Source organism: Mesocricetus auratus, unplaced genomic scaffold (genome assembly GCF_017639785.1).
Source record: "Mesocricetus auratus isolate SY011 unplaced genomic scaffold, BCM_Maur_2.0 Super-Scaffold_100003, whole genome shotgun sequence".
Classification (NCBI taxonomy): domain Eukaryota; kingdom Metazoa; phylum Chordata; class Mammalia; order Rodentia; family Cricetidae; genus Mesocricetus; species Mesocricetus auratus.
The window spans coordinates 106,350,453-106,638,810 of record NW_024429188.1 but is presented as its reverse complement, the minus strand read 5'-3'; the positions used below and the strand labels follow the sequence as shown (position 1 = coordinate 106,638,810).

At 38.7% G+C, this 288,358-nt stretch overlaps 2 protein-coding genes and 1 non-coding gene across 10 annotated transcripts; 1 reads left to right on the top strand and 2 right to left on the bottom strand.

Moving 5' to 3' along the window:
* Positions 1-46,664: 46,664 nt before the first annotated feature.
* On the bottom strand, positions 46,665-58,416 carry CUNHXorf66 (chromosome unknown CXorf66 homolog). The gene is made up of 3 exons (XM_005086486.2): positions 58,250-58,416; positions 57,118-57,274; positions 46,665-47,698 (listed from the first exon to the last, which is right to left on the bottom strand). The coding sequence occupies exons 1-3, from the start codon at positions 58,365-58,367 to the stop codon at positions 46,753-46,755; spliced, it is 1,221 nt and encodes a 406-aa protein (XP_005086543.2). The 5' UTR covers positions 58,368-58,416; the 3' UTR covers positions 46,665-46,752.
* Positions 58,417-105,410: 46,994 nt separating this feature from the next.
* Positions 105,411-281,031, top strand: Atp11c (ATPase phospholipid transporting 11C). 8 transcript variants are annotated; one of them, XM_040744671.1, is made up of 31 exons: positions 175,121-175,465; positions 178,302-178,421; positions 185,023-185,112; positions 188,203-188,283; positions 190,233-190,340; positions 197,450-197,578; positions 200,270-200,373; positions 202,697-202,747; positions 204,119-204,183; positions 204,509-204,590; positions 205,618-205,768; positions 206,368-206,565; positions 220,585-220,746; positions 221,389-221,540; positions 222,093-222,164; positions 223,517-223,590; positions 224,950-225,053; positions 225,682-225,863; positions 230,068-230,331; positions 239,010-239,184; positions 243,244-243,346; positions 244,855-245,000; positions 253,017-253,076; positions 255,908-256,035; positions 257,537-257,672; positions 259,742-259,807; positions 263,348-263,451; positions 266,748-266,901; positions 273,915-274,005; positions 274,316-274,356; positions 277,785-281,031. In XM_040744671.1, the coding sequence occupies exons 1-29, from the start codon at positions 175,430-175,432 to the stop codon at positions 274,002-274,004; spliced, it is 3,387 nt and encodes a 1,128-aa protein (XP_040600605.1). In that variant the 5' UTR covers positions 175,121-175,429; the 3' UTR covers position 274,005; positions 274,316-274,356; positions 277,785-281,031. The 8 variants fall into 8 exon arrangements, with proteins under 8 accessions (XP_040600603.1, XP_040600605.1, XP_040600604.1 ...); XM_040744669.1 differs by lacking the exons at positions 175,121-175,465; positions 273,915-274,005; positions 274,316-274,356 and adding exons at positions 105,411-105,616; positions 274,673-274,777; XM_040744670.1 differs by lacking the exon at positions 274,316-274,356.
* On the bottom strand, positions 246,842-246,945 carry LOC121140072. The gene has a single exon (XR_005876912.1). It is a non-coding gene; the product is annotated as a U6 spliceosomal RNA (small nuclear RNA).
* Positions 281,032-288,358: the final 7,327 nt, after the last annotated feature.

The following is a 288,358-nucleotide window of genomic DNA, read 5'->3' as shown; positions in this document are numbered from 1 at the left end:
AGGCAATAAAGTATATATTGAGCTAAAGTCACTAAATTACCCCACCCTCCAGGGAAGTAGCCACCTGGATTCAAATACTACTAGCAGTCAACTTAACCTCTGTCCATCACATCTTAAAAGAGAAATGAAATATAGTAGATACTTTAAAATGCTGCTTTTTCTAAACAACTCACCTGGGTTTAAATAGCAAGTGAGCTTGAGAGGGCATTCCATCCTCTGAGTCTCGGTTTCTTCACCTAACCTCTAACATAGAGTATGAATAGCACTTGCAATACATTTGGTGAGGGATTAAATATGAATATCTATCTTGTTTTTGAAACTAGTGAGTGTTTAATAAATACTAGTTTGTTACTTGAAAACGAAAATAACAAGTGTTTAATTTGTCCAGTTAATGTGTCACATATGTTACTGCTAAATAGGTACCCAGATGGGTTGGAGAAAAATGAATATAAACAACGTACCATCACAAAACTGATACTGTCCCATGTGAATTATGACCTTTGCAATATGCCCCATCTGGATATACTCTCAGCTAGGTGTTGATGTCTTTTAGCTGCTTGTATGGTAAGAATCAAATTAATAATGGCAATTGCAACTCACCTGTACACACCAACTGCATTTCAGTTCTAATCCAGTCCAGACATCTGCTACATACATATAAATTAAGACATTTAATCAATGAATTGATAAATTTTCATGCCTTACCTATGATTATTAAGATTCTTCTGTGCTCCAGTCACTTTTCTTAACAACAGGAGGACAAAGTCCCTGACCACAAGTGGCTGACCGACTCCACAGGGAAATTTAAACATGGGATGAGAGTTATACAATGTCACACACTGTGGCATAAACTGGCAGTGGAGTACACAATGCAGAAGAAGGGACTCAACTCAAATTAGGGAGGTTAGGAAAGGCTTTCTGGACTTAAGGTTTAAAGAAGGGTTGGCGGGGCAAAGATACTGCTCAGCAGTTAGGAGTACTGGCCCAGTTCCATTGCCCTCTTCTGGCTTCTGTGGGTATTAAGTACACATGGGGTACAGAGACATAAATGCAGGCAAAACACCCATCCATATACATGAAATACTTTAAGAAGTAATTAAAGAAAAGAGGGTTGGTGATTCACTCAGTGATAGAGTGTTTGCCTAGCGTGCACAAAGTCCTGCCTTTGGTCCCCCAGAACTATGTAAGGAAAAATTAATAACAGTTTAAGCAGGAGCTATTCTAAACATGGGATATGGCCGGTAAAATAGAGAATTCTCCTTGCCTCACAGTGCAGTGGGAAGAATAAATCAGAAAAAATATGAGAAACCATATATGACTAAATTCTACAGGAGCACAGGGAAGCGGGTGGGATGGGAGGGGTAGATCAAAGGATTCGCAGCACAGGCAGCATAGGCAGTCTTCCAGGATGGGAAACTTTCTCCATTGTTACATTTAGCATTAAGTGCTTTTTTTTCCAGACTAGGAGAATTTTAATCAATCCCCTCCATTAATCATGTGTAAATTTTAAAAATCTAACTGGAATTTAGAATGCTAGAACTATCTGCTGGGATTTCATCTTGGCTATTTCCCAACTTAAGTGTTATCTTCTCACTACATGGCCACATGCTGCTTTTATAATGGCAGTATTAATATAAATAATGATAATAGCCTAACATTTGTACAATGTTATCTAGTTCAGAAACCACATTCTATATGTGCTAAATATACAAGTTAATTACATTTCAGACATACAGAAAATAACTAAAAGTAACTACCTATAATCACACCACAAAGTTAACTGCTTGTTAATATTTTTTGTCATTTGCTTCACCTTTCTTTTTTTCTTTAATAATATGTTAAAAGGATATCTGAGGATATAATTATCTCAGTGAAGAACTCTTGTCTAACATGCATAAAAATTCTGGTTTCACCTGTACAACAGAAAGAGTCCTAAAAACAGACACAGAGAGAATCAACAAAATATACAAACATGCAATAATGAAACACTTTATTTTGCAAGCTAATCAAAAGAAATAAATTTTAAAATATAAGAAGGGGCTGTGGAGATGGCTCAGTCAGTAAAATGTTTGATACACAATCATGAAGACTTGAGTTCTGATCCCTAGCACACACATGAACAGATACACTACAAAAATGTTTTCAAAAAGAGAAGATATAAACACTACTGTGTAGTTTAAAAGATAAGAATTAATGAGGACTAGAGAGATGACTCACTTGTGTATATTATCTACATTATGTAATATAAATTATATAATTACTTATGTCAAGTTGTATATGTATGTATGTATGTATGTATGTATAATCATTTGTATACATAGATCTCAAGCACGATCTTCTCACTTTCTTCCCTATAAGTTGCTTTTATAATGATAGTATTAATATAAATGATAATAGCTTAACATTTATATAATACACACACACACACAGAGGCCTGTAGCCCTTCACAGTCTGGGACTTCAATGAGTTCACAGCCTATGTGTAAGAAGTAGTTCATTCCTAAAATTTCTGTGCACACTTTTGCTGTTGTCCCAAGACCTTAAGACTCAGGATCACTTGGTGGTGGGAGCCTGTGACCATCAGGCAGCAGAGTCCTCTACCTCCCCGCGTCCTGGCCAGGCCCCCAGGTCCAGGATCAATGGCATCCATACTAACATTAGGGGCTAGGGAATGTCATGGAGAACAGAGTTTGTTGGGCTTGTTTTATGTGCCCATGGTGACACTGCTGACGCATTTGTAATCATTCACTCTGATGCCTTCCCCAAACCTCTAACACCTCTTTTTCAAGGGACTTTTGCAGATATGCAGTCATGAATGTACATACATGTACCTGCATTAAAGATGTATAACCTAAAAATAAGCAGCCAGTCAAGCTCACAGACAAAACCAAACGTGGATACAAAGCCACTCCCTTTTGTAATTATTCACTAGGCAGGACTGATGCTAAGAGACACTGTTGAACTCACTGGGCCTTTATGAGCTCTGACGGATCAGGGCAGAACCAGGGTCTGCAAGTAGGTGACCAGAAAGAGAAACAAGTGAGAAAAGGAACCAGGGGTCCTGAATGAGTGTTGGGGTGGAACTGGAGGGAGGAAGGGGAGCTCAAAGGAACAGGGAGGCTTATGAGGAAACAAGGAAGTAGAATGGAGTGGGGCACAGAAAATGCGGACATAGCTTTGAATCTTAATGTTGTGAGTGGCTGCTATTGGAGTATGTAGGCTTGCTGGGAGCGGGTCTGGAAAAGGTCCTGAGCAGAGTTACAAAGTCTTGAGATTAAGCATTGATGGGGCTGGGCTGAGGAAGAACCTAGTTGGGCTGTGAGTACCTAGTAGGAGTTAGGGACGAGAGCAGGCACAATACAGAGACTATTGGGCCGTAGGGCAGGACTGTAAGGACTCACCTCAGTGGTTGGGCCACTGAAATACCAGGGTGGGTGTGAGCACTGAAGAAGAGTTGGGGCGCAGACCACGGATCCTGGACAGGTCGATGAAGGTGCCGACACAGGAGTTCTGGAGTGTAACAGAGTTATGACGTTTGTAATGTGGGCGGAGCCTGACCCTGTGCGGAGCCATATAGTTGGAGGAAGAAAGCGGGGCTGTAGTGGTGACTGGGAATGGCGAGCAGGGCTGAATGCTGGAACTCTGGAAAGGTACAGTTATGGGAAGAGTCAGATGGGGATGCATTTATTGACCTAAGTGGGCAGGGTACTAAAATATCAGGGTGGAGTATGAGAGGTGAGGTATAAAGTGGACAAAGAGCTCTGAATTCTGCTGGTTTTGTGCATATTTTGTTAGATGTAAATATAAACACTGTTAGAGTTAAATTGAGTGGCTTAGTACTTGCCTAACAAGAGTGAGACCCTAGGTTAGAACTGGAGCACTGAAAATAAGTTGACAATACAGGGAGGACCCTAAGAGAGATATACATGGTACCTCAGAGAAAGGGAATGGAACAGGATTTCCTGAGTGGACTGGGAGCATGGCGGGAGGGGAGAGGGATCTGGGAAAAAGAAGGGGAGGAGAGGAGGGGAGAGGGGGACATGGGAGAGCAGGAAGGTTGAGTCAGGGGAAGAATAGAGGAGAGCAGAATGAGAGATGCCATAATAGAGGGAGTCATTCTAGGTTTGAGGAGAGTTCTGGCACTCGTGAGATTTCCATTGATCTACAAGGATGACACCAACTGGCAATCTAAACAATAGTAGAGAGTCTACCTTAAATGCCCTTCCCCCATAATGAAATTTACTACTACCTTGTATACCATCCTAGAGCCTTTATCCAGTGACTGATGGAAGCAGAGGCAGACACCCACAGCTAAACACTGAACTGAACTCCTGGAACCCATAGACAGAGAGGGAGGAGTGATGAGCAAAGGGGTCAAGACTGGACCGGTAAAACCCACAGAAACAACTGACCGGAACAAGGGGTTGCTCATGGACCCCAGACTGATAACTGGGAAACCAGCCTAGGACTGTTCTAGACCTCCTGAATGAGGATGTTAGTTTGGAGGTCTGGTTAATCTATGGGGCCTCTGGTAGTGGATCAGCATTTATCCCTAGTACACGAATGGGCTTTGGGAATTCACTCCACATAGAGAGATACTCTCTCAGTGTAGACATAGGGGAGGGCCTAGGCCCTGCTCCAAATTATATAACAGACTTTGAAGATCCCTATGGAAGGCCTCACCCTCCCTGGGGAGCAGAAAGGGGATGGAATTAGGGGGATGGTGGGGGGCAGGGGAGGAGGGGAGGGAAAGGGAACTGGGATTGACATGTGAAGCAAGCATGTTTCTAATTTAAATAAAAAGAATCATAATAAAATAAATAAATAAAAACAGTAGCAAACTGAATTCAATAACATTAAAAGTATTTTACCTGCTGGGTGGTGGTGGAATTTGCCTTTAATTCTAGCACTCAAGAGGCAAAGGCAGGCTGGCCTTGAGCTCAGAGATCTGCCTCTTGTGCCCCCACAAGTAGTGGGATTAAAGGCATGTGCTACCACATCCAGCTACAATAAATATTTTTAATTTAAAAGATAATAGAAAGATTATTCACAGAATGAGAGAACAACTTATAGATCTGATAAATTTGCATGTAGAATATAAAATATCCTTATAATTTTTCAAAAGTGAAATTCAATTTAAAATGGACAAAGGAGTTGGATGTGGTAGTACACACCTTTAATCCCAGCACTAAGAAAGCAGAGGCAGGAAGAGTTCAAAGTACCCTGATCTACCTAGGAAGCTCCAGTAGCTTCCTAGTACAGCCAAGAGATACAAACACTGATTGTAGGACTGTGTTCTATGCATGCCTGGCAGTACTACATAGACAGCTCCTGTCTCAAAAGAATGGACAGAGGATATGAATATTCTCTGACAAAGATCCCTAAATGCCCAATAAACACATGAAACAATGTTATGTTCAATGTCACTGGCCATTAGGTAAATGTAAATTCATGACCTCTTTCCTGGCTAGCTTTCATAGTACTGGATGGTAGCACACAGGCTGTGGGCACAAAAAGTTACCAACATTCTTACCCAGTTGGACAATACCGAAATACAATGATGAGTAGTACAGCAAGATATGCCAACCATACTGTAGGCCAATGTCCTATGCATGCCTGGAAGCACTATTCTTAGGTTTGCTCTATACTTTAAAGTGGTTCATTCTGCCTATTCATGTCTATTTTAGGTAGCATATCTATACTGTAACTCAACACATTTCTAATGACTTACTGAAATCCATGTCTCAACGTTTTTAGAAACTATTACAGCTGGATGAAAACTTATAGAAAAGGACATTTCATATAAAAATACAACTCTGTAACAGACACAGGTCAAATCATAATCCTCTAGACAGTGATGTTGGACTACTTCCTCCCTCTTATAAAATTTGCTCAGAAAATTCAAGGATTAAAGAGGACAAATTAAGACTTTCAATATATACCACTGGGATAGGAACAAAATAGTTTTATTAAAATTCACTTGCTTTGAAATAGCTAAATGGTCCTTACTTTAAGCAAACAAATAAAGTTAAACTTACAAACAGTGCATTTGACCAACTTTGAGTTTCAAAGCACAAAAGTTTTACAAGCTTCATGAGAACCATAGATTAAACAAAGCATACTTCTGCTGGAAAGACAGTACCTTGTTTTAGAAAAGTTAACTGCATTTAAAGGAAATAAGCTTTAGACAAAAGCCTCCATACCTTTGTATCTAAAGAGATGGAAAAGACCTGGACTGACCACCTGGTAAAGTCACCTGTCTTTCATAGCAATTGCTTCCTCCCTGGTCCCTTCTACTCAGTTCCCCAAACGAATCTCCACTGTGACAGTTGTTCAGTTGGCTCCAACGTGTAATGAAAGAATTTCACACATGTGATGTGATGTGATGTGATGAGAAAAGGGGATGTTGGGCAAGAAAGCCTTCCAGGTGCTCCTTAAGTTACACCACTCTGCTCTGCCCTACTTTCTTTGTTATTGCAGTAATGTTTTTGAGCCTGATCTTTTACACCTGTTGAATATGGCCAGAATTCAGAGATGTGCTTTGAGATGTTGGTCATAATCTACAAGCTATCTAAAACCATTTACAGATCACTTCAAACTATTTCAAAACAGCTCTTCCAGTAAAGCTTGTGTAGAATTTCAAGGTTATCTCAAATTCCACTAGAATATGCTTAGGACATCAGGCAGCAATTAAATTGCAGGTATTCTGTTGCCCAGCAATCATCTTTGTTTACTGACTTGCACGTGTAATAAACTGGCTTTTTATAACATTAAATTTAAAACATGTTTAAAAGCAATTGGTCCTATGGTGACTATGTCTGATTTGCAAATTCAATTTTCTAAAAAATAAAGGAAATTAAGAGCAGTTGAGACTGATAACATATCGAACCAGGTTCTCAGAAGTTGTTTATTGAATGAATTAATAACATCATGATTTAACTGAAAATGTGTTAGCCATGTTCCTGGTTCCCTCAGTATTATAGCTAAGTTTTCTTAAGTAGGAAAAGATGGTTTAAAGTAAAAGATAGCTTGGTCGACATGAAAATAGCTTATTTTCAAGATGGACAGCACAGGTGCAGGGATATCTAACTATACAGATGTCTGCAATCCTTGGTTCTGCCCTACGCCAATCAAATATTTCTAGTTTTTGGGTCTCAGTATGTACCTACAAATCCCTTTCAACATCAAAGGCTTATGTGTTCACCAGTGTCAGAGAGAAAGCTATTTGTTAAGTTTTAAACTTCTAGCTGGGTATGGTGTGTGACTGCAATCCCTGTACTCAGGAGGCTGAAGAAGAATTTTTGTAAGTTTAAGGCCAGCTTGGGATACATAGTACAAAACAGACCACTCTTGACTACATAGTAAGATCTTACCTTGGAAAAAACACAGGTTTAAAACTTCTAGATATTGCTTGTTTTCAAAACTGTGTTAATAGACAAAGAATGAATATTGTATTAAATGTTAATTTGACCCTATGTGACATATTTCTGAATAGTTTCATTTGCACGTCAGATTTTAAAGTGACATTACTTTATTTTGAAAAAATAAACATTCTATAAAATTTCAATCTAATCATAATAAATCAGAAAGCTGGCATTTTCTTAGGGTGCTGCATTGAATGTTTCTTCTAAGAATTTAACAGACATTATCTTGATAAGTCCTGAAGTGTTCCTGTGAGGTGGGTGGATGGTATCTTATTTCTGTGCATAAGCATCTTTCTCCACCTGAGCTCTCCAAAGGAATTAAGCCCTGATGCCTAAAGGCATCTGCCCTGCCTTAGTGTTCTACTGCTGGGAAGAGACACCATGATCAAGGCAACTCTTATAAAGGAAAACTGGGGCTGTCTTGTAGTTCAGAGATTTAGTCCATTATCATCAAGGCAGAAGCATGCTGGCATGCAGTCAGACAAGGTACTGGAGAAGAAGCTGAGAGTTCTACATCTGGATTTGTGGTTAGCAGGAAAAGAGAGAGACACAGGATATGGCTTGGGCTCTTGAGACCTCAAAGCCCACCCCCACTGACATACTTCCTCCAACAATGTCACACCTACCCCGACAAGGCTACACTTTCCAATCCTTAAGTAGTACCACTCCCTGATGACTAAGCATTCAAATATATGAGACTATGGGGCCGTTCTTATTCAAACCACCCCATACCCTGTGCAGTGAATTAACTTTTTCCCAATGAATCCAAAGTAATACAAATTACTTCTCCTTTGAGGAGTTGTAGGGAAGTGTCACTCAATATTTGTACGAAGCAATTTTCAGCTACGAAATTCCAGTTTTCAGAAGCAGAGGTTCACAGCTAAGCACTGATCCCAATACCTGGAATCCAGTTGTAGAGAGGGAGGAATGATGAGCAAAAGGGTCAAGAGCATGCTGGGGAAACCCACAGAAACAGCTGACCTGAGCAAATGGGAGCACATGGACCCCAGCCTGACAGTTGGGGAACCAACATAAGACTGAACCAGGTGCCCTGAATGTGGGTGTCAGTTAGGAGGCTTGGGCAGTCTATGGGGCCTCTGGCAGTGGAACCAGTATTTATGCTTAGTGCACAAATGGATTTTGGGAGCCCATTCCCTATGGAGGGATACTCTCTCAGCCTAGATACAAGGGAGAGGCCCTAGGTCCTATTCCAAATGATGTGACAAACTTTGATGATCCCCCATGGGAGGCCTCACCCTACTTGGGGAGTGGATTGGGGGTGGGATGAGGGGATTAATGGGGGACATGGGAAGATGGGAGGGAGAAGGAACTGGGATTGGTATGTAAAATAAGATTCTTTCTAATTTAAATAAAAATTTATAATTATAAAAGCAAAAAAGAAAAATTCAACCCACCCCAAAAGAAATTCCAGTTTTCATTAATGTTCTGCCTTTTTTGGCGTATCCTTTTATGATGCCATTTTATTTCCTTTGCTAACTTATTAGCCATATCTGTGATTTAGCAATTCGTTGAATTTATTGGACACATTGTCATCTTATCAGACTACATCTCCAATTGTTACATCATTTTACATATAGTATAAGATCTATGTAATAACAGTCTTTTGTTTTTCATCTCCTGTCTTTGCTCTTACTACCATACATCATTCTTTTACATGGAATATAATCCCATAGAAAATATGCCTGTCTTTATCTGGGTTACTCCTTCACATGCTGCGTCTTAAAAACTCTCCCTCAATAGTAATAATACATAGTGTAGTAGCCACTTTATTTTTTTATCTTCAAGAACCACTGCTCCCGACTTCCTGATATCTTGCACCTTGAAAGTGCTATTTCCAATATTTTGTCTGCTATTTTTACATCATTTAACATAAAATAATAAATGTGTATGATTTCACTTCATCTTACCTAGAAGTCAAAGTCCAGACGAAAGTGTGTGTATGTTTCCACATAGTATCCTGGGGATGCTATCACTCAAGCTAAGCATTCACCCCAACCCCACTGAACCACACTCTCAGTCCTGCTGTGAACCTTTATACTGTATATAAATTCCTTGGGCTTAGGATAGGCTTTTAGACTTTATTTTGGGAGCTGGCTTTATTTCAGAGTAAAGTTGCAATTGGAGAGTTCCTTGATGTTTGTCAAATATCTGGGTTGGCGTGGGGGAATAAGTTAATGATCAGTGAGTCAGTCAAGATTGTATGAAATAATATCAAAGCAAAGCCTTGGAACTTTCCCAAATGGCATACAGTATCTGAGAGACAGTGACCAAGGATTGAAGGAGAACAGATTTAGAACAGTAGCCCAAGTGAGGAGTTATTTTTCAGACCATCGCCTGCTTGTTGTACATAGGACAATGGTCAGCCAACATTTTTGTAGGTGTAAAACTGGGATTCAGTGGGAGAGTATTTTGAATAATTTGCGGGCAAGTACCTGACTATTTGATTAAATATTAAAGCAACTGTGTGCTTGTTGTAAGAATTCTTTCCTTCAGAAGACATAAATAACGTCTACCAGCTCTTTATAAGGGCCCAACAACAAACCAAAGTATGATCCCTCCAAAGTTCAAGCGAAGGAACCATAGGGTTTATTGAACATTCCTACAGAGCTTATATACAGCAATTGCCTATATTAGTGTGGGTGACCCAAAGCAGCCACACTGCAAAGTCTTCATCCAGCACGCATGGTGGTTTCCCTGTAGCTGCATAGATGAAGCCTTCTTCTGTTTACCTTCCCTGGTACCATCTAAGACCCCTTAGGCCACAACTCCCTTAGAATTGCACAAAATGGCTAGTAGGCATGGCTAGAACATCAGGTGAGGGTCCAATAACAGTCCCTATGCCCTTTTTCTATGAGGCAGTGTCAGCAGTCCATTGACTATCGACAGGCTTTGGTAAGCAGGCACAGCTAATCTTAAGAAGATAGTGGCTGTTTTACTCAGAAGTCTGTGCTCTACAACATGATCTGTAGCTTTGAAGTATTGAATATGTTTATCCCCATAACAAGCTTTGGAAGTAAGTACCATTTGTCCAGTTTGACAGATTAAAGCTTCAAATGCTTAAATTACCTACCAAGTTTATACTGCTAACAAAAGAACAGCAATTTTGACCGGGATTATAAAGTCAAGACTTGAATGACCATCTGTGCCATAGCAAAGTGAAAGTCTATTTTGATTGAACTCTATACCCCCAAGTGGCTGAATCTGAACAGGGCAGCAGGAAGCCACTTTGTGTACAGGAGTTTATGAATAATGAAGGGTGAGGTAAAAAGAGGTGCTTCTGTTTATCTGTTCTGGATAATAAACACTGGCCTATTTTTAACAGCTTAAGCAGCATCTATTTCACTACCTTACATGTTCTCTGACTGACCTTATCTCAAAAAGCTCCAAAGTTCACCTTACCTTGGATAGTTTAGGAAATTGTCATTAGATTAAAAGCTAGCAACTGGGGTGAGTCATCTGGAGGCTTACATGGGATGGTGAGAAGGCTGAGCCTTTCCCCTGATCATTATAGTTCAAGACCACTCCGTATCAGGAAGTCTTAGATGGTAGAAAAGAGCCTCCAAAGGTAAGTGAATATGCCCTTCTAACCTCTTTTCTTTCATTCCTTCCTTCCTTTTTTCTCCTTTTATATTTTTGCTTGTTTTATTTTTGAGACAGGGTCTCTCTATGTAAGCCTGGCTATCCTGGAACTCAATATGACCGGGCTATCCTTGAACTCAAAGTGATCCTCCTGTCCTTGCTGGGACTAAAGACATCCACCACCATGCCAGCCCCTTCTGGATTTTTCTTTTTTTATTTCAAACTTGCTTCACATGTCAATCCCAGCTCCCTCTCCCTCCTCTCCTCCCCCACCCCCTCGCCAGTTCCCACACACCCCCACCCAATCCCCACTCCATTCCCCAGGGAGGGTAAGACCCTCTGTAAAGGATCCCCCAGAATCTACCATTTTGTCCAGGGCAGGGCCCAGGTACTTTCCCAAGCGATCAGGATGAGAGAGCATCCCTCACTGTGGGAGGGGCACCCAAAGTCCATCTGTATGCCAGGGACAAACACCGATCTATCATCCAAGGCCTCACAGATTGTCCAGGCCTCCTCGATGACACCCACATTCAGTGGGTCTGGATCAGTCCCATGCTGGTCTCCCAATCAACAGTCTTGGATTCAAGAGCTCCCCTTGTTCAGATCAGCTGTTTCTGTGGGTTTCACCAGCCTGGTCTTGACCCCTTTGCTCATCACTCCTCCCTCTCTGTCACTGGGTTCCAGGAGTTTAGTTGAGTGTTTAGCTTTGGGTGTCTGCTTCTGCTTCCATCAGTCACTGGATGGCATATAAGGTAGTCATCAAACTCATTATCAGGGAAGGGCATTTAAGGTAGACTCTCCACAATTGCTTACTTTGCTAGTTGGTGTCATCCTTATAGATCTCTGGAAATCTCACTAGTGCCAGGTCTCTCACCAAACCTATAATGACTCTGTCTATTATGGTATCTCTCATCTTGTTCTTCTCTATTCTTCCCCCTACTTAATCTTCCTGCTCCCCGTGTCCTCCTCTTCCCTTGTCCTCTTCCAGGCTCCTCCTCCCCTCTCTCTCATGCTCCCAGTCTGCTCCAAGATCTCCTTCTGGTCTTTTCTAGTAGTTTCTACAAAGCCATTCCAGCTTTGCTTAACACCATATCTATCTCAGTTAGGGTTACTATTGCAGTCAAGAAATACTATGGCCAAAAGCAACATGGGGAGGAAAGGGTTTATTTCACTCACAGTTCCACATTCATTCTTTTTCAAATTTTTATTCAAATTTAAACAATCTTATTTTACATACCAATCCCAGTTCCCTCTCCTTCCCATACTCCCATTCCCCACACCATCTCCCCATCCCACCCCTATCTACTCCTCAGGGAGGGTGAGGCCTCCCATGGAGAAGCATCAAAGTCTGTCACATCATTTGAGGCAGGAGCAAGGCTGAGAGAGTACCTCTCCATAGGGAATGGGCTCCAAAAGCCAGTTCATGATGACTAAGCCCCAAAACTGACACTCATGTTTAGAGGGCCTGGTTCAGTCTTATGCAGGTTCCCCAGCTGTCAGTCTGCAGACCGTGAGCTCCCACTTGCTCAGGTCAGCTGTTTCTGTGGGTTTCCCCTTTGCTCCTCACTCTTCCCTCTCTACAACTGGATTCTAGGCATGCACAAAATTTAAGTCCAAATGGATCAAAGACCTCAACATAAATCTAACCACACTGAACCTCTTAGAAGAGAAAGTGTGAAGTACCCTTGAACACATTGGTACAGGAGACCGCTTCCTGAACATAACACCAGTAGCACAGACACTGAGATCGACAATCAATACATGGGAACTCCTGAAACAGAAGCTTCTTCAAGGCAAAGGACACAGTCAGCACGACAAAACAACTCCATACAGAGTGGGGAAAGATCTTCACCAACCACACATCTGACAGAGCGCTGATCTCCAAAATATACAAAGAACTCAAGCTAGTCACCAAAACACCAAATAATCCAATTAGAAATGGGGTACAGATCTAAATAGAGGAATCTAAAATGGCAGAAAGGCACTTAAGAAATAGCTCAACATCCTTACCCATCAGGGCAATGCAAATCAAAACAACTCTGAGATACCATCTTACACATGTTAGAATTTGTAGAGAGAAGCCTTTTCCTTGCCAGCCACTTTGGTTTTTCCCCACCAGTCGCCTGGGCTCTGCCACACATTGTAGTCCCCAAATAACACACAAGACGCTGTATTAATTATGAAGCTATTGGCCTTGCTTGTTTCTTACTGGCTAGCTCTGACTTAAGTATTTGCTCCATAATTGTTAATCTTAAGTATTTCTCTTACCGGAGAAAGGTCCGGACTTCTTACCCCTATGGCAGCTACATGGTGACTCCCTGTGTTTCTCCTACCCAGAGTCCTCCTGGACTCCTAGTCCCACCTATCTTGCTTCCCTATTGGCCAACAGTGCTTTATTGACATACACACAGGACTTCCGCATCAACTCTGAGATACCATCTTACACATGTTAGAATGGCTAAAATAAAAAAAAAACACCAAATAATAGAATGTGGAGAAAAGGAAACACTCTTCCATTGCTGGTGGAAATACAAACTTGTACAGTCATTTTGGTAATCAGTATGGCGGTTTCCACATTCATTCTTAATAACAGTGAGGGCAGGAAATCTGGAGGCAAGAGCTGATGCAGAGACCACAGAGGGGGTGCTGCTTACTGACTTGCTCACCATGGCTTGCTCAGTCTGCTTCCTTATAGAATCCAGGATCACCAGCCCAGAGATGGCCCCAGCCATGATGGGTGGGCCCTTCCCCGTCAATCACTAATTAAGAAAATGCCCTACAGGCTTGTCTGCTTGCAGCCTGTTTGAAGGTTTTTCTCAATTGTGGTTCTCTTCTTTCAGATGACTATAGCTTGTGTCAAGTTGACATAAAACTTGCCAACAATGTATCTTTCAGATTATTTTCTTAGGGCAGCACTGCCTTTTACCTATTCATTCATTCATTCATTCATTCAGCTTTCTTTTCTTCTTGTTCTCTCTCCCTCCCCCCTCTCTCTTTTAGAGGTAGGGTTTCATCATATATCCCAGACTGACTCTGAGTGATGGGATTGAAAATCTGACCTACCATACCTATTTTACTTCATTAATTTTGCTTTGTTACAATGCCTTGCTATATAGTCCAGTTAACCCTGAGGCTTTAACCTCCCAAGTACTGGAAGTAGCAGTGTGCCATTTATGTTTAACTGTCATTTATTTTTTATTTTTGTATTTTAGTTCTCTATCACTGCACAACAAACCACCCTAAAACTTACTACTATAAACCTACCACCATTCTATTATCTATCATGGTTCTGTGGGTTAACTGAACTGAACTTTAAAGAATTGCAAAGTCCCACTGGTGTTTAATGCAATTGCAATTACGTGCTAACAGGACTGGCTTTAAATTTCTATATATAACCTATGCACATCTTCCTGCATATTTTAAATACCTGTAGATGGAAGTTTCTTTTTTACCTGGTCCCGCTACCCTTAGTCCCAAATAAACACACAGAGGCTTCTATTAATTATAAACTGTTTGACCAGTGGCTCAGGCTTCTTATTGGCCAGCTATTTCTTAATTATTAACCCACTTGTATTCAAATATATATTGCCATGAGGCTGTGGCTTACCGGTAATGCTCCTGCATGTTACTCCTTTGTCGGATACATGGTGGCACTCTGGCGACTCTGCATTTTTCTTCCCAGCCTTCTCCTAGTATGGTAGCCCTGCCTATTCTTCCTGCCTGTCCATTGGCCAAAACAGCTTTATTCATCAACCAATAAGAGAAACATATATTCACAACATATAGAAAAACATACCTCTAGATTACTTGTAATACCAAATACAATGTAAATGGTATTGATAGCATTTTTTCACTATATATGGGGAATGATGACAAGAAGAGTCTATACATATTCAGTAATATGCAATTCCTTTCTCCACCCCCTGCAAAAAAAATATTGTGTATAATTGGTTAAATCTTATTTGGTAAGATAGTAATCACACCCTGGCAGCTCTTTTAAAGAGTAGGACTGAAACTGTGGTGGTTTTGAGGAAACTGGCCCCCAAAGAGAATAACACTATTTGGAGGTGTGGCATTGTTGAAAGAAGTGTGTCACTGTGGGGGCGGGCTTTGTGGTCTCAATCTTCCCTCGGTGTGACAGTCAGTTGACTTCCTGTTGCCTGAAAAATGGACAACTCTCAGCTCTTCCTCCAGCACCATGTCTGCCTGCATGTTGTTATGCTCCCCACCATGATGATAATGGACTAAACTTCTGAATATGTAATTGTGCACCCTCAATTATATGTTTTCCTTATAAGAATTGCTTTGGTCATGGTGTCTTTTCACAGCAATGAAAATCCTAATAAGACACGTTTTGCATGGCATCCAGGATCAACTTAACTAGGGTGGTAAGGGAAGGCACACGGACACAGGAAAGCAGAGAGCTGGTAGACTAGGGAATCAGTCCTCAGGCAATAAACATCTGGGGGCAGAAAGCTACAAAAGACATTTTTTACACACACTGACAACGTTCACACTCAGACCCAAAGTAAGGCTTTGACATCCCTCTGAGCCTCATCCCGGGAAGGCTTTGCCACATCCATGGGGCTAAGACATTGGTCTTTGAAATGGTCATGGCTGTGTCAACAACATACATTCACTCAAGACTTCACTCACTCCCTATAGCTGTTCATCTATGAATTCCTAAATCTCCATTTTTTCATAGAGGTTAATACTAGAATTGATTGGCCACCACTGACTTTACTTCTTAGGTTCATTTGTCATCTTTTCTGGCCCCCATCCTCAAATTCCTTTAAGTCCCTGATTCATGCTCTTATTGTCCTAGGTGGTGTCTGGTGGCTATATTTTCTTATATAAAGATCAGAAATAGATATTCGAAGGCCTACTTAGTCATCCCATCATCCTATTGTCCTTTCTAAGGTAATGACTCTAGAAGAGAAGATCTGGAGTATGTCACTGATTCTCTAAGATGAGCACTACACCTAACAACAACATCTATTTTTGTGACATACATGGTCTTGTGTATACTAGACAATGCTCTATCTCTCACCCACATCACCATCCCCAAAGCTAATGTTTCCATGTCATTTCTTATGTGATGGTTACCGTGCTAAGTGCCATACATGAATTATTTAACTTAGTCTTATATTTTCATTAAGAAGCTTCTATTGTGTTTCCACTTTTAAAGATGACAACATAAAATGCAGAAACATTAACTTCCCCCAAAGTCACCTAGCTCATAAATGCTGTCATCTAACCATCACAATATCCATCTTCAAAGTAAAATGCTGTCCTTACTCAGCAATAATTTCTTATTCTCCACACCACCAAGTGGAATCACAACATATTACTTTTCTGTTAGCATAATGTCTTTAAGGTTTATTAACCTTATGAAGTATATTGAAATTTCATTCCTCTTTAAGGTTGGATACTGTTCTATTGAATGACTGTAACCTATTTATTTGAGTTTTTGTACCATTTGGCTATTATGAGAAATACTACTATGGGCATCAGTGTATCAATAGTTGTGAGTAAAACACTATACTGGAAAATAATACTCCACAAAGACCCCATTTACATGTAGCATGTGTATATGTTCATTATGTACATAGATATGCAATTTAGAATGTCAAACGTGATTTGAGGGGGCTAGAGATATGGCAATGCTTCTTCTCTTGCCAGCAGCTATAATGGGTGGCTCACAGCCACCAGTAACTCCAGCTCCAAGGGATCTGACACCTCTGACCTCCACAGGCTCCTGCACTCACATTCACATACCCCCACGCACTCATACACATAATTTTTATAACGTATCTTTAAAAAGTGATCTGAGTGATGTAACCAAGCATTTGAATTATTATCTCTAGAATGAGAATAGAGTGGAGTAATAGAGTGGGGTTGAAATGAATCTATAAATTTTATTATTACTATGCTTTTGCATTTTCCATAAAAAGAATAGATTGATATATATCTTAAGGAATTTTAAAATTCAATGAAAAATAATAATGAAGATTTCTGGCATCTGGTAGACTGTGATTAAAATATAAAGAAATTTTCAGGAGGTCAGACGAACACAAGGGACATAGGAAACCGGAAATGACTATGTGAGTTGAAAGTTTTGTAAGGTACATATGTCATTTTTGAATTAATTGGAATCCAGAAGTCATATGTGGTGGCTCATGCCTATAATCACAATACTAAGGAATCTAGGGAAAATACTAAGGAAAAGAATTGAAAGTTAGAGACTACCCTGGGCTACATGTGGGTGTGTTCAAAGTCAACTTGTACTACATAATGAGGCCATGTTTCCAAACAAATACAGTCAGCCTAGAGTGGTAGTCCATAGCAAGTTCCAGGAAAATCAGGATTATATATCAAAACCTTGTCTCAAACAAACAACAAGAAAAATCTAGTAAGAAAAGCTTAAAAGGGTCTATAAAACATTGCAGTGTCAACTGAGGACCAGAGGAGGGCAGTAGAAAGCCATAAGGCTGCAATTGCAGAAAAGTGATTAAGGCAAAAGTTCCAATTTTCAGGGTAGAGGTACTGCTATATTCAGGCTAAAGGTGCTGGCAAGACACTGGGAACAAGACAATTCGATATAACAGAGGAAACTAGAACATCAGCAAGTGCTCAACTCTGGAGAGCCAAGGGAGAGAAATCTGCAGCAGGCATTCTTTGCTGAGAATCATATAACAGTGGCCCAAGAGCAGTGCTCCGGGCCAGATGACCTTGAAAGATTCCTAGTTGTCTGGGGGTCATGAGACTATTTAGACCCCTGCACCTTTACTTGTTATAGTAAAAACGCCCTGCAGACTGGAGATGTACGGCTAGGGTTAGGGTAAGTGCCGATCTAGATCCATCTTTGCAATGTGTGACACGGTGCTGGAGAAATGGCTCAGCAGTTAAGAATGCTTGCTGCCCTTCCAGAGAATCAGAGTTTGGTCCCCAACACTTACATGGTAGCTCACAGCTGCCTGTAACTCAAACCCCAGGGGATCCAATGCTCTCATTTGGCCTCATGAACACACACACACACACACACTTTTTAAAATTTTAGATATTCTTGGAATTTTTGCACCAATTTTTATTTTACAATACTATATTAAAATAACATTTACCTTGATAAACCAGTTTGCACACTATTCCTTAAATTATATGCAACAGTTAAACATCTCACTAGGCCTAACCCCAATCCTGGTGAAAAATAAAATAACAACAGGCAATATAAAGCAAAACCTGGAGTTATAAAATGTATCTGTTAGCAGATGTGGCTCATGCAAGTAATTCCAGCATTCAAGAGGTTGAGATAGAAGAATCACTATGAATTTGAGGCCAGCCTGGACTACAATGTGAGTTTCAGGCTAGCTTATGCTACAGAATTTTATCATCTCTTAAAAAATGATGGAAAGAAAAGAACCCCAAAACACAGATTAAAAATAACATATTATGCACTTAAAAAGAATGTGTAAGTTTAATCAGTTTGTTCAAAAGTGCCCCCATCTTATATACCATCCTAGAGCCTCCATCCAGTAACAGATGGAGGCAGAGGCAGACACCCACAGCTAAACAGTGAGCTGAACTCCTGGAACCCAGTGACAGAGAGGGAGGAACGATGAGCAAAGGGGTCAAGACTGGTGAAACCCACAAAGACAGCTGACCTGAACAAGGGGGAGATCTTGGACCCCAGACTGATGGCTGAGAGGCCAGCATGGGACTGATCCAGACCCCCTGAATGTGGGTGTCAGTGAGGAGGCCTAGGCAATCTATGGGGCCTTGAATAGTAGATCAGTATTTATCCCTGGCACACAAATGGACTTTGGGTGCCCATCCCACAATGAAGGATGCTCTTTTAATCTGGGCACTTGGGGGAGGGCCTAGGCCCTCCTGAGAACGAAACGACAGACTCTAGAGATCCCCCATGGAGGTTCATACCCTTCATGGGGGACAGAGTGGGGATTGGGGGGAGCTGGTAGGGGGGAAGCAGGCATGATTGGGAGGGAGAGTGATCTGGGACTGACATGTGAAGCAAGCTTGTTTCTAATTTAAATATATAATAAAAATTTAAAAAATTAAAAAGTTTAATCAAAAATTTTAACTTTATCCCATAGTATGGAATTAGTGATTTTTAAAAACTAGTTAAGTGAACCTGCAGATGAAATAAAATTATATAAGTCTGCGTTAAAGCAAAAATGTAAATGGTTTCTGTATCTCTTGTGAATGTGGAATATTTTGGAATTCAATTAATTTGGAAGTTTTTTGTGAAAGACTATCTTTAATATTAAATAATAGCTGGGCATGGTGGTACACACTTTTAAACCCAGCACTCAGAAAGTAGAAGCAAGGATATATCTATGATTTAAAGGCCAGTCTGGTCTTAGTGAGTTCAAGATCAACCAGGGCTACACAGTGAGACTCTGTCTCAATAGATAAATGAATTAATTAGTAAACAGGTGACAGGTACATTCTTCCATTCTAGGCACCATTAAAGTTGAAAAAGTAGGTTGGGAAGTTAGTAAGATGGTTCAACAAGGTACTGCTGCCAAGCCTGAGAATTTAATTCCTAGGATCTACATGATAGAAGGTGAGAATCAACTTGTGAAAGCTGTCCTCTGACCTCCTCACTTCATGGCATGAATACCTCCCCCAACATATACACACAATGAAATAAATTTAAAAACAATTTATTTAAAAACCAAAGTATTACTTGCACTTAAAAGTTATGTGTGGAACAGGGTTATTTCAAGCTTCAAGATAAAAGTAGGTTCTATTTTCCACTGGATATTTAGCTTTGTCCTGTTCTAATGGCTCTAAGTGCATAATTTCAACAACTTGTATCCTATGTTCATTTAACATGTTCTTTCATCATTTCCAAATTCTTTAAAAATTTATTAGCTTTTTGAAAATTTCATACACATATATAATGTATCTTTAATCATTCCCATACCTTAATACCCTCTCCAGTTGCCCCATGATCTCCAAACTATCTCTTTCTCAACTTCATGTCCTTCCTTACTTGTTTATTTATTCATTTATTTTAACTAGCTGAATCCAAATAGGTCTGCTAATATACATAGGTGTGGGGTCATCCACTGGGGCATGGACAAACTTCCAGTGACCAAACCCCCATAGAAAAGTGACTCTCCCTCCTATAGCAGCTGCATTCAGCTAGGCGTGGGTCTTCAGAGTGTCTTTCTGCAACGTGCTGGAATTTTTGTTTGTTTGTTTTTTACGAGACAGGGTTTCTCTGTTTTGGAGGCTGTCGGTCCAGCCTGGCCTCGAACTCACAGAGATCCGCCTGCCTCTGCCTCCCGAGTGCTGGGATTAATGGCGCGCGCCACCACCGCCCAGCTCGAGCTGGAATTTTTAACTAGCTAGCTCTTGCACTGATAACCACTGCGGCTCTGAGCTAATGTGCGCAGCAGCCATGTAGTGTCCAGAGGTCAATATTCCACAGTACTCCTTCCCATCTTGTGGCTCTGACATTTTCCCATCTCCTCTTTTGCAATGTTTCCTAAGTCTTGAAGGAGAGTTAGTGTCATCTATGACTGAGCACTCATAGTCACTTATTCTCAGCACTTTGAATGGCAATGTCTCTGCATTAATGAGTATAAACTTATATGACAAAAAAATTTCCTGAAGATATGCAACATACATGTGTCCTCATCCCAAATATGGAGCACATGAAGACCAAAGTACAGATACCACCAACGTCCAGTTTGTTGAGCCAATGAATTTTACTTGAATTACTGACAGGAATATGGATGAGGATAAAGAGGGAAGTGTGTTACCTTTTATTAATATCAAATCCATGCACAATGATTACAGGACAGAATGAGGAATCTGGGCTGCTTCATAGCTGCTCCGCTGTTCCCACATAAGGACCAGCTTTCCTCCACTGCTCTGCAACCTCGTTCCCAAAAGGTGATGGGAAAGCCCTAAACTGCGGCTTGCTATTAGCTCATCCAACCTCCAAGAGCTTGCGACCCTTGTCCCCAGTTCTTATGAGGTCATGTATACCCAGGAAAGACCATGTCCATTGGGTCAAGCTGCCTCAATAATATTGGCTATGGGACCCCGAATTCCCACAACATGAGGAGTTACTTACAAAAACAGAAATGACTCAAAGATAGCGGCACCACACACCAGCACAGGTGACAGTTCATAAAGTTGAGAATCTGGAGCACACCACACAGCCTGCAGGCGGCTCAACAGGCTAGAGAGTGTCCTTTCCAAGTGACCAGTTGGTCTAAACTGCTTCCAAGCAGCTAGCTGATCTGGTCTTGGAGTGTGCTTTGTATCTTAGCACTTTTTATTGTTTACTCTTGAAAGGGCAGGGCCTAGTAAATCTGGTCAGTTTTAGGGACTTCCTGAGATATTTTGAGTTGATTGCCTCCTAGATCAAAGACACGCTCTGCAGGATGGACTGTTTAAACCTCCTAGGAAATTGCTACGCAACACCACTCCAATAGGGATCTCCTGTGACTAATGTTGGGAGCAGTCTAATGTATGGGTTTAAACATAAATATTTAGAAGGCAGTTTGATAATATGACCATTTAGAAAGCCATCAACAGGTTCTTCCCTAGGGCCTATGACTTCCTTAGCAAAGCATTTTGACCATGTTTATAGGACCAAGCATGAATCCCTCCTATAGAACAGATGTAAAATCAAATTAAGAGAGCTATAGGTTACCCCAGTAAACAGTCTTGCCACTGTTGCTCCAGTAGGCACCTCATGTGTGGAAGGTCAGTACTGTAGCAGAGTCCAGCACTGAATAAGATGTTGTTTCACCCAGCAGCATGAAAATCATGTTCAAACACAATGAAAGCTAGTCACCGGGATGTTTCCCTGGCCAATGGGTCTTATCATCTAGTTCTGATAAACAATCAAAAGCAATGCCAATAGCCTGTATTATATTGGGTGCCTCTAGGGCCTCTCTGGCCAATAACTTACAATACACACGCATTATATGTATGTATGTATGCATGTATGTATGTATGTATGTATGTATAGAATGAGAGATAGAGAGACAGAGACAGAGACAGAGACAGAGAGAGCATGGTGGTACATGCCTTTAATCCCAGCACTTGGGAGACAGAGGCAGGAGAATCTCTGTGAGTTCAAAGCCAACCTGGTCTACATATGTGACTCCAGGTCAGTCAAAGCTGGCCTAGCAGTCATAAATTCCTTTAATCTGCTTTTATCATGGAAAATTTTATTTCTCCTTCAATATTTTTTCTTTTACTGAAAAACCATATTTTTTCTCACATAATATAACTTGATTATGCTTTTTCTTCCCAGTTACTCTCTGCCTCCCCTCCCATCCAAATCCACCCCCTTTCTGTTTCTCATTAGAAAACAAACAGGCATCTAAGAGATAATAATAAAATAGAATATAATAAAACAAAAACTAACATATTAGAATAGGACAAAGCAAATAAATCAAAGAATAAAAGCCCAAGAAAAGGTACAAAAACAAGATAACTTTTACTGAGTGATCCAATTCATGTCCCTTGCCTTCTATCCCTCACACTCTATTTTCTATATGATCCATTCTGTTGAGATGATTTCCCGTTGCTATTTTTAATCTAGTTCACCAAGTTTTTCATTTCCAGAGTCATTTCAATTCAGATTTTCTTCATCAATTCTCTTTGTTAATTTATATTATAATATTTTGCATTTATGTCCCCATTTAACTCACCTCTTTGTTTTTGAATTGTTTGAATATAGATAGAATTGTTCTTTTGAATTCTTTGTCTAGAAAACCTTCTGGGTAATTCTCATTGGGATTAAAGGCATGAGATACCATCCCTGACTTTAAATGACTTTTCTTAAGTGTAGTTATATACAAAGTTCATGCGAGATTAAGGTGTAAGATGGCTGAGACATTGCTTTCCTTTGTGGAACTGGTAGTGAAAGTTGCGGGTTATATCCCTTCTCTTATCCTTAGGAGTCAGCTATGGTTCATGGGAATAGATACTGTCCAAAATCAGCATACCTCTTGCTGTTCCTCTCCTAAGTTGATTTCTGGTGTTGCTCTCCATATTTGGTTGTCCATCTTTGATGTGATGTATTGAGAATGGCTCTCTTATGTTCAAATACTTGGTCACCAGTTTGAACTGTTTAGAAAAAATGAGAAGATATGGACTGTTGGAGGATGTGTATCACAAGGGTAGTCTTTAATGCTTCAAATGCTTCCTGCCATCCCTAATGAATGCTGTTTTCTGTTTGTGGATCAGGATGTGAGCTCTCAGATTCTGCTCCAGTGCCCTGCCAGCCTGCTGCCATGTTCCCGACCAGATCGTGATATTGATAAACTTCTACCTCTGGAAATGTAAGCTCCAACTGTTGTTATTTTGCATCAGTGTTAGGATAAAGCTGGAAGGGTGTCCTGCGTGGGTGACCATGACGGATTCCATGGCCGGCGAAGATGACCGAGGCGGGGATAAACTCACCAGGCAAACAGAGCTTGAGTGAGAAGTTTTATTAGAAAGTGGAAGGAGGGGGAAGGAAAGAGAAAAGAGGTAAAGAGGTACAGAGGGAGGACAGAAGAGAAGAGAGAGACAGGAGCAGAAAGAGAGCGGAGAAAGCAGAGAGAGCAATAAGAGCAGAAAGAACAGTAAGCGTATGTAAGTGGGCATGGATCTTTCTTTTAAAGGGGTCCTTTACGGGGACACTCCTCCATTGCTGGTGGGAGTGCCAACTGGTTCAGCCACTTTGGAAATCAGTATGGAGATTCCTCAGAAAAATGGGAATAAACCTACCACAAGACCCAGCAACTCCACTCTTAGGCATATATCCAAAAGATGCCCATTCATACAACAAAGATGTCTGTTCCACTATGTTCATAGCAGCATTATTTGTAATAGCCAGAACGTGGAAGCAACCTAGATGTCCCTCAACTGAAGAGTGGATAGAGAAAATGTGGTACATTTACACAAAGGAGTACTATTCAGCAGAAATAAAACAACGGAATCCTGAGATTCGCAGGCAAATGAATGACACTAGAAGAAACCATCCTGAGTGAGGTAACCCAGTCACAAAAAGAGAAACATGGCATGTACTCTCTCATATTTGGATTTTAGACATAGATCTGGGGAGGGCCAGCCTACAATCTCATGGCCAGAGAGTCTGGGAAACAGAAACTTCATTTAGTGGCTGATCGAAGAAGAGGCAGATTCCCTCGGTTAAGTACTGAGCTGAACTCAAGAAAGCCAGTAACAGAGAGGGAGGACTGATGACCAAAGGGATTAAGACTGGGCTGGTTTAACCCCCCAGAAACAGCTGACCTGACAAGTGTTAACTCTTGAATCCCAGGCATCAGCCTGGGAATCCAGCATGGGACTGATCAAGACCCCCTGAATCTGGGTGTCAGTGAGGAGGCCTAGGGAATCTATTGAGCCTTGGGCAGCAGATCAGTATCCATCCCGAGTATACACACGGACTTTGGACTCCCATCCAACAATGTGAGGTGTACTCTCACCCTGAATTCTTGGGGAAGGGTCTAGGCCCTGCCCTATATGAAATGACAGACTATGGACACCCCCATGGAGGGCCTCACCCTCCCTGGGGAAATGAGGGGATAATGGGGGAGGGGTTGGGGGGAGGGCACGGGAGGAGGGGAGGGAAAGGGAGAGGGACCTGGAACTGACTTGTGAAGCAACCTTGTTTCTTATCTAAATTTAAACTGAAAAATAAATTTTAAAAAAGGGGGTCCTTTACACCTGTGTGTAGACTAGTACTCATGGACCCCTGGGCTGACCAGAGTACTGCCTGAGTGCATTCTGCCAGGTGACAGGGGCAGGCTAGCACAATGCCTGAATCCTTCCACCAACTAAACCTTTCCTTCTATATCTTACCTTGGTTCATGATGTTTTATCAAAACAATAGAAAAAATCAATACTGTACTTAATAAATTCTAACCAACTGGTAATTAGTGATATGTCTGGAGAAGATGGGTGTGTAGTAGAGGCCTAATGTGTTGGAAGGGTCAGGGCCTACCAGGGAGCACTAGGAAACAATAACCCAAAGGAGTAAGCAATTTGTAGGGTAGGAAGGAGTAGGCCTAGTCTAAGTAATGGAGATGAAAGATCCCAGAGGAGCCCAGCAGCCTGACAGCACACAGAGGCAAAATCCCAGAGAAGCTGGGAGTCCTACGGGGTAAGACAGAGGAATGCCTAACCAGCATCTCAGGGAAGTGAGACCACAGAAGAGAAAACCAGAGAGAATATGGTATACAAATTAAAGGAGCAAAGGCTACCTGATGGGTAGGGAAGAAAGGTCTCAGAGGACTCCAGCTACCTATGAGGTGGGGTGGGATGAGGCCTATTTGGCAGCGTGGAAAACGGGAAGAGTCGAGCCTGTGAAGTGGGAAGGAGAAGCTCGCACTCTCTTTTTAAGCACACATATTCTTTAGTTGATTCTTCCGATTTGCCACTGCCTCATCCGCCACAGTGCTTTTGTACATGTGCATGTCTACTTCATTAAGACATACCTCCTATCATTTTCTCATAGTCTGTTTGCCAGAATTCAGTTCCAGTACAGTTTCTACCATGTAACTGGCCTTAGATCTCCTTAATGAAATCAAACCTGTTATTCTCAGTTATACTAGCACACGAGTACTTTTCTTTCATGCTTTCCCACACACAATTCTCTTTACCATTGAAGCCTCCATAACACAGAAGAAGCCGCACTTGTCATTGAATACTGCCAATTCATGGGGATACAACACAAAATTACAAGAGCAAACCCGTTTGTGGGAATGCAGTCTGATTCCCCCACTGCCGCATACCTGTAATGCATATATACCTCTCCAGGAGAAATGTCTTACATATAGACCTCCCTTGTCTGTATGATGATACAGAAACCAGGGCAGGCTAAAATAGGCTAAGCAAAGAGAGACCAGGACATGTGCTTAAGCAAGGCATCTCCTGATGCGTCTGTTTCAGGAGTCTAGGCTCAGAGCCCTGATATGAGTCAGCTCTTTGAATAACGTATGCTGGTCCATTAGTCATACACTGACATAATGTGGTTGTCATGGAAAACTCCTCAGTAAATTGAATACTCTCTTATATAGCAGCTCTGATTAACATCTATTTCCCAAGTAGGAATAATTATGGTGATTAATTTCCTAACTTAATGAACCTATCATCTACCATAGAAATAGCTTTATCATTAAAGAAAGTAATTTTTCTCATTATCCAGAGAAAGGCACAATTTCCAACTGTTACGACATCTGATAGTTTCCTTAGTCTCTCCATTCCATACAGCATGTATTTCCAGCTTTCCTCACTGATTTCAGATCTCTGCCCTATCCCCTTAAAAATGATTTGTACTTTTTCATTGCACAATTACGCTGTGTGCATATATGACATTTTTCTCTGTTGTTGGATCCCAAGGTTTGTTCCATTACACAGTTATTGTAAAAAGAGTTATGCAAGAAACACTGTTGTGAAAATATCTGACCTAGGGATCCTAGCAGTGGTATAGCTAGAGGTGGAAGGGTTATATCTTCTAAATGCATTATATGCTTACATGATACGGTCCTTTCTTGAGTTTACTGTCTTAGGTCATATAAAAGAACAAGCTCATGAACCATGGGGAGCAAGCAAGTAAGTAGCATTCCTCTATGGTCTTTGCTTCAGTTTCTACCTTTAGGTTCCCACCTTGAGTTTCTACCTTGGCTTTGTTGGAATATAACTTATAAGCTCAAATAAACCATCTCCTCCCCCAAATTTCTTTTGATCAGCATTTTACCACAACAATAGAGAAGCAAACTAGAAAACCAATCCCCATAGCTGAGTACTAACCATCTATTATTTAGGAAGCTCCTATTGTGCTTTCCCTTTGGCAGGGCATTTCAAACCAACCACGACAGCCCCTGTCCAAACTAGCAATTTGATCTTTCCACTGTTTACGCTCAAACTTGAAAGCAATTGTATATGCCAGCTGTGGTGGTTTAGATTAGAAATGTTTCCCACAGGCTAAGGTATTTGAGCATTTGGTCCCAAGTGGATGGCGATTTTTGAAGGCTATTATGGAACTGAGGTGAAGATACCCTGGAGGAAATACATCAGCAGAGGTGGGTTTTGAGAGTTTATATTCATGTCCTACTTCCAGTTTGTTCTCTCTGTTTCATGTTTGAAGTTGAAAATGTGGTCTCCCAGATTCCTGCTCCATGCTTACCCCTGGCATTATGACCTCTCCCTCTGGAACTGTAAGTGAAAATAAACTCATCTATAAGTTGCTTTTGGTTGTATTTTATCATAGCAATAGAAAAGTAACTAATAAACAAGCTAATATCTCTTCCTCAGCTTTTGATTACTCTGCAACCCACTGAGATCTGATTTCTGCCACTATTGTTCCACTATCTCTGTTACTTTATTTGCTTTGCTGTATCAGCCTCTTTTATCCAAATTCTAAACATAAGAATCTTCTTTACCTTCTCTCCCTGGGTTGTTCATACCCACTTCTACTAACTACAATTATCATCTAGATTGAGTTTGTGACACAGAACCATGAATAGAATTTGGTTGAAAACAAAAGTAGACAAAAACATAAATTTGGGCTAGGCAGTGGGGGCACATACCTCTAATCCCAGCACTCAAGAGGCAGAGGCAGGCGGATCTCTGTGAATTTGAGGCCAGCCTGATCTACAGAGCAAGTTCCAGGGCGGCCATAGCTACACGGAGAAACCCTGTCTTGAAAAAGCCAAAACAAATAAACAAAACCCATAATTTTTTTAAAGTATGTTTGTATGTGTACACGTACATATTTGTGGGTACACACTATAAGCATGTGTGTAGAGGCCAAAGGTAAACATTGGCTGTCTTTTTTCAAGGGTTATCCACCTGGTTTATTGAAACAAGGTCTCTCATTGGCCTGGAGATCACCAACTATGCTAGACTGGCTAGACAGTGAGCCTCCGAGATCTACTTGCTCCTACCTTTTCAACACTGGGATTTTAAACCCACCATTCCCAGGTTTTGCTTACAGAGGGGATCTAAGGTAGGTCTTCATGCTTATGTTGCAAGCCCTTTATTGAAACATCTCTCCAAAGGCTGAAAATGTTAACTTTTTATATTTAGTAACCTCTAGTGAATATTTAACATTTCTTCCAATCGTTAATATAGATAACAAGCCAATATGTATAACTTTGTCATTGATAGAAATCACATATATCATGGTTGTTGCTAATATACCAAAATATTATTGATACTAATCATTATTTTAGCTTATAGGCATTATTAGATTTACCATCAGCTCATTTAATAAATTGATAATTACATGTATTCTAACATAATATCTTTATTTGATAATTGTATCTCAGCATAATTTCTTTTCTTTGTAATCTGATTCATTTCACTTGATCGATTTAAGAAATTTAGGAATATTCTGAGAAAAGACAATAGACTTCCCAGCCTTCCAATAGGATAAAGAGTGTTAGGTAAGGGCAGAGGCGAGCTCCGAGCCCCCATCTTGGTCCCGATTTCCATCTGCTCACCCTCTCTGGGATCTCCTGGTCTGGAGACTGCAGCCATGTAGGCTCCCCCACCCAGGACCAAGCCACCAGGAGCCTGCTGAGAGAGCCGGTCTACTCCCGCCCCCACTCAGGGCTGAGGGCAAAGGTGAGCTCAGGGCCCCTAGCTTAGTCCTGACTTCCATTCACTTACCCTCTCTGGGATCTCCTGGCCTGGGGACTGCAGCCAGGTCATCTTGCCCCCAGAGGACCAAGCAACCAGGAGCCTGCTGAGAGAGCCTGCCTACTACCACCCACACTCAGGACAGAGGGCAGAAGGCAGAGGGCAGAGGGCAGAAGGCAGAAAGCAGAAGGCAGAGGGCAGAGAATATTGGACTTGCTTGTACCCACCAAAAGGGAACCCTGGTCCCCTACTGACCAGGAGAGGAAGAGGCTCTTTCTGCACCCACTGGAAAAAGGGAAGGGAAGGAGAAAATGCAAAAATACACTCAGCAACAGAAAAACAAATATGACACCACCAGATTCTAGAGACTCTACACCAGCCAGACTCAAACATTGCAATGCAAATGAAGCAGAAGAGAATGACCTTAAAAACAACTTCATGAAAATAATAGAGGCCCTCAAAGAGGATATGAGAAAATCCATTAAAGAGATGGAAGAAAAAGCAAACCAAAAATGCAAGAAATGGGAGAAAAAAACAAACTAAAAATGCAAGTAATAGAGGAAAAGACAAAGCAAAAATTTCAAGAAACAATTCAAACAGTGCAAAGTTTGGAAACTGAAATAGAGATAACAAAAACACAGTCTAAAGGAATGCTAGAAATAGAAAAGCTGGGCAAACGGTCAGGTACTACAAGCGTAACCAACAGAATATAAGAGATGGAAGAGAGAATCTAAGGAGAAATAGATTATCAACCAAAGAAAAATTTAAGTCCAACAAATCCCTAACACAAAATATCCAGGAAATATGGGACACAGTGAAAAGACCAAACCTAGGAATAATAGGTGAAGAAAACCACCTCAAAGGGGCAGAAAATATATTCAATATAATCATAGAAGAAAACTTTCTCAACCTAAAGAAAGACATGCCAATGAAGGTACAAGAAGCTTATAGAACACCAAATACATTAGACCACAAAAAGGTCAACTTCTTCACATAATAATCAAGACCCCAAATGTACAGAATAAAGAAAGAATATTAAGAGCAGCTAAGGAAAAAGGTCAAGTAACATACAAAGGCATTCCTATTAGAATTACACCTGACTTCTCCATGGAAACTCTGAAAGCAAGAAGGCCCTGGATAGATATTCTACCAACACTAAGAGACCACGGAGGCCAGCCCAGACTACTATACCCAGCAAAGCTTTCAATCACTATAGATTGAGAAAACAAGATATTCCATGACAAAACCAGATTTAAACAATACATATCCACTAACCCAACCCTACAGAAATTTCTGGAAGGAAAACACCAACCCAAGGAAGTTAACTACAACCAGAAAAACATAGGCAATAGATAATCCCACTTTACCAACAGCCAAAAGGAAAAAGGGGTAGAAATCCACAAACAATTCCACCAACAACAGCCATTCCAAAACAAACAAGAATGAGCAATCAAAGGTCATTAATATCCCTCAATATTAATGGTCTTAACTCACCCATAAAAAGACACAGGCTAACAGAATGGATTCTAAGACAGAGTCCATCACTTTTATATGGATTTTAGACATGTAGCAGGAGATTGCCTGCCTACAATCCCACCACCAGAGAGTCTAGGAAACGGGGAGGACCCTAAGAGAGATATGCATGGTACTCTGGAGAAGGGAAATGGGACAGGAATCTCCTGAGCAGATTGGAAGCATGGGGGTAGGGGAGAGGGAGCTGGGAGAAAGAGATGGGGAGAAGAGGAGGGGAGAAGAGGACATGGGGGTGCAGGAAGGTTGAGACAGGGAAAGAATAGAGCAGGATGAGAGATACCATAATAGAGGGAGCCATTATAGGTATAAAGAGAAATCTGGCACTGCGGAAATGTTCAGAGATCTACAAAACTGACCCCAACTAACAATCTAAGCAATAGTTGAGAGGCTATTAAATGCCCTTCTCCGACAATGAGATTGATAACTATATTTCATGCCATCCTGGAATCTTCATTCAGTGACTGATGGAAGCAGAGGCAGACACCTACAGCTAAACACTGAACTGAGCTCCTGGAATCCAATGACAGAGAGGGAGGAGTAATAAGCAAGGGGTCAAGACTGGGTTGGTGAAACCCACAGAAACAGCTAACCCGAACAAGGGGGAGCTCTTGAACCCCAGACTGATGGCTGAGAGGCCAGCATGGGACTGATCCAGATCCCGTGAATGTGGGTGTCAGTGAGGAGGCCTAGGCAATCTATGGGGCTTTGGGTAGTAGATCAGTATTTATCCCTGGCATACAAATGGACTTTGGGTGCCCATCCCACAATGAGGGATGCTCTCTCAGCCTGGCCTATTGGAGGAGGGCCATCATCAGTCAATGACTCACAGTAGAATTTAGTAAACTGTTGAGAAATCTGGGTAAAAGGCTGCCTTCAATCCTAAGCTTTGTTTTCTGTGTTTTAGTTTTTTGTTTGTTTGTGGTTTTTTTGTTGTTGTTTATTCTTAATCATAAGTATTTTAAAAATAAAGCCCAGGTTCTTGGTTCACATGAAAAAAATTTTAAAAAAAGAGTGTTAGGTAGTCCTTTTAAGGATGCTGGTGACCTAACTGGCTCATGAACTTTGGATACCTCATGGAAATCTCAAACAAAATTCCAGATTGAGTTTAACACTTCTTCCAATCTCATTTTCCTCAAATCTCATTCTCCTGCATCCTCTATTTCATGAGATGGATAAACAATCACCTAATTACCTTCTTCCAAATCCTGAGATCATTTGACCATACCTTTACATCATTCCATTAATAAGTCAGAGAAAAAAACGCAAGGATTTAACCTCTTCAACATTTCTCAAATTCATCCATTTGTTTTTCTTCATTCTCAACACCAGATTTTATAACCATGTTCTCTTTTCTTTCTAAATAATCCCCCCACAAACAGAGGGAGTTCCTTCCTAGTCTATTCTTTCCCATCACTGTTAGAATGACAATTTTCCACACACTGAAATTAACATGAATATAGCCACTTTATCATACTTGTGTACCCTACTTGGTATAAGTTCCTTGAGGACGAGGACTTGTACTTTGGTAATTTGGAGGTCTGTAGCATTAATCTTGGTGTCAAGTATATAAAAATACTCTATAAAAATGGTGCTTTGTAAACTCAAGTTCTCTGGAAAAGCTACATCTATATTAAAGATCCTGCAGACTGTTTGACCTTGGCTAAATAGTCTTATACATACACAAAATGTAAGTTAAGAGTCAAATTTAGTCATCTTTATCCTGTTTTCAATATTTTGTTAAATAAATTTATTTTTTGACAATTTCATACATGGTTACAATACATTCTTATTACTCTTACCCCCTGTGCTGGCTAGATTTTGTTTGTTTTTGTTAACCTTGACACAAGCTAGAGTCATCAAAAAGGAAAGGGCTTCAGTTGAAGAAATGCCTCCATGAGATCCAGATGTAAGGCGTTTTCTTAACTAGTGATTGATTTGGAAGGACCAAGCCCATTGTGGTGGGGCCACCCGTGGGTAGATGGTCCTGGGTTCTATAAAGAAGCAAGCCAAGCAGGTCATAGACAGCAAGCCAGTAAGCAGTACCATCTCCATGGCTGTGTCAGCTCCTGACTTTAGGTTCTTTTATATTTATCTAATTTTTGCAGAGTTGCTAGGGAAGAATCTTTGTACACTGTAAATATGTATTGTTCTCAGTGTTACTATAAAGCTGATTGACTGATAGCTGGGCAGGAAGAGACTGGGCAAGACAGCCTGACACAGAAAGAATGCTGGGAAGAAGAAGGGCAGAGAGGTATCATCATACAGAGAGTAAGCAACACATGCTGGAGAGGTGAATGCTATGAGCCTTGGGACAACACATAGATTAATAAAAGTGGGCTAATTTAATTTGTAAGAGCTAGTTAGTAATAAGCCTGAGCTATCAGCCCAGAATTCATAATTAATATTAAGACTCTGAGTGGTTATTCAAGAGTGGCTACTGGCACTCTTCATGATTTTATTCATTTATTTATTGTTTTGAGACTCATAGTATGTAACCTTTTCTTAGCAATAACCTTGTGGCTCCAATTCTTTTTTGGAAAGTACTTTAACAAATTTAGTATTTAATGTTCTATTTATACTTCTACCTTAATCTACAATTACTTGCTTGTTGAATTCTTGTCTCCTCAGTTTAGCATATTGCTTTACAGTTTTTTTTCATGTAATAGAATTTTAGATGTTGTACATTTCTAATTAGAACAATCTCTGGTAGTCTTTTTCTCTGGAAAAATAACAAATAGTTAATGTAGTGAGAGATCTAACTAAGCACCTGTGGCACTGACCATGCCCAAATGGGCATATGGGATTTGGTCTGGAGTCATGGCTTTCTCTCTCTTGGTTCCGGTCCAGCCACAGAGGGCAGCTGAGCTTGAATCCTTGTAGTGTTGATTCTGGGTTATCGGTTTCTCATGTAAGTAATTTCTCCCCAATAAAATAAACCTATATCATCCCAGACCGTGTATCATAATTTGTACAACCACAAGTTAACCAAGTATTAATTTGTGTACACTAAAAGATCATTAGACAACTTGATCTACACTTTGGGTGGCGCTGACACATAGAAACTGTTTGCCATTTATACACTAGTAAAGAAAATGAGTTCCTGTGTTAGCTATAAAAATATAAGCTAATCATAATTTCAAAGGAAATACTCTTTCAAACAAATTAGTTTTAATTTTTATGACAATTTTATTCCTCTAAGACTTATAGTTTCATTCAGGATAGTCCCAAACCTTGCAACTCAAAAACATGTAAGTTTAAATTATAGTTTCCCCTTGTAATGTGAGAGGATCTTCTAACACAGTAAAGAAATTGAGAATATACAAATCATAAATTCTGGGTTGCACTAATTTTCAATAAGAAACAAGTTCCTATACAAAGGCCGAAGGAATTCCAGCTTGGAACAATAGCCAGTTCTAAGAAACATTGCTTCTTTTGTTGCTGCTGCTGTTGTTGTTTTCAAACCTACATAAGCACATATGATCATTCTTTTTACTCTGTTGTGACATTAGACCTGTACCTAGTACTTAAGGTGCTTTATCCTGCCTTCAGGGTCTTGTCTTGAGTTTCTTCCCTAACTTTCCTTCATGATGAACTGTGATGTGGGACTGTAAGCTAAGTAAACCCTTTTTTTCCAAAGTTACTTTTGGTCATGGTATTTTAATACAACAAACGAAACCCTAACTAAGAAACCCCTTCCCTTATCTCTCTCCCCCAGACTGAAATTGATAGTGTTGTTAGGGAATGTTAGCGGTTGTTTGCGACAGGGCCTTTCTGTGTAATTTAGGTTGGCCTCAAATGGATGAGCTTCCTGCTTTGCCTTCCAAATGTTGGGATTATAGTAATGTACCACCAAACCTGACAATTTAGTCTTTCTTAATAGTCATTGGCAGGCTGGAGATCGTTTAGCAGTTAGAGTACACACTGCTCTTGCAGGGGACCCAAGTTCAGTTCCCAGCAGCCACACTGGGCAGCTTACAACCATCTGTAACTCCAGCTCCATGTGAATCTGCTGCCTCTGGCCTCCAAACCAAAAGTCATATCCTTTTAATACATCTATTCCATCATAATTAATCTCAAAAGTCTCAACTTGTTCCAATATCAACTCCAAAGTTTATTTTAAATATCATTCAAATCAGAAATAAGTAAAATTCAATATATAATTTATCCAAAGCTAAAATTTCTTTATAAGTCTGAATATACATAAAACCAATGTTATATGCTTTCAAAATACAATGGTACAAAAGACATTTCCATTCTAAACAGAAAAAAACAAGGGTATGAAGGGAGGATGTAGCTTTCAATGCTTCTTAAAATTTGTCTATTCATGACCCCTTTCCAGATGAGAAAATTTTACACAAATCTGGGGTGTACAGGTCTATAAAACAAGTATATATACATATACATATATATTTGTATATATAATGTATGTGAATTAAAATTTACTAATAAATAATGAAATTTTAAAAATTGTTATCCATAATATATTTTATTCTGACCCAAATTGAATGATCAGGGCCCAAGAACCAGTATTGTAGTTATCCAGAACGGCATGTTTTGCTATGTAACAGGCTACCTGAACTTTTATGCTCACAAATAAATACATGGTTAGAAAGACAAATACAGCATATTTTCTCTCAAATACATAATATAGGTTTAAATTATGTGTGTTATATGTATGTATGTAGGTATACTGACTTTATAAAAACCTAGACCTAACTGGGAACAGGGAATTGTAATTGAGAATATGCCTCTATAAGATTGTCCTGTAGGCAAGTCTGTGGGGTATTTTCTTGATGAATGATTGATGTGGGAGTACCTTGATTATTGTGGTTGGTGCCACCCTGGTCAGGTGGTGCTGCATGTTATAAGGAAGCAGGGTGAGTAAGGCATGGCTTGTGCCTCATTTCCTGCTTTCAGGTTCTCGTCTCAGGTGGCTGTCGTAACTTTCTTGGACAACAGGCTGTGATGTGGAACTGTAAGATCAAATAAATTCTTTTCTTCCCATGTTGCTTTTGTCATGTTGTTTTATCATAGCACTAGAAACCATAACTAAGACAACAGAATATGAAAATGGAAAAAGGATTTCAGATGAGGGGAAGAGATCTAAATGTAGGGGAGAAAACAGAACAGGAGTCCATAATGGCATATATGTGACATGAAAGCAGAAAAGACCCTACTTAAGAGGAAGCAGGAAACCAGTAAGCAGTGGGGAACAGTGATAGGAGAGACAGTAGGAGGAGCAAAGAATAACAAATTGACAGGTGTATGTGAAAATGACATAATGAAATCTATTACTTTTATGACAAAATTTAGCAAAAAGAAAAAAGAAAGTTATGGATCAAAGTGGGTTCATCACATAGCTGCACTGCAGTATGGCAGAAAAATCTATAGGGTATAGCTATTGTCTTTATCACATCTTTGGTATATTAGTCAGGCCTCTCTAGAGGAACAGAACTGATAACATAAATTTTTAGAATGGATTACAGGCTATGGTTCAGCTAGTTCAACAATGGCTGTTTTCCTACAGAAGGTCTAATAATCCAGTAGTCATAGAGTCCACAAGGCTGAATGTCTCACCTGGTTTTCTGTGTAAGCAGGAATCCTGAAAAAGTGGGCTCTAATACCAGTGAAGGAGTGGACTTGTCAATGAGAACAAACAAGGCCAAGTCAGAAAGCTTCCTTCTTCCATGTTCTTTCTATAGGCTGCCAGAAGAAGGTGTGGCCCAGGTTAAATGTGGATCTTATGACCCCAAAAGATCTAGATTAGAAGTGGGTATTCCCACTTCAAATTATTTAATTAATTAAAATATATTCCCTATGGGTATATGAAGCTGCTTGGGCTTTAGTTAATTCCAGATGTAGCCAAGTTGACAACCAAGAATAGCCATTACTCTTGTTTTTAGGGCGGGTAGAACTTTGTCAAGCTTAGCAACATATTTCAAGGGTTTTTAGAGAGAAGTCAATTGGATATAGATCAGATACAGAGGTAGACAGTAAATGTCTCTTAGAAGTAATTAAAGATAACCCAAGGTAATTTTGACTCCTTACCTACTATATTGTCTCTTCTACCATCATAGAGTTATACTCAAGCAAGGTCAAAAGGTCTGAAGAATTAATATAGATGCCCCTTCTTCAGAGAACTTCAATTTATATCCATAATTTATTCTAAAGGACTACTAGGGTCCCAACATCTGGACCCACCAGAGTGGCAGTCCTTTCTCTATTGCTGTGTCAGGTGAATAATCCTCTCCCAGGATCCTTCTGTGGAGGAGTCAACTCACTGTATATTTGGGAAGCCCCACCCCACATCTTTTGCTGTGGATCTTCTGACTTGTTGAAAACAAGATGATGACCTTGGTTATTATTTGGATGTGAAATGTCCCCCTACAGTCTCATATTTTTGAAGCTTGGTTCCCAGCTTCTGGTAGTATTTGACAAGTTGTAGCTGCTGGGTGGTAGTGGTGCAAGCCTTTAATACCAGCACTTGGGAGGCAGAGGCAGGCAGAGTTTTAAGACAGCCTGGTCTACAAAGAGAGTTCCAGGACAGCCAGGACTGTTACACAGAAAAAGCCTGTCTTGAAAAACCATAACCAAAACCAACCCCCTGCCAAAAGGAGAAGTGAAAGCACTTAGAGGAAATGCAGTCTAGCTGGCAAAAGTAGATCACTGGGGAGCAGGCTTTGAAGGCTATAGCTGTTCCTGCTTCCTGGCTGGCTCATGTATCAAAGTCTTTCTGTATCCTAGGTGGCTTATGTATCAAGTGGCTCCTTAAAGACCTCACTGCCATGAGACCAACTGCTTTAGCTGTCATGTCTTCAATACTATGACAGACAGTATTCCTTGAATCATGAATCAAAACAAATTTCCCATCCTTCAAGTTGTTTCTGTCAGCTATTCTATTACAGCAATGAAAGTAGTAATGAATAGAGTCTGCCTTCTGAAAACAAAGAATGCTGATGGTCTCTGAAACTCGTTCTGAATCATTCTTCTTTTGTCTTGAAAAGTACAATTTGTTCACAGACAAATGGCTATATGGTTCTGTCCTATATAATCTTAGAAGTTCAACAGCCTTTCCTTATTCTTTAGGCTCCAGCTGGCAGTTCTCTTGATGGCAATCACCTGATTAAATCTCTGCTTCACAAACTGGGCATGGTGATAAATTCCTTTAATCCCAACACTCAGGAGAGAGGTGGAGGGAGGCAGATATCTATGAATTCAAAGCCAGCCTTGTCAAATAATTGGTTCCAGGACAGCCAGGGATATGTAGAGAGACCCTGTATCAAACAAAATTCTATTTCACACCTGTCTTAGTTTATTTTCCCTGTAAATTTGATAAAATATTCTAATAAAATCAATAGAAGGTAGAAAGAGCTTATTTTGGCTCACGGTTCAAGGTTACATTCCATTATGGCAGGGAAGTCAAAGCAGCAGGAATCTGAAGCAGGTGATTATACCACATCTCCAGTCAGGAAACAGTGATAAATGTATGCATGCTAGCACTCAGTACACTTTCTTAATTTATATACGCCAGGATCGTTTGCCCAAGGAATGTTCTTGACCATAATTAATGTATCATCCCACATCAATTAACATAACCAAGGTAAGTACTTCCCACAGGAATGCTCAAAGGCCCATCTCCAAGAATTTGTTGACAACTAACACTATTCATCACAACATCTGTCTCAGTTACTTTTCTGTTGCCATGACAAAACACCATGACCAAGGCAACTTATAAAAGAAAGCATTCAATTTGGGGCTCGTGGTTCCAGAGGGTTAGAGTCAATGACCATCGTGACAGGGACAATAGCAGCAGGCCAGAAAGAATAGCAAACAAGTAATAGCCATGAGTTCACATCCTACCCACAAGCCAAGGCAAACACAGAGAGCAAGTTATCTCCCTGGGAATGAGTAAACGTTCAAAGCCCATCCCAGTGACAGAATCCTTCCAAAAAGGTCTAACTCCCAGTCATTCCTAAAGAGTTCCACCAGATGGGGCCCAAGGTCTAAAGGCCTGCGTAACCACTGCCTGGCCGAGGCAAGTCTTATCAAGGAAAGCATTTAATTGGGTGTCTCACTTACAGTTTCAGAGGTTTAGGCCATTATCATCATGGCAGTGAACATGGTGGCATTCAAGCCGGCACTGGAGAAGATGCTGAAAGCTGCATCTTTATCCGTAGGCAGAAAAGTAGAGATAGAACTTGGGCTTGGCATGAGATTCGAAACCTCAAAGCCCAGCCTCAGTGACACACTTCATCCAACAAGGCCCCACCTCCTAATCTTGTCAAAGATCCCACTCCCTGATTATTGAATATTCAAATATATGAGCCTCTGAGAGCCATTCTTATTGAAACCATCTTCCAAAAGCAACTTAAAGTAGGAAGGGTTGATTTTGGCTCAAGACAGGGTGATAGAGGTGTGAAACAGCTGGTCACTTTGCATCCTTAGTTAGGAATCAGTGAGTGATGAATGCTGAAACTCTGATTGCTTTCTCAATTTTAGTCAGTTCAGCCCATGGAATAACACCCACATCTGCGGTGGGCTTTCTCACCTCATTTAACCCAATCTGGAGGCTTCCTCCAAGATATGCCCGGTAGTTTGACCCATAGATGATTCTATATTCTGTCAGTTTGACATTATTAACCATCATAGTTGTGTAGCCCTTTCCCCAGAATTTCTGTCTCGTTCTGAATGATAATTTATGAGTGGGCTTTTATCTATGGTTTTGGGAATGGAATCACATTGTTTTGTTTTTTCTAAGGTTTGGGGTTTTTATGTGCATTGTTGTATTGCCTGAATGTCTGTGAGGGTGCCAGATCCCCTGGAACTGGAGTTACAGAGAGTTGTGAGCTGCCATGTGGTTGCTAGGAATGGAAGAGCATCCAGTGCTCTTAACCACTGAACCAACTCTCCATCCCCCTGGAATCATATTGTAAGAAGGCTGTCTCTCCGAGAGCTAGTTCTATGCCAGGCTAAGTCTGAAGAAATTGTGTTCTGATAGACAAACAAAATACTTAATATGTTCAGGCACTTTATCTTATTTAGTTGACTGATTATTGTTGCCAGATAATAGGCAGGATGTATAATTAAATTTTGTTTCATATCAAATATGAATAATATTTGACTTATGCATACAAAAAGTTATCTGTTGTTTTCTGAAAATTCAGATTTAACTCATTATCTTGTTATTATATTAGTGAAATCTGACCAAGCTCTTCCTGAATGTTGTCTTAAACTCACTTCTTGATCTGGCATGGTACATTTTTTCTAGAAATTTAGTAACTATTACCCTCAGAATATGGATGAGTATTCTAAATTAAAATATCTCTGAGTTGTAGAGACTTGGTGTGACCACAGTAATAGTATAAACTTCATCTTTTACTATTGTCTCTATTTGTGAAGTCTTTTTCACCTATGACTTACTTTAGTAAGGATATTGCTTTGTTTTATATTCATGTCAATCTTGTCTATGACCTAAAAGCTGTTTTTGGGTAGTCTCTGACTAATGTTAATTTTCTTTACTTCACTTAATATAAAGGATTTGGAGTTTCGTGAGTATATAACAAATGTTACCATTTCAAAAAATTTGCTATCTTAGCAGAGTCACTTCAAAGATTTGTAGAAGTAGCATTGGCCACAGCTTGTGGCTTTTGGACAGAAATCCTACCTTGAGGGTTTTCAGAACCATTCATTCATCTTCAAATTACTAAATTAAAAGGTATTGGTCACAGATAATTGATTTATGCAGAAATGGTTATCCAACAAGCCAACAAGCCAACACAGAGCTACTAAAAAACTGTAAATTATCATGGGCCATGGTAGCATAGGCCTGTATTCCCATAACTCAGGAAGCTGAGACAGGAAGTTCAAGCCTAGCCTGGGCTTTATGATGAGTTAGTGACGAGTCCATACAACATACCAAGAACCTGTGCCAATAAGAACTTACAGAGACTGAAGCAGCATGCACAGGGCCTACACATGTCTGCACCAGGTCCTCTGCATATATATTAAGGTTTCCAGTTTAGTGTTTTTATGGGATTCCTGAGGGTATGAGCAAGTGGGTGTCTGATACCTAGGCCTTCTCGTGGGCTCTTTTTCTTCTGTTGATTTGCTTTGTAAAGTTTTGATGTAATAGTTTTTGTTTTATCTTGTTATATTTCATTTTATTATAATTAAAAAAGTGAGTGAATGAAAACGTAGCCACTAGGGTAAATGTTAACAACGGAACAGTCACTTATACCTGCAGGGAGAGGGAAAACAAATTGTCACCAATGGAGTAACACTGGTGTATCAAGTATTCCAAGTCAGGTCTCATGTTTAGGAGGTAGTTGACCAGCATATAATAGGGTTTTTGTTTTGTTTTGTTGAGGGTCAGTTTTTTATTTGGTTACAGTTTGGTGTTTTTTAATTTTGGGGTGTTGTTTTATTTTGTTTTCTTGGTTTGGGGGGGATTTTGTTGTTGTGTTGAGATTTTGTTGTTTGTAATTAGTTGTGTTGTATTCTTTGACTTTTTAAATTAATTTTGTTGAATTTCATTTTACATTCCAACCAAAGTTCTCCCTCCCATCTTCCTTCACATCTATCCCCCAGACCACCCCCTATCAACTCCTCCCAACAGGTAAGGGCTTCCATGGGGAGCCAACAAAGTCTGGCATATTAAGTTGGGGCAGGACCAACCCCCGCCCCTTTGCATATAGGCTGGGCATGGTATCCCTTCAAAGGGAATGGACTCCAACAAACTAGCTCATGCACCAGGGATAGATCCTGGTGCTACTACCAGAGGCAGCTCAGATAGCCCAGACTTCACAACTGTCTCCTACATACAGAGGGCCTAGTTCTGTCCATGGAGGCTTCACGGCTGTCAGTCAAGAGTTCATGAGTTCCCATGAGCTTGGTTCAGCTGTATGTAGATTTCTCCATCATGATCTTGACCTCCCTTGCTCAGATATTCCCTCCTCCCTCTCTTCGACTGGATTCCTAGAGCTCGGCCTGGTGCTTGCTTGGTTGTGGATCTTTGCATTTGGTTCCATCAATTACTGGATGACAGATGGTGATAGTTGGGGTATGTGCCAATCTGATTACTGGGGAAGGCCAGTTCAGGCATCCTTTCCACTATTGCTAGGAGTCTTAACTGGGGTCATCCTTGTGGATTCTTGGGAATTTCCCTAGCACTAGGTTTCTCCCTAACCTCATAATGGCTCTATCATAAGATATCTTGCTCTCCTTCTTCATCCCCCACCATCCTGTTCCCTCACATTCTCATCCCCATCCCCTCCCCTTTACCGACCCCTTACCTCTGGTTTACCAGGGAGATCTTTAATTCCCCTTTTCAGGACGATTCATGTGTCCCTCTTAGGATTCTCCTTGTTACCTAGCTTCTCTGGAGCTGTGGACTGTAGACTGGGTATCTTTTGCTTTGTATCTAACATCTACTTATGAGTGAGTACATACCATGTTGGTTATATTTTTAAGAAATAACTTAGAATTAGGTGGGAAGGGATGGGGAGAGGATCTGGAAGTACTTGGGAAAAGAGAAGAATATGATCACACAAATCCACTTGCCTGCCTCTGCCTGGTTTCAATGCAATATTTTAGCCAAGACAAGTGTATACCTTTGTAATCCCAGCACACAGGAGGCTGAGGCAGGTTAGCTGGGGCTATATGGGAAATTCCAGGCCAGTGTGAACTATACAGTGAGAATGTGTCTTAAATGATAGCCTATTTTTGCCATGAAAAGATATGTGTAAAGGAAGTGATTAATGATAGTTTGTTCTTCTTAATGAATTTTTGATGTTTAGGGAAAGTTACTCTATTGTTCTTATATTGTATTTTAAAAACAAACTGTGTATGACAGATCAATGACAGTTTATTTCCTCACCTTCAACAGTCTTTTCAATGTGTTTGAACTTAGATAAGTGGATAGTTTTAAGCAAGTAAAACTCTGAAAGTTCTCAGGTATAAGTTATAACCACCCACATTTACTTCAGAGATGGTTCATTCTATGCATAATATGAATATTCGCAAAGCCAATATTATTGGTGGTTGTTTGTTTGATATAAGGCCTCATTGTATAGCTCTGGTTAGTCTGTAACTTACTATATAGACCAAACTGGCCTGAAACTCACAAAGATACGCTTGCTTCTGCATCCTTAATGCTTGGATTAATGGCATGTGCCATCATGCCTGGTGAAGATAATAGTATTTCAAATTATTTCCAAGATCAAAACAGTACAGGAGTAATTGTGGATTGTACATAGATAACAATTAGGAAGGTATTTGGCTAATACTTTTACAGAACTTGTTTCTTTGGATTTTCTTTTCTTTCTTGTATTTTAATTCTTTGGAATTGCCCACATTGTGGAAGGGGCTTTTGAACTGTTGGAACTGATGAAACTGAAGACTTTCAGTAAGTCTTTAATGCTTTTATAACCATACCACACCTGGTAGTTCACTTCTTTGTGATCATTTAAAAATCTGTCATCAAGAGCTGGAGAGTGGTCAAGAGAACTTTTAGCTCTTTCAGGGGACCCTGGTTTGATTCCCAGCACCTTCATGGTGGTTCACAACCACCTGTAACTCCAGTTTCAAGGGATCTGATGCCACGTTCTGGCTTCTAAGGGTACCTACATAAATATGATACACACACATACACTGAAGGCACATATATAAGTATAAAATAGATCAATCCTTAAATTTTTTGTTATTTCCAATACAATGCTACTAAAAGCTCACCCTCCACCCTTAGAAAAAAAGTGATCTTGCTGCCTAAGGATACTTTTAGCTCTATAGCTGCCTTCCCCAGAGAAGGCTGAATTTGAAGATCTCTAAGAATCCTATAGATCCATGTATATATAGAAGGAATATGAGAGAAACATTTTAAATCTTACCATTTACCACTTTCTTATACAAGTGACACAATTTTAACAAAGGTTGTGCATGTACACTCTGTAAACCAGGCTGGCCTTGAACTCAAAGAGATCTGCCTGTTTTTTCATCTCTGCCTCTTCAATTAAATGAAATTAATCAAAAAGCAAAATATAATCCATTTCAGTCATATAGCTGTAAGGACAGATCTTACATACCGTAGCATTGACCATGCCCATTTGGATGTGGTCACAGATACATAGAATGTGTGGGGGATAAAAGAGCTGGGGGGTAAGGAGACACTCTTTTTGGGTTTTGGTCGATTCTCAGGGAGCAGCTAGCAGACCTTTGGTTCTTGACTTTCTTGGCTTCTCATGTAAGTGACTTCTCCCTCAATAAATGTCATAGGACATCCCTACTTTGTGTAGCTTAATATTTCTGCAATATATAGCCATGAGAAAAGCATGAGTTTTATAGGTGAGTATGGAGAGGTGATTCAAAAGAAAGAGAATAGGGGTGGTCTGAGTGGGAAGAGCCACACTTGAAATGGTTTTACATTGTTCCCTGACTAAAGACAATGCAAGGAAGTAATGGGCCTATGGACCTGATTCTTTCTGAACATGCTTAACATTAGAGTGGGAACAAAGGGAGTAAAGTAGCATACAACTTAAGAAACAGATACAAATTAGCCAGGAAGTAGACATTTGAGACCCTCTTTCTTAAACTGGAGCATTCCTAAGAGGTTTAAAACACTTGTGATGGCAAGGCTTAATTTTTCAAAATTATTAGCTTGGGCAAGGTTTTAGTAGTTCTCCCATTCCACCCTTCTCCTTGTTTCTCTTCCTCCTTCCTTGCCTTACTTATTTCCATCCCTTTTTTGACCCATTTGTACATGACCAAGCAAGACCAAGGGATTTAAGGTCCCAGAAACTCAAGCCATCAAAAGTCAACCATCGACAGTGGCTCTTGAGTTGATTGTCTTATTACAGTAAGCATTAAAGATGCAAGGCAGGTCGGATGGAGGTGGCGCACGCCTTTAATACCAGCACTCGGGAAGCAGAGGCAGGTGGATCTCTGTGAGTTCAAGACCAGCCTGGTTTGCAAGAGCTAGTTCCAGGACAGCCTCCAAAGCCACAGAGAAACCCTGTCTCAAAAACAAAACAAAACAAAACAAAACAAAAAGATGCAAGGCATTTGTATAAGTGAAGCAGATGTTTTATTGAGAGAAATTAAGAGAATATGAAAGGAACTCCCGAGTGTAGGAGGGGTTCCTAAATAGAAAAAATTCATTAAACTTTATGTCCAGGAAGTTTTATAGGATTTATGACAAAATTAAGTTAATTTTATTAGTTGGCCAAAAGAAAGTGCTCTGTGTTTGTTCTCCTGGCTCAACCAGAGAGATGATCATATTCTATTCACATACGGCCCACCCAGTTAAGGGGTAGTTAGAGTCCTCCTCTGTTCATCTCTGATTCCTGCTTCATTAACTGCCAGCCTTGTCTGCTAGTCATTGGCCCACTAGTCATCATCCTTGTGGGTATCTTGATACTTATGTTCTATACTATGTTCTTTTTGTTCGCACACTTTTGTGGTCAGCTTAAGGCTTCACCATAGAAATAACCCTAATCACAGCTACCAAGTTGTAACTGCAGTTGTTCTTGGTTGTTTAATATTTAAGAACTTGCTCACAGAGCATTCTGGGAGTCTCTTTTCTGAAACATATGGACACTTTTCACCCATAATTTACTGTTACAATTAGTTGTGTCTGGATCAACAATATGTGAAAGGGCAATAGTGTCTAGCACATATTCCTTGGGGAATAGGACTTGGGGGGACCAGTAGGCCTACTAACACTGACTCAAAAAACCATCTTTCCTCCCATCAGTTTGGTGTTCTCATGCCCATATGCAAGCCCTTTTGCCTTTTTTAGTGTTTCCAATGTTACAGTTCTTCTTTTAAAAGGTCTATTTAAAAATATGTGTGTGTGTCTGTGTCTCTGTGTGTGTGTGTGTGTGTGTGCCTGCATGAGTTTGTGGATACCACCTATGTGCAGAAACTGGTAAAGGCCAGAAGAGGGAGTTATATCCCTTGGAATTGGAGCTAAAGGCCATGGTGAGTAGCCATGTAGGTGTTGGGAATTAAATCTTGGTCTTCCGATAAAGTAGTTCAGTACTTTAAACTGCTGAGCCATTTATCCAGCTCTCAACTTTACTCTTTTGGTCCTAGCCTTCCTTTGGACCCCAACATGTGTTTTCATTGTAATGTTTATAATCAATGTGTAGTTTTCATCATGGTCCCCTTGCTCTTACTATCTGCAGTAAGTTAGTTGCTGACTTAATTACAACACTTAGAGTTCATCAAGTTCCAGGAGTGTGTGCTGCAGGTTGGACCCTCCATGATTGCAATCTCTAGAGAAGGAGATGATCTTAGAACTGGTCATTAGGAATTTTTCTAAGTCATTCCAAAGCAAGCAAAATTGAGAATCTTAGTCAGTTTAGAGTCCATAACAAACTACCATAAACTGAGTGTCTTGTAATTAGCAAATTTATTTCTCATGGCTCTGAAGTATGGGAAGTTCAAACTTAAGGCAGCAGCAGATGTCTAGTGAGGGCCAACTCTATAATTCATGGATGGAAACTTTTTGCAGTGTCTCACAGGGCAGAAGCGCCCTCTTCAGCAACGTATAAATGATGTGTTCTATTTTTATGACCTCCCTACCACCCAAGAACTCTATAACGATACTATACATCACTAGGTCTCAACCATATGAATTTGGGGCAAATACAAGCATTCAATCCATAGTACAGAGCAATTTCCAACAAGCACTATGTCCTATAGAGAAAGACAAAGTCTTAGACAGCAAATTTTCCACATAAATATTAAAAAGTAAAGCTGGGGGTGTTGCTCAGTAGCAGAGAGTTTGCCTGGCATGTGCAAGGTTCTCGATTCCATTACCAGCACCACATATCCCATCCCCAACTTAAAATTACTATACTGGGAATATAGTTCTATGGTGAAAGATATGCCTAGTATTCACAGTCCTGTGTTTGATCCCCAACCCTGAAAATAAAAATTAAACATATACTTCCAGGGGCTGAAGAGAGAGCTCAGTGGATAAGAGCTCTCTCAGAGGATCCAGTTTCTATTCTCAGCATCCACATGACACCTCAGAACTGTAACTCCACTTCCAGGGCATCTCTCTTCTGGCCTCTTTGGGCACCAGGCTCACAAGTGGTGCACGAGCATATATGGAGGCAAAACACTTGTATAATAAAGCAATAATAAAAAATAAATTAATTAAAAATACATTTCCACGTGGTAACAAAGCTCATTGGTAGACCACTTGGGTAGCACACATAATACTCTGGGTTTACTCCACAGCACTGAAAAAAAAAGGTATGTAAATAATGTCAAATTGGTCCTTTCATTGAGAGCTAATTCAGGAGAAAGAGCAGTTCAGGTTATCTATCTTAAAATTTATTTCTAGATATTTATGAGCATGTATAGTTCCCATCTAGATAACCACATATAAATATGATATACCAAATGAATCTTGTGCCAACGAGATGCAATAATAAATACAACAATAATTGGTTATGCCATGAATTTAATTGCCTTCAAGACAGATAGGTCTATTCTTGATAGTGATTACATGTGGGTATCCTGTATATAGGTTAAATTGTTTTAAGTCCTTAATAAGGTGAGGTGCTTCTAGTCACGTCATCCTCATTATTACTTGTGTCACAAATAATGACTATCTCTGCATCACTGTCTTCACTATTGTATGCTTTCATAGTATCATTACTCTCATCTTGACAAGAATTGTATTCTGTTTCACTGTATGTGTAATCTGTTTCGTAAAAAGATTTGGGAGATGGCTTCATTTTCTTTGAAACATAAGGATTTCCAGCATTTTCCATCTGTGGCCCCAAAAGATCGTTGGGAAGAAATTCAGGAGTATTACAAATGAGACATTTTTCATTATAATGTCGGCAAGTTTTGACTGATGGAGGATTTCCTCTAATCATTGGCGGTTTTAGATCATGTTGTCCACATGACTGATTCTGCTTCTTTATTCTGGATGACTTGGTGGGCACCATTCGATTATTTGAGGCTGATGAACAAGATGGTGTGGTTATCATAGATGAAGTTTGCAGAATAGCTAGCCAAGGTGGTATGGTTTGCTTCTCTGAAGAGGATGAATTGGCTTGACAAGCTAATTTACAGGCATGTGTGAGCTTATGTGTTTTTTTAAGGCTGTGTTTCTTATATGACTTATCTAGGTGAAATGTCTTATGTAATCGTTGGGGGCTTGATGACTTGGTTGACCTTTTTGAATCTAATTGTCTGCCCAACTTTTTTACACTACCTGGTGTGGGTAGCTTATCTGTATTTGAGTATTTCGTTGGTTTTTGTGCATTGGGTGGTGTACATGGCTTTTCTAGACTTGGAGGCTGAGTTGATTTTACTGCATTGTTTGTTATAGATTGTTTTTCTTGGCATGAAGGCACAGAAGTGTGGTCTGAATTTACTAGCAGAGGTTGAGTTTCTAGAATGTCCTCAGTTATCATATCAGGTTGACAAGCTGATACCTTGGATACCCAGGATGATATAGCAGCCATATTTTCTTTGTTGAGCCTGAAATGCAGAAAACTTGGGATGCCATGATTTAAAAAAAAGTGCTATTGCTATCATCAGAAAATATAATGCTAGCTTAGAGTATGGGTATTTTTCCATAGTAAAAGTAAATACAGTAACAATTAGGGTGTGCTGACAGCTGTAACTCATGTTACACATATGAATTCATAAATAATTTTCCCTAAAGAATACTTTCACTATTTCAAAAGCATTAGATAACTTATAGTTAATGTATGGGATGACACTAAGTTGTCAATAATAATAAAGATGTGGTACATATACATAAAATATAAAAAATTGAATTTACAGGAGAAATGGATGGATCTGTACATGAGTAACCTAGGATAAAAGGGACAAATTCCACTAGTTCTCCCTCATATGAGGATCCTAGCTTTGGTTCATTATATTTAGTGGCATACCTGTGTAGAAGAGGAAACAAAAAAAAACTAATGTGTGTGTGTGTGTGTGTGTGTGTGTGTGTGTGTGTGTGTGTGTGTGCAGGCGGTGTGTGTTCCTTAGGGAGGGAGGGTAGTAGAACATAGACATAAAGAAGGAGAGACTCTTAGTGGAAATGTTTAAGCAGGGAGGTAGAGAGAGGGGGAATTGGGGAGATGAAGGTGTGGGATGGAGGAGGATTAACTGGAATAAAGGGAGTATAAAGAAACCTTCGGAAAGCTTGTTACACCTGTTCTAATTGGTCTTAATGCAACCTGAAGTCAGGCAGTGGTGGTGCATGCCTTTAATCCCAGCAAGGGGGAAGCCGAGGTAGGCGGATCTCTGTGAGTTCCAGGCCAGCCTGGTCTACAGAGTGAGTTACAGGACAGGCTCCAAAGCTACAGAAAAACCCTGTCTCGAAAAACCAAAATAATAATAATAATAATAATAATAATAATAATAATAACAACCTGGAGCAGGATATCCGGGTAAATGCTAAGAGTTCGGAGAGACAAAGGAGCAAGCCACTGTCACCTCTTAACAGCCAAAAAGGGCCAAGCTTCTATCTTTGCCTCACCTTATCAACTCCTGTCTGTCTGTACAGACCTGCAGATCTCTAGTGACTAGCCACTAGTCCTATCTTCTGATCTGCAGGCAAGTTTTGTCAGAGTACAAATAAAATAGCATCACAAAAACTAGATATATCCACCTATGCAATAACAGCTTTACTGTTGGAGTAGCAGGGGCTAACTAACCTCTCTCTGAATGGATTCTACATACTCTGTATGGGGGATGGGTAGCGGACCAGTAAGCTTGGCTAACAACTCAAGTAGAGGAGGTAGTATGCCCACAGGAGGAATGCACTTCTGTTGGTTAACTAAACTGATATACCAGCAGACTGCTTTTAAATATCTATGTGTATACCCACAGACAAGTTCAGCTTCAGCCTTAATCAAAGAGGCTTCTCCTTACATTGCCTACAGTGGAAAATGTATGAAATAAGCCATGGATGCGGATCTAGCCCCAGGCAAGTCACTTATACCACCAATTCTTACAACCAGAGAACACTGTGGAAGAGGTGGCCAGAAGTATTTAAGAGCTGGAAGATAAGGTGAAGGGCTAACACGAAAGGCCATTCCCTACACTTGATGATGCAACTACTCTAATCATTAACTCACATCAACTGTAGTTACCTGCACTAAGACCATGCCAAACACCACCGTCTCATTGTCCATCCACACTTAGGTGATACTGCAACAATCTATAGCCATCTGTCTTGGTCCCCTTGATTGATCTCCAGTGCATGAAAGTCAGTAAGAGTGGGGATCCTCGACCCTTCTATACCATTAATTTCATCCAAAAGTCACAGAGTGACTTGATGTCCATCTTCTAAAAGAGTTTACGGTCTCTTAAGGGGAAAATGTCAGGTAGTTAAACAGATAGTAGTTCTGGAGGCTATTGAAATGGGACACTTCCCTTCCATCTTCTTCCTCTTCCAAAGTTTACTATACTGAAGACATCCCCATGTCCCCTTGAGGAGGACACAGACCCTGTTCATTAAAAGATACAAAAATGGCAACTATTCCGTTTTTCACCTGTATAATCAAAAGTCAGGAAATGTTATCATTAGTCATGACATTTTGTAAACCTCCTACATTTTGATTAAACAGTGACAATTTTGGCAGCTAAAATAATCAGATTTCCAGAATGAAAGTGATTTGCTTCTCTAGATTCCAGCCTTCCTTTCTCTATCAACCTCTAGTAAGGGACCATCCATGAAAGACATTATTGATCACCTAACACCCTTGATCTAGCTCACTGGTTACCCTAGTCATTAACCAACTGTAAGTCATAAAAGGAATTTATTTGGGAGTCCATGGAGGCAGCTCTTCTGGTGGCGGCATCAGGTACAACAGGCCCTGCTTCTGGGCCTGTGTTCCAGTGCCTGGGGATCACCTGGGAACTGCACAGAGCTTCCAATCCCAGTGGAAGCCAAACACCCCAGACTCCAGGACTTCTTTCCCACCAACGAGACCAGGAAAACAGAGGAGCCAGGGAGACCAGGGGAGCAACTGTTCCGGCCACAGGATCAGGTACAACAGGATCCAGCAAAGGGGCCAGGGGACCAGGTGGGAGGCTAAGCGCCCCAGATTCCTGTTCTTCTTCTCCATCCATGAGACCAGAATGAGGACAAGGAATAGAAGAACCACCAGATTATTGTACTTGCTAGCACCCACCAAAAGGGAAGTCTGGTCCCCTAACCACCAGACCAGTAAGGGGCTCTTTCTGCACCCACTAGAAGAAGGGATGGGAAAGAGACAATACAAAAACACACTCATCAACAGAAAAACAAATATGACAACAACAGATTCGAGAAACTCCACACCAACAAGACTCCAACATTCCAATGCGAACGATGCAGAAGAGAATGACCTTAAAAACACTTTCATGAAAATGATAGAGGCCCTAAAAGAGGATATAGGAAAATCCCTCAAATGGAAGAAAAAACAAACCAAAAAATGCAAGAATTGGAAGAAAAACAAACCAAAAAATGCAAGAAATGGAAGAACAAACCAAAAAATTCATAAAAGGCAACAAATGGACGAAAAGAGAAACTGAAAATTGCAAGAAGCAATGCAAACACTGCAAGGGTTGAAAACTGAAATAGAGACAATAAAAAAACACAATCTGAAGAAAGGCAGGAAATAGAAAAGTTGGGCAAATGATCAGGTACTACTGATGCAAGCATTACCAACAGAATAGAAGAGATGGAAGAGAGAATCTCAAGTGTTGAAGATACACTAGGAGAAATGGATTCATCGACCAAAGAAAACCTTAAGTCCAACAAATCCTTAACACAAAACATCCAGGAAATATGGGACACCATGAAAAGACCAAATCTAAGAATAATAGGTATAGAAGAAGGAGAAGAAAACCACCTCCAAGGGGCAGAAAACATATTCAACAAAATCATAGAAGAAAACTTTCCCAACCTTAAGAAAGACATGCCAATGAAGGTACAAGAAGCTTACAGAACACCAAATAGACTGGACCACAAAAAAAGTCCCCTTGCCACATAATAATCAAGACCCCAAATATACAGAATAAAGAAAGAATATTAAGAGCAGCTAAGGAAACAGGCCAAGTAACATATAAAGGCAGACCTATCAGAATTACACCTGAGTTCTCCATGGAAACTCTGAAAACCAGAAGGTCCTGGATAGACATTCTACCAACACTAAGAGACCATGGATGCCAGCCCAGACTACTATACCCGGCAAAGCTCTCAATCACTATAGATGGAGAAAACAAGATATTCCATGACAAAACTAGATTCAAGCAATACATATCCACTAACCAAGCCCTACAGAAAGTTTTGGAAGGAAAACTCCAACCCAAGGAAGCTAACTACAACCAGAAAAACATAGGCATTAGAGAATCCCTCTCTCCCAACAGCCAAAAGAACAAAGGGGTGAAATTCCACATATAATTCCACCAACAACAACCATTGCAAATTGAAGAAGGATGAGCAATCAAAGGTCATTAATATCCCTCAACATTAATGGCCTTAACTCACCCATAAAAAGACACAGGCTAACAGAATGGATTCGAAGACAGAACCCTTCCTTCTGCTGCATACAAGAAACACACCTCACCCTCAAAGACAGACATTACCTCAGAGTTAAAGGTTGGGAAAAGATGTTTCAATCAAATGGACACAAGAAACAAGCAGGGGTAGCAATCCTAATATCTAACAAACTAGACTTTAAAATAAAATCAATCAAAAGAGATGAAGGAGGTCATTACATACTCATCACAGGAGAAATTCACCAAGATGAAGTTTCAATTCTGAACATCTATGCCCCAAATACAAAGGCATCCACATTCGTAAAAGAAACATTATTAGAACTTAAATCACATATAAAGCCCACACACAGTTATAGTGGGAGATTTCAACACACCATTCTCACCACTAGACAGGGATTCCAGACAGAAATTCAACAAAGAAGCAAAGGGTCTAATAGAAGTAATGACCCAACTGGGATTAACAGACATCTATAGAACATTTCATCCACATAAAAAAGAATATACCTTCTTCTCACCACCACATGGAACCTTCTCAAAAATTGACCACATACTTGACAACATATCAAACATCAGCAGCTACAAAAAATTGGAATAACTCCATGAGTCTTAACAGACCACCATGCTTTAAAATTAGAATTCAACAAAAACACAAATTGCAGAAAACCTACAAACTCATGGAAATTGAATAATGCTGAACTGCACCATTCCTGGGTCAAAGAAGAAATAAAAAAAGAAATTAAAGACTTCCTCAAATTCAATGAGAATGAAGACACAACATACCCAAACCTATGGGACACTTTGAAAGCAGTGCTATGGGGGAAGTTCATAGCACTAAGTGCCCACATGAATAAACTGGAGAATAGTTATACTACAGAATTAACAGCACAGCTGAAAGCTCTAGAACACAAAGAAGCAAACTCCCCGAGGAGGAGTAGACGCCAGGAAATAATCAAATTGAGGGCTCAAAACAATAAAGTAGAAACTAGGAAAACAATACAAAAAATCAATGCAACGAAGAGTTGGTTCTTTGAGAAAATCAACAAGATAGACAAACCTTTGTCCAAACTTACCAAACAGCAGAGAGTGAACATGAAAACTAACAAAATCAGAAATGAAAAGGGGGACATAACAACAGACTCTGAGGAAATCCAGAGAATCATCAGGTCATACGTTGAAAACCTGTACTCCACAAAATTCGAAAATTTAAAGGAAATGGATGACTTCCTGGATAGCTATCATTTGCCAAAACTAAATCAAGATCAGATAAGCAATTTAAATAGACATATAATCCCTATGGAAATAGAAGCAGTCATCAAAAGTCTACCAACCAAAAAAAGTGCAGGTCCAGACGGGCTCAGTGCAGAATTCTACCAGAAATTCAAAGAACAGCTTATACCAATTCTTCTCAAAGTATTCCACACAATAGAAGCAGAAGGGTCTTTGCCAAACTCTTTCTATGAGGCTTCAATAACATTGATCCCCAAGCCACACAAAGACACAACTACGAAAGAGAACTTCAGACCAATATCCCTCATGAACATTGATGCAAAAATACTCAATAAAATACTGGCAAATCAGATCCAAGAACACATCAAAACAATCATTCACCACGATCAAGTGGGTTTCATCCCAGGGATACAGGGATGGTTCAACATACGAAAATCCATCAACGTAATCCACCATATAAACAAGCTGAAAAACAAAAATCACATGATCATCTCACTAGATGCTGAAAAAGCCTTTGACAAAATCCAACATCCCTTCATGATAAAGGTCTTGGAGAGATCTGGGCTAACAGGGACATACTCAAACATAATAAAAGTCATATACAGTAAACCAACACCCAACATCAAACTAAATGGACAGAAACTCAACGCAATTCCTCTAAAATCAGGAACAAAACAAGGCTGTCCACTCTCTCCATACCTTTTCAACATGGTATTTGAAGTTCTAGCCATTGCCATATGACAACAAAGGGGGATCACGGGGATACAAATCGGGAAGGAAGAGGTCAAACTTTCACTGTTTGCAGACGATATGATAGTTTACATCAATGACCCAAAGAACTCTACCAGGGAACTCTTACAGCTGATTAACACCTTCAGCAAAGTGGTAGGCTACAAGATCAACTCAAGAGCATCAGTAGCCCTACTATATAAAGATGACAAAAGGTCTGAGAAAGAAATCAGAGAAACATCACCCTTTACAATTGCCACAAACAACATAAAATACCTTGGGATAACGCTAACCAAACAAATGAAAGACCTGTATTGCAAGAACTTTGAATCTTTAAAGAAAGAAATTAAAGAAGCCATCAGAAAATGGAAAGAACTCGCATGCTCTTGGATAGGTAGGATCAATGTAGTAAAAATGGCAATCCTGCCAAAAGCAATCTACAGATTCAATGCAATCCCCATTAAAATCCCAGCACAATTCTTCACAGACCTTGAAAGAACAATAATCAATTTTGTATGGAAAAACAAAAGACCCAGGATAGCCAAAACAACCCTGTTCAACAAGGCAACGTTCGGAGGCATCACCATCCCTGATCTCAAGCTCTATTATAGAGCTACAGTCCTGAAAACAGCTTGGTATTGGCACAAAAATAGACAGGTAGACCAAAGGAATCGAATTGAAAACCCGGATATTAACCCACACACGTATGAACATCTGATCTTTGACAAAGAAGCTAAAAATGTACAATGGAATAAAGAAAGCATCTTCAACAAATGGTGCTGGCATAACTGGAGGCTGGCATGTAGAAGAATGCGGATCGATCCATGTCTATAGCCATGCACAAAACTTAACTCCAAATGGATCAAAGACATCAACATAAATCCAGCCACACTGAACCTCTTAGAAGAGAAAGTGGGTGGTACCCTTGAAGGAATTGCTACAGGAGATAGCTTCCTGAACATAACACCACTAGCACAGACAGTGAGATCAACAATTAATAAATGGGACCTCCTGAAACTGATAAGCTTCTGTAAGGCAAAGGAAACAGTCAGCAAGACAAAAAGGCAGCCCACAGAATGGGAAAAAATATTCACTAATCCCACATCTGACAGAGGGTTGATCTCCAAAATTTACAAAGAACTCAAGAAGCAAGTCTCCAAAACTCCAAAGGATCCAATTAAAAAGTGGGCTGCAGAACTAAATAGAGAATTTTCAATAGAGGAGTCTAAAATGGCTGAGAGGCACTTGAGAAAGTGCTCAACATCCTTAGCCATCCAGGAAATGCAAATCAAAACAACTCTGAGATACCAGCTCACTCCTGTCAGAATGGCTAAAATCAAAAACACCAACAACAATTTATGCTGGAGAGGATGTGGTGAAAGGGGAACACTCCTCCACTGCTGGTGGGAGTGCCAACTGGTTCAGCCACTTTGGAATCAGTATGGAGATTCCTCAGAAAAATGGGAATAAACCTACCACAAGACCCAGCAACTCCACTCTTAGGCATATATCCAAAAGATGCCCATTCATACAACAAGTATGTCTGTTCCACTATGTTCATAGCAGCATTATTTGTAATAGCCAGAACTTGGAAGCAACCTAGATGTCCCTCACCCGAAGAGTGGATAGAGAAAATGTGGTACATCTACACAATGGAGTACTATTCAGCAGAAAAAAACAATGGAATCCTGAGATTCGCAGGCAAATGGATGGCACTATAAGAAACGATCCTGAGTGAGGTAACCCAGTCACAAAAAGAGAAACATGGCATGTACTATCTCATATATGGATTTTAGACATAGATCTGGGGAGTGCCAGCCTACAATTGCATGGCCAGAGAGTCTGGGAAACAGAAACTTCATTCAGTGGCTGATGGAAGAAGAGGCAGACTCCCTAGCTTAAGTACTGATCTGAACTCAAGAAAGCCAGTAACAGAGAGGGAGGACTGATGACCAAAGGGATTAAGACTGGGCTGGTTTAACCCCCAGAAACAGCTGACCTGACAAAGGTTAACTCTTGAATCCCAGGCATCAGCCTGGGAATCCAGCATGGGACTGATCAAGACCCCCCTGAATGTGGGTGTCAGTGAGGATGCCTAGGTAATCTATTGAGCCTTGGGCAGTAGATCAGTACTCATCCCAAGTATACACACAGACTTTGGACTCCCATCCAACAATGTGAGATGCACTCTCACCCTGAACTCTTGGGGGAGGGTCTAGGCCCTGCCCTGTATGAAATGACAGACTATGGACACCCCCATGGAGGGCCTCACCCTCCCTGGGGAAATGAGGTGATAATAGGGGATTGGGGGGAGGGCAAAGGAGGAGGGGAGGGGGAAGGGAGAGGGACCTGGAACTGACTTGTGAAGCAACCTTGTTTCTAATCTAAATTTAAACTGAAAAATAAATAAAAAATAATTAAAAAATAAAAAATAAATAAAAAACGGAATTTATCTGTGGATTTTTGTTTGTTTTTTGAGACAGGGTTTCTCTGTGTGTAGCTCTGGCTGTCCTGGAACTCGCTTTGTAGACCAGGTTTGCCTGGAACCCACAGAGATCCACCTGCCTCTGCCTCCTGAGTGCTGGGATTAAAGGTGTGCACCACCATACCTGGCTAAAGGAAAAATTTCAATTTTCCCCTTCCCAAGTTTCTATCCCATAACTACTCCAAGCTGTATTCAGACAGTGAGCTCTTACTCCTTTTTTTAATTACTTAAATTTTTTTCATTTTACATACCAACCACAGTTCTCCCTGCCTTCCCTTCTCCCACCCCTCCCCCTCCCCCCACCCCATCCACCCTCTTACTCTTTTAATTAAAAAATAGTTTAATTTTATGTATATGGATAGGTTGCTTTCATGTATGTCTTTGCACCATGTATGTGCTTGGTGCCTGTAGGGATTAGAAGATGATTTTTATTTGGATCTCCCAAATAAAAGCCTGTACTACTAGGGTTAGAGACATGGCTTAGTGATTAAGAGTACTTGCTGTTCTTGCACAGAACCTGTACTTAGATAACAGTACCCACATTGTGGTTCACAACTGGCTTTAACTCCATTTCCAAGGGGATTGATGCCCTCGTTTGACCCCTGTGGGTAGTTTGTGCACATGATGCACATATGCATATAGAGACAAATACTCATACATATGAAAGTATATAGTTTTTTAAAAGCCTGGACTATTTTTAAGTTGCTTGTCCCCTTGTCTTTCTTCCTTCTCATGGATCTTTCATGTAAAACCCATGTAAAAAGCACATGCTTTATCCCACATGTGAGGAAAAGGTAGAGAAAGGAAGAGTGCTGGTGCCATGCCATCTGACATCCTATTCTGGTTTCTGCATGTGTGCACATACCTGTACACAAATACCTCACCCACACATCCACACACATAAATACACTCACAACATACACACACTTTTCATTTTTAAATGTATAAAACTTACCCTGCTGGTGACTGGACCTCCTCAACCATACAGTTATAATGGAGTAAACAAAAACAAGTAAAGGTGAAGGCTATGATCATAATTCCAACTATGAAACCAAGTAGACGTTTCCTAAAATTGTCCATTCCTGATCCTGCTGATTCAGTAGTTTTATCAACTGCAAAAAGATTATACCATTAGAAAATGTGTTAGGTAACCCAGTTTATTCCCACTTTGCTAGTGGTTTGCCACTGCACATTTTAAGTCAAATCTCTTTCACAATAATTTTTTCAAAATATATTTTATGTCTGTGAGTATTTGCCTATGTTTTTGAGTGTTTGTTTGAGTATCTCACTGGAGCGACACTGGATTATAGATAAGTTGTCATTGTGCTCCGCTTTATGTGGGTTCTGGGGCTCTGAATGTAGTCATCACACTTGCACAGTGATTGCGTTAGTTACCCACGGAGCCCTCCAGTGTAATTTTCTTTTCTTGAGCACATCTTGGAGTAGTATCTGTAGCTAATCTGTATCATTATCTACATTACCTCTGGATTATGGGTGCTTATTCAAGTAATAAAGATTTTGTGTGTATGCTGTGCATGGAATGTTACCATGTGAATGTATGCGATAGGAAACAAAACAGGATAACAACACACCGTGGTCATAGTAAATGGTGTATTAGGAACAACCACTACAGAGGCTAAGAGTGAAGGGTCATTTCAGGTCAGGTACTCGAAATAAGCCTGAACAACACAGTAAGAATCTGACTCCAACAACTAAGCCCAAATCAAAACAAACCCATGTTGCTTAAGTCCTCCAGTAGATGTATTCACATAACATTGTCTAGTTTGGGTGGCAGACTTGGTGTGAAAGGGAAGTCAGAGGGGATGGTAACTGTATTCTTTAGGGTCAGAATTTTCACTTAGGACTTAAATATCAGCTATTATACTCAGAATTCTTAAAGACCTCATAATAGATAGTAACACCATTGTAACAGCATATTTCTTTATCTACCACACCTAATGACATGAATCGATAACGTAACAGATAATACATTTTAAACATTAAGCTTAGGCACATACCTGTGGGGGGCGTGGTGGTGGTGGTGGTGGTGGTGGTGGTGGTGGTGGTGGTGGTGGTGGTGGTAGTACTAGTAGTAGTAGTAGTAGTAGTAGTAGTGGAAGAAGAAGACAATTCATCAGTTTGGTTTCTAGTTAAACAATTGATTGTCCAAATGGACAAGAATAGGACATAAATATGAATCTTCATGGCCAGAGTATGGCCGAAGTGTTCCTTTCACTAAGGTTCCTGCTGCATATGACTTGCCTCAGGCTGCTCTTGGGGTTTGTGACATCACTATCATTTGCATCAGACCCTGGCAACATAATCTCACTGTGGTAAAGCAGCAAATTTTGTACACAGATATTATCAAGTGACTTTTTAAAAGTCTGTATTTTTATTTTATGTCCATGATGGTGTGGGATAATGTTCTTGTACACTGTAAAGATTTGTCACTCAGATTGGTTTAATAAAATGCTGACTGGACTGTTGCCAGGCAAGAAGTATGGGCGGGGCTACCAGAATAGGAGATTTCTGGGAAGACAAAGGCAGAGAAGCAGTCACCAGCCAGCCACAGAGGAAGCAAGATGAGAATGCTGTAATGAGAAAAGTTACCAAGCCATGTGACTAAACCTAGATAAGAATTATGGGTTAATTTAAGTTGTAAGAGTTTGTTAGTAATAACACTGAGAAAGACACCAAACATTTTATAATTAATATAAGCTTCTGTGTGTTAACTGTGATTTGGGCCTACATGGATGCAGGAGCAGGTGTGACAGAAACTCCTGTCTACACCACGAATTTTTTGTCTACATGTGTATCTGTGCACCATATTTGTGTATTACATACAAGAAGAAGAAGCAGGTGTCAGATCCCCTGGAACTTGAGTGGCAGTTGTTAGCCACCATGTTGGTACCCTACAAAAGCAGTCAGTGCTTTAGCTTTGGAGTCATTGCTCCAGCCTCCCAAGTGGCATTTAATCATTTTTAAAATAAAATATCTTGAGCCAGGCGTTGGTGACGCACGCCTTTAATCCCAGCACTCGGGAGGCAGAGGCAGGCGGATCTCTGTGAGTTCGAGACCAGCTTGGGCTACCAAGCGAGTTCCCGGACAGACTCCAAAGCCACAGAGAAACCCTGTCTCGAAAAACCAAAAAAATAATAATAAAATAAAATAAAAATAAAATAAAATATCTTATAACTGAAAACAAAATTACAGGATTTTTTGTTTGCTTTTTTTTTTATTTTCCAGTTTAAATTTAGATAAGAAACGAGGTTGCTTCACAAGTCAGTTCCAGGTCCCTCTCCCATTCCCTCCCCTCCTCCCGTGCCCTCCCCCCAACCACCCCCCCGTTATCCCCTCATTTCCCCAGGGAGGGTGAGGCCCTCCATGGGGGTGTCCATAGTCTGTCATTTCATATAGGGCAGGGCCTAGACCCTTCCCCAAGACTTCAGGGTGAGAGTGCACCTCACATTGTTCAATGGGAAGGGTTTCCCCATGTAGCACTGTTTGTCCTGGAACTCAGAGATCTGCCTGCCTCTGCCTCCTGGGTGCTGGGATTAAAGGCATGTTTCCTCACTTTCCAGATTAAACGATTTTTTAATTTTTATTTTTAAATTTAAATTTAAATTAGAAACAAGGTTGCTTCCCATGTCAATCACAATTCCCACTCCCTTTCCCTACCCACCTCCTATGCCCTCCTACCAACCCCCCCCCAATACTGCCTCCTTTCCCCAGTGACACCCATGGGGGTGTCCATAGTCTGCCATTTCATCCAGGACAGGTCCTAGACCTTCATGGAAGAGTCCAGGGTGAGAGTGCATTTCTCATTGCTGGATGGGTACCCAAAGTCCATTTGTATACCCGGGATAAATACTGATCTACTACCCAAGGCTCAGTAGATTGCCTAGGCCTCCTCACTGACACCCACATTCAGGGGGTCTTGATCCATGCTGGACTCCCAGGCATCAGTCTGGGATTCAGGAGCTAACCCTTGTCAGGTCAGCTGTTTCTGGGGGTTAAACCAGCCCAGTATTAATGTCTTTGGTCATCATTCCTCTCTCTTTGTCACTGGATTTCTTGAGTTCAGCTCAGTGCTTAGCGTGGGAGTCTGCCTCTTCTTCCATCAGCCACTGAATGAAGGTTCTGTTCCCCAGAATCTCTGGCCATGGGATTTCAGGCTGGCACTCCCCAGATCTATGTCTAAAATCCATATATGAGAGAGTACATGTCATGTTCTCTTTTTGTGGCTGGGTTACCTCACTCAGGATGGTTTCTTATAGTGCCATCCATTTGCCTGCAAATCTCAGGATTCCATTGTTTTTTTTCTGCTGAATAGTACTCCATTGTATAAATGTACGACATATTCTCTATCCACTCTTCGGTTGAGGGGCATCTAGGCTGTTTCCAAGTTCTGGCTATTACAAATAATGCTGCTATGAACACAGTAGAACAGATGTCCTTGTTGTATGAATGGGCATCTTTTGGGTATATACCTAAGAGTGGAATTTCTGGGTCTTGTGGTAGGCTGATTCCCATTTTTCTGAGGAATCTCCATACTGATTCCAAAGTGGCTGTGTGAGTTGGCACTCCCACCAGCAGTGGAGTTGTGTTCCCCTTTCACCACATCCTCTTCAGCATGAATTGTCATTGGTGTTTTCAATTTTAGCCATTCTGACAGGAGTAAGATGGTATCTCAGAGTTGTTTTGATTTGCATTTCCCTGATGGCTAGGGATGTTGAGCACTTTCTCAAGTGCCTCTCAGCCATTTTAGACTCCTCTATTGATAATTCTCTATTTAGTTCTGTAGCCCACTTTTTAATTGGATCCTTTGGTGTTTTAGAGACTTGCTTCTTGTGTTCTTTGTAAATTTTGGAGATCACCCTCTGTCAGATGTGGGGTTAGTGAATAACTTTTCCCATTCTGTGGGCTGCTTTTTGTCTTGTTGACTGTGTCATTTGCCTTATAGAAGCTTCTCAGTTTCAGGAGGTCCTATGTATTAGTTGTTGACCTCACTGCCTGTGCTACTGGTGTTATGTTCAGAAAGCAGTCTCCTGTACCAATTTGTTCAAGGGTACCACCCACTTAATCTTGTAAGTGTTTCAGTGTGGTTGGATTATGTTGAGGTCTTTGGTCCATTTGGACTCAAGTTTTGTGCATGGCGATAGACATGGATTGATCTGCATTCTTCTACATGCCAGCCTCCAATTATGCCAGCACCATTTGTTGAAGATGCTTTCTTTTTTCCATTGTATATTTTTAGCTTCTTTGTTGAAGATCAGATGCTCATACATATGTGAGTTAATATCAGGGTGTTAAATTCAATTCCATTGGTATACCTGTCTATCTTTGTGCTAATACCAAGCTGTTTTCATGACTACAGCTCTATAATAGAACTTCAAGTCAGGTATGATGATGCCTCCGGATGTTGCTTTGTTGAGTAAGGTTGTTTTGGCTATCCTGGGTCTTTTATTTTTCCATAAAAAATTGATTATTGTTCTTTCAAGGTCTGTGAAGAATTCTGCTGGTATTTTAATGGGGATTGCATTGAATTTGTAGAAGATTGCTTTTGGCAGGATTGCCATTCTACCTATCCAAGAGCAAGGGAGATCTTTCCATTTTCTGGTGTCTTCTTCAATTTCCTTCTTTAAAGACTCAAAGTTCTTGTGATACAGGTCTTTCATTTGTTTAGCGTTACCCCAAGGTATTTTATGTTGTTTGTGGCAATTATAAAGTGTGATGTTTCTCTGATTTCTTTGTCAGCCCTTTTATCGTCTGTATATAGTAGGGCTACTGATTTTCTAGAGTTGATCTTGTATCCCGCCACTTGACTGAAAGTATTTATCAGCTGTAGGTGTTCCATGGTAGAGTTTTTTTGATCACTTATGTAAACTATCATATCATCTGCAAACAGTGAAAGTTTGACCTCTTCCTTTCCACTTTGTATCCCCTTGATCTCCTTTTGTTGTCGTACTGCTCTAGCTAGAACTTCAAGTACAATATTGAAATGGTATGGAGAGAGTGGACAGCCTTGTCTTGCCCCTGATTTTAGCAGAATCGCGTTGAGTTTCTGTCCATTTAGTTTGCTGTTACTTTGCTGTATATAGCTTTTATGATGTTTAGATATGTTCCTGTTATCCCAGATCTCTCCAATACCTTTATCATGAAGGGGTGTTGGATTTTGTCAAAGGCATTTTCTGCATCTAGTGAGATGATCATGTGATTTTTGTTTCTCAGCTTGTTTTTATGGTGGATTACATTGATGAGTTTTCGTATGTTGAACCATCCCTGTACCCCTGGGATGAAACCTTCTTGATTGTGGTGAATGATTGTTTTGATGTGTTCTTGGATCTGATTTGCCAGTATTTTATCGAGTATTTTTGCATCAATGTTCATGAGGGATATTGGTCTGAAGTTCTCTTTCTTAGTTGTGTCTTTGTGTGGCTTGGGGGATCAAGGTTATTGAAGCCTCATAGAAAGAGTTTGGCAAAGACCCTTCTGCTTCTATTGTGTGGAATACTTTGAGAAGAATTGGTATAAGCTTTTCTTTGAATTTCTGGTAGAATTCTGCACTGAGGCCATCTGGACCTGATCTTTTTTGGTTGGGAGACTTTTGATGACTGCTTCTATTTCCATAGGGGTTATAGGTCTATTTAAATTGCTTATCTGTTCTTGATTTAATTTTGGCAAGTGAAAGATATCCAGAAAATTGTCCATTTCCTTTAAATTTTCAAATTTTGTCGAGTACAGGTTTTCAAAATATGACCTGATGATTCTCTGAATTTCCTCAGAGTCCGTTGCTATCTCCCCCTTTTCATTTCTGGATTTGTTAATTTGCATGTTCACTCTCTGCCATTTGGTAAGTTTGGACAAAGGTTTTTCTTTTTATTTTTTTTTGTTTTTCTAATATTTAGCACTATTAAGATTTTTTAAAATTTATTTTCAGTTTAAATTTAGATAAGAAACAAGGTTGCTTCACAAGTCAGTTCCAGGTCCCTCTCCCTTTCCCGTGCCCTCCCCCAACACCCCATTATCCCCTCATTTCCCCAGGGAGGGTGAGGCCCTCCATGGGGGTGTCCATAGTCTGTCATTTCATACAGGGCAGGGCCTAGACCCTCCCCCAAGAGTTCAGGGTGAGCGTGTACCTCACATTGTTGGATGGGAGTCCAAAGTCCGTGTGTATAATTGGGATGAGTACTGATCTACTGCCCAAGGCTCAATAGATTACCTAGGCCTCCTCACTGACACCCACATTCGGGGGTCTTGATCAGTCCCATGCTGGATTCCCAGGCTGATGCCTGGGATTCAAGAGTTAACCGTGGACAAAGGTTTGTCTATCTTGTTGATTTTCTCAAAGAACCAACTCTTCATTGCACTGATTCTTTGTATTGTTTTCCCAGTTTCTACTTTATTGATTCAGCCCTCAATTTGATTATTTCCTGGCATCTACTACTCCTGGGTGAGCTTGCTTCGTTGTGTTCTAGAGCTTTCAAATGTGCTGTTAATTCTCTAGTGTAACTATTCTCCAGTTTCTTCATGTGGGTACTTAGTGCTATGAACTTCCCCCGTAGCACTGCTTTCAAAGTGTCCGATAGGTTTGGGTATGTTGTGTCTTCATTCTCATTGAATTCTAGGAAGTCTTTAATTTCATTGTTTATTCCTTCTTTGACCCTGGGATGGTGCTGTTGGGCATTATTCAATTTCCATGAGTTTGTAGGGTTTCTGCAATTTGTGTTGTTGTTGAATTCTAATTTTAACACATGGTGGTCTGATAAGATACATGGAGTTATTCCAATTTTTTTGTACCTGTTGAAGTTTGATATGTTGCTAAATATGTGGTTGATTTTTAAGAAGGTTCCATATGGTGCTGAGAGGAAGGTATATTCTTTTTTATTTAGATGGAATGTTCTATAGATGTCTGTTAATCCCAATTGGGTAATAATTTCTATTAGTCCCTTTTTTCTGTGTTAATTTTCTGTCTGATAGTCTTGTCTAGTGGTGAGAGTGGGGTGTTGAAGTCTCCCACTGTAAGTGTGTGGCGCTTTATATCTGATTTGAGTTTTAGTAATGTTTCTTTTACGAACATGGATGCCTTTGTATTTGGGGCATAGATGTTCAGAATTGAAACTTCATCTTGGTGGATTTCTCCTGTGATGAGTATATAATGTGCTCCTTGATCTCTTTTGATTGATTTTATTTTAAAGTCTAATTTGTTAGATATTGGGATTGCTACCCACACCTGTTTCTTGGGTCCATTTGATTGGAAAATCTTTTCCCAACCTTTAACTCTGAGGTAATGTCTGTCTTTGAGGCTGAGGTGTGTTTCTTGTATGCAGCAGAAGGATGGGTTCTTTCTTCGAATCCATTCCATTCTGTTAGCCTGTGTATTTTTATGGGAAAATTAAGACCATTGATATTGAGGGATATTAATGACCATTGATTGCTCATTCTTCTTTGATTTGGAATGGTTGTTTGTGGTGGAAATATGTGTGGAATTCCACCCCTTTTTTCTTTTGGCTGTTGGTAAGGTGGGATTATATAATGCCTATGTTTTTCTGGTTGTAGTTAACTTCCTTGGGTTGGTGTTTTCCTTCCAGAATTTTTTGTAGGGCTTGGTTAATGGATATGTATTGCTTGAATCTAGTTTTGTCATGGAATATCTTGTTTTCTCCATCTATAGTGATTGAAAGCTTTGCTGGGCATAGCAGCCTGGGCTGACATCTATGGTCTCTTAGTGTTGGTAAAGTATCTATCCAGGACATTCTGGCTTCCAGTATTTCCATGAAGAAGTCATGTGTAATTCTGATAGGTTTGCCTTTATATGTTACTTGAACTTTTTCCTTAGCTGCTCTTTTATTCTTACTTTATTCTGTACATTTGGGGTCTTGATTATTATATTGCGAGTGGACTTTTTGTGGTCCAGTCTATTTGGTGTTCTGTAGGCTTCTTGTACCTTCATTGGCATGTCTTTCTTTAGGTTGGGAAAGTTTTCTTCTTATGATTTTGTTGAATATATTTTCTGCCCCTTTGAGGTGGTTTTCTTCACCTTCTTCTATACCTATTATTCTTAGGTTTGGTCTTTTCATGGTGTCCCATATTTCCCGGATGTTCTGTGTTAGGGATTTGTTGAACTTAAGATTTTCTTTGGCCAATAAATCAATTTCTACTAGTGTATCTTCAACACCTGAGATTCTCTCTTCCATCTCTTGTATTTTGTTGGTTATTCTTGCATCTGTAGCACCTGATCATTTGCTCAGCTTTTCTATTTTCAGCCTTCTTTCAGATTGTGTTTTTTATTGTCTCTATTTCAGTTTTCAACCCTTGCACTGTTTGAATTGTTTCTTGCAATTTTTGCTTTGTTGCATTTTTTGGTTTGTTTTTTCTTCCATTTCTTGCATTTTTGGTTGGCATTTTCTTGTATTTCTTGCATTTTGGGGGTTTGTTTTTCTTCCATTTCTTGCATTTTTTTTGTTTTTTGTTTTCTTCCATTTCTTTGAGGGATTTTCCTATATCCTCTTTTAGGAGCTTCTGTCATTTTTATGAAGTTGTTTTTAAGGTCATTCTCTTCTGCTTCATTTGCATTGGAATGTTGGAGTCTTGCTGATGTGGAGTCTCTAGAATCTGGCAGTGTCATATTTGTTTTTCTGTTGCTGAGTGTGTTTTTGTATTGTCTCTTTCCCATCCCTTCTTCTAGTGGGTGCAGCAAGAGCCCCTTACTGGTCTGATGGTTAGGGGACCAGAGTTCCCTTTTGGTGGGTTCAAGCAAGTCCAATAGTCTGGTATTTCTCCTCTTCCTGGTCCTAGTCCTGGTCCCGTGGTTGGAGAAGAAGTCCAGGAATCTGGGGTGTGTAGGATCCAACTTAGAGGGGAGACTCAGTGGCAGTTTTCAGGCACTGGAGCAGTGGACCCAGAAACAGACCCCGAGTTGCCTGGTCCCGTGGGTGGAGGAGAAGACAGGGAAACTGGAATGTGTAGGCTCGCACTGAGAGGAGGGAAGGCTCACTGGTGGTCTGCAGGCTCTGGTCCAGTGGGTGGAGAAGTCCAGGAAACTGGGATTCGTAGGTTCCCTCTGGGATCCGTGACTCTCTGGCAGTCCCCAGGCAGTCCCAAGGCACTGGAAGGCAGGCCCAGATACAGGGCCTGGTTTATCTGGTCCCCTGGTCCTGTTGGTGGAAAAGAAGACCAGGAATCTGGGGTGTGTGGCTCCCTCCGAGAGGGGAAGCTCTGTGGTAGTCCCCAGGAATTCCCCAGGCACTGGAAATCAGGCTGGTTACAAGGCCTGGTTTACCTGATCCCCTGGTCTCATTGGTGGAAGAGAAGACCAGGAATATGGGGTGCGTGTCTCCCTCTGGTAGGGGAGGCTCTGTAGCAATCTCCAGCCAGTCCCCAGGCACTGGAAGGCAGGCCCGGATATAGGGCCTGGTTTAACTGGTCCCCTGGTCCCATTGGTCAAGAACGGTATTCTTTTATGACTTATTTCAACAAATAGTTAGTGAATATTGACTATACCAAAGTAATGTGATGTAAATAGCTATGAATGTGAGAGACATGATCCCTGATTTTGCAGAGCTTATGTCTGCCATACACAAGAAAGTCATTTAGAGGAAATACAGTGAAGAAAGTTATGAATTCATCTGAACTATCTTGAAAGAGTAACAAATGCTCATGGAAATAATTGGCATTAGAGCTTGGTGTATATAGTATGGTTTGAATTATTCCTAACCACAGAAAATAAAAATTGAGAAAACTTATTTAATGCTTCACAAATCATGTATGTGCTTTAAGAGTACCATTTTGGCTGGGCAGTAGTAATGCAAGCCTTTAATCCCAGCGCTTGAAAGGTAGAGACAGATGGATTTCTGTGAAGCTAGTCTGGTCTATCGAGTTCCAGGCCAGCCAAAGCTACACTGAGCAAACCTGTCTCAAAAAACAAACAAACAAATAAAGAGCACAGTTTCAAAGATGGTTTGACTCAAAGCCAGATTTCAGGAGTTTATAGGTGGAAACTGCTCATTTGCAAAGTTTGATGGTGAAAGAAGGAAATAAAATGTTGTACAGTAGTTAGCTATAAGAGCCACTAGGATTAAGCTATATTCCAAACTAAAGGAACATGTCCCGCGCTACCGTCTCGCCAGCAAGAACGACGCAGAACACTCGGATCCTTCTGCAGTAAAGCTTTAATGCATCTTGAGAGATAGATGATCAGCTTCTTAGAGGGAGACCCCAAGCTAAGAAACCCAGCCCCTTATATAAGCCTAGGAGCTCCGAGTGAGACGTGTAGAGCCGGGATTGGTGGTTTGCACATCACCCCAAATGACGCCACGGGAGAGGCACAGCTTAAACGGTTAACTCCAACTGACAGCAGATGTCAGCGCCATCTTCTAACGGTTAACTCCAACTGACAGCAGATGTCAGCGCCATCTTCTAACGGCAATAGCGATAGCGAGGGCGGCTCCTCACATCTCCCCCTATTCATTTATTTTTGAAGCAATAGGACACCCACAACTTTGGAGTGGAGATAGAGGTCAAATCCCCATGTGCAAATTCGGAACATGTACAAAGCTCCTCTCCAGGGTCTTATCCCCAGAGAGAGCCCTGACCAGTCCGATGTCGTTTTTCTGGGGGAAGGAGATCATGACATAGAACCTTCATGCAAGATGACTTATCTCCCAGGAGAAAGTCGTTATACCGCAGACCTCTCCTGTGCAGTGCTTAGCCTTGCAACTCCTTGGGCTGCTGAAGCCTACCCACTCTATCCCGTGCAATGAGACTAGCCTCGTGGGGTGCAAGAGCTGGGAGGCCAGCGACCTATTGCTTTAACATGGTTAACCAAATGTCAGGGGAGGCTCCATGTTCTAAGGCAGCAAGTGCTTGTGCCACCACCACTTTGTCTCTTTTGTTTGGGCTCTGAGCTTACACACCATCCAAAGCATCAACACTATTCCACAGCAGAGAACTAGGCTAAATGATCCTACCCCCACCCATTCCTTAAAATAAGAAAATGCAGATGAAATCCAGGAGGAGAGGCCTTCCATCAGAGAAAGATCCAGATGCGTCGAATTCACTTGCAGGATCGCCATTCTCAACTCACGGAGTGTCTGCTCAAACTCAAAAGTCCAATTCTGTAATAAATGTTGAGACAGAGCTTGTGACAGGTTAGCTGCTCTTGTAAAATTCTCATATTGTACTGAAGTGAACACAAAGGCCAGGCAACTTTTGTTCACATCCCAATTGGGCCATCTGCCACAATATATCCAATTGTTCCTGAACCAAATTAATCTGTTGGTTTACCAACATCAGGCCTCCTTGTATCTGAGAATTGGCAGTGGCCTGTTTATCTAGGACCATGGTCACAGTGGCCTATAGTTCATTAATGGTTTGAGTTGTCTGCACAGTGGCAGAAAGTGCAAGGGCCGAGGCGGTAACCGAAGCAGTAACCGCGGCGGTGGCTATCAGGCCCACAATAATAGCAGAGATCCCAAAAATCTCGCTTTTCCCTAAACAAACTCAAATTACTTGGCGTCTCAACAGGAACTGGAACAAATCGAGGCATGCGCATTACCAAAGCAAAAGGGTGCTTAATAGCATCCCAGCATAATGCATAAAAACAATTCTAAGCAGAGCAATTTATTTCTTTCTGATTCTTACCTAAGGTATCATTACTCACAACCCAAATAAAGGGCAGCTGAATAATTAGTTCTCTTAAAAGGGGTATACTTAACATTGGAGGAGGACCAATCAGATGATCCATAGCTCTGTCCCTCACTCAGACTGTTGCCTAATGCCCCTTTCCAATCAAAAGTAATCTGTCCCTTCTCACTATCATAGGAGAAAGATCAGTACAGCTTCCATTAATTCAAAAGGATTAGCATTAGATCTTTCTGGATCCATATGAATAAAATTATCCTTTAATGAAGAAATCACAGTAAAGCACAAGCTTCCTACTAATGACAAGGTTCTCTCATCCTGAAAACTCTGTATCTGAGGATCTAAAGGCAAAAAGGCAAGCCCCAACTCTCTATTAGTTGTGAAAAATCTAGGGAACACCTGGGCATTCTGCATCACTGGCATCGGTAGGGGAAGGTAGACATGATGGCCCACCGTAACTCTCCCATCATACTAGGAACCATCATCCCGAGTAGGAGAGTCTTCATCACCCACTTGGCCTCCATCCTTCTTATTCTGGAGTTGTGAAGGAGCTCTTCGAGTGAGTCTTTCAGGGATCCACAGGGGGTTTTCTTCCTCCTGTGGAAAAACACACACAGCTCCCCTGGATCTTATAAGAATAGGATCCGGGCCTTTCCAGAGATCAGTCAAGACATCTTTCCATTTTACCATTTCTTTTGGCCTATCAGGCTCTAAACTGTGGCGATCGGCCGCAGTGTGGCCTTGGGCATCAGAGTTCAAGAAATTAAGGGTAAAAAGTGCCATGGATACAGCAACTCTTGGTACCGAGGGTAGAACATCCTCAATACTCCCCTTTTGTTTAATCAGATATGATTTGAGTGTACGATGGGCACGTTCCACAATGCCCTGTCCTTGAGGGTTATAAGGTAGGCCAGTTAGATGGGTAACATCCATTTGCCGACAAAACTGTCGGAATTTTTGAGAGGTATATGCTGGTCCATTGTCTGTTTTTAAAATTCTGGGTTTTCCCCAAGCACTCCAGGCCTCAAGGCAATGTTGAATCACATATGAGGCCTTTTCCCCTGTTAGGGGTGTGGCGAACATTACGCCAGAACAGGTGTCAACAGAAACATGAACATATTGAAGCCTTCCAAAAGAGGGAATATGAGTAACATCCATCTGCCACATCTGCAATGGTCTAATGCCACGTGGGTTTATTCCCATGTGGGGAGTAGGTAAGAATTCGCAGCAATTCTGGCATTGAGTAACAATTTCCCTAGCCTCTTTCCTGGATAGAGCAAAACGACGGCGCAAGGTCTCAGCCGTCACATGAAAGCGCTTATGGAATTCTTTTGCTGCTTGTGCATGGGTAGACAAGGCAGCGGCCACCAGCTTTGTAGCCTTGTCCGCTAAGTCATTCCCTAAGGACATGGGACCTGGGAGTCCAGAATGTGCTCGGACATGGGTAATGAAAACAGGAAATCTCCTATTTAACAAGGCAGCTTGTATCTTTTGAAAGATGTTAGCAACTCTGCTGGAGGATCTTATTATTCCAGCTATCTCAAGGAGATTAACTGCATTAACCACATAAGAGGAATCTGATACAATATTGAGGGGTCCTGGAAAAGCCTCAAGAACCTCCAGTACTATCAGACATTCTACAACTTGAGGTGAAGTTTCATTATATTGTTTAGATATAACCCTATCCTTGACCACATAAGCTCCCATACCAGTTTTTGATCCATCAGTGTACACCACAGTCCCATCTGGGAGTGGGTCTTTAGCTGTCACTTGTGGAAACACTATAGCCTGGTTTAGGGCAAACTGTAAAATTGGATGCTTTGGAAAATGATTATCAATTTGTCCTGAAAAGGAAGTAACTAAAACTGCCCAATCACTAGATGTGGCTGCCAAGGTCTGAACTTGTGCAGCAGTATAAGGCACAATCAAGGAATCAGGATCCCTGCCAAAATGTGTAACAGCTGCTTTTATTCCGCGAAGCGCGAGCTGTGCAACAGCATCAGGGTACCAGTCAATAATCTTAGCAGGGGAAGCATTTGGATGAATCCAAAGTAATGGTCCATGTTGCCACAGGACTGCAGTTGGCAATTGAGCTGTCTTAAAAACACACAGATTAAAAGGTAGTGACTCCTCAATACGTTGTAATTGTGCTTCCTGTAAGGCCTCTTCCACCATCTGTAAGGCTCGGTGGGCGGCAGGGGTAAATTTTCTGGGTGAGGAGATATGAGGCTCACCCTCCAGGAGATCGAAGAGGGGTTTTAGATCAGCAGATGGAATTTTTAAAAAGGGCCTCAACCAATTTATATCTCCCAGAAGTTTCTGAAAATCATTTAATGTTTGTAAGTGGTCTTTGCGAATTTCTATTTTCTGAGGAACTATATTTTTGGGAGTAATCATTGAGCCCAAAAAGAGCCCTGTATCTGCAATTTGAACCTTTTCTGAGGCAATCTCTAATCCCCACTGTTTTAATTCAGCCACCAGCATGGGAAAGCCTTTTGTAAAACATCTAACTCTTTGTGACAAATAAGAATATCGTCCATATAATGGATAACGATTAAAGATGTAAATTGCTTCCTAATTGGCTCCAAAGCCTCCTGCACATACAGCTGACATATTGTTGGGCTATTGGCCATGCCTTGCGGCAGTACCTTCCACTGAAATCTCTTGTCTGGTTCCATATGATTAAGAGAAGGGATAGTGAAGGCAAACCTTGGTCTATCCCGTGGGTAAAGTGGAATAGAGAAGAAACAATCCTTAATATCTATAATAATAAGCTTCCAATCTTGAGGAAGTGCAGAAAGCAAAGGAAGGCCTCTTTGAACAGGGCCAAAAAGATGCATCTGATTGTTAATGGCCCGCAGGTCATGGAGTAATCTCCACTTCCCAGATTTCTTCTTAATAACAAAAATTGGTGTATTCCATGGGGAGGTAGAAGGCTCTAGATGCCCCAGCCGTTCCTGTTCTTGCACTAATCTTGTGACAGCCTCTAATTTTTCAGAGGATAGAGGCCATTGAGAGACCCATAACGGCTCCTCTGTTTTCCATGGTATGGGTCGTGAAGCCTCAACGGCCCCTAAATAAAACCCAGTCCTTTTCTACCCCGATTTCCGTGTTGCGTAATGGGTTTTATTCTGCCTTGTTCTTGCCTACCCAAGCCTCTACCCTTTGTATACCCCATCTTTGCCATAATGGCTGATGCCTGGGGGAGTATTCATTAGTTAGGGTCATGCCCATGGCTTGTAACACATCCCGTCCCCATAAATTTACAGGGAGTGGCAACACATAGGGGGTAAAACATCCCTGTTTGCCCTCAGCATTCCGCCAGGTTAAGGCTGAGGCACTGATGGCAGGAGAGGACTGGTATCCAAGACCTTGTAGAGAATGAGATGAAACAACAGTGGGCCAAGACTTCGGCCACCAATGGAGTGAAATAATGCTTTTGTCTGCTCCCGTATCCATTATCCCTTCAAATTCTTTTCCATTAATTAACAATTTTATTGTAGGTCTCTCATTTAGGGGTATAGCCAGATAGGCTGAATCACTTCCAGAAGATCCCATAGCCCTTTTTTGTAAAGTGTAGGTTTCTCCATCCCCGAGGGAGGGCAGCAACACCAGTTGTGCAATTCTATCTCCCTGCTTTATAGAAAATACACCCCGAGGGCTAGAACAGAGAACTTGAATCTCCTCTTTATGATACGGGTCAACAATTCCAGGATATATAATGAGTCCCTGTAAAGTTAAGGAGCCACGGCCCAGAATAAGCCCAATGGTGGCAGGGGGCAAAGGTCCAGGGGAATGGACTGGGACCGGTTGAACATTCATTTGGGGCATGAGTAAGAAGTCGGAGGCGGCACGCAAGTCCATTCCGGGGGTTCCTCGGAAACCTCTACTTCCTCTTGATTGCTTTTCTGAAATTGGTTCCCATATTTCTGAGGGCCCTGGGACCATGGGCCCCGTGACCCGTTTTTTGATTGGGGTACCTTGGGTTCTTCAATAGGGGGCAGAAGCCTCCCTTTTACATCCCGGACTGACCTGCATTCGCTAGCCCTATGATAACCTTTACCACAACGATGGCAAAGCTTCGATTCTCTTGTTCTTTCAGGGGCTTGACAATCTTTCTTAAGGTGCCCCATTCTCCCACAATTAAAACAAGCTTTTCGACTAGATAAATCTCTACGCCTGTGCGTTTGTAAAATGGCGGCAGCTAGTCCTGCATTGGTTAGGGGTCCCCCAGCTCCCTGCACACTCTGAGCCAATCTTGTAAACCTTTGCTTTTGCGAGGGGCGATAGCCGCTCGACATTCCTGGGTTGCTTGTTCATAGACAAGTTGCTCAATCAGGGGCATAGCTTGTTCTGAATCACCAAAGATGCGACTGGCGGCCTCTGTCATTCTGGCCACAAAGTCTGAAAATGGCTCTTGGGGTCCTTGGACAATCTTTGTAAGGTGTCCACTGGACTCTCCCCTTTTTGTGAGGGCCTTCCATGCTTTAATAGCGGCGGCCGACACCTGACCATAGACACCCCAGATGTAGTTGGTTTGATTAAGGGCATGTTGACCCTGACCTGTCAGCATTTCAAATGTCCACTGCCTCTGATTCTCATCTTCAGCTGTGGCATTAACTCTAGCTTGTGCCTGGGCTGCATCATACCAGAGAGCCTTCCATTCCATGTATTGTCCCATGTTGGGAAGCACTGCTTTCACTGTCGTCTGCCAGTCAGTGGGAGTCATGGCAAAATTAGCAAGCCTTTCCACCTGTAATGTGGTAAAGTTAGCATTGACCCCATAATTACGAACGGATTCGGCCAATTCTTTGATTTGATTGTAATCTACAGGGGTATGTACTCTTCCGCCTTCCGCATTCTCGAATACTGGAAAAGCTACTTGTATTTTTCTCCGTTCCTCTAAAGGTAAAAAGGAGTCAGTACCAGTATTCAGCCGAAGCTCATACTGCGGAGGCGCTGAGGGGCGTGAGCCCGCCGGATTTATAGGCGGTGGTCTCACATTCATTTTTGTTTTCAGTGGCCGGTGTCTATCAGGGTGATATCTTTCTTCCTCATACCGTGCCACCTCCTCCTCTAGACCACCTTCTTCGCTAGAATACAGAGTGTCAGAATCAGAATTATCTAGCTCCAAGGCTTCTAGCTCTACTGTAGGGTATAGACTAGATTCTGGCTTTTTCTTTTTCTTAGATTTGTTAGGGGGTGAATGATCACTCCCTTCTCTCTCTCCCCCTTTCTTAACTTCTTGGGGAGGGCCTTTTTCTTAGACATGTCTTTCCTTTTGCGAGCTCCCATTCTCTCACTCCGTTCAGTTTCTGACATGCTATCCTGAACTTCCTCTAAGGTTCCCTGACTTTCTATTATAGCAGGGTGACAGGCCTCATCCTCCAAGCAGTTTTTAACTAGCTTCCAAATGGCTTTGGTACCTAAGTGGAGATCTCCTTCTGCATGCTTCCTGTCTAGTTCTTTACCTAGCTTGTTCCATGAGGCCACAGTGAGGGACCCGGAACAAGCATACCATGGTGCCACTCTATCTACCTCCTTCACAAAATTTTGAAGTGTTCGTGGTGCAATTTTAAGATCTCTTTGTTTTAGCACAGTCTGTAGGGCAGTAACCACTGACTGTGACAACCCCATCGCGCTAGCGGCTTATCTAAAAAATGGCGCTCAACTCCGTTACCAGACTGACAGCACCAGACTGACAGCACCAGACTGACAGCACCAGACTGACAGCACCAGACTGACAGCACCAGACTGACAGCACCGTTCTGTCAGCACCAGCCACGATGAAGGAGAAGGACAAACAGGACTAGCACCAAAGCCTCCACTGACCCGTCCCACGGTGATGACAAACTAAGGCCAAAGTCGAGAAAGGGGGTATTCAGGATAAAGCATACCTCTCTGAACTTACGTCCCTGCAGTTCTGAATCTGCCCCGTCTTCCGAGGGGTCTCCCGCGGCGCCGGCGATGTTGAAGAGTTCCCGGGTTTCGGCACCAGATGTCCCGCGCTACCGTCTCGCCAGCAAGAACGACGCAGAACACTCGGATCCTTCTGCAGTAAAGCTTTAATGCATCTTGAGAGATAGATGATCAGCTTCTTAGAGGGAGACCCCAAGCTAAGAAACCCAGCCCCTTATATAAGCCTAGGAGCTCCGAGTGAGACGTGTAGAGCCGGGATTGGTGGTTTGCACATCACCCCAGATGACGCCATGGGAGAGGCACAGCTTAAACGGTTAACTCCAACTGACAGCAGATGTCAGCGCCATCTTCTAACGGTTAACTCCAACTGACAGCAGATGTCAGCGCCATCTTCTAACGGCAATAGCGATAGCGAGGGCAGCTCCTCACAGGAACATATATACATTTAAAAGCATAAAGAGAAGCCAGGCATGGTGACACACATTCATAATCCCAGTACTGGAGAGGATAAGGATGAAGGATAGTTTAAAGCCATTCTGGATACCACAGTGAGTTCAAGGCTAGCCTCAACTACATGTTGGCTGAAATGCCAATAAACCACAAGAAAGCAAAACACCCAATAAAACAGACAGATAATAACTCTATAGAAAGGCTAAATATTTTATAAAGAGAAGACATCTGAAGATGTGGAGAATGCAGAACTCAGATTTGAGAAGAGAGAGGTGAGCATTCTTTCTAGAGACAAGAATGAACACTGTCAAAGAAGGAATGGATCATGGGTTTTTGGGTGAAGAGGATGCATGAGAATGAGTGACCCTGGTCTTCTGAGAAATGCTTAATTTGTATAAGAGCAGGCAATTGAGAAAGAAGATGAAACTTCATAACGAATAGAATGGTATCTGAGGTGCAGACCTAAAAATTAACAAACTGTGTAGGTACTCTACAGTTCTATTTCCACCACTTTCCATTGTTTTAAAATAATAGCAGATTGCACACCCAATGTTCCTGATCAATTAATTCAAATTTTATCTCATCCAAGCCATGACTAAAGCACTAAGATTCAGGCAGGATGCCATCAAAATCCATTTAAAATGGCTCTTTTCCCAGCAGTGATAGAGATGCAAACTCCCCTTAACAATCAAATCCAACCTTGAATTAATTAATATCTCTGTTGGTGTCTGTTTTATTTTAAGTAGTATAATTCTTACTGGCTCTACTTCTAACATTTGTAATTCCATTTGGCACTCTTAAGCAAATATTTAGTCTGCCCTACTTGCTAAAGAATTTTCCATTTTGGTTCTATTTCTTGTCACAGGATACAACTGAATACACCAACATTCACAAAAACAGTAATATGCACAAAACAGAACAAATATATGATCCCTTTGAGGGTATGGACTGTGGAAATTTACATGTAAATCAGGATCATATATGTCTTAGTGATCCTAGTCTTTGTTTTTGGGGGAAGAGCATGGCACCCTGGTAAAGCTCAGAAAAATGTCGACTAAGGAATTAATCGATAACCATGTGCTACTAAGGAAAGACCTTAAACTGTCTAAGAGGTACCAATTCTGGATGTGAACTAGTTGCTTCTTGTGCAAATCACTTAAACATTCTGGACCTGATGTGAAGATGAATGTGTTGAATGACTTACTAAATTGACCCTAGTGAAAATACTATGATTTTAGTTGAGACAGGGCCTAAAATATACTTTGTAGACCAAACCAATTGCTTCTTTGCCTTTTGAGTAAAAACCAAGTGTAATCTAAACTGGTCTCGAACTTGTGATACCCATGATTTTGCCTGCCTAGTGCTGGATTACAAGAATATGTTATCACACCTGGCTTCAATTTTATTATATTTACATGCTCTTTTAAAGCAAATATAATTTCAATTTTCCAGTAGCACTCTTTTGATTTGCTATGCTTGTACGCTTTTTCTTTTGCTAGCCGCTTTGGTTTATCCCCCGCCAGTCGCCTGGGCTCTGCCGCGCCAGCCTGTTTCTAGATCCGCATGAGTCCCAAATAAACACACAGGAGGCTATATTAATTATGAAGCTGTTGGCCTTGCTTGTCTCTTACTGGCTAGCTCTGCTTTAAGTAATTACCCCATAATTGTTAATCTAAGTATGTTTCTTACCGGAGAATAGTTCCCGGCTTCCTACCCCATGCGGTTACATCTCGAACTCTCTTGTCTTTTTCTTTCCCAGAATCCTCCTCGACTCCTAGCCCCACCTATCTAGATTCCTATTGGCCAGACAGTGCTTTATTAGCATAAGACTTCCCCAACATCTCCTCTTTTCTGTTTAAACAAAAAGAAAGGTCTTAACTTTAACACAGTCAAATTGTATATAACAGAACAGTTATCAAATAAGAACATAGTTACAATATTTTAGCAAGATTTAAAGAAAATATCATCCAAAGTCCTATATGTAGCTTATCTTTTCTCATAACTAAGGAAAACTATAATTATAACTATCTGTCTTCAACTCCATCAAAGACCACAGAAGGATAATATATAAACACTAGGATTGACAGAGACATCTTACTGCCTGGACAGTCACCCGAAGTTCCTCTGTAACGTTGGGGCATCCATCTTCAGCCCATAGGCCACAATGTGTCTGGAACACTTCTCAGCAAAGCAGGAAATTTCAAACTGTCCATCTGCGTTGGCAGTCTGTCAGTCATTTTTCTTTGTCCTGCAGCAAGTCTCGTAGACTCTTCATCAAGCAGGAACCCTGTAAGACTGAGTTCAGTAGTCACTTTCCTGTGGGTCCTGCATGTCCAGATGATACAACAACAGTCAAACAATCTAGGCAAGAACAGTTTCTTGCCCAAATGGCTAATCTTGCCATGTTGAAAGCAAACTTTATAACGAGTTTCTTCGATGCCCATCTTCCTCTCAGACGTAATTGGTGCTGCCAGGAGCAGACATTTCTCATTGTCAAGAAAAGCCCTAAACCATTTTAAATGCCATTTTCTGAAGGTCTTTGAAAAGTTTGAAGACTATTTATCTGTCTCAAATACATCTCTATATATCTAGAAAACCTAACTTACCTAACTATAAATTCTGTTATAAGTATCTATAGTCTGTATTCAATTATGCATTACATTTTAAAAGATCAATATAAGCACAATACTTAATCAAGAGAAGAAATATACATATCACAAAATTGACCTTGAATTTGTATCAATAAATGAAAAACAATACCCATACCATAATTCCCCTTTTTACCATTAAAAAGAGATTGGCTGTGATCATTAACCAATTATAAACAACCCATTTAAATGAAAACAAAGATTTATAAACAAGATGGGAATTGGGACGTCGCTCATTCTAAACTGCTTCCTGCTGGAAGGGGGCGCTGTTCATACCATGGGGATCATGACAAAACTCAGAAACCTGTATAAGTCCGTATTTTTGGGGTCTGTAAAGCTGTATCATCTTAGCTGTCTCAGTCGTTGGAACACCTGGTCCACTGCTTCCGGGGGTCTTGGTTCGTGAAACCACAGAAACATGGAAGGAATTCTCAGCTTTTCATTTTCTGTAGAAACATAAATAAAAACTCCTTTTCCGAGTAACATATCCTTATGCTTAAATTTTGAAGTCAAGGCATTTTCAAAAGATAGAAGTTGGATTAATTCAGCAGCATTTATAATCAAGTGTACTTTAGCAGTTGTTCCTTCCTGAGCAAGCAAAAAACTGAAAAACATAATAGCGTACAGTATCCAGACTCTCTGTGTATTTTCCATCTTTACGTGGCTTATTTATTTATGTATTATTACTTTATTTATTTTACTTTTATTTATTTTTCTTTGAGACAGGATTTCTCTTTGGAAATCCGCCTGCCTCTGCCTCTGGAGTAAATCCTACCGGCGTGCGCCACCACAACGCCGGCTTTTGTATTTATTTACCACTTTGCCGTTTCATTTTCTCTCTCAATCTCACGTATATTTTTAAACACACTGTAAACTTTTAGAGATTTTCTTCATCCAAGTCTGACTTTACTGTAAATCTTTATGTTTTTCTGGCCACGTGTCTTATCTGTAAAACCGCGGCTGTTTTAAAATGCCGTTTCCAAGATGGCGGGCGTAAGCGTGACTCCATCTTACCGCCTCAGTCCATGCTGACATCCAGCAAAAGCTGCCACTTCCAGCTGTACGTACACCCCTTTCAATCGGTAGCAGAGTCTCTTAAAACAACCTTGCTGTTTTTTTTTTCTTTTTATGCTGAGTCAGGAAGACTCCGGTAAACGAGCCACGTGAATCTCGGCTTGTCGATAGCAAAACAGAGCACACCTGAGAAAAATGCTGCTACCAAAAATCTGTGCTTCTCTCTGTTCTTCTGTTTCTAAAATTCCTTTAAAGCTTTTGTTGTTTTGCGTGGAAATTCAATCCCACTCCTGACACCATTATGTAAAGAGAAGCTTTTTCTTTGCTAGCCGCTTTGGTTTATCCCCTGCCAGCCGCCTGGGCTCTGCCGCATTGCAGTAGACCAAACCAATTGCTTCTTTGCCTTTTGAGTAAAAACCAAGTGTAATCTAAACTGGTCTCGAACTTGTGATACCCATGATTTTGCCTGCCTAGTGCTGGATTACAAGAATATGTTATCACACCTGGCTTCAATTTTATTATATTTACATGCTCTTTTAAAGCAAATATAATTTCAATTTTCCAGTAGCACTCTTTTGATTTGCTATGCTTGTACTGGGGCTGGTTAGTAACTCAGCAGTAGACTGCTTGTTTAGGATGCACAAGGCCTCAGTTTCTAACTGCATCACTGAAAAACATACTTAACAACGATTGCAGGAACTTGTACTAAATGCCTGGCCAACTAAAAGAGCAAGGAATGAGTAAGCCTGTGTCTCAGGTTATCTTTCCTAGGTATGCTAGAAATCTAGATCTGCTACTCAGATATGTTTTTCTTTTCAGTCATTTGGTTATAGAGGTCACAGTTATGGACTGAGGGAAAGACAGTAGTATGATAAGAGTATGGGTCCTTTGTGCATCAAAGGAGAATGCCCTCAGATCTCAACCAGACCTCATTACACATGCATACTATACAGACCAAAGGAATTTCTGAGTGGATTAAGTCCTGAATGAATGTGTATTTATTTAGAAGTAGTGTTCTTCCCTGATTGGCCTGACTTTACCTGCCAATACCTCCTTCTTACTCCATTCTCCCTTTACTATGTTACTTCAATCGGTGTTTTATGAAAATCTTTCCAATCTATTCTGGTATGAGCCTAGTACATTCAGTGACAAAAGAAAGCTTAAACCAATCACATACATACTTACATTGTACTTTACATTAAAATATAGAGGAAAGCCGTTTTCTTCACTGTGTGTTTCCATATAGATTGCCTAGAATCACCCAGGCAACCACATAGAATATTGGATTTAAAAGACACAGTGGTCTTGTCATTCCTCACAAAAACCTAGTTAGCTCTTCTCCTACAGCACACTACTAGCACTGTAATTGATAATGTCTCAATTTTTGCTCCTCTATAATAATTAAGAATTAAGTGATTTCTGTGGTAACTGTCATTCCTTGATGGCTGAGCAATCTCCTATCATTACTACCTGTTGTACTTTACCATGGCACAAGACTATTTCCAAATGACCCCAGGCATCCACAAGAAGTTTAACCCACTCTAATTATTATGAGTCTGTAGTCTTCCCACCCGATTGCTATATCAACACTGTTATCCAGATAAAATTAGCTAAAACGAATGGAGCAGTCACAAAAGGATGGAATGGATTCTGTGGACAATTTGTGTATGTTTAATTAGGCAGCAGTTTAGCTTTGTTCCTTCCTCTTTAAACACTAGATTGTTAGGTAGGGAGTGCCTACCGTATTTATTTCTTAGTTCATCAACAACTGGATGTTCCCTAAAGTACAGAATTCTTTATAAGGACTCGGACTTATCCACTATGGAGATGGTGCTTCCAGATGGTACTTTGTGTTTAATTTTTAATTTTGTGTTTATTTTTGTCATTTATTTATTTATTTATTTATTTATTTATTTATTTATTTATTTGGCAGTGTCTCATATATCCCTGGCTGGCATCAAGTTCACTATATAGTTGAAGATGACTTTAAACTCCTTGTCTTATGCCTTCATCTCCTGAGTGGTGGTATTACACATGTGTACTACTGCATCCAGTTTGTGAGGTGCCTGGGATGTAGCCTAGGGCCTGGTGTATAGTAGGCAAGTAATTTACCAACTGAGGTATATCCCCAGCCCTGTTTCACTGTTTAAAAATATTTATCTATTATTTCTTTTCTTGAGTGTAGCCTGAATATGCATGTGTACCCTGTGCATGAAGGAGCCCATGGAGTTCAGAAGAGGGTGTCAGATCCTCTGTAACTAGAGTTACAAGCGGTTGTGAGCCAACGTGTGGGTGCTGAGAACTGAACTCAGGTCTCTGCATGAGCAAAAAATACTTTTAACTTCTGACCTGTTTCTACCCACTCTGCTTCACTTTTTGATAACCTGTAAAGTACCATATTGATGTTGGGATTTGTTGTTGTTGTTCCTATTTTGGGACTAGGTCTTAACTTGTCATCCTTTGAACTCATGGCAATCATTTTGCTTCAGCCTTTAGAGGTATGGGAATAGAGGCATGTATGCCATATCTGGCTGCTTTTATTTCTTTTTTTTTTTTTTGCTGTATTGGTTGTTTATGATTTCCAAGATAACATCTAGCTAGGTAGCGTAGGCTTGACTTAAGCAATAAGTTTCCTTTCCTGTAGTGAAATCGTGTTTTAACAAATAAAGCTTGCCTGAAGATCAGAGGGCAAAGCTAGCCATAGATCTCTGGAGGTTTGTACAGACAGACAGGAAGTGGTATGTTTGGGCAGAGAGAGGAAGTGATAAGGCAGGAGGAGACAGGAGTTCAGTCTCTTTTCGGCTGGGAAGTTGAAGAGGTAAAGTGGCTATGGTTTGTTCCTTTCTCTCTCTGATCTTTCAGCATTTAACCATGTATCTGACTCCACACTTTTATTAGTAAGACCTATTTGAACTTGTGCTACAACACTTTACTTTTTTTCTGAGACAGGGTCTGACTATATAATACTGGCTGTCCTGAAACTCACTGTGTAGACCAACCTGGACTTAAACTCAAGCTGGACTTGAACTCAGAGATTTGCCTGCCTCTGATTCCCTAGTGCTGGGATTAAAGGCAGCAATACATTTTTAAAGAGTCTTTCCAGATTTCATAAAGAGATGCTCTGAGGCAATTTCTGATAAAAGATCTTTTAGTAAAGTTGGCTATTCTCAATGGGGTAGCTGGATAGAGAACCAATAGCAACCCATGAACAAAAGAAATTCATTATTTTTAAAATTTTAAAGGGGAGACATTTGACTTCTGCTCGCCCTCTTTGGGATCTTCAAGCAGGTCGACTTGCCCCAGGCTGACCAAACCATCCAGAGTTGGTAGACATCACAGTGCTAGTCCCACTCCAACTCAGGGGAGAGGTGAGGCTGTGCAACTTTCACTTGCCCTCTGTAGGATCTCCTGGCCTGGGGACAGTAGGCAGACTGACTTGCTCCAAGCAGATCAAGCCACCCAGAGTCTGCCTACATCACATTGCTAGTTCTGCCTACACCTACTGGGAGAGGGAAAATCTCAGACCCGCCTGCATTCATTGTGAGACCCATAGGAGTACTGGACCTGCTTACACCCACTGAAAGAGAACCTTGGAACCATATCTATCAGGACAGGAAGAGACCCCACCTGTACCACTGGAAGACAACAATATAAGAACACATTCAACAACAGAAACACCAATATGACAAAACCAGAGTTTAGAGACTCTAAACCAGAAAGACCTGAACATCCCAACACAGAGGGAGCAGAAGAGAATGACCTTAAAAACAACTTCATGAAGATGATAGAGACCCTAAAAGAGGAAATGAAAAAATCCTTTAAAGAAATGGTAGAAAAAACAAACAAAAATTCAAGAAATGGAGGAAGACAAACTAAACATTGTAAGAAACAATTCAAACACTGCAAGGTTTGAAAACTGAAATAGAGACAATAAAAAACACAGTCTTAGGGAATGCTGGAATTACAAAGAATGGTAAATGATCAGGAACTAAATGTGCAAGCATAACCAACAGAATACAAGAGATGGAAGACAAAATCTAAGGCAATGAAAATACACTAGGAGGAATAGATTCATTGACCAAAGAAAATTTTGAGTCCAACAAATCCCTAACACAAAATATCCAGGAAATATAGGACACCGTGAAAAGACCAAACCCAAGAATAATTGGTATAGAAGAAGGGGAAGAAGTCCAGCTCAAAGATGCAGAAAACATATTCAATAAAATCATAGAAGAAAACTTTACCAACCTAAAGAAAGACATGCTTATAAAAGTACAAGAATTTTACAGAAACCAAATAGAGTGAACCACAAAAAAGTCTCCTCACCACATAATAATCAAAACACCAAACATACAGAATAAAGAAAGAATATTAACAGCAGCAAAGGAAAAAGGACAAGTAACATATAAAGACAGACCTATCAGAATTAGACCTGACTTTTCCATGGAAACTCTGAAAGTCCGGAGGTCCTGGATAGATATTGTACCAACACTAAGAGACCACAGATGCCAGCCCAGACTACTATATCCAGAAAGTTTTCGATCACTATAGATGAAGAAAACAAGTCATTCCATGACAAAACCAAATTTAAACAACAAATATCCACTAATCCTGACCTACAGAAAGTACTGGAAGGAAAACTCCAAGATAAGGAAGGTAACTACACTCACAAAAACATAGGTAATAGATAATCCCACTTTACCAATTGTCAAAAGAAAAAGCAGGGCAAATCCACACACAATACCACCGCCAACAAATCAAAACAAACAAGAATTAACGCCCAATCATCCTTAATTTCTGTCAATATTAATGGTCTTAACTCACCTATAAAGAGACACAGGCTGACAGAATGGATACACAAACAGAATCCATCCTTCTACTGCATGCAAGAAACACATCTCAACTTAAAAGACAAACATTACCTCAGAGTAAAGGGTTGGAATAAGATTTTCCAATCAAATTAACCCAAGATACAAGATGGTATAGCTATCCTAATACCTAACAAATTAGTCTTCAAACTAAAGTCAATCAAAAGAGATGAAGAAGGTCATTTCATATTCATCATAGGAAAATCAATCAGGATGAAGTCTCAATTCTGAACCTAAAAGAAGCATTACTAAAACCCAAATCACACATAAAACCTCACACAGTTATAGTGGGAGACTTCAATACTCCACTTTCACCACGGAACCAGACCATCAGACAGAAACTTAACAAAGAAACAAAAGAACTAACAGAAGTTATGACCCAAATAGGTTTAACAGACATCTATAGAACATTACATCCAAACACAAAAGAATATACCTAATTCTCAGCACCACATGCAACCTTTGCAAAAATCAAAACACATACTCGGCAACATAGCAAACCTCAACATATACAAAACAATTGTAATAAACCCCTGTATCTTATCGGACCACCATGCTTTAAAGTTATAATTCAACAACACAAATTGCATAAACACTACAAACTCATGGAAATTGAACAATGCACAATTGCACCATTCCTGAGCCAATGAAGAAATTAAAGACTTCCTAGAATTCAACGAGAATGAAGACACTACATACCCAAACTTATGGGGCACTTTGAAATCAGTACTTAGAGGAAAGTTCATAGCACTAAGTGCCCACATGAAGAAATTGGAGAATAGTCACACTAGAGAATTAACAGCACAACTGAAAGCTCTAGAACAAAAAGATGCAGGCTCACCCAGGAGGAGTAGACACCAGGATATAATCAAATTGAGGGCTGAAATCAATAATGTCGAAACAAAGAAAACAATACAAAAGAATCAATGAAACAAAGAGTTGGTTCTTATAGAAAATCAACAGGATGGACAAACCTTTATCCAAACTAACCAAAAGGCAGAGAAAGAACATGCAGATTAAGAAAATCAGAAATGACTTTATACTATCATTATAAATGAACATCCTAGAGATTGCTGTGGTTGGGACTAATTTAGACCTGCATCATGAGACTGGACCTAGAAAGGAACAGAGGCATGCTTTCTTTCCCTGATATGGAGGACTAATAACTTCTATCTTTGGTTTCTTAGTCACAGATTAGCTAGAGTTCAGTATGATTTGTTTTAATGGATTAGAATTATGGCAGATTTGAAGGTCAAGGTTCCTTTGAGAGGGAGATATAAGAAAATTGACCTTTAATCTATTTTTGGCTTAGTTCCATTCTTGAGAAAAAGAAGAATATGAATAAAATTAGCATTTCACAAATAAAAAAAGAATTAAGGAAGTAATTACACTTGTTTGTTCCTTGTATCATCCCTTGCCCTCTCCTTTTGCTTTGGGTATAAAGGTACTATGTAAAATAAAATTCAAGGCATCTACAGTATTTACTGAGAGCCCTCCCAACTCTAAAACAATGACTTTATACAGAAAAGCAAAAGGCCCAGGATAGCCAAAACAACCCTGTACAATAAAGGAACTTCAGGAGGCATCACCATCCCTGACTTCAAGCTCTATTGCAGAGCTTTGTCCTGAGAACAGCTTGGTATTGACACAAAAAATAGACAGGTAGATCAATGGAATAGAAATGAAAACCCTGATACTAACCCACATACCTATGAACACATGATTTTTGACAAAGAAGGTAAAATTATACAATGGAAAAAAGATAGCATCTTCAACAAATGGTGCTGGCATAACTGGAGGCTGGCATGTAGAAGGCTGCAGATAGACCCATGTCTATCACCATGCACAAAACTTAAGTTCAAATAGATCCAAAACTTCAACATAAATCCAGCCACACTGAACCTCTTAGAAGAGAAAGTGGGTGGTACCCTTGAAGGAATTGGTACAGGAGACAGCTTCCTGAACATAACACCACTAGCACAGACAGTGAGATCAACAATTAATAAATGGGACCTCCTGAAACTGAGAAGCTTCTGTAAAGCAAAGGACACATTCAACAAGACAAAACAGTAGTCCACAGAATGGGAAAAATATTCATCAACCCCACATCTGACAGACAGCTGATCTCAAAAAATTTACAAAGAATTTAAGAAGCTAGTCACCAAAACACCAAATAATTCTGTTTAAAAGTGTGGTATAGAACTACATAGTGAATTCTCAATGGAGGAATCTAAAATGGCTGAAACACACATAAGAAAGTACTCAACATCCTTAGCCATCAGAGAAATGCAAATCAAATCAACTCTGAGATGATGAGGGCAGTCCTTCTGTGTATATGTTGTCTTATTGGTTGATAAATAAAGCACTGTTGGCCAATAGAAAGCAAGATAGGTGTGGGATTAGGAGCTGAGGAGTTTTCAGGGAATTATAGTCTAGAGTAGAGAGTCGCCATGTGATCCCAAGAGGAGAGAACGAATGAGGCTGCATCCTCGGTAAGATAAGACCATATATACATTAGTATTTATAGGTTACTACTTAAGACAGAACTAGCCAATGAGAAGCCCTGGACATTGCCTGACAGTATTGTAAGTAATAGAGTCTCTGTGTGTCACTTGGGACTATTGTGTTTCTTGGACCAGGCTGGCAGCAGAATGCAGGTTACACTGAGATACCATCTTACTCCTGTCAGAATGGCTCATATAAAAAACACCATTGTCAGTTTATGCTGGAGAAGATGTGGAGAAAGGGAAACACTCCTCCACTGCTGGAGGGAGTGCAGACTTATACAGCCACTTTGGAAATCAGTATGGACATTTCTCAGGAAAATTATAATCAGTCTACCACAAGATGCAGCAATTTCATTCTTAGGCATATACCCAAAACATGCACATGCATTTAACATGGACAGCTCTTCAACTACATTCATAGCAGCACCATTTGTAATAGCCAGAACCTAGATGCCCTCTACTGATGAATGGATAAAGAAAATGTGGTACATTTACACAATGATGTACTACTCGTTGGGGAAAAAACAATGGAATCTTCAAATTCGCAGGCAAATGCATGGAACTAGAAGGAAACATCCTGAGTGAGGTAACCCAGTCACAAAAAAACAAGCATGGTATGTACTCACTCATATGTGGATTTTAGACGTAGTGTAGAGGACTACCAGCCTGCAATCTACAGCGCCAGAAAGGCTGGAAAACAGGGAGGACCCTAAGAGAGACATACATGTTTTCCCAGAGAAGGGGAAAGGGTCAAGACATCCTGAGATAATTGGGAGCTTGGGGGGGAGAGGGAGGTAAGGGAGAGAGAAGGGGAGAAGAGGAGGGGAGAGGAGGACATGAGAGAGCTTGAAGACTGAGTCAGGGGAAGAATAGAGGAGAGCAATAAGAGAGATACCATAATAAAGGGAGCCATTATAGGTTTAAAGAGAAATCTGGCACTAGGAAAATGTCCTAAGATCTACAAGGATGATCCCAACTGACAATCTAAATGATAGTGGAGAGGCTACCTTAAACGCCCTTCCCTGATAAAGATTGATGACTACCTTATTCGCCATCCTAGAGCCTTCATCCAATTGCTGATGGAAGCAGAAGCCAAGATCCACAGCTACAGCTAAACACTGAGCTGAACTCCTGGAATCCAGATGTGGAGAGGGAGGAGTAATGAGCAAAGGGGTCAAGACCAGGCTGGAGAGACCCACAGAGGCAGCTAACCTGAACAAGAGGGAGCTCATGGACCCCATACTGAATGCTGGGAAACCAGCATAGGACCCACCCACACCCCCTGAACGTGGGTGTCAGTTGGGAGGCCTGGGCCATCTATGGGGCATCTGGTAGTGGATCAGTATTTATCCCTAGTGTAGGAATGAACTTTGAGAGCACATTCCACATAGAGGGATACTCTCTTAGCATAGACACACGGGGAGGTCCTAGGCCCTGGTCCAAATGATATGACAGACTTTGAAGATCCCCCATGGAAGGCCTCACTCTCCCTGGGGAACAGAAAGGGAATGGTATATGGGGTTGGTGGGGGGCAGGGAGAGGGAACTGGGATTGACATGTAAAACAAGCTTGTTTCTAATTTAAATTTTTAAAAAGGAATAAAGAAACAAAAAAGTAAAAAGGGAAGGGGGAGACATCTCTGAGTTAAGCAGTTTAATGAATATACTTTATATGTTATAAGATCAAACTTCGGGAAGCTAATCATTTTATCCACTCTACATTGGTTCTGACAGAAGCTTAGTAGTTTTGGGAAGGTAGTAGATGGGCTATAAGACATGACTAATCTCTAAGGTCAACATCTGTGATCTAACACTACCTACTTTTACATCCCAAATGCCTGGATTACATTTGTATACTATCATGTACAGATCACAATGGATTATTGCTGCTTCATATTATAATTTAGTGAGAAAAGTCCATCTCTTATTTGGTTTAAACTACTGTTTGTTTCAAGAATATATGGCAATTTCCTCAGTTGGCTTTGAGGCACTGACTTTAAACAATATTCATGAACTCAAATGTACAGAGAACCTATGTGTGGCTATGGAATATTCTCCATGAACTGTTTAAATACCAATATAGTCAAAATGAAAAGACTTCCAGGAAAATAATTGATTCATATTCACTTGTATTACTGATGTAAGGATTACACATTTAAAGAATAGCTAGGATTAGTCAAAGCTGCTGAGAAAATTGCTGTGATTATAAGTCATGAGACAGTGTGTACTTTAGATCTTCAAGTTACCACATATTTCCAAAATGTAGTCACATATAATATATAGTACATATGTAATATATAATAATACATTCACACATATTATAATTTCAATTTCTACTTTCATTATAGAGATGGTCAGTATATGGTACATATATAATCACTTCCTGTTCCTAAATTCAATCCTGGAAATCTTTGTCACTCAGTTTGGAAGTAATTCTACGTTTTTTTTTTTCAAATCTAACCCTATATATACCATGTTACTTTATGAGAGTTATTTGAAATGAAGCACATTTGTTAGTATCTTCATGGCTTTAGAGACAAAATAGTTAATTGTTATTGTCAATATGACTGGATTAGAATCACCTTCAGACATGTCTGTAAAGGTGTTTCCAGAAAGGTGTGACTAAGGAGAAAGGACTCACTATGAATGTGAGTGGCTTTATCCCATGTACTGGACACCCTGACTAACTAAAAGGAGAAAATGAACAAAACTTAAGAAGCACTGGCATTCCCCATTATTTCTGTCATAAGAACCAAGGGCCACACCAAGGACATTTGTATCAAATAGAAAGAGAAAATATTAGAGAAACTGGGTACATGCAATTATACAATAGCATGTATTTGGAATCAATTTAACTCCTTTGACTCTTTTCTTTGCTATTTTCTTACTAGGACTTTGGTTAGGGTCTATAACCCATCAGCTTTTTCATCCATAAAACAGAGGATAATAGCTGTGCTTATCTTTACCAGATTAGTAAATACAAATGAGATAGTGTATAATACATGCAACAGCATGACTTAAAAAAATTAGTTCTTTTTTATTTGTTTGCTTTACTTCTAGTGGGGGGTGTCCATCACTAATTTTTTTTACTAATTTTTCCATGGGGCGGTAAGTCCTTTTTTTTTTTTTTTTGGTTTTTCGAGACAGGGTTTCTCTGTGGCTTTGGAGGCTGTCCTGGAACTCGCTCTGTAGACCAGGCTGGCCTCGAACTCACAGAGATCCGCCTGCCTCTGCCTCCCGAGTGCTGGGATTAAAGGCATGCACCACCAACGCCCGGCAAGTCCTTTCTTTTTAATACTATTCTTTATATAAACAAACACATCAGGTAATGAGGATGTTCTTCGCTCCTTTAGAGCACCCCTCCTGGATCTTCCTTTAGTCTCTTCAGATATGCCACACAACTGTTTGCCTAAGATTTCCATTCATTATCATCCGGAGAATTTTCTGTCTGCTGTCTGGTATGTTTATACCTGTTGTCTCGGTCCTATGTCTTCTTTTTTGCTGTGTGTTCTTCTTTGATGGAATGTATATTCCAGTAGCTTCCTAAAAATGGATGTTCAAATTTTATATCATTAGAGTATAACTGGGATAGAGGGCTAATTTAATAGCATAGTACTTGTGTAGCCTTCATGATGTCCTGGATTTGATCACCAGCAAAACACAGACAGGCAGACAGACAGACAGACAGACGGACAGACGGACAGACAGACAGACACACACACACACACACACACACACACACACACACACACACACACACACACACACACAGCATTTACTACCTCTCTTCAGATGTTCCAGACAGGTCTATTTATATTACTTAGTGAAGTAGTTTTACTTCCAAATCTTTACTGTTTCTCTGGGTTGGAATGCTTTCTTGCTTCCTGACCCCATCCTTTTAATGGGTAATCCTAGAACTTTGCTTGCCTTTCATACCATTAGTGATTACTAGAATACATCTGCTTCTCCTTTTTGAAAACAGAACCATATTAGATCATCCTCAATGTTCTTGGACTTGTGCCATCTCTATGATTATGAACCTCATCTGTCAGTACTCTAGGATGTAATTAATATAGTCTATTTGGAGTATAATAATAGGGAACCCTGATCTCATCTCAAGAAGTGACATTTAAGCTAAGATCTGAAGTATGAATAGCTAACATAAGTAAAAGCATTTCAGCAGCAATGGTTGCCTGTGTAAATGCTATTCAGAAGGAGGGAACTTGGGAATTTTAAATAATGAACTGAGTCCAGTTATGTAAGTCAGGGGGACAGTTTCCTACTTTAGGCTAGAGAGGAAGGCAGGAGTTAGAGAATTCAAGATCTTGTAGGTGATATTTGGGAGAATTTTGGCTTTTGCTAAAAATAAATTGAAGTGTAGCAGGTTTTATTTGGGGCCATCAATCAACTCCCAAATCATGACATGGAGACTTAATATTAGTTATGGATGCTTCGTGTTATCTAATGCTTGCTCCACTAGCTTTTATAACTTTAGCTGTTTCTTTTCATCTATGTTTTGCCTTGGGGCTTTTTACCTTTCTTTCATTTTGTATTTTTTTCTTTCTTTCTTTCTTTCTTTCTTTCTTTCTTTCTTTTTTTTTTTTGGTTTTTACGAGACAGGGTTTCTCTGTATTGTTTTGGAGGCTGTCGGGCCAGCCCGGCCTCGAACTCACAGAGATCCACCTGCCTCTGCCTCCCTAGTGCTGGGATTAAAGGCATGCACCACCACCGCCCGGCTGTATTTCTTATTATGTGTTTGTCTGTGTGGCAGCTGCCTGGCTGGCCCTGGGCATCTCTCTTTCTCCTTCCTTCTCTCTCATTTTCTCTTGTGTCCAGATGATTCCTCCTATTCATATATCTGCCTGCCAGCCCTGTCGATCCATCTACTGCCTGGCTATTGGCCATTTAGCTTTTTATTAGATCAATCAGGTGCCTTAAGCAGGCAAAGTATAATAGTAACACATCTTTACATAATTAAACAAATGCAGCATAAACAAATGTACAGATCTTTACATAGATAAAGTAATATTCCACAACAGGGAAGCCCCAGAAATGTCATAAGACAGTTGTTTTTATAGTATTTTGAGACAGGGTCTCTATAGCCCAGGCTGACCTTGAACCTGAGGCAATAATCCTGCTTCATCCTCCCAAGAACTAGGATTACAGGCATGAATCCCACGCCACCATAAGGGGAGTGATTTGATGTATTTTTCAAAGATTACCGTGATTGTTGCATGAACAGTGACTTGGAAAGGATCAACAGGAAGGATAATATAAACAAAATTTATCTTAAACCTCAAGGCTAGCCTTTCAAAGGAGGACATTTTGTATATGCAAAAATCATCAGAGGAGATATGTCTGAAAACAGCATATCCAGTCAGATTTCAACTTGCTGATTATGAGCAATTTAGACTTGGAACTAACAGTTTCATTTTTTTCCTTCAAAAACTTTTAGGACTGACTTTCATGATCCCCTATGGGAGGTCTCACCCTCCCTGGGGAGTGGGGTGGGGGTTGGTGGGGGGCATGGGAGGATGAGAGGGAGAGGGAACTGGGATTGGTATGCAAAATAAGATTGTTTTTAATTTAAATGAAAACGTATTAAAATCTTTTAGGACTAATTAGAAGATGTTATTGCACCCACCACTCACTTCCTGCTAGTTTACTGCATTCCAGTTTGATATCCTTCACAAGGGGTTAGCATGCTGTACCCTAGGGTTTGTTCTGCATTCTTTCTGGTAATCTTTCAAAGTAGAAGGTGAAAAGGTGCAAAAGGCAATGACTCCTGAGTGGTTTGCATAGAAACAGGGCAAATGGTTTGCTCTTTTCCATTCCTTGGCTTCAAGCTTTCTCTCTAGGCAAGTTGAGAAGAGCTCAGACTCCTTCCTGATTTCCCTGAAAACTGTGGCTTCTGTTGCAGTCAGCTGACACTCAGGAAGAGTTGGTGTTATGTGCCATTACTGGTTGTGACATTTTCAGCAGGAGGAAGTTAGTTTCTGTTTATGGAGCTGGCTGAATAGAAATATTAGCTGATGGTCTGCTTTTCGTGGTCATCCACAACACCTAGATTTTCTTTGGAAATTGTGAAGAGGCACTACAAAGAGCAAAAATAATTCTTGTCTTAAAAAGTCCGAAAGGAGAGACTCCATGAGGTGTATGTGAAAGCAACTCTAATTTCAGGTTGAGCAGGAGATATAAGAAAAACTTTTGGCAAGCACTATTTCATTGGTATAGGATTTAATTTTCACAGTGGAGCAAATTAGTCAGGACTCATTTATATAGGTGTGCTGAAATAATTTAGAATGACAAAGACATAGTGGAATTCTAATAAAAAATGAAATGTGAGTGACAATTCTTACTATATCCTGAGGGATCTTAAAGTCACTGCTTTTGAAGCTGCAGTAATATATTTTTTAAAAACAAGTGAGAAAGAACACAGACTTTTGAGTGTCCAGTTTTTAAAGTTTATTTTTACAAATCTATAAGCAGAATATATTTCCTCCCATCTGCTTAACAAAACTAGATGTGGGAAAAAATATTTACTAGTTAGAACTACCATCTGAAACTGTCTGAATTAGTTTTCTACTACTTACCTTGTTAAAAAGTTTGCATTTCATTGATAAAGACTTTAGACTCCTGTCTGGTTGTTATCAAACTTGTGGGTCACAACCCGTGACTCAAGGCAGATCTGCTCATCCCTCTTCAATGAGCCAATTAAAAGAGGCAAATTAAAAGTGGAAAGCAGTAGACCAGTAAGGGGCTCTTTCTGCACCAACTAGAAAAAGAGATGCGAAAGAGACAATACAAAAACAAAATCAACAACAGAAAACAAATATGACACTGCCAGGTTCTAGAGACTCCAATCCAGTAAGACTCCAACACACCAAATGAAAATGAAGCAAAAGAGAATGACCTTAAAAACAACCTCCAGAAAATGATAGAGTCCCTAAAGGAGGATAGAGGAAAATCCCTCAAAGAAATGGAGGAAAAAAGAAAAACCAAAAAAATGTAAGAAATTGAAGAAAAAACAAACCAAAAAATGCAACAAATGGAAGAAAAAACAAACCAAAAACTTCAAAAAATGCAACAAATGGACGAAAAGAAAAAGCAAATACTGAAAGAAACAATTCAAACAGTGCAAGGGTTGAAAACTGAATTAGAGACAATAATAAAACACAATATGAAAGAAGGCTGGAAATAGAAAAGCTGGGCAAACAGTCAGGTACTACAGATGCCAGCATAACCAACAGAATACAAGAGATGGAAGAGAGAATCTCAGATGTTGAAGATACACTAGGAGAAATTGATTCATCAACCAAAGAAAACGTTAAGTCCAAAAAATCCCTAACACAGAACATCCAGGAAATATGTGACAGCATGAAAAGACGAAACGTAGAGAATAGTAGGTATAGAAGAAGGAGAAGAAAACCACCTCAAAGGGGCAGAAAATATATTCAACAAAATCATAAGAAGAAAACTTTCCCAACCTAAAGAAAGACATGCCAATGAAGGTACAAGAAGCCTACAGAACACCAAATAGACTGGACCACAAAAGTCCCCTTGCCATATAATAATCAAGACCCCAAATATAAAGAATAAAGAAAGATTATTAAGAGCAGCTAAGGAAAAAGGGAAGGCAACATATAAAGGCAAACCTATCAGAATTACACCTGACTTCTCCATGGAAACTCTGAAAGCCAGAGGGTCCTGGATAGATATCCTACCAACACTAAGAGAACACGGAGGTCAGCCCAGACTACTATGCCCAGCAAAGCTTTCAATCACTATAAATGGAGAAATCAAGATACTCTATGACAAAACTAGATTCAAGCAATACATATCCACTAACCCAACTCTACAGAAAGTTCTGGAATGAAAACTCCAACCCAAGGAAGTTAACTACAACCAGAAAAACATAGGCATTAGATAATCCCACCTTACCAACAACCAAAAGAAAAAAGGGGTGGAATTCCACACATAATTCTACCACAAACAACCATTCCAAATCAAAGAAGAATGAGCAATCAATGGTCATTAATATCCCTCAATATCAATGGTCTTAATTTTCCCATAAAAATACACAGGCTAACAGAATGGAATGGATTCGAAAAAAAGAACCCATCCTTCTGCTGCATACAAGAAACACACCTCAGCCTCAAAGACAGACATTACCTCAGAGTTAAAGGTTGGGAAAAGATTTTCCAATCAAATGGATCCAAGAAACAGGTGGGGGTAGCAATCCTAATATCTAACAAATTAGACTTTAAAATAAAATCAATCAAAAGAGATCAAGGAGGTCATTATATACTCATCACAGGAGAAATCCACCAAGATGAAGTTTCAATTCTGAACATCTATGCCCCAAATACAAAGGCATCCACGTTCGTAAAAGAAACATTACTAAAACTCAAATCACATATAAAGCCCCACACACTTATAGTGGGAGACTTCAACACCCCACTCCCAACCCTAGACAGGAATACCAGACAGAAACTTAACAAAGAAGTAAAAGGGCTAATAGAAGTTATTACCCAATTGGGATTAACAGACATCATAGAATATTCCATTCAAATAAAAAAGAATATACCTTCTTCTCAGCACCACATGGAACCTTCTCAAAAATCGACCACATACTTGGCAACATATCAAACCTCACCAGATACAAAAAAATTGGAATAACTTCATACATCTTATCAGATTACCATGAGCTAAAATTAGAATTCAACAACAACACAAGTTGCAGAAACCCTACAAACTCATGGAAATTGAATAATGCACAATTGAACCATTCCTGGGACAAAGAAGAAATAAAAAAAAGAAATTAAAGACTTCTAGAATTCAGTGAGAATGAAGACACAACATATCTAAACTTATGGAACACTTTGAAGGCAGTGCTACGGGGTAAGTTCATAGAACTAAGTGCCCCCATGAAGAAACTGTAGAGTAGTTACACTAGCACAGCTGAAAGCTCTAGAACACAAAGAAGCAAACTCACCCAGGAGAAGTAGATGCCAGGAAATAATCAAACTGAGGGCTGAAATCAATAGTAGTAGAAACTAGGAAAACAATACAAAGAATCAATGCAACGAAGAGTGTCACGACCACCTCGACCAGCAAGGAAGACGCGACTCAGGAATCCTTCTCACAAGCAGTTTATTCAGGACCTTGAACAAATCTTCTGACCCCAGGGGGTGCCCGCCCACAGCTTAAAAAGGCCCTTGGGCGGCCAACCCCGGTAAGCCATGTGGCGACAGCAGATAGGTCCACATACGAGGAAGCAAGCCTGATATCCAGCCTTGACCAAATAAGGAGTTGTTTATCACAGAGAGCACTTGCTATAGGGCTAGCAGAGGCGGAAGCCAGCACCATCTTAAGGGTGCAGCACTTCGCAGCTCTCTACAGAATAGTTGGTTCTTTGAAAAAAAATCAACAAGATAGACAAACCATTGTCCAAACTTACCAAACAGCAGAGTGTGAACATGCAAATTAACAAAATCAGAAATGAAAAGGGGGACATAACAACGGACTCTGAGGAAATTCAGAGAATCATCAGATCATACTTTGAAAACCTGTACTCCACAAAATTCGAAAATTTAAAGGAAATGCACAATTTTCTGGATATCTACTTAAATAGACCTATAACCCCTATGGAAATCGAAGCAGTCATCAAAAATCTCCCAACCAAAAAAAAAGCCCAGGTCCAGATGGCCTCAGTGCAGAATTCTACCAGAAATTCAAAGAAAAGCTTATACCAATTCTTCTCAAAGTATTCCACGCAATAGAAGCAGAAGGGTCTTTGCCAAACTCTTTCTATGAGGCTTCAATAACCTTGATCCCCAAGCCACACAAAGACACAACTTAGAAAGAGAACTTCAGACCAATATCCCTCATGAACATTGATGCAAAAATACTCAATAAAATACTAGCAAATCGGATCCAAGAACACATCAAAACAATCATTCACCATGATCAAGTAGGTTTCATCCCAGGGATGCAGGGATGGTTCAACATACGAAAATCCATCAATGTAATCCACCATATAAACAAGCTGAGAAACAAAAATCACATGATCATCTCACTAGATGCTGAAAAAGCCTTTGACAAAACCCAACACCCCTTCATGATAAAGGTCTTGAAGAGATCTGGGATAACAGGGACATACTTAAACATAATAAAAGCTATATACAGTAAACCAACAGCCAACATCAAACTAAATGGACAGAAACTCAACGTAATTCCTCTAAAATCAGGAACAAAACAAGGCTGCCCACTCTCTCCATACTTTTTCAACATGGTACTTGAAGTTCTAGCCATTGCCATACGACAACAAAAGGAGATCAAGGGGATACAAATTGGGAAGGAAGAGGTCAAACTTTCACTATTTGCAGATGATATGATAGTTTATATAAGTGATCAAAAAAACTCTACCATGGAATACCTACAGCTGATAAATACTTTCAGCCAAGTGGCGGGATACAAGATCAACTCAAGAAAATCAGTATGTATAGATGATAAAAGGGCTGAGAAAGAAATCAGAGAAACATCACCCTTTACAATTGCCACAAACAACATAAAATACCTTGGGGTAATGCTAACTAAACAAGTGAAAGACCTGTATCACAAGAACTTTGAGTCTTTAAAGAAGGAAATTAAAGAAGACAGCAAAAAATGGAAAGATCTCCCATGCTCTTGGATAGGTAGGATCAATGTAGGAAAAATGGCAATCCTGCCAAAAGCAATCTACAAATTCAATGCAATCCCCATTAAAATACCGGCAGAATTCTCAAGCAGACCTTGAAAGAGCAATAATCAATTTTGTATGGAAAAACAAAAGACCAAAGATAGCCAAAACAACCTTACTCAACAAAGCAACATCCGGAGGTATCACCATACTTGACTTCAAGCTCTATTATATAGCTGTAGTCCTGAAAACAGCTTGGTATTGGCACAAAAATTAGACAGGTATACCAATGGAATTGAATTTAACACCCTGATATTAACCCACACATGTATGAGCATCTGATCTTCGACAAAGAAGCTAAAAATATACAATGGAAAAAAGAAAGCATCTTCAACAAATGGTGGTGGCATAGCTGGATGCTGGCATGTAGAAGAAGGCACGCAGATCCATGTCTATCACCATGAACAAAACTTAAGTCCAAATGGACCAAAGACATCAACATATATCCATCCACACTGAACCTCTTAGAAGAGAAAGTGGAAAGTACTCTTGAACCAATTAGTACAGGAGACTGTTTCCTGAACATAATACCAGTAGCACATTCACTGAGATCAACAATTAATAAATGGGACTTCATGAAATAGAAGATTCTGTAAGGAAACGGACACAGTCAACAAGACAAAAAGCAGCCCACAGAATGGGAAAAATATTCATTAACCCCACATCTGACAGAGGGCTGATCTCCAAAATTTACAAACAACTCAAGAAGCAAGTCTCTAAAATACCAAAGGATCCAATTAAAAAGTGGGCTACAGAAATACATAGAGAATTCTCAATAGAGGAATCTAAAATGGCTGAGAGGCACTTGAGACAGTGCTCAACATTCCTAGCCATCAGGGAAATGCAAATCAAAACAACTCTGAGATACCAGCTCACTCCTGTCAGAATGGCTAAAATCAAATACTCCAATGACAGTTTATGCTGGAGAGGATGTGGAGAAAGGGGAACACTCCTTCACTGCTGGTGGGAGTGACAACTTGTACAGCCACTTTGGAAATCAGTATGGAGATTCCTCAGGAAAATGGGAATCAGTCTATCCCAAGGCCCAGCAATTCCACTCTTACACATATATCCAAAAGATGCACATTCATACAAGGACATCTGTTCCACTATGTCCATAGCAGCATTGTTCGTAATAGCCAGAAACTGGAAGCAGCCTACATGCCCCTCAACTGAAGAGTGGATAGAGAAAATGTGGTATATCTACACAATTGAGTACTATCCAGCAGAAAAAAATGGAATCTTGAAATTTGCAGGCAAATGGATGACACTAGAAGAAACCATCCTGAGTGAGGTAACCCAGTCACAAAAATAGAAACATTATATGTACTCTCTCATTTACGGATTTTAGACATATATCTGGGGAGTGCCAGCATACAATCCATTGCCAGAGAGTCTGGGAAACAGAAACTTCATTCAGTGGCTGATGGAAGAAGAGGCAGACTCCTATGGCTAAGCACTGAGCTGAACTCAAGAAAGCCAGTAACAGAGAGGGAGGACTGATGACCAAAGGGATTAAGACTGGGCTGGTTTAACCCCCAGAAACAGCTGACCTGACAAGGGTTAGCTCTTGAATCCCAGACTGATGCCTGGGAATCCAGCATGGGACTGATCTAGACCGCCAGAATGTGGGCATCAGTAAGGGGGCCTAGGCAATCTATGGGGCCTTGGGTAGCAGATCAGTATTTACCCGTGGCATACAAATGGACTTTGGGTTCCCATCCCACAATGAGAGAGCCACTCTCATCCTTGACTCTTGGGGGAGGGTCTAGGCCTTGCCCTGGGTGAAATGACAGACTATGAACACCCCATGGAGGGTCTCACCCTCCCTGGGAAATAGGGGGCACTGGGGGTGTTGGTGGGAGGGAAAAGGAGAAGGACCTGGAATTGACATGTGAAGCAACCTTGTTTCTAATTTAAATTTAAAAATAAAAAATTAAGAAAAATAAAGGATGAAATGATAATAAAAAAGTGGAAAGCAGATAAATGTGGTCACATTGATAAAAGACAAAGAAATCCAGTGACAGTCCCTTCTAATACCTCTACCCAGAGGACATGCACAGCAATGCAGTTTCAAAGAGTGGTTCCATTTAACACAGATCCATCCTGTCATGGTCAGGCCTTCATTCTCTTATTTTAAGGTGGTCTGACAAATAGTTAGAATTGTGTAAAATCTTTTATCTGAAAAAGTTCACTCTGTAGCTCGGCTTTTCCTTCACTAAGTATAAAATTCTTGCGTAAATTCCCGTTTCTGACCACATACATTACAGAATGAGTGGTAATAAGTCCTTCACCTCCCTTTGTAGTATTCAGAATAGCAGTTATTCAGCAAATAATTGGTAAATGAAATTAAAATAGTTTCTGTGTTCAATAAAAGTAAAGGTAGGTGGGAAAGCCCAACTATTTAAAACCAATTCTTTGGAGTAGTAGAGAGCGCGCTCTTACATCTGTGTTGTTAATTAAGTATCCTACTACGTCATTATTACAAGTTTAAGAGTTCTTTTTTTTAGTGGCAAAGGGATGCATTTATTGAATGCTTCCTTAGAGGTGTAGCTTTTACAAAAACTTTTAAGATCTGTGTCCTCAGGGTCCATAATATGCCATCAGTTGACACTAGCTTGGATCCCTGGTAGTCTCACAGTGGAAAGAATGAATCAGTTGCTGTGAATTGTCCTCTGACTTCTGACCTCTACGTGAGCACCTTGACATGCCCCAACACCCCAAACACATGCACACATAAAATAAAAATCAAAAGGAATTGCAGATCTGTTTACAACATATCTTACCATCCTTACTTTCCAGATGAGGAAACTGCGGATTGTAACAGTCAGGTGATTAACGTGTTCTGGGGTTAACAATCACATCTAGGATTCCTTGGCTCCCATATTAATGACAATCATGATGGTTTCTGCAGAAGGCAAAACACAGACATTCTAAAAGCACCCTAGGATAACTGTAGAAATGGCTTCCACGGTGTTGTATAAATAGGATATGTATATTCTGTGATTTGGAAGATTCCACTAACTTCCTTCTTTTTTTATCATTTTTTATTTTGATTTTAAATAGCTTGTTTTACATGTCAATCCCAGTTCCCTCTCCCTACCCTCCTCCCGCACTCCCCTTCCCCCTCCCACCCTATTGCCAAATCCTTCCACATAGGGGATATCTAGAGTCTGTCATTTTACTCTGGGTAGGGTCCAGGCACTCCCCTAAGAGTCCAGGCTGAGAGAGCATCTCTCTTTGTGCTATAGGCACACGAAGACAGTTTGTATATCAGAGATACACACTGATCCTCAGCTCAGGGCCCCATAGGTTGCCCAGGCCTTCTCGCTGACACTCACATTTGGGGGGTCAAGATCAGTCCCATGCTGGCCTCCCCACTGTCTGTCTGGGGTCCAAGAGCTCTCCCCTGTTCGGATCAGCTGTCTCTGCTGGTTTTGCCAGCCCATTCTTTGCCAATTTGCTCATCACTCCTCTTTCTCTGTCACTGGGTTCCTTGGGTTCAGTTCAGTGATTAATTGTGTGTTTGCCTCTGCTTCCATCAGTCACAGGATGAAGGCTCCCAGATGGTTATAGACATCAAGTTCATTATCAGGAATGGGCATTCGAGATGGTCTCTCCACTATTGCTTAGCTTGCCAATTGGTGTTATCCCTTTAGATCACTCGAGGTCACTCTGGTGCCTGATCTGCCTTCTATCCTATGATTCCCTCTTCCCCCTATTTCACCCCCACCCACTCAACTTCCTGTTCCCCCATGATCAACTCTCTTCCTCTTCACCCCCTCTCTTCTTCCCAGCTCCCACTCCCCCCCACCCCTCGCCGTGTTCCCTATCCATTCAGAGGATCTTGTCTCAATCCTCTTCTCTTGGGTACTATGCATATATGCATATTTTTAGGTTCTTTCCTGTTTCCCAGACTCTCTATCTGTGGAAGTGCAGACTGGCACTATCCTGATCCATGTCTAAAATTCATATATGAGTGAGTACATACCATGTTTGTCTTTTTGCGACTGGGTTACCTCACTCAGGATGGTTTCTTCCAGTGCTATCCATTTACCTGCGAATTTCAAGATTCCATTGTTTTTTTTTCTGCTGAGTAATACTCCATTGTGTAAATGTACCACATTTTCTCTATCCACTCTTCAGTTGAGGGGCATCTAGGTTGCTTCCAGGTTCTGGCTATTACAAATAATGCTGCTATGAACATAGTGGAGCAGATGCCCTTGTTGTATGAATTTGCCTCATTTGGATATATGCCTAAGAGTGGAATTGCTGGGTCTAGTGGTAGATTAATTCCCATTTTCCTGAGGAATCTCCATACTGATTTCCAAAGAGGCTGTATGAGTCGGCACTCCCACCAGCAGTGGAGGAGTGTTCCCCTCTCTCCACATCCTCTCCAGCATAAATTGTCTTCGGTGTTTTTGATTTTAGCCATTCTGACAGGAGTAAGATGGTATCTCAGAGTTGTTTTGATTTGCATTTCCCTGATGGCTAAGGATGTTGAGCACTTTCTTAAGTGTCTCTTGGCCATTTTAGCCTCCTCTATTGTGAATTCTCTATTTAGTTCTGTACCCCACCTTTCAAGTGGATCCTTTGGTGTTTTGGAGACTTGTTTCTTGAGTTCTTTGTAAATTTTGGAGATTAGCCCTCTGTCAGATGTAGGGTTAGTGAATATCTTTTCCCATTCTGTGCCCTGCATTTTCATCTTTTTGACTGTGTCCTTTGCCTTACAGAAGCTTTTTAGTTTCAGAAGGTCCCATTTGTTAATTGTCGATCTCAGTGCCTGTGCCACTGGTGTTATGTTTAGGAAGTGGTCTCCTGTACCAACTCGTTGAAGAGTATCTCCCACTTTCTCTTCTAAAAGTTCAGTGTGGCTGGATTTATGTTGAGATCTTTGATCCATTTGGACTTAAGCTTTGTACAAGGCGATAAACATGGATCTATCTGCAGTCTTCTGCATACCAGTACCCAGTTATGCCAGCACCATTTGTTGAAGATGCTTTCTTTTTTCCATTGTACAGTTTTAGCTTCTTTGTCAAAAATCAAGTGTTCATAGGTGTGTGTGTTAAAATTAGGGCTTTCGATTCGGTTCCATTGGTCTACCTGTCTATTTTTGTGCCAATACCAAGCTGTTTTCAGGACTATAGCTCTATAATAGAGCTTGAAGTCAGGTATGGTGATGCCTCCTGAAGTTGCTTTATTGTATAGGGTTGTTTTTGGCTATCCTGGGCCTTTTGTTTTTCCATATAAAGTTGATTAATGTTCTTTCCAGGTCCTTGAAGAATTGTGATGGAATTTTGATAGGGATTGCATTGAATCTGTAGACTGCTTTTGGCAAGATTGCCATTTTTATTATGTTGATCCTACCAATCCAAGAGCATGGGAGATCTTTCCATTTTCTGGTATCTTCTTTGATTTCTTTCTTTAAAGACACAAAGTTCTTGATATACAGGTCTTTCACTTCCTTGGTTAACACTATCCCCAGATATTTGATGCTGTTTTTGGCTATTGTAAAGGGTGATGTTTCTCTGATTTCTTTCTCAGTCACTTCATCATCTGTATATAATAGGCCACTGATTTTTTTGAGTTTACCTTGTATCCTGCCACATTGCTAAAGGTGTTTATCAGCTCTAGGAGTAGCCTTGCTGAGTTTTTTGGGTCACTTATGTAAACTATCATATCATCTGCAAATAGTGAAAGTTTGACTTCTTCTTTTCCTATTTGTATCCCCTTTATCTCCTTTTGTTGTCTTATTGCTGTAGCTAGAACTTCAAGTACAATATTGAAGAGATATGGAGAGAGTGGACAGCCTTGTCTTGTTCCTGATTTTAGAGGAATTGCTTTGAGTTTCTCTCCATTTAGTTTGATGTTAGCTGTTGGTTTACTGTATATTGCTTTTATTATATTCAGGTACGTTCCTGTTATCCCTGATCTCTCTAGGACCTTTATCATGAAGGGGTGCTGGATTTTGTCAAAGGCTTTTTCAGCATCTAGTGAGATGATCATGTGGTTTTTCTTTCGCAGATTGTTAATATGGTGGATTACATTGGTAGATTTTCTAATGTTGAACCATCCCTGCATTCCTGGGATGAAGCCTACTTGATCATGGTGGATGATTTTTCTGACGTGTTCTTGAATCCGGTTTGCGAGTATTTTATTGAGTATTTTTGCATCCATGTTCATGAGGGAAATTGGTCTATAGTTCTCTTTCTTAGTTGTGTCTTTGTGTGGCTTGGGTATCAAGGTAATTGTAGCCTCGTAGAAAGAGTTTGGCAGTGAGCCTCCTGCTTCTATTGTATGGAATACTTTGAGGAGTATTGGAGTTAGCTCTTCTTTGAATTTCTGGTAGAATTCTGCACTAAAGCCATCTGGGCCTGGGCTTTTTTTGTTTGGGAGACTTTTGATGACTGCTTCTATTTCATTAGGGGTTATAGGTGTGTTTAGATTAAGTGTGGGGAAACAGGAGTCATAGTCTAGGATACGTAGAAATGGTTGACTTTATCTCTAGGCAGGTAGGACCATTTAGGAACTTATTTAAACCTTCCACATTTGTAGTTTATGGTGGTTGGGCTTCTCCTTGATCACAGAAACAAGGTCAAATTTCATAGCTTATTTCTAAGGATGCTTTGGGGTTTTAGCTTTCATCTGTAATGTTCCACCTACATGTGTCCTGGTTCCTGCCTTGACAGAGTGGCTGTGTTTTTTCTTAGGTTGCTCCCTGCTTTCCAACTGACCTCTCCCTCTCTACCCAGGACTTTGTTCTCTGGGCTCTTCCAAAACCTTCCCACATTCCAAGGCCTAGCTTAATCTCTAGCAGCTCTGTTTATAGGCTTGGCCCAATGAAAATTTCATGGTTTTCAGGAATGCTTTCCGGATCCTTTTTAAAGACATTATCCTTTCCTCTGAGTCCTTTGGCACTAGAAACCATTACATTCTAACATTTAGTTTTCATGTGTTTGTACCTTGTGACTTCAATGTGGCTAGCCTGCTGAGGAGTTCTTTTAATACATCACTGTCCAGCTTCTAGAAAGAAAACACCCAGTAACCTTCAGGGGGTAAAATGGGAAGTACCCTAGCCTCACAATAAAAGTCCTCCAGGACTTCATGCTAGGTCAGCTGCGTAGATGAGTCGAAGCCTTTAGGCTGGCGGGAAAACTTGCCTCTCTCTACAGAACATCCTTTACCCACTTCTTTAAAGTGTTTATAGAAGAACTAGAAAGTTCTCAGCTCACAGCCTAGGGCCCCGCCTCAGAGGGCGGTGGAAAAAGGGGTGGGAGCTGGAGAGTTATTCAGGCTCAAGGGGATTCTTGACCAAGCTTTCATTTTTAGGTTTTACACTTTCGTACATTGCAGTTTTAAGTTAGCAAATTGAGGGCGTGCTAACTGAGTAAATGTCGAGTTCTGGGTAAGGTTTTCAGCATCGGGAGCTTTATGTTATTTGTCTTCCTCATTACATTTCCCACAGCTAAGAATGTGCCCAGGGTTCAGCCCTTTGGTCTCCGCAGCTGCCTTCTAGAAGCAAAACTGTGAGCAAACCCTAGACGGGCATGTGGGGGAGCTCCCAGCCCGCAGTAACAGGCTGAGAGAATCGTTGGACTACAACTCCCAGGGTGCATTGGCACCATCGAGAAGGGCGGGTGCTCGAGGAGAGGCTGGCAGGGAAATCCCGCCCTGCTGCGCAGCAGCAACGACACAAAGCCCGACTTTACAACCTCCCCGAGAAAGTGGAAGTAAGAAGGCTTAGGTGGGGTAGCTGCCCGGAGGAAAGCCAGGACCAAGGGGGCAAACCCAAAATGCGAGACGGGGAAGACGGTGTAGGTGGGAACCGAGAGGGGCGCCTGTCACGTTTGTAGCCCGGGAGGGGGCGGCCTGGGTAACTACTCCCGCCGCCCGCGCCACGGTCCCCTCAGTCTCCCGTTAGTCCCGAGTGCTTCCTCCCAGAGCGGCCACTGCCGGCCAGGAAGCGGGGGCGGCGGCGGCATCAAGCTGGGCCGTAGCAAGGCTGTCGTCAGCCTCAAGTGCTGAGCGAAAGCGCGGGGCCAGCCAAGCGGACGAGTTGGGGGGCCGGGGTGAGGACGTGTGTGGCTCGTCACAGACACCCGGGAGCAGCGTGAGGCGAGGCGAGCGGGGGCGCCCGCTGCAGCTAGTGGGGAGTCGGGCGGAGGGGGGTCCGAGAGGCAGCACGAGTGTGAGGCGCTCCCGGGGAGACTGGAGCGCCCCCCACGCGCCCCGACAGCCTAGCGCTCGCCCGCCCGGCCGGCCGCCAGCCATCCCTCCGTCCCCCGCTCGCCGCCGGGCTCGCTTCTAGGCGGGCTGCGGCGGGAGCGCCGGGCGCTGCTGGGGCCAGATAAGGGGAGCGACGGGGTCGCCGCCCCCGGGCCGGGCGGGCGGCGGGGAAGGCGGGGCGGCGAGCGAGCGCGGGCGGGCGGGAGGGCGGGGGCGAGCAGAGGCGAGGAGGGCGGGCGGCGGACTGGCGGCGGGGCAGCCGAGCGAGCGAGCGCGAGTGAGCGAGAGAGAGCGAGCGAGCGAGCGAGCTGTCCGCTGTGCGCCGCGGGCCCACGCCGCAGTGTGTTTCGTGGACGGCGCCTTCCCACACAGCCCGGCCGAGCCCAGCTTGGCAGCCCGCAGCCCCGGCCGCGATGTTCCGCCGGACCCTGAATCGTCTGGTGAGTACACTCGCTGCGGCTCCAGGCGGACCGGGCTAGCCCGCCTCCCTGGCCCCTTGGCTCCTTCCTGGTCGCTGTGGGAGGGGGGCGAGGGGGACGCCCACCCTCCCTCCTTTCCCTTCGGAACGGAAGCATGCTGCCTCGTGGGGCCTGGGTGGGGAGACAGGTGGGGCTCCCTGCTGTCCCACCCCTGCCTCCGGGAGGAACTCTGCCTCTGGACTGCTAATCGTCTTGGAGCGGCAGACGCGGGGAACTCGGGGTGTGTGTGTGTGTGTGTGTGTGTGTGTGTGTGTGTGTGTGTGTGTGTGTGGAAGGGGGGGCGCTCCCCGGGGATCCCTCAGTTTCCCAATTAGTGGAAGATGGCGTTTGATTATCAGGGAGGAAGCTTTCTTTTGTTTCCCCTGCCATGAGCACATGGAGGTAAAGCTAGATCTGTCACTGTGGCCCCACAGAAGAGGCAGGGGGCTAGGACAGCCCGAGGCTACAGCACGACTCAGCCTCGCCCCAGCCTCGGCGGCTGCTGAGCGGAGACCGGGCAAACTTTGGGGACTCAGCCTCCAAGCTCACCTTGAGGGCAAGATAAAAAGCCCGAGCCGCTGGCACGGTGGGCTGGGGCCAGCAGCGATGGCCAGGAGGCTGCGCCAGCGTTGCAGAGCCTGGATCCGCCTCGCTTTACACTCACCTGCAGCTCAGCCCCTCCTGCCACCTCTCCCTAGCCCCCCACCCCCGAAAGGGCAGTTGTATTTCTGTGGGGAGTTGGGCCTGCGCGGGGGGGGGGCTGAGGGGCGATTTCTGGCTGCTACTGACTTTTTGAATTAACCTGTTTACCCCGAGGGTACATTCAGAACGGAGAAAGTACAGCAGTTTACTTACACGCCGCCGTTTGTGGCAACTTCCCTAATTTCCACAGGAGGCGGCGGGAATAGGATTTCATTTCTGCCCGGGATATGAAACAGAGCGTTCATCCTCATTTTTTTTCTGTAGTTAAGGGGGGGAAATGCTGAGTGCTCCCCCCTTCCCTTCCCACCGTCACCCTTGGGATAGACTTAAAAATTTGACATTTTGATACCGTTTGTGGAGTCATTTCTAGTTAAGTGAGATATTTTTCGTAGGTCTGATGAATTTGCCCTTATTTTTTTTCTACATTTGAAACTTTCACAAACGTCCCCTGCTTAATAATCACATAGTTCCCTTTTAGGATATCATCAGGATAATATAATCTGTTGAGGTTCTGCTAAATGTTTATGTCACTCAGAAACATGAAAACGAAGGTGGAGGTGATTAGTACCTGTGGCACTTAGCAGCAAAGGTTGTTCATATCAAGGATCGCAAAAGTCCATGGGAAATGGATTGTCCTGGATGCTTTGCTGAAGCAAGTGACTAAAATTTGTTCTCACATTTAGCCTGAGACTGTAAAAGAGCATTGTAACTCCTAGTTCTGTTTCACATAGGTTCTCGTGATTTGGAAGTGTTGTTTTGGGGTTATAAAAAGGGAAAGGTGATAAGAAAGCTAATTGTAATGCTAGGAAGAAGGGTAATCTTTTCACATGGCACTCATATGCTACAAAATAACTGTTCTCCGAGTCATGTTAAATTCATTAGCACAGAATTAAGATGCTGACATCCCATCCCCATTTTTTAAGGCTTTGGGCATTTGAGATAAAACACACAGTGTTGATCCAAAAGCAGTTTTCCTTTGCTGAGAGTGATCTGCATCGCCTCTGTAAAAATTAAGCAGTCCTGGCCCACAAAGCTAGGGTATGCAGTAGAATTTGCAGCAGTTGTTAAGGTGCCAGCCTGCTGGTACTAAGCATTTCTCCCAAGATTTCTGCAGAGACTCACTTTTGCTAACACAAAAGGGAGCTTTGACCTCATTGTTTCAACCAAGGTGTCCAGCTGCTTGCATTTTACTGCACAACCCTGACTATAGTTAAGTCCCGGGAATTTGTTCCAGTGTTATTAGCTGGAAGGTTCTTAGGAGTTCTGTCTGAGCCCTAGGCCTAGAGCAAGGAAATAAACTGCAAATCATTGCACTGAATATACCATCAAACATTTTCAAATTCTCACTGCTAAAAGTGGCTTTAAATTTGGGGGTGGACTGAACAAATTTTAAATCCCTTTCATTAGTAAATCACCATTGTCATCTACATGGAGCATATTCTTTTAGTAGTACACACCTTTAAATCACTACATCAGTAAATTAAAGACTTAACTGGAGCTTACACGGCCCAGTAGATGTAGTACAAATTCAGTGTTACTCTTACAATGGTTTAAATATTTTAGATATATGACTGTGAATTCTTTCAAAATCAATTATGCTTTTTTTGGCAGTCATGTGCATCTGAAGTTGACTTTGAATGCTGTATAATTGTAGTAGTGTTGGTTATAGTTGTTGGTCATTGAACAGTAGAGGACTATATGTTAAAAAAAGGCTTTCTTTGTATCTTAAACCTGTTATGGGAGGCACAAATCACTTAGGAATCTCCTCGTCTTCATATAGCTCAGTTGTGTTTGTGAGTCATTTTTAAAATGTCATTTCTTTCCCAAGATCTTCTCTTTTTGAGCTGAAAGAAATAGTGATTAATTATTCTTTTAAAAGACAGGGCCATGGCGTTACATCTTTGCCAGTAATAATTGTCATTTCTGATAAATTACAACTTTAAAAAAATTTTGCGACTGGGTCTATGTTCACATAGTGCACATAGCCTTAGACTCAATGACCTTGAATTCCTGATCCTTGCTTCCACCTGGGATTGCAGGGGTTTTCTACAATTGCTAGTATCACTTTCCCTTTGACAGCTGTTAGTGGGTTTTTGCTTGTTTCTTTGATGTTCAGGAACAACAGCTGTTGCTATCCTGGGACTCTGTGTAGCCTAAGCTAGCCTTGAACTCACAGAGGTCCACCAGCCTCTGCCTTTGGAGTATTAGGATCAAAAGCATGTGCCACATCTAGCTTCTTACTGCTTTTTGCAGTTAGTGTTGCTCCATAGTCTGGGCTGGCTTTGAATTCTCTCCATCCACGGCCTTAGCTTTCTTGGATTATAGACTAGCATTATTATGCCCAGGTTTTGACAGTTAGACAGTATGAAGTGGAAGGAGATTAGTGGATTTAGTGTGCAACATTTTGGGAGTTAGACCTGTGGAAGTGTCTTAAGAACACTACTTGTTCTTAGTCACCATCTCTGTAAAAATAACAAATATGTAGTAATAGCTTTGCCTGTTTGATTAATTTGCTACAAAGGTATATTTAGTTGGAAGTCTGGACTAGTTGAAATTAGGATGGACTTTGGACTTCAAAGTCATTCTGTCTTTTTTTCCTTTTTTATTTAAATTAGAAGCAAGCTTGTTTTGCATGTAAATCTGAGTCCTCCCCTCAACCTCCTACCCTATACCTTTTCTGCTCCCCAGGGAGGGTGAGGCCTTCCATGGGGGATCTTCAAAGTCTGTCATATCATTTGGAGCAGGGCCTAGAAACTCTAGGCCAAGAGAGTATCCCTCTGTGTGGAATGGGCTCCCAAAGTTCATTTGTACACTATCGATAAATACTGATCCAGTGCCAGAGGCCCTATAAATTGCCCAGACCTCCCAACTGACACCCACGTTCAGGGGGTGTGGGTGGGTCCTGTGCTGGTTTCCCAGATATCAGTCTGGGGTCCATGAGCTCCCCCTTGTACAGGTCAGCTGTTTCTGTGGGTTTCTCCAGCCTGATCTTGACCCCTTTGCTCATTACTCCTCCCTCTCTGCAACTGGATTCCAGGAGTTCAGCTCAGTGTTTAGCTGTAGGTATGTGCATCTGTATCCATCAGCTCCTGGATGAAAACTCTAGGATGGCGAATAAGGTAGTCATCCATCTCATTATTGGGGAAAGGCATTTAAGGTAGCCTCTCCACTATTGCTTAGATTGTTAGTTGGGTTCAACCTTGTAGATCTCTGGACATTTCCCTAGTTCCAGATTTCTCTTTAAACCTATAATGGCTCCCTCTATTATGATATCTCTTTTCTTGCTCTCCTCTGTTCTTTTGATGCAATCTTCCTGCTCCCTCATGTCCTCCTCTTCTCTTTTCTTCTCCCCTTCTCTTTCTCCTAACTCCCTCTCCCCTCCCCCATGCTCCCAATTAGCTCAGGAGATCTTGTCCCTTTCCCCTTCTCCTGGGGACCATATATGTCGCTCTTAGGGTCCTCCTTGTTGCCTAGCTTCTGTGGTGGTGTGTATTGTAGGCTGGTAATCTTCTGCTCTATGTCTAAAATCCATATATGAGTGAGTACATACCATGTTTGTCTTTTTGTGACTGGGTTGCTTCACTCAGGATGGTTTCTTCTAGTTCCATCCATTTTCCTGCTTATTTCAAGATTCCATTGTTTTTTATGCTGAGTAGTACTCCATTGTGTAAATGTACCACATTTTCTCTATCCACTCTTCAGTTGAGGGGCATCTAGGTTGCTTCCAAGTTCTGGCTATTACAAATAGTGCTGCTATGAACATAGTGGAACAGACATCCTTGTTGTATGAATGGGCATCTTTTGGGTATATGCCTAAGAGTGGCATTGCTGGGTCTTGTGGTAGGCTGATTCCCATTTTCCTGAGGAATCTCCATACTGATTTCCAAAGTGGCTGTATGAGTTGGCACTCCCACCAGCAATGGAGGAGTGTTCCCCTTTCTCCATATCCTCTCCAGCATAAACTTTCATTGGTGTTTTCAATTTTAGCCATTCTGACAGGAGTAAGATGGTATCTCAGAGTTGTTTTGATTTGCATTTCCCTGATGGCTAAGGATGATTAGCACTTTCTTAAGTGTCTATCAGCCATTTTAGATTCCCTTATTGAGAATTCTCTATTTAATTCTGTACCCCACTTTTTATTTGGATTATTTGGTGTTTTGGTGACTTGCTTCTTGAGTTCATTGTATATTTTGGAAATCAGCCCTCTGTCAGATGTGGGATGGATGAATATCTTTTCCCATTCTGTGGGCTGCCGTTTTTGTCTTGCTGACTATGTCCTTTGCCTTAAAGAAGCTTCTCAGTTTCAGGAGGTCCCATTTATTAATGTCATTCTGTATATTAATGAAATTTGTAGTGATTGTAAGAATTTTATAGTTTTGTATAAAGTTTTATAATCCGTGGGCTTAAAGGGTTGTTGATAGTCTGTCACAAATTTCTCTTAGTTTATTAAATTATTTCTTGCTAAAGGTTCAAATAAAGTATTTTGATAAAGTAAATTAGGTGATTTTGTTGAGTGGTTGCTGTCAATTTAATTTGTTGAAGGGATATTAGACAGTGCAGATCATTGATAATAAAAGCTTATTAGTAGTGTAGAAAAATAAATTTCTATCATTGATTCTAGAAGTACTTAAAGTGTATTGGTTCTATAAAGAAAATGTCTTACCAAAGTGAGTGGGGAAATTTAGGCGACATCAAAGGGTGAGAATTTTAAATAAGGCTAAAAATGCAAAATAAAAATGAAATAGGTAGCTGATTTATTACTTTGAGTTCAGGGTAATGCTACTTTAATAAAACAATATGTATAAAGGCAGTTAACAAAATAATTCAAGTAACTGATTTTTGTTCGAGAAGCAAGGAAGTTTTTGGCTTTCCTGTGAAATTACAAGGGTAATTATAAGTTTTTTTTTCTGTTTCATTTCCCTAATAAACTTGTCCTATTATTGATGAGTGTCAAATATACTGATTTCATTTTGCTGTATTTTGAAATCTGTCTGCATATATGTATTGCAGTATTTTTGCATTTGTATAACTATTAACACACATCTGTACATTTTTGACATCTGCCAGATCTGACAGTTGAACTTGCCCCTACCTAAAAGCTATATTGCATTCATTATGATTGCCTTTTTATTTGTATGACTTTCTAGACTAGTCTTTCTCAAGTGGGAAAGAAGTCCTAATCCATAGGGCATCCATTATATATAATACATTCAGTTTTCCTAGATGAAGGAGAAACCCCAATAGAGAAAGGGTGTCCTAGACTGAAAACAATTGGGGGCGCTTTAAACACTATACTTGGTACTTAATAGATGTTTAATGAATAACTATTGAGAATATAGCTTTTAAATGTTTCACATAGATAATACTCTTTACTTAGGAGCTGTGATTTATAGTGACACCTGTTCAAAGAATTAGCTTGTTTTGTTAAGTGGAAGAAGTAAAGGCTGGTTGCTTATCAACCATGGTTGATCAGTTCTTTCAAAGAGGGCAGACGTATAGGATGGAAAATAAAAATACATTTCACTTCCTGATGTTGAGTTTCCTGTATATTTATAGTGCTTTAAAAAGATAGCCTCTGAGAGGTCTGAAATCACTGAGATGGGATGCTTTCACTGGTTGGATGTGCTTCACAAGTTTATCCTATTCACTTAAGGTTTGTTTTCTGACCTGTTATAGGTGGAGATCAGCAGTAATCATAAAGCAAACATATTAGTACAGCTACAGCATATGTTAATACTACTGTAGATTAATGATGACTGAGTGTTCAGCACTGCAGATCGGGAAGGGCACAGGATGCCCTATCCATGTAGGCAGACATCCCCTCAGTTACTGCATTGATTGCAAAAGACGTACTTTTTAGATGGTGTTAGATTTACAATATCTGGTTTAGGAAGCTGATTTGTATTTGTAATATACTGACTATCGTTGATAGTATACCCAAAGTATTTAATAGAGTGTGAGATGGTTGAAGAAGTCTATCAGGTTCAAGCATGTATCATTTGTTTCTTAGGCTCCTCTAGTCCACATTATCTTGAAGTATTAATGTGACAGTACTTTCCTAGTCCCATCCTCTTCACCAATATATTCTTGGAAATCTCAAAACTGTTTTTGACAATGATTTGACATTAGCACAGGTAAACTGTAGATGTTCAGTAAGTACTTGTGAGTTGTTTTGAACTGAATTAGCAATATAAACAGAGTTATTAATTATCAGTTGAAAAAGCAGCCACTAAGAAGACTCTGTGTTTTAGACTAAGTTTTAAAAAAAAGTATATAGCAGAGGAATAATATCCTTTTCACTGGACAGTGTGCTATGCTATTACTTTGAATGAGAAAAAATAACAATTATGTGTCCCGCTAAGTGGTCAAGAAAAGTTTGCCCTTTACTGAAACGATTCTTCTCTATTCATTAGAAAGAGAACCTTTAAACCTTTCCCTTTTCTTGGCATTTCATAAAACTGTGATTAATATGCTATCTTCAGCTTTTAAAATTGTAGGTACATTTGTATGCTTTTTTGTTAAGTACAGTTGATAACACATTTTCTAATGCCATTAACACATCAAATCTACTTTGAAAACCAAAGATGCAGTGTTAATTCTAGAAGAGCTTTGTATTACTTTTTTGTTTGTTTTTGAGATTGGGTCGTCTCTATAGCTCAGAGTGACCTAGACTCATGATTTAGCCTGAGCTGACCTTAAATGCTGAATCCTCCTGCTTTAGCTTCCCAAGTGCCACCATGCCCATTTGCTTTATGTCATTTTACTCATTGTGGTAAGTGTAATTTATCTAAATTCAGAATAATCCCTACGTAGTATTTAGTACTAAGAATGTAAGGATAGTTCAAAGGCAGAACAAGTCAGGCATGGTGGTGTATGCCTACAAACCCAGTGATGGGGGGATAATGAGCCCAAAATGCAACTTGAGCTACACACTGAGTTCTAGGATAGCCTGAGGCACAGGATACCCTGTCTCACATAGCCAAAAATAGGAGCATGGGGCAGAGGAATAGCACATCATGAAGGATTTGCAGTTGTGTTGTGAAATAAATCTCAACCCTGTTTGAAGGCTGTTAGGAAATACCAATATTGAAAAAAAATTACTTCCAAGTTCAGTAAGCTAGTCAGCATTGGAGTTGAGTCTGTTTCTGAAACTAATAGAAATCATACCTTTTCAGTGCTACCACAACCATGCTTCTCAATAATGAGTCATTTCTTTTCATATTGTTGACAGCATTCCCTCTTTGTCACTTGCAGCAGAAGAGCAGCCTGCCTGTAGTAAATTGATGCACCCAGTGGGGGAGCCAGGAAGTATTGATGTTTCTGCCAGTTTAGCGTCAACACTTGCTGGTTTCCTCTCTGGAGTATCACCAAGTTCGTGGATATCTGTTTGGACTTTCATAACTGCCCAAATCTCTCCTTGTTCATGTATGTGTTTATATTCCCAACATTCATTTGCATCTTTCTCATATATCATTCTATACATACCTTAGCTCATAGACAATATGTGTATAAATATCATTTTAGTCAATATAATTCCATATAGTAAGCACACCGATGAGTATTTTTATTGTGATACCCCGTGTGTGTGTGTGTGTATTTTTATTGTGATACCCCATAAATATTTTATTGTAATATACACATATATATGGGGGGAGAGAGGGAGAGAAAGGAATTATCGGACTGATAAATTTAAGGCAATACTTATAATATTATTTTATTTCAGGATGAGTTTTGAGTTGGATAATCAAGGAAATCCTCAAAAACATATTTCTGGTTAGTTTTAAGTTTCAGGCTATTACTGTTGTAAAGGAAACGTAACAATTCTGCAGCAATCTAGTAGATTGCCAGGGAGCAGAAGTCAGTAGGGAACTGTCACAAATAACAGCTGGGTAGAAAAGATTATGTAAGCTATACCTGTTGTGAGAGCAGTAGGGATGTCCTTTAAGCTTCACAATTAATCTACTTTGTGGCAATGTGGATTAAGGTGTCTGAAGTATAGTACACAGCTCAATTTACTTCAGCTTCTTTTCATTTCCGTTTATTTTAAAGAAAGCATAAGGTAGAAAAATAGCTCACTGTGTAAAAAAGTATTTGATTGATGACCTGAATTCAGATTCCCAGAACCCACATAAAGCCAGATACAATAGTCCAAGTGCATGTAATCCCAGTGCATCCCCACTGGGAGATTGGAGACAGAGACAAAAGAGTCTCCAGAAGTCCACTTAGCAAAGCAGAAGGTGTGGTGGTTTGAAAGAAGAATGCCCCCAAAGGGAATGACCACTGTTAGAAGGTATGGCCTTGTTGGAGTAGGTGTGGTCTTATTGGAGGAAGTGTGTCACTGTAGAGGCAGTCTTTGAAGTCTCCTATGTGGTCAAGCTACTGCCCAGTGTGAAAGTTCACTTCCTGTTGTCTTCTGATCAAGTTGTAGCCAGTACCATATCTGCCTGCATGCCACCATGTTTCCCACCATGAACCTCTGAAACTGTAAGCCAGCCCCAATTAAATATTTTCTTTTATAAGAGTTGCTGTTGCTATGGTGTCTCTTCACAGCATTAGAAACCCTACCTAAGACAGAAGTTGGTACCAGGGATTCAGGGATTTCTCTGAAAGGCCTAACCATGGCGGCTTTGTTTGGAGGAATTTGGACTTTGGTACTTGGTTTATGAAAGCAGCAGGCCATACTAGTAGGAGCATGGAAGACAATGATGTTGATAATGATTTGAACTGTCAGGTGCTAGCTCAAGAGGTTTCTGAAGAGAAGGATTTTTAGTATGTGGTACAGAGACCAGTCTTGTGATAGTTTGGTATAGTGTGGCTGCTTTTGACCTTGTCTGAAAAGTTTGCCTGAGGCTAAAGTGAAGTTCTGGATTAATTCCCTTGGCACAGGAAATCTCAAAACAGCCTAGAATAGACTCTGTCATGTGGCTATTAGTGTTAACTCTGATGAAGATTTGTAATGAAAAAGGAGCAAACTGAGCAAATAAAAATACTAAATGTACAGTTGGAGAAACAGGACACCAGGAAGTAGAATATAGCTAAATCCTCTTTTCAAGGAGACAAATTAAGAAATGGAATAAAGGGAATGGTGACCTTAGGGCAAGGTCCCACCCAGCTAAATTTCTGATTTGTGGAAAGGAAAGAAAAGCTTAGAGCTTGGTATGATTGTGCAAGTTTTTTTTTTTTTGTTGTTTTTTAGTTTTACAAGACAGGGTTTCTCTGTATTGTTTTGGAGGCTTTGGGTCCAGCCCGGCCTCGAACTCACAGAGATCTGCCTGCCTCTGCCTCCTGAGGGCTGGCATTAAAGGTGTGCACCACCACAGCCCGGCTGATTGTGCAAGTCTTTAATCCCAGCACTGGGCTGTCAGAGGTCAGCATGGTCTATAGTTTCAGGACAGCCAAGTGTAGGAAGTGAAAAATAGAAAGCTGGTGAAGATGTAATTGAACAAGGGGGCCATGTTCCAGCAGTTTGGGCCACATGGTTCTGGTTTTATAGTAAAGGATAGAAGAAATAGGTTGTGGAATTGCCTCTTCACATAAAGAAAGCTGCTGAGGCCAGGCGTGTGTCAGGGGTGTCCCTGAATGGAGGCCTAGTAGAGAGGGCATTGCCTTAAGCTGTGAATTCGAAGCCTGGATTGTCCTGGAGACCCCAAGATGTTGCAGATGCTAGAGCTATGGGATACCTGCTGAGGAGAGCTGCTAACAGGGAGTGGAACCAGTCCAAGAGAAAGAAGTGCGTTGCAGTCAACAAGGTTGAAAGGAATTGGAAACCTGAAGAGTGTTTTCATGTCAGATACGGAGATGCAGAATTTGGATTCTGCCAGGCTGGTTTTCCATCTTGGTTTGATCTAGTATTTACTCACCGTGCTCCCTTTCCTATGTTTTGGAATGTTGATGTATATCCTGTGCCATTTTATGTTGGAAGTATGTGATATGTTTTTTTTATTTTGGTTTTAGAGGGGATTACATTTAGGAGATTATATGAATCTCAGAAGAGACTTTGAACTTTTAAATATTGTTGAGACTGTGATAGACTATGGAGACTAAATGCGTTTTTGAATTACCATATGATTGCAAGCATTTGGGAGCCAGGGAGTGGTATGTGGTGGTTTGAAAATAAATGGCCCCTAGAGGGAATGTCACTATTATGAGGTATGGTCTTCTTGGAGTAGGTATGGTCTTGCTGGATGAAGTGTGTCAACCATGGAGATGGCCTTTGAGGTCACCTATATGCTCAAGATAATTCCCAGTGTGACAGTTTACTTCCTGTTGCTTTGTGATCAAATTATAGCCAGCACCATGTCTTCCTGCATGCCACCATGCCCCCTGCCATGATGATAATGGACTGAACCTCTGAAAGTGTAAGTGAGCCACTGCAATTAAATGTTGCTGTGGTCATGGTGTCTCTTCATAGCAATAGAAACCCTAAGATACAAAGTGAGAACTGACATTTGTCCATATGTAGAGGCATACACACATACATGCACATGTGCGCGCGCACTCGCGTATACACACACACACACACACACACACACACACACACACGGGCTGGTTCTAGCCTCTCAAGTAATTGGGACTGTAGGTATGTGCCACTATGCCTAGTTTAGGCTTCTTTTCTGAAAATGTTATATGACTCACACTTTGATTTAAATACTCCCTATTAAGGGTTATAGAGGATTATAAGATACAGGCTCTGTTCTTGAGATGGAAGATATACACATAAGATCAGTCATCATGTGAACCCAATAAGTCATTAGTATCTGATTGATTAATTGACTGGTTGGTTGATTGAGTTGGAACTGCATGTAGCCCAGGCTGGTCTCAAACTTTTGATTCCCCTGTCTTCACCTTCTCAGTGTTGGGATCACAGACACACATCATCATGCTTGCCTTTGTACTCTTGAATAACATATGAAGTAGACATTTGGAAAGAGGCACTGGCTTTTGCTTTAAATGAAGAATACTAATCCCATTTCTCATAGTTCTACCCATATTACCTAATTAATCTCCCGAAAGTCTCACTATAATATCATGATGAGGGCTAGGACTTCAACATATAAATTTGGGAGGGAAGGGACAATAGCATCTAGTCCATAGCATAGCAGGAAGAGTACAGCTTTGTTTTCTTTTTTTTCAGTGCTTTGTTTTCTGTGATAAAATTTAGTTTATAAAAGGTGATGATAAAACTACATATCAGGCAACTTTGGGTCTCTATAACAGCTGTACATTTTTTCCATAAACTTGTTTCTGAAATCCAATGTCCTCTTCTGATTTGGAACAGCAAATTGGGCACTTAAATGAAATTGAAATCTGAGGGAATAAATCACTACTTCATATAAAATTATGTGATTGGGTTCTTCAGCTGTGTGGCTCAAGTAATGGATAGATACCTTCAGAAACTTCAATGGTCCAGGGTAGTGATTTATAATCTTGAGTACTTGTGGTCATTTATTTTAAAGACTTACTTATTTTTATTTTATGTGCGTGGCAATTTAGCCTCTATGTGTATGTATGCCTGGTGCCCTTGGATGGTAAAAGAGGATGGATGTTGGATTACATGGTTACAGATAGTTATGGGCTACCATGTGCCTGCTGGAAATTGAACCCAGGTTGTCTAGAAAAGTAACAAGTTCTCTTGAATTCTGAACCATCTCTTTAGCTATGTTGGTCATTTGTTTTAAAAACTGGGAGTCAGATCTGTATTTAAGAGCAATTTTTTTCAAGACAGTGTTTTTCTGTATAGTCTGGTTGTCCAGGAACTCACTCTGTGGACCATGCTGGCCTGGAACTCACAGAGCTCTGCCCACTTCTGCCTCTTGAGTGCTGGGATTAAAGGCGTGTACCACCACCACTCTGCTAAGAGCACATTCTTTAGCACTTCTATTTCTTATCTATTAGATAACATGGCTGTAGAATTGGTATTCAGGACTATACCATTCTAGGAGTAGAGTATGAATTGTGATTTTTTAAAAAAAAATGACCAGTGTATTATTACACTTAGCTGGTGACACTTTCTCAAAAGTGGCATTCTAGTCTTAATTCATATTTGCTTTTTTCATATTTGTTGCTCTTTTAGTTTTCTGTGATTTAATAAATAGCACTATTTCCCATCTAGTGGTACTAGCAATAAATGGAGTAGCCATCTTTTGTACTCCATTTTCTTTCTTCTGTATATATCTGTGTCTACTTGCATGTGTAGGGTAAACATGTGTGCAAGTACATATGCATGTGAAGGACAGTGGTGAACATTGGATATCATTCCTTAGGAGCCATCCACTTCTTTTGAACCAGAGTCTGTCACTGGGACCTGGGACTCACCAAGTATACTAGGTTAGCAGGCTGGGTGGCTGGTTAGTGAGCTCCAGAGATCCACCTGTCTTCACTTCCCCAGCACTCTTATACAAGAATGTGCTTCTGTAATCTGGCTTTTCATTTGGGTGCTGGGATTCAAAGAGAAGTTACAGTGCTTGGATGGCAAGCACTTTACAGACTGCGTTATCTCTTCAGCACCTTCTTCCTTTTCAACCTCTACATTTACTCTATCAACAAATCCTAATAGTTTCTATATCTGAAGGTGCTGTTAATACCTGCCCATTTCTTTTCCTTTACCAACACCATCCAAGTTCAAACTCAGGCTCTTATTGATCTGGACCATTGCAATAGATGATCTCATCCATTTCTGTACTCTTAGTTATCCTCTGTATACCAGAGGGATTCTTTACAAATGAATATCTCAAGGCCTTCAGTGACTTTCCACTGCTTTCTGGATTTGCTGCTATTGCTCTCTTTGTTCCTTAGTATTTGTCATTTCCTTTTAAAAATTGAGATAGAGATATAATTCATATAAAAATTCAGCATTTTTGTGTATACATTTAAGTGGTTTTTAGTATTGTTACAATTTTGTACAACCCAATACATTACCACCATTTTAAAACTGAACCCTGTGGTTACCAACTGTTACTCCCAATTTTCTTCCCATAACCATGTCTGCTAGTTCCCAGTCTACCTTTCTCTACCAGATTTGCCAAATCTATGCATTTCCCATAACTGAAATTATATAACTGAGTTTTATGAGCATACTTGTAATCGTAGCACTAAAGAGAATAAAGCAGGAGGTTAGTAAGCTTGAACAAGCCTAGCCTCTATAGTGAGACCCCAATATATGCTGTTGTAACTGTTTTCTTTAGCATATTATCAGTGTTTTATTACTGAAGTATACTGAAGGTATATCATATCTCAGTACTTTATTCACATGGATATACCACATTTTATGTGTCTGTTCCTCAGCAAACGGATATTTAACTTTTACTTTTTTCTGTTATAAATAATTCTGCTTTGAAAGTCTTTATTTGTGCTGACTCTCATGAGTATATAGGAATGTCATTTCTAGGCCATGCTATATAAGTTTGTGTTTTTTTTTTTCTTTTTTGAAACTGCCAAATTGTCTCTCACAATTCTTTTTCAAATAACTTGGGTTTTTTTTAACACAAGGTGTCACTCTGTCTCTAGCTGACTGAGAACTCATTGTGTAGAAAGCTGACCTTAGGGCTGTGGTGATAGCCTTTCCTGTGCTCCTAGAATGCTGGGATTATAGGTGTTTAGCACCACATTTGTATGTTTATTTTATTTTATGTTTTGAGATAGTATCTCATGTAGCTCAGGCTGGCCTTGAACTCCTGATCTTGCTGCTTCTACCTTCCACGTGCTCATGCCACCACAACCAGCTTAAATGATATTTGTTTTATTAGCAATTAAAAACACAACAGCATAAAGTGCAATAGATCTGTAAAGTGAAACCTGCCAGCTCCCCATTTTTTCTTCCTTTATGACTTATTAGCAAATTCTTAATTTTTATATCTTTTGTGTATCTACATATCTATGGTGAGGCAAAAGTTTTTCAAGCAAAAGTTATCACAAATAGAGTTCAAGAAATCCCTAGTTTAAACATTTGCAACATTGACTTTCTCAGGCAATTTGTCGTTAAGGTATTTAGTATAATAATGAAATAGAGTGTATATAACTTTTTTCCATTTGCAGGTTGAGTTGATAATTTTCTTGTGTTTAGTTTTTAAGACATGATCTCATGTAGCTCAGACTGGTCTCATACTCACTGGATAGGTAGGGATGACCTTGAACTCGTCCTGCTTCCACCTTCTAAGTGCTGGAATTATAGGCGTAGATTTAATTTTTATGTAAATAATTTTGCAGATTGTCTAAAAATTTAAAAGCGTTATTGAAATGTTTGTACTTTGCTATTTTGTGAGTGCATTGTAATTTTAATGGGGTGGATTTTCAGAAATGATAATATTGCCTTATTCAAGCCCTTGTTACATAAGATGGAAATAATCTTAGTTCATATAAGTGAAAATTTAAGTATTTTTGGTTTTGGTGCTGGGGATTGGACTCAGAGCCACATGCCTTGTCATTTGCTGTATACCCCAAATCCTCAAACAGTATTCCTTTTTTCTTCCCCCCTCATTTTCCCACCATTTGAGGTGTTGTTTTCTGTTAAGATGTCAGTGTTTAGAAATAATTATTTTAGACAACCTTGAATTGCTGATGCATGATTTTATCAGTGAGTTGCAGGTTTATAGAGTAGTTTCAACTGTAGGTTACTTTTATTAACCTCTTAAGACTATTACAGCAGCAAAAACTATAGTACCAGAACCTATTTTATGTGTTCTAGAAGTGTTAGTTCCTTATATACATCTGCATAGTGTATTAGGATTCTCCAGAAAAATAAAAACCAATAGATATATACATATATAGAAAAATGGATTGTAGGAATTTTTTCCCAGAATTATATTCTCTGATAAGTCCTAAGATTACAGTTGGTACGCTGGCCACCCACAGTTTCCAGTGTCAGTGTTCCAATTGACATGTTTTATACAGCACTATTCATGGGTTTTTCAGTTTTACACTAACCCGAATGATTGGAAATCAAATGTAGACCCATGTCTAGGTTAGTGTCTATTCAGTTTTCAACTCAGCCCAATTATGTTACTTGCTTGGCAGACAATACTAATGGAAAGGACTGTTTCGGTGCTAGAATATTCTGGGCAGGCTTTCTAGAGAACAAGACTACTGCCTTTACCAGTATCTTCCTGTAGTTATTTCCCAAAAGATACTCATCTTTCTTTTCATGGATAGTTAATTACAAATGGTGGTTAGAGAGAGGCAGTCCTTGGACTGGCTAGCTGAGTAGCAGCTGCTAGGAAATAGTTAAGTGTAAGTAGATAGTAGGAAGTGAATGGATGGTTGATATATGTATGTACTTGAGAAACAGTAATGGATTGGATTCTATGGTTCTTATAGTCTAATTCATCCGAAAGGATGGCAGCCATAAGCAAAGACTCACTTCATGAAATGGATTCTGTAAGTACATTCTGCTTATAAAGTTATTGGGGCTGGAACAATGACTCAGCAGTTTAGAGCACCCAGAACCCAAATGTCAGCTCACAACTGTGTAACTTTAGCTCAAGGGGAATCCGATACCCTCATGCAGGCAGAACACCAGTGCACATAAAAGGAAATAACTTATTTTTTAAAAAGTCATTTTCATTTGTGAAATTAGGTTAGACTATTGACCTTGATGAAAAACAACAAGAGAATAGCTTTAAAGGAAAGTAATTAAATATTCTTATATAAATTTAGATGTATTACTTTTCAAAGATACTAATGAAGCACTGTAATCAAAATAAAATCAAATGTAATCAAATCGGAAGACATAATTGATTTTTAGAATTCATGTTTAGAGTTAATAATTTGAAGTAATTATGAAATTTTCATTGCATTTAACAAGTGTCTGTTAAGCTGTCCTGGAACTCCTCTGTAGACCAGGCTGGCCTCGAGCTCACAGAGATCCACCTGCCTCTGTGTCCCAGTGTTGGGATTAAAGGTATGCACCACCAGGGACTTTTTTTGAATGGTTCACAAACTACCCCTATACATTCATTTATTTTTTTAAACTTTATTTTTAATTTGTGTGTATGGGTGTTTTGCCTACATGTATGCCTGTGTACCATGTGTGCAGTGCTCACAGATGCAAGAGGAGGATGTTGGATCCTCTGGGGACTGGAGTTACAGGGTTCTTAGAGCTACATGTGGATGCTGGGAATTGAATCCAGCTTCTCTTGAAGAGCAACCAGTGCTCTTAACCACTGAGCCATTTATTTAGCCCTAGATAAGTTAAATTTAAGTTTTTAAGAACTGTAATATTTGTTACATACAGAATAGATAAAATACAGCACATACAATAAACATTTAAATGTCTACTGACTAACTTAAGAAATTACAGTGTTATTTACCTATAATGCTATTGTCATCTCTCATCTACCTCCCTACTATTGTGAACCTTTCAGCTTTTGTTTTGTTTTGTTCTATTTGGGGAGACAGGGTTTCTCTGTGTAGTCCCTGCTTTCCTAGAACTCACTTTGTAGACCAAGATCGCCTCAAGCTTAGAGATCCCTCTGTCTCTCATTCGCCCAAGTGCTGAGATTAAAGGTGTACACCACCACTCCCAGTGAAAATTTCAGTTTTATATTTAATTCATTATTTACAAACAACTAATTTTAGGTCATGTGTGGTGATGCACACTCATAATCCCAGCACTCATAACGAAGCAGGAGGACTTTAATGTTAGTCTGGGCTAAATGGTAAATTTGAGGTTATTTTGGGCTACCTACTGAGATACCATGGAAAAATGCTTAAACACATTTATGTGCAAGCATTCATAATACATTATTTCCTTTTCTTATTTAAAGTCTAACAACTCTTTATAGTAAAATAACTCTAAATAAGAAAATGCCTAACTTTTTAACTCAGTATTATCTTTTTTACAAGATTTTATTTATGTGTTTGTGCACTTGTGTCTATATGTCTGGTAGTGTATGTGCGTGTGTGTGTGTTATTGTTGTCCATGGAGACCAGAAGGAGGGCATTGGGACATTTCAGAGCTGCTGTTACAGGTGTGTTTGAGCTGCTCTATGTGGGTGGGTGTTGGAATCTGCACTCTGGTCCTCATGATTGAGTAACAGATTCTCTTAACTTTTGCACTGTATCTCAAGCCCTTATAAAGTTCTGTTGGTTTTTGTTTGTTTAAAATATAGGTGTAGTTTACTCATGCTGAGTAATAATCCACTTTAGGAAGTGAACTAGTTAACTTGTCTTACTGTTGCAAGAAAATACCTGACACAAGCAACTTAAGGGTTGATTCTGGCTTACAGTCCTAGGAGATAGTGTATCTTGGCAGGGCAGGCATGGCCGCAGGAGAAGGAAGAGACTGGTCACATATACACAGTTCGGAAGCACAAAGCTTGAATTCAGTGTGCCTTCTCTTTTATATACTGCCTGGAACCCCAGTCTGTAGAATGGGACAACCTGTAGTCAGGATGGCTCTTGCTACCCCAACCTAATCTAGAAAAATATTTCATAGACATACCCAAAGATTGGTTTCCATAGTCATTCTAAACCCCGTTAAGTAATAGTCAAGGTTAGCCATCATAGGAATATACCTGCATTTGTCCGTCCTCTTCATTTTGATTGTTGTTTTTAATATTTATTCATTGTTAGTGGGGGGGGGTACATGCACAAATGTGTGCACTTGCGTGTCTGGGTCAGTCGTTAGTGCTGGGTTATCTTCTTCAACTGTTTTCCATTTTATTTTTCAGACAGGGTTTCACAGAATTCAGAACTAGTTGATTTGACTAGACAAGTTGGCCAGTAAGCCTCAAGGATTCTTTTGTCTCTGCTTTTTGTAGTGCTGGGATTACAGGTACAGACCATGACTTTTATGTTGTGTTAGAGATCAAACTCAGGTCCTCCTGCTTGGATGCCAGGCATGCTACCAACTGAGCCAACTCTCCAGACTCCTGGCCATTCTTATTTTGGTGGACCAGTGTTCTCCAGGGTTTTTGTTGTTCTTATGAAAAGTATGTCTTTAGGTGTGTGTAGGATTTGTGCTTATATACATATACACTCAGACTTACATGTAGGAAATTTCATACATACTAGTAATAATAGGTACTGAACTTCATAAATTGTTCAATAGTTATACCACTATGTTATCATGGTAGCTAGAGTTTCAATTATTATTATATTTTGGGGGTGCTTTGAGACAGGATATGTCTACATAGTGTTGGCTGTCCTAGATGGAACTCACTGTGTAGACCTAGTTGGCCTCAAACTCATAGAGATCCACCTGTCTTTGCCTCCTGAGTGCTGGGATTAAAGGTATGTGCCATCATGTCTGGCTGTTTTATATCTTTTCAACACTTGTTTGATTTGTTTTCCTTTGGCAGGTCTGTTTTATGAAATTTTACTTCCCTCTGCCTGGAATGGTGGCATACATCTTTAATCCCAGCACTGACAGAGGCTGGCAGATCACTTGGAATTTTAAGGTAGCCTGGCCTACATAGTGAGTTTCAGGACAGACAGAGCGACATAGTGAAACCCTGTCTCAAAATAAAAAAAAGAAATTTTACTTCCTTCTAATGTTAACTCATGTTTCTCTGATTACTTTTGAAATCAATAATCTCTGTTTATATTTGTGGGCTATGTATGTTTTCAGTCTGCAATAATGCTTCAGGGTTTCTTCACTTAAAAAATGTATGTGTGTGTGTGTGTGTGTGTGTAATCAGAGTGAGTTTTGTATACATCATATATGTATTAGTGCCCACAACTTAAGAAGAGAGTGCCAGATTCCTTGGAACTGTAGTCATAGGGTCTTGTGAGCTGCTCACCAATGTGAGCTGGTTGGGGATGTTAGGAATCAAACCCAGGTCCTAGGCAAGAACCCTTAAACCCCTGAGGCCTATCTCAGTTCTCTCTTTTTTTTGTTTTCAGACATGGTTTTTCATACATGTAGTCCATGCTAGTCTTGAACTTGCTATATAGCCAAGGTTGGCCTTGGACTTCTGATCCTCCCGATTCTACCTCCTGATTGTTTGGAATTAAAGTCATGCACCACCATATGTGACTCATTTTGATTGTTGTTTTTGATATACTTTTTTTTGGTTTTTACAAGACAGGGTTTCTCTGTATTGTTTTGGAGGCTGTCAGTCCAGCCTGGCTTCAAACTCACAGAGATTATCCTGCCTCTGCCTCCCGAGTGCTGGGATTAAAGGCATACACCACCACTGCCCGGCTGCTTTTGATATACTTTTTATCTGATGTTTATTTATGAGACATTGTATTCCTTTTTTTGGTTGGTTGGTTGGTTGTTTTTCGATACCAGGTTTCTCTGTGTAGCCTTGGCTATCCTGATACTCACTCTTTACCAGGCTGGCCTCCAACTCATAATCCCAACTTCTGGAATTAAGCATGTATGCCACTATTACCTGGCCCTTTTTGTTTTTATATATTACTAATATCTCATTTAAGTTTGGAGATCTTATGTTTGTCTCCCTCCCACTGTTGAGCTGTACATATTATAACTTAAAGTCTTTTCATAAACAGATGTATTAGTTACTTTTCTTGTTGCTGTGATAGAATCCCTGACAAAAGCATCTTAAGGAGAAATTAACTTTGACAAGGAAAGTATTAGTGACAGAAGTGTGAGGTGCCTGGCCATATTACCTTCACATTCAGGAATCTGGAAGATAAATGATTTCTCCTTTTATTCAGTGGTGATGGGGGAAGCTCACTGAATGTCGTCAGGGCAGGTCTTAGTTAAACACTTCTGAAAACACCCAACCACACTTAGTGTTGTAGTTTCATGGTGATTTTAAATCTAGTCAAGTTGACAGTGGAGAATAACTGTCACAAAAAGTTTCTACTTTTTTTTACAATTGTTTATTTCTTTTGTGAGTGAATATGGGTGAAGGATTGCCACAGCACAGGTGTGGAGGTCAGAGGACAGTCAGTTATTTCACCATTGAGTTCTGAGGATCAGACTCAGATTCTGAGGTTTGATGACAAGCACTTTTTGCTTAGTCATCTTGCCCTCCCCCAGTCTTTTAAAAAATTTATTTTTACTTTTTTGTCTCTTTTTTGGGGGCCTCTAAGTGTCTTGCTTATGTTACCCAGGCTTATACCATAAATGATCCTCCTTCCTCAGCCTCTCTACTGATTGCAGGTATGTACTACTGAGTTTCAAGTGTGTGTGTTCCCACCTCTGCACATGTGCAGATCCAGAGGTGATCTCCTATCCTCTACCCTTATAATACTGGGGTTATAGGTGTACATCGCCACATTTATCTTATGTTGATTTTATTTTATGGATTTAGATGGTATTTTGTGTAGCTAAGGCTGGCCTTGAACTCATGATCCTGTTGTGCTGTGTAACTGTTCTCCCTGAACTGGCTAGCAGTAGGCTCTAGCAATCTTCTTGTCTACGCCCCCAACTGTGATTGAGCTACAGGTGTACATGGTCACACTAAGCTTTTTTGTGTAGATTCTGGGGATTTCAATCCAGTTACTCTTGCTTGCTGACCAAGTAAGTACTCTTACCCAACTGAGCCATCTCCCCAGCCTAAGTTTCTGATTTTATTGTAAAAATTTAGGGTCTCTTTTCTTATTAAAAGAAAACCACTTATTTATTTGCTGCTTTTTTGAGAACTGGTAATGAAGAAATTTATATATCTGATATCTTTTCTCACCCTGGAGGAAGGTCTGAAACAACTATAGTGCATAGGAGCAATAGGCATACTCATGTTAACTTCTTAGGTTGTATTGTGTCTTAACATAAATTTCATTTCTGTGAATCCACTATATAAAAGTTTTCTTCTGCATAAATGTGTTGCAGTAAATACATATTAAGTAGTTGATATCCATTAATTCCCAGTATCAAAACTTTTCTGAGACATTTTTTCTCTGAAATAGCAAATTGTAACAAATTCTTTCTGTGGTTTATTCCCATGGGTAAGATTTGCAGAGATGTTGGGCCAATTTACCACCACTTTCAAAACACTTGAGGATTCCAACTTCCTTGTCTGGGGAAGGGGAAAGGATTGCTTCACATAAATAAACAACTGTCCACAAGTTTAAGAGACCTTTTTTTATGAAGTCAGTGAGTATTTAGATGTTTTGCTTTTGTTTTACAGCTCATTCGTATTTTTTTTCTTTTGGTTTTTATGAGACAGGGTTTCTCTGTATTGTTTTGGAGGCTGTCGGTCCAGCCCGGCCTGGAACTCACAGAGATCCGCCTGCCTCTGCCTCCTGAGTGCTGGGATTAAAGGCGTGGGCCACCACCACCCGGCCTCATTCGTATGTTTTTATATAGGGTTATCTCTCACAGCCTTTAGCAGGATGCCAGCTTTTCCCCCGTGGTATTTCTAGAAGGTTTCTTTGGCCTCATCGAAGCTGCAGCTGAAGATGGGATTGGCAGGGGGTGGGGATAGGGATCTAGAGTGGCTGTTTCTGAAGCGTTCTCTGAAGGGTCTTTGCTACCAACCACAGCTGCTGAAAAGGGGAGATGCAACATGGTTTCAGGCTTCTCTGCCATCTTTCTCTCTCACCGTGTGTGTGTGTGTGTGTGTGTGTGTGTGTGTGTGTGTGTGTGTGTGTGTGTGTGTGTGTGTGTGTTCGTTTGTTCGTTCGTCCTTCGATGCTAGGGATCTGATTTCAGGTCCTCATGCTTCATGTCAAGCACTTTACTGAGACATTTCCCCAGTCACCAATTTTCTTACATAAAACTTTTGAAGTTTGGTAAGTTATTTTATGTTTCTTTATGTATCTTGTCTGTAGTAGTGGATACAACAACCTACATATGTGAGAAAACTGCCCATTACATACACAAGCACACACAAATGAATACAAACAGAAATCTTATTTTTCAGGTCTTTAAAATACACAGGTTGAACTTATTTCATAATAACTCTTTACTCATGCAAATTGTGAAGTAAATTTAGAGTATGATTTGTTTATAGAGATTTCAGTGTTTTAAATTTTATTTCATCGTGTATGTGTGCCCAGTACTTTACAACTGTGGATATCAGAGGACAGCTTGCTAAAATTGGTTTTCTCTCCTGGTACTATGTGGATCTAGGGTGAAACTCAGCCTGTCTTGATGGCAAGTACTTTTACCCACTGAGCCATCTCACCAGCCTCTGCAATGTTTTTGGGTTGTTTCTTTTTGTTTTTCTGTATCCTTTCCTCTGTGAAGATTACAGTGTAGTGCTACTTTTCTTTTCTTCATTTCCATTCTCTTCATTTCTTCTTCAGGAATATAAGCATCTGAATTCTGGAACATTATAAAGTTTCTGAGTTGAAACAGTATTTGAATATGAATTTATATACACAAAGTTATAAGAACAAGTATAGAGATGCTATGCACCTTTCTGAACATGATTGGGAAATAGTATCAATGTCAGAATCTTGGTTGTGACATTATACTAGTTTTGCAAACTAATACTGAGAAAAACTAGACAAAAGGTGCTATTTCCCAACCATGCTCAGATTTCTTTTTCATTTGTGTGTGTGCTTGTGAATGTAATGGGTTGTTTTATCCCACATGTATGTTGTTGTATCCACTATTACAGATAAGATACAAACGTAAATGCCATAATTTAAAAATTGGTTCATTTATCAGCATATATTTTTAATCCCAGCACTCAGACAGAGGCAGGCAGATAGATCTCTCTGAGTCCTAGGCAAGCCTTGTCTGCATAGCAAGCTTCAGACCAGCCAAGGCTACATAGTGATACCTGAAAAAAAGGCATAATTTAAGTCCATGTCAATGTGTGCTCCCAGATTGCTTCAGAATGTCCAGTTTGGCTTATGCCCAGTTCTAGAAGATCACCTCAGATTACATAATCTACAAGCAAGGTGATGAGATAAAACCTTGATATGAAAAAACAGAGGAACATTAGTCTGTGTTTGAGGTTGAGGGAAGCTAATTGCCTAAGTATATATGTATTATATGTGCCCATATGATCCTGTGTTTGACATATTAGTGAAAGCTTTCAGTCATGTCAATAACAATCATGAAAAAGCTGGGTAAAGTGGTATATACCTTTAATCCTAGTACATGAGGCAGAAAACAAACAAAGAATCATGAAAATCTTGTGTGCTTATTATCAGCTAAAAATAGGAGTGTAAAGGAGGAAATAATTCTGTACACACAGGCATGCATGCACACACACACACGAACAGAACTGAGTTTAACATCAGGTGTGTACCTTGATTACTCTTCTACCTTTACATATTGAGGCAATCTCACGTGAATCCATAGCTTGCCTGTTCAGTTACTTTAGCTAACCAGCTTGCTCCAGGAATCCTCTGTAGCTGCCTCCACCATCCTCAGATTCCTATGCCCACACAGCTTTCACGTGGATTCTAGCTGATCTCAGATCCCCAAACTTAAATGACAGGCTCTTTGCCTGCTGTGCCATCTCCTAAACTCCTAGGATCTGGTCTCTCTACATAGCTCTGGCTGTTCTGGAACTCATGATGTAGACCAGGATGCCTTCAAACTCAAAGAAATCTACCTTTGCCCTCCAAGTACTGGGATTAAAGGTGTGCACCACCACATGTGGCTCTAGGATCTGTTTATAATAGGATGTCTAGGAAAATTCTAAGGAGATGACATTAATATAGGTAGGGCAGTGAAAGAGATATACCAGTTTTGGTAGCATTATCTTAGGAGCAATTTGACAGGGTCTCACTATGTAGCTCAGGTTAGCCTTCAACTTGCACTCCTGTCTTTGTCTCCCACATGCTGGGATTATAGGTGTGTGCCTCCTCATCTGTGTACAATTTGGGTTTTTGTGAACTCAACTTCTTGATGTAATGAATCTGATTTGTTGATGTAGTTATGATATAAAGTTGTATGTTTAATCAGTTCACACATGTTCGTGGAGTTCCCTTCCATATGCCATATATTGTGTTCTACTTGATAGAGATGCATTAGTGAGTAAATCAGACAGAAGTCTGCCCTCATTTAACTGAGAGAAGATATCAGTTTATAAAAAGGTAAACTGATATAGCAAAGACTCTAAATAGTGGCCTGAAAAAAGTGTTTGTTTCTCTGTTATGTAAGAACATAGAGCGAGTTGGCAACCTCTAGTCCATGATGCCATCTTGGGTTCTAGACTAAGTAGGTTATTTCTGCTTTCTTCACCATTTGGTTTTCAGTTTGTAGACAGCAGGAATTGTAATGTGGTATGATATGAAAGTGATATATAATATGTGAACTTATTAGTAATGAATGATGAAGGGAAACTAAAAGAGACAATGATAGAAATACCTGACTAGAGGTAATCATAGAGTGGTAAAAGAAGACATCTTGAGAAAGTATCATTTGAGCTGGTGTGGCAGCACCTTCCTTTAATCCTAGCCATTAATAGGCCAAGACAGGAGAAATTCCATGAGTTTTGAGCTGGCTTGGGTTTTTTAAACATTTTTTTATCTAAATTAGAATCAAGGTCACTTCACATGTCTGTCCCACTCCCTCTCCCCTCCTCCCCTCCTCCCCTCCTCCCCTGCCCCCCACCAACCTCCCCAGCCCCCAACCCATACCCCCTTCACTCCCCAGGGAGGGTGAGACCCTCAATGGGGAATCTCCAAAGTCTGTCATATCATCCAAGGCAGGGCCTAGTCCCTTCCCCATGTGTCCAGGCAGAGAGAGCATCCCTCCATGTGGAATGGACTCCCAAAGTCCATTTGTAAGCCAGGGATAAATACTGATCTAGTACCTGAGGACCCATAGATTGCCCAGGCCTCCTCACTGATACCCACATTCAGGGGGTCTGGATTAGTCCCATGCTGCTGTCCTCTTAGCCATTCAGTCTGGGTGAACTCCCCTTTGTTCAGGTCAGCTGTCTCTGTGGGTTTCACCAGCTGGGTCTTGATCCTTTTGCTCATCACTCCTCCCTCTCTGCAACTGGATTCCAGGAGTTTAACTCAGTGTTTAGTTGTGAGTGTCTGCATCTGCTTCCATCAGCTACTGGATGAAGGCTCTAGGATGGCATATAAGGAAGTCATCAATCTTATTATCGGGGGAGAGCATTTAAGGTAGCCTCTCCACTATTGCTTGGATTGTTAGTTGGGGTCTTCCTTGTAGATCTCTGGACATTTCCCTAGTGCCAGATTTCTCTTTAAACCTATAATGGCTCCCTCTATAATGGTATCTCTAATCCTGCTCTCCTCTATTGTTCCCCCAACTCAACCTTCCTGCTCCCTCTCTCCTCTCTTTCTCCCAGCTCCCTCTCCTCTCCCCCATGCTCCCAATTCGCTTAGGAGATCCTGTCCCATTCCCCTTCTCTGGGTTACGATGCTTGTCTCTCTTAGGGTCCTCCCTGTTTCCTAGACTCTCTAGTAATGGGATTGTAGGCAGGTACTCCCCTGCTTCATGTCTAAAATCCATATATGAGTGAGTACCGACTTGGGTTTTATACTGACTTTGAGGCCAGTCTGAGCCAAAGTGAGTCCCTATTTTTGTTGTTTGTTTGTTTTTTGAGACAGGGTTTCTTGGTATTGTTTTGGAGGTTGTCCTGGAACTTGCTCTGTAGACTAGACTGGCCTCAAACTCACAGAGATCCACCTGCCTTTGCTTCCTGAGTGCTGGGATTAAAGGTGTGCGCCACCACCGCCCTGCGAGACCCTATTTTGCAAAAGTGTCTTTGACAAAATTGTTGTCTTGTGAGCAAGACTGGTAGTTTGTTATACTACAAAGCAGGAATAGTTTAACAGCCCAGAATCTTAGATCTCATTTGAAAGTGTTTAGTTAGTACAAAGCTATGACTTTGCCACAGTTTGCCACTCACAGCAAACAGTACAAAAAGGCTTTAAATAATGAATGATATATTAATGAGTTATAATGTGAGGATCAAGGCTAAGGTATTTATGTAAGATTTTGGACTGAGTTTCTTTTCTGTCCTGGTACTAAAATAGATGATAAGATTAGCCTCCCCAAAGGGAATAACTAAGATCTTGGCTTAGCACATAATTCAGACTGTTGGAGTGTAGGTTCTCTTGTAAGTGCAGAATTATTTATGATTAGAATCTGCTACAGAATTCTAGTTGATGTTAATTGTCATTGCCAGTGCACTTTTAAGCATTTGGTGACATACAGCAGTGGAGATATTTCCATCCTGGCCCTTAATTCTCTAACTTTTTCTTGCTCAGTAGTCCTTCCAATTACAGTATTTTTCAAGCATTTGTTAAGATTGACTTTGTTTGAATTATGTGTGTATATATGTGTATCTGTGGGACTGTGCACATGTGAGTGCCGGGCTTCAAGAGTCCATAAGAGAGCATCTGATCCCCACTGAGCGCAGGTCCTCTGCAAGAACAGTATAGACTCAACCTCTGAGCCATCTCTCCAGTCTCTATGATTTTCTTTAATTATATTTGAGTGATCCTTTCAATCTGAATGTAATAAACAAGCTCTATTCCTTCTGTCCTAGTTTTTTGAAGGACAAAGCATTTTTAATGAAACATAATTTTCTGCCTGTTCTTTTAAATGTCATTTCTAGCTTCAACAAATCTATGTTGAAGTGCATAGCTTTAGGTTTTCTTATTTTGTTGAACCATGACATTTTATAACAGAACTTAAGAGTTTACAGAGAGAATATATATAGTTGTATAATGAAAACACATGACAGAAAGTAATAAATGCCATTATTAGTAGTCTAAAAAGAAGGTGCATCAGAGACAGTGGAATGAAATGAATTACTGTCAGTTTTTGCTTCCATGACTGTGAAGAGGCAATAGGTTAACTTTGAACTTAAATATAGTGTTCTAAAAAGATTTTCGACCTGACATCCTATTGTTCAGAATTTTTTATAAGCCCAGTCTTTTCCTAAGCACTAATAAAATCCATTTGGCCTCATGATGTTCCATAGAGAAAAGGTCAAGTCAGTCATATGAAGGGTGTACATCAATAGCATGACTTATCACTGTTGGTGTAGTTCCAGTTTCTTTTCTGGTGCCATGAAAAAACCCTGACAAAACCATTTGGGGTTGGAAAGAGTTGATTTGGTTACATGTCACATCACAGTCCAAGAGCCAGGGAGGTAAGAAACAGGAGGAGTGCTCCTGGGTTGCTTATAGTGATTTCTTAAGTAGCTGTCTCTTGCCCAAGGGTGGCACCACCCACGGGGGACTGGGCCCTCCTACCTCAATCAGCAATCTAGAAAATGTCCCACAGACATGCCTAACAGGCCAGTCTGGGGGAGGCGATTCCTCAGTTGAACTTTCTCAGTGTCTCTATTTTGTGTCAAGTTAACAAAAGCAAACCAACACATTGCTGCACTTAAATCACCTATCTAGGATAGTATTTGTGAGATTTATCTACTGAAAAGATGCTAATCTTTTTCTGTTTCCTTACCATATTCTGACAATCAAGTCACTAAGCATAACCTACCTGTTGTATAAGGAAGTTCCAAGCAATGTTTGTTTTGCTGAGAACTTATACATTGCTTTTTACTATTTCCTTTAATTAGGAAATGGTTATATATACTTAGTATATTTCAAATGTTTATTTAAATTGTGAAGTAAAGGGGCTGGAGAGATGGCTCAGCAGTTAAGAGTACTGTCTACTAGAGGACCTGGGTTCAATTTCCAGGACCCACATGGTGACTCAAAACCATATGTAACCCAATTCCAGGCCCCTATAGATACCAAGCACACATGTGGGGAGCACATATACATACATGCTGGCAAAACACCTATAAACATAAAATAATAACCATTTTTTCTAGTTGTGAAGCATATTCTGCTGATGAATGGTTTTGAAATGAAAATTGATATTTTAGTGACTATTCTGGGGCTGTTGTGTGGGAATTTTATGTAGTTTTGCATTTGTACTTGTTACTGGCAGTTGTCCACATTGGTTGTTATCTCATCCCTTTCCAAGCCTTTCCTGTTTGCCCATGTTACTGACATTTAGTTGACTGGTAAGTATGTTTCTGTGAAAAGATTTGGGTAGATTTATAGCCTAGAGTCTTTTTGATTGAGATGAACTCACTAAGCTGATTTTGTTTGCGCCTTTCTAATGTGCTTTTGTTGAAATAGACAGTACAAAAAGTTTGCTTGTTTTGCTAATTAATGTCTTTGGTGGGAAAAGGAGATCCTTCCAACCTGAAAATGTGCATTTTGCAGATTTTCATTTGAGTTTTTGAGACAGGGATTCCTGGCTATCCTGAAACTCACTTTGTAAACCAGGTTGGCCTCAAACCTGTCTCTCCCTCCTGAGGACCGGGATTAAAGGAATGTGCCACCACTGCTGGACTAGCATTTGATATATTAACCAGGCTAGCAGGATTTGAAAAATAACATTGCTTCATATAAACTTGAGACTGTTATAAACAAAGCAATATATCATTCCTAGTAATTATCAGATTTACAGGGAGCAAGGAATGAAGCGGGTGAGATTCATATTTGCTTAAGGACTGTTGACCAGGGTCACATGTATCATAGGAACATTGTCTCTGTCAGCCTTCCTTCCTTCCTTCCTTCCTTCCTTCCTTCCTTCCTTCCTTCCTTCCTTCCTTCCTTCCTTCCTTCCTTCCTTCCTATTTACCCTATCCATAATTCATGATTTGATTCTTAAAGTGTTTCCCAGAAAGACTGTTCTGGAAGAAAAAGCTTACAGAAACTAAGCAGTTAACTTTTCATTGAAGATAACCTTTAGCTTCTTATTAGTAATTTTAGATTACTGTTTAATTCATTAAATAAGGAGTACTAAAGCTCACCGTGTTTAGATATATTTCAAACAATGGAAGCTAGTACATCTGTCATAAAAAAACAAATAGATAAAAATAGGAATTTTACTGCATATATTTATTAATTTGTGGTAGCTGATGAGGTCTTAGACTTCTTAAATTTGAAATACTACAAAAGGGAGGTAGAGAATATATTTTATATAGTTACTTTGTCAGTGTTGTTGACCAGTATATAATTATATATATTTACTACATAGAATATTCCAGTACTAATTTTTAAATTTTGTTTTAATTTTTATTGGTATACTTACTTTATATAATTGTAAGTTTGAAAATGGGTTATAGTTCATATATATATTACCTAGTTTGCCTTGTTATTAACATCTTGCTAGATTAATGTACATGTTTTGCAATTAGTGATCTGATATTACTTTTTTGCTTTTTTTTAACAAGTTTTCAATGTGTATGGTATACATGCTTGTGTGTGTATGCATTTATGCGCACTTGTGAACATGCATGTGTACACGTATGTGTGGAGATCTGAGGTCAATGTCAGCAGTTCTACTCAGTTGTTAAGTTGGAATCTCTCAAATGAACCTAGAACTCCATGATGTGACTAGTGTGGCTAGCCCTCTTGTTTGATGATCCTTTTTCTCCACCTTCTGAGCCCTGGTATTAGAGGTGAGCTGCCGTGACCACCTAGCATTTATGTAGGAACTGGGGGATCTGAACTCACTTCTGCCTGGCATTCTATCCACTGAGCAATCTTGTTGGTTTTTTTTAACGATTTAAAAACCCAAAAAACCAAGATGTTATTATGTAGCCCTGACTGGACAGCAGCTCGCTGATTAATCCTGTTAGGCCTTGGACGCCTAGCAATCTGTATAAACAATAAGAAGTTGAGCAACCTCCTGCTTATTGCTTTCCCTCAAATACTAGTCACAGTAACAGATGAAGATCAGAAAAGTGCTGGAAATAAACATCACAAACACATCTTGTGTTGAAATTTCTTAGGGAATTTTTAACATCGAGGAATGAGTATGTCACACTGCAGATGAGCCTAAAGGATGAATTTGATTAATTTTCTTCAGCAGCAAAATCTCATAGTCAGATGTTTCTTGATACCTTCTCTTGCTTTGAAATTGGATAATCTAAATTGTGTAACCTCCATTGGATTTCCATTTTGTCAAATATGAAGGACTGTCTCTGAGGATGGAAAGAGAACATTTTCCATTGAACTATTCATGAGTTCAGTAGGAAGAGTTAAGAATTACAGATGAATATGTTTAACAGGATTTTGTTTCCTAATGATAGGCATCTCTACCAAATTTAGCAACGTTGCAAACATGGAAGGAACAGAGGCCATCTGGGTTTTTTGCTGGGTCTGTTGCTAGCTTGTTGTGTAATATTTTTTTTGTAGTTTATCTCTTCACTAGTCTTCAGATTTTCCTAGGATTGAGCATTGTTTAAACCTTTTAAAACTATGTAAGTCTGTGGTTCAGAATGGAGACTAAAAGTAGCAGAATGGACTGTCATCTTAATTTCGTATTATATTCATAATGAGATACTTAAGGCAAAATTGTTGAAGGCATCTGACTTTCTCACAAGACAGTTTGTATATAATTGGAGGCATAGTCTGGACCAGTGACCTGATGAGGAATTAGTATTTTTAATATATGAAGAGAAATTTGGGGGTGATGCCTGTGGAATGTAGAACTTTTTATGGTAAGTATTCTAGATTAGTGAAGTAGTGATAGATAGAAAACCTGCAGAGAGATCCCTGGATTTCATTCTTTTTCTTCTATGTTTCCCATATGACACCCCCCCTCTCTCTGCTTGATTGGTTAGGTTTTAGTTAGTTTGTTTGTTGTTTTGAGGCAGTTTCACTGTGTTGTCCAGGCTGACCTAGAACTCATGCTGAGACTCCTACCTCAGGCTCACAGGATACTAGGATTAATTACAGATGTGAGTCACCACACCTGGCTATATTCTCTCTTCCATTATTTCTTAGTAACCCTATGGGTTTGCTTCATACTGTCAGTATTGGAAGGGCTATGATTGCATGCATGTTTATTTCTTTCCCGTGGACAGAGCTGAAGCAGGTCAGCTTTGAACAAGGCTTTGCTTTCTGTTTCATCCTAAATTGAAAAGTATTTTGGAAATCTGAGACTGCTAGCTAAGACTGTTTTGTGTGTTTTGGTAAGGCTACTCTTAACTACGTCCTTGTTGTTATGACTAGCTTTGAATTTTTTTTCCAGTAACTAGGCCTCGGTTTGATCCAGCCTTGTAAGGTCCTGATCTGTAAAAAGTTATTGTATCTGTTCTTTCAAGGGTAAAAATATGCTTTCTTTAAGACAGTTTTCTCAGAACTTGAGTTCTACCTATACCATGTCTGTGATTGGATTTTCCACTGTTCAATCTTCATACTGTTGATGCTTATCAACTAATTGACTGTTACAACTTTTCCATTAAGTGGTCTGCCTTCTCCTTGCTCAGTATCTTCATGCACACCACTTAACCTATTTGTGGCTCTAGTTCTTGATGTCTTGTCTGTTTCTAATTATGCACATTTTGCCTATCTCGGATTTCTTCCTAGGCACTATTCTTGGGTTTACCTCTAAGAACCTGATCCATCTAAAGTCTTGTTAATAATCCAAACTTTGTGCAGTTTTTTTCACTGTGCTTGCTTGCCTAAATCCTAGTGTTGCCTAGAGTGACTGCCATACTTGTCTTTCTAGTGAACTCTTGGGTATTGGTATGCAATGAGGAATTAAATCTACAACTTTCTTATTCTGTTAAGTAGTCTGGCCTTTTGCCTGATACTCAAGTCATTCACTTCCTACCATTACCTGCCAGAAGATTGCAGAGGATGCCAAACCTGGTTATCAGTATGTTTTCACCTTAACATAGAGCCTGCCTCATAGTGAGCAGTCAGTAAATGATGGGAAATGTCCTTCTGTATATGTTTCTCTTATTGGTTGATGAATAAAACACTGATTGGCCAGTAACCAAGCAGGAAGTATAGTCGGAGGTACCAGACTATGAGAATTCTGGGGAGAGATTGCAGAGAGAAGCCGCCAGAGAGATGCCATGTAGCTGCCAAAGGAATAACATACTGGAGCATTCTCCGGTAAGATAAGGCCATGTAGAAATACATAGATTAGTAGTTATGGATTAATAATTAAGAGAGAGCTAGCCAAATAAGAAGCCTGAGCAACTGGCCATACAGTTTCTAATTAATATAAGCCTCAGTGTGTTTATTTGGGGCTGAAGAACAGAGGGACCTGGTGAGACAGAAACTTTATTTACAAGTAAAGAATTATTGAATGAATAAATGAATATGACTCAATAATGTATTTTTGAGTTTGGATTTCTTGGGGCCTCTGAGAGTACTAGTTAAAAGACTCCTATTAATTTTCCGAAGCACCCTGGAAGCCCATGATCATAGACACTGGCTTACCCATGGCTACACACCTGCCTGTAACTGTCACTGAATACCTTGATAGCCAGAAAGGCCTATCAGTGATTTTGGACAACTGTTCACCTTCTCCCATATTATAGCATCTATTGACAAGTTATGAGGAAGTCCTGGGTGTATATCAATAAAGCACTGTTGGCCAATAGGGAAGCAAGATAGGTGGGACTAGGAGTCTAGGAGTACTCTGGGTAGGAAAACACAGGGAGTCATCATGTAGCCCACCAGAGAAGTAAGATGTCCGTCTGGTAAGAGAAATACTTAGATGGGTTAAATACTTAAGTCAAAGATAGCCAGTAAGAAACAAGCAAACAGCCAACAGCTTCATAATTAATACAGCGTCTTGTGTGTTATTTGGGGACTACAACGTGGCAGAGCCCAGGCGACTGGTGGGGAAAAACCAAAGCTGCTGGCAAGGAAAAGGCCTCTCTGTACAGACAAGGTCTGCTGGGTCTCTGCAGAGCTTCGATCAAGTGAAAGAAATTACATAAAACAAAATGCTTTTCCCTTCTAAGTCAGAACACTTGTAAAGTAAGGGGAATTAGTGCTTGAATAGATTCCTGTATCTTTTGGCATGGCTTTGAATGAGTTATGTATAAGCTCAAGCAACTGCTAAAGACAGTAGCTAGTTATTATCTTCAGTTGGCCTGTTTTGATTACATACTAAATGAGGGTGCTTAAATTATGTATATATTGACATCTTCCTAGAGACCCATTTTGCATAATCATATCAATTAGTAATCAGAAATGTGTACATAAAGCTCTCATGAACTCTTGTCTGCTATCCATATTTTATCCTTGATCTTAAATTCATGATCAGGGTCAATATTTTTATTTCTGATTGGTTACAGGTATCTCTGAGGTCATATTTATTTTTAGGATTATTGATATATATAGTTTCCATGTGGAAAAATATTTTTAGTATCTAATTTTAGTATTTAATATTTTAGTGCTGTATAAGTATATGCATTTGAGCAAATCATATAATTTGTAAACAGCTGAAATAAAATAATAAAAATTTGTCACCTTGTGCTCTTTTGTAGTCAGTTCCGTTCCTATATTGCCAAGCCCTACTAGTTTTTAAATTTGATTTTAAACCTTTTGTAAATAAAGCACAAAATAGTAAGTTTCATTCCTACCATCAATGCATAAAAAGTTCTGCTCCTATTTCCTATACCCCTTGCTTACTTGCCAGTATTTGTTTTTTTCTTGATAATATTCATACCGAATGGACAATCACTAATTTGATTTGTGTCATTTTTCATTTCTGGAGTTTCATATTAATGGAATCAAAATACAGCCTTTTGAGTCTAGCTTTAGTGTAATGTTCTGAGAATCATGCTTGTCCCATTTATCTGGTTTGCTCTTTCATTAGCTAATAGACTTTCCCCTATGTTGTTATATTACCTTTTACCTATTCCCTCGGTGATGTACATTTGGAGTATTTTCATGTTTTAGTGATTATGCATAAAGTTGCTTAAATATCTGTGTTTAGGTTTTTATGCAGACATTTACCTTTTCTTGGGTGAAAACATAGAAATATATGTGATGGCTGAGGTTTTTTTTATGTATGGGTCTAACTTTATAGAAATTTAAATTTACCAAACTATTCACACAAAGTGTCCATAGCCTTTTTGGTGCTCAACAGCAATATATATGGTTCTAGTTGCTTTGTGTGCTTTTACTGTATGTCTTTTAAGAATTTATTGGTATTTGCATTTTTTTATTTTATGTGTATGGGCATTTTGCCTGCATGTATGTATATATACCATCAGCATTCCTGGTGATGCCTGCATACATGTATCTTAACTGAGCTCTCAGCTCTGCCATTTACTTAAAAATATATGGCACACTCATCTCTCTGGTCCAGGTTTAAATAATGCATTACAGACTAGTAGCTACTTCTTTTTCTTTTATAAGAATAGAATCTTGCTGGGCATTGGTGGTACATGCCTTTAATTCCAGCACTCAGAAGGCAGAGGCAGGCAGATTTCTGTGAGTTCAAGGCCAACATGGTCTACGAGCAAGCTTCAGGACAGATAGGACTGTTACACAGAGAAACCCTGTCTCAAACTAAACAAAACAAAACAAAACAGTCTAACATTATAGGCCAAACTGGCCTGGAACTATGCATCCCAGGCTGGCCTGGAACTTGTGACAATTCTATACTACTTCCAGCAACATGGGGCTATTATAAGGAATATAGATAATACGTGTAAATAATTTCACACATGGAAATTGTTCAACATAGTGATTCTCAGTAATTACTGTTTTTATTCCTTCAATGAAATGTATATCACAACTGAAAATAATTAACTTTTAAAGATTGCCAAATGAAACTTTTAGAATGATTTTGTAGTTACCTATTTTTGCCAAAATAGCCTTGAGCAAATTGAACAAGGTTTCCTTTACTGCTCTTAAAACAATGTCAGTTTTATATAATGATCAACTTGGACAGTTGTTTGTTTGTTTGAGACAGGGTTTCTCTATGTAACTATGGCTGTCTTGGAACTCATTACTATGTAGAACAAACTGCCCTTATACTTGAACTTACAGAAATCTGCCTGCCTCTTCCTGCCAAGTGCTAGGATTAAAAGCATGTACTACCATGTCCAGTCCAGTTTGGGAACATTTTTATAACTACAATTGAGTGGTTTGGGCTTTTTTACTGGTCTGGAAGTGGTTATTTCAACCCAGAGGACTGGAGATGACATTTTATTTCCTGAGTCATGTAGGTTTGATTGTTTATGATTCCTCAGACTCTCCTCTTTAATGAACACAAACCACTGCAAATTGTCTGGAGGTACTGGTTCCTTTTCTAGTAAAGTTATTTTGGTTATCACAAGTAGAGCCCAAGAACTTTGTGTTTCCTCAGTCAGTTCAAGGGAGGTAGGAATCAGAAAACAAAACAAAAAATAACTGAGTTCAAGAAAGTTCATAAAGCCAACAGGACCAGGGCATTAGGAGAACAGTTGTCTCCAAGTCCACCAATCTATGGCCTTCTGGAAGTTGATTACCATCTTTATATGGTTTCCTAGTAGTAGTCTTCCAACCAACCAAATGCATTCTGCTTGATACATGAAAATATGGAAAATCAATAGTATTTAGAGATTTTTTATAATGTTACACGATTCCTTGGTGTTGCTGAAAGTCATTTTATCCTCAGTAGTCTTTGAGTGCAGTCCTATGACCATAACGCGTAAGTAAATATATTAAGCTTATAGCTCAAACTGTGGTTGAAGCAAGTTGTTGTCGCAGTAATATAATTATTGTTTTATCACCTTTGTTCAGAAATCCAGATTTTTTTCTTGTTTTAGGATTTTTTTTACCCTTTGGTTCTTTTTATTTCCCTTGTCCCCAAGTGGTAAATTTATTTTATAAAAAGCTCATTTTACATTTGTGGGGATCAGGGTATAGCATATCTCAGGCTGGCCTCAAACTCACTATGTAACTGAATGGTCTTGAACTTTTGATCTCATCGATTCTACCTATGATGTACTTGGTTTGCAAGCATATGCCATTACTTAGATTACAAGCATATTGCTTGTTCAAGGGATGCCAGATTTCAAATTTAGGACTTTTATATAGATTCAATAAATATTCTACCAATTGAGCCATAACCCAAGACCTAAAATTCATTTTTACCGAATTAAAAATACATGGACTACGCCTTTTCTTTTTAATTAAATATGTATTTGTATTTTATGTACATTGGTGTTTTGCTTGCATATATATGCCTGTCTCCTCAGTGTTGGATCCCCTGGAACAAGGAATTACAGATAGTTGTGAGCTGCCATGTGGGTTCTGGGAAATGAACCTAGGTCCTTTGGAAGAGCAGCCAGTGCTCTTAATCACTGAGATGTCTCTCCAGCTCCTGGACCACACATTTTCATTTAATTATTTTCTTTTTATATACATTGAAAATAGGTCTTGCTTCTATTTCTTGTTTTTGTTTTGAAACAAATTTTCATGTGTTCCAGCCTGACTTGAAACTCACTATGTAGCCAAGACTGGTCTTGAGCTTTCAATTCTACTGACTCCACTTCCCAGGTACTTGTTTCCACTTTAATTAAGAGAAAAATAGGTCCAAAAGAGATACTTTTTCTCCCGCTGATTTTCATTGACAATTTAGTTGTTATCCAGGACATGATTGTGGTTTTTGTTCCTTGTTCATTAGAAAAGTACTTTGAGCCTTGAAAATGTTCTGACTCTTTTAATCTCATTGATGTAGATATTTTATAAAACGCATGTTTGTTGTCCACCTTTGTTCTCACGATTGTGATAAAGGTGTTCATCTTTCAAGGAATTCAAAAACCGAGTTAGTAAGAGAGATGTAGTATTGTGAATAACTTCTAACCTATCAAATATGTAAATACCCCTTCTCAATTGACTAAATAGTGGGTTCCAGTGTCCCAGCAAGAATATACAAACACTGCTAACTAAACTTTTGAGTAACTAACTGAAATACTGAGCAGTAAGGTGAGGCCAAGCCTTGCAGATTTAGCTAGACATCACAAGAGGTTACTTTGTGTTCAACATAATTCTAAACATTAGAAAGGAATAAAGTTTTTTTAATGAAGAGAAAATATAATTCCATTCTCAAGGACTTTACAAACTAGAAGATAAAATGGAAGTATATATAGGGATTATTGTATTTTCTGTCATATTCATATCCTCTATAGTGCTACAGTTTTTTTAATCATATCGTTTCCCTACTTAGGTGTGATTTCATCACAAACACTAGCATGATTTTTGGGGTGAGGTTTGGAGAACAGAGTCCATAATCAGTTATGCTCCTCATAGTTGTAAGGCTTTGATCTGCCTCCACTCGACTTCCATAAATGACTTTTTTTCTTTACACGTCCCTAAAAGAACAACATTAAACATTTCTTGTAACACTAATTCTAATTGTTCTTAATAATAAAAACTTGGAGTCAGATATCGGAGTTCAAGCTGAAGATCAGAGAAGCAAAGCAGCCAGCCACTGGAGAGTTCTCACCCCTTCCAATGCTCAGATCAGAGTGACCCTCTCCTCAGACTGCACTGCTCCTCAGAGAGCATCTCTCACTTGTCTCCTCCTGCCTTATATTCCTCTCTGCCCAACCATATCACTCCTGCCTCCACCTCTTTAATACTGGGATTAAAGGCGTGTCACTCCAAGTGCTGGGATCACCTATGTATGTGCTGTTTCTCTTTTAGATTGATTCATTCTCATGTAGCTCAGAGTAGCCTTGAACTCACAGAGATCTACCTGCCTCTGTCTCCCAAGTGCTGGGATAAAGGTGTGTACCACCATTGCCTGACCTCTATGGCCAACTAGTGTGGCTGCTGGGATTAAAGGTGTGTGTCACCACAGTCTGGCCTCTATGGCTAGCTAGTGTGACTAGCTTTGCACTCTGATCTTCAGGCAAGCTTTATTTTTTAGATCATAAACAAAATATCACCACATTTCTTTTGGGAAATGTTTCCTTAAAAAAAAGTCTCAGTGTTCACAATCACACTCCTATAATGATTACCCTTAATATGTACCTCATCGATTCCTCAGTTTGTGTCTTTACCACCTGCTGTTATAGATCAAATACCTGATAGCTGCTTGGGAAATAATGAAGGAATGCATTTTTAGGACACAGACAGATGTAGGGTGGCAGCAATTGAGGCAGAGTGAACTGATTGAGCAAAGTCGGGCGTGGAAAAGAGTAAATGATTGTTTTTCTTTCCCTTGTTCCTTCCCTCTTTTTCTCTTCTCCTCATTAGATAAGTATATATTGTTCTAAAACTGTCATTTGAGGGAAAGTATATTATGAAGTAAAACAGTGAGAGAAAAAAGTATTTTCCTGGTAGTTGAAAATGATTAATTGTTGAAAACAGTGATTATTTCGGGGGGGGGTGGCTTCTTGAGAGGAAGCACAGTTGATGGAAATGGAATTTTATTATTGCCAAGAAAAGTGTGATAAGAATCACATCTCACATAACAACTACTACCAGAATGGAAATTTCCATACAGCAAAGAGATTTCAAAATCTTAGATAATGGTTCATATATATTTAGTATTCCATGCAGGAGAACTATAATTCTGCAAAAGATTTTGACAGATTTTGACAATCTAGTTGTGATGTATGAATTAATGAAGGTCCATTCATCTTGGCATTTGGTGACTCTGCCAGATGTTGGGCATATTTTTGATGACACAAAGAGACAGTTGGTCAGAAGCCCAAATGTACACTATGAGCTGCCTACCCCTGCCACATACTGCTATAGGATGTAAACATGCTGCAGGTTAAGGCTTAAGAAAACACTCAGCATCTAGAGATTTGAACCCTGGTCATTGTGAAATGTTGTGCTGTGGTGGAATTAGACCTTATGAAAGATACATGCTACCTTTTTTACACAGGCTTGCATCAGTCCTGTGTAGTCTCTATATGTCTTATTTCCCCAGTTACCCCTTAAATGGAATCAAGTCCCTTCATTTGTAGCATAGGGATGACTAAAACAGCAACTATCTAATGGGCTTGGTATAAGGATTTAATAGAGAATGAACATTGAGGTTTTCAACTGTTCCCAATAACTGGCATCTATGTTTTATTATATAGTAGAAACAGGGAACTGAGAGTAAATCTTAATATTTCTAGGTGAGTGTTATGATCATGTATTCATTGAACATCCATTCTGTGATAACTCACCACAGTAGTCTAAAGACTCTAGTTGTCATGGCCTGTACTGCAATTCATCTAGCATACAACTGTTGACTATCTCTGCCCAACTGCGGACAATTTGTTTTGACTTATAGGATAAAATTACCTGTTCCTCCAATGTGTTCTATTCTCATACAGAATACTCTTTCCCCCTTCTTCCTCAATGACTCATCCTTCATATGTCACATGCAAATTTGTATTATCTTCAAATTTCAATTCTTTAGGTTGCCCATGCCTAACTCCACAAAGTCCCAGGCATGTGAAAATATGATAAATGAATGCATGATGCCTGAGTTTTGCTGCTTAGCTCATGAAATACTTGACCCAGTAGTTCTTCTGTATCATTTCTTTAACTGGCATTCTTTATACAGGATTCTCTCTTTTACTTTTGTATTTTAATGTCAACAGAGATGGTAGTTTCTCCAAAGAGTTTATCCTTTATGTGTATATTTATACTTATCTCTTTTAATCATTGTCCTTCTTTTCTGTCATGCCCTGTTAATAAATAAAAAACCTCACTTCTAGGTCCATTTAAAAGCCAAAAACATGAATTGTATCATGACTAATATACTGCTATTTATATACATGTGTAACAAGGCAAGGGGAAGCCATAAATTAAGAAATTGAGAAATTAATATTTGAATTCCCAAAGGTGTCTTTTGCTCAGGATTTCCAAAGCTGAAATTTCTCCCTTAATCTTTTCCTGTAACTATCTCATATGGGAGCCCTTCTAGAAGTTTGTAGCAGTCAACTTTCAGTATGTTTCTGAAGCTGCTTTAATTCCACCTTCTCCTCTTGTCTGAGTGTGGTCTTTGACCTCACAGAGATCTGCCCACATCTGTCTCCCAAGTGCTGGGATTAAAGACATGTACCACCATACGCAGTCTCTTTCTTTGTTGGACAAGTTCTTACTATGTAACCCTGGATGGCCTGGAACTTGCTGTATAGATAAGACTGTTCTCATACTCAAAGAGCTCCATCCACCTATACCTCCAGAGTGTGAAAATTAAAGTCATGTTCCATCACACTATACTATTGTGATGTGTTTTTTCCAGAATTTTCTTTATTATAAAATGTTACAAGAATTTTTTAAAAATCAAAGGAGTATAACTTGCAAACAATGTTACAATTTGCATAGTGAAAGGCATTATTAATATAAAGTATAGAACATTGCTAGTCACCCCAGATAGCCCTCCATATACTCTTACCTTAACCCCACCCTCCAAATAACTGTAATACTAACTTTCAAATTTTTGTAAAAATTGTGTGTGTGTGTGTGTAAGTGTGCACACATGCATGCCCATGTGTGCAATGTTAGAGAACATCGGATCTCCTGGAGTTGGAGTTAAAGGCAGTAGTGAGCCATCCAAAATGGGTGTTGGAAATTGAACTGTAGTTTTGTGGACAAATGGGAAGTGCTTTTAACCAGGGAGCCATCTCTCCAGCCCCAATGATCTTGACTTTTAAAAGTTGTTGTTTCCTATATATCTTCACCTAGAGCACTGGTTCTCAACCTGTGCGTGGCAACCCCTAGGGCCCATTCACGGGGTCAGATAACCTGCATATCACATATTTACATTACAATTTATAATAGCAGGGAACTACATTTGAGTAGCAAAGAAAATAATTTTATGGTTGGGGTCATTATAACATGAGTTGCAGTATTAGGAAGATTGAGAAGCACTGATCTAGAAAGTGTTTTAAATATGTCAAATGTTACTATAACTGTGCTGTTATGATAAAGACTGGTGATGATATAATTTTCTCAGGTTTTTACATTTCTTAAGATCTATTTGTATATGTGTTTTGCCTGCACTTATGTATGTGCATCAAGTGTGTTCCTGGTGCCTATGGAGGTCGGGAAAGGGTGTCTGATCCCCCAGAACTGGAGTTACCAGTTGTTGTGAGTGGCCGTGAGGGTACTGGGAACTGAACTCAGATTCTCTGCAAGATCAACAAATGCTCTTAACTAGTAAGCTAGTCACAGGTATTCCTTTACATTACTAAATTTTTTCTTTTAGTGCTGAGGATTAAGTTCAAGATATACTAATCATACACTCTTATCACTAGACCTCAATTCCATACCATAAAGTTTGCTTTAAAAGCATATTTTAAAACATTTAATTTAGAAATAAAAGTTGTATTTGATTGTACAATGTGATGATTTCATGTATATATACATAGTGCAATGATTATCACAATCAAATAATTTTTCATCACTACCCATAATACACTTCAAAGCCCCAGAATTTGTTGATTTTACAATTGATAATTTGAATCCTTTTGATCAGTGTTTCCTTATCCCTGCTTTCCCCAGCTATGACAACCACCATTCTAATCTTTGTCTAGTTCAACATTTTTCTTTTGAGACAGAGTCTCACTATGCAGCCCTAGCCTGGAACTTTTTTATAGACCAGACTGGCCTCAAACTCAAAAGACCTACCTGCCTCTGCCTTCTGAGTAATGGGAATAAAGACTTGTTCTATCATGCCTAGCCTCCATCTTTTTAAAATATAACATCACTTAGTAGTTGCCACTCTTTGTTGTAACTACCTCTCACCAATTATGATGACCTCTAGGCTCATCCATCCTGTCATAAATGGCAGAGTTACCTTCTTTTTATAGCTGAATAACATTCCACTATACAATATGTCATCTTCTTCATTTTACGTGTTGAGTGAATATTTAGGATGTTTTCATGTCTTGGCTATTGGAAATAATGCCACAAAGAGCATAGGAGTATAGTCGTTGCTTTGATACGCTAATTGTGTTTCCATTCTCAGTGGTCCTCATTGGTTTTCGAAGGACTACATTTAAAAGCACCTTCCTGGAGTCTTTTTTTCCTCTCCAGTAACTCAATCTGTGGCCATAATGCATTGTTTACAAGCTACTAGATATGGCAGACACTGTAGTTGGTTAGTTTTTCTACTCTTTTGCCCTTTTGGTTTTTTTACTCTTTGGGCTTTTGGGGGGACCTACCACCCAGCTCTCAAATAAATCACACATGGCAGCTTATTCTTATTTACAGATGCCCAGCCTTAGCTTGACTTTTTCCTTTTCTTACTTTTGTATATCTTTTTTTTAAGGTTTTATTTTTTATTTTATTTATTTATTTATTTATTGTTTTTTTGAGACACGGTTTCTCTGTATTGTTTTTTTTTTTGTTTTTTTTTTTTTTGTTTTTCGAGACAGGGTTTCTCTGTATTGTTTTGGAGGCTGTCCTGGAACTCACTCTGTAGACCAGGTTGGCCTCGAACTCACAGAGATCCGCCTGCCTCTGCCTCCCGAGTGCTGGGATTAAAGGCGTGCGCCACCAACGCCCGGCCCTACTTTTGTATATCTTACTTTCACTCTTACTCCATGGCTGGATGAGTGGCTGGGTTACTGACCCCTGATATCCTCCTCTCCTTGTTCTCTTGTTCCTTCTCCTTTCTTCCAGACTTCTCCAAATTATCCTCTCTGCCTGCCAGTGCTGCCTATCCTTTCTCCTGCCTCGCTATTGGCCAATCAGCTGTTTATTAGACCATCAGGTGTTTTAGACAGGCAAAGACTCACAGTTTCACAGAGTTAAACAAATGCAGCATAAACAAAAACAACACATCTTTATATCATTAAACAAATATTCCACAGAATAAACAAAACTAACACACCTTAGAATAATATTCTACAACAAGATACTTCTGGGTATTTGCCAAATGTTTCCAGACATTGGCTTCTATTTTCTTTTCTTTGGAGTTGTCACTTTTCCATTCATTAGTGAAATCCTAGGCCTAACTCAAGTGTCATTTTAGAATGAATCCTTCCTACTCCTTATATTCTATGTCAATCATAGCAGCCCAAGTTTTAACTGGATTTACTTATTTTGCATGTATGTTTGTGCTCACACATGCCATGGTACACATGTGTACATCAAGGGACAACTTGTGGAGGTTGTGGTTCATATCCCATTATGTGGGTCTAGGAGATCAAACTCAGGTTATCAGGCTTGGTTGCAGGTATCTTTCTTTAACAATTGAAGTATCTTAACAGCTCCGTTATAGTATCTTAAACATGTTTCTTTTTTGCATGCTTATGTGCATAGTATAAAAACACATGTATATGTGCTTGCATGTGCACAATCATGGGCATACATCTATGCATATGCACGTGGAGGCCAGAGGTTATTGCTGGGTCTGCCTTATTCATATATTGAGGTAGGATCTCTCACTCTGACCCCAGAACTGGATGATGCCTACTCTATTAGCCAGCTTGTCTCATGGATACCCTGTGTCCATCTCCCAAGCACTAGGATTATAGCCAGCCAGCCATAAGCTTGTTATTTCTGTGGAGTGTTTCAAGTCAAACTCAGGGCCTCCTATTTGTGCAACAAGCCATTTTCCCCACTGAGCTATTTTTCCCAGCCCAGTTGTTCATATTTTCTTGTACCTAACAAATTTCTAGGTGCTTGAAAAATGTTGAATTAGTAAATCTGTTAGTCATTTTTAAAACTCTTCTGGGTTGTCCTGTTTTGGGATTGTTAGAGAAATCTCCTCTTTCATCATATGATTAAGCTTGCTTTTCTAAGCATTCCTGTTTTACACAGAGTAAAAAGAGCGTTTAATTTATTTTTGGTCAATAATTAATATTGCAAATATTTGCTTTTTCTTTTTCTTTGTACACATTTATTATTTTAATCGTGTTTGTCAAATAGGCCTCTATAGGCTTGGGCTTTCCTGTATACCTTTGGTTCTTTTCTATAATAATAGCTAATAATTTTTGAGTGCCAACTCAGGTTAGACACTGTGCTAAGACTTGTTTTGTTTTTATTTACTTTGAGACAGACTTCATTCTGTAGCCCAGGCTGGCCTTAAGCAAAAGCAACCCTCCTGCCTTGGCCTCTGCATTGCTGGTCTTACTGGCTTGTTGTACCATACTTGGCAAAACTTGGTTGGTCATTCCCTCCCTCTCTCCTCATCCTTTCTCCCTTCTCTTTCTGAGACAAAGTCTTACTTTGTAGCTCTGACTTGCCTGGAACTCTATGTGACCAGGTTTGCCTTGGACTCCCAGAGGTCTGCCTGCCTCTGCTCCTTAAGTGCTGAGATTAAAGACTTGAGCCACCACACCAGGCCTAACTTGTTTCTTTAAATGAACATTACCTTACCTCTTGTCAGCTAAGATGATAGTTCTTAGTAATATTGTGACTTTGCAACATGGATGTGCAAAGTGGGTCCTCTTTACAAGTGTGTTTTCTTTCTTATCACTGTCCAGCTCTCCTGACACTAAGTGTGTGCATCTTTTGGCAATGGGCGGCAGCATGGTTGATGAATGTTGTGAAGATACAAATTACACAGAGGATAATTAAGTTCAAGGCAGCAGTGGTTGGAGCCTCAGGTGTTTGAGGAATTATTAATGTCCATTAGTAGATATGTTCAAAGTAACACGGTGTTAATGTCTGGTCTCACATATATGTATATGACAGTGACAGTGGTAGCTCTCCTATTTTCTGTTATAGTGTGTCAGCTAAGGACATAGATTCAAGTCTAGTTCAATCCTTTGCCCCTTTGAGCTGCCAAGCTTCACATATGGCATAGACATGGCGGTGCTTTCCTGCCTACTGTCCTTTTTGTCAATTAGCTTATGACATTTTGGGCTATAAAGTCAATTTTCCATCTCTGTGTGCTGTCAAGGTTTATCTAGAATCTTTTTCTGTATTAAATTTTATGGCATGTAACTTTCTTAACACTAGCAATAGCCACAGTATTAGCTAATTATATTTTTGTTGTTTAGCTAGCAAATACTAGGTGCTATTTTAAAATACTTAACACACTTAGTATCCTAGATTCTTCTCAAAAGTAATTAAAGTAGATAATATTGTTATATCTTTTTTCTATCTCAGAATACAAATAAATATCACTTGCACATAATAAGATGGGTGGTAAGGAATGATCTGTATTAGGATTTCAAACTAGCTTTCTGCCTCAGGTACTGGATTGTTGGGAATGACACTTGAAAGTGTTGAGGTTGGCAAGATCCTTCTAGAGATAGTAACTTTTCTCAAGGGTCAATTGTAATAATCATTTTTGGCCAATCCCATCATTTTGTTTCTCTTTAAAATTACAAGCAACTTTCCTAGTAAGGTTTTATTTGGGGGAGGGGGTTATAGAATACAAGAATCAGTGAGTGTGTTATTACTGTTTCTTTTCCTGTTATAGTCTAAGTACTATACAAAGACTCAGTGACTGATCATCAGTAGTTTGACTATTTTGTTAAGCTGTTTCTCATGCTGCTGATGAAGTAAGGTGTTTTCTTTTCAACTAAAATGTGAAAGATGACTGCTCAACCTTACAGTAATAATGAACTGAAAAGCATTTCCCAAAAAGTAATCACAGATGACTTGAGATTTCTTTTTCTAATCTTAACCTCTGGTGTCTCAAAAAACAAGCAAACAAACAAATTTCACACTAGAGGAGAGTTTTTCAAATTTTCTCAAAAGAACCCCCAGATTGTTATCTTTGTAATCCCAAAGAAAGTTCTTCCCTAAAGAGGACAAAGAGAACAATACCAAATACCAAATTTTGTACTTGTTTAATCTGAGAACAGTTGGCTTAGCTATTGGTATCTCCAGAAATAGGAAAAGTTGAATTATCATAAACAAATGAATATATTTACTACCATTCTGGCAAAGGCATAAGAGGATATGCTGTATGACATCACTTACTGCTTTAATCTACTCTGAAATTAACCAATTCTGGGGATATATAGGTCCTAGTTTGAATCCAAGTTTCTCAGTGTGTGCTATCTGACACTGTCTGAAGAAGAATTTCCAGGGAATTTGTTTCAAATTCACAACTGCAGCAAAGCAAACTCAGTGAATTCCATTCTCAAAGGGTAAGGTATTAAGAGTTATGTAGGTAGCAGCAAACAAACATACTGGGGGAAATTTGAAGGAGCAGGAAGGGATTCTCAAGCTGGCCTTGAACTCACTCTGTAGATCATGTAGACTTGATCTTGCAATTAGCCTTGAACTTGTATTCAGTTCTCAACATGCTTATTTTACTAGGCCATGCTAAATTTTGAGTGCTTTTTATATTTTAGTTCATGTGATGTTCAGTGTCCAGCTATTGATTCCTTAGAAAATACTAGTGAGATAAATGCTGTTATTGTCCTTATTTATAAATAAGAAACTGGGGCTCAGGGATATTAAGAGTTTTACCTGAATCACATAGCTGCTGTAGAGTACAGCAGGAAGTTTATCTAAATAATTTATTCCAGTGTCAACTTTATTCTTATTGGGCCATAGGTGCATGGAATTGGAATGACTGACAACTGTCACGTATTGTCTTTGGAGTCGGCTAGCTTTTAACTCATGTTAGAGAAGGGCAAGAGAGATGGCTCAATGGTCAAAAGGATCCTATTTCAATTTTCAGCACATATGTTAGGTGGTTTACAACTATCTGTAATCCAGCTCTAGGGCATCCAACACTTTATTGCCTCCGTGGGCATCAGCATACACATGACATTTATACATATACATGAATAGAATGAAAATATATGACTACCTTATATGCCATCCTAGAGCCTTCATCCAGTAGCTGATGGAAGCAGAAGCAGATACCCACAGCTAAACACTGAACTGAACTCCTGGAACCCAGTTGCAGAGAGGGAGGAGTGATGAGCAGAAGGGTCAAGACCAGGCTGCAGAAACCCACTGAAACAGCTGACCTGGACAGCTCATGGGCTCCAGGCTGATAGCTAGGAGACCAGCATAAGACCCACCCAGACCTCTTGATCATGGGTGTCAGTTAGGAGGCGTGGGCAATCTATGGGGCCTCTGACAGTGGATCAGTATTTGTCCATAGTATATGAATGGACTTTGGGAGCCCATTCCACACAGAGGGATGCTCTCTCGGCCTAGACACGTGGGGAGGACATAGGCCCTGCTCCAAATGATATGACAGATTTTGAAGATTCCCCCATGGAAGGTCTTACCCTCCTTGGAGAACAGAAATGGGCTAGGATAGGGGGTTGGGTAGGGGGTAGGGGAGGAGGGGAGGGAGAGGGAACTGGGATTGATCGGCAAAACAAGCTTGTTTCTAATTTATTAAAAAAAGAAAAGAGATATATACATAAATAAAAATGAAAATAAATCTCAAAAATGAATGTGTTGTTGAAATGGCAATTTAACTTTTAATTTTATTTTATTTTACTTATTCATCTATTTATATTTTTTGAAAATGGTCTCATGGATTCCAGGACAGCCTCTATTTTGCTGTGTAACTCATAGTGACTTTGAACCTCCAGATCCTCCTACTTCTACCTCTGATGTGCTGGGATTATAGATGTATACTACCATGCTCAACCTAAAAATTATTTTAAATTGTGGTAAAAATAAACATAGCAAAATTTACCATATTAGTCACTTCTGGTGACATGGTTCTGTGGCAGCAAGTTCATTCATACTGTTGTATAACTATCACCACCATCCATTACTAGAAATGTTTTTACCCTGCAAAATGAATTTTGTATCCATTAAACAGTAAGTCCCCATTCCCCTCTCCTTCCAGTTCCTGGGAATTTGTCTATGAAGAAAGTCTGCACACACACTCCCAAACACACTTTATTCCTTGAGAATTTCACACATTCATACAATGTAGTTTATCATATTCAAGTCCCATTCGTCCCCTAACTTTTCCCAGATCTACGTCCTACCTTCCCAGCCCCTCTCAATCTCATTACTTCTTCTACCTCTTCCTCTCTTCTCTTCCTCCTATTCCCCCTCCTTCCTTCTTCCTTCTTTCTCTTAATTATCTATAGGATCCCATTTGTGCTGCCCACATTCTTATGGGCATTAGGCCACCATTCAATAGGGTGTGGTCAACCTACCAGGGACCATACCCTTAAAGAAAACTGTGTCTCTCTTCACCAGGAGCCGTCAACTGAGACGGTCTGTTCTTTCTTTTAGGGTATATATAATCTTCTGCATACCCAACAGCTTTCTGATTAATGTTTAGACAAAAATAGTGAAACAAGAACTGATAGACATTTTAGTAGAATTTAACATGTTTTTTAAATTATGTGATTGGACAGGCATGGTGGCATATGCCTTTTATTCCAGCACTCCTGAAGCAGAGGCATGTGGGTCTCTGTTGGGTCAATGCAATCTGGTCCATATATTGAGTTCCAGGTCAGCCTAGGTTACATAATAGAGACTCTGTCTCAAAGAAATCAATATAGAATTAGTGATTAAGAAGCTAAGAGTGCTTTGCACCCAGCAGCCATATGAGGCAGCTTAGAGTTTTCTGTAACTCTAGCTCAGGAATCCAATGCCTTCTTTTGGCATCCTTGTGCACCTTCACTCACACACTAACACAGATAGACATGACTGATGATAGCGTGGTTATTTTGGAGATTCATTTTATATATGGGGGTGTTTTGCCTTCATGTATGTTTATGCACCACATGTGTACAGTGCCTATGCAGGCCATAAAATAGTGTCAATATCACCCAGAACTGGAATTGTAAGCTGTCATGTGAGTGCTGGGAATTGAACATAGGTCTCTAGGAAAAAACAGCCAGTGCTTTTAGCCAGTAAATGACTTCTCCAACCCCAGTAGGAATTTCCTTCTCCTTCCTTCGTTCTTCCCTCCCTCCCTCCCTTCCTCTCTCCCTCCCTCCCTCCCTCCCTCCCTCCCTCCCTCCCTCCTTCCCTCCCTCCCTTCGTCCCTGTCTCCCTCTCTGTACCTACTTGCCTACCTCCCTCCTTCCCTCTTTCCCTTCCTTCATCCTTTCTTTCCCTTCCTCCTTTCTTTCACTTATTTCCCTTCTTTCCCTCCCTGCCTCCCTCCCTCCCTCCCTTCCTTTCAAATGTGTAGTTCGAGCTGGACATGGTGGCTCATGCCTGAAATCCCAGGACTTATGAAGATCACTGTTCATGAGTACAGCAGGGGATATATAGTGATTTCTAGGACAGCCTCAACTTTAGGGAAGAGTGTGATTCTGTCTAAAATCAATAAAACTAAAACTTCAGTTTTATGTCTAACATCAAGTTTTACTCCTAACTAAACAACTAGGCTTGTATTTAGTAACTTACACGGGATAATGAAGCCCTATTTCTGGACAGTTTTTTATTCATGGCAAAGAGGTTTCATTGAAAAATAAACACAAGTCTGGCCATTGGAGTTAATGCACATTGCTGTGTTAGGCTAGAAAGTCCGTTTTGCTCAGTAACTTTCAATAATGACATTATGTATTTGGGAATGCTCTAGACAACAAAGTATTATGCAACACTGAATATTTAAGCCTGAAATATCTACTTTTTAGTTTTTCTTCTCATTTTAAGTGAATTTTCTACAGGTTATTAATATTTAGAAAATAGAGCCAGGCATGGTGTCTCACACATATAGTCTCATCACTGAAAAGACTGAAGCAGAAAGATCATGAGTTTGGAACCAGCCTGAACTACACAGTGAATAATAGTCCAGTCTCAATTGCATAGAGTGAGACTTGGCCTCAAAAAAAAGCAAACAAACAAAATAATTAGAAAATGGGCTTTGGGGTAGGAATTGGTAGAGTCAGTGGAATAAATACTTGCCTAAGCTATAGGAAGCCCTGAGTTCAAGTTACCAGTACAACATAAAGCTGGATATAATGGTTCATGCCTCTAATCACAGCATTTCCACTCCAGTGGTTAAGGCATGAGAATCAGTAGTTCAAGGTAACTGGTTTGAGGCTAGTGTAGACTGCATGAGACTGTCTCAAAGTGAAAGAAAATGAGCAAGTGTTGTTACAAAGTAAGGGTTTTTAATTTTTAAAAAAATTTACATTATAATACAAGAATTAAAGATGTATTTTCCCTGCCCTACTCCTTTTTCTTGTCTTTCTGGGAAAAACGTCAACCTAGAAGAAGCCCTGCCCAGCCATGCCTTACACTCTCGTCTCTTACCCTCTCTTTCTCTCTAGCTCTTCCTTCCCTCATCCCCTTAGTGCTTTTGGTGGTGGTAGAAGTGTGGGTATTGATGGGGGCACTTGTGCTACAGTTCCTATGTAGATGTCATAGGAAACGTGGAGATGGTTCTCTCCTACCACACCACAGTCACTTGCTGTGCACAGTTTGACCCGTGTGATGTACAGACACACATGCAGACAATTTTTTTAATGAGTCTAGGATATATGAGAAGGAAAAACTTGAAACAAGACATTTGAAAAAAATTCTTTGTGTAATGAGATACATGTTTTACTTTAATGATTACTCTTTTTTTTTTTTACTTGTTAACTTGTTATTCTTTTCTCTTACCTCGTAAAACCTATGTGTACATCTGTTTTCCTCTTATTTCTTCCCTGGTCTGTAAAGTTAAATTAGATTTGAAATAACTCAGTGGTTTGCAAGCACTGAGCAAAGACAGCTGGAATCAGTGGTGTAGTTTTATTCTTGTCTTATTCCTCTAGGCCTCTAGGAATGGCGTGGGAATAGATACTTTGTCTAATTATAGTCACTATAAAAACTAATGAACTCTTCTGTTTTATAAAATCTTCTCTATTTCCTTTTCTAAACACCTTTTATTTGTACTACATATGCTACTGATAGTTGCTATTTATATCATTCTGGATTCAAACATTTACTTACTTCCCCCATGAAACTAGATACCTACATGGCAGAAACTGGTGGCTTACAACATTCCATAACTTCTGTTCCAGGGGATCCAAAGCCCTGACCTCTATGGACACCAGGCTTATACATGCAAACAAAATACTCATGCATATAAAACAAATCTTAAAGAGAAAATTGTGTTTGTAAGGAAAGGTCATTTTGTATTCAATTCCATTAAGGCATTCTGTTTACTACTGTTGTTCACATGGGGATTGATTGTGTCCACATTCTGTTAAGCAATTTATTATGACTATAATATGCCTGGTTGTAGGAATATATTTAGATCTTACTCAGATTTGGCACAGCATATGTATAAATATAATCCTTTGCAATACTCTTTTAAATACATAATATTTTGACTTATTAAACTATTATGTGTGCAGCTGTACAAAATGGAACATTTATTGAAATTTAAATTATTGACATACATTAATTATACATACTAATGGAGTTCAGTGTGACATTTCCATATATATGTGTGTGTATGTATATATATATATCACTAATCAAATTCAATTGACATATATATAATGTATGTAATCATATATATCACTAATCACATTTAACTTCCCTTTTCTCACCCTACCATTTTCTCAATTTCTACTAATCAACATTCTACTTTCAAGTCAGCTTTTTTAAAGATTCCACATGTAAGTGAAAATGTATTGGTCTGTATCTAGCTTATTTCACTTACTATTTTGTTTTTTATCTTATTCCAGTAAAAAACAAGATTTCAATTTCTGAAATCAAAGTTTTAAACTTTTCAAAGTAAGTGATTGCCAAAAGGTACTACACTTCTTGGGAGTGGTAGAAACCTTCTAGAATTGCATTGTGATGATAGTTGCATAATGCTGTAAATACGTTAAAAGTTATTTCATGATAAATGAATAGGTCCTATGAGCATATTAGTGAAATATCAATAAAGCAGTTTGAAAGGTACTTAAATCATATAACTGCTTTACAGTTTATTAGTTGCTTTCCTTGTTTACCCTGGCTTCTTCAAATATATAATGTGGATAATACTGTTAAAAATCTTCTGTATCAGGTGGTTATGGGAATTAAATGAAGAAATATGTGCTAAGAACTTCCAGTTGTGCTTTTAAACATAAACTTCAGATGTTTTGGCACTTTTAATCATATATAGAGCTTGGAAGAAAAGTCTGAGGGTGAATGTACTCAGTTTCATTGTGGTTAATGTGTATGGATGAGTAATGAAAGCCACCTAGAAGGATTTGATTACTCAGGAAGAATATGTAGATTAGTTAAAGGTAGAGAAGTGAGAGAAATAGCAGCATTTATTATATAGGCAGGAGGAAGGGATCCGGAAATGGAAAATGAAGATGATTGGTCAGAGAGATGTGGTGTCATAGAAACAAATGACAAAACAGAATTTTTAAGGATGCTAGTAGTAGTGGTAGAAGTTAAAGACTAGAAAATAGAGCTAGGATTGGCACAGTAATAGAATGCTTAATTAGTATGTATAAAGCCCTGGAATTGTTTGTAGAATGCTATAAAACAGATAAACAAAATCAGAAGAAATTTTTAAACTGTAAATTTTCATTAGAATTGGCAAGTTTGTATTGTGGGGGCACACCTTTAATCTAAGCACTTAAGAGGCAGAGGCAAGTGGATCTCTGTGAGTTCCAGACCAGCCTGGTCTGCAGAGTGAGTTCCAGGAAAACCAGGGCTATTTAAGAGAGATCCTGTCTCAAAAAGGAAGAAAAGAAATGTAGGTAAAGACTCTTATCAGTCTTGAACACAATAGACACCCTTTTCTCAAACTACAAGAGCTGGCACTTACATGTAGGGAAAATGGGAGTGGCTTCTTGGGACTAGATGGCATTGATTGAGGGATGCAGGAGCAGGGGCTTATGTAGGGGGAACTATGGAAGGCAACTTGAGGGGATTTATAAATCTTTGAAATGTATACTTAGGTGAAAAGTAAGATTTTTAGAAAAGAAGTTCTGAGACTCTTCTAGGTTTTTGGATCAAAGTGTCTGTGTGTGGGGTGGGGGGGAGTGTCTTGTGTGTATGATGGACTTTCCAAGTAGTGTAGCAAGAGTTAGTGTAGAGAACAAGATTTAAAGCCAAGTTTCAAAGTCTGCATTCACTGTCAATAAGTGACCAAAGATATGTTTTGGATGGAGATGATGAGATGGGTGTTAAAGGTTACTAGAGATAAAGAAGTCAAAGAACTATGGAATGAACTGACTGTGCACAATAACATGACAGTTTCATCAGATACTGGAAGGAGATGAAATGGAAAAATTGCTAACGATCCAAGTGAATGAGGTCAAATATTCTTGGGGTGAATAGATGGCCATATGAGAAGTAGAAGATGGGTATCTGCTTTTTTATGATATGAGCCCAAAGGTATGAGTTGATGAGGTTGAATTGGTAGACTATATAAACAATGCAAAGTCTAATGGAAACTCTGGGTGGTAGAAGTTAGAGGCATGTTGCAGAATATATGGGTAGCTAGAGGGAAGAATTTTCAGTATAAGTCTGAGGAGAAAGTGGTTAACGAGGCTAGCAGATTCTGCAGGGCGCAGTAAAATCGTGGAAAGGGGAGAAGAGGGAATAGTAAGGTCGTGATTATGGAGTAGAAGAGTTGACATAATGGCCCATGCCTATAATTTCAATACTTAGGAGGCTGAAACCAGATGATTGCCATGAATTTGAGGCCAGCTTGGGCTACATAGTGTCTAATCCAGGCCTGCCTAAGCTATAATTTCAAAGAAAAAGACAAAAATATGATAGGAAGGAATATAGAGAGGTAATCTGAAGATAGGCAGCATGATCACTGTCATTGGTAGTTGTAATTGCCTTTTAGGATTTAGTGCTCCTCTTTCTTTCTTTCTTTCTTTCTTTCTTTTGTTTGTTCGTTCATTGATTCATTCATTCATATTTGTTCTTCCATTCCACTTCCTCCCTGACAGTCATTCTCTTTCTCCCACTTCTTCCCTCCAAATGCTATGCCATGTGAGGAGTTTAGGGTTCTCCAAAATACCCTGTAATTTCCCTATCAATCTTTTCTCTCTGCAGGAAAGAGTCTCAGCCTGTCTACAGTTAAATACTTCCTAATTCACATCTCCTGGCATTTATTCTAATGTGAGTCTGCTTTGCACAACATATAACTGTAACAGTGTACATGCGTTTCAGAAGTTTAGCCAGAAACCTTAGTTGTGATAACACTTTTTTAGGTTACTTTAAAAATTAAAATGTGTGTTTCCAGGAGTCAATGAGAGCATTGCTTTGTAGTAGTTAGGGCTCAGTTTCTGCTCTTAGTGTAGCAAGTGATTGACTGGGTATTTATTCATCTATTTATTTGCTTGTTTATGAAGAAAGGGAGGAAAGAACAGTGACCCAAATAATGTAGGTCCAAGAGTTATACAGTGCAAGAGTGGATTATATGCCTGTGCTCAACCTATTCTTATGTAAACATTTCCAAAGCTGTTTTTGATTACTTAAATTCTGATTATCAGACTCTAGTAAATGAATCCAAGTCCACAGGTAATCCTTTCTAAAAGTTATTGCCATTTATACCACAAAGTTTTATAGTTCAGTTGTTTAGGAATTTACTTAAAGGGGAATTATTTAAGAAGAAAATTTAATGCTTAACAGCTAAGAAAAAACTGGACATTGGTAAAATTGAAACTCCTTAGGAAAGAACTTCTTAGGAAAGAATTAGTTCATTTTGTTATATAACATCCTGGATGAAAATTAAAAGTTACTTGGGTTTTCACAAGAGGAAGTATTTCTTTTCTTTTCTTTCCTTTCCTTCCTTTTTTCTTTCTTTTTTTTCTCTCTGTATAGTCCTGGCTGTTCTGGAACCCACTCTGTAGACCAGGCTGTCCTCAAATGCAGAGACATGCCTGCCTCTGCCTCCTGACGGCTGGGATTAAAGGCATGTGCTACCACTGCCTGACTGTAAGTATTTCTTAAAGTCAAACAAAAAATCATGCTTTATCATAGACAATATAAATTTGTCACACAAAGTTTAAAATTACAGTAAACTGAGATAATTCATAACGTAGTGTAATATGAGACAGACACCTACACAACAGTCTGTACAATTCTTATAATAGTCTACTGGTTTCTTCTTGCTGGGGTAGTTTCATAAACTTAATTATTCCCAAAGCAAATCTATTCAGGTATCACAGAAATGGAGACAGCATATGTTTTAAAAGTGAATGCAAAGATTGTTCTTCATGTTTGGATTGTAAGGATTCAACACATGTATGGGGCACATTGTCCATTTGTTTTCTGCTTACCTAAATATGTGAACTATGCTCAAATTCTTCCCACTGCTCCATTCGTATTTTGATACACTGTTCTCTGAAATAACCCTGACTTTCCTTGATCCTAAAGTCTGAATTGCTTTACACACTTACTACTAGTAGATACATTCATGGAAAAGATGTAGTACTTATACTATTTTCTCTAAGTTTCTTATAACCACAAGTTCTGGAGGCATTCTTAATTTAGTTTTGTTGCTCTGGGCATTAAAGTCAAACACAAGAGCCATTGATCCTTAACAGAAGTGGCTTGATGCTGAAATACCAGGTGAGGCTTGGTTTTGAGATGGCTGACTAAAGGCTATGGGCCCCCAGAAGAGGTATTGAGGCTCTCTTGGGACTGAAGCTTATCATCAACAGTGAGAACACAGTGGATGTGGAGGTTTTAGCATATTGAAGAAACTGAGGAGATGCAGACAAGTATGTCCACCAGCACCTAACACTGGTCATCATCTCAATCTTTTATCTTAAACATTTGTCCTTTAAGTGCATCATAACTGCTTATGTTCATTCAAACATGTTAAATATTCGTTCTCTGGTACTCTACTATGTTAATTTTTGTAGATCTGAATAATTGATACCAATTGGGACCTTCTCATTTGGCTCCTGTATCTTATGGATAGAAAAACTGGGGTTCAAAAGAGAAGAACTGAGATTTGAAGTTGATTTTGTAGTGAAGTAAGCTTCTTCCTAATTTTGCAAGAGAGTGATGCTTATCGTTTTGCCTTACATATTTCTTGTTCTTGAAATTTTGGTTTCAATGGGAACAGGCCTTTGGTTTATACGATTTCACAATATATGCCTCCATGCACAGATTAGTTGACTTGATTTGGAAAGAATCATAGGGGAAAGTGATTGAGGTCAATTATTTCCATTTCTAAATATGTGGCCCTTTGCAGAGCCACTACTCTAACTGCCTTCTTCCTGTTAGTTAGGGTGTTTCCAAGACAGGATGGGAGGTTACTTCCTAGTGCCTGCCTTTGTAGATACTTCCCTTTTATGCCCAGCACCCAAGCCTTTCCTGAGTGGCAAGCATTGCAGAGCTATGTGCTATTCCAGAGTGTATTCATTTGATTACACTTGCTGTTTATTTTTGTTTCTAGTCTGTTGCCTACCAAGACCCTCCAGTTTGCTACTGCACATAACCATGAGCTAAGTCACTTATAACCCTTGAGGGGCCTTGAGAGTTTGTTTTGCTCATTTTGAAAGCATGTTGAATGTTTCATTGCTATGAGTAAAGAAAGTCACAGTATTTCACTTTGCCTTTGTTTATATGCTAATGAAAAGCTTTGAAGAGATAGCTCAGTAAATAAAGTACATGTTTAGCAAACATGAGGAAGGACCTGAGTTCCATCTCCACCCATATAAAAAGCTGCGTTTAATGACATGTGCTCATAATTCCAGCTTTAGGGGGGCTCAGAGCCAGGTAAGATTCATGGAGTTCATTGGCCAGCCAGCCTTGCCTGATGAACAAGCCTGATTAGCAAGCCCCAGTTCCCAGTGTGAGATACTGTTTCAGTAAACAAGGTGAATGGTTCCTGAGGAAAGACATCTGAGACAGACCTCTGGTTTCCCCAGAGGTGTGCACATTTGTATATTACTTGCCTCCACACACATATATACATACACAAAATTAGTAAGTTGTTCTCTGATTCTGTAGAATGATGAAATGTTTGTGGTCATTTTGATCTTATAGCCTTACTATTTTTCTCTTCCATTTCATAAGAACTTTTTATCTCTTTCGTTAGAAAAATAAAACATTGGTTTTATTTGTACCCACTGAATTTGAAGCATAGTAACCCTGCAGATATATTTCACTTATTTGTATTAAGATTACATTTTACATGGGTATTAATTTTTAAAATATGCATTGTGAGCATCTGGTAATATGTTTAATTTTTAAAATCTATATTATAAGTAATTGGTAAATAAAGAATTTTCCATTGTGCTGTATGATAATGATCCTTTTCTTAGTGTTTACTATATGTAGACACTGTTTTGTGCTTATATTCTAAGTCACCATTTCCATTTAAATTTCAATTTTATGTGTGTGAGTATTTGTCTGCCTGTGTGTTAAGTGTACCACATGTATTCAATGCTTGTGGAGATGAGAAGAGGACATTATACATGCTGAAACTGAATGTGCAGGTGGTTATGAGCTATCATGTGAATGCTGGAAACCAAACCTATATCCTCTTTAAGAACAGCAAGGTCTCTTAACTAGGGACCCATCTCTGTAGCCCCAACATTTCCATTTAGATGGTGAGGAGGCTGAAACATGATGGGGGTTAGTGAACTTGCTATAGTTCACATAGCTAGTAGTGGCAAACTCAGTACTAAAACCCAAACATCTGGCTCAGTTACCCATGTAACTATCCTGTGTGCTCCTTTACTTTACCATATCCCATAGTTTTGGTTGTGAGCCTTGCCATTAATGGCTAAGCTATCCTTCCAGCCCTACTTTACCATATCCTTCATGTGGTCTCCTCTGAAACATTGTGATAATTGCCATACCCTCTGAAAGGAGGTCATTATCACAAAAATCAGAGTACCTCTGATATTTGAATATTAAACATTAAGGGATATACCTATTAAAAGATGAGCAGGGCTGGGGAGAAATGGCTTAGTTGGTAAAGTGATTGTCATGTAAGCTTGAGGAGTAAGTTGGATCTAGCACCCAAGTAAGAGTCAAGTGCGGTGGCATTCTTTTGTAATCCTACCACTGAGAAGGTGGAAAGAAGAACTCTGGGACTTGACAATTGGTAAGTTCCAGGTTCAGTGAGAGACTATCTCAAAAAATAATAACCAATATTGACTTCTGGCCTTCATATGCATGACAGACCCCACAACACAGCCTTGATCAGAACAACATGTATTTCCTTCAGTTTAATAGACCTCCAGTCTTGATAGATTGGTTCCAAATGATACTGTTATTTGGGAGCTAGTTTTATTTAGTAAAAAAAATTGAGCCATATTTGACTATAATACTTCAATCCCTCTGTCATTGCATTAATATATCCATAGAGTTTTTATCTGCTCATAGCATATATTTAGGTGCTGCAGATTCCAGTTGTGTGCTGAGAGAATAAGACAACAGAGCTCCAAAAATTACCGATTGTGATTACCTTGAAGGAAACTACTCAGTGCAGTTTCTCCATTTTGCGTGTTTATAGTCCCCATTTGTTACTAGGGCTTTTAATTGGGTTACTGGATTTGTCATTAATTGACCCTAAGTTCACCTTTATGGAGATTCATCCAGGTAGTAATTTCAGTCCAAGAAAACAGCAGTTGAAAATAAACTGAGATACTTGTATAGAAAATAAGACAGAAGACCAGTTGGGTGAGATCAGGGCCCTTTAAGTAGGAACTTCAGTGGAGAGAATAGTTAGAATAGCTGATAGAAGTCAGGTATATTTAGACTAGTCCTAAAACCAAGCACAGTATATGGCCAAAGATAAAATTGTTTTGTCATAGCATGTAAGTCTAGATGTGTAGCTTAACATTTGTGAAATCTACATTTATAAGAAGTCATTTGGTACAATTCCAGATAAGATGCCACAATTACCTAAGACATGGGTATGCATTCACTAGTTTTCGAGAAATTTTAAACTAAACCTGCCCCTAGTCAGTTTCTTCCTTTCAGTGATCCTTTTCCTTTATTCCCATATTTAGCAGTATGCTGCAAATGTATTTATATGTGTGTTTCATTTAAGTCCTGTTTGTATATTTGGTCAAACCCATAGTGTTAAAAACTTGTGCATGGCAGGAACTAGAATATTCCAGTCTAAAGTGGGTCAATGGGAGTAGGCAGAAAGAAGTAAGTGATCAAGCTTTGCCTCAAGTTTGCTCTTATTTGCCCACTGATAACCTTGTAGAATGACTAAAGGTGAATGACTAAAACAAAAGGGTAAGATTTCCTAGATAGCTAAGTATCCCCAGAATTGCAGGTACTTCAGAGCCTATGTGGTGGTCATGGAATTCAAATCTTGCTCATGTACTGTGAAAAGGACCAAAGCAAGGTGAGAATCTAAAGAATCATGGGGACATGTCGCCCTTGAGTTATAACCTGGTATTTTCTTAGTAGCAAGAATATGATCAGCTAAGGAAACTAGAAAGACTTTGCTAAGAAAGTCACCAATTCATTAAAAATATCTTTTAGGCAGGATGTGGTAGCACATGCTTTTAATCCCAGCACTTCCGAGACAGAGGCAGGTGGTTCTCTCTCTGTGAGAATGAGGCCAGCCTAGTCTACAGAGAAAGTTCCAGGACAACCAGAGTTGTTACATAGAGAAACCCTGTCTCATAAAACCAAAGGGGGAAAAAACTTAAAAACCTTATTAGGGAGGGTTACCTGGTGGTGGTGGTGGTGTTGGTCTATACCTTTAATTCCAGCATACAGGCGGATCTCTGTGAGTTCAAGGATAGCCAGGGTTACACAGAGAAACCTTATCTAAAAAAAAGAAAAAAATCTTTTCTTTTTGAGACAGGGTTTCTCTGTAGCTTTGGAGCCTGTCCTGAAACTCACTCAGTGACCAGGCTGGCCTTGAGCTCACAGATCCGACTGTCTCTACCTCCCAAGTGCTGCGATTAAAGGTGTGTATCACCACCACCCTGGCACAAAATCTTACCAGGATCTATTTGTCATCTCTAGAGCAGCACAGTGTGTCTTTATTAATTAGTGTGTATGAGGAAATTGACAAGTTTTATACAGTTCACTGTAACCTCTTCTACTTAAACTAATGATGTCTGATAGTCATTTGTGAACAAAATATAGCAGTTAGATGTCTGAGTAGTTTTCCACATAAGATATTAGGGATATCAAAAGATAAGGGAAAAAAATCACTTTGTTTTGAGATTATCAACGAAAAGTTTTCCTTGCAGCTAAATATCCTTTCCATGTTGAATTTTAATATTTTCCTCATCCTTCGTGTTTCTTTTTTTCTCTGTGACTGTCCCTGGCTATGCATGTGTGTATATGAACAACCTTGGGTGCCATCCTCAGGAATGCTCACTAGTTAAGCAAGACTGGCTGTCGAGTATGGTCCAGGATGTTTTTATGACTTTTTAAGTACCATTCATGACACTTTTATGTGGTTTCTGGAACTCAAACTCAGATCCTCATGTTTGTGAGATAAGCAATTTACTGAACCGAAACTTCTCCCCAGTCCAGGTTGTCCTTGACCTTAGTTATTTCCTGCCTCAGCCACTTGAGGGGATACTGGGAGTGGTAGGGCACCACAGTACCAGGGCAGAGTCTGAATTCTAACATTATTATTTGAAGTGATTTCTTTTTGGAGGACAGCTTACAGTAATATTACATATTACAGCCCCTTGTTCTTTACATTCTTTATTCCTTTCCCTCACATAGCTGTAGTTCTTATTGGGAATTCAGTGTCCATCTCACAGGTACGCTCACATTATCCAGGTAAAAACATATCAGGCCTTTTCTGTCGAGCCTGAACAGATGCCAAAGAGTACAACAGAAGAGTGGGAGAAGAGACTGGCTCAGCATTTAAAAGCACTAGTTTTTGCAGAGGACCTGGTTCAAGTCCCAGCACCCACAAGGGGGTTCACATTGATGTGTGACTTAACAATTTGTAATTCTGATTCCAGGAGATCTGATGCCATCTTCTCACCTCTTTCAGTCGCCAAACACATACGTGATACATATGCATGCAGGCAAAACACTCACACATATAATAAAGTGAACAGATCTAAGAAAGCAATGTAAGAAAAAAATGTGGTCATGGTAGCTCTTTTGTTTATTTGAAATTTTATGTGAACAGATAGCCTTCTTTCCTGGTCCACTGTAGTAGTCATTTCAACCTACTGTCTTCCCAATTGCGTACCACCCTGTGTAGAATCATAGGATCAAACAATTGCTGTGACCAAATAGAAATAATAGTTGGGTTTTAGTAGTGCTTGGCATACATCAGTAACAAGTGTTTTATATTTATAAGCATTCTGTACTTAGGATTAAAAAAAACACGAAAAACAAACATACTAGTCTTGTTTTCCATTACCTGTAAGTCGAAGTAAATATAAACCTAATCAGATTTTCTTCATAAAACAGCATTATATTAAGGATTATTTCTAGCCTAATTCCTGGTTTTCGAAATATAAACAGCCTTAGCTACCACTTTTAATCAACTGTTTAATCAGCTGGATATGATTAATCTGAACACTGCTTAGGATAAAATTGTTTAAAATCTATGTAAACCAATTAACAATAACCAACAATGTGAAAATATGTTTGAAGCAATAAAGTCACTATAGAATGTTACTATTTCCACAACCACTGCCTTGTTTTTTTCCAAAACTAATAAAAAAGGTTTTCTTTGGATTTTAATTAGTTTGCATGTTAGTATGTGAGCATGTGTGTGCACACATGTGTGTACATGCTCACAGAGCAAAAGGTATTGAGTTCAGCTGGAGCTGGACTTAATAGTTATGAGCTCCCTGATGGGGTTGCTCACTGAACTTGGGTCCTGGAAAAGCAGTATGCTCCCTTAACCTCAGAGCCATCTCTCTGGCTCTTTAATCAAAAGGTGTTTTTTAAAAGCATTTTCTACAAAGTCAGGGGATTCACACAGGATTTCTTTGGGTTGAGTTTAACTGTTGTGTTTGAGGAGACTTTAGTGAGGCTGACAATTAACTTTTTGAGAAATTTGCTGAAGACTTTGTGCTCTGCTTTGCTTGTCGTATATCATCTGTAGTGATGATTTTATAGAACAGGGCTGGGTGTGGTGGTGCACACCTTTAATCCCAGCACTTGGAAAGCAGAGGCAGTTGGATCTCTGTGAGTTCAAGGCCAGCCTGGTCGATAGTGAATTCTAGGACAGCCAATGCTATGTCTGAACCCCCAACACACAAATTTTATGGAACAGGTTATAGTAGTTTGACTTGATATTTTCCTTAGAGAAAGTAATGGTGAGCTGAGTATGGTGGCACATTTCAAAAGTGGAATCAGAAGGATCAGGAAGAACTCCATGTCATTCTCTGTTTCCTAGCAAGTTCAAGGCCACACTGAGTTGCACACGAGTCTAACAAAAGAATGAGAAAAGAAAATGGTGGCTGATGAGATCTGACTAATGATTATAAGTAGGTAAAGAAGCGATAGGAGTATTCTGTGCTGACAGAAGCAGTGGGACAGAAGCGCTGGGGCAGGAAGAAGCTTAAGGCTCACTTGGAATGGAAAGAAGACTAATGAGTGGTCACAAATACAAAACGTGAGGTGGCTAGGTGGAAGGCAAGATAAGAAATTTTTTAGACAGGATCCAACTAGACTGTGTAGACTGTGTAAGACCTTACAGTATAGTTTAAATGTGTTAAAGTTGACATGAAACTATTATTAGTAATATTGGAGGACTGGTGCGATCAGGTTTGTATTATGTGAATATTGTCTGATATTGGCTGTGTCAGCTTTCACTGTTAACATTTACCTAATTTTCTGTCAATGTTCAATTGTGAGCAGTCTCCCCCATAACAAAAAGGTGTTTGAAGACAGACACTGTGTAATAGCCTTGTCTGTTTCCAGTGCCTTGTATATAGCAGGAAATCAATTAATATGGGTTAATGAAATTATTAGCAACATTAGTAACTCTATCTTGTTATCTGGAGATATATATTCTCCTAAAAAGATCTGTACCTACTATGTATGAAGCCCTGAATTCAATCCCCAGCTACTAGAAAAAAGAGTTACTTTTTTTTAAATTGAGGTGAAATTCACACAATATAAAATTAACCATTTTTGTTACATTTATTTGTGTAAGTCACAGTGTGTATGGAGATCAGAGTACAATTTGTGAGAGTCCTTTCTCTTTTACTATGTGGATTCAGGGAATTACACTTAGATCATCAGGCTTTGCCAGCAATGCCTTTGTATATGATGACCCATCCCACCAGCCCAAAATTAACAATAAAGGCAAACGTGTTATTGTTATTTAGTAGTATGAGTTTAGAATATGTATCTTCTGTTGTTTTTTCGCCATGTTTCCTGGCTTTTTTTCTCCAAAGCAAGTCATGGAAATTAATCTTCTCTCATCTTTATGTCTTGGAATTAGAACTAAAGAAATTATCTTAGCTATCCTGCTTGAAAGCTCATAAGGTCCCAATTTCAGAAGTGATCGTTTCATGTCATAGAGGAAGAAATTCTGCACAGAGAAGAAAAGCAGAATCTAAACCTGAGGCAGGATAGAAAGAGAAAATTAGGAAGATTTGGCAATTGAAAAGAGTCCTTCACTCTGGGGCCAGTTGAAGACTATTTCTGTCTGAGACTGAAGAATTCCAGTTTTAGAGCTGAAAGGAGACACATGCCCCATCCCTAACCCAGAAACAATCTCCAATTGATAACCAGTTGCAAGTGAAAATTTATTTCCTCCAAGGGAGTCTCACTGAGGAAGCAAACTACTCTTAAGCATAGGCTACACACAATGCATCTTTGGAGGCTCTCTTGTCTCATTGTCTTGTAATGTTGTGTCAGAGTGCTTTGTTTTGTTTTGTTTTGCCTCTAGCCCTGACCGTCCTTAAACTGTGATCGTCTGGCCTCAGTCTCCCAGGTACTGGGATTGCAAGTATGTATTAACATACCTGGCTACCATTTTTTAATTCCCTAACTTATTATGCTTTTATTCAACACACAATTAAGAGTAGTAACAAAGGTTAACTCTTGAATCCCAGGCATCAGCCTGGGAATCCAGCATGGGACTGATCAAGACCCCCTGAATGTGAGTGTCAGTGAGGAGGCCTAGGTAATCTATTGAGCCTTGGGCAGCAGATCAGTACCCATTCCGAGTATACACACGGACTTTGGACTCCCATCCAACAATGAGAGATGCACTCTCACCCTGAACTCTTATGGAAGGGTCTAGGCCCTGCCCTATATGAAATGACAGACTATGGACACCCCCATGGAGTGCCTCACCCTCCTTGGGGAAATGAGGGGATAATGGGGGGGGGTTGGGGGGAGGGCATGGGAGGAGGGGAGGGAAAGGGAGAGGGACCTGGAACTGACTTGTGAAGCAACCTTGTTTCTTATCTAAATTTAAACTGAAAAATAAATAAAAATAAATAAATAAAAATTTTAAAAAGAGTAGTAACTATTTGTCTTTGCCTAAGGCACAAACTGTAGTAAGTTACTGGAAGCCAAGGTGGAGCATCAGTAGGACATCTTAATACTATTAAAGTAAATGGAGTCTGTGTGTCATCATTTTCAGACTGCATCCCATCTGAAGTCATGTGTCTTACAGTCAGATGGGACAATTAGTGATGTTTAAGCAAGTGTGCATGTCCATGTACATCTCCTGCTTTTGAGAACTGCCTGAATTCCATTGCATTCTGCCATTCTTTCTTATTTTTGAAATTATTGTGTTAATGTCTAGAAGCTTTTAAATTACATTTACATTTACAAAGTATGGTAAGAATGGGCATGCAGTACATGTTCTTATACTTATGAGAAGTGTAATGAAATGTATTGCAATTAGGGGAATTGAAACTATGAAAATTAATTGTTGAGAACTGGATGTAACAAATATACTTTCATTCCACTTACTGAAGAAACCTAAACTAGTATGCTATATTGTGATTTGACTGAAAGCATTTTTCATGTTCAAAGCTTTCCAGGTATTTTTAATTTGACTTTGGGTTCTTATACTTGTTCTAGATACCCTTGCATGTACTTTAGAAACAACTCACTGCTGTTTTTCCATCATATACTTAAACATAACCACAAACTGCTATTTGTCTTGCTAAATTTTTTCCTTTGGGGAAATTGACTTGGGGGCAGTTTGGCTTTTAGTATGAGTAGTATTTTTTTCAGAAGCCATGCTTTTTTTTTTTTTACTATGTCCTCTGGTTTAAAAAAAAACTTTCAAGTAGGTATGTATGTCTGTAGACATATTTTCCTTATTTTTATAACAATCCTGTATACAATTAAAATTCATAATTCTGAGTTGTTTATTTTTTTTAAATTGCCCTTATGTCAATTAGCTCGTTTTAACTTAAAATTGCTTATACCTTTGTGTGTGAGGACATGGATGTTGTTGTTTCCTAGAGGGCTAAATCATTTCTCTACAATAATAGGCACATTTTAGGAGGGGTTTTTTTCAAATGTAATGATTAACATTAAGTAAAATGATTTAAATTGATGTCTTTAAAACCTAAAAGAATCATTGTACCTTTTAGTATACAAGATGAATATCCTGAAGGAGCTTAATGGAGTCCCTTTGTGCTTACATAGTTTTAGAAGACATTAACACATGAGTCTTTTTCTGGTCAGTATGCCTTTCAGAATGTTTTATGTATTTCTCTCTCCTTTTTGCCTAGAAGTCTACAAATAAATTTCATCCCAGTATATTACCCTTTACTCGTGTTTTTGAAAACTATTCTTTATTTTCAAACATTTAATCTCCTCCTTGCCCTTGAAATATTTTAGAAGTTTTGGCTGAATTGGGAGGACAAATTGTACAACTAAAGCTGCATTGCAAGATTTTAGTTCTAGGTATGTCTACAAATGTTATTCTTAGATAAGATCATCTAGTCAAGCCCGATGCCAGTTATACTCTGGTACCAGGGCTTTCTCAAGACACACACAGACCAATTGGTATCAGAAAGTAATTAGGATCAAGATCTTCTGGTGCCATGTCTCTCATAATTGAACTTTAGAAGCAAAAACCTCCACTTGGACTTATGACCAAATATTTTATTTTACTTATCTACCTCTGCTACCGCTGGCCGGTTAGCTCAGTTGGCTAGAGCGTAAGTGCTGATAAAGATAGAAACGTCATATTTTTTGCCATTTATTTTACCTCATATCTTTGAATGCTTTGCGAGTATGACTAATCGGGAATGCCATGTGTTTTTCCTGCCACTAGAATCTAGCATAGCTATAGCCTAAATGTTTGATTCAGTAAAAACTGGAGTAGCACTTCCCAAACCATATATTAAATGTGATGCTATGGGGTCTTCTTTAGGGAGAAAGTCTTGAGTTAAATAATTGTGGGAAAGGCTAATTTACCCAAAGTAAAAGTGTTTCTTTCCAAGGAAGTTTTTAAGTTTTAAAAATGTTTACTATGTAAATATGCATTGTGGAGCCAGGAAAAGGGGTTATGGATTGGGTTTGCTCCTTCTGTAAGGAGCGTTATTGTTAGCTTGTTCCATGTAATGCATTTTGGGAAAAATTGAATACTGCATTCTGTTATTATTGACAATTTATATTTATTGTGGATTCCTAATTGGAAGTCCTCAAAGACGTTGAGATCTAACAAAGCAAGCCGGTGCTTTAAAATTTACAGATTATTATTTATTATTTATTTAATGTGTTTTTTCTATGTCTCAGTATACTACAAATTGTCTTTTTTACTTCAAAACTTTTGCTGATGTCTGTAAACTCTCCTAAGCATCTTGTAAGAATAATTAGTCTTGGGGCTGGAGGGATGGCTTAGCAGTTAAGAACATTGGCTGCTCTTCCAGAAGACATGTGTTCAATTCCCAACATCCACACTGCAGCTCACAATCATCTGTGACTCCACTCCCAGGGGATCTGGTGACCTCTGCTGCAGTGCACTTGTATGGTGCATGGATATACATGCAGGCAGAGCACCAATAAACATAAAAGTAATCTTTTTTAGATTTTTAGAAAAAAATTAGTCTCTAGGACTGGAGAGATGGCTCAGCAGTTAAGAATGTTTTCTGCTCTAGCAGAGGACGAGATTTGGTTATCAGCACCTACATGGTGGCTCACAGCTGTCTGTACTTCCTGTTACTATTGATTCTTTGCCCCTTTCTGGCCTTTGTAAACACCAGGTACATGTTTGATACATATACATAGCTGCAGGGAAATGCTCAGACACAAAATAAAAATACATTAAAAAATAATTAGGTCAGGTATACACCTTTAGTCTCAGCATCATGTAGAGGGCGGAGACAGGTAGAGCTCTGTAAGTTAGAGGTCAGTCTGGTTGGTCTACATAGTGAGTTCAGGCTATCCAGGACTGCATAGTAAGACATTGTCTCACAAACAAGAATGGCTAGGTAGGGGGTGGGGTTGAACATTTAGTCCCTGTGGTGCACAGCAACTTCAAAACCTAAGCTTTGGAGAAGGTAAGGGAATGTAGAGACATGGCCTTAATTCTGGAATAGTACTCAAGTGATTGTGTACTCTACCATAAAGGGAGAGAGTAATTACCAAATTTACTACCAAGGTATCAGATCAACAGTTCTAAAAGAGTAACAGTGTGTGTTTTGGACAACAGCCTTCAAGGGCTACATGAGTGGCCCTCACAGAGGCATTGCCCTAATGTGGGATGTCCTTCAGTATGCTCTGAATATGTGTTGCTTTTATTGGTTGATATAAATAAAGCTGATTTGACGAATGGCCATGCAGAATATAGCTAGGTGGGAGAGCCACACAGACAGGGAAACAAGATGTGAGATAACAAGCAATGAGCCTCATGGTAAGATATATAATAATAAATTGTGAGAGCCATTGGTCAAATAATTTTAATTAATACTAAGCCTTAGAGTGGTTATTTGCCCAAGATAAATCTGTGCTGGCCCAGTTTTCAAGTTTTATATTGCTTTAGTTACTTAACATCTGCAAAACCTCATCCTTTGTTTACATGAGTCATGAAAGGTGATCTCTGGCTATTGAGTTATCCTACTATAGGTAGCCTTTAGTTTGTGTTACCTTTTTTAGAGTAACAAAAACAGAAAACTGTTTTCCTCAGGTTTCAATTCTGAAAAAAAATACACATGTAAATGTTTCCCAAGAGCATAATTTTTTTGGTTCTGTTCACTCTGTATCTTGTTCCCAAATCCTTTACATAAAGAAAGATTCATTTTTCAAGAAAGAAGTTGGCTGTCACTATGGACACTCCCATGGAGGTCCTCACCCTCCCTGGGGAAATGAGGGGATAATGGGGGGTTGGGGGGAGGAGAGGAAAAGGGAGAGGGACCTGGAACTGACTTGTGAAGCAACCTTGTTTCTTATCTAAATTTAAGCTGAAAAATAAATTTAAAAAAAGAAGTTGGCTGTCACTGGCTATCTTTTGTGAGTTAGAATTCAGAGCCATCTCAACTTAAGCCGTGTGCCAGAATGAAAATCTATTCTTTTCCTTCTTTTCTTTTCAAAAATGTATTTGCAGTGGTGGAGAATGAACCCAGGCCTTCCTTATACATGCTAGGAAAGTACTCTACCATTGAACTACTTAGTCAGGAGCATTGCACCTAACTTTTGGGGATATTAAAAAATAGGTTGATAATAGCTGGAATGTGTTCTTTATTAGTTATGTTGCAAATTGAACTTTTTTCCCGGCTAGTTTGCCCCAGTATATATGTTAACCAGTAGACCTTTCTAGGAAATTTCATACCACTTTTGCAATTAATGACACTGCCACTGAAATATAAAATATGAAATAAAACCCTCTTATTCCCTGTGCTCTAGCTAGAACTTTTCTTACAGTGAAACCTTTTTTTTTCAAAATGACTTAGAAAGTAGTTCTCTAGTGAGAATTTATCTCTTCTAGGTAATAATATTGATTGGAGGTACCCCCCCCAATACCTGGTAGTTGTTTTTGTTAGCTATTGCTGTTTGATTCTGAGATATAAAACTCTCATACCTATAATGAGATCTCTAAAATAATGAAAATTTTCCAGTCCTAAATAAACTTGCCACAGAAACCATGTGTTTTTGTACAAATTTTTGAAGCTTCAGAATTTAGAATTACAGTCATTTTCTTGAAGAAAAAGAAACCCTATTGATTCATAACAAATACCAAGATTGTGTCTCAAAACTATTCACAGATCTAAAACTAAAATTTACGTTAAGCTGGGCAGTAAGATGAAACAGGTGTATCTCTTTGTGGTTTAAGCCTCGCTGGTTCTAGGCCAGCCAGTGCTACATAGTGAGACCGAGTTTCAAAAAATCAAGAGTGTGTGTTTGTGTGTTTTAATCTAAGTTTAGTAAACTCTCCTAAGAAATGTTATTTTCATCATGGTTTGTTTATTGTAGATAGGGATTAGGAAAAGAAAAAAAAACTTTCCAAGATGAGAAAAGAACACAGTGGTGTGCCACGATATTGATATTTGAAAAAAAAATGATGCTTGAAGTGATATTGGCAAGGCAAATGATGATCTTTAGAGAAAAGTAGCAGGCAGATATGATGAAGTGGCACAGTAACAGCGCTGGCCACCAGAGTGCTGCTTCTAGCTGACTCTTTTGGGGCCTCTAATGCTTCCTTTGGCGCCTCCCACAGAAGTACATAAAACACCTCAAACCCAAGTTGGCTTTCATCCCAAATTCCAGGAAACTTTGCAAGGATCATGAGGATTGGTACAACTTCTTAAAAGACTTGCTGCCTTTTGTCTGCAATTTAGCTGCTTTTCTGTTAAATTTCAAGTCAGTATGCAGATGGCCCCATCTTTTACTTCTGCCTCTGAGGTTTGTGATCCGTATTTTATTCTGTTTCTTGTTACCCAGGTTAACTTAGTTCAGGAACCTTCTTCTTGCTCTCTCTTTGCATGTGTATTTATCCATTTTCTGAGCATATTCATCAGTGTTTAGCTGGATTGCCAGCTTCTCTTTCTTGATTTTAGACCTTAACTACCTTCCTATTTAGACTTTTAAGGTTTGTTAAGTGTTTGGAATGAAAGATGGTGTGCAAATATGGGTAGCAAGAACAAAAGATAACTTTGTCACCTTGTAAAGATGTGTTTATGTATGAGATTTGTCAGGCAACATCCAAGTTATGAAAGACAGTATTGATGAAGTTAAGTTACTGTGTATGTTAGGAACGTTGGGTTATACAGTCTACATTCTTTAAATAAAGCAGTCTTTGAGTCTTAAATCCCTGTATGTTTATGGTATGGGAATGCTTAGGATTGGTTGTTCCTGGTGAAATTAAACTATTCATTATAATACATTGATATTGTGAAAGTTCAACTGAAAAATTCCAACAAGGTATTCTTATCTAGGTTTTCATATTCCTTTTCTAGGTATTTTGCTGGCAGATTTTGATGTGTTTATGTAGATCTAAAATATTATTACCTATAGCAGTTTTTTTCAGTTAAATATGCTGCCAATAGGTAATGTTCAAGTTTGTATATACATAAGAATTTCATGTACTTAATTGTGTTTTGATATTTACAAATTTTAGTAAATATGACCATAATTAAACTCTAAAGGCAAAGCTAAACAAAATTTCCTAACTATAAGTTTGCTTTACTTCCTTTGGTAAAGGAGGAAGAAACAGCTTGATGACTTAGGAAGTTGCAGTAAAAGCAAACTATGATTTATACTGTAGAGGGAGAAGCAATATTGGCAGCACAAGAAACATCCTGCTCTACTGATCCTCTCTCCTTTCTTTTCCTATTCCTCATTGCACTTTCTGCTTTAATTTTTTATTTTGATTTTCTTTGTATGTGTATACTGTCTTCATGTATGTCAGTATATCATGTGCACAATCTGGGGCAACAGGGTAGGGAATGAAGAAACAACAGATACACATTCAGAAAATCTGGGGTTGGGTAGACTGTGTGATCTGGTGGAAATACACCAACAACAACCACCAGGAAACCCATCGTATTTATTTTATACATCTGTATTGAGGAAGTGAGTTTGTTGTATATAGCTAACTGAGGAAGTCCGTTTAGCTGATCTAGTAGGGAGCAGGTCACTATAGGGAAGCAATCTCAGGCGGAAAACATCCAGGGGGAGGAAGCTGCAGTGGACATTTTCTGCACACACCACAACATCCACACATGATCCAGGGGGAAGGCTTATAATTTCCCTGAGCCTGACTCAGGGAAAGCTTTGCTAGTCGCATTGGTCCTGAGACCCAGGAACTTATATGTTATAGGCAAGCACTCTATTACTGAGATAAACACCAAGTCTGCGTTTCTCTGTTAATGTTTTCAAATTGTTTGTGGTTGACTCTATACAAATTTTGAAGGCAGTGCCTTCTTAATCATTTCATAAGCTTAAGTTAAAATAGCAAAACAGATGCCTTATACTCAGGGTGATTATTACTTTTTAAGTTAAATTTTACAAATAATATCTTCACAAAGTGCAGACAGTAATATATACAAACACAGTAGACTCTGGGAGACCACAAGGAAACTTTCATATAAAGGCAAAGAATCAGTCTCTTTCTAGAAAAAGGTGATCATTCCATTAATAGCATTTCTGACTTACATACTTGTAAGTAATTACTTCATGTTTAGAAATAATTTGCATTGTTCTTTCTGTTCTTTAACATGTTCATTGACAAGAAGATCCTCAGAAGTTCTATAATAAATAAAATATTCCCAGTCTAACTTTTTCTAAGTTACCATGTTGTTGTAATAGTTTAGCTTCGTTTGGACTGTGGGTGAAATAATATGGCTGGCAGTAAAAACACAGTGTTGTTTCTTTAAGATGCCCTCCCAGATTTCACTAGCATAAGTTGACAGTAGAGTGATTAATTTTACCATGTATTTTAGGAGAACCAAAGAATAGCAGTTACTTACTCAGCTAATTAAATGAGATCCAGATATGTATAAACTTTTATTTATGCAGTTGTTTTTGTTCTGAGGTATTTTACTTTGTTTTGTTTGTTTATGAGACCAAGCTGGCCTCAAACTTGTGGTAGTCCTACATATTTATAGAGAAGTGTGAACTACCCCTCAACCTATTATTAACCATGCTCTATAGGGGATGAGAAGGTGAAGAATGTGACAATTTGAGGAGTAAAAAATGAGTTGTAAGTGGGTGGATGGGTCTAGGACTTACACAGTGATTAGTAAATTATCATTTTGGGAATTGAATGGGCCTGCATAAGAGATAGACGAAGTTTCTATCAAAATCTGTCCAGGTATTGTTCATTATTCAATCTTCCTTTCTGAAGATATAAGTTTAGTTTAAAAAATTCATGGAGAAGATTAAATGTAATTACTTTCTTCTTTGAAGTGTCCAGCAAGTATTAGCGTAAACACGTCTGCTTCTTTCCAAGACCCTTTATTATTAAATTGGCAGCATGTCAGGATGCCATATTTTGAGGCGAATTTCTCTAGATGCCTTTAGATGCTTTCTTTAATTATTTTAGAATTGTACTGTTGGCTTTAGACCAGCTTGTTCAAACAACAGTTTTGCTAAGTCAACAACTAAGTGATTTAAATTTAAATTTCTTGACAAGGTTTTTCACCTTTTCTTGATACTCTGACTCCCCAGAATTCTAAGCATGGTAAAAACATGGAGAAATATGGTGAACGCTGACCTTCTCCTTCTTCCTCTTGGTTAGTGTGCTGGAGAAGAGAAACGAGTTGGTACACGCACAGTATTTGTTGGCAATCATCCCATTTCAGGAACAGAAGCTTATATTGCACAAAGATTTTGTGATAATAGAATAGTCTCATCTAAGGTAAGTTATGTTTCTTTTCTTTGTTCAAACTCACAGGATGCTCATATAAAGTTGCATATTTTTATTTATGCTTCTAAGAAAGCATACAAACATGGGCATATACTTATAGAAATCATAATACTAACTGTAGTAATTATTTCTCTGAAAGGGAGTTTATTTTTTAAAAGCCCATCATTTTGTCTGCTTATAACTTTCACTTGCCTTCCATTATGATTCATAGTGCCTGTTGGTTGTGCATATTACTTTAGATCTTAAAATGTTCTACAAGTAATCATTATTGACCTGAGGAGGAATGTTTATCAGTGGTCGAACATTTGTCAACATTTTGCAGGTTTGTGGGGGCTTAGTAATTATTTACTTGTATAAAGGTTTTTAAATTGCCTTTGAAAGGATTAGGGTATATATGATTTACATTCTTTTGGAGGGTGATTAGTGACTTTTATTTGCATTTCTTCTCTCTCCTATCTTCTGACTTGTATTTCTGGTTCCTAAAAGGGTCCATATTGCCTGTATACTGTTTGACCTATGACCTATAAAGTTAATCACATCACTTTTTGAATAATTGTCTTGCTTCAGAGTGATATAAGCTAAGAGCAGTGACCTGCAAGTTTGAATGCCTGCATTTAAGTCTTGATAAACTATTCATTAGCTATGTCACCTTTGTCAAATTAATCACTACAATTGATGAAAACACTTCTTACATCTCTTAGTACCCAGTAGTCATCACTCTGCTAATATTAATTTACTGATCTTTATTGCTGACAGAGCAGGCAAGGTGGTAGGTAGTGGATGGCTGGCTTACTATCAATCTCTTGTAGCATGGAACATATTTTGATAATATTCTTGACTTCCAAATGCAGCCTGGCAAGGGAGAGCTAAAACATTATTGACATTTAATTCAGTGTACACTTGCAGTCAGTCAGGACCTGAAACACAAAGTCATGTCCTTCCTTTAATAATACACCACATTTTGGCATTCAAATATTCCTTTGGTTTCTCCTTTAGGTAACGACATAATGGAGATTGTTTTTACTTTAAAGATTAATACGAAAATACAGGCAGAAGAAGGTAGATCTCTGTGAGTTCCAGGACAGCCACGATTATATGGTGTGAGGCCTGTCTCTACCAAAAAACAAACAAACAAAAAGATTAATATGTAAAATATAAATGTGAAAGCTAGTAGCCCACTGAGCATATATGTGGAACACTGATATATCAGATAAAATATTGATTTTCTTTTACTCATAAGCCCTGTCACAGAAATTTTATCTTCAGTCAGGAACTTATGTACTTGTATATGGGATAGGGAATGATACATTCTCTAAAGATTTTGACTTACTCTGTGTTACCCAACTAATCATTCAGTTATAGACCTTTGGCTCATAATCATAGATTCATGGAGGTAAAAGGTCCTATGAGGTTCATCTTGTTTACTTAGGTAGAGAAACTAAACCCAGAGAAAGGTCCCATCATGATAAGCAAGCACTTAGTGATAAATCCAGAAACAGCTGTTGTATAAGTGCCAGTAACTCTGAAGAAAGAGCCCTTTTTACGTTATGCTATTTGCATAACCTTCCCCATGTTTTCTCTTTCAACATCAAAAGGAAAGAATTATGATTTTTTATAACATCTTATATGGAAGATGATAAAGTAACATGCCGATGGTGACTTTTCATTAAATTAGTGATAATTGTTTTGTTTCACTTTAGTTCTCAATCTTATGTATTAAATAGAATGCTCTTACATATTTTTGTCAGCGTTGAAAAGAATCCAATACGATAACCTTAGTATAATGAATGATAATGACAGTGCACAATTTTTTTGTTGATGAAAGTTTCATCCCTGCGGACAGAAGACTTACAGGTTTTTGTTGTTTTTTTTTTCCTTTGTTTTACTGTGTAACCCTGGCTCATCCTGGAACTCACTATGTAGACCTAGAGACCTAGACTGGCCTCATGTTCACAGAGATCACCTGCCTCTACCTCCCAAGTGCTGGGATTAAAGGTGTGCGCCACCAACGCCAGGCTAGAAAACTCGAATAGGAAATTAACATTATTTAAATCGCACCTTAGCATATTGAATTGTTAATTTCATGAGATTGTAATGAGGATGAAATAAAATGATACACATAAAGCATCTACCAGTGTGTTTGGAATGTGTTAACACCTAGTAAATGTTATCTGTTCTTGTTATTTGTGTTTCTGGGATTATTACAATGCATTACTGTTGATATTCTTAGACTCTTATGATTTGAATGTACAGAGAGGGTCCTTGTTAGTAGAGAGACTTTGGATCTATTCTGGAGAAACCAACCGTTTTATAATTGGCCCTCATTATCTTCCTAACAGTACCTTTTGGTTCCATCTATTTGTACCATGTTGTTTTAATTCACGGAGTGTATAGTTTACAGACTGAGCTAGCTGTCTTCTATCTCTGTAGCAAGGGTTAGCTTCCTTTCTCATAAAATAACCCTGTAAAGTCAGAGGAACAGGGAATGGGTGTTGTTACATGGAGCTCTGAAGAAAACACTTTGACCTTTAAATTTTATTTACTTATGAAATCAGTGTCTCCTTTTCTTCCCTGAACACAAATGCTTCCTTAGGAAAAAATGTCCCTTGAGGCGATACTAATTTAAAGTACTCTGTGGAGATTTTTGGTTATCACCAGAATTTTGTAGCTAGTACAAAATTGGAAATTCCCTTCCTTAACAAAAGAAGCATTAATTACACTGCTATTGCTCTTAAGTTCTTTAGGGTTTTTTGTTTTGTTTTTAACTTCAGTTTTGGGGTTTTTTTTTGGTTGGTTTTTGGTTTGTTTGTTTGTTTGTTTTACAAATTCTGAGCTTCATTGTGCCTTTAGTGAAATAAGCAGTAAGCTATATATAGTTCATTTAGAAAGTTAAACTTGGATCAGAGTTTTAGGTCTAAATTTACACTATCATTTTTCCTTATTTAAAAAAAATCAAATTAAGGCCTGTGATGTGGCTCAGCAAACCTGATGACCTGTGTTCAGTCCTTGGGACCTATATGGAATCAGAAGAGTACTGACTCCCATCTGTTACAGACACATACAGTGAACAAACAAATAAATGACAAAAACCAGAGTCATCTATAGTGGAATTTATTAAAATTGAGAGGACTGATGCACTAAAACTAACCTTTACTCAGTCTTCCAGGCAAGAACTTAGGACAGAAAAGTCTATTTTCATCACTGTATTTAAAAAAGCTACTATTTACACATTTATCCTGTGATTGGCATTGTTTTTAGTTTGTAACAAACAGCAGACCAAGTCTGACTCCAGTTTTTAGATAAACAATTAAATTTTGGTAACTTCATATATGTGTCTGTAGTTCCATTTTGCTTATAATTAGAAAACTTTTTAAAAAGAATTATCTTAATCTGTGCTAAAATACTGGTTTTAGTATATAGATTTTATCTTAATTTGCCTTTTTTTGTGATAGGGTTTCTCTGTGTAGCCCTGACTAGACTGGAACTCTCTGTAGACCAGGCTGGCCTTGAACTCAGAGATTCTCCTACCTTTGCCTCCTGATTAAAGGCGTGCACCGCCACCACCACCACCTGGCTCTTAATTTGCCTTTTGATTTAATCAGTGATTTAAATGTCCAGTGCACAAATTTTACTCTTGATTTTAAAGTCTCAGTGGTGGCTTAACAAGTATAGTCCTTGGTAGGCCAAAGCAGGAGGATTGCCCTGACTTTGAGATTAGCCTGGTCTATATGTAGTATGAGATCCTGCCTGAAACAAACATTTGTCAAACACCATGCCAAGATCTTTATGGTAAGGGAAGTTACAACACCCCGAGGTCTTAGATTATACTCTGATGAAAAGAGAAGAGTAATAGTTTCCAATGAAAGGACTAAGCAAAGTTCTTAAGGAAAACGTTGATCTGGTTAAGCAAAACAGTAGTGGGGCAAGGAATGCATGTACTTCAGTGACATAGCTATGTAAAGCCCTAATTTTACTCCTGAGCATTGCAGAACAACAGCAGTAACCTAACAGGACCAGATCCAATAAAAGCTCCCTTTGATCAAGCTGTTAATATTACCCCAATCAGGACATTTCAGTGGCCTTAATGCTTAATTATTTTTTTAAAAAATGTTTAGTTTGAGAACAGAAGATCAGTGTTCCAGAAGTTCAGCTATTAGCAGCTTATTAGAGTTTAGCTTTTATTTATTTATTTACTTAAAAATTAAAAAAAAATTATGGGGCAGTTAAATGCCAGTTTTGAATTATATTGTTTTCAAAGTTACTGCATCAATGGTTTTAAATGCTTATCATTTTTATCACAAGAAAATTTGAGAATATCATAAAAATGTGGACTCTTTCTCTCAAATAATATACATCCACACTCAGTCAGCACTTAAGTTTTTGGTTGGTTGGTTGGTTGGTTGGTTGGTTGGTTGGTTGGTTGGCAGAGTCTCATAGAGATCTGGCTGCCTGTGTCTAAAGGGCCTAAAGGTATCCCTGGCATTCTTCATTTTCATTTCCTTTTTAAAAAAGATTTATTTTATGAGTGCTTTGCCTCTCTCTCTCTCTCTCTCTCTCACTCTCTCTCACTCTCTCACTCTCTCTCTCTCTCTCTCTCTCTCTCTGTGTGTGTGTGTGTGTGTGTGTGTGTACACTACATGAATGCTTGGTGCCTTCTGACAGTCAGAGGATGACATCAGATGGTTGTGTGCCATTATGTGGGTTCTGGGGATGTGAACCCTGTTCCTATGCAAGAACAGGTGCTCTCTTCTCTGAGGTGCTTCTTTTGGGCCTCAGAATTATTCTTCAGTTGACTGTTGATTGTTACTTTAATTTGCTTTCTAATGCTGTGATTAAACGCCATGTCCAAAGCAACTTTGAGGGGAAAGGATTTATTTCGCTGTGCAGTTTAACATCATGAAGGGAAGTCAGGGCAGAAACTCAGGGTAGGAATCTTGAGGCAGGAATTGAAGCCCTTGGAGGAATGCTGCGTATGTTTTTTTTTCCTCCTGGCTTGCTCAGTTTGCATTCTTATATATACTAGGACCACCTGCCCTGGAATGGCCCTACCCATAGGCTTCCTTAAAGGTCATTTTGATGGGGACATTTTCTCACTTGTGGTTCCCTCTTGTCAGGGTACTCTAGTTTGTGTCAAGTTGACAAAAAAAAACTATCCAGCACAGTTCTACTGTAGCTATTTACCTCCATTTTTTCCTTTCTCTTGAGATTCTCTGAACTTTGAGAGCTCCTAAGCCTTTAAAGGAGGTGCTAGGGGCCAACAAAATGTCTCAGGTAGTAAAAGGGAGCTTCCATTTAAGTCTGGCAACCAGAGTTTGATACCTGGGACTTGTATAAAGGTTTGTAAGGAGAGAGATCATGCCACAAAATTATCATCTGACCCCACATGCACACCATAGCACATTCACATCCCTCCTACCCACAAAATAAATACATAAATTATGTAAAACCAATTTTTAAAGCTTTAGAGCTACTTAGTCATAAATTCACATATACTGCCATGCTCTGAAAGTTTGACTTTCCAGTCACTTTATCAATGGATATCAAGATATGCAAATGATTGGAATAGGAACTTTTCAAGTATAAATTTAGCCTTTTACCTTAAATGGATTTTTTTTCATTCTGGTTTCTAGTCTTCTGTATTATAATATGTCCTACTTCTGTTGATTTTTAAATGGCCCAATCGTTGAGCTTAAGGCATTAATAAGAAAGTACATGTTGTGTATGCACTCAGATTGTGTGTATACCTTTCTATCTATGAATACATTCTCAGCTGTCATGAAGATAGGTGGTTAATGATAGAGACAAAATTTTATCTCTGAAAATGATCTGAACTCTGATCAGCCCAAGCCAAGAGAACTAATATGCTCATTCATTCATCCAAATAACTTATCTATAACAGAAATTGTTAGAAGGACTGTTAAGGAAGACAGCTAAACAATCTACCTATGTAGGAGTCAGTGCCTATTGAGAGGAAAATCAGTTCAGGTCCTTAAAAAGAGACCATCATTCCAAGTAAAGTGTCTTGACAAAGTAAAACTTCACTTTTAATCAAAAAAAGAAACTACTCACAAAAATGGAATAGCTGGCACACCAGGACAGTGAGTGGTGACTGTGTCTTCCCCATTGGTTGGGGTCTGACCTCATAATCTTTGTAAATGGCTCATTTAAATGAAGTTTAATTAAATGAGTTGCAACTCAAAAAGCAAAACTTTTACCCAGTCAGGTTGGGAGATTAAAACATTTGCATAAAGGTTTTAGAAAATGGGGGAGATAAAATGACTCTTTGATGGTTAACAAAGGTTTTACAGTGTTTTCAGAAAAAGCTAATATTTAATGTTTTTATAGTAATGAATTATGTCAAAGTTCATGTAATATGATACAAGACCATATAGCAAGGATTTAGATGGCCAAAAAACTTTCCAGGGGTGCTTCATTTATGAAAAGAATGTATTCTATTCCTCTAAATATATGCTGATGTAATATATGGTGTATATTTTCAATTGTTGGATATACTAAATGCTACTTTGCATGATAATAAGATTTTTTTCAAGTGTCTTTTCCAATAATACTTTTGGTTCAATCTCTTTTATAGTATACACTTTGGAATTTCCTCCCAAAGAATTTGTTTGAACAGTTTAGAAGAATTGCAAATTTTTATTTTCTCATCATTTTCCTTGTACAGGTAAGAACCCTATGAAACACCACTTCAACATGGAGAAATTCGTTTGTTTCAATTTACAATTTTAAGTTGTACTGTGACTGAAAAAATTGAACTTCAAGAATTTTGTGATGTTTTAGGTTTCTAAAGTTATATTAGAAATGAGATTTTATTACTTAATTTTTCATGGATTTCATATCTTTATCTTAAAAGGGTATGGTATAAGAACTTAATGATTTTGGTATATATCAAAATTAAAATTAGCTTAAATTAACAGTTTTACTTTGTTAAACACTAGCGGTGTGTGTGTGTGTGTGTGTGTGTGTGTGTGTGTGTGTGTGTGTGTGTGTGTGTGTGTGTGTTGGGAGAGGATAGTGTTTATTCATCTTACACTTTTGTATCACTGTTCATTACTGAAGGAAGTCAGGACAGGAACTCAAACAGCACAGAAGCCTGGAAGCAGAAACTGATGCACAGGCCATGGAGGAATGCTGTCTTCTGGCTTTCTTCCCCTGGCTTGCTCAGCCTGCTTTCTTTTTACCCCCGTTTTAAATTGAAATTAGAAACAAGCCTGTTTTGCATGTCAATCCCAGTTCTATTTCCCTCCCCTCCTCCCCCTATCCCATCCCCTTTCTGCCTCCCAGGGAGGGTGAGACCTTCCATGGGGAATCTTCAAAGTCTGTCATATAATTTGGAGCAAGGCCTAGGCCCTCCCAGTGTATCTAGGCTGAGAGAGGATCCCTCTCTGTGGAATGGGCTCCCAAAGTCCATTCCTATACTAGGGATAAATACTGATCCACTACTAGAGGCCCCATAGATTGCCCAGGGATCCTATGCTAGTTTCCCAGTTATCAGTCTGGGGATGGTACCACCCCCAATGGTCTGGGTTCCCCCCATCCATCAATCACTAATTAAGAAAATTCCCTCCAGCTGGATCTTAGGAGGCATTTTTCTCCTAAGAGCCTTCCTCCTATCTGATGAGTCTAACTTGGGTCAAGTTGACATAAAACCAGTCTGTACCCTGACTCAAAAAACAAAAAAGAAAAAAACCCCAGTCCTACCTCAGTTTCCGAAATAATGGAATTAAACGTATGTATACCACCATGCTAGGCTCCCCCCCCCAGTTCATTCTAAGAGACTTCGTTATTATTTTGCTTTAGAGATGTGAGTTAGATGGTAGCTCATCCAAAAGTTCATCAGCAGTTCAACAGTGAATAATTTTAAGGTAAAGCATAATAGGTGTGTTAGGAAAAAAAGTAATTCAGGCTGGAGAGGTGGTTCAACAGATAAAAGTACTGGCGATTCTTGCAGAGGATGCCGTTTCAGTCCTGGTGCCCATGTGGTGACTCGTACAGGTTAAACACCACTTTAGTCTATCTGAACACTTCCGGCTTTTCTCCCTGGTTACCCCTTTCTCCCTGCCTTATTCACAGTAGTGAATCCATCTGCTTTTCAGTCTTCCTTTTACTGTTTGGTGTTTTAAATTTTAGTCATTTTAAATAGTAATGCTTTACATCTTTAAGTGTATAGGCTATTAAATTTTTTCCTTCACTTACTACTTTAATGATACCTCATCATTTTAAATGAAGCAAAAAATGCCAATGAGTCGATAGTAAATGCTTTTGTATGTATACTCTTAGGCTAAATGGCACTGTAATTCAATTTAGGCCTCTTCCTTAAAACCAGTTTGGATCAGAATATAGGAAAGAGGCAATTGCAGTTGTGAATGATGAAATGTTTAGAAAGGCACTCTTGTATCCATAGTCAGATGTCTTAAAAACATAAACTGCACCATGGATTCTGTTTGCAGGAATCATTCAGTTTATTAAAGAGTACATTTAATTAAGTTCATTTAAGCAAATGCATGCCGACCAACTACAGTGTGTTGTACAGTAATCCCCCAAACATAAAGAATTTATATTGAAGTTATGAAGAGTCATGTATTCACTTAACTCAAGAAGAGATGGAAGGGTCTTCAAAAGTACACGATACCTGAACTGAAGGGTTAGAAGAGGTCTACATGACAGGATCTCAGAAACAGAGAACAGGTTGCATAAAGACATACATCTTGTAAAAGTCTAAAAGCCTTATATGTACCCTTCTTTGTGTCAGGGCTAGAGTGATCTTGGCTGGAGGCTGGAGATGATAGTGAGATTTGAAGACAGATTGTAACCACTACCTCACACCCCAAAAAATCTAGTTCTCCTTCCATGTTTCTTATTTTGGTAATTACAGAAACATTCACCCAGGCATATTAACCAAACACTTGCAAGACATCTGCAACCAATAGTTATAGCTCATCACTTAGCAGTCTTTCCATTTTTTTCTCCCCTCATCTTCAGTGCTTCTTTCCACATCTCTTCCTTCTACCCTAATCCAAGCCATCATCTTTCACTTGGAATACAGCAGTGGCCTCACAAGTAGACTCCTGTCCTCCATTCTTACTCTTACAGAGTAGTAAGAATAAATGTTCATGCTACCTTTCCCTGTGTATGTTCTTCAAAGATTCCCTACTGAAGCATGAATAATGAAAAGTCAACAGCTTTCCCTGCAGTTTGACTCATGCCTGCCTCTCCAGCACTATCTCCACTATACTCTTTTGGCACTGCTTTTTGTTTTGCTTTGTTTGATTTCTTGTACAAGTGTCACTTTACATTTAGAAGAGAGACTTTGCGTATATTGTCCATTGTACCCGAAAACCTCCTTTGAGATAGTTAACTCCTAACTACCCCATAGATCCTCAGCATCTGTACACTGGTTTTAATGTATTGTTTTCCCTTGTAAGCTTTGAGCTAAATGAAGGCAAAGATTTTTTAATCTTTTTTAAGCAGGATTTCTTGCGGCTAGAAGGTAACAGTATAGGGGCTGACAGACTGCTTTTCAGTCATTAGCTGATAAACCAGTGCATATTTCAATAAAGGAGATCATCTAATATGATATGAAAACTAGTACTGAATTTTCTTAAATTAACTGTTGTATAGATTACTTTTGTTGTAATTAAAGTTAGTATTCATCTCATTAATGAAACGTATTTTGTTTGAAATGTTTGCAACATGTAAATGCTAAATATGAGTTAATAGCTAATTTTATTTTCAATTTAATTTCTTTACCTAGGTCACAGTGGACACACCAACCAGCCCAGTTACTAGTGGACTTCCACTTTTCTTTGTTATAACTGTTACAGCAATCAAACAGGTAAATCTATTACTTAAACTATACCTGTCCTTTAATGCAACTGGGTTTAATTTTCTTGTAAATTTTCTAAATTATTAACTCTTTTCCTTTGCAATATCTATGTGTATGTGGTATAAATGTAATAGAAAGAACAAGTAGAAAATTCAACTCAGTTTGGAAATGGCAAGTGGGTTTTAATGTTCATTAATTATTTTAATGTGATATGTATTAAAATTTCCAATTCCAATGAATTGTTGTTGCTGTTGCCTATAGCACAGAACTTAAGAACACAAATACTTGAATTTCATTATCATCAGTAATACTGTTGAGGAGAGTGATGGGTAGGGGAGACTTTCTTGTTAGAGCTGATACGCTGCCACAGATTATGATGTGATTGTCTTTAAAGTATTTTGAACATTTTTAAATTGTTCAAATGAAGTTGAAACTATCAACACAAAACTTTAAGTGGGGTGTGGGTTAACTGTATAGGAAAAGGCCACAGGATCTGCTTATTTGCAAACACATTTTTAGATAATACCTATCAACATGCTTTCTGAAAGTACCTTAAGGAAACTTGCAGATTGAAGGAACAAGGTTACCTTCTCTCTTGCCTATCAGGGATTATACAAATAGTTTTATCATGTATTTCATTGCTAAATAAAGACTTGGAATGTTCTTTCCCTTTGGCTATCTAGATATTTTTCTGAATATCATAAATTTTTAGTTCTAAGAATAACATGCATGGTTTTCTAAGGATTTTACTGATTCATTCTATACCCAGTATTAGTTCATGTTTTGTCCTTCCTTTCTTCATCAGCATCAGAGAATGTACCCTATGAAATGATAGCCTAGTGTTTTCATAAAGAGGGACAGAATAGGAATGAGGAGAAAAAGGGGGGAGAGGAGAGAAAAAGTGATCAAGATTTTTTTTTCAAACAAATCTATGTGAAAAGACACAGATATTCCAATGAGGCAAAAAAGCATTGGCTATAAAAAGAGGAGGTCATGTTCAAATGAACGTCCTGCTTCCTTTGCTCTGTTAACTTAAATCTATTGCACACAAAAAGCCCAAAGGAAAATGAACCATTAAATCTCTCTGATTACTTTTTAATTCTAAAAACAAACACCAATTTCTATTTTGTTTAATCATTACGTCAGTGGAGAATTTTAATTCTTATCTCTGTAATATGTAAATTCTCTGGCAAAACTATTTCAAATTTTCCTACTTTCTGCATGAGAAGAATTGCATTTCTAAGTGATAAAATATAAGAACAATCATTTTTTCAAATTAAAAGTAGAAACATCTACAGGAGAAATAACTCACTATTTAAGAGCACTGGCTTCTTTTCCAGAGGACCCAGTTTCTATTCCCAGCACACAACCATCTGTAACTCTAGTTCCAGGGCATCTGACACCCTGTTCTTGCCTACCCGGTCACTGCACACACAAGGTTCACAGGTGTACATGAAGACGAAATACCAATACACATAAAATAAACAAATCAATCTTCCCAACAAAGTAGAAGTAGTTATAAGGTTCCTTAATCCTCAGACATATATTAAAGACAACATAGGCATTCATTAGAGTACTATAGGAATAAATCATAGTGTTTCACAATGAAGAATGTTAAGGCTCTACTACCTGTTTTCTCTTTATATATCTGAAGAATTAAGGAACACAATAAAGCTATTTGCCTAAGGAGTATGTTTAAAATGAGCCTCAAATTTTCTCATTGGTTGGTTGGTTTTGTTTTGTTTTTCGAGACCAGGTTTCTCTGTGTAGCTTTGGAGCCTATCCTGGCATTTGCTCTGTAGACCAGGATGGCTTCAAACTCAGAGATCCACCTGTCTCTGCCTCCCAAGTGCTGGAATTAAAAGCATACAGCAATATATTTATTTATCGTATCTGTGGCATTCTGTGTTGAAATTAACATTATAAAGTTATAAATAAAATTTTTCTTATCTTTATAGGGATATGAAGATTGGCTTAGACACAGAGCTGATAATGAAGTCAACAAAAGCACTGTTTACATTATTGAAAATGCAAAACGTGTAAGAAAAGAAAGTGAAAAAATCAAGGTACTATTTTACTAAATCACCCCTTTTAAAGCAACTCTTAATGGTGTGTGCATGTGCACACACATTCTTATGCCATGGAACATGTGTGGAGTTCAGAGGACAAATTTCTGGAGTCAGTTCCCTCCTTCTGACATGAGTTCTATGGTTCAGAATCTAGTCATTATGCTTACACACCAAGCACTTTGTTTGTTTGCTTGTTTTTGTTGTTTTTCAAGACAGGAATTCTCTGTGACTTTGGAGGCTGTCCTGGAACTCACTCTGTAGACCAGGCTGGCCTCAAACTCACAGAGATCCGCCTGCTTCTGCCTCCCCAGTCCTGGGATCAGACCAAGCACTTTTACTCTCTGAACCATCTTGCTGACCCTCACTCAGGATAACTGCAGTCTTGCGTGATAAAATTGTACATTTGAAAGTATACAAATCAGGGTAGTAGTTGTGTAGCCCTTTAATCCCAGCACTCAGGAGGCAGAGGCAGGCAGATCTCTGTGAGTTCAAGACGAGCCTGATCTACATACTAAGTTGTAGGACAGCCAGGGGAAACCCAGTCTCAAAAATACAAAAGAAAGTATATGAATCAGTATCATTTATTTATTTTCACAATGTTATATTAACCACCATCACTGTTTACATCACCAGAAAAGGAAACTCCATAATCATTATACATTATTTCTTCTACCCAAGTCCTGTCAACACTAACCTTTCTCAATGAATTTAAAGTTTAAATATTTCACACGAATGAAATCATCCACTACATGAACTTTGTGTTTTCCATCTTTCAGAATATTTAAAAATTCCATTTATGTTTTAGCATGTATCAATAATTCATTTCTTTTGATGGTTGGATGATAATATATTCTATGTGTATACCACATTTTCTTTATTCACTAGCTAATGTTTCTGTTGGGGGCAGCTATAGATATTGCTGTTCTGAATTTTCAAGAACAAGTTTTTGTTTGAATATCAATTTTCAATTCCTTTGAGTATATGCCTGGGTTTGAGAATTACTAGTCTTATGTTAATTTTAGTGAACTACAGAATTGTTTGTGCACAAAGAGTATACTGATTATATTTTCAGAGCAAGGTGATATTCATATTTTATTTGAATTAATCACTGTTTGCTTTCTCTACCAAGTAAGATCCCTGCCAGATGACGTTTAGATTTTACCACATCAAACGCTTTTGGTTGTCAGTAGATTTTTTTAAAATAATAAACAGTGCTGTTTAGAACTGGTTTATGTTCAAAGCAAAATGTAACAAAGTGTAGCCATGTAGCCAATGCTCTGCCACACAAGCACCCTTTTCTATTGTGAACATCAGTAAACCTCCTGGCACATAAAATTTAGTTTACAGTAATGTTCATTCTTGGTGCTGTGCATTCTATGAGGTTTGACAAATACATGACATATGTTTAACCTTGTAAAATCATATACTATAAAGTCACTGTCTCTAAAAATCTGTGTTTAATCTCAGTATTCTTCATTTGCCCTTAATCTATGAAGTCACTGGTCCTTTTATTACTATATGCTTTTGCATTTTCCAGACTATTATATTGTAAAAACCATACTGAAACCATTCCATATATAGCCATTTTTTAAAATACTGACTTCTTTAGCTTAGTATACATTTAAGTTTCCTCCATGTCTTTTCATGGCTTGATAGCTTATTTGTTTGTAGTGATGTGAAATACTAATTTTTCTGAATATACCAGTTTTCTTGATTATCTACCTTCTAGAGAAGGAATACATTTTACTCCTTCCAAATTTTGTCAGTTGTGAACAAAGCTGCCACAAACATTCAAATATAGGTTTTTATGTGGATATAAGTTTTCACTTCATTAGATTAATATCTTCATATCGAGATTAGTAGTATATGGTTTCTGAAATGGGCCTGCTCTGCTACCATCAGACCTTTAGTGTTTGGTATTTGGGTCAGTCTAGTCAAGAGTTAGGTTGCCATTGTTTCTTTTATTATAATTATTGCTATTTTAATACACTACTGGGCTTTACATTCTTTTGAAAGATTGATTCCAGCTATCCTGAGTTTTGTGTTGGACCTGGGGTGCTGGAGTGTTTTTCATAATGTTACTTTTCCACCATCTTCCTTTAACTTATTCAGATGGCCTAACTAGCAGTAGATGTCTCTTTCCGTTGCTTTGCTTCTCTCTCAAAACAGTATCCTGCTGTTTCTTATTTGTTACTCAGTATGAAACTCCAGATAGGAACAGAATAATTTCTTGGTTTTCCTGTACCAATCTCAATATTGGCCAAGTACTATGCACCTGAGTTTTATATAGCATCGTAGTTTTCTAGTCTTACAGTCCCATCTCTCATGGTAGCCAAGTCCTTGGTATAAATTGGCTTCCTATCTTATCTCATGAAGCAGTTTGCTTGCATTTTCTTTCTTCTGCCTCTTCCCTACATTTGCCCTAGATGTAAGGCAAGCTTTTTGCTTCCTGTAAGAGAAAGGTCCATGATACTGGCATGCCTGTGCCTGCCTGTCTCCCCATAGCAGTTAATCACTCCTGTGGCTGATCAGAAAAGATGGTCCAATTAGGTCCTCATGCTTTCTCATGAGCACAGTGGGAGCCTGTGGAAAAGATCTGAGAAATGGTCCACTCATAACTCTCAAGCTTGTGGGGATTCTAAACTGTCATAGTAGCTTATACCTAGCATTTACGAATTGCTTAAAGGAGATGACCAGTTGAGGCTACATATTCACTATTGTTGGGAGTCTTAGTTGGGGTCATCCTAGTAGATTTGTAGAAGTTTCCCTTGCACCAGATTTCTACCTGACCCCAAAATGCCCCCATTACACTAATTGTCATCAGAGAGCTTCGTTCTGTAACTAATGGAGGCAGTTGCAGAGATCCACAGCCAAGCACTGAACTGAGCTCTGGGAATCCTTAAGCCAGGGGGTTAGGGGGTCAATGTCATTACAAGAGAACCCACAGAGACAACTAACCCTGGACTCATAAGAGCTCAGACACTGGACTGACAGCTAAGAAGCCCACATGGGACCGACCTAAGCCCTCTACATATCTGTGACAGTTGTATAGCTTGGTCTACTTGTAGGACTCCTGGCAGTGGGAGTGGAATCTGTTCCTGACACTTTGGCTGGCTTTTGGGAACCTGTTCCCATGCTGGGTTGCCTCGCCCAGCCTTTATGTAGAGGGAGGAGCTTAGTCCTACCTCAGCTTGATACTTATGCCATTCTTTGTTGACTCCCGTGGGAGAAGGGAATGGGAGCAGAGGAATATAGGTGAACTTTTCTGTCCCACCACCCATATCCCAAATAACCATACAGAGACTTATTATTAATTATAAATGCTCGGCGTAAAGCTCAGTTTGTTATTAACTAGCTCTTATAACTTAAATTAACCCATATATCTTATCTATGCTCTGCCATGTAGCTCAATACCTTTTTTTAGTATGACAAGTTCATCTCCTGCTTTCTCTGCATTTCCTCATCACTCCCCAGACTCTGCCTTGAGAAACCTTTTAGCTTTTTTTTAATCAATCACTGTGTCATATATTCACACAGTGTAAAAGAATATTCCACAGAGGATGGAGGATAACTGTGTTCTCAATATAAAATAAATGAATATATTTAATTAATTAAAAATTTTATTGAAAGGTCAGTGAGATGGCTAAGTGAGTAAAGGCATCTGCTACCATGTTTGATGACCTGAGTTCAGTTCCAAGGATCCACATGTTAGAAGAGATTTGACTCCCAAAAGTTTCATCTGACCTCCAAGTATTAACTGTGGTACATGTGCCCACACACATCATATACATGCAATAAATTAATTAAGATAGAAAAAATTACTTTAAAATTATTGTTGGTCCTAGTGTTAGAGACTTGTAATCCAGCTACTTGGGAGGCTAAGGTAGAGACCTCACATGTTTAACTCCTCCCTACCCTACACAGAGCAAGTTCAAGAACAGTTTGGGCAACTTATTGATCTCTTAATGCCTGCACTTATAGTGCTTATAGTTTAGTTGTAGAGAATTTGCTCATCATACTTAAAGCCCTAGTGAATATGCTATTTCTACTGCTCTACTTTGTTCATTTGTTTGTTGGTTTGTTTTCTTATTAATCTCTTTTATGATAGTCAGTTTTGTTTATGATCTAAAAAAGCCACTGAAGATCTAAATGCATTACCAGCCACACTAGTCAGTCATAGAGGCCAGGCTCAAGAGACAGAGGCAGATGGATCTCTGTGAGTTCAGGGCCACCTAGGGCTACATGGGAGTGAGTCAGTCTAAAAGAGAAACAGAGCTCAACAGTAGTGAGGTATATAAGGAAACAGCAGGGTCTCAGAAGTGGCATTCATTCTCCAGTCATACTGGGGACAGGCAGGCAGTTAGTCTCCAGCCTCGTTGAGGTCAGGATCGTCCCAGCCTTAGTAGAGACATGAATTCTCTATGGCTGGCTACTTTGCTTTCCTGTTCTTCAGCTTGTCTCTGGGTTTTTATTATTCGTGTTACACATTTTTCCTGGGGCTGGAGATTGTTAAGAGTACTGATTGGTCTTCCAGAGGACCCTGGTTTGATCCCCAGCATTCACATGGTGGCTCACAACCATCTGTAACTCCAATCTCAGGGGATCTAATACCGCATTCTGGCTTGTGGGCACTGCACACATGCTTTACATTGAAGGGTTACTCAGGAGTCAGACTGGGGTTAGAACCTGAAAGATCAGCGAACCAGAAAAGCCACTAGTCTTCCCGACCTGCTCCATTACTTCTTCCAAACAGAGAGCCCGGTCCCTTCCCATTCTGCCTTACTACTTCCTCTCCTATCTGTCTTCCACACACTAAAACATCTGTGGTTAATTTTGGTCAGCTAGTGGCTCACTCTGCCCTCTGACTCCAAAACCTTTATTTGTAAGACACTAACAAAATATCTCACAACATTACATACCTACCAGTGCAGGCAAAACAAATAGTATCTGTTGTATGAGAGAGACTATATGTATTATTGGAGGAGTGAATATGCAAAGCAAAGGATAATAAGACACATGGAAGGGAGACAGGACAGGAAATCTTTTTATTATTATTTACTTTAATTTATGTTACTTATTTATGTGTATGTGGTATACATGCATGTATATTGTGGTGTTAAAAGGCGATCAGTTCTCTCCCACCATGTAGATTCTAGGGTTTGAACTAGGGTCATCACATTTGGTAATAAGTGTCCTTGCCTGCTGAGCCATCTTACCAGCTCCCTTTAAAAATAGAGGGACTGGAGAGACGGATCAGAAGTTAAGAACAATTGCTACTCTTGCAGAGAACCTGGGATCACTTCCTAGCTCCCACATAGCTCTTCACAACTATCCTTAACTCTACTTCAGAGGTTCTGACACACTCTTCTGGTCTCTGCAGTCACCAGACATGCATGCAGTGCACTTACATACATGTAAGCAAAACACAGATACACATTTATTTAAATGTTTTTAAATGGTAAATAGAAACAAACTATGAGTTGATTGAGTCATTCTCTTTCCTTACAGTTTCCTTCTCCTTTGGCTTCAGGGTAAAACCTAAATTCCTTAGCCTGCCTGGCCTGTCCCATTGTGGTATTTCTTCTGTGTATTTAAATATAGCTATTGTTATATCTTAACAAACATTTATGTTACCGTGGAAGGAAACATTTGAAAAGTAAAGTAATATTTTAAATTAATTTAATTGTAATTTCTAATTCCGGTGCTTTTGGATATTTATTTATATTATCAAAGAAAATAATTTTTCCATTTGAGTAGGCCTAAAATCTTCACCTTAATATCCCAAATCATACTAGAAAAGTAGAAAAATTTCATGTATTACTTGAGCATTCACCGTCAGTGTATCCAGGTCAGTGTAACAGGCTTTGACTTCTGTGAATGTGACTTTCATCCTAAGATCATCAGGTGCCTCTCTTTACCTCTCCTGTATATTCAGCCCTCTGATGAACTTAAAAATACTGTTTTGTAGATTGCTTGTAGTGTATTTATGATTAGTGGTAATAGTCTTGTGGGTTTTGAGGGTTTTTTAAGTTTTGTTTTTAGGGTTTTTTGACAGGGTAATTTTCTCTGTAGTGTGTCATGGAAATTGTTTGGAAGTGTTTTCTGAAGGCTTTCTTATATCCTTCTCAAGAAATATACTCTGGTATTCTCAATTTGTGAATAAAGTAGTTAATATTGCATTAATAAGTATTATTGATATTCATCAAATAGTTAATATGTGCACATTACTTAATGTTTTGCTTGTTTCAAATTTCCATTATTAGTCTTCTGCAATCATTGGAATCATCTAAGACATTTACCTAAGGTTATATTATTTAGTAACAAGGCTGGGACATGAACTCAGGTTTTAAAGTCTTCACTTTTATGCTTTGCTCTCTGCATCATTGAATGGTTCAAGATTTCATCTCTTAAGTTTTTCTTCTACTTGGGTCAAGGATGCTTGCTGATAAGAGATTGTTGTTTCTGCATCATTGAGTTGTTCAAGATTTCATCTCTTAAGTTTCTCTTCTATTTGGGTTCAGGATACTTTCTAATAAGAGATTGTTGTTGCTATATTAACTGGTTCTTCGGTGGATGAATTCTTGGAAAGCTAAGAACTCCCTCTCCGTGTCAATTATGAGGAAACTTGATACTTTTCTCAATTAGCTGAGGTATTCTGAACACTAAAGAAGGAACCCAATAATCATAACTGCAGACAAAATATGCTGAAATATATGTGGTTCAAAGTGAAAATGTGGAGGGCTCTGGTCATGTAGTAACTGATCTGAAACCTATAGATTTTCTTGCTTCATTCGTGAAATGACAGTAGAAATCAATTCTTATTATATATCAGTTTCAGTAATATCAGAGAACATAGAACACATGAATGTCAGAATTACTTATTACACAATAGTACTAAGATATTCTGAAAGCATCCTAAGTCCTTATGACCTTAAAGCGGATTCTGAATGTTCAGTAATAGTCTTTCATTTCTTTGCATGTCGTGTAGAATGCTAAGATACTCCCAGAATCTCAAATCTGTAGATGTCTCTTAATAAAGTTTTAGCTTTAATGTGTGCTATACAGAATAATTTGTTTAGAATTTAAAATATTTACTGTTATTTTAGGTTGGTGATGTAGTAGAAGTACAGGCAAATGAAACCTTTCCCTGTGATCTTATTCTTCTGTCATCCTGCACAACTGATGGAACCTGTTATGTCACTACAGCCAGTCTTGATGGTGAATCTAATTGCAAGGTAATGAGACTCAATCTGACCTGAGCATTTTATTCTCAGAATGGTTAATAAGACAGTTCTGCTGTAGCCAGCATGGGACTGATCTGGACCCCCCAAATGTGAGTGTCAGCGAGAAGGCCTGGGCAACCTATGGGGCCCTGAGCTGTGGATCAGTGTCTATCCCTGGTATACAAACTGTCTTCGTGTGCCTATAGCACAAAGAGAGATGCTCTCTCAGCCTGGACTCTTAGGGGAGTGTCTGGACCCTACCCAGAGTAAAATGACAGACTCTAAATATCCCCTATGTGGAAGGATTTGGCAATAGGGTGGGAGGGAGGGGGGGGAGGGGAAGTGCGGGAGGAGGGGAGGGAGAGGGAACTGGGATTGACATGTAAAACAAGCCATTTAAAATTAAAATAAAAAATGATAAAAAAAGATTATACATCTCTGAAAGCTATCATTTAAAATCATGTTTATTACTAGACTGGTGATAATAACACCTTACCTTTATTTGTGTAGAACCATTTTCATACAATTTTAAGATGTTATCTCAATAATATTCACAACCTTGGAGGTCTTTCCAATTATAATTATCACTATTGTCCATAAGAGAAAGCTGTTACACAAGGAAGGGAAGACAAACATCAGAGTTGCTCAGAAGTTACTGGTTGGTCCAGAAGTACTGTCTCCTAATACTCTTTAATCCCTTATCTCATTTTTACTGTTCTTGTAAGTATATTTATATTTATAGACAGTGGTTATGTAATTATATTCGAGCTTCTAAGTAAACACCCACGTTGGAGAATAAGTTTACATTGTGGGGGGTGGGGGAGACCCATGCCCTAACCAAAAGCCATCACAGTTTTTATAGCACCACTAAAACCTAATATTGATAAAATTCAGTTAACATGTTATTTAGGCCTTTTGTTTTGTTGTCCTTAGGAATGAACTCTTGGCCCATGTGTTCACAGTAGAGCTACCAGTGAGCTATTTTTCACCCTAGGCTTTTATAAATGACAATACTTGTGAGCTAAACTACACAACTATAGAATCAACTTTAAGTATTTAACTTTATAATTCATCTAGTTTTATTTTTAGACTGTTTATTTTTGTTTAAAAGATTTATTCTGAGTCTGGAGGAAAGTATAGTTAAGAGCACTGACTGCTCTTCTAGAGGAAATGGGTTCAATTCCTAGAACCTGTATAATAGCTCAAAGCAGCTGCAATTCCATTTTCAGGGAATCTGACTCCCTGACCTGCTTCGGCATGCCCTGATCTGCTCAGACACTAGGCACAGAAGTGGTACACAGATGTACATATAGTCAAAACACCAATACAAATGAAAATAAATAAATACACATAGTTTTTCCTGTGATATAGCTAGTCTACTGTGGAGTAATTTGATTACATGCTTTAATGCCTTAGGTTATAGTTTAATAAATGTGTTATTTATTGTAACTCAGAGGAATTTTAAGTATGTTATAATAGTCAACTTAATCAAAATAGATGATAATTTCACTTTGCTGGTACTTTCTGACAAAGCCAGTTTTGGGATGTTATGATCCAGTGCTCCATGGAACATAAAGTCTTATCCTTTCTGTGCTGCATTTAAGGAGTAATTCTGGTTCAGTGGAGTGCACATGCCTTTAATACCAGAGACAGAGACAGAGACAGATGAATCTCTGAGTTTGAGGCCAGCATGATTTACATAGGGGGTTCTGGACCAGCCAGTGCTGCATGGAGAGATCCTGTTTAAAAGAAAAAATAGAAATACTAATGAGCTCACATCCAGGCATATCTTTGATGAGGTTTCCTACTTTCCCTGTGGAATAGGACTCAGAATGTGAAATAAATGCTTTACTTGTTACTGTTTACTGATTTTGTGTTTCAAGCACATGACACCAAATTACTGGTATCTTAGAGGTTTAAAAACTGAGTTATATTTTAGGTATTATCAAGATAGAGAAATCTACCTAAAGATTATCTAACATTGAAAATACTGTTTGGAGGAAGAAAAAGTTCAATGTTCTTTTATTCATTAAGTGGCAAGAAGTCAGAAGTCAGATAATATTTTTAAATGTAAACCAAGATGTTCTCTAATATCCCTGAAGACTGTTTCACCAGCTTTCCCTTATGCATAAGTAGTGTAATACTTGAATCTTCATTAACCTTTGTTCACAGTAAATAAATGGGCTCATTGGAGCTTGTCTTAATTTTAAATAAATTAAGAGCATGTTGCATATATATATAGACTATCTTAATTGTTGAATATAAGACATTATCCTTCTGTTTCTATATAAAATATGCCCATATTGAACAGTTTCAAAATCATTAAACTGTTTATGTAATGGAACCATTAATGTTTCTTCTCAAATCTTGGTTTTATATATGAGAAAAATATGTTAAAATCTTCATGGGGATTTCACGTAATTATATGGAAACTACAAATGTAATATGCACTCCAATGTCAGTACAAAGAAGAATTTTTGTTTTCTTTTACCTTTGAAATCCTTTTGGAGCAAGGTTACCTAGTTATTTGTAATGTATTTTCAGAATGGTATCCTGCGATTCATTTGGTGTAGAATATCCATCAGCATTTGTAATACTCTGCTTAACCCTCTTGCTCTAAAATGTGCTGTTTCTGAAATCAGTTAGATATACAGTTACAAAAAAGAAATACTTTATATTTGATTATTTTGTGCTTTCATATAGACCCATTATGCAGTACGAGATACCATTGCACTGTGTACAGCCGAATCCATTGATAACCTTCGAGCAACCATTGAATGTGAACAGCCTCAACCTGACCTCTACAAGTAAGCACCTTGTTTTGCTTTGTTGCTGTCTGTTGGCTCTGCTTTTTTGCCACCAGTATAGCAAACAAACACCCACTACTTACCATTCTATTCTTACATATTTTTATGAGCTGTTCTTCCTCCTGGAAAGGAAATTAATCAAATCAACATTGCTCACTACCAGCCTAAGATAATTCACTATGGGCCCAGGCATCCTATGTTTTCTTTTCTTTATGTTACTTGTAAATATGGCTATCAGTTTTTTTAGATTGTTACCCCAAGCCTCATCTATTTGACTAATGGAGTTCCCAGAGTTAATTCAAATAAAAATAAACCTTTTGCATCTTATCCAACATGAAACAAGCAAGAGGATATGGGACAATGCAATTAGTAGGCACAGTATCCTTTCTTATTAATGATTATGATGAACTAAAGATTGTGAATAGGCCATTTGTTGTTCACAATAAGCCATTAAGTTCAAGGACAATTAAAATGGTGTGTTTTCTTCTGGCTCATGGATGTATGTTTTCTGATTAACATGCATTGTGGATTGTCAAGAACTTGTCATTAGCTTCTAAGAATGGTTCATTTAATTAGGGTATGGTACTGCTGAGGCTGTAGTAATAGTTTTTAATTAATTTCATTCTATACTGCTGTTGCAGGGAACATTCACTATACAGGCAAACCATCATGTTAATTCATGTTGTTGGTCATAATGGAGGACCAAATGGCTAGATTTGGTTTACTAAAATATGGAACAGTAGAGAAATAACATCCTACTATGAGAATGTTGACACCCCACACACACACACTTCATTCCTTGTTTCCTCTTTCTCTTATTTATGTTCATGTTGACACTAAGATCTAGAGCCACAAGCAAAAAAAAAATCTTTCTCCACCTTCAAGGAACTCAATGAACAAAGAATATCAGTCAATAAAGCTAAGCTTACAGTACAATAGTAAAGATGTATGCCAAGTCCATGAAATCACAGAAGAGAGAGTGGCTTATTCTCCATGAGAATATATGTATATGTTACACACACATCTATACAAATACATATATTTATAAGGGAAAACTCCAGATTTTGCAGTTCCCTTTAGGTAGGCAAGGTTATCCTAATTTACCTAAGCTGAATCCCTACAATGCGACTTCAGAATACCAAGTATTTCTAGTACTCTGATCACTTGTACTATGTTTATCAAATTCACTTACCTTTCCTAGGGGGAAAGAATATGCCTTTTTAGTTTATTGTATCTTCAGCATGCATCTAGTTCAGTACTTTCAAAATTAACATAGAGTGAATGGATAGTGCTTCCTATTTTGTGTATAAAAATGTTTAAGTTGAGACATTATAGAGATAACTCAGTGATTAAGAGCATGTATACCAAACACACATTAGACTTCTCATAACCACTTATAGCTCCAGGGGGTCTGATGCCTCTGGCTACTTTGTTTGCATTCATTTACATGCACAAACACAGAGGTACACTTAGAAGTTCATACAATTAAAAATTAATGTTTTTTAAAGAAAGCATGAATTTTGAGTGGTAGGGATGTAGATAGGGAGAAATTGCAAGGGTGAATATTATCAAAATAATATATTGTATGAAATTCTCAAGAATTAAATTATATTGAAAATGTAAATGTTTTAAAAGTCTTTGAACTGTATAATATATTACAGTAAAACTATTTTCTATAAGGAAATGCAAATTACAAAGTACGTATAGAAGTCTTGTTAAGGGGAGGTGTTAGGCCTTTTTTATCCTACTTTGCAAAAATGTATGTTACCTTGTGTCTGGCCATATTAAGTGCTTGAATCATATCAGTTGCCAGACACAAACATTTTTAATGTGATATAGTCAAGTGTTCTTTGTCTGTTAGTCATACCAATATCAATTGAGATTCTGACACAGAAGCTTAAGGATAGAACCCAGAAGTCTGCTTTAAAAAGCTTCTTTCCACACCTGTAATTCATAAACAAGCTCGTGTAAAAACCACTGAACTAATTATTTTGAAAATTGTACATAGTATCAGAAACCATTCTTCGCATGTATCTAAATTAAAAGTCATGTTATTTATAAAAAGATATCATATAAGGTACTTTGTATATACCAAGTGGAACTTCAGATAATTTTAATATGTTTTTATACTCTTATAATTTGTAATGTTATTTAAAGGTTATGTTTAAATGTTATATAATATAAATTTAATGTAACTTTTTTCAGAAGCTTCATAGAATTTTAAAACCATTCTTTTTTTCATTATTTGTAATCTGAAGCATTTCCAATTACTGGTATTTGGATTTTACACTTACCATTGTGTTTTGTTTTTGTTTTTAAACAGGTTTGTTGGGCGAATCAGTATCTATAGTAATAGTGTTGAGGCTGTTGCCAGGTTAGTTTGTTATTTTTTTTATCTATCCTTTGTGAAGGAGGGATATTTCTCTTTTAAACCCACTAAAATACTCAAGTGCCTTTCCTTAAATGAAGTAAAAAGATGATAAGTAACCTTGTGATTAGTCTGGTTGTGGTGGTAGGTTCTCTTTCTATTTGGTAGGAGATTATTATTGAAATAATGTATAGAGTTTCCAAAAGACCAGAAGCTCCATAGTGTAACGTGAAAATAAAAATCCAGAGCCCGACAAGGGGTTTAAGGTGAAGATCAGAGAAGCAAAGCAGCCAGTAACTAGTTCTTTCCTCTACCAAGCCGAAATGGCAATCCTGTGCCCACCAAGCCTCAGACTGCTATCTATGTTCTCCTAAATGTGGCTGGAGACAAATTCTCTCTTGAAACACTTTGCTTCTTTCTTTTATACCTTTCAAATCCTGGGATTAAAGGTGTGGGATCTCTGGTTCTGAGATCTCTTTTGTTAAACCATACCATGGGACCAGCCAAATGTTCAACCAATAAAGACACTTGCCATAAAAGCCTAGTTATCCGAGTTCAATCCCCAGAACCACTTTAAAGGAAAAAGATCTGACTATATAAAGTTATCCTCTGATCATTTCATATACATACTCTGTGGCATATGCACCCACATAAACACAATATATATACAGAAAAGCTTAGTTAAAAAATTAGAAGAGCAGAGCTCTGTACCTGTTGACTGCTTTTCCAAACCTGTTCTAGACATTACATTACATATATTTTCCTTGGTTGTATAGTGAGTGACAAGGCTAAAAATACAATTGGAAAATAGTAGTTTATGGGACAGTAATTAAGGATCTAGGCAGTAAGGAAAATGCTAGAAGAATCACTTGGACCTAAATAAAATTTAAGATTAATCATTTATGAGGCAATTCATACAAAGAAGATGCTTTCCTTCCTCTTTTATCATGCAGTTAATTGTCTCAGCTTTTCTTTCCACTTTGCCTTGATTTTCCAAAAGTCAAGTTTATTCTATACAAAGATGTCATTGTGTTTTTGCAGCTTGGCATTTGCCTTCCCAGTCTTTTATCTGTGACCCTCTATTTCTCAATTCTTGTAGCTCTTGTCTTGCTGCGTATCAGTCATAATATTTGGTCCTTCTGTGTATTTCTTTACCTCTGCATGTTGCTGGCTGCCCCTTACTATGCTTCCATCTGGCTGTACCCTCAAGTCACTTCAGATGGAGGGATCATTCTGCTTATCCTAGGGAGTAAGCATATGGTAGAAATAGGCACATTCTGAACCCCTTAGAGATAGATGTGTGTCAGAGCAAAATCTGTCCCCAGTATTGATGACATTGTACATTGTTTTGATAAACTGTGCTTGTTTTTCATTTAGGTCTTTGGGACCTGAAAATCTTTTGCTGAAAGGAGCTACACTTAAAAATACCGAGAAGATATATGGTGAACAACTTTAAAAATATACTGTTAAAATATGTTTCATAAAGCCTATGAGTAAATAGTACATATTTAAAAGTGAATATGGCAAATACCTCCCCTGTATTATCAATGTATATTCATGTGTTGATAATTTACCAGACAGTAAACTAACACGAGTGATACTTTTTACAGCTTAAATTTTAATATAAGTGATATATCAGCTAATGAGTAGAAAGACTTAGAATTCTTACCATATAGACTGTGAAGAATCCATGGAACCAAAAAGATAGGAGGTTGGGTAACAAATTTACCTATAACTAGGTTATTATTCTATTTTGTTATTCTTTAGGAGTTGCTGTTTACACTGGGATGGAAACCAAAATGGCTTTGAACTACCAAGGAAAATCTCAGAAACGCTCTGCTGTTGAAAAGTTAGTATGTGCCACAATTTTAAGTCATTATTGATTGAAATAGTTACTTCTTCAGTAACTGCAAATAGCAATACAGAAATTCATTATCCACAATAATAACAGCTATCATTTTAAGCACTTGTTTTTGTTCCTGAAACGGTCCTCACTGATTTCTGTTTGATTTGATTCAATCCTCTAAAGAATACTACGATGTAATTTATGTTAGACTTTTTCAGTTGTACAGATGAAAAGGTTTCCAAGATAATAAATGAATTAATTAACTTTGCATGGGTTTAAATGGCATCATTTACCTAAAATGTAAATTCATTTCGTTTTGCTACCGAATTTGGGGTCCTTTAGTTGGTATGTGCAAGTGGTTTTACAATATTTTTCTTGTAGACCATGGAGTGGTACCTGGTAGAGGTTTCTCTATTCTAATTAAATTTTTATGTAGTTATTTATGTGTGTGTGACAGGATCTCATGCAGCCCAAGCTGGTTTTAAACTAGTGACATGAACTGAGAATGATGTTGATTTTGTAATCCTCCTGCCTCTGCCTCCCAACTACTGGGATCATAGGTAGCATCATGCCAGACACTCTTCTTTCTTTATAGGCATGGATATAACTGATTATGCCTTATCCAGAACTCTTCTTTAAAATAATGCTAAGAGAATATATGCTCAGGTTCATATTTGCTATTCTACCTTCAATTTGAAATGTTAGTCTTCAGGGGAGAAGATACAAACTACACTTTCCATAGAGGTTAAGTAGGTACTAATGCATGTAGATAAGTCTGTTTCCACTTATTTTAAAAAGGTGTGTTTGACAAGGTAGACATTGTACTTTGGGGAACATTAGTGATCAATAAACAATTCAAGGCTAGATTTTTCATTTTGCCATTTAGTAAAGGTTCTTACATACAGTTTGGGATATGATTACTATAACATGCACAGGAGAATCTTTAGATTAGTTAAGACTAAAGTAAAATTTAAACAATTTATATTTTGTTTATGCCTTTAGTAATTAGACATAATATCTTATTTTTCAGATCTATTAATGCCTTCTTGATTGTTTATTTATTTATCTTACTGACCAAAGCTGCAGTATGTACAACTCTAAAGTATGTTTGGCAAAGTACCCCATACAATGATGAACCTTGGTATAACCAAAAGACTCAAAAGGAACGGGAGACTTTTAAGGTAATTAAATTGCTACAAGAAGTGTTAACTCTTTCGTAACTAGCCATTTTTTTACTGAACCACTTCTCAGAAAAAGTGATCTTTTGATATAGATTTCATTTTATTCCTTACTTTATATGTGTCTATGCTTGTTTTTAACTCATTCAAAGACTGGAAAAATAATGAGCTTTCAGGCATTTTAATTCAATATAATCTTACACAGTATCTATATATAAACTTTGAATATTCCTATCTACATGTGGGAGGAACTTAGGACTTAATCAGGTAAAAAAGTATTAAATATTCTTTGTTTATTTGAAAGATGGTTTCTCTGTATAATAGTCATGACTGTCTGGAACTTTCTCTATATACCAGGCTAGCCTTGAACTCAGATCTGCCTGTCTCTGCCTTCTGATGACTGGGATTAAAGGCATTTGCCACCACTACACAACGTATGCTTAATACTAATAATTTTGACTATAATGATATAGTGCCATTAGGAAGTTTCTTTATATTAATTTTGTATTAAACATTGAAATAGAAAGAAAGCCACTTTATATTATATTCATCTTAAGAGGCTGGCTGTGAATCAAATTAACATGAACCATCTCTTATTTTAGGTTTTGAAAATGTTCACCGACTTTTTATCATTCATGGTTCTCTTCAACTTTATTATTCCTGTCTCCATGTATGTCACAGTAGAAATGCAGAAATTCTTAGGCTCATTTTTTATCTCATGGGATAAAGACTTTTTTGATGAAGAAATTAATGAAGGAGCCTTGGTTAACACATCAGACCTTAATGAAGAACTTGGTCAGGTGAGAACATTGCTTTTGCTTAAATCAAATTAATACAGTAAAAATCTTTTCTAGTCTAGAATACCAATATATTTAACTATCTTAGGATTTCTATCGCTATGAAGAGACACTATAACCACTGCAATTCTTACACAGGAAAACATTTAATTGGATTTAGCTTACAGCCTCAGACTTTTAGTCTACTATCTTCATGGCGGGAAATCTCCCATAAAATAATAATGAAAAGCAGATCATATACTTCCAACATGTCATGGCACAGGATATACATTACCATTCCAAAAGGGGGGAAAGGAAGCATGGTGGGGAAATTTTGGCCCAAAGTGGGACCAAAAACTGGCAGGGCAACCTCCAAACTCAACATCTTCATGTCTAATGTCAAAGCCCTCTTCAGATCTCCAAATTCTTTCAACATTGTTGACTGTAACACACTTACTTCTCTTGGGATAATTCCATTCCCTGTTAGCAGAATACTTTGGCAGGTATACATGGACTGTCAGCTGCCAAATAATGACACAGAGACTTTTTATTAATTATGAAAGCTTGGCCTACTAGCTCTTAAAACTTTATAGGTTTATATTAATTTATGCACTGATACTTGGCTTGTTACTTCTCGGTATAGTATGTCCCACTTCTTCCGTGTCTGGTTGGTGAATTTCTGTCTCTCAGACTCTTCTCCCAAGTTCCTCTCTCTCCCCATGTTAGTCTAATCTATCCTCTTCTGCCTACTTATTGGCCATTCAGCTATTTATTAAACCAATCAGAAGGTGCCTTGGCAGAAACACATCTTCACAGTGTAGAAAATTATCCTACAACATTTTCCCCCTTTTGTCTAAATAAAAAGGAAAGGATCTAACTCTAACATATTAAAACTGTATACAGTAAGAAGAATTATCAGGTAAGAATAACATTCACAATGTCCAGTCCATCTGTATTTGGCAAATTCAGAGAAAGTACTGTATTATCTATCTTATCTTGGTGACTCAAAAGTTTTATACCTAAGATACTTTCTAGCGTAACTTGTATTATCAGCCTAAAATATCCTTTTAGACCTTAAAACATTTTTTTAGACAAACAACTTAAGCTTTTATGTCTCTCAACCTTTATAAGCCTACATCTCTTTAGTGATTTTCTTTTTTGAATTTGATAACAAAGAAAATGGTAAAACTCAGATGTAACAATTTGGAGAGCAGGCCCTGAACCTTACATGAGCAGCACAGTAGAGCAGCCCCATTGGCTGAGGTCTGGGTGAGACAGCCCTGAAGTTGTAAACATGGGAAAGTTGTCCCTATTACCCGTCTGTCATGTGGTGGCATGGGTCAGGGAGAGATGCCTCCTGCCTGGCCCTTCAATGCCTAAGGCAGGTAGGAGAGCTAGCTCTGAGGCCATACCTCAGAGCTGGCCCAGACCCTCATCAACTGCAGCACTCAGGAGAGAGGCTCCTATATCATGCCTGGGCAACACAGTAGAGCTGGCCCTGAAGGTGTAGGTGTGGGCGATCTGATCCTGAGGACATAGAATCAGGCAAACGGGCCCCGCCCCTTGCTCATTGCTGTATGGGGTGACCAAACCAGGACAATGCAAGAGAGCTCACTGTGGTGGTGAGGACAAGGGAGAGCTGGTGGGCTGACCAACCCTGCAACTACCCAGGCCTAGAACCAGGGTTATGTGTTGGCTCACTCTAATATCCACCCCATCTGTGATCTGGTGTAACATGTAAAGGGACTGGTCCGGTAGAACCAAAGCTGCAGTATTTCTACAACACAATTCAACAACAAGGTAACCAAGAAGAGTTCCAATAAGGACCCAGCATAGATAGTGTACCAGACACCAGAGGCCCCAAACCAGCCCAAAGACTCTTTGCAATGAACATTTGCAAATGAAGATATATGGATAAAAGGTTTTATTGTGTGATTCATTGTGTTACACTACAGCTTCCATGACAAGATTGACTTTTTTTTGTTATCTTTTCTTCTTTTTTTCTTAAATTTCATCTTGTTTTATGGGGAGAAGCAAGGGCACAGGGTGGATACAAAGGGATGGGGAAATGAATGGGATAGAGGTGCATGGCATGAGAGACACAGACAGTAAATAAAAAGAAGGAAAAGAAAAAATAGTAAAACTATAACTGTCTAGTCTTCAATCCCATCAGAGACCTGAGAAAGATAAAATATTACCTGAGTAAACAGGAACTACAAGAACAAGCAACTTCCAAAACTATAGAAATGACAAAGACACTGGCTGCTTGTAGAGTCACTCAAGGTTCCTCTGCAACTATGGAGCATCCGTCTTCGGCCTACAGGCCTAGAATATCTGACAGACTTTTCTGTGAAGCAGGAATTTTGAAGGACTCTTTTATCTTGTCTTGGCAAAGTTTAGCAGTTGTCTTCCTTTGTGTCCTGCTTGTCCAGTTGGGCAGCATACTGTCAGCTGTCAAAGCAAAGGCAGTTTCTTCCCAATGATTTGCTTTGCCACATTGAAAGCAAACTCCATATGGATAGCTTTGATGCCCATCATCTTCTCTGAAGTTGGTTAGTGCTGGCAGGAACAGACGTATCTCACTGTCATGAAAGGCCTTATGTTATGAGAACATTTTAAGTATCATATTCTGTAGGTGTCTGAGGTGTTTGTAGACCACATATCTATCTAAAATATATCTGCTTAACCTTGAATACATATTTAACATGACTATAAATTTGATTGTTATAGATGACTAAATATTAACATGAATTTATTTTTTTTTGTTTTTTTTCTGAGACAGGGTTTCTTTGTATTGCTTTAGAGGTTGCCTAGAACTCACTCTGTAGACCAGGCTGGCCTTGAACTCACAGAGATCCACCTGCCTCTTAACTTGAATTTCTTAATTATCCTAAACAATTTGCAATAAAAATTTTTCAAGGACTAGAACTTTACATTGCATTTTTAAAAGAGCTTCATAGGTACAATCCCTTAAACAAGAATAGGAACAAAAATGACCTTAAGTTTGTATCAATATACAAAAATCCATACCAATGTAAAATATTAGACTAGCAGTTGCTTTTTTAGTAGATCCAGTAATCTATCCTTTTATCCTGTCATTTCTATATCTCCCCCCCCCCCATTTTTTTCACTAGGTAGGACAGAAAGAAAAAGAAATCTCTTAATCCAATCTCCTTTGTTAAGTTTCCTCCTTAACTATTGACAATAACAACTTGTAACCAACCCCACTAAACAATGACAAACATCCATAACCCACCTAATAACACATAGCCACCCACTCGACCTCTTGGGAATGTGAGTGTTGTATTCTTAAAATTACTTCCTCATGTCTTGGGCCGATGGTGTCTTATGGAGATATTGAGAAAATTGAGATAATGGTCAAGTCCAGGGAGAACCAGCTGTATCATTTGTTGTCCAGTCTCTTGTGTGATGGAGATAGTGCAGGACTTAACTGAAGTTCTGGCTGGAGTAGTCTATGAGGCTGGACCATCTTAGCAAGCTGCTATCAAGTTGTTCTGGATTCAGATTTTTGATGAAACTACAACAGAGGCACTCTGAGAGGCTGGCTCTCCTGAGCTACTTGTCTGCATTTGGTATCTTGTCCTTTTTTTCTGAAAACACACAAACTTTTAAAGGTAACATACATATCTGCGTTAACACAAGTATGGAATATGCATTGTAAAGATGATTCTCTGTTCTATGTTTGAGCAGGTAAAAGGCATCTGTCAATTTTGTAAGTCAGTTTTGTCAGTTTGTAACCAAACTGTTTTTAAAATCTCCACCCATGCCATATGAAAGGATGGCATGTAATAAGGAGTCATGAGGACTCTGTAACCAACAAGATTTATCATGTCTTATCCAGTCTCGGAGCTGTTTCCACGTAGAGGGATGAGCATATACGTCACCTGTCTTATGTTTTTTCTTGGTTTATTTCTTCATATCTGAGTCAAGATCTTCAGGAGGTCTCTCCCAGTCAAATCTTTATTAACTTTGAAGGATTCTATACCGTCCCCAAACCAAACATATTTCCTGACTTCCATTCTAAAGTTAAAACATCCTTAAAATATATAGGCTGATTTAATTTAGCAGTTTTTTTTCCACAATCCAAACTATCTCTGCAGTTGTTGTTTTTGCTCATTAGCATTTAAAATTTAAAGTTAATAAAGCACTATATAGGGTCCACATATCATGTGTTATGGTATTCCCCATGTGGCTTATTCTTTTTATATTACTTTACTCTGTCTTTAAAGACTTCACTTTATTGTAGTTGGATGGTGGTAGTGCACGCCTTTAATCCCTACAGTTAGTAGGCAGGGATAGGCGGATCTCAGATAGTTGAAGTTTCACAACTGTCTCCCGCATATGGAGAGTACCCTAGAGTCTCCACAGTTGTATGGCTAGAGTTCATGAGTTTACACAAGCTTGGTTCAGCTGTCTCTAGATTTTTCTAACATCTTGACATCACTCTTCCCTCTCTTCTCCTGGATTCCCGGGGTTTGGCCTGGTTCGTGGTTGTGGATCTCTGCATCTGGTTCCATCAATTACTGGATGAAGGCTCTATGATAATAGTTGGGGTATTCATATTCATCCGTCTGATTACGTGGGTAGGCCAGTTTGGGCACCCTCTCCACTATTGCTAGGAGTCTTAGCTGGATTCTTTGGAGTTACCCTAGCACCAGGTTTCTCCAAAGCCCACAGTGGCTCTCTCTATTAAGATCTCTCTTTCATTGCTCTCCCACTGCATTCCTCCCTACCTCAGATATCTCATTCCCTCCTGTTCTCACCCCTCCTCCCCATTACCACCCCCCTGCCCCAGTTTGCCCGGTAGATATCATCTTATTTCTCTTCCTAGGGTGATCCATGTGTCCCTATTAGGGTCCTCCTTATTACCTAGCTTCTCTAAAGCTGTAGATTGTAGCCTGGTCATTCTTTGCTTTACATCTACTATCCATTTATGAGTAAGTACATACCATGTTTGTCTTTCTGAGTCTGGATTACCTCAGTCAGGATGTTTTTTTCTAGTTGCATCCATTTGCCTAAAAATTTCATGAGGTCATCTCTTTTACAGCTGAGTAGTACTCCATTGTTTAATTATATCAAATTTTCCTCATCCTTTCTTTGGTTGAGGGTCATCTAGGTTGTTTCCGGGTTCTGGCTATTATGAATAATGCTATTATGAACATTGTTGAGCAAATGTCCTTGTGGTATGATTGAGTGTCCTTTGGTTAAATGTCCCAGAGTGATATCGCTGGGTCTTAGAGTTAGATTGAGTCCCAATTTTCTTAGAAACCACCATACTGACTTCCAAAGTGGCTGAACAAGTTTGCATACCAGCTGTGGAAGAGTGTTTCCATGACTCCACATCCTCTCCAACATAAGCTGTCCTCAGTATTTTTGATCTTAGCTATTCTGGCAGGTGTAAGATGGTCTCTCAGAGTTGTTTTGATATGCATTTCCCTGATGATTAAGGATGCTGAACACTTCCTTAAATGTCTTTTGGCCATTTGAGATTCTTCTGGTGAGAATTTTTTGCTTAGCTCTATGCCCCATTTTTCAATTGGATTATTTTATATTTTGATATCTAGTTTCTTGTGTTTATAAAATTTGAAGACCATCCTTCTGTCAGATATGGGGTTCATGAAGATCTCTTCCCATTCTGTAGGCAGTCATTTTGTGTTACTGACAGTATCCTTTGCTTACAGAAGTTTTTTCAGTTTCAGAAGGTCACATTTGTTGATTGTTCCTTTTAGTGTCTGTGCTACTGGTGTTATATTTAGGATTAGAGTCACAAATGGTTGTAAACTGACACATAGGTGCTGGGAATTGAAGCTGGGTTCCCGAAGAGACCAGTCAGTGTTCTTTGTTAACCATAGCTGTTCTATATTGACATTTTCTATAGTACATTTCTTACCACATTGAACATAGACCTAGCAAGCTATGTCTGAGCTTGCTACCTAGCAAGCTACCACTTTGCCATATCTCCATCCTCTAATTCCACACTTGACACAATCTTAGCCTAAACCAAAGAACCAATTCACAATTGTAGTTGAAAGGGCAAAAGGACTTTACATATACTATTCTGTTTAGAAATGACTTCAGGATACTGGTAGCTTAGACCTGATAGTTTACATTCCTAATAGATTCTGGGAATGCTGAAACAGTATAAAAAATAAGTGGAACAGTAGCATTTTCCTTAGATATTTCTAGAAAATTCTTTCATTTACCAGCCATTTTTAATTTTAAATAATTTGTTTTACATGTCAATCCCAGTTCGCTCTCCTTCCCCTCCTCCCGCACCCCCCCCCCCGCCATCACCCCCAGCCTCCCACCCTATCACCATTTCCTTCTACATAGGGGATATCTAAAGTCTGTCAATTCACTCAGGGCAGGGTCCAGGCACTCCCCTAAGAGTCCAGGCTTAGAGAGCATCCCTCATTGTGTTATGGACACACGATGTCTGTTTGTTTGCCAGGGATAAACACTGATCCACTTCCCAGGGCCCCATAGGTTGCCCAGGCCTCCTCACTGACTCTCACACTCAGGGGATCTGGATCAGTCCCATGCTGGCCTCCCAGCTGTCTGTTGGTCTGGGGTCCAAGAGCTCCCTCTTGTTCAGATCAGCTGTCTCTGCTGGTTTTGCCAGCCTATTCTTGCCCAATTTGCTCATCGCTCCTCTCTCTCTGTCACTGGGTTCCTTGGGTTCAGTTCAGTGTTTAACTGTGGGTGTTTGTCTCTGCTTCCATCAGTCACTGGATGAAGGCTCCAGGATGGTTAAACAGACATCAAGTTCACTATCAGGAATGGGCATTCGTGGTGGTCTCTCCACTATTGCTTAGCTTGTCAGTTGGTGTCATCCCTTTAGATCACTAGAGGTCACACTGGTGCCTGATCTGTCTTCTAACCTATGACTCGCTCTTCCCCCTATTCTACCCCCCCCCACTCAACCTTCCTGTTCCCCCATGACCTACTCTCTCTTCTTCCCAGCTCCCACTCCCCCACACCCCTCGCCGTGTTCTCCATCTATTCAGAAGATCTTGCCTCATTCCTCTTCTCTGGGGTACCATGCATATATCTTAGGTTCTTTCCTGTTTTCCAGACTCTCTGTCAGTGGAAGTGCAGACTGGCACTATCCTGATCCATGTCTAAAATCCATATATGAGTGAGTACATACCATGTTTGTCATGTTTGTTGCCTGGTTATAGGGATTTTTCTATCCGGAAGCAGGAGGCAGGGCGTTACATAGTCTAAGGCTAGCCTCAACTACTAATGTAAATATAATAGCTATCATTGCATAGTTGAAACTTAATGGCAGACAGAATTCCCAGACCAGGTTCCACTCTCATTCTTTCAGAACTCCTCTTGAGCAGTATCTGTGTTACCTATAGAAATAGTCTAGTTTGGCTCTTATCATCTAGATCGTATTAAGATTGCATGAAGTAAAGTAGAGCTTTGGGTAATGATCTGGTAAATTTGCTCAGTGGAAAGAAACTACTGCTTTTGTTTCAATTACCATTCAGTTCCCCAGCCAAACTCAGCATTTCTGGTTATGGTTATCATTTCTTCAAATCACAAAGTTAATGGTACATCACTCCTTCAATTAGTATGATGCCTAAACAATTTGGAATCATTATTAGCTTGTATGTGTAGAATGAAAATGCAAAGAAGTCTTGAAATAGTTTCTTAGGCTATTTGACATTCAATGGACTGTTACACAAAAAATTAAGTGTAACCAATTTCCTCCTTTATGAGCCATAATTCAAGCTGTAGAGCTTTTTATGTTACTAAAGGTAAGATCAGTTCATTGCAATCAAGGCCATTGTAAATATTTCCTTTAGTGACCCATTGGTATTTAAAAGTATAGAAAGGTATGTATTGGGACAGTGCTTGGTGTAAGAAACAAAACATGGTTTGCTTAATTTATTTAGAAGATTACAAGATATTTTTGATAAAGTACAAATCTCATAAAACTGAATGGTTTTAATGGCTCTTGAAAAGGTTGTGGGACTTAGCCTTCTCCTTTATATCCCCAAGTCTTATATATATATTTTGGTTTTTACAAGACAGGGTTTCTCTGTATTGTTTCGGAGGCTATCGGTCCAGCTTGGCCTCGAACTCACAGAGATCCACCTGCCTCTGCCTCCCGAGTGCTGGGATTAAAGGCGTGCGCCACCACCACCTGGCGATATATTTTATTACATGACATCATTCTTTTTTTTTTTTTTTTTACTTTTCAATACAAGGTTTTTCTGTGTGTAGCCCAGGCTGTCCTGAAACTCATTCTGTAAACCAAGTTGACCCCGAATTCACAGAGACCTGGCTGTCTCTGCCTCCCAAATACTGGGTTAAAGGCATGTTATCATTCTTAAGTATAAATTCTGAGTCTACTAATTCAATACACCTGTTGTTTTGAGGTCCTAACATGTACCTGGGATGTGTTATATGTACTGAAGTTACTATTATGAAGTTTAGATATAACTCAAATTATCTACAACCTGCTTGGGTAGACATATTAAACCTAACTATATTAGTAGGTCATAATTAATCAGAAATATTAGATGGTAAGGAGCAATAGAAAGAATCATAAGACTAATTTTGGTCAAGTGAATCACAGTACTAACCAACATATATGCAGTAGATAGGACATATCTATTGTTAAACTTTGTTTAGTCATTATATCCCCATACATGAAGTATTTAAAGACAAATGAAGAGATTTTTCTCAAGATTATTTAGTAATAAAGCCAGGCCTCTGAAGTGTTATGTTTAGTCATTATATTCCTATACATGAAGTATTTAAAGACAAATGAAGAGATTTTTCTCAAGATTATTTAGTAATAAGGCCAGGCCTCTGAAGTGTTCCTTTATGTTAAACCATTTGTTTTTTGTTTTGTTAATCAATTTTTACTTTAAAAAATAGGTGACTTCATGTGTTTAGTCCAAGAGTGCTTTTTAACCTCCGTGTAGTGATCAGTTTCACCGGAAAGAGCAGGAAAAAAATTTCTCCTTCACTATTCATAGATTCAACACAACACCATCATGACATGTGGAAATAGAGAATATTTACACACATATGACAAGGGAGATTCTCTAGTGAGCTCCAATTCTGACACTGTCCACCTGAAGATACAAATTAAAGGCTAAGCCCCACAATACTGTCATCACTCAAATGCCAGTCAAAAGTGCAGATTCTTCTTTGTGATTCTGACCATCTAGTTGTAAATCAAAATTTACATGGACTCCTGATTGAATTTCATTAATTTGACAGCATGACCTAAAAACCCCAGGGAAACATAATATTGCTGATGATTTTATGTAAATGGCTTTGAAAAGGAATACAGGGGAGTAGCCAGATGATAGCCAGCAAGGAACATGGGAAGGAGTGCAGACCTCTCCTGCCATCTCCCGTGTGCCAGCCTTCAGGAAATCTCCACATGGTCAGCTATCTGAAAGGTGGTCTTGCCTTATTTTGAGGGTTAAATAGAAGTAACAAAATATAACTGATTAAATCTTTGGCCATTGGTGATAACTTCACCTTCAGCTCTTTTATCCTCACAACCTTGTGAGATAGAGGTGAAAGTTCCACCCATCAAATTAATGCCTTAATTTCTCCAGTGACTTGCCCCTATTCGGAAGGATATCTAGGTATGTAAGGCCACCAGTCATGTCATTAGCACATAAAAGGTACATATCTCTTTCTGGTGAATACCAGAGGGTTTTTAAGTTGCATTCAGGAGACAGAGATTATTAATATTAGGTATTTCATAATGTAACAGTCTTTCCCCATTTTCAGATACCCATCCCTTTACATCAAGGACATAAAACCTCAAATGATAATGAGGCAATACTAGAATCCTACTCAATCATTAATAATTACCCTAATTTGTTATCTAGAATGTCTCTATGGGTGAGAATACTGAAAAATATAGGCTTCATCCAAAACTTCTCCAATTCTAAAATTAGGAATAGCAGGCTTTTATTTGATTGAACTAAGAAACACTGTCATCTCTTTCTCTGAACCCCCTTTAAGGTATTAAATAGTATTAGATTGCCCTCACTGTGTAATTCCATTTATTCATTTGTGACACACAACTGATTCCTGCTTTCCTTTATATCCAGACTTTGTCACTTTGGGAAGAGTAATTAGGTTTGTGTAGTGTGCTTATCTAGACTATAGGCAGCTAGTCAAGAGGAAACCTTCCCTCAGTCTACTACCATTTAGACGGTAAAGTGGACATGTGTCCCGCTATCTATAATGTTACTTCCAACTGTGGTAAAGGTACAACACACTTTCATAAGCCCTTTGGGAGTTTTAAAGGGTTTTAAAACATAGTATATGAGAATGTACTTCAGTGTGGAGTGCTTCATTATTAGCATTTATAGAATCTTGAGTTCAATTCCCGACAGAAAAATGAAAAACTTGAAATTTCTTGCTTCAGAATCATTATGTTTCCAACACTTATGGGATTTCTTGTTTGTTTTATGTATGTATGTTTGGATATATTATTGTTTTTTTCAGTACTGGAAGTTCGACCAAGTACTTCATACATACTAGTCAAGTCTCTTACCAGTAAGCTGTATCTGTAGTATTTTCCTTTTGTGAGACAGATCTCAACCAAAATACCATGCTGACCTTGAACTCTGCAGCTCAGACAGGCCTTATCCTTGTCAGTACCACCCCACCTTAGCCTCCTTGGCAGCAGAGATCATGGGCCTGTACCACCAGACCCAGCACTTAATAGTTTCTCCCTAGTCCTATAACCATTGCATCAGATTAAAAACAAAAGAAAAAATGGAGATGGTCTGTGAAAGAGAAAGAGGGTATAGACACATTCTGTATTAGCAGGTATTGCATAATCCTCTGTCTTCATTCACCTCTCTTGATACATCCACCAGAAAAATAAAAGAATGCCGAATGGGAATACTCCTTTTGTCACACCATTCTGAGTATGAGCACACACTCGTTGACCTGTCATCTCAAAATAACAGTCTTACCAGTTTGGAGAAGCCATATGTGTTAGAAGCAATTTCAGAAAATAGAAAAGCAGACCAAATGTATATTTTACAATATACAACTCAGCTAGGCTCTTCTAGCCATAAAATGATGACTTGACTTTGCTGTTATAGAGGAGTCTTTTCTTTTTTTTTAAAAGATTTTATTTATTTATTATGTATACAGTGTTCTGTCTGCGTGTATGCCGGCAGGTCAGAAGAGGGCACCAGATCTCATGACAGATGGCTGGGAGGCACCATGTGGTTGCTGGGAATTGAACTCAGGACCTCTGGATGAGCAGTCAGTGCTCTTAACCTCTGAGCCATCTCTCCAGTCTTTTCATGCGTCTCAGAGCTGTCATTAAAGAAGAATCTGTTTGTGAGGCAGATCCAAGCAGCAATCTCTCCTTCCTTTTTTCCTTGGTCTTTAATTATGAAAATATACAACTAGCCCCCCTGTCCACTTTTCCTGAGTACATGGCATATGAGAATGTTTTTATAAGTATTCTGATTCCAAAGCCAACAGAATCAACATTGCCTAGGAACTGAAAATTTAAAACAAGATGCATGTTTTCGTTTATACTTTGTTGGCCTATACCTTTGAGATATGGTGTTTATAGACCTTTACTGTCCATATTGTTCCACAGAGGCAAAAGAATTGTACATTTTAATTTGAAGTTATCACCTTTAGTACTAATGTGTTAAGATTCTGAAAGGGGCCTGGAAAAATAGCTCAGTCACTGCAGTGTTTCCTTTAGAAGCAAAGGATATAAGATTTATAACAGGGACTCATTTAGAAAAGGCCCAGCATAGTGGCATGCACATTAGCCCAAACACTGGGGAGGTGGAGATAGGAAGATCCTGGGGCTCACTGATTGGCGAGCCTAGCTTCCTTGGGGAGTGCCAGGTCAGTAAGAGACCCTACCTCAAAAAAGAGAATTCAAGCTTGGCTGGCTAATATAATAGGAAAAAAAGAAGACTAGAATGCTTTATTTGTGTCAGTGCTGCTACCATGAAAAGCTGTGAAAAGTAATTAGAAAGCAAATACAGCTAGAGTTCATCTCTTTTCCTGTACATTATAAAAACCTTAATCTTGTGCTTATACTTGTTCTTGTCAGCCCATAATTTTAAATATTTAAGCATACATTACCAAAAAGGAGAAGAAAATTGTGGGCTTCTAAAAGCCAGAGGTTATAAATAGAATAGATTAAAAAATGAGATAAAATGTAAGTGCTCAAAGTGATTTATTATAATGGAAATTTTATTTCATTATTATATTTTCATTATTTGTAAAAATATACATACATATTATGTTTTAACCTATTAATTGCTTTTTAAAATTTAGAAACATTTTTAGGGAGAAAATAGGAATGAAAACATTTTTAATATTCTGTCACCCTTTATCTGTTGTATCTCCTAACTAGATAACTGTCAACATTCCTCTTCTGTGTGTTCTATAATTGTAATGCTTTTTACTTCAATGCAGTGTTTTTTATTAAACATTCTTTTTATTTGTTCTTTGTGTCTTTCACAACATGTATCTCAATTCCTTTTGTTTCCCATCCCTTCATGTCCACCCTCTGCGCTTGCATCCTTCCCCCCAAAATAAAATAAATTTAAGAAAAAAAGAGGACAAATCTCTACATGGAAGCTGCAATGTGACACAGTGAGTCACGCAGTAAACCCTTTTGTTTATATATCTTTACTTGCAAGTGTTCATTGCAAAGAGTCATTGGTCTGGTTCTAGGCTTCTGGTTTCTGCTACTGGGACTCCTCTTGGATACCCTGTTGTTACTCTGTGTCATGGAGATCCTGCAGCTTTGGGTCTGCAGGACTAACACCTTTCTGTACTCCAGCAGATGGGTGGATGTTGCTCATCACTCTGGTTCTGGGCCTAGGGAGTTGCAAGGTTGGTAAGCCTGACATATCTCTCCTGTCTTCACCACCAGGATATCAATGAGCAAGGGGTGGGGCCAGTTCTCCTGCTTTCATGCCTTCAGGGTTGGCTCTCCTGCACCTATACCTTCAGGGCCAACTCTACTGTGCTGCCTAGGTCAGGTACAGGGGCCGGGTTCCTGAGTGCTGAAATAGGTAAGGGTTGGGGGATAGCTCCCTTGCCACCAAAGGTGGCAGGGGCAAGGGGGGGAGGGCATCTTGCCCTCATCACCACATGGCAGACAAGGGAGATGTGGCCAGCTATCCCATTCTTGCACCCTCAGGGCCAGCTCAATCCACACCTCTATCAACATGGTCAGCTCTACTATGCTGCCCTGGTGAGGAGCAGGGCTCTCTTTCCTGAGTGCTGCAGCTGGTAAGGGAAGGGTCAACTCCCTCATATGTTGCAGGTGGTGAGAGGTAAAGGGGGCATCTCTTCCCACCCACACTGCTGTCAATACAGTATTTTTATTGATAATTGTCCTGAGAAGATAGTTCCCCAGGAAAAGGTGCTTGTCAACAAACCTGATGACCTAAGGTAGATCTCCAGATCCTACGTGATGGAAGGAGACAACTGTCTTCTTCAAGTTGTCTTCCAACCTCTATCTGTGTGTCGGCATGCATGTTCTGTTATGGCATGCAAACATACACCTAATGAATTTATAAAATACAATAAAATTTTAGTTATGCTTTTCAAGGAGGAAAATACCTTTTCAGTTTTTCTTTTGTCATATGCCAGGTACATTTCAATTTTTTTCCATTGAATTATGTACATGCCTGCCAGTGGGCAGATGTTCACTATGTTCTTTTCTTTCTTGGAAATTGACTTTTTACTTTACCTTATAAAAACATTAAAGGATTAAATTAAAGGTGCTTAGCTTAAGAAAATAGTCATGATTTTTCTGTCCTATTAGTCTTCTATATTTAAGTAAGTTTCAGTGTCTTTGAAAATGGTCACAACCTTTTCATTTATTTGATAATACTGCACTTAGAATTCCAACATTTGACAAGTCTTAGAAGAGGTGATTTCTTTGGCTATGGAAATAGGATTTCCTTCTTATAACTGCCTAAAAATTAACCATATTAAAGAGTATGTATGTGTTTATGTCCTTGTTTTTAGGTGGATTATGTATTTACAGATAAGACTGGAACACTCACTGAAAATAGCATGGAATTCATTGAATGCTGCATTGATGGGCACAAATATAAAAGCACAACTCAGGAAGTTGATGGAGTATCTCAAACTGATGGGCCCTTAACCTGTTTTGATAAAGCAGATAAGGTGGCATTTTCCCAATTCATATTTTACTTGAGAAATCAATCTTCGTAGGCATGCTTTATCCTTACATAGTATAAATACAGAATTTTCCAATGGGTACATGATACAGACCTTTGAATAATCATTTGTTCTTGTGACTACACCTTTCTTTTATTAACACATTTACCATTTATAAGCAACTAGAACTTACAAGTGGATTTATAGGAAATGACATTTGAATAAAATATTAGCTTGGCTATATGCAGATTCATATTAAAAAATATCAGCTCCTGTAAGAATGTTTTCTCCAAATCATTGAAGTTCTGGGTTTTGCATGTTAAACTGATCAGAGTCTTCTTACACATGAACAATTGCCAGATTGTGACTTAGATAACCTAACTACCTCTTAGGCCATGAAAAAGTTACCACCTTAAGTATAGGTGGTACTACACTGACCTGGATGACTTAATACATATTCTAGGGATACAGACTAGGAACCAGTAATTCTATTAGTTCCTAGATATTTGTTTGAGTATTATGAATTTATAAATTTTCTTTAGTGATCTCCCAGATATTATAACATACTGTCACATTTATTTATTTGCTCACTGTCTGGTTACCTAGTGATAATAATAAAAATAACATTTTTTGGTTTCTGTTCTACAGAACCGTGAAGAGCTCTTTCTGCGTGCCCTGTGCTTGTGTCACACTGTAGAAATTAAAACAAATGATGTTGTTGATGGACCTACAGAAGCAGCTGGATTCACCTATATCTCCTCCTCACCAGATGAAGTAGCTTTGGTGAAAGGAGCAAAAACGTAAGCATTTCTTATACTTCTGAGAAAATGAAACCACAGGAGGGTAGGGGTTCTTTTGTTGTTTTTTCATTTGCTTCAGTGACTCTATCATGTGCCTCTCCTATTATGTAAGTTCAAAAAGAAAATAATGATGTGTTAGTTTCCTTGCCTTTTTTATGGGTCTCAGTCAGCAATCCAAATTGTTATATTATTTTGTATATCATGTAACAGTGGCAGCTTTTGCATAACACTTTATTTCTGAGTGCTGACAGCCATTTTGATGTCATTTGGTAACTGACAATCCAGTTTACCCATGAGATTCAAGATGACTAAGTACCTAAAAGGTCATATACTGTTTTTGCTAAAAAAAATTGGAATTACAAATTGTTTCCCTCTTAAATACAGTAGTAGCTAGTCATTGGTTTGCTCTTTGTTGTCAGCTCATCTTGAAAACTGAATGCAATTGGAGATTGAGATCTTATAGTAGAAGAAAGGAATTTATAAGGGTAGGTAATGACAGTGGAAGAGGAAAGTAATTGTTTCTTGAAGATAAACAGGTTTTTTTTTTGATAGGTTTGGGTTCACATTTTTGGGAAATTGGAATGGACATATAAGAGTAGAGAACCAAAGAAAAGAAATAGAAGAGTAAGTAGCTCCGTGTTGTGATGTTTGTCTTTTCTTAACCCAATTATGAGCATTAAATGGATTCAGAAAGGAATCTCCCATTTCACAGTTTTATATAAATATGGTTGGAGTAGGAAAAGCCATTTTTCATAGAACGTCAAAAATGAGGATTTGAAGTATAAGTTCCAGTTTGGTTTACATATTGTCCAGTAGTCTGAATGAGTCTTGCTGAACTATTTGAAATGTAAATGAATACATTCACTTACAAGTCCCTTCCTTTTTTCCTTTTTAATTCTTCTGTATGATTTAATCTAATTAATAGTTCATCCATACATACACAAATCTAAGCCATCTCATAATGTTATTATATCCTTTAAACCCTTCTATGGCTTCTTACTGTTTTGGGATAAAATGACACGTTTCTGGAACAGCACCAAAGTTCCCAGTTCTCAGCCCTTGCTTACATGAGTACTTCATTTCTTGCTTTTCTGTCATTGAATTTTCCAGACATTGCAAACTCCCCATAAAACATGTGCTGCCATGTGTGCTTTCACACGTTTTCTCCCCTATGCTCTAAAAGTCAGCCCCATTTCCTCATCATGTCATTCTTTTAGAATACAGCTTATACCCGTTTCCAGGAAACGTTCTTTCAATTGGCCTTCTATTCTGTGCTCAAGTTTCTTCCTTTTGAGTATTTTTGATTAAAGTATTTCATGGACATGGAATGTAGTTATGTTACATTATCCTTTATCTCCTTTATAATATGGTAAGTTATTGGAGAGAAGTGTCTTTGGCAGATTCATCTCAATTCCTCAGAACCTGGCACATTGCCTGTCTCATAGTAGGCACTCCAAAATTACGATCACACTGTACACCCTCCAGGTCTAGCTTGGTGAGCCAGTTCTTTGTTTTCCATTCCTACATAGTCACTCTCTTTATAAGTTATACAGGTTGCTGGAGAGATGGCTCAGTAGTTAAGAACACTGGCTGCCCTTCTAGAGGACCCAGGTTCAATTCCCAGTACCCACATGGCAGCTCACAACTGTCTGTAACTCCAGTTCCAGGCAATCTGATACCCTCACACAGACATACTTGCAGACAGAACACCAATCAATGCTCATAACATCAAAATAAATGAATTATTAAAAATAAGTTATACAGTGGGAAAATAAAAATAACTTTTACTGCTATTACCAGCATGCTCTACATGCAGAGAAATTCCAAAGAAAAGTGAAAGTACCAGTTGTATACAAAACTTACTTTCCCACACCCAAAGAGCAAAGCTTTGTCTTCATTAAGATGTTTTAGCCCTGTGCTTTTTCTTATTCAGTGTAGTTGTGGTATTTCACTTTTTTGTCTTTCGTTTCCTAAAGGTATGAACTTCTCCACACCTTAAATTTTGATTCTGTTCGCCGACGTATGAGTGTAATTGTAAAGACCCAAGGAGGTATGCATCTTTAAAATTTGACTTATCTTTTTCTAATTGTAAGATTTGGTTATCAACTTTTTGAGAAAAGGAAACATTTTATGTAGTTTAGGAATAAGTAGTCTTGCAGATTTTACTGAAACAGCACCTCTGTGTCACTGAATGGTCTGGAATTCTCAATTATAGAAGTCGAGTACAGAGAGTGGCTGGTTTTCAATCCTTCTCTACCTCGCTTATTCTCCTACTGCTTTACACTCCTTGGAAGCAAGTAGAGATGTATGATTAACCCAAGTTTCTGGGAAAGGGCATTTTTGTTTCATTCCAGAGCTAAGAACTCTAAAAGAATAAAACTTGCCTTTTCAGAGAAATGGGTACCATCATCTCTAGGCTCTTCAATGTCTTTGGAAGGCACTATAGTAGTTTGTCTTCTGTTCAGATTCTGGAAGTCCCATGGGAAAGTACTCCTACTTTATTCTCAAGCTCTCAGATGTATGTATATGTGTGCACATGTGTTCCTTTGTCCTAAAAGGTTTATTTTCAAAATATCCTTAGTATTAATTCTGCCACAAATTCTTTAATGAGTAGAATAGGAAAATGGAGACAAACCCATTGTGAAACATGGTTCATTTTACTCATGCTTTTGGGATGGCTGCAAAGTCATGAGATTACTTTCAGTATATTTCCATGAAATTTGTTTATGACTTAAACACACTTCAGATGTATGATTAGAAATGAAACATTTAGCATTTGAATACTTGCTGCTTTTATGTGTACATATCTATACCTATATTCTTCTGCAAATGGTAAAATACCTACAAAAATGATACGCAAAGGTCAGTGATCCCAAAGCTACACTTTTTAATTTGTTCAACTATTTACCTCATAAGGATAAAGTACTTTTTAATGCTCAACAGTATATAATCTAAAACTGTACTGATAATATCAGCATTCCACAAAAAATATTCTCAAGTACTTAGTACAGCCAATCAAGCAAGTGTTCTTCTAGTTTATTCAAAGATGAATTCAAGGTGATGGAACTTGAGTTTGGTTTTTGTCTGTAGGTCATGACTGGCTACATTTTTGAAGATAAGTCACCTGGAGTTCCTTGATACAGCCTAGTAGTTCATGATTTACTAGGAGGAACTTTAGCAGGGGTACATGTAGTAGTATCTGGTTTATTTATTGTGTCTATAATGTTCTGGAGGGATGGTGATTGTTCTGATAAACTAAAGCTCTAGATATTTCATTCCATTTGATTGAACATTGCAAAACAGATTCAAAATAGATAGCAGCTTCATGAGAGAGGCTAAGTTATCTCTTCTTAAAATCTTAATACCAGTCCTCAAATTCTAAGTTGAGTACTTTGGTTCTTTATTTTAGGAGATATACTACTTTTTTGTAAAGGAGCAGATTCATCTGTTTTTCCCAGGGTGCATAACCATGAAATTGAGTTAACCAAAACCCACGTGGAACGTAATGCAATGGTGAGCCTGTGCCTTCCCCTTCAATAAGTAAATGGAGAAATGCTGGCTATAACTATGTTTATGGTCTTAAAATAAGTTAGTTACAGTTCATTTTAGTTTATTTTGTTGTCTACTTTTTGTACTTGGAAATTTGGTTATATTCCTATATTCTTTTTTTTTAATAAAAACTTATTCTGGACCAATATTGTGGTCAGACCTAGTATTTGGTAAAGATGTTTCAAGGATCTTTTCAAAAGAGCTATTAGTTATTTAGAACTTAACTGAATGTTAACTTTAAAGTTACATGTGTCAGAATTTCTCTTGTACATATAGGTAAAGCAAATGCATTTAAAGAATATGGCTGGAGCTAGGGAAATGGCTTCGCGGTTAAGAGCATGCACTGGTCTTGCAGATGACCCGAGTTTGGTTCTCAATACCCATAGTGGGTAGCTTATAACTACTTGTAACTCCAGCTCCACTGGATCTCATGCGTCTGGCCTCCACAGTAACCTGCACTCATATGCACATGATCATACACAGATACATACTGACACACACTCAACACATAATTAAAATAAATCTTTAGAAAGTGTATGACATTCATTCAGCTATTACAGAGGTAACTGTAGACTTTCTGCTTTGCTTCTAGGATGGCTATCGGACTCTTTGTGTAGCCTTCAAAGAAATTGCTCCAGATGATTTTGAAAGAATTAATACACAACTAATAGAGGCAAAAATGGCCCTGCAAGATAGAGAAGAAAAACTGGAAAAGATTTTTGATGAGATTGAGACAAACATGAATTTAATTGGAGCCACTGCTGTGGAAGACAAGTAACTAGATGCTCTTACTAATTTTATTTTTGAGGTTATAATATAATTACATGATTTCCCCCTTCCCTTTCCTCTCTCTAAAACCTCCCATGTCCAACTCTACTTTGTTCTCTTTCACATTCATGGCCTCTTTTTCTTTAAATTGGCTGCTTGTGTGTATATTCCTAAATATATAAATGCCTACTCAGTCTATATAATGTTACCTGTATGTTTGTTTTCAGGGCCAACCATCTGGTATTGAATAACCGATTGGTGTGCATGTCCCCTGGAGGAGACTGTTTCTCCTCCCTCAGTCAGCATTCCTTCATTATGTGTAGTTCTTTATCTCTTCCTGCACTTTCCTTGAGCCACATTAGCATATCTATCATCTTTGTTCAGGTCTACTCTTGTTATTTTAATAACCAGTCACTTAAGCAAGTGTGACCCACATTAGTAATTTATTCACATGTTTGCAAATATCTCATTTGGCATTGTCATTTGTGTAAACCTAAAGTTTATTTTACCAAGTATAGAAAATATAACATTTTAAACTCTAGAAATATTTTCAAATTAAATACATGTATCTTGGAAAAATGAATCTATTACCAATAGAATTTTTGAATATTTACTAAATCGTCTAGTTGTTTATGTAACTTTTATTAAAAAAACAGCCTTACAGTGCATAAAGCAGGATTCTAGTGTCATTATTTGAGCTGTTGCCTAGAAGAATGTGTAAGATTTGGTAAATGAGCAGAAAGGAAATTCATAGTAAACAGCACAATAATTTAACCTTCAACAAGCCAGAATATATGTTTGAATACTTTAAAATAGGATTAAAAATAAGACTTAAATATCTAAGCTGTGCTCTGTCAGACATTGTAGGACTTGGTCAGTGATGGTTTAGCATACTGGTTGCTCTTCCATAGAACCTGGGATCAATTCCCAGCATCCACATGATATCCATAATCATCTGCAACTCCATTTCCAAGGGATACGATGCCTATTTCTGCCATCCTTGGGCACCAGGCATGTACATAGTGTACAAATATATGTGTGTGTGTGTGTGTGTGTGTGTGCAGAAAAAAGGCTATGCACATACATTACATAAGTGTTTTAATTATGAAAAATTACAGATATATTCAACCAATTGAAAGTATTAAAGTTATTATTGTTTTTATTTTGTTAATATTTATTTTTGCTTGGCACTTTCATACATGTATTTAATGTAATTTAGTTACTTCATCCCCATTAATATCTCTCATCCTAGTCCTGCTCCCATTGACCCCTTCTTAAGAACAAGGTTTCCTCCTATTTTCATGTCTGTTTCCTTTTCTGTCTGTCTTTCTGATTTTGTTGTTGTTTGATTGATTGATTTGATTGTTTTTTTGTGTTTTGCAACCCACTGAGTTCAGTTAGAGTTGTTTGCATGAGCAAGGGCAGCGTAATGGTGGCTATGCCACTAAAGAAAATGACTATCCTATTCCAGCAACAATAATTGTCAATAGTTCCTCAGAGAGTAACTATGTGCTCCCTCACCATCCATGATAGAATCATTGATAGGTATTAATCAGCACCCGTTGTAAAGAGAATCTTCTCTAACCAAGATTAGCACTAATCTATTGATGGGGGAAGTCCTGTGTATATGTCAATAAAGCACTGTTGGCCTTACTTGTTTCTTACTGGCTATCTCTCACTTAAGTATTTACCCCATAATTGTTAATCTAACTATTTCTCTTACCGGAGAAATTTCCGGGCTTCCTACCCCATGGCGGTTACATCTCGACTTCCTGTGTTTCTCCTTCCCAGAGTCCTCCTGGACTCCTAGTCCCACCTATCTTGGTTCCCTGTTGGCCAACAGTGCTTTATTGACATATACACAGGACTTACCCCATCATCCTATGAGTATAAATATAAATATTTAAAAGACAGTTTGAGACCATGTCTATTTAATAAAAAAAAAAAAGTGGGTTATCTCTTAGGGCCTAGGGCCTTCCCAGCTATAGACTTTTGACATGAGTTTCCTTCCATGAAATGGGCCTCAAATACAATTTTTAAATATTTATTTATTTTATGTGTATGGGTGTTTTGCCTACACATGTTTTGGTAACTGGAGTTACCGACAATTGAAAGCTGACATGTGAGTACTGGTAATTGAACCCAGGTCCTCTGCAAGAGTAGCCAGTGCTTTTAACGACTGATCCATCTCTCCAGCTCCCTCAGATACAACTTTTAAAAAACAGTTGGTTACTCCTATCAATCATATTCATACTCTTTTGCATCAATGGACACATCTTACCTGGCAGGTTGGTATTGTAACTCAAAGAGTTCATGGGTACAGAAGATTCTTGATAGCGTTTCTCTTCTAGCAGCCTAGTCAAGCACTCTGAAAGCTAGCAAACAGGGAGGAAGCTTGCAACTCAGTAGTTCTAGCTTTGATTTATCTGTCCTGCAAGCATTGTGTATGGTATCTTCAGCAATAGGGTCTTAGCATCTAGTACTCATGAACAACCAAGAACCATGGCAAGAGCTTCTTTTGTTTTGGGGGACCTCTGGAACCTCACATTCACAAGGAAGGACCCAGAGATATGGCTGTTCTTCCAGAGGACCTGGGTTCCAGTTCCAGAGAATCCAGCATTCATTTCTGGCCTCCTCAGACCCTGTATGCACGTGGTGCACAGACACACATGCATGCAAAATACCCATTCACATATAATGTGATGTATTATGATATGATATGTAACATAATTTAAAAACTTACAGGGTGGCATTTGTGGATTTTGATTTAATAACCTATGACTTGAGGAAGCAACATTACCCAGCCATTCCAACTCATTTATAATCTTCACTTTAAAAATACATGCAAATACAAAATAACATGCAGGTACATTGAAGTACTCAAACAAGTACTTGCCAAAACCCAACGTCTACACATTTCAATGAACTTCTATAACTTTTTCTTAAATTATATTTTATTACTTATAAACTATCAAGTTTGAATATGACTTTTTCCATATACCCCTTTATTTTTTTCATTTACCTTTTTGCCCAATCTCCTCTTTTTTTATTCCTTCTCATCTCCCCTTAAACCTTTCCATCTTCAATTTCTGTCCAGAAAGTTTTTGATGTTTACTTTTAATCGTGTGTGTGTGTGTGTGTGTGTGTGTGTGTGTGTGTGTGTGTGTGTGTGTGTGTGTGTGTTGGGAGTGAGAATGTCATGTATGTGGGAATGCCCATGCAGGACAGACATATGATCTCTTTTAGCTGGAGCCACAGGCTGTCGAAACCCATCTGATACTAGGGTCCTCAGGAAGAGTAATACATGCTTTGAACTCGTAACCATCTCTCCAGCCCCCTCCTGAATGTTTCATTAATATATACATTACAAAAAGATAAGAAGTTTCATGTGACATTCCCATACATGCATATATCTTAATCATATTCCCTGCTTTTCATGTTCTTTCCTATCTCCTGTAGTTCCCCTTTCCTTTCCTCCTCTTAGCAAAATTTATTTTGTAAAATTTCGTTGATATTTTGGTGACTGAAAGGAACCCAAAGAATGTGTGATTCTTCTATTCTTTATCTTTTAGAATTGTTCTTAAATTCTCATTGAAAATTATTGGGTTTCCTCTATTTGTTTATTTACTTTTCTTTTTATGAGACAGGATCTCAACTATGTAGCCCTGGCTTAACTGGACCATGTTTGTTAGCATCAAACTCACAGATCTACCTGCATCTGCCTCCCATGTGCTGGGATTAAAGACAAGTTACCATACTGAGCAGCTTCCCTAATCTTAAAAACTCCTCAAAGATAGAAATTTAATAATATAGTCCCAATATCTAATTAGAATGTTTTAGCTCTTTCCATTTTGGAACATGTTAAGAATTTGTGTGGCTCACCCAGGCATGGTGGTACATTCCTTTAATCCCAGCACTTGGGAAGAAGAACTGGCCAAGTGCTGGGAACTCTCTGTGAGTTCAAGGCCAACCTGATCCACATAGTGAGTTCCAGGACAGCCAGGGCTGCATAGTGAGACCCTGTCTCAAAAGAGAAAAAAAACTGCATGGTGAGATGTCATAAAAAATACACAATTTAGTAAGAAAAGCTTTGCCAGAGACAGCACAACTGTGATAAGGAATCAAGATTGTAGCTGTAAGAATGTTTGTTTCAACAGATTCTCTTCTGTCATGAATGTTAGAGGTTAACAAGGCTTCTTTGTGTCGGTAGGCTGCAAGATCAGGCTGCAGAGACCATTGAAGCCCTGCATGCAGCTGGCTTGAAAGTCTGGGTGCTTACTGGAGACAAGATGGAAACAGCCAAATCCACCTGCTATGCCTGTCGCCTCTTCCAAACCAATACTGAACTCTTAGAACTGACCACAAAAACCGTTGAAGAAAGTGAAAGGAAAGAAGATCGATTACATGAATTGTTAATAGAATATCGTAAGAAGTTGTTGCATGAATTTCCTAAAAGCACTAGAAACCTTAAAAAGTAAGAAAGTATATCTACTTCCGATTTTTTCTACTTCTTAGTTATATATTGATACAAATATAAATAACAGATGCTTTTGTAGAATGTTCTATTTGCTGTAGTTTATCATTCCCTGTTGATGTATTCTTATAAATTAAAACCTTCCCCAGAGTACTTAGTTAATGGTCCATTTGAGATCATGTGTCACTTTTACCTCTCTTAATGTAAAAGAAATTTAGATTTCTTAAGATTAGTGTGAAAGCTCATTTTTGTGGGTGGGGGGGATTGGCATTGCTGTAAATTGAACTTAGGGCCTCACACATTCTAAACAAGCACTCTACCACTGAGTTATCTCCAGTTCTCAGGGTTTTTTTAAATGATTGTATAATTCATATGTACAAAAAACATAATATTGTATATAATAATAGGTTAATATGATATTTTGATATATGCATACACTGTATAATGTTTAAATTATAGATAAACATACTTTTTTTCGAGAGTGTTTCTCTGTGTAGCTTTGGAGCCTGTCCTGGCAGTTGCTCTGTAGACCAGGCTGGCCTCGAACTCACAGAGATCTGCCTGCCTCTGCCTCCCAAGTGCTGGCACTTTTCTTTACAGTAAAAACTTTCAGAATCATTTCTTCTTAACATTTTGAAATTTATATAAATTAGTTTTACCTATTGCCACCACATTCTACAGGTAATATACCAGAATTTCTTCATCTTTTCTAAATATTACTTAATGTAAAGGGAGTTCTTAATTGGTCTAAGTAATAAAAACCAGGAGTCAGAGATAGAGAAAAATGCTGAGAGATCAGGGAGAAGAAGGAGCAAGTCACAGCCCCATACCTTACCTCCTTTGTGTCTCAGCAGACAAGAGAGCACGTTTCTGTTTCTCCCTGCTTATATCCTGTTTCCGCCCAGCTATCCCTTCCTGTCTGTCTGTGGAAACCTGCAGACCTCTATGGTTTAGCTAGTGGCAAGCTCAATTCTCTGACTCTCAGGCAGGCTTTATTTGTACAAGTAAATGTTACCACAACTTCATACCCTTTGATCAGCTTTTCCCCATGTTTATATGCACATACTCCCCCAGCCTTTGGTAATCTCCCTTGTAATCTCAGCTTCCATGAGAGCAACACTTTGAGATTCATATGAATAAGATAATATACTATTTGCCTTTTTGTGCTTGGATTATTTTCCTTATTATATTACACATAATATAATGAGTTCCAGGTCATCCATGTAGTTGCAAATGACAGAATTTCATTTCTTTGTAGCTGAATAGTATTCTATGTTATGTGTGTCCCATATTTTTCATCTGTTCAATAGCTGATAGATACTTAGATTGTGTACATCTCTGGACTCTTGTGAATAGTGCTGAAATGAACACTAAAGTCCATGTGTCTCTTTGACATTTACTTAGCTCTTATATATAATCAGTAATGAGATTTCTGGATTATAACAGTAGTTGTTTTCATTTCTTTTTTAAAAAATATTTTAAAGTAGTTCAGTTTCTAAAGATGTAAAATCTGGAATACAGTAACATCAATCTTAGTAACAATTTCCACAATTTTTGAGGTGCCATTTTCCATGTGGATTCTTGTGCCTCAGTACTCCAACAGGAACCAAATAAATAAACTTTGATTCTGTCTTCAATAATAAAAGATTTATCGAGGCTACGGGTTTCAAGAAAAGCTTTTGATTCACAGTAACTCAGTGCCTGGAGATAAGGCGTTCTTCAATTCTTCTCATTTTCTAAGTTTATTGCTTGAATTTAGTGTAGCCATAAGTAAGTTGAATTCCTTTTCTGGAATATCAGGAGTTGTACCTGCAGTAATTGCAGAGACCTCTTGTAAGAAATAATGTTTTCTCCCTCCCCCCCCAAGAGGGGGTTTGAAGAGATTCAGTGGTTAAGAGTATGCACGTAGAGTACATACCGCTTTGTCAGAGGACCTGAGTTCAGTTACCATCACTTACATTGAGTGACTCACAACCACCTAGAACACAAGCTACAGGGGATCTGATGACCTCTTTTGGCCTCTGCGTGCACCTGCACTCATGCGTACATACCCATACACATATAATAAAGAATAGACTAAATCCTTAAAATTTGTATTTATTTATATTTTATGTGTAGCAATGTTCTATTGTTGTGCTATTCATTGTATATGGTTTGTGCCAGTATACAACAGAGCACTGAATTCCCTAGAACTGGAGTTATAGGCCGTTATAAGTTGTCTGATGTGGGTGTGTAGGTGCTCGGGACTGAACCCAAGTCCTCTGCAAGAGCAGCAAGTGCTCTTAATTATTGAGCCATCTCTCCAACCCTATTTTCCATTTCTTAATGGAATACTATTAAGTGCTTTGTATGATTATTCTCATTTAAGCTTTATTAACAACTCAATTAGGCAATTTTAATTCTCTTTATAGATAGAAACTGAGGCTCATCAAGGTAAGTAACTTCCTCAAACTCATACAGTTGGAACTGAAAAAGTTTGTACAATTTCTGAGCCTGATCTTTAAAAAAAAGCTAAGCTTATACATAATCTGTCTACATATCTAATGTTCAAATAATCTTAAAAATTAATAAACTATTAGACTATGGCCTATTTTAAAATAACTGCTATTGTTCCGGTACCTGATAATGAGATTGCATATTCATATTGCCTATGAGAAATGTTTCCTGTCTTTCTTTAGTCAGATAACATATATGGTTAGTCCAAATTACAATGCATGTTTCTTGTCAGTTTTTCTGAGTTTGCTTGGGCGGCTGTAGCAACAACATAGACAGTGAACTGGTATAATTCTCACAGTTCTAGAGACCAAACGTTTGATCAGAGTGACATGATTTGGTGAGTACTTTCAGATGATAGGTTATTTTGATGTTTCTTCTTCAAATGAAAGCAATTATCCCAACACATGACCCTAGTTAAACTTAATTCCAAAGACCTTGTCTCCTAATAACATCACATTTGTGGTTGTATTTCAGAATTTTGAGGGCACAATTAAGTTCATAACTGACACAAATCCCATTGTGAAGATCCTACTCTCATGATCTTATCTAAACCTAATCAACTTTCAAGAACCCCACCTTCTAACATCATCACAGTAAGGATAGGCTTTCAATACATTTGAGTCAGTCCTTAACACTGTGTAGTACTCAATTTGAATTAAGCCAGCCATTATGGAAAACTTCTGTTTTTCTATGTTCCTGGTTATGTGTTTAGAATTAGGCATAGTCTTTTCCCAAGTTAATAGGCTTCAGATCCAGAATTCCTTTGCCAGCTTTGTTCCTTTCCTTTCTCTAACTCATATTATCCGTCAAGCCTTAGCCATGCTTCAATTACCACTGATATTTCAGATCCTGTACCTAGCACCATATATATTCAAAGCCTTAACCCCCTCTGCCAGATAAGGTCTTTAAATAAAGCACTGTCCATATCACAACTTTACCCTGAAATCTTTGTTAATTCTCCATTAGTCACAGATACTCAGGTCATATCAAAGGCCTGAAGTGGAATTAATTTGCTTTCTAGTGTGCCCAACATGCATTTTCTTTTTTCACTGCTTTCTTCTCTGCCTTAAATGTGACTTCCAAGTACCTCACCTCACAAAGAAATGACCTCCTGTGTGGATTCATTTTCCCAGTAACTAAGTGTGTACCATTTATTATGTTGTTTGGTTGTATATGTTCCCTTATATATACTTCTGTCATTCTGTGGAGATTTCTGCTCCCCAAGGAAAAATTAGTAATTCTTTTTAATTTTTCTATGGTTATTGAACCCAGGGCCACTTACCTGCTAGGCAAACAGTGCTACTGAGCTATAGCGCCAACAATCCTCAATAATTGTATACATATATATATATATATATCCACATATATATATATAACTATTATTATAAGTTCCTCCATATGACCTACTTTTTGCTGGTGTTTACAAATATTTCTTCATTTATTGTTTTCTGCTCAGTGAGCCCTGAGTAAATAATAAAAAAGATGTTTTATTGCATTTGTTTGTTTGTTTGTGAGAGGGACACACACACACACACATGCCACCATATCTTTGTATGGAGATCAGAGGACTGTTTATGAGAATCAGTTCTGTCCTTCAGCCATGTGGGACCCAGGAATCAAGATTAGGTTATCAACTTGGCAGCAAGTGCATTTATATATTGAGCTATTTTACTTGCTAAATACACATGATTGATGGCCCTTAATTACTAAGTGTGCTTACAAAATTATGAAACAAAATATTGTATAAATACAAAGAAATATAGAATAAAGAAACAATGAGAGCATTAAAGTTTTTTCTATTCAAAGTTTGGTTTATACAAAAATATAGGCAGGTGATTAAAATGCAGAATTTAAGATCTCACCAAGATTTATGGAGTCAGGATCTACACTTTAATAACATACCCAAGTAACTCCTCTACACAGTAAACATTGGGTGGAATTAAAGTAGACAACTAAATCTATGACTATGAAATTTTCCTGTACTTTCTCCTTCTATGGGAGTGATTCTCAAAGGTCACCCGAGATTGTTTGAGCAGAAATTAAGTGTATGCTGTTTTACTCCCCTTAATTGCAACAGAAAATTGATTGAATCTGGTCTTTTGTAAGCGTGTGTGTGTGTGTGTGTGTGTGTTGTTTTGTACTTGTGTTATGTATGTATTAGTCACTTTTCTATTGATATAGTAAAACATCACTCCCAAGGCAACTTATAGAAGTTAAGTGTTTATTTGGACTTGTTTCCAGAGGAATAAGAATCTGTGATGACAGTCAGAGGCATGGCAGCACAGACAAAAAGCTAAGAGCTTATATTTTTATTACAAGCACAAAGCAGAGATAACTAACTGGAAATGTCATGAGGCTTTGAAACCAAAGATGTTATTTTTTCTAGCTAGGCCACATCTCCTAGACCTCCCAAAAACCATGCCACCAACTGGAAACCTAGTGTTCAAATGTCAAAGCCTGAGGAAGACACCCTTATTCAAACTACCTCAATGTGCATTCAGATTGAGATCCACCCAAATCTGTCTCCCACTTAATATCCCTCCTCCTGCCTACAAATCCCCTTCCCATATTCATGACTTTGTTGATTGCTTAGTTGGCTGGTTATTTGCTTGCTTTGCTAGTTTTAGAGAACTACTCTGTGACCATGGGTTTGGAACTGATATTTTGAGACAAGGGCTCATATAACCCAAGCTGGCCTTAAACTTTTGATCTTTCTACCTCCATCTCTCTTTATATTTGTTTTCGTGGCACCTAAATACCTCTTAGTCATTGTTAGACATGAGAACTACCTAAGGAATCTTCAAAATATAATTGTGCAATACCAATTTGTACCAAATGGTCTACAAACTGTATGGACAGTTTTTTAGTATAGGTAGGCTAGGGTTAAGAACCATTAAGTGATGTAGAATATTTATATAAATGATGTAGGTATGTATTTATATACTTTTGTTTCTTTTTTGATGTTTTTGAAACAGGATTTCTCTGTATAGTTCTTGCTGTTCTGGAACTCACTTTGTAGACTAGGCTGGCCTGGAACTCACAGAGATCCACCTGCCTCTGCCTCCCGAGTGCTGGGATTAAAGGCATGTGTCACCACCATCCAGCTGTATAATGTTCTTCTGTTTTGCCCTATTTGAAAAACCATGTTCTCCATAGAACCTTACTTTTGTCATTCAGGCCCCTAAGTCATTTTATCTTTTCTCTGTTTTCCTAGCAGTTCAGAGTTAACTTATTGTTTATCTTCATCAATTTTTGCACCTTTTCATAATAGTTTAACTGATTGATCTATAGTTCAAAAGACTTATTTTAAATTTTTTATAGAGTCAAACTGCACAACCACCTTCGTTTTTATACTTCTTCGGACTTAAAATCAACTATGTGGGCTGGGTATCCCTTGGCCCTGTTATTTCTGTCCTTAATACTCTATAGGCTTCTTTATAGGCAAACTTGGTAAATCTACTTTGTTCTTTTTGTTCTCTTCCTCATTTCTCTACTGGAGTTGACATTATCAATTACATTCTCCCTAAAACTCTCCTTCTTAGGCCAGTGAAATAGTTCATCAGCTAAAAGCACTTGCTATAGAAGGCTTACAACCTGAGTTCAGTCTCCAGAACCAACAATAAAAAGAGAGCACCAATACCAGAAACTTGCCCTCTGACCGTCACACATGTGCCATGCATGTGCATATATATATAAATACACAATAAAATTAAAAAAAAACATTATTTCTTGATTTCTGTGATGTCCACCAAATGCTGACATTTCCTCCTCCCTTGACAGTGCAGTATCTTCATTTTCTCCCTAATTAAACAGCTTTTTTTTTAAATTTTAAATAGCTTGTTTTACATGTCAATCCCAGTTCCCTCTCCCTCCCCTCCTCCCGCACTCCCCTTCCACCCTCCCTCCCACCCTATTGCCAAATCCTTCCACATAGGGGATATCTAGAGTCTATCATTTTACTCTTGGTAGGGTCAAGGCACTCCCCTAAGAGTCCAGGCTGAGAGAGCATCTCTCTTTGTGCTATAGGCACATGAAGACAGATTGTATACCAGGGATAGACACTGATCCACAGCTCAGAGCCCCATAGGTTGTCCAGGCCTTCTCACTGACACTCACATTTGGGGGGTCCAGATCAGTCCCATTCTGGCCTCCCCCCTGTCGGTCTGGGGTCCAAGAGCACTCCCCTGTTCAGATCAGCTGTCTCTGCTGGTTTTGCCAGCCCATTCTTTGCCAATTTGCTCATCATTCCTCTCTCTCTGTCACTGGGTTCCTTGGGTTCAGTTCAGTGCTTAGTTGTGTGTTTGCCTCTGCTTCCATCAGTCCCAGGATGAAGGCTCCCGGATGGTTATAGACATCAAGTTCATTATCAGGAATGGGCATTCGAGGTGGTCCTTCCACTATTGCTTAGCTTGCCAATTGATGTTATACCTTTAGATCACTCGAGGTCACTCTGGTGCCTGATCTGTCTTCGATCCTATGATTCCCTCTTCCCCCTATTCTACCCCCACCCCCTCAACTTCCTGTTCCCCCATGACCAACTCCCTTCCTCTTTACCCCCTCTATTCTTCCCAGGTCCCACTACCCCCCTCGCCCTGTTCCCCATCCATTCAGAGGATCTTGTCTCCATCCTCTTCTCTTGGGTACTATGCATATATGCATATCTTTTAGGTTCTTTCCTGTTTCCCAGACTCTCTATCTGTGGAAGTGCAGACTGGCACTATCCTGATCCATATCTAAAATCCATATATGAGTGAGTACATACCATGTTTGTCTTTTTGCGACTGGGTTACCTCACTCATGATGGTTTCTTCCAGTGCTATCCATTTCCCTGCGAATTTCAAGATTCCATTGTTTTTTTCTGCTGAGTAATACTCCATTGTGTAAATGTACCACATTTTCTCTATCCACTCTTCAGTTGAGGGGCATCTAGGTTGCTTCCAGGTTCTGGCTATTACCAACAATGCTGCTATGAACATACTTGAGCAGATGCCCTTGTTGTATGAACCTGCCTCATTTGGATAAATGCCTAAGAGTGGAATTGCTGGGTCTAGTGGTAGATTAATTCCCATTTTCCTGAGGAATCTCCATACTGATTTCCAAAGAGGCTGTATGAGTCGGCACTCCCACCAGCAGTGGAGGAGTGTTCCTCTCTCTCCACATCCTCTCCAGCATAAATTGTCTTCGGTGTTTTTGATTCTAGCCATTCTGACAGGAGTAAGATGGTATCTCAGAGTTGTTTTGATTTGCATTTCCCTGATGGCTAAGGATGTTGAGCACTTTCTTAAGTGTCTCTTGGCCATTTTAGCCTCCTCTACTGAGAATTCTCTATTTAGCTCTGTACCCCACCTTTCAAGTGGATCCTTTGGTGTTTTGGAGACTTGTTTCTTGAGTTCTTTGTAAATTTTGGAGATTAGCCCTCTGTCAGATGTAGGGTTAGTGAATATCTTTTCCCATTCTGTGGCCTGCCTTTTTGTCTTTTTGACTGTGTCCTTTGCCTTACAGAAGCTTTTTAGTTTCAGAAGGTCCCATTTGTTAATTGTCGATCTCAGTGCCTGTGCCACTGGTGTTATGTTTAGGAAGTGGTCTCCTGTACCAACTCGTTGAAGAGTATCTCCCACTTTCTCTTCTAAAAGTTTCAATGTGGCTGGATGTATGTTGAGATCTTTGATCCATTTGGACTTAAGTTTTGTACAAGGCGATAAACATGGATCTATCTGCAGTCTTCTGCATACCAGTACCCAGTTATGCCAGCACCATTTGTTGAAGATGCTTTCTTTTTTCCACTGTACAGTTTTAGCTTCTTTGTCAAAAATCAGGTGTTCATAGGTGTGTGGGTTAAAATTAGGGCTTTCGATTCGGTTCCATTGGTCTACCTGCCTATTTTTGTGCCAATACCAAGCTTAAACAGCTTTTTTTCTAACCAAAAGTCACTCTTGTGCGATCATTCAAGGCAGTTCATTCTTTGGGATGAATAGATGAAAGAGCGGAAACTTGTGACTTCTCTCATTTAGGATATTCACCTTTGTGATTAAGAAACTCAAAAATCAAGCAGGGTGTGGTGGTGCATGCTTGTAGTCCCAGGACTTAAGAAGGGGAGACAGGAGAATCGGAGTTAAAAGCCGTCTTCAATTTGTTAATTCTAACTATATATGGATTCAAACACATTTTTTAATTTTTTTCAGAGCATGGACAGAACATCAGGAATATGGATTAATCATTGATGGCTCCACGTTGTCACTCATACTAAATTCTAGTCAAGACTCTAGTGCAAACAACTATAAAAGCATTTTCCTACAAATCTGTATGAAATGTACTGCAGTACTCTGCTGCCGGATGGCACCATTACAAAAAGCCCAGGTAACTGGATATTAGTTAATTTTCTTTCCATTCTGGATCCTCTTTACACATCTCATTTCTCTCCCTGGCTTTTCCTTCTTTGTGAAGAAACTCTGCTGCAGTCTCTTCCAAATTATTTTAAACCTGTACTGTACCGTGTACCCTTAAACTTGCTGACCAGTTCTTTACCTTCTAGACTTCTCTAATGAGTACACTTAGTTCCTGCTGCCTCTGCCTGCTGTTCATTCCTCCTCATGGCATTATTAGCCCTGTGTATCCTGATCTTTCTTTTCTTACTACTCTGCTGGCTTGGTTACAAGTGAACCTAGCCCAATTCCTTAAGCAATATTCTTTCCTTGTTTCTTTCCTACAGTTGGCACTATCATTTACATTCTCTTCAAAATCTTCCTTGATTGCTGTGCTTGCTCAAAATGCTGACATTTTCCCCCTTTGGATTATCTTTTCATTTTCTTATCCTGTATTTTTAGATTTTTATCTTGTTTTTATGTGTGGGAATCTTTTGCCTACATGTATATCTCTGCACCACTTGGATTCCTGGTGTCTGCAGAGGCCAGACGAGAGCACCAGAACCCCTGGAACTGAAACTACAGACATCTGTGAACTTCCATGTTGGTACTGAGAATTGAATCTGAGTCCTCTGAAATAACAGCCAGTTCTCTTTACTACTGAGCTATCTCTCTGGGCCATTATCGTGTATTTTCTTAATAGTTTTCCTTTTCTATAGTAAAGTTTTCCTCTGATTTCTACTTTATGGACTGTTTCTCTCTGGAATAACTCTTCCATTTCTCTGCCTTCCATTGATAAAGCTCTAAGTCCTAACTTTTTCTTAAAATTATGTATCCTGTTTCTAGCTTTGTGCTACACATCTCCATTTGGATTCCCCACTACCACATTAAATTCTAGTGTCTTAAGAGAGATGTTAAAATTTTCATGAGCAGTTTTTCTTCCCTTGTCTTACTTTATTCCTGTTACTAGGGCCATTTTTCTCTGTTCCCTAAGTCTCACATTATAGTCTGTTTGTTCTACCTATTTTTGTCATAGCTCTCATTTTCATGAAACCTTTGATGTTACTCATTTTTTTTCTCCTGCCCAGAACATGGGGTATCTTGTGGTTCAGGCCTCAGAATATTTTATCTTTGTCACTTTTTCTTGACTATTACATCTCATCTCTTGTGTCTATATAGGTGATATTTAAGGCATTACCTTCTAGTCCAAATCTTTATTATTCTATTGTAAACCTATCTTCTTTGGTTATCCTTATTGTCCCAACTCTGCCTTCTCTTCAGTGTAACCATAATTTTTCTTGCTCCTATTATTTCTATAGCCAAGTTTATTATAGTTTCAACTTTCTAAACCCAAAACCTTTGTTTATTGACTGCCCTCAATGATTTACTATTCTTCTATATGGCTTTAGCTGTCAAAGTACTTCCTAATACATTTTACTAGTTTTTTTTACTAATTGTTTCTTTCTTCTTCTCTCCAGAGCTAGACATTGAGTAGCTCACTAAACCTTATTTGTGACCTCCTAGCTTCCTTTTATTTCCTCTTTGTTTTGTTTTCTACCAGCGCCTTCTGTACTCTGCTACTTGTACTAAATATCCTTCCATGTTGATCTGAATCTATGATCCATATGTGAAAATTCACTGATCTAGTCATACCAACCTACTTTCTCAGTGTTTACTATTCTTACTTCCCTTGTGTGCCTTTGGATTCCATTTCTTTTCTCTGGGAATACCCTCTCTTTCCATAAACACACAAATTTTACTAGTATTTCATTATTTAAGTCATGATTTCTTCTATAAAATAATGCCTAATTGGCAAATACTTTCCTCTTTGATAACATAAGCTTTCCTACATGGAATTTCTTTTTACATTTATTAAATCTGTTTGTTTATCGTGAGGTACATGTACCTTGGTACACGTGAAGATAAGAAAGCAACTTGCAGAAGTTTTTTTTTTTTTTTGGTTTTTCGAGACAGGGTTTCTCTGTGGCTTTGGAGGCTGTCCTGGAACTAGCTCTTGTAGACCAGGCTGGCCTCGAACTCACAGAGATCCGCCTGCCTCTGCCTCCCAAGTGCTGGGATTAAAGGCATGCGCCACCAATGCCCGGCTCAGAAGTCTGTTCTTACCCTTCTCCATGTGGGTATTATGAATCAAAGTCGAGTCTTCAGACTTGGTAACAGTTGTCCTTACCCACTGAGCCATTACACCAGCCTTTATATGGATAATTGGATAATTTCATGTATACCTGTATTATTTATCTGGTTATCTAATATACTTGTATTTAAAGCTAATCTCTATTTCATTTACATACTTCCCAATGACCACACCTCTTGTTTTTTGATATTAGTATATTGTTTTGAATGGTATATTACATAAATTTAAACTTGATGAAAAAGCTGTTTTTAGCTAAATTACCTCTTTTTCTTGAAAGCTACCTACAGTTTGGAGAAAAACTCCTAATATGGGTAACTTGAAGAGATTAGGGGAAAAACCTACATGTTTACCTTACCAAATCATTCATGACTTTATTATCAGTAACAACAAATCCTTTTATTTTTTTCTTTCAACCTAACCTATATTTTTCTTACAAAGGTTGTCACCTTGGTAATTATGTTGCCTTCCAGGCTGCAATTTTTAATCCTTCAGGTACAAATTATTGCTGCACATAGTATATGAAGTACAAATTAGTTAACAGTTATTATTGCCCATCAAAACTTAATTGAGTTTGGATTCTTTAGCTTTGGACTTAGTTCTTTCACTTGTATAAATAAGAGATTATTTCTGATAATCTTTTGTAAAGTTCTTAATAGGAACCAAATTAAGAAGAGCAATCAGGCAAAAGCTAACATTTTACTTCATTTTTGTGTTGAATGAAATCGTACATGTGGGATTATTTTTAATGATTTTAACACAACTAGAAACATACTGAGTATTATTTAAAGAAACACTGCTGTGCCTTACTTGCATATGTTATTTGTAATCACTTCATTTGTATTGAAAATGAATTTTATTCATGCTAACCAGCTAGAGAAACCAGGGGGACAAACTTTGAAAATTAATTTTTAGCAGTTAAAACATATATGTCATGTTAAGGCTACTATATCCCAAGGAGTCTTGATAGTAGATGGCAAACAATAAATTTCTGAAACAGAATGCAAAGACAGATTTGACCCAAATGTTTTCCCCAAGTGACTGTCCCAGGAGGTTTGGGAGACCCCTAAAGCAGAAGTCATTTAACAACACCATAGGTGATCATTTTTTATTCATTATTTACCCTGAACTCAGCATTGAACCACACTGCCTTGTTTTCACATCTGGATAAGATACTATTTGGAAAATGGTGAAATTAGTAGCATTTTCTGCATAAGATTAACATAAGTTCCATAATTACCATTGGGGTATTCTTTTTTTAAAAAAAGATTTATATATTTATTATGTGTACAGTGTTCCTCCTGCATGTATCTCTGCAGGTCAGAAGAGGGCACCAGATCTCATTATAGATGGTTATGAGTTACCATGTGGGTGCTGGGAATTGAACTCAGGACCTCTGGAAGAGCATCCAGTGCCCTTAACCTCTGAGTCAATTCTCTAGCCCGCCCCACATTGGGGTATTCTTAAGGGAGCTAGATTGTATTTAGAAAGAAGGGGTTGAGAGATAACCAAAGTATTGTTCTGATTTTTCCATTCTTACTCTGGTGGCTTAGTACATTTTAACTGAACTCCAATTTATGACCTCCACTCTCACACATTCAACAATATAATATAAAGAGATCATGTGAAAAGATGGTAAGAGAAGGAACATGCCAGCATTTAGTAAGCATGGCAGGAAAGGTTTTAAGCATTTATGCATATACAAGCCTAGAAACAAATGGGATGCTAGAGTTGCATTTTAAATGGCTATGTTACTTTGTACTTGACAACTTAAGATACAAATATACACAAAGTACTTTTCTGCCTGTAAAACCTCCAGTTACACTTGTAAATGATGATAAATCCCAGTGAGTTATTACACATTCTGCTTTTGACTTTTCTGTCTCTTTTGTATTTTATGTTTAGATTGTCAGAATGGTGAAAAACTTGAAAGGCAGCCCCATAACACTGTCAATAGGTGATGGTGCCAATGATGTCAGTATGATTTTGGAATCCCATGTGGGAATAGGTAAGAAGCATTTAATATGATGGCCTCTATAAGGTATCATCAGCATTACTTCCTAAGTTGAATCAATCTTACTCTAAATTATTTTGGTTGTTCATCTGGAATTTGAATTTGTAAATACTTGTTAATTTAATGAATGATTTCTTCTAATATTGACCATTCCAGGGTCTTACCCACAGTATTTGGAGGGTATTTATATTTGCTAAACAAAGTGGATTTTTTTCTTTTTCTTTTTTTTTTAATTCGTTTGTTTGGACACAGGGTTTCTTTCTCTGTGTAGCCCTGGCTATCTTGGAACTCACTCTGTAGACCAGGCTGGCCTCAAACGCATAGAGATCCACCTGCTTCTACCTCCAGAATGTTGGAATTAATGGCCTGCACCACCACCACCACCAGACTACAAAATGGATTTTTCAAACCTTCTTGTGTCACAATTAATTAAGTAGCTCTTATTTTGACAGCATACATGATACAATATTAAGTTTTTATACCTCTGGCCAGGTTGTCTACTCTATTACTGTTCTCTCTGTCTTTTGAGGTTGTTAACTGTTAGAGGTTAAGAAAGTATCATTGGAGGCTGGAGCGATGGTTCAGAGGTTAAGAGCACTGGCTGCTCTTCCCGAGGTCCTGAGTTCAATTCCCAGCAACCACATGGTGGCTCACAGCCATCTATAATGAGATTTGGTATAAACATGCCAGAACACTGTATACATAATAAATAAATCCTAAAAAAAGAAATTATCATTGACTGGCTCATTTTTCACACAGTGGTTTTTATGGGTTCAATGGGCTATGGTGTTGAAGTCTTATGTTGACATACACCAACAGTTTTTCTAGCACCTACACAAAGTTTTTCACACATCTGATTGCTATTAAGCACCCAGCCTAACATCACAGCAACTTTGGGCAAAGGATTGGGAACACATACAGAATTAATATCTTGGAAATTATTAAAGTGAAATTTAGATTCTCAAATTCCTTCAACCATTCAGAAGTAGAATGATTTACTATGGAATTCTAAGCTTTGCTCATTGATTATCCAATGTGGAAATGGGTCCATGGCTCATAAAATCCATGAGTAGCTATTCAGTTTCATACAGTGAAAGGATTTCACTGTCTACTCATTGATTTCCTTGACCACAAAACCCAGACCTCTGAGTTGCCTTAATATAACATTTAGTTTAGTGTTATACACAATTAAGCACATACTGAATGCCTTAAATAATTTTCAAGTGTATTTTCCCCTTCAGATAATTTTTGCTTTGTAATGTTTGGAATAATGGTTCTACTTCATTGTTTCATATTGTACTAACGAACAGCTAACCATCAACTAAACATACTTTTATTTGGTGAGTCTCAGTATCACTGATAAAGACTTTTTTATTTTAAATGAAGTAAATCTAAGCTATACACTTGATTTGTAACATTTAAATAGCTTAAAAATATAAAAATAGATGAGGTATTTGCTCATTCTATAAAGTTATAACCATACAGACATATTCTCTCTTTAGGTATTAAAGGAAAAGAAGGTCGCCAAGCAGCCAGGAATAGTGATTATTCTGTTCCAAAATTTAAACATTTAAAGAAATTACTATTGGCTCATGGTCATCTGTATTATGTGAGAATAGCACATCTTGTACAATATTTCTTCTATAAGGTATGTGACCAAATGTTTATAATTTAGCTGTTTTGAAGTGCCTACATTTGAATCAATTTGATTTTGGTTTTGGTTTTCAAGACAGGGTTTCTATGTGTAACAGTCTGACTGTCCTTGAACTCACTATGTAGACCAGCTGGCCTCAAACTCACAGAGATCTGCCCGCCTCTGCCTCCCAAGTGCTGGGAGTAAAAGAATCAAACTTGTTATGTAACTGGGGCTAACACACACTCCTCCTGCCTCAGCCTCCAAGGTGTTGGAATTACAGATGTGTACCACAGTGCTGAGCTCTGTGGTTTAGTTTCTGTGAATCAAAATCAAGACACTTATTGGAAATATTAAAAATTTGAGATTAATTTTGAATTCAACTTTATTAAAGTGTAAGTTAAATATAATGATGTTCTATCCATTAAGAGTGTATAGATACAGGCCAAAAAGATGTTTTATTTAGCTAAGGGTTTATGGATGTTTCTTATCCTTTCAAAGAAACAAATGCTTGTTTCATTTGTTCTACTTTTTATTTATGTGTGAATAATTTCATTTCATTTTTTTCCTATTATTTTTGACATTGTAATGTGATTACATCATTTCTCCCTTTCCTTCCTCCAAACCCTCTTATATACCCCTCCTTGCTCTCTTTCAAATTCATGGCCCCTGTTTTCATTAATTGCTATTATATTACATGCATATATTTCATTAATTGCTGCTATGTTCATATATGTATATATTTTTCCTGAATATAACTTGCTCAGTCTCAATAATGTTGGTTATATTTATGTTTTCAGGACTGACTGTTTGATATTAGATAACCAATTGGTGTGTTCATCTGAGGGGAACACTATTTCTCCCGCTCTTGGCATTCCTTAGTTGCCTGTAGTCCCTTGTGTAGGATTGATGCTTCATGGTCTTTTCTCCATCCACTTTGGCATGTCTAATGTTGTTGTCCTTGTTTAGGTGGTCATGTAGGTGAGATTCTATGTGTGTAGCTTCTGATATTAGTAGGAGACGTACTCTCATATTGAATTCCCTGATCCTCTGGCTCTTACAATTTTTCCCCTTCTTTCTAGGGTTCCCTGTGCCTTAGGTATGGGACTTGTTTTATATATGTATCTATTGGGACTGATCTCCACAACTTTGCATCAGATTGTTTGTAGTTTTCTGTAATGTTATCTCTCCATTTCTAAAGGAAGTTTCTTTGATGAGAAGTGAGGACTACACTTCATCAGTGGTATAAGGGCAAATGTTTAGAATGTAGTTAGAATGCTGGTTTAGTAAAGTGGCAACTGTATGGTCTCCTCCAAGACCCATGACTTCCCTAGCCCTGGGTAGTTAGCTAGGTTTTCAGTACCAGGCATCATTTGCCTCTTGTTGAGTGGGTCTTAAGGCCAGTTAGAAAGCTGTTGGTTACTACCAAGGTGTGTGGGCCACTACTGTACCCTTAGGGTTCTGAATATAGTTCATAGGACTCATAGCTGGAAGCCATGTGATAATTGTCTTTTTGGGTTCCATCCATTTACCTGAAAAAATAGTGATTTCATTTTTCTTTACATCTGAATACTATTCCATAGTGCATATGTACTCACATTTTCATTTTTCATTCATCGATTGAAGGGCATTTAGGTTAGGTTGTTTCTATTTCCTAGCTATTTTGAATAGAGCAGCAATAAATAAACATGGCTAAGTACCTGTGGACTAGTCTTTCACATCCTTTGGATATATGCCAAGGAATGGTATATGGGGTCATGTAGTAGTTTTATGTTTAGGTCTTTGCGATTTCTCTACACTGACTTCATAGTGGCTTCATCTGCTAGTAATGCCACCAACATTAAATAAGTGTTATTAAAAATATGGAACACTATAAATTTGCATATCATCCTTGTGCAGGGGCCATCCTAATTTCTCTGTATCCTTCCAATTTTAGTGTATTTGCTGCTGAAGTGAGCACTGTTACTTTTTGAGACATTTTCTCAGTATATAGCCCTAGCTAGCCTGAAACTCCCTGTGCAGACCAGACTGGCCTCAGACTCACAGAGATCCTCTTGCCTCCCATGTGCTGCGATTAAAAGTGTAAAAGTGTGTGCTACTGCACCTGACCATTTCAGAAATTTCTAACTTTAAATTTTCTTTTGAGTATGTCTTTGGAATTCAGATTATACTTGGTTTTCCAAGTGCCTACAGTGCATTCTGAGTTATTTTAAAGCTCTGATTTTCCCCTTTGGCAAGGTCTCATGTATCTCAATCTGGGATTGAACTAACTGTATAGCTAAGGATGACCTTGAACTTGTGATCCTTTGCTCTCTAATTCCCAGGTACTGTGATTACAGGTGTATGTATTCGTGCTGAGTTTATGTGCTATTGGTAACTAAACATAGGGCTTTACACATGCTGAGCATGTACACTACCAAATGAACTAAATCCCCAGCCCCATCTGATGTTTGCAATGTAGATTCTTAGAGGTATACATTTCACTCTCAGGACTACTTAGCCTCCAAGTTTTGGTATGTTATATTGTCATCCACTTCTCTGAGTTTTTTTCTTGATTGATATTCAGTGATCCATTCATCATTTCACAGAGTATTTTTTCCTTTTTATTTTTGTTTTTCGTTTGTTTGTTGGTTTTGATTTTTGAGACAGAGTCACACTATGTGGTTCTAGGTGGCCTGGAACTTACTATCTAGCTCTGACTGGCTTGAGACTCAGAGATTGGCCTTCTTCTGACTTTCTGTCTCCCCAGTTGCTGGTATTAAAGGTGTGTTCTGCCATACCTGGCTTGGAGAGTGTTTTTTAATGTCTGTGATTTTGTATATGTTCTATAGTTTCTTTTGCTATTGGTTTCTAGTTGTAATCTATTTTTGTCAAGAAATTTTTAAAATTTTCCTACATGTATTAAGGCTTACCTTGAACTAGGTGGTGGTATGTATGCCTTTAATCCCAGCACTTGGAAGACAGAGGCAAGCAGATCTCTGTGAGTTCAATGCCAGCCTGACCTACAAAATGAGTTCCAGGACAGCTAGCGCTAAAACCCTGTCTTGGGGAGGGGGGGCATACTTTGTGTCCTATTGTTTCTCTATGTTCTGTTTTAGAGAAAAGTCCATGGGCTACTGAGAAGACTACATTCTGCTGTGTTCAGATAAAATTTCCATAGAAAACTGTTAAATTCATTTGATCTGTGATGTGATGTCATTTAACACAGACATTCTTCACCCCGCAACACACACCTTTTTAAATAAGGATATTTATTTGTTTGTGAGTAGGGTATTAAAATCTGTTTTTGTTGCCTTTTTACCCCTAACTCTATTTGCTTGGAATACCTTTTTCCGTCCTTAAACCCTAAGATTGTATCTGTCTTGGATGCTGAGATGTATTCCTTGGAGGCAACAAATGGTTAGATCCCCTTTTTTAGTCAATCTTCCCATCTGTCTGTTGGTTGGAAAATAGGACATTAATATTGTTATTATTGAAATATGTTAATTCCTGTTATTTCTATTCCTGGTTTCCTTAACTACTGCTTTTCTGTAGCCTTGTGGCCCTGTTTTATCTTTCTCTTCAAGCCAAAGGATTCCTTCATGTGTCTTCTGTGTAGGTGGTTAAGTAGTTATGACAGTTTTATTGGAAGCAATAGTCTTGGTTGATTGTTATTGTCTTTCAGGGATTGAAATGCATCATTCTAGAAGATCACCAGACCTTTAAAGTTTTTACCTTGTATTATTCAAATGAACCTGCTTTTATAGGTGACTTTATGTTCCTTCTTGCAGTTGTGTGCTTGTGTACACACTCATACACAAGTGCTTCTTTCCCTTTACCATGTGGGTATCGAACTCAGGTTGCCAGACTTGGCAGCAGATGCCCTTACTCACTGATCTCTCAGTCTTCATATTAATCTTTGTCATTGTCCTGTGTTTCAGTTCTTCTACTGTGTCTTTAAGCCATGATAGTTTGTCCTCCCTTTCATCCACTCTATTGGTAAGACTTTTTAAGGAGCTTTTAATTCGACTTATTGAATGTTTTATTTCCAGTATTTCAATTTGTTCTTTTACTTTAGCATTTCTAACTTGTTGGATTCTATTTTCATATATACTCTGTTTACTTATTTCATTTAGCTGTTTGTGTATCTTGAGTATTCTGCATTGTAACCTTGTCTGTATTCACACTGAGCCTGACCAGTTTTCTACCTTGCTGGATACTAAGAGGTTTTGATGCAATGTTTCCTCACCATAGTGTAGAGTTATTCTTTATTCTGCTGGCCATGGTCAGCCTATGGTTCTGTAATACTTACTCACAGTTTGCAGGGGTGCAGATCATGTGTTGTTTGGAGCCTGCCAAGCCATCAAGTAACTTGGCAGGGATCGTTTAAACTGATGTTCTACAACTTTCCAGTTTATTGCCAAGGAAAAGGTTTGCTTTTTTCCCCCCAGAAACTCTTTTCTTGGCAGCCACCATGCATAACTTTTGTCTCCTTCCATCTTTCTTTTCTATTATAAATGTCTTTTACTGGGAGTATTGTGCCAGTTTTTAAGGCATTCTATCTTAAGTTTCAGTGATGACTCTAACTGATGGAAAGAGTTCCCCAGACTATCCTATAGCTTCAGGTCAGACTGTATTTTTTTTCTGTTCTGATCTCCAAGGTTTTCTATTTTACTTTGAACTAAACTAGGTATTTTGTGGCCATCGCCCATCTTTTCTGATAGCTGTTAACTAGCTTTCCCCAGATTATTCCCTAGATAATCTATCAGATCAAGCCTACATGATGTTCACCATCTTGTCTGTCATCTCCTGTTTCACTTATTCATTCATTCTGTCATATATGGCACATAAAGTAAGTGGTCCCTCTTGCTATATATGGCACCAGATGCCAAGGCTCCTAATGTTCATTTGTTAAGTAAAAAATTAAAAAATGAATCAGGCACAGATGCATACCTTTAATCCCAGTACTCAGGAGGCAGAGACAGGCAGTGTGAGTTTGAAGCCAGCCTGGTGTCTATGAGTTTGTGGATAGCCAGAGTTACATAAGATGACCTTGTCTCCAAAAATAACAAATAAAAATAAAATAAAGACAAGAAAGGAACATGTTTATAGAAACACATGTATGTGTGTAGAAGGGAGAGTACATACAATATATAGAGAATATACATACATACATACATACATACATACATACATACATACATACATACAATATCACTGATCCTAGGTTGCCCGGTTTTCTAAAATCCCTGCCTTGCCAGCCTGTATTAATTGGAGCCAAACATTGAAGAAGGAAAAGTATAATTATTATGATGTTAATTGAACCCAATGTGTATAAAATGAATTGTTTGTTAAAAGAACAAAACAAACCTTGTTGACTAGTAGTCAAAAATTGTTACGACCCCATTCACCTCAAAGGATACCACAGATTATTTATGTAGATGATACCTTCTGTGTTCATTATTAACTACATTACTGACTCAACGCTACTCAATATATACAGCTGTCCTTTGTCCAGAAGAGATTTCTAATCTTTAACAGTCTTTGGCTTACCATTTTTAAAGGCATTCCCTCTTCTTTTTTTAGATATACTTTTAATAATATGGTGAGGGTATGTGCACATGATTGGAGATGCCCATGGCATCAGCTGCCCCTGGAGCTGGAGTTAAGTGCATTGTAAGATGTCCATGTGGATGATAGGAACACAATTCCATCATCTCTGCTGTACACTCAACTGCTGAGCCATCTTTTCAGCCTTTCCATCCCCCACCTTTTTTGTCATTTCATTTTCAAATTGTTTCCCCATTAATTAATTACAAGTCTGTTTCTTCATTCAGTCCTCACATAATACAACCAGGTTATTTTAGAATATACTACTTTCCAATTTATCTCTTAAGATTTTACTCTTTGTTATCTGATCAGTAATCTTTCTTTTAAGGTAATACCTCAGTCTGATGCTATCTTACTATGGGTTTAGGTGTGTTTTGGGGTGGGTTTTTTTTTTGCTGTTTTAAATGTGTATGTGTGTTTGAAACAGGGGCTCACTTTGTAGATCAGACAGGCCTTGAACTTCCCATTCTTCTGAGTCAGCCTCATGAGTACTGTGAGATTACAGCTGTGCACTCTTATGCCTGGCTTTACCACATGTTTAAAATGAATACTAATTTGACTTGGTTCTTACTATCCCATCCATCCTTAAGACTTAATTCAAGTTTTGAACACTTTTTTCCTTTCTCTTCTTTTGTTTTTTTCTAAGCAAGATTTCTCTGTATAGCCCTGGCCCTCCTGAACTGGGCTGGCCTTGAACTCAGATCCTTCTTTCTCTGCTTCCGCCAGTGCTGGAATTAAAGCCTTGTGCCATCACCACATTCAACTTCTGAATTTTTGTGGGGGAAGAGAGTAACATGGGAGTCTCTGTCTGTAGCCCTGTCTGCCCTAAAACTCATTATAGACCAGGCTAGCCTCAAACTCAGATATCCACCTGCCTCTGCCTATTGAGTTCTGATGTTAAAGGCATACACCACCACACCTGGTTCAAGTTCTGAATTCTTCATTCAGTTAATCAAAAAGTAATTCACCATAGATTGAGGCAGCTAAACACAAAAAAATATCCTTTTTATTATGGAACTTACATTCTAGTGAGGAAGGCAGACACCCTCTCACAACCTCTAGTCTTAGAAGTAGTGAACCGTTCTCACTGAACTCTGCTTCCTCTAGCCTCAGAAAATTTCCCTGTAGAGCATAACTCTAAAAGTTGAGCTATTTCTGTGTCAAAACTAATAAATACAAATGAATGCTGGTCTTCTAGGATGATTGTGAGGACTCTGATATTTTTTGCTACATTTTATTGTTATGCTTCTGCCCCTATTTATTTTATTTGTATTTATTTAATGGGGGGTGCATGTGTGCTACAGTGTATATGTGGAGGTCAGAGGATAACTTTTGGAAGAGAAGCTTGTTCCTTTTTGGTTTTACGAGACAAGGTTTCTCTGTATTGTTTTGGAGGCTGTCGGTCAAGCCTGGCCTCGAACTCACAGAGATCCGCCTGCCTCTGCCTCCCTAGTGCTGGGATTAAAGGCGTGCGCCACCCCCGCCCGGCGAGAAGCTTGTTCCTTTGTGTGTAAGAGATGGGGCCTCACTGTATAGCCCTGGCTGGCCTGAAACTCTCTTTGTAGACCAGGCTGGCTCACAAAGATCTGCCTGCTTCTGCCTCCCAAGTGCTGAGATCAAAGGCCTGTGGCACTACATCTGTCTGCTTATTTTGATATTTACCAGTGATGCCATCCTTTTTCTCATGAGACAGTAATAAAGGCAAGTATCAGTTAATAACTGTTGGTGTCAACAAACTATAATAATATTCTGAGTATGTATTACTACTAATCAACTTTAAAATGTACTTTGGAGGCCAGAAACTTAGGGGCTAACAGTGCGTTTTGTTGCAGAGGACTGGAGTTAGATTCCAAGACCCTCTTCTGGTCTTCACATGCACACACACAGTTGAAAATAAAATATTTAAATTAAATCAAATACATACTTTGGCTGTTATATTAGTCTATAGTGATTCCATAAATCCAGTTGGTATTTAAGGGAAAATATGTGATGTGTTCTTGTCAGATGAATACATTTTTTCCTGTAACAAGAATATAGAAAGCCAGGCATGGTAACTCACATTTGTAATACCAGAACATGGAGGCTGAAGCAGAAGGAAAACTATGAGTCTGAGACCAGATAGGAGTACATAGAAAGTTCCAGACTATCTTGGACTGTAGTGTGAGACCCTGTCTTCAAAAGGAAAAAAAGAAGAAATTCGGAAATAGCAAGAGGTTCTCATAATCAAGAGCCTCTTTTGCTTAGATAGGGGCAAAAGTTAATTTTAGTATATATTAATCAGTAGATTTCAGTTAATCATTTGTAAGTACTTTACATCTTTGCAACAGAGAATTGTTGCATTCTAACATTAGAAGGATTTAGGAATGACTTTTTACAGTGTCCTGTTTTAGTTTTTAAAGTTCATTAAGTGAAAATACTAATCTTGATCTTAATATTTTCCAGAATCTTTGTTTCATTTTGCCACAGTTTTTGTACCAATTCTTCTGTGGATTCTCACAACAGGTATGTGCCTTTCTTAGAGAAGTGTAGCAGACACAAGAACTCTAATGATGACTGAGTCAGAAATAAGCAATTTAATGATGTTAACAAGCTAGATAACCACATTGTCACAGGTATCTGTGACTGAATTTCCAAATTTTAAAAATACTTTGAAAAAGCTTTATTTCTCTTGATTCTAAATGCTAGGAAGCTATATTTTTCTGAAGATATTTGAATGATCCTAACAAATGTCTTGTGATTTTAAAACTTCAAAGATAGTGATAGGGAAGAGGCAGACAAATATGTGATGTAGGATACTGTATCAGTGCTCTGAAGAAAAAAAATGAAGTGTAATAAAAATATAAATTAATAATAAAAGGATACACTGTGACAAAATGAGAGGTTACTATTTTAATAGAGCTATCTGGAACAATCTCTCTAATTCTAAAGTCAACATTGGAACAGAGACCTGAGTACCCTAGGGAAAAGCTAAGCAGACTTCTTTAAAATGCTACAGATAAAGGAATGGTCTCTGAGGAGGTAGCATGAAGTGCAAATCTTTGCTTTTTACTTTGGACTTGTGTTAGTGCTGGTGGCAGCATGCTTTATCTTTTTTTAAACTACATATGGACTGTCTTTTTCAATCCATAGCCTCATTAGCTACTCTTTGGAATTTAGAGAGTGGGCTATGAAAATGTAGAAATGGACTCACACTACTTAAAACCTCTTTTTCCTTAGTAAAGCTAGGATATTACTTGTCTGTTTTTCCATGAAAATATGGTACATTTGTTACAGGTTTAGCAAGATGACAGTATTATCAACTAAACCTTGTTTGTAAGACATTCTGTCACAACCTCTAATTATGCATCCAAGAATTATAATTAACTCTCATGTAACCTTAAAGTTCCATCCTGAAGTGAAAGTAGATTGATGCGTCTTTTGTTTGAAGTAAATTCAAGAATAAATTACACACTAGTCAATTTGGGAGTTGCTCTTTTAATTTACTCATTAGTGAAAATGTGTAGTTTCCAAAGCAAATTTAGTATTGTATGTCTGGACAAATACTTTCATTTGGAAATTAGAAGAAGTATAGTACAATTTCATGCTTTTTTTATTTCAGGGAAATATTTTTGGCTCTTCTTAAATCTTTGTTCATAGAAACTGTATGAAAATTGTCTCCATATTTTATGCAGAACCATCCTTTTAACTTCATTGGGGATGTTGAATTACTCTATCTCATGCTTTTTCTCTGTTAAAACCAAAGAATGCGGTCCCCTCTTGGGTCTACCAGCTCCCTGTACACCCTAACTCTTGTCTTGAATTTTAACTTCTTGATGAATGAGTATGAATCATGTTTGTCCTCAGTGCTTGGTGCTTACTATGTTCTCTGTTAATGTTTTGAAGCCCACTAGTGACTAAAGTTTTTTAAAAAGTTCTGTTGAAGTTGTTTCCAGCCTTTCAAATCACTTTTCATTGTAATTGTGTATTTACTTCACTGGTTGAAAATATGTAGTTGTATTGATTAGTGTCACATTTAAATGAATTTTACTAGTCAGAGGACATTTATGTGTGTGGGTGTAGGTGTCTGTGTGTGTAAGATGGATGCCTTTAATCAGACAACACAAATGGTTATATGATGACACCTAGTAGTGTCTAGATATACTGAACTCAATACCGTCACCTGAATGAAAATCATAAAAAACTTACAAATTTTTTTCAATAGAAGTTTTGTGGGCTAGAGAGATGGCATAGTGTTAGATAACTAGATGTTAGATAGCACAGGTTGGATAGCTCACATCTATCTGTAACTCTGGCTCTATGGGGATCTTACACCCTCTATGACCTCCTTGGATACATGCATTCACATAAACTTACCCATACCACAGACATACATATACATAAAGTATTAACCAGAAAAGATCTGCAATATAGGTTGGCTGCTCCCTATAGTTTAGTTTCTGTAAGGACTCCTGACTTGCACTTATTTGGTCTTTTCTAAAATCAATACTAAATATCTACATTTTTAGCAACTAAGAAACTCTTACATAAAGTTAATTGTTAATGTTTATTAGAAATCAGACACAGTGTACAAATATTGTTAAGATCCTGTTAAAGAATCAGGTTTGTTTATAATGACATGCAGAATATTTTAGTATTTTTATCTTCACCAGGTAGGGTGATCTTACTTACAAAGGGCCCTTTGCTGTCCCAAAAAACATAAAAAAAAACTACTTAGCTACATGTAGTTAGAGGGTTCTCATCCCACCTGCCAGTTCACAAATAACCACTCTAAGGCTTAACATTAATTAAAATTGTTTGACCTATGGCTCAGGCTTCCTACTGGCTAACTCTACATATTAATTAACCCATTTCTAATATTCTATATTATGGCTCGTGACTTATTACCTCACATCTTGTTTCCCCAGTGACTACATGGTGTCTCCCAGACTCCGTTTTCTTTCTCTCCATAACTTTTTTTGGACTTCCTGTCTACCTATATTCTCCCTGGCTATTGGCCAATGCAGCTTTATTCATCAACCAATAAAAGCAACACATAATCATAGCATACAGAAGGACATCCCACATTGTTTCCTCTTTTCTGTCTAATTAAAATGGAAGGTTTTAAATTTAACATAGTAACATCATATATAACAAAACAGTTATCAAGTAAGAATTAGAGTTACAATATTTAGTCTATCTGCATTTGACAAAGTTAAAGAAAATATTCTATCATCTATTATCTTTATGAGTCTATGCTTTTGTAGGTTCTCGCTTCAGCTACAGGTTTTTACAAATACAGAATTACATCATAGATGAATGACTGCAATACATTGTTTTCCTGTTTGTCTTTTCAGCCACTCTATGATGCTGCTTACCTTACAATGTACAATATTTGTTTCACATCCCTGCCCATCCTGGCCTACAGTCTACTGGAACAGCACATCAACATTGATACTCTGACCTCAGACCCTCGATTGTATATGTAAGTTGAAAATATCATTCAGGTAATTTCCTACTCTATAATCCAGGTTTGTCTGGAACTGAACTATGTAGCCCATGCTAGAATTTGTGAAATCCTCTTATGTCAGTTCTAGTATTATTGGTATAAGTCACCATGCTGGGTTTTAAGTAGTGGGTTTTATTTAATCTACAGATAAGAAGGACCTGGAATTGATCGCTTGGTCCATTAAGTGACTGTTGTGAATTTTCAGCTAAAACAGATCATTCAACAGGAGAGTGGTATACTTTCCTAGCTACCAGTTCTGTACTTAAATAGATATACTTGTGCTGCATCTATCGGTCATAAATTATTGTACAGTCTTTCATAAAGATGAAAAATAAAGGTGATGACATAAGTATGGCCCAGCCTAAAGTGTCCTTACCTCCCACAAAAGAAAACAAAACAAAGTCAGCAAGCAAACAAACAAAAGCAAGAACAAAAAAAAGGAAAGGGAAAACCCATTAAACAAAAACAGAACAAAAAAACACACTAAAAACAGTAAAATCTCTGCTACTCCTTCTCTCTGCCTCTCCATCACCTGTTCATTCATCCTGATGGCATTAGAGGCTTCAGTGTGTCATATAGCATACCCTTTTGTCCCATCAGCTTGACTGGCAGCTGTCCATTGCAATGAGTTACTGATTTGGTCCAAGGCCTCTGGTTTTTGGTACACCATCCTCACTGGATCTTCACCAGAGCTCTTCTGGGGTATCCTGTGTCTTGGAGATTTTATGGGTATCGTTCCACAGGACCAGTTCCTTCACAAGCTCCAGCAGGACCTAGATGGGGTAGTAGTAGGGTGCTTCCTCTCATTCTTCAACAGTATTTTGGAAACCATCATTCACTTTCTCATTATCCCCCTTACCTTCTTTGTTTCTAGCAACCTCTATGCAACTCTAGTTATATGTGGTCAACTCTTTACCTTCCATAAATGAGTGAGAACATATAGTATTTGTATTTTATGCATTACTAGCTTTGAAAGATTCTCAATAATTAAGTGTGGAGTTTGGGAACCATTATGTTATACCTTTCTGAGAATTATTTGCAGATGAGAATAATTATACCTAATTTTTGCACTCTCTGCCCCCATCTGTGTGTATATACTGACTTAAATTATATATACATGTATAAAGTTATAGGTAGGTAGGTGGATGTTTGAACAGAGGAATGGATGGTCAATCTTAACTCAGTTCCTTCCATTTTGTAAATAACTGTTAAATAGTATATGATTATTATTGATGTTATTTTGTTAGGTTGCTTGGCCAAAATTTTAGAAGTATTTTACAGTTTACCTCAATGTCTTGGTCAGGTAGTGATTACATGAAGATGTAACTTTGTTGTCTGTCCCTTTATTAAAAAAAACTTTCTGTTCATCAGGACAGCCCCTTCATTGTAACAAGGACAGATTAAAGGTGTTTCCTTGTATCTTTAACTCAACAGCATACAGAGATTCATTGATATTTTTCCCTCCATTTCTTCATAGGAAAATTACTGGCAATGCTATGTTACAGTTGGGGCCCTTCTTATACTGGACATTTCTGGCTGCCTTTGAAGGGACAGTATTTTTCTTTGGAACTTACTTACTTTTTCAAACTACATCTTTAGAAGACAATGGAAAGGTAAAAAGAACATGTATTTTTCCCATAGGCACTGCATTTGTCCTACTTTTATGGTAATCATTTTACAAATTATTTTTCTTAACACTAGGTCTGTAACATAAGGAAGTACTGGAGTAATAAACCACTTGTGTGTGTGTGTGTGTGTGTGTATGTGTGTGTGTGTGTCTGTAGTTTTTAGGAACTGAAGAGAGTTCTTGGGACTTTAGACTTTATACCTGTGTGTTGTGATAGGAAAAATGCTTTTTCCCATGTTACTGCCCAGCATAGCCCTCTGCATTTCTAATTCATAGTTAGTAGCCTTCCTTCCATGTTTGGAGTTGAAGGGGGTAGCTACTGTGTCTTTGTAGTATCAGACGAGTATGTAAAGAGGGAGGTATTTTCTTTATTTTCAGTGGGTGTGCAATGTTCTTTAAAAATACTGTGTTGGTTCTGCTAGTGTGCCTTCTGAGAAAGTGACAGTGTCAGTGAGCAGCTGCACTGGGATAATTTGGGCCTCCCCATATTCTAGGAGAGAAATACTGATGTGGGAAGGGAAGAGACCATCCTCCTGCAGCCACACACTGAGAAGCTGAAACGGCTGCCTTGCATGTTGCTTTCCCTATGTTCTCCTTTGCTGTGCTTGAGACTCTTCTTTTATGCTCATTCTTACTTATCATAAATATGAAGCAAAAAGCTAAGTTGCAAAAATAATTTACTGCATATAATATGTCTGAAATCTACACAACTAACATCTCTTACAAAAGTGTATGCTCAATGAATTTGAATGATACATTGAAATTATAGTCAGACATTCCTAATTTGGGCTAACAAGTTAGTTTAGTATGGATCCTATCTAATTATTAATCATAATGTAACTATTAGAAAAACATTAATTGACCTTAGAATACATATACCTAGCACTTGCCACAGAAGGTCCTGCTAAATCTTGGATATCCTTGGGAAAGTTACATTAGCTTTCCAAGTCAACTTTTGTCTTCTAGTAAGTAAAGATTCAATTTTATTATTTCTCAGATCCTTCAGCTATGAGTAGTTCTGTGACTTTTACTTTTTATTTTTGACACAAAAATTGTAACAGGCTAGTGCTTAAATTGTTTCAGCCTCGTGGTGGTGGTAATACATGCCTTTAATCCCAGCACTTGGGAGGCAGAGGCAGGAGGATCTCTGTGAGTTCTAGGCCAGCCTGGTCTACAAAATGAGTTCCAGGGCAGCCAAGAACTGTTACAAAGAAAATCTTTCTTGAAAAACAAACAAAAAAATTTTGCTTCAAATTTGCTTTATGTTGACATTCATGGGCTTAGCAAACATTCCACGTGGTATATAAGAATCATTGGCACAACCTTTTTCCAATTCATTTTGCATTTTGAGTTTATGAAGTCCAAATTAATATTTTATTGTATATTTTACAGTCCTTTTTAAGTGTTTGCTAAAATTACATAAGCATAAGAATTTTTATTAGCAGCTAAACCCATGTATGATTTGGTTGAATCCTTTTTTCTTCTAGTAACCTTATTTTGTTTTTTTTTTTAATGTTTTACATCTCATTTTCTGTTTCAATGTTATGCATTCAGATCTTGACACCGTTTGGTAAGCATATGTGCCATTCATTGTCATTGTTTGGATTTATAAGTGGTACTGCTTCTCTTTGTTGTGCACATGCTATCAGATGTAGTAATAATTAGACTCACTTTTATAATGTGAGTCCACTCGTGTTTATATCAGAACTTTCTTTAAATTCTAGAACAAAAACATCAAACTCATTAGTGACATGAGTCATCCTGATGACTTATTTTGATGAATGGTGCTTCTAGTGAAATAGTAATTTTCCCTCTTACTATATCAAACCAATGAGCTCCCTGTTTGATGCTGCACGGTAATTAACCCAGCCAACCACAGGTGTGGTGTATCTATCCATGAAAGTTTAGCATTGTGACTTAATCTTATTGACCAGCTATTTTCCTAAATAATTCTTAAAAAGATCTTTGGCAGTTACATGCAGGATTAAACCTGACTTTTTTTTCTTCAGCAGACTTCTGTATTTATGATACATGTAATGGTTAAATGTTTTTCAGATATATGGAAACTGGACATTTGGAACCATTGTTTTTACAGTCTTAGTGTTCACTGTAACTCTGAAGGTTAGATTTATTTTTCAAATATATTTTGTATAATCTTTGTCTCTTAATCTTTGTGCTACTGTATGTTATCCAAGCCCTTATCTGCTTACTAAAATGTATATGATGCTAAGTGTTTTAACATTGTATACTATTTATCATTTTTTCTAGTATATGTTGTATGCTATTTTGTTTTGGTATTAAGAAATTCAGACACCATTGTTAGTATTCAGGCATTTGTACTGTCCTGTCCTGTCCTGGGGTTCTGACAGAATACGCCCTCAGCTGTCACTAAGAGCACCACCACCTGTGCATATTCACTATATTCCCTTTTAAAAGGACCCTGCCCACCTCCCATGTCTCCCTTTCCCTCCCTCGCCCTCTCCCACTCCCCTTTCCCTCTCCACCCCCCTTCTCCTCCTCTTCCCCCCTCCATCTGTCTCTGTCTTTGTCCCCTCTCTGCCCCTGTCTTCTCTTCTGCTGCTCCTGTCCCCAGAAGCCTGTCTCCCCTCTTCCCTCCCCCTTTCCTATTCACTTTCCTCCATTAATAAAAACCCTCCACCCAAGCTCTGTTGCCTCTTTGTCTCACGTGCCACTTTTTAATATTACAACCATACTTATTGGAAACCTATTTGACTGTTTTGTTTTATTTTTTGAAAACTTTTTCATTCACTATATTCTGATCAGGATTTTACTGTCCTCTAATTCCTCTCAGATCTTCCCTACCCACTCTACTCCATGCCCTTTCTTTCTGTCTCTTTAGAAAACAAACAGGCAAACAAAATACAAACACTACATTGGAAGCCAGAAGAGGAAGTGGGCATGGATTTCCACCCCTAACCTAGAAGCTGTATTCAATTGACGCACACTTGCAAAGAAAAACCTGTTGTTTTTAAGGCATTAAACTAAATTAAATATAAACAGGCTGAAAGTTTGTGACTATATAACTATACTATTTCTATGTTGAGAACTTGTATCATAGGGCTGAAGAGATTAGTCAGCAGAACACTTAGTTTTGCAAAAGAGTGGAGTTCTGTTCCTAGCACCCATGTTGCAAGATTCACAACTGCCTGTAATATTGGCTGCAGGGTATCCAACACCCTCTTTGGTATCTGCATACATTTTCACATGAAAATAAATAAAATATAAATATTTTAAAAATTTGTGTATTTTGCCTGCATGTATTTCTGAACACCATATGCATAAAATGCCCACTGAGGCCAGAAGAGGGCAATGATCTCCTTTAGACTGGAATTAGAGACAGTTGTGAACCACCATGTGGATGCTGGAAATTGAACCTGGGTCCTCTAGAAGAGCAACCAGTGTTCTTAAACCATTGAATCATCTCTCCAGCCATTAAATCATTTTTTAATTTAAAAACTTGAATCTTTAAAAATTAGCATCTATGCCGGGCGGTGGTGGCGCACGCCTTTAATCCCAGCACTCGGGAGGCAGAGGCAGGCGGATCTCTGTGAGTTCGAGGCTGGGCTGGAACGATAGCCTCCGAAACAATACAGAGAAACCCTGTCTCATAAAAAACAACAAAAAAAAAATTAGCATCTATTAAAGGATCCCTGACTGGCTCTAAAAGAATTTTAGTGCTAAAGACAATTAAATAAATGTCTGTGTATAAGACATGTATGCAAAAGAGCTTGGTGTTAATGCAATTTTATAAAATCTATTACTGAAATTTATCTAAATGTTAGTTAATGAAGTATATAAAGATATGTGATAGGGATAAGCATAATTGTCTGTGTCTATGATTCCTGTATTTGAGAGACTGAGGCAAGAGGATCACCAAGAGTTCACAGCAAGTCTGGCCTACATAGTGAGTTCCAGGTCAGCCTGGATTGAGTAAAAGATCATGTCTCAAAAAGAAACAAAATTATATTCTTGCAACGGAATATCATTGTCATTGATACGCAGCCATGTAATAATGCTATAAAGCCTTGCTAAATGCTGTCCTTGCGACTCATTAATTGGTACTTACTTAGTTAAAAGCATAATCTGATCCTTCTAGTAACTTTTCATATGGAGTCTTAGGTTGAATTAGAATTCAGAAGTATCATTATCATAGAACTTCTCTGTTTTCTCTATAATTTTGTTCTAATATTTTCATTATTCATCTGCTAATTCAGTAGAACTTTACTATGTATTTTTTATTTTTTATTTTTTGTATTTAAATTTTTTTCATTTTACATACCAAACACAGTTCCCCCTCCCTCCCCTTCTCCCGCCCCCCCTCTTCCCACCCCCAATCCATTCCTGAGAGGGGGAAAGGCCTCCCTTTGGGAGTCAAAGTCTGGCATATCAACTTGAATCAGGACCAAGCCCTGCAAGTACTTTTGTAGGACTTTAAATAAATAATACATTTCATCTCAGGCTAACCATTTCATAACAGTGTATCCTTGAGCAAGTAACTCAACTTATTTGTAGTTCAACTTCTATAAAGTAGAGCTAAAAGTAGCACTTTCCCCCATTTTCGGGGTTTTTGTGATAAGTCAGTCAATTAATGAAAATATTTGAATGGAAGTGTCTAGAATGTACAGATTATAATCCATGACAATTGTTACTGTTATTCTGTTTCATAAAATCATGGAAGTGTCCTGCTTTCCCAAGCTTATGGCTCTCGTACTTGTACTTTGCTTCACAATTAGAGTCAGCCTAATTGCGTCGTGTGTACCTCGTGGTGTACACTCCCTCTTTCCAAGGAGTACTATCGTATCATTTTCCCCTAGCAGCCCAGAGTGGGAACTCAGGATGGCTCTGCTTCACAGTGTTATCTACACCCTGTTATGAATGAGAAATTGTAGCAGAACTAAGGACCATGGGTCTCAGCAAATAAAGGAAATGCTCTGCTTGGTAGCCTGTGTGAGCTAGACATTTTAAGCAAACACATGAGGCTATACTGTTTCTATATCACATTTGAAAACCAAAGGTACCACAATAAAAAAAAGTCACTATCAATCTTTATAGAAATACGATTTTTTAAATGTAAGGCAACTAAATATTTTACTAATTTAATGGACTAGATATTGGTTTTGTAGTTGGAAATCTAGGCCCATGATTCATTGTACCATGGTTTATGATGCATACAGGTAGTTTCTTCAACATATAATGACTCTTTTACCTGTTCATGCTTTTACAACTCTATGTCTGCTCTTTTTAGCTACTCTTCCACTCCTGATTTTTGGCATACCTGTTATATCCCTTGTTACTACTACCTGAAGATTTGGGACTTTGGCCTCCCAGTTATTACCATTGCTTCATTTGTCACCTGCCTCTCACTACTGAGAAATCTCTAGCCCTCTACCTACGAAGTGCTTGAGTTAACTACAATACCTGTACTATAGAATTGAGACATCAGGGCAGCGCTCAACATTCTTTCTTTAGTACTTTGAAAAGTCTAGTTTCTGCTCTTTTTAGTTACATCCCCTTCTAAAGCCATGGTCAGGGCTAAATACTCCCATAGCTGTTGTAATATGTATAAATTATCAGATGTTATAATTATTCCCAATTTTATTTTGTGCCTGTCAAAAAAATGCTTTTGTTGTATCTTTTCAGCTCGCCTTGGATACTCGATTCTGGACATGGATAAATCACTTTGTGATTTGGGGTTCTCTAGCCTTTTATGTTTTTTTCTCATTCTTCTGGGGAGGAATTATTTGGTAAGCAGCTCTACATATATGATCAATATTAAGTAACAATATATATGTATATTTAATATTAATGGACTAGATGTAACTTATACCTTGTAATGTTGCTACTTTTAGGTAAAATGTAAAATATGAATATGTTATTAGTCCATTCATTCAATTCAAATATTCATTCAATATTTGTATAGCCTCTGCCCAAATATTTAAATTTATAGATATATTATCAGCTCTCTGTGAAATAAAACAATTAATAGCCTGACTATGAATGTGATTTCCAATAGAAATGCTTGTCCTATGAAATCTCAACCTGATAACATTGGCTAAAATATACATTGTTGTTTGTTCATTTAGACCAGTGGTTCTCAGTCTGTAGGTCACAACCTCTTTGAGGGGGTCACATATCAGATGTTTACATTACAATTCATAACTGTAGCAAAATGACAGTTAAAGGGTCACAGCATTAGGAAGGTTGAGAACCTGATTTAGACCTTATTATCACTTACATGATAGCATTTACCTTTAGTATTTTAGGAGAAGCAGGATCATCAGAAGTTCAAGGTTATCCTGAGCTACAATAGTGAATTTGATGCCATCCTAGGATACAAGAGACCCTGTGTAATCCTTCACACACCCCAAAAGGGGAGGAGTTTCTGTTTTGCAAAACTATTTAAGATAAGAATCCTGAGAGAATGGAGCAGTATTTATTCCTGTCATACAGAAGGACTCTGGGAACCCATACCACATGGAGAGATGATCACTCAGCCTGGACACATGAGGAAGAACCTGGGCCCTTCCCGGGATGATGTGACAGACTCTGAAAATCCCTCATGGAGGCCCTTCCCCTCCCTGGGGAGCTGAGGGGGGGTGGAGTGGGGGTGATGGGTTGGGATAATTGGGGGGTGGGGAAGGAGGGAAGGGAGAGGGAACTGAAAGTGACATACGTAAAAGGATAAATTAAAAAAAATATATGGAAGCCGGGCGGTGGTGGCGCACGCCTTTAATCCCAGCACTCGGGAGGCATAGGCAGGCGGATCTCTGTGAGTTCGAGGCCGGGCTGGACCGACAGCCTCCAGAACAATACAGAGAAACCCTGTCTTGTTTTATTTATATATATATATATATATATATATATATATATATATAAAGAGAGAGAGAGAGAGAGAGAGAGAGAGAGAGAGAGAGAGAGAGAGAGAGAGAGAGAACCCTTTAAGAACATGATAAAATAAAGAACATGGTCAGGTGTGGTGGACACACCTTTAATATTAGTCAGAATTGCGGGGTGGGGGGGAGATAGAGACTTATAGCCTGGTTATCAATGTAGTAAGTTCCAGAACAGTAAGGTCTATATAGTGAGAACTTGTCTCAACACACACACTGAATCACTTATAAAAAGTGAAATTATAGCACATATTTGGCATCTCTATAGTGAATGATTAAGAACAGCAAAACTGAAAAAAAACTTCTGCTTTCTTTTGTATTATGCAACTAAACCAAAATTTATTAACTAAATGAAATATGTAGTTGTCTACCCAAAATTCTATAATTCTGTGACTCTATAATGAATATCTGAAAGTTAGACAAATTTCCACATAATAGAATGCTTCTAGAACCTAAACAATTTTGAACCCTACATACAGACTTTTCCTCATTAAGTCATTTAAATTAAAAGACTTTGTTACACTTACTTACATTCATTAAGTGATACCTACTGAAAATGTAGTACAATAATCTTTCCTTATATGGTTTCTCTTGGGGATCAGTTGTTCTCAATGAAACATACACTAAGAGAAAATATGAAAAGTTTGAAATGAGTTTCAGTGGTGTGATAAAATTAGACGCCACCCAGCTCTGTCCTGTTGGACACATGAATCATCCCTTTGCCCCATGCACTCGAGCCACATAGACCACCTCCCCGTAAACTGCTTAGCAACCATCTCTTTCAGGTCAGCTGCCATGGAATCACAATGTTTGTACTCAACTGACCCTTTATTCTGGGTCAGCAGAGTACAAGAGTGACGATACTGGTGACTTTGCTATGCTGATTTTATTTCATTATTGTCTTTTGTGCATGTACTATAAGTTAATCTTATTACAGGTATTACTGGAAACTGTCATGGGAGGGTATTAATTATAGCTTCAGGTACCCACTAGGACTTGTGCACATATAATCACATAGATAAAGGAAGACTAAATCTTTGATATATTTTGTTTCTTGAAATTCTGTGCTTAAGCAGAATGGTTCAGGTTAAACTACACCAGCTTAAAATTATAAAGCAGCAAACAAATTGTGACTATGAATTATGTAAAACCTTAGATTAATTACAGCTAATTGCTCTGGACATCTTTTACACAAGAAACGTTGAGCCAACCCTCCCCACTTTTAAAATCTAAGAAATGTACTGTGTGTGTGTGCGTGTGAATATGGGTTTGTGCATGTAAGTGCAGTGCCTGTGTTTAAAATCTAAAAAACTGTGTGTGTGTGTGTGTGTGTGTGTCTGTGTCTGTGTGTCTGCGTGTGTGTTTGTGTGTCTGTGTGTGTCTGTGTAGGTCAGAAAAGAAACTAGTTCATGAGGTGTGATGTTACTGTCTACAACTCAATTTAGAACAACACTTTAGATAGTTAGATTTTGTGTTATATAGTTTAGAGGATAAGGGAGATTGAATGTGTTTCTCAACTCCATTTAACAGTTCAGAGGATGATTTGAAATGAAATCTAATGGCAGATAAAAGATTCTCCTGGATTTCTGGATTCTAAGGCTTACTGTCTTATTAAAAGTAGTCTGCTATCTATCTCCTGGGCACAGATTGTTATTCAATATATATGTTTGCAGACAAGAGTAGATTCCTCTCATTTATGAGTGACTGAAAACTGTATAGTTCCTTTTCATTTTTATAGACATTTTTAAGAGGGTAATTTGGGTAATTCATTTAAGAAGTTAAATTTCTGAATGTAGAGAAAAAATTCTTTCTTGTTTTACTAAGGTGAAGAAATAAAATGCTTATTAAGATGGAAATTAACTTCATTTCTCTTAAATATCTTTAAGCTCTGGCATTTTCCAATGCACATACATATCACCATTTGACAGCTTTATAATTGAATGCATGATTGTTTCCAAGTCACATGAATTTTGTTTATTTCTCCTTGATTCACATCCCTTTTCTTTCTAAACATTTGGTAAAAAAAAAAGTTATCAATGCTTTGGGAATATTCTGGAGAAAATAATATTAATGTGTGTGTGGAAGAATCCTTTTAAATAGAAAAGATGGGAACTGATTTTTTTCTATTCTGTGTTTTCTTTTCATTACAGGCCTTTTCTGAAACAACAGAGAATGTATTTTGTGTTTGCTCAAATGCTGTCTTCTGTGTCCACATGGTTGGCCATAATTCTTCTAATATTTATCAGCCTTTTCCCTGAGATTCTCCAAATAGTAGTTAAGAATGTACGAAGAAGAAGTGCCAGGGTAAGAACTAAATTTGTGATCTAGCCTAATATTTGGAAGAGGCATCACTGTCTACCGTGAACTAAAAATCTTATTTAGAGAATTGCATTAGTTACAGCATGTTAAACCCCTCCTTGCAGGTTCATCACTTAATTTCCTCTTCTGCATAAAAAGTATAGTAAAAACTTCGTTATCCAATGCAGGTGGTAAGTAGATTCCTTAATAGTGTTCTATGTGATCGTTAGCAGTCCATATGGAGTATCTCATATGCTCCATATGGAATTTCTAAAGGGAAAAAAAGACTTTATTTTGTATTTATCTAAGAATTTTCACATCAGGAATTTCCACACCAACATTTCAGCCTTGACCTTAGAAATTTCCCTGTGGATTGTTTGCAGACTTTTTCAGTTGATAATCTTAATTTGCCTCTTTCAAACCTGTCCCCTTCCTTTGATTATAGTGCTGCTTAATCTCTGTGTTGCTTCTAGCCCTGTGTCCTAGCAGTATATTTCAACCAAAGAGAATTCCTTAGATGTGGTTTTAACATCCTTACTCTTCAGTACACACTTGTAAAAATTCATGATAGTTTATAAGTGTGTTTTTATATTTAACTATTAAATTATATTTCTGTGGAGAGAAGTTATTTCCCTCTGTCACATTACCTGATATCTTTTGAACATTTCTTTAAAAGCTTTTAAAGTGAAAGGGTTAGAATTGTCAAAAAAAAACACTGGCAATTTTTTTTTTACCAGCAGATTGATTAAGTATATTATATTCCTGCCAACACTTGCTCACTTTGTTAAAATAAAGTCCTATTTCCTTTGTGTTGATATTAACTAGCTCTTCTAACACCTAAGGCAGTATTTTTGGGAAATACTCTAGTCATGACCACCTGATATAGTTAATCAAATTTACCAACCAATTGAGCCACAAAGCTGGTATATCACAGGAGTCTTCCTGCATATTGAATTACAAAGCCCAGTTGGATGACATTATGTGAGATTATTACAGTAGAAAAGTCAACAAAGTTTTAAAGGGACTTAAGAATACAGCTCTAGTGGTAGAGCTTTGAAAACATTCATGAGACCCTAGGTGTAATCCTCAGTTACTGGAGGAAAAGCAATATATAGCTAAGTGACAAGATTTGCTCTGAACTTCTTGTTTTTATGTGGCTTATGGGATAGAATGATCACAATTTTAGTATAGATAAACCATATTTGTTTACTCTTTTAATCCTTCCAATCTATCCTGGTTTATAGTTTTAGGATGGAAAGTCGTATAATGAAACAGTTTTCTCCTAGACTAGCTCAAGAGGCAATTTTCATATAGCTAAATAAAAATGTTCAAGTATGACAAAGGGAAAGAAAAAAAGAAGAAAATGGTTCAGGACTGGAAATATAGCTCAGTTGGTAAAGTTCTTTCCTAGTATGCACAAAGCCCTGGGTTCCATCCTCAGCATTACCTAAAATGGATAATATGGCCCATGCCTGTAATGTCTGTCAAGAGGATCATAGTTCAAGGCCATCGTTGGCTATACTTGGAGACTCTGTGGAAGGGACAAAAGGAAAGAAAGATCCTCTTTCAGTACAGAATTTACAAAGGAGGTCTCTCTTTGCATTATTCTTCTATTTGGTTTTTAATCTGAAAAGTGTATTTTGGGCTGCTTCTAATGTTTCTCTTTGAGATAATGAAGCTTATGTTGCAAATGGCTCACACTCAAGCTTCATGCTCTTCGGGATACAAAAAATTTTCAGAATTCACAATTGTCAAATGTATTATCCCAATCTTACTTAGGCCCTCTCTAAAAATGAGACACCAGCTGGAATGTCCAGTGATGTTTACATAGGCCATTAAGTAGAGGGGTGTAGATAGGAAGATGCAGATTCATAGACTCAGAGCATCTTTATTCCATTTAGACAGGAGAGTCCAAATCTCAACTGAAAGCATAGAATGTTGCCAGTGGGTCAGCATGAAATTTGTCATGGTTTTTTTCCATGACAGGAAGTATCTAATGTCTGTGTTATAGCTTGGCATGAAAATGTACTAGAACAAGCAGGAAAATTTCCATAATCATTTTCATTCCATCAATCATTCATTCATTCATTACTACAGTTTTTGAACCAGTAAACATTTGTTGAGCCACCTGCTGATGAACATCTCTATATATATCCAATGTCTGAAAGGCTAAATTGTTATTCAGACTCTATAGGATTTTGAGAGTTAAAAATGTGTCATAACAGTTAGTTGTGTGCACTAAACTGCACTATCTTTGTGTGTGTGTGTGTAGAGAGAGAGAGAGAGAGAGAGAGAGAGAGAGAGAGAGAGAGAGAGAGAGAGAGAGAGAGAGAGAGAGAGAGAAGAGAAGAGAAAGAAGAGAAAGAAGAGAAAGAGCAACTGTGTGTGAGAGAGGGAGGGAGGGAGGCAGGGAAGGAGAAATATACACAAAGGTACTATATATGAATGCATACAGGCCAACAGAATCATGGCAACCATAGATCACATCAGATTTCATTGGGCCATTGATAAACGAGCAGAAGCCAACTTTAAATAAAGGAGAATGAGTATCTGAGTATCTTATTTTCCCTTTATGTTTAATGACCAGTAGCGTGACATCATGAGTGGTTTCCTATTTTGTTCAGTATTCTTTGTTAAACAAGAGAGTAGACTTACTTTAAAGCAAAGCAGAAGCTTACTTTACACTGGGTCCTGCTCAGAGCCGAGAGATTCTATAATGGGGTGAAATTGAAATGTATGTACCTAACTAGAATAGAAGATGTCCCTAACTCAGTAAGCATACTACACATTCTCTACTTACTCCAGAATTGTTTGCAGCAGATACCCTCTCAGTATTATCTACAAGTGGGTCTTAGCAGCTGTTTTTAAAAGGAGACTTAAAAGTAGGTAGTGAACATGCCACTATGATGTTTCAGAAAGAAGCTAATATATATTTAATAATTGTAAAGGTGACTTTATTTTGGGTTCCTTTTAGTTCTATTTATAGTGCCTGAGGATCCATGATGAATTCATTAACTATTATAGTGGTGATGATAATTCAGGGATGAATCAAACATGGCCCCAGCTCTTTGGAGCTTTCCTTCTAGTTACATTATAAAGTATGTTCATTCTGAACCCTTCAGTAAGCAAATATAAAATGTAATAATGTGGTCAATTATATGACTTTTGACAGCATATCAAGATTAGAGTCATTTCCTCGTGAAATCTCCAATAAAAAGGCTAATATGGTAGCTCCCAGCACTGCTGAGATCTGTTATGATGTTTGCTTTATAAATAATGCTCACGGAGATGGAAAGATGGCTCAGCAGTTAAGATCATGTGTTCTTAGCCAGGTGTTGGTGGTGCACAACTTTAATTCTAGCACTTGGGAGGCAGTGCTGGAACTCTCTATGAGTTCCAGGTCAGCCTGGTATACAGAGCGAGTTCCAGGACAGGCTCCAAAACAATACAGAGAAACCTTGTCTTGAAAAACCAAAAAAAAAATGATCATGTGTTCTTACAGAGGACAAGGTTTACATAGTAGCTCAGAACCATCTGTAACTACAGTTCTACAATTCTAGGGGAGCTGATGCCTTTTTCTGATCTATACAGGAGCCATACATGCTCATGGTTTACAGAGAAACACGCAGGTCAATATTCTTACACATAAATAAATCTCAAAAAAATGTAAAGAATGCAGAATGGGAAGAATTGGAAGGGGTGATGAATGTGATCTAAATATCTTACACTCATATATAAAATTACCAAAGAATGAATGCAATTATAATTGGCTGAAGATAAAAATAGCCTTTTGAAATATGTATGGGTCTCAAAAAAAATCAAAAAGAAAAGCATATTATTTGCCGGGCAGTGGTGATGTACACCTTTAATTCCATCCCTCATGAGGCAGAAGCAGGCAGATACCTGTGAGATCAAGGCCTCAAGGCCAACCTGGTCTACAGAGTAAGTCCCTGGACAGCCAAAGCTACACAGAGAAACCCTGTCCTGAAAAAAAAACAGATAAAAGGGAGAGGCTGGAGAGATGACTCTGGTTAAAAGCACTTGGCTGCCCTCCCTGAGGTCCTGAGTTCAATTCCCAGCAACCACATGGTGGCTCACGACCATCTATAATGGGATCTGTTGCCCTTTTCTGCTGTGTCTGAAAACAGAGAACTTATATACATAAACAAATAAAAAATTTTAAAAAGAAAAGCATATTAATGAAAAAGCCTAAGTATGATAAACTTCTAATTTGAATTTTTAGAAATAAGCTCACTGAAGTCACTCAATTCAAGGGCTATACCATTTACCTCTCAGCTTAATTTTCAACAAGGAGGTTAATGTTTGTGCTAAAGCTCCATCTTTAAAGATAGTAAAGTTTACACCAGGCAGTGGTAGTGCATACATTTCATCCCAGCACTTGGGAGGCAGAGGCAGGCAGATCTCTGTGAGTTTGAGGCCAGCCTGATCTACAGAATGAGTTCCAGGACAGGCTCCAAAGCTATACAGTGAAACCCTGTCTCAAAAAAAAAAGGAACAGTAAAGCTTTTCTTTAACTTATGAAATAACAGAGCTGCTTAATCATACTGTTGGCAGTGTTTGATGGAACTACCATTGAATGTTGAACAGTGAAGGAGCAAGGTAACACCTGAAAATTAAGGTTTAAGATTTGAGGTATCGCCGGGCGTTGGTGGCGCACGCCTTTAATCCTCTCGGGAGGCAGAGGCAGGTGGATCTCTGTGAGTTCGAGGCCAGCTTGGTCTACAGAGTGAGTTCCAGGACAGCCTCCAAAACAATACAGAGAAACCCTGTCTCGAAAAAAAAAAAAAGATTTGAGGTATCTCAGAAAGCTATACCTCATATAAACACAATAGCCTATGTGTAAATTGTTGAAATAACCCTGTACCCTCTAGGCAAGTAGTAAATACTGATTAACTTTACATTATCAGCAAGAGGATTTTCTAACTTTCCTTATGAAATGTTTTCTCATATAATCTACCTCAACCTAAAAGGAGGCTTCACTACCTGCTAGATATGAGAAGAGTCTTCTAATTAGTAGGAAATGGCCCAGCAACATCCCGATGCCTAGTATATAAGCTGTCTAAACAAAATATGAAAGAATATTCCAATGTACAGACATGAAGCTGTTTAAGAAGAGAACACAGGGAAAGAAAGAATGTCAGCTATCTGACTAAAATCCCCAGAGAATGCATTTTGGAAAATATAACATAATCTTAATAATAAGTGGTAATAATGATGAGTCGTGCTACAATAATTACAAGTATCATATATGATCATGTATTCAGAGGGCAGTACTCCTGAAAAAAATACACTAGTGAAAATAAAATTAAATTATAATAATATTGTAAGGAAAAGTCCTAATGTCATGGTTGTTGGCACAAGCCTTTATCCTTGGCCTCTTTGACATACTGCAACTTGGGCTTGTTTCAGAGCTCAATAGATGACTTTAAAGGTATGTGGACATTTTACACTGTTTTAGCTTATCATCACCTGTCCTCACCTACCACTGCCAGTTGCTAGCTGCTTTTTATTGTTTTGAATACTTTTTCATGTCATGCTTTCTACTGCTTTCTGTATGTTCATATTTTCTTTGTTTCTTTATAAAGTCTCTAAACACGTATTCTATTAATCCCTAAATTTTTTGCCTCCTGTACTACTTTTATCTCTGGTGGTTGTATACAAGTTTTTTTAATACAACAAAACGTGCTTATAGGTGCAGTCTCTAAATAGATAGGGTTGCACATTAAACCTGGAAACAGGGACATGGTATCATGTTAATCTTGTTGCAAGGTTTTGGCCCACAAAACAGAAGATGGAAATAAATTTTTCTTTTGGAATGTGAAATACTTCTCTGGTTTTACATCCTGCCACCATGTCCTCAACTTCTCTATTTAAAGTAAAAGATATAAATGGGAAGAAGTATGGTTATATCAAAACACAAATAAATAAAATTATTTGTATTTAAAGGTTTAGTTATTAAACTATTAGGTATATATAGCACTTGAGCTACTTTCTTTTCCTAAGCCTATTTTCTTTAATAAATAAAAAGATAAGGGTAATCTTCTAATTGTTTGGGTGGATGTTTAGTTGTTTTTTGGCTTTTGAGACAGAGTCAAGTTCATAGTAATCCTCCTGCCTCAGCCTCCTGAGTGCTTGGACTACAATGTGCACTGCCACACCTGGCTAACATGGGTAATCTTGACTAGTGGAGTTGTTGAGTTCATCCCCACCCATAGTTGACCTCCCATCTTCTGCCTTGCATGGGCAATGACAAAGTCAACTCTGCAAGTTAGGTCATGATTTCAGACAGGAAGAAAGAATCTCTTATATTTTCTAATTACATTTTTATGGCTTTCAATTTGAGTTTGAAAAATGTATACTTAACCTAGGAAAAGTTTAGCCTACCTTTGTAAAGAGGTCTCTTAGGTAGAAAAATAGTGAAACTGATCCAATTATGCTAGAAAAAAGGAAATTAACTACGAACTCAGAGTTAAATGGTAGAATGGTTGCACCACCAAATGTTTTCTCATTATGTTGATTTGGGTTAGATTTTTAACCTGTAGCTGCCCATAATGCGTCTGTGCAATTGACTAGGAAAGATAGTTGCTTCAGGTACATTAGTGATTTGTGGTGGAACTTCAACATAAGCTCTCTGACCAATGCATTTTCAACAAACTGAAGGTAGTTAATTAGTGATTAACAAGAGGCATATTAGAATTATTTGATTTAAAATAGTACATCCCCCATTAACAAAATAATTTTAAGTTGATATACAGGAAAACAGCAGCCGGCACATATAATAGATTATTTCTAACTAACTCTACTTACTTTAGTAAGTAACATCTTCAAAACTAACATGTCATTTCTACTTCCAGTTCTCAAGGTTTCTTTTTAAATGTTTTACATCTGAGAGAATATTTACTTTTTCTTTTCTTTCTTTTTTTTCTTCCTTTTTTATGGTTTCTGCATTTTTCTCTTTTCTACTGCAATTTTCCACCTTTTGTGCAATTGTGAACAAGGTAACGAAACGCCTCCCTTCCTCAGGAACATCTACTATCTTCATGCTTTCTCAAACTTCCAGCAATCACAGTTTCTCTTGGAGTGAATAAGGTGATTTCCTTTCTTAATGTACCAACTTGCTTGCGTTCTCATTGCCTGGCACCATTCCTGACTCTTCATAAAAAGTTACTTCTCATAGTTCATTTTTATATTTTCTATTGATACTTAAAATATCTTGTCATTTTCTTTTAATCATTTATTCACCTTCTAAATTGTCTTACTGGAGAGGGAGTAATTTTCAAAAACTTAAACTACAACTTTGTAATATGGGTTATGCAATATAGTAGCCATGATGATAGAACTAGCCTGTTCATGAGGACAAGAGTATTTTGCACAAATTTCTCCTTTTTGACACATGCAGAGCACCAGCACAAACTCTCAGAGGTGTTCACCAAAAGGATGGTAAGGTTCTCTAATCAAGCCGTATTGACTCATTTTACCATATAACCTACCAGTGCCATCCCAGAAACCCAAGTTTACCACATGCCGCCAATACTTATTTACTTCTGTCACAAAAACCAGTTTGAGTTGGAGACTTTCTTGGTCCTTTAAATGTATTCTCTTGAATGTTATGCATTTGCTGTATACTAAGATAATTTGTACTTTGGGGCCAGGAAAATAGTCTATAGGAAATGATTTATTTTTGTCCTACATTTTTATCATCAGGTAGGTTAACCTATCTTCAAATGCTTTAAGTATCTTTGCCTCACTATTACAGAGAAATCTGAGCTGTAGAAGGGCATCTGACTCATTATCCGCCAGACCTTCAGTCAGACCTCTTCTTTTACGAACATTCTCAGACGAATCTAATATATTGTAACAGGTACCTAGTGTTAAACAAGTGGGCTGGCTTTAAAGAAACAGATTAACAGCATTATAAAGAAAAAAATGGAAATATCACTCTTTAAATTTTCTCTGCTGTTGGTGTGGTGAACTTTATACTATTCTTTGCAAAAATATAAAGATGCATTGCTTGGAATATGGGGAAATTTATACTTTAAATTTACTGAAATTCATAATGAAATTTTGGACATTTTAAGAGCTGAATATTAATTAATACTATACATTTAATTTGTGAAGGACAAATTGTCATGGCGGTGCCATCACATGAAAATACTTCATATTGATCTAGAAATTTATGACTTATAAGGATGATTTGGAAAATTGGAAACAAATATTCCAAAATTGCATCTGTATAATACCAAATCAGTTTAGCATTGCATGTTTTTCTGGGAACTATGTGAAAATAATCAAATGTGTTTGTACCTTCATGTGCTGTGTCTGTGTGTTTGTAGGTATACATTTTAAATGTCCTTGTAAACATCTAATTCCCAAATATATGTTAATGATCCAGTCCTCTAATTATAACATATTTGATGTCAAGTTTTATTCAAGCTAAATGTTTCAACTCTCAGGTGAAATCTTTCCTAGCCATTCAGGGGGATACATGCTTAATGACAGTATGTTTCCTAGTTCATGTTTATAAAACAATATTTACCTCAAAAATATTTTAGCGGAATTAATGTATTATGAGAGGGACCCTACACCTCAGAATGACTCCTTTCATGTGCAGTCTATATTTCCTACCGCAGAGGTCTCTGACACGCCAGGTCCTGAAAGGTATTTTATGCACTGAAGGGAATGTGGAGTAATTCCTAAGTGATTCACTTATAAACTTGTCTACTTACAAGCAGCACTGATTTCTTATGTGCACATAAAAATTGTGATCATATGAATAAAATTGTGGAACAATTAACTTTGAATCTGTTCCTCCACTTTAGCCCATTTTAAAGATTGAATCTGTCGGTTCTTTCCCTTCCTATCCACCACATTGTGTATCTGCACTCAGCATGTTACACATTTTTTAATGACTCACCTGCATGTGTTTTTCTTAGTAATTACTTCTTAGTGGCCTTCAAAGTCTTTGGACATTTTGTCCCAGATTGCTTTGTCCTAAGTAAGCCATGAGATGCATCTCAGCTATAGTACTTGCATTCAATTTTGTATCCCCCTGGATTGCTTTCTTTAGCTTGGTCTGTGGTTGGGGGGCTCTGCTGAGTAGCAGACACTGCTACTGCTTTTGGCCTCTCCAGGGCCTCAACTCCTCCAATATCTAGAATTTAGGAATCTTAAAAAGAAGTATTTAATTTTTAATGTAGTTATTTCTTCCAGGAATTGATTTTCATGTAGCATTATTTCTTCTCCAAGGAAAATATTTGGCAATTCAGCCACTAAGTTTGTTTGGTAGATAGCAAACAACCTGATATTTTTCACATATTCTCAGGATGAATGGCAACCTTATTTTGGTTAAAGTCACTATGTCCTGAAGAGTAGGGAACATGAATAGAAAATTGAGGGTATTCTAATGGATTTATAATCCAGTATGATAAGAAAGGTGTCCCAGAATAGTTCCAGAATAGGAACTAAATAGTTCCCTCTTTAAGACCTTCTTTCATTAGTGTAGTTCAAATTTTTTGAGTTTTAGACCATCAAGATGGTTCATCAGGCAAAGGTGCTTGCTACCCAGAGTGACTACCTGAGATCAATCCCACATGTTGGAAGAAGGGAACAGAACAACTGAAGGCTGTACTATGGCATGTGGGCACACACACACACACACATCTAAGAAAACACATTTTTAAAACTTTAAAGCTTGATTTTAGCATGAAGAATCAAACGTATGCCCCCTCTTCTTATATATAACTTCAACGTTTATATTCAGTGGTCAGGTTGTCTATTATAATTATACCCCACCCTGATCTCAGAATGCAGTGAAGTTTAGAGGAGAGAGAAGAATCTGTAGGTTTATTCGGGAAATTTTTCTGGTTCTTTTTTAAATAGATGATGAATAAGAAAAAGAAGAGTCATTTGAATAATAGTAAATCATCTATCAAAAATAAAAATTAACTTTGATATTATGGTGGTGATTCTTTTAGTAAAGGAGTATTTTCACAGAAATTTTCCAAAACTGAACCTCTCAAAGTTCACAAATCCAGGAGCTAGGGCAGTAGAGTGCTGGCTATGCAGGCATAGGAACCTAAATTCAAGCCCCAGCAGCCGCATAAAAAGCCAGGTATGCTGATGCACTTTTAATGGTAATGCTGGGATTCCTTGGAAAACAAAGCAAGAGAATTCAGCTTAGTACATTGGCAAGCACCAGGTCATACTGAAAGACCCTGTCTCAAAAAAGCAAAGTGAGGGCCGAGTGTAATGCTGCACACGTTTAATTTTAGCACTTGGGAGGCAAAAGTAGGTGGATCTCTTGAGAACTCAATGCCAGTCAGGGCTGCATAATGAATTCCTGTCTCAAAATAATAAAAGTGAATGGCACCTAAGCATGACACCAGAGGTTAACCTCTGCCCTCTACGTGTTCATGCACACATGTGCATGTATACTCACATATATACATACCCAAAGATAATTCACACACCAAAAATGTGCAATTTAGTCCTTCAATTCCTGAGCATCTGCTACGTCCCAAGCATTTTACTAGATTCTAGATTTAAAACTATCATGTTCCTGTATTCCAGCAGCTCCCTGCTTAATAGGCAATCCCAGTGGGAAAACCTACTAAGAGAACCCTGGAGCAATCCAAAAGCAAAGAGCAAGCCTGAACTATTCAGCTGACAGATGAAGAAAAATTAGGAATCTAGTTATTGTGTCACTCTTTTCCCTCCTGCATGTGAATAAAACTTGGCACGTGTGTTAAAACAGTTGCTTTACTCTCATAACAAAACTTACTACTTGATTTATTTTTGAAAATGTTAAATGGATGGCTATATATTGTTACCAAAATAAATTTCATAACTCTATATTTTAACTTTTTCAGAATCTGAATCTTGAACTGCCCGTGTTGTTGTCCTACAAGCATATTGACTGTGATTACAGCTAAAGAAAGACAGCATGAAGGAACAACTACAAAAGATATTAACTCAGGATACTCAATATGCAACAAAGCCACTTTCATGTATAGGGTTCAGAATAAATGGCCATTAAAATACCAAACAACTCTCCTAACCATTTACAGTTATAGTCAGTAGCCATTATGGTCAAAGTTAAGAATTATATGAAAGTTTAAAGTAAGCATACTTAGAATTCTGGATTTAGATAGAAAAATGTAACTATGAAATGGATGCTCTTTTAACCCATTGACTTTGTGAATGGATTTAAATATAGTAGTATAAAGTAGAAGTCATGCAATGACATTGAACAGATTTTGCTAATACAGTGTTACTTTTTGCCTGGCAAAAGACATAGGCTGTTTGTATCACATTTCTCATTCCTGCTAAGTGATTATCTTATTTTTTCCACATAAAAAAGAAATACTTGAAAATACAGAAATACTAAATGATATTACTGCATCAGACAAAATAGTTCATCTTCTGTTCAATCATAGGCTAATTGTCTTGGTCTAATATCCTTTCCAAAAAATGCATTGAGTATTTTGTGTGATACTGTTAATTCTGGGTATTATTGTAGAAACAGGGTTGGAAAAGATTATTTGGTGTGTTTCCTTCTGAATTACACACCGCTCATGTATTTGAGACTATTAAACTTGAAAATAAAACACTTCAGTCACTTCAGTAGCAGCCCCTCAAAACAGTTAAGCAATAAAAAGATATTTCCAGTGTCAATTTTGCTGGGTAATGAGGTAAAGTGGGTTAAACAGATAAAAGTAAACACCATTCTTAGCATTGGCGTTTTATGGTTTTATGTGGCAAAGAGGGGAAGAAGAGCTGACTTTAAATCACTAACGGTTTTTATGTGAAAGAAGTTGTGTTTGTTGTGTATAAATACAGCACTTTTTTAAACTTACCAATTTGGTAGGGGAGAGATCCATTCCAAAAACAGTTCAGGTTGTGGAGCCATGACTCTTTAGACATGAACATTGTCTCCTGGAGCTAACTGGGACAGGGGAGTGATCTAATTCTAAACTGTGAGATGGACCTTGGTAAGATCCTCAAACTGCTGGACCAAAAAGGGTTTAACCCCTAACAAGTTCACTTAAAACGTGAATTAAGTGTGAAATGTCTTTATTTGAAAGAAGGATCACATTTGAAAGCTAGGCTAAAATGATATTTAGAAAATATTTTTCTATCAGTTTCTAATATGTTTTTGTCATTCTGACATGCCTGTACTATTTGATGTTTATATTGTACCTTGATTTAGTTCATTCTATTCCAGTATATTTATATAGTCTATATGGCACATTTGATTCTTTCATATATATTGTGTCAATGTTTAGGTGTAATTTTTCTTAAATTCTAGAAAGGTCATAATTTCATTTATCAGAAACCATTCCATAATTACTTAATTTAATTTGTTCTTGTCTATCAGTATTATTTTTGAGTATTTTGTTAGGTGTCATTCACAATTTAAGTGTGCTTTTGTAGCCTGTATTTGAGGTGATCTGCTGAAAGCAAAGTCTTTCTATTTTTTGCCTGTTCCAAAGAGCTAAAACATCTAATCCAGGAAAGCTTTGCTATCTTATTGTTGTTGCTGCTGTATTGTTATTATTTTTACATCAGAACTATAAGGACTGTGAATAACTATAAGAGCCAAATAGAGAGGCTTAGTTAATGCAGAACAATTGAGGAATTGTTATAATCAGGATAATAGAAATAAAACTGAATGTGCGACCTGTTGTGGAGAGAAATCTAGATAAGCAAGTGAGGGGTATTAGGATCATGTCTCAGTTACACATTACATTGTACACTGCAGCTCAAATCAGAGGAACCTGGGTTTGCTTTTGAAAGATTTTTATTAGTGATTTAAAACATGGCTAACGTGGGATTAGCAGATGAAGTAACTTGAAATGAGCCATCCAGTATTCCTAGCACTACAATCTAACCACTCTTATATCGGCACTCTTATATAGAGGGCAAGAAATCAGTAAATAAAAAAAGTAGGATTATATTACCATAATTTGAATGAATTTTGAACTATCAAAGTGTCCATGTAATTTTCCAAACTGTTGTCTATTGTTTGAGGATGTTGCCTATTAAACAGAAAATATTCATTCCATATCTACTACATATACACCAGCAACAGTAGAAATGTAAGCCTAAATTTGCAAAAGTCATAATTTAGTGATGAAATTTTTTAATAACATGCAGTATATAAATGCAAATTTTATGCAGATGTTGATAAAATCATTTTTCAGCTTATAAAATTGAACTGCAATATTACATTTTTCACTTAAGCAATTTTTTTACATCTACTTTGTTGCTTTCTAAAATGAACATGAATGCCATCTTTTATGAATGCAACTTGCCTTTTTCATTACAGAAATTTTCGTTTGATGTAATCAATAAACTTTGGTATGATATGATTGATATTTGAGCCTCTTTTTTAAGTATCAATTTGATATCAAAATGTTATGGATGCAATTTAGTGATAGGAAGTAAGTTTCTAATTTCCTGTTTGCATGTACAGTTCACAAAAGATTGCTACATCTCTATGAATTCAACTGATGTTTTATGGCAGTACCAAATTTGAGGTGGGTAAGAAACTTTTGAAAATTTTTAATAAGATCATATTCTATAGTTGTATAAATAAAGGCTCAGCCAGGATGTACCTATGAATACAGTGTGTATTAATCATGCACAAGGTCTTGGCTTTGATACCTAGTACCAAAAAAATATAAGCACAACCAGCTCAATAAATGCATGTTACTGCTGCCTACACACCGGAGGGAATGTGATGTACATTCTGTGTGATCTGTATTTAAAACCTATTGAAACTATTTGATTCTTAAGTGACCAAAGATGAAGTTTTGCCGTAGCTTGAAAATTAGTCCAAAGATGTGCATATTCGCATCTCCCCGCCATACCTCCCTATATTGCTCAGGCTACATTCAGGCCTTGAGGAAGGCCTCTTTATGGAAAAGTGCTTAGCTGTCAAACCAGTTGCTCCACCTAAATGTAATTGTGTTGCATTTTATACTTCAGTCGCTTCCTTTTGGTAACCTTTCAATTCAGTTAGTACTCTGTTTAGTCTATATTTACTTTTTTATTGTTGTGAGAAATGTGCTGTATTCAGAGACAAGATCTGAATTAAAGTTTCAAATACTGTTACCCAGTGTGATGGAAGTCAAATGAGTTAAGAGATCAGACTTGTTTTGTAAAATTTCATTTGCTACTCAGATAGAAGCATAATTATTTTTATATTGAAGACTAGCTTATTGCTCTGACACTAGTTAATGAACACTTGTCATTTACCAACATTACACATATGTGTAATACATGCTTTCTAACTTACTGAAGTCTATCTTTCCAGGCTCCTTTCCCTTCCCCCATCCAACCTTATGGGTCATTCGCTGTCTCCCTTCTTTGTTTGCCTTCGATTGACCAATACAGTGGCTGTTGTGAGGTCTGAGTGATTTGACCTCTTCAGCAAGAAACACATGCAAAGGTTAGGGGCTGAGGTTATCACTATGGTTATTCAGTGAAAGCTTCTATGGGTGAAGTGCTGGATGCATACTAACGAAGTCAGAAGGCCAGAATTCTGGGAAGAATTACCAGAAAAAAAGGAATGGCATTAGTTAGCTCTGTTTTTATTCACATTTTCCCATTCATTGGATGTGTGAGGAACCAGAGCTCAGTGTCTAGTTCACTCACCCTTGGTTCTAAAGAGATGTTCCTCTATGCGTTAAGTGAGACCTTGATAGAGATCTTAGGAGGAAGTACTGGAAGCAAGTTGGTGGTTAAAATGAACAGATAAGAGATATCAATGGAAGCCGGGCATTGGTGGCGCACGCCTTTAATCCCAGCACTCGGGAGGCAGAGGCAGGCGGATCTCTGTGAGTTCGAGGCCAGGCTGTACCGACAGCCTCCAAAACAGAGAAACCCTGTCTCGTAAAACCAAAAAAAAAAAAAAAGAGAGAGATACCAATGGAAGGTTCTCCTACAGGGAATGTTAAATAGCCCCACCCTGTGCCAATATTTTGTATGGCAGCCTTTGGAAATGATTTGTAAACAATTTCCTCTATAGGTACCATTACATGGATGACATCTTACTAGCTGATTCAAATGTACATACTTTAGAATGAATGTTTGAAATAAAGAAAATTTCGCCTTGTTGGGCATTATAAATTGCTCCTGAAAAAATACAAAGAGGAGATTCTATTAATTACCTAGGATATAAAATAGGTCTACAGAAAATTAGACCCCAAAAGGGGCAAATTAGGGGAGACCGACTGCTGGCTCTTAATGACTTTCAAGGATTGCTAAGATACATTTCCTATGTGTGGCCCACTGTTGGGGTACACCATGATGAATTGAGTAAGTTTTTGAAAACCTTAGGTGGTGACAAGGACTTAAATATTCCAAAAGAATTATCAGCTGAAGCAGACAGAGCATTGGCTTTGGTGAAAAAGAAATTACTGTATGCACACGTGGATCATTTGGATCCAGAGCTTGGTTGTGTTCTGGTTATTTTACTCTCTAAGCATTCTCATACAGGAATATTAATGCAGAGGGAAGATATTATATTATAATGGATCTTTTAAACACATATACAGAGTTAAAAAAATAAAACTTATTTGGAAAAGGTCTCTGAGTTGATTCTAAAAGGAAAATTGAGACTTCATCAATTAGCAGGAATAGACCCAGCAGAAATTATAGTACATTTTACCAGTGATGAAATTGACAAATTATGGGAAGAAAGTGAACCTTGGCAAAGAGCTTGAAGTCATCTTTTGGGAGAGATTAACAATAAATATCCCAAAAGTAAGAGAATTCAATTTATAAAAAGAACTAACTGGATCCTTCCTTGCACTGTATGGTGAACACCAATATCTGGAGCCCCTACATTCTATACCAATGCAATTAAATCAGGAAAAACTGGTTACAAATGAGAAAATTTAAGTAAAATGGGTCTAAGTCCTTATAATTCTGTCCATATAATTCAGAATTATATGCTATTCTGATGGTGTTAATGGGTTTTATATAACCTCTCAACAGCTTTAACTGCTGAGCTGTGTAGCTGGCCATGACCTTGACTTCTTATCCTTTTTATTGAACTCCCCAGTATTGAGGCTACAGGTGTGAAGCACCATGCCTAGTATGTGGTGCTGGAGCTAGAACTCGGGACTGTGTATGTCTGACAAGTATTCTACAACTAAGCTACATCCTCATCAATGTTAACTTGGTAATATTTGAAGTTAGATTGATCATATAGCCTGTTTTATCTTGGGTAATCTAGGTGAATACTATATGGGACTACTTTGTACGATTTTTTGCAGCACATCTGAGATTATTTAAACATGTTAAAAACAATTCGGGCTGGCCTGGGCACCAGGGGACAGGGCAACTGCTGCTTAGGTAGGCTGGCTGCAGTTTCTCCTACACACACCCCACACAAATAAGTCTTCAGGATATCCTTATTCAGGGCCTTTATCTCAGTACTTCACGTCTAACTTGAGAAGGGAAAGTCTGGGGGCTAGAAAACAGCATACTGGCTGCCAGAGACAGTAGCCTGGGGTAGGTGGTTGCGCTACTGTAAAGTATGCAAAAGGACAAGTGTAGAAAGGTTTGCACTAAATGGGGAAATAGGAAGACAAGTTATCATTAGAGGCTAGACACAAGAAGCAGTGCAAGAAGTGAAGTGCAGTGCCTTGGGCAAGGAGACCCAGATGCCAGCTGCGGGGCTTTACAGAGTTTCTAATCAAAACTCGGGGTTTAAGTGCCAGTTAAACCTGCGCTGAAGAGACCTTCCTGGGATCCAAAAACTTGGAACCAGTGGGAAAAGTAAGAGAATTAACAGGGAAAATTTAAGAAAAAGTGCTAGTAAGGGAACTAAAGTTTGTTTTGTTAAAGCATGTCTGATATCCAGCACATTGGGTCAGACAGGACTGTTCATCCAAGAGTTGAAAAAGGTGTTGATTCATCGGGGACTTCAGGACTGGGATAGAGTGTTAGTGCTTTTGGTGAGTTCCATGGTGGGATGTGACTTGTGAGGAGGGGCTTTGGTGGATCTGGACCATCTAAACCAGGATGTGCAGCAAACTAATGTGATAAAGTGTCAGGGAGATGAAGAAAAGTCGGAATTCCTCAGGGGAATGGTAAAAACCCAAATGCTGTGCGATCTAAAGCCTGACCAGCAACTTCATCAAAGTGTTAAAAAAGAAAAGACAGGAAGGTACAGATACTCCCCAGTATACCTCTTGATATGCAGAAAGATGCTCTAGGGTGGGAACCACTTTAGCTACTCCTCTGAAAGGGTGGTCAACGTTGCCTAGGAATAAGGGCCATACACAGCAACCAGAGGCCTTATGGTAAAGAAGGAATTTCTTGGTCTCTACCAATATACAAAATATGTGAGTTTTGGTGGATACTGAGGTTGAATTCACTTTAATTCATGACAACACCCCAAACCACCAGGAGCAATGCACAGCAGTGGATGAATATGAGGAGGAAGACTACAAGCTAAAAGGACAAGGCTTATCCTAGGATTGGGCAATAATGTCCTAACGTAAACTATGTACATTTCTCTCCTGCAAAAAAAAAAAAAAAAAAAGTATGCTCGAAAAACAAGCATGCTGGGGTTCTCACAGAAACTTAATGTGACCAAGGGAGACACAATTGAAGTGGCTTAGCCACAGTCCAAGTCAAGAGTCTATCACATCCCCTAGCTCAAGGAAGTAGGGGGGCGGGTGCAGAGGCAGCGTGGCAAGTGTCTACCAAACCACAGCTACAGTCAGGCTAACAAGGGGACACAACTGAATGTGCATGCAGGACAGGCACTTCCTCCCTGAGTCAGGCTGGCAAGCCTGCCCCAATGCCCAGAGATGCTGACAGACACTTGACTCAGAGACACCAATGAGGAAAGGACAACATAGCAAGAGTCAGCCGCCTGAGTCAATAGGACCTTGGGAGAGGGTATAAAGGCAGAACTAACTTCCTTTTTGAGACATAGGTGTCTTGGTCTCTAGCAGCTGAGGATGACCCTAGCCTTCACTAGCCAAGTGCTGGGATTGCAGGTGTTACAGGTGTGCAACACCACACCCAGTTTATGTGTTAATGGGGATCAAACATAAAATCTTGCGCATGCTAAGCAAGCAGAGTACCAACTGAGCATCATCTTTAGCCTGTTTGATTTTTCAGAAGGGGTCTCATTATATAGTACCAGCTGGCCTATAAACTCACAATTTTTCTCTAGCTTTTTATGTGGGTTCTGGGGATCCAAAATCAGGTTGTCAGATTTTTGGGGCAAGCACTGAGCCATCATCCCAGTTCGTGGTATTTAGGTATTTTAGTAAGCATGGTCTCATATAAGCAGCTTCACATTGCAGGATAGGTTTACTACCACCCATTTTACAGATTAGAACACTAAAGTTCACAGAGATTGTGATTTACCAAGAAATATGCTACAACCTGTACTTACACGGCTGAATTAAAGTCTGAACTCATATTTCTCTGCTTCTGGAACTCTTTGCATTAGTACACAATACCATCTACCATATACCAAAGTGAAGTTTTGTCATATTTGAATGTAATAAACCATAAAATTAATGTACAAGGGTACAAAGTCTCCCTAGATTTGTATACCAGCAGGGCATGGTAATGAATGCTTTTAATCCCAGCCCATGGGAAGCAGAGGCAGGTGGATTTCTGTGAGTTTGAGGCCAGTCTAGTCTAAAAAGTGAGTTCCAGGACAGCCAGGGTTAAAAAGTGAGACCATGTCTCCACACCACCACCAAGAATAAAACGTATACCAGCAGGCCATAGTAACACACACCTTTAATCCTAGCACTCTGGAGGCAGAGACAAGCAGGTCTCTGAATTTGAGGCTAGCCTAGTCTATATAGCAAATTCCAGGACATCCAGGGAAAAGGAAAAGAAGACTAACTAAAAATCCAAGAGACCCAAACTTCAGTACATACCAAATATTCAGAAATTGTAGATCATCTTAAAGTTCCTATAGTTATTAAACAATAGAATGGTAACCGACCAAGGATGCTTTCTCAAGGCATCCAATTACACACCTTAATTTTACATAGATGAAAAATGAGGACCAAAAAAATAGGTTGAAAGAAATGTTATGTCCTCGACAGGCAAAATGGTTCAGTGGATAAAAGCACTTGTTCAAAGCAATATCAGACAACCAGAGTTCTAGCCCTGAGATCCACATAGTGGCAAGAGAGAACCTACTCCTCTAATCACTGAGCACCAAAGCATGTGTACACCATCTTACTTCCCTGATACTAAGTGGTCTCCACTGAGGGCAGTTATTAAATTTGTCTTGTTTATTTCTGTGTCCCCACTGCCCAGCCCAATGCTGGCTGCACAATAGGATCCTTACTAAGTATCTTTTTCGTTTATAGATTTCCTGGAGAGGCATGCATGCCAGGGAGTTTGTGTCCAAGGATAATTTGCAGGAGATGTTTCTCTCCTTCCATCATGTGTGTACTGGCTATCAAACTCAAGTCACCAAGCTTGACAGCAAGCACCGAGCCATCTTTCCCTCAATAAATACTTTTAGAAACTTGACATGGGCCAAGGCAGTGGTGGTGCAGATCTTTAATCCCAGCACTTGGGAGGCAGAGGCAAAGTCAGGCAGATTTCTGTGAGTTTGAGACCAGTCTGGTCTACAGAGCAAGTTCCAGGACAGGCATCAAAGCTACACAGAGAAACCCTGTCTCAAAAATCCAAAATAATAATAATAATTGTGGGATGGGGCCGAAAGGATGGATGGTCCAGGAGTTAAGAGCAAGTACTGCTCTTTCAGAGGACCCAGGTTCCAGGGCATCTGGTACACTTCTCTGGGTTCCTTGACGACACGGCACAAATGTGGTGTATAAACATACATGCAGGAAAACACTCATACACAGAACAAAATCAATCTTGTTTTAATGTGGGAGCTGAAGAGAGGGCTAAGTGGTTAGAAGTACTTGCTGATCTTGCAAAGGACACAAGTTCAATTCTTAGCCCCAACATGGAAAGTCACAACAGTTTGTAACTCCAGACCCAGAGGATCTGACACCATCTTTGGGACTCCATGGGCACTGCACACATGTGGTGTGCACACATACAGGCAGAAAAATGTGTAATAGTTTCCTAAAAATTGAAACATTCCTTGCTGCAGGCAGTTAAGTAACTCAAGACAGTATCACAAAGTCCCTAAAATTGACCAGATTAAGTAGGACCCTCCCTGCCTGAGTAAGCAATAAAAGCGGAGTCCCTCAGAATTAGACTCTCAGAGAAGTAAAGCTGCAAAGAAGATTGAGAATAGAAATGAGCAGGGCTTTCTGGAAGCTGTTTAGACCAACTGAGACACCTGGAAGACGCTCACCAACTTGGTGAGCCGCCTGCAGGCTGTGCAGTGTGCTCCAGGTTCCCAGCCTTGGGAGCTGTCACCTGTGCTGGGGTGGGCTTTGGTGATGCAACTGCCTTTGCAATATTTCTGCCTTTGTAAGTAACTCTTCACCCATATTCCTGTAAGTAATCCCTCACCGGTATTACTTGTAAATAATGCCAATAAAATTCATTGGTCCACCAAGTTGGACTTTGGTGGTATCCATACTTTGACATGTTGTCAGTTCCCTATCTGGAGTGACTAGAGGCATGCTCATCTCCAAAACACCCATGTGCACACAATTAAAATGGAACTTTTTAAAATTGTGGAGGGTGCAGGCTGGTGGTGGTGCACACCTTTAATCCCAGCACTCGGGAGGCAGAGGCAGGAGGATCTCTGTGGTTTCGAGACCAGCCTGGTCTACAAGAGCTAGTTCCAGGACAGCCTCCAAAGCCATAGAGAAACCCTGTCTCAAAAAACCAAAATAATAAAAAATAATAATAAATAAGCTGAGGTCTGAAGAAATGGTTAAGAGCACTGGCTGTGAGATCCACAACCAAGAACCAGGCAGAGCTCCAGGAATCCAGGTGAAGAGAGGGAGGAGGGAACATATGAGCCAGGGAGATCAAGATCATGATGGAGAAATGTGCAGAAACAGCTGAACCAAGCTTGTGGAAACTCGTGAACTCTAGACCCACAGCTGTGGAGATTTCCAGGAGACTGAACTAGGCTTTCCCTATGTGGGAGACAGCTGTGAATATTGGATTATCTGAGGGGCCCCTGGTACTAGAACCACCGTACAAACCTGGTACATGAGCTAGCTTGTTGGAGCCCATTACCAGTGGTGGGATGCCATGCTCAGTCTTAATGCATGGGAAAGGGGCCTGGCCCTGCCCCAAACTATTGTACCAGACTATGTTGACTCCTCATGGGAGTAAAAAGGTGTGGACTAGGGGTGAACTAGGGGGAAGATGAGGAGGGGTAGGAGGAGGTGAGGGGGTGGGGGTGGGAACGGTGGGAGGGAGAACTATGGTTGGAATGTAAAATGAAATTAAAAAATAAAACTGGAAAAACTAAAAAAAAAAAAAGTACTGGCTGCTCCTCCAG

What these genes read in the sequence shown, in the direction of transcription:
- CUNHXorf66 (XM_005086486.2), bottom strand. Translation starts at nt 58,367, where the DNA reads ATGAAGATTCATATTTATGTCCTATTCTTGTCCATTTGGACAATCAAT. An exon ending in TACTACTACTACTACTACTA is followed by an intron (nt 57,275 to 58,249) that starts GTACTACCACCA and finishes ATCTTTTTGCAG; the next exon opens with TTGATAAAACTACTGAATCA. An exon ending in GAGGTCCAGTCACCAGCAGG is followed by an intron (nt 47,699 to 57,117) that starts GTAAGTTTTATA and finishes TCTGCATTTCAG; the next exon opens with GCTCAACAAAGAAAATATGG.
- Atp11c (XM_040744668.1), top strand. Translation starts at nt 175,430, where the DNA reads ATGCAGATGGCCCCATCTTTTACTTCTGCCTCTGAG. An exon ending in AGTGTTGAGGCTGTTGCCAG is followed by an intron (nt 202,748 to 204,118) that starts GTTAGTTTGTTA and finishes TTTTTCATTTAG; the next exon opens with GTCTTTGGGACCTGAAAATC. An exon ending in TGTTCACTGTAACTCTGAAG is followed by an intron (nt 259,808 to 263,347) that starts GTTAGATTTATT and finishes GTATCTTTTCAG; the next exon opens with CTCGCCTTGGATACTCGATT.